Genomic DNA, 215,000 nt, shown 5'->3' on the forward strand with positions numbered 1-215,000 from the left:
AGAGACTCTTGTGAGGCTCATTCTCCTTTCTGATTGAATAATCGTCTTGAGAACCTAAACATCAAATTATAACAGAACGTAGCTATCACATATGTTTCTGGTAAGTATAAATCAGCATTATAATTGTTATCAGTAAAAACTATATCTTATATATCATGTTTATCTTGTTTTGATATTTGAAAACAAAAAAATGTCATATTCTTCCTTCAATCAAATAAATAAATCATATCTAAGTATGTTACATTCACAATGGTCTCAAATCACTATTACTATGTTACTAACCATTACTGAATCGAATGTCACTGCTAATATACAACACTATAAAATTCAAACCAAGACAACGTATAAGTTCTAGTGTTATTTTTATGTTATATTTATTGCATAGTGGAAAATAGTTTGGTTCAGCATTACAGGCAGGTAGTGAAATACTTTGACGTAATCTGCTTAGAGGTATACATGGGAGTCGTGAACTAAAGCGATAAGGCATTAAAGTGACGTGTGTCTATAGAAAAGAAGCTTGAGCATCAATACATTACACGGTCGTTAGATTGTGCTTTGAAAATAATTACAGCTAAATCAGAGATGAAAAAAGACATTCAGGAATAAAATATTTAAAATGCATTTGAGAGTTGATGGATTCAAAATATATATTCAAGTTATATTATGTTATCTCACTGTTCATTTTAAAGGTACTGTAATGTAATGTTCACTCTTTATTTAGTCATTACTATTAGTTATAGTCAGTTCACTACTTTATTTAGTCATTATATTCAATTATGTAAACTATGTAATCTGCACTAATGTTTGTTCTTGAGTCTTGCAGAAAATGTCTTTTGAAAGTGCAGGATCCCACGGGAAGAAGGTCACTGTGAAACCTAAACAGAAACATCATGGGAGGATGTTTTGTGACCTTCTGGAAATGCAAAACAGAATATATTTCTCTGTGAATTTCGTCATATGTTTTTACACTGCTTGCCCCCCCCCCCCTTTAGATGTGTATGTAACTAGGGTTTCCTAACTTTAATAAAAGAGGTGAAAGACGGTCTGGGCCCCAGAGAGGGTGGTGGTTTGTAACTGGGGTTTTTTGCCTCTCCGCTCTTTCTCCTCAATATTGAGACAAAATAATCTCTCTTGTCTTCTCTTCTCTTTTGAACTCTAATATAGGTTGTGAACCTATCAACTTGGTCCTTCGAGCCGGATCCCAATATACCGGAGGACTCCAGCGGATGTCGGAGACCCAGGAGAGACTGTGGCCACAGCATATGAGACCTTTTCCAGGACTGGTTTTCTTCGATATCTTTTGGAGTCTAAAGGTTGAAGGGATACCGAGGGAGAGAGACGAGACGAGTGAGTAAGTCTTGCTTTAAAAAAACGGTATGACTGGGGGTCATGCGCGTAGAAAAACCCTAATTATCCTAGGCTCCAATTAGGTACTAAAACCTACTAATACTAATAGTAGTAGTAGTACTAGGGACGGATGCGGAGTCCCGTTACCGGGTAAAATAGTGATATTTTACTGGCTGGTACAAAACCATGATAAGAGGGACGGATACGGAGTCCCGTTACCGGGTAAAATAGTGATATTTTACTGGCTGGTACAAAACCGTGGAATAAAAAGCAAGGGTGTGTGAGAGAGAGAGACGTGTGAGTGGAGATTCTGAACCACTAGGTGACGAATCTCATACCAAAAAGGTTGGGGAAATACGGTGTATTTCTGTGGATGCAGAGGCAAGATCTCTCCGCCTGCTGAGGCTAAAGTGAGAGATACCACACTAATCACTCGTACCAACCTGTTGTTGTTGTATTCCAGCGATAGAGACCTCCCTAGGAGTTAAAAGCTGGACTAAATTTGAGGAAATAAAAATGGGAAATAAAACTACAAAATTGACACCAAAAGTAAAAGACTAGAAAGCCGTGCACGCAAAATATCCTGAAAAATGTACACAGTTATATTTGTGGGTAACAAAATATAAATTTGAAGGCGAGTTAAAATCTTCTAAAATAATGGAGCTCCAAAATAAAATACAAAATAAAATACAAAATAAAATACAAAATAAAATACTAAATGAAATACAAAATAAAATACTAAATGAAATACAGGAAAAATGCAAAAATAAAGAATATGATATGTGTAAACTATCTATCATTACTATACTATACTATCTATACTATACTATACTATCATTTGGAAAGATGGTTGGAATTGGCACAAGCCAGAGGAAAAGGCCAACCAGAGGCAAAACGTAAGCAACAAATTATGCTTAATACAAAGGAGGAAGATGATTTCACCACTGTAATCTGTAATAGCGGCTCAGCCAGAAACACCAGTACAGCAGGCTCAAGCTGAGATAGAGGGAGCAGTAGCGGGAGAGGAGCAACAAGCGCCCCCGCCCCCATATCACCCGTATCAAGAGGCAACAGAGCTATTACACCAGATGAAAACTACACAAACTAGAAGTGAGGCAAAAGCTAAAGGTGAAAAAATTGAATTTAGTAAAACCATGGGAGCTAACCCTGTGGTCATTTACTTATGAACAACCTAATGAAGCATCCAAGCAGGAACAAACTTTCATTATTCCTACTGCCCCCATGATAAGTAGTACAGAGGTACAGATCAAGATAATTTGGAAATACTGTCCCATGATGACAAACAACTCCTAGTTAGGTTGACAGCATTAAAAACAAGGATCCAAAATAGATTCACTAGGAGAGCAAATTATATGAAAATAAACAGAACTAAACAAAAAGAAGATGAAGCTGGTAATGAAAATTGTGCATACAGACAGCAATTAAAGAATACTTTGCACGCTAATTGTACCACAAGAATTCGTAATTGGATTGACAAGCATTATATAAATTTTGCTACAGGGGCACTAGACCAATATGTAGACCATGCAATGCATGCAGATAAAGTGATAAAAAACCACAGGAAGGAAAAATACTAGTTGATTTACAAGCTGCATTAGGGTGCGGACGCACCTTACCAAAAGTTACTCTACTTTTTAGTTTAGTTTTACTTTAGTTTGTTTATTATTGTGTCTTGCATACAAAGAATGCCGAGCCCTTAAATTCCACAGCTTATAAGACACCATTAATAAAAATACAATAGTCCAGACGTGTGATACAACAAACAAAAACAAAAAGAAAACAAAACAAACAAAATCTACTAGTTAATAGGGTACAAATTTCTTTCTTGTGTGATACTGGTGTGTGCAAAACCACCATGAAAACTATGAAAACTAAAGTCCCACATATGATACACAGTGGGGAGAGCAGCAAATGGGGAAGTTACACATGTTTCACTGACAAAACCTGTCATGATACAAGATCCAAAGGGAAAGACAATAAAACTAGCTGTATTGTATTTGACTGCCCGTTAAATTTGTTGGGTCGTTATGCATTGGTAGCTTTAGGATTAGTCCTAATCCCAGATAACATACGTAACATACAAGTAAAAATAATGCAAGAAGTTCAAACCAACAACTTATATGTTATTCACCCAGATGATGAGGAAGAACTGTTTCCCTGAAATACATTAGAACTTACACAAGAGGAAGAGGCCATATTAAGTGACATACCACAGTGTTTGTGGTCAAAAGGGCCATCTGATGTAGGTCTGATTAAAGGGGTAATACCAGTAACAATTAGACCCAAATCCGAATAATACAGACCTTGTGTGAAACAGTATAAATTAAAACCTGATGCTATAGAAAATGGCCATAAAGTGAGTAAAAATAAGCTTCAAAAATACAGTGAAGTATTTAGGACATAGTTTAAGTACTGGAGGCCGTACAATAATAGCAGGACGTAAAGAGGCTATACTTAAAGCACCAAAACCTCAAACAAAGAGACAAATGATGTCATTTCTAGGAGTAACTAATTACTGTAGACAATGGATAGCTAATTATGCTGAAATCACCCATCCATTGAGTAAGATGATGTACTCCGGGTACCACATGCAGTACCCGGTCTAGATTACTAAAATTTGAGGACTTGGTGGAATACCAAACCTTATGTCCAAAGCAAGAAATTATCAATTGCCTCCAAACATTCAAAACTTATTTAGTGAGCGGGAAGGGAATTATAACCTTAGAGGAATGGCAAAATTTAGACACGCTAAAGTGCACACTACAAGGAAGAGCTTTTGTGTCTCAGTCTGTGGGGTCAGATTATGGAATGGGCTGAGTGAAGATTTAAGGCAATGTTCAAATATTAGGCAATTTAAAAAAAAAACTGTATAAATGTCATATTCTGTCCAGATATACCAAAAGAAAATGCTAATTAATGGTATACTTTTTTGTTGATAGAATGGTTCAGTGATGATGTACAGGAAAGATTATGGTGATTTTTGTGATAATAACATGAACAAGGAGAATAAGAATAACAAGAATAATGAATATATAATAATAATAATAATAATAATAATAATAATAATAATAATAAGAAGAAGAAGAATAAGAAGAAAAAGAAAAAGTAGTTAATACTAAGAAGTAAAGTAAAAGGAAGCTGGATGAAATTTTTGTTCAAAGTTTGAATCAGAAGAACGGGGTGGGATTAAATAAGTGTACACTTCTTCCCACATCCTTTTTGAGAATGTTCAAAGTTTTTTGTGGAAGATAATTTATTTTATGGACTGTAATGACATGTATTACATGATTTATGAACATACTCAAATAAAATTCAAATAAAATTCAAATTCAAATCACATAATTGTATTGAATTGGCAGAAGAGACTACTAAGTGTAGACCAAAAGACATTAAAAGGACAAAATCATACAGGTTATGCAGTAGTCACAGACACAGAAATATTACAAGCAAAAGCGTTGCCCCATACTTATTCTGCTCAGGCTGCAGAATTAGTTGCATTAACTGAGGCATGTAAACTTATGAAAGACAAAATATGTACAATATTTACAGACAGCACTTATGCTTACTCAACAGTGCACACATTTGCTAAATACTGGCAACACCGAGGAATGGTTACTTCTATAGGAAAACCTGTAGTACATGCTGAGTTATTAAAAGCTGAAAAAACTGCTAAAAAAGCAGCAGAAAATCTAGTGCATGTGGCTAGTCTAAAAATAGACCAGGAACTTGACATAGGACTGCTAAAAGACATCGGATGTGGTTAAAAAAGGGAGCTAAATTAAATGATGACCAGAAGGAAAACCTATTTTACCAAAAAATCTTTTTAAATATGCAGCAATTTTGACACATGGTGTCTCCCATGTATCAACAGTGGGGATGGTAAAGCATATAGGTCAAATATATACAACGTATGGATTTAATAATTATGCAAAAAAGTTTTGTAGAGCATGTCTCATATGTGCTAAACATAATCCACAAGGAAATTTAAGTTTAAATGAAGTAATCACAAACATAGGGCAATTATTCTGCATTAATTTAAAGAATCACTGCGCTTCTCACCCCCATTAGTAGGATTAGTAGAAAGAATGAATGGTACTATTAAAAACAGATTAAAAAAGTGTATGGAGGAAACTAAAAGACCATGGACACAGTGTTTAGATATGGTAAAATTATACATTAATGTAATATGACATCAAAAGGTTGTAAAAAGGTGATACGTGTAAAACAATAACTTATGTTATTTACATGTTTATGCTCACTATGGCTGCAATAATGCTCACACTGGCATTTTGGTATGGGTTAGTACCTTTAAGATCTGTAAGACTGCCTGCCCCTTCAGTGACACCAATGCAAGCTGTGCATTCCTACGTTTATGTGAAATATAAACGTAATATGTAATAAAATACGCTAATGACTATTGGTACCTTACTAATGATATTCAAAACCAAGGGTGGGATACATTAGTAGCTGACCAGGATAATACATGGACACCGACACAGGCAAAAACTGACTGGGCAGGTAGGCAGGCAGAGCTCCTAACCTTAGCCAAAACCAAATCCAATCTACTGGTAACAATAAATAACATAAAGAATAATTTGACTAATAATGGTCAAGAATGTTGGATGTTTTTGCTGAGAGCTCATGTATCAGGGATAGATCCTATTTACAAATTAATTATATGTGAAATGTTACAAACCTCTGAACCGGTTCTGAGTCTCAGGCTGCAAAGTAGCGGAATAAAAATTAAAGCAACAGTAACTTTTACTAAAGAACAAGTGTTCAATATGGCAACTGGTGTATCTGATTTTGGAAACAATTGGCTAACAATGATAGAACAGGCATCAAAGTACTTTAATAAAGACTGTGTTGCTTGTACGGGACCCAGACCGCTTTTGAGAATGGTACCAACACCTCCTGAGTTAACAGTGCAATGTGTGGAGGATATCTTTACTAAAACAGCACCAGAGGCACTAACTAAACCTGAAAAACAGAAACCAATATTTGAGGCCAAATTGCCAAAAGGAAATTACACCTGTATCCAACGCTCAAATTCGGTAACGAATGTTTTAGGTAATATTGATGGAAATCTATGTGAAAAAAAATCTGACTACAAATAAAGCACTACCCAGTGGGAAAATACTTAGAGCAAATATGCCAAATGAATTTTCTGGAGTATGCGCTCTAGTTAATCTGATAATACCTATAGAAGTAATGTCAATAGAACAAGAACAATTAACAGCATTGATTGAACAACAATCTACTGAAAACCATGCGATTGGAGTGCCCAGAGGGGTTCCTGATAAATATAAATTAGCTAATCAAATTGTCACAGGATTTGAAAATATTCCTTTAATAGCCGCTATAATTCCAATCACTCCCAATAAAAAACGTAGACAGAATCAACTACATCCACTACAAAAATTGGGAAACTACACACAGGAGGGGTTTGAAGCAGTGCACGAGCAATTAAGCGCCACCTCACTTATGCCGCATAGCTGTTGACACGCTCCTGGCAGAACGGGGTGGAGTTTGTTCTGTTATTGGGGCCAGCTGTTGCGTGGTCATCCCTAACAATACCGCTGCAGACGGAAGCCTGACTAGAGCTATAGGCAGCCTGCGTGCGATGAACAGACGCTTAAAGGAGCAGTCTGGGTTGAGTACCCCCTTCTGGGATGACGGGCTAAGGGGGTTTGGGCGCTGCAGAGCACTGGTCTCATCGGTTCTAGTATCAATTGCTGTGTTTGTAGCTATTTTAACCTTGTGTGGATGCTGTTGTATTCCTTGTCTTCGTTCCCTGATCAATAGGTTAATAACCGCTGCCATCTCACCCGCACCTGAGGACAAAGGGGTGCAGATGTACCTATTGGAGGGCAGTGATGACGAGAACCCTGAAGGAGCACTTCCAAATCACAGTTCGATAAACAGGAGGGAATGATGGATTCAAAATATATATTCAAGTTATATTATGTTATCTCACTGTTCATTTTAAAGGTACTGTAATGTAATGTTCACTCTTTATTTAGTCATTACTATTAGTTATAGTCAGTTCACTACTTTATTTAGTCATTATATTCAATTATGTAAACTATGTAATCTGCACTAATGTTTGTTCTTGAGTCTTGCAGAAAATGTCTTTTGAAAGTGCAGGATCCCACGGGAAGAAGGTCACTGTGAAACCGAAACATCATGGGAGGATGTTTTGTGACCTTCTGGAAATGCAAAACAGAATATATTTCTCTGTGAATTTCGTCATATGTTTTTACACTGCTTGCCCCCCCCCTTTAGATGTGTATGTAACTAGGGTTTCCTAACTTTAATAAAAGAGGTGAAAGACGGTCTGGGCCCCAGAGAGGGTGGTGGTTTGTAACTGGGGTTTTTTGCCTCTCCGCTCTTTCTCCTCAATATTGAGACAAAATAATCTCTCTTGTCTTCTCTTCTCTTTTGAACTCTAATATAGGTTGTGAACCTATCAAGAGTTTAAAATCTTTAGCACCATAGCAGCACAGAAGTCAAAGTCTGTCATACAAATGCATAAGGATAATAAAATAGCACTTTTGATTTAAGCTTCTTTATGTGTACATTCAGTCTAGGTTTATCAAGTTTTGTGGGTGGATTTTCGAGATGGTGAACTGAGGCGTTTCTTCAGGCCATTTTGTTCTTGATTGTGAACAGTTGAGACGCGCACTGCAGTACCCACAACAGCAGAGAGAGGGAGACAAAGGCCTGCCAAATGAAGACAAGATACAGTTACACAGGGCACAGCATTTACAGTTTAAAAAAGCAATAAAACAAAACTAAAAATTAATTGAAAACGTATCTAAATGTTTGATACAGTTCTGCTCGTCCCTAATTTGCAGATATAGGCAGAACTCATTTACATTGACTTGAGTAACCTTTTTGAGTCATATTTTTTATTGAAGTAACAGTACTCTTACTTGAGTAAAAGTGTTGGTTACTCTTCCCACTGTGAGTAAATCTACAAGTGACGAAAAGTTTATGTCGACAATATGTGTAGTATGTTAATGCTATTGGAAGTATAAATATTTCATTTTAACTATAGCAAAACATGAGCTCCCAACCAAACCAAGACAACTGTAAACTCCAATGTTGAAAACACACTTAACATTTTTATTATAAAGCTCTGACTTGTTTTATGAGTATAAGCCATTGTGTGAAGCTTTTGCTGTGCACTGAGTGAGATTGTCCTACTGTGTCTGAGCGACAGTCCGGTAACTCTTTTTCAGTATATGACACGATCATTTGATTTTTACAACTCATAAACTAGTGACAGTATCAATGACCAACACACACTGAGGGGAATCTGTATCTGCACAGCTGCTCTATTACTGTACATTTACATATCAAAACACAATATAAAATGTGTATTTGTATATTTGGATATAAAATATAGTCAAAACGAGTGGTATGGGTCAAAATAAATATATATTTACAAACCACACACTGCAAACAGTGAACAAACACACACACACTTCAAAATGTGTGCTAATGATTACGCGTGATATATTTGACCCACAATTAAGTCAATAGCAGAATAAACCACACTTACCGATCAGGAACAGCATCCAGTCCATCAGCACATAAGGTCCTCTGCTCCTGAGTCCACCATGAGATCTTCACTCGGTTCCACGAACAGCTCCAGGTCCGAGATGCCTCTAGTTTAACTTGAACAAACATCCACAGTGTCCTCGGTCGCGTACTTCTTTTGTTTTGTCCGTTTCGTCATATTTAAAACGCAAAACTGCTGCAAAACAGTGCGTAACAGTGCGCCCGAGGGCGGGCCGTCGGAACGTTAACCCTTGTGCTCCCCAAGGGGGGTCACCGGGACCCCCGAGCGGCGAGCGGCGGTGGGGGGTCCAGGAGACCCCCACCGAGAGGCAGTGCGGTGTGGGGGGGTCCAGGAGACCAGATCAGATCAGTTGCACATAAAGTGGGATATTGACAGTTTTGTTTTTTTTGGCAATTCGGTATTTGGGCCAGGTTAATTCTGATCTTTTGCTAAACCACTTTAATACCACTAGAGGGCGTGGATGCAAAACAAAACGAATAAGGGATGAATGATGAGAACCATAAACCTAAAAAAAAAATAATAATAATAATTGAATAAATAAATAATAATAATAATAATAATAATAAAACGTAAAAAGAAAGAAAAAAATCAAAAATAAAATAATAAAATAAAAAAAAAAAAAAAAAAAAAAAAATCAGACCGGGGCACAAGCGGGGCAAAAGGATAGAGCGCACTTTCCACACAGAAGACGACGCTGCGCGTCTCGCCTCTCTGGTCTCGCGATCGTCGAAGCGCAGGACGCTGGAGTAGGATCTGAAGGTCTTCAGAGGCATGGTGGCGCAGAATACACCGCGCCCGCTCTCCGGGTGCCAGAGACTTTCGCACGCCTCGCCCCTCGACCTGTAAACTCCGGCCAGGATCAGCAGCCCCACGTAGGCGCGTAACTCGGTGCGATCCACGGGCTTCCACGGGCTTCTATCCTCCTCCTCCTCCTCCTCCTCTCCGTCTTGCCGCCGCCTCCGCGTCGTCCTCCTGACCCCTTCCAGGTTGGTCATCTCGATCACTATGTCCTCTAGCTCGGGGGTGAAGTACGCCAGGAAAGTGGATAACACGTCCCTCGAAGCCTCGCGGGCTGCGGCGGTCGGTCCGCCTTGCGGGACTAGTTCCGAGGCCGCGATCGACTGAGGGCCCCTGAGCGACGTCCGCGGAGGAGGCTTCGAGTTCCACGCGATGTCCCCGTGTTTTGAGAACATTTGTACTACTTCTTCTTCTTCTTCTTCTTCTTCTTCTTCTTCTTCTTCTTCTTCTTCTTCTTCACCACCGTTATCTTCTTCTTCACCATTATCTTCTTCTTCTTCTTCTTCTTCTTCTTCTTCTTCTTCTTCTTCTTCTTCTTCTTCTTCTTCTTCTTCTTCTTCTTCTACTTGTACTTCATCTTCTTCACCATTATCTTCTTCTTCGTCATCTTCGTCACCCCCACCGTCGGCGTCGCCGCCGTCGTCATCAGAACAGTGCTTGTAATAATTGTGGTCTGAGCCGTGATGGGCAACTTCGGGAGAATGAGAATCTTCATCATCATCATCATCATCATCATCATCATAATAACGGTGCTTGCAGTAGTTGTGGTCTCCCCCTCGATCCGAGTCCGCGGTAACCGCAGCGAGACCCCGCCGCGGAGGCCGCGGGGGCCTCGGTTGCGGCGGGTCTGTATCGTGCCGAGGAGAATGAGGACGAAGACGACGACGACGAGGAGGAGGAGGAAATTCACGGGACCCGAGGCCCTCGATCCAGACCCGTGTCCCGCTGGCGTGTCCCGAAAGCCCGGGCTCCGAGGAGCCCGTCGCGTACCGAGGCGTGAATTCGAGCCCGCGTCTCGTGCGGGACATGACCGCTCTGAGTTGGAGGGATTTCTTTTGCTTTTATGTATTTGTTCTCGATGGTTTGGGGTTGTTGTTTAAAAAAAAAAATAAAAAAATTATTTCATCGTCAACCTAGCTGCTGCTGCCGCCGCCGCGCGGGATGCTTAGTAGTGAGACATTTTGTTTTTTTTGTTTGCATGCGTGCTTGCTTGCGTGCGTTAGATTTATTCCTTCGAGATGGATTTTTATACGAATTTGGCAAAAAAAATTAAATAAAATAAATAATAATAATAATAATAATATATTTTTTCTATATTTTACACTGCGCGTTCGTCATGTAGCGGCCCTGTATACGGTTTGACCGAAGCTCCGGAGGACCCAATTGTTGGACGATCCGTGGGGAGTAGGAAGTCTGTACGCCGCGTCTGTGTGTGTAGATGTGTGTGTGTGTGTGTGTGTGTGTGTGTGTGTGCGCGCGCGCGTGTGTTCTGTACGCGTCTGTATGTAGACGTGTATATATGTGTGTGTAGGGGTGTGTGTGTGTGTGTGTAGATGTGTGTAGATGTGTCCACCCCTCACCTCTCTCCTAACCATTGTGTGGGGGTGTGTGTGTGTGGGGGTGTGTGTGTGTGGGGGTGTGTGTGTGTGGGGGTGTGTGTGTGGGTGTCAATTTTAGAGCCTGGGGTCTTCCACCACCCCCCTTACCTCTCTCTCTTACCCATTGTGTGTGTGTGTGTGGGGGTGTGTGTGGGTGTGTGTGTGTGTGTGTGTGCGCGTGTGTTGTGTACGCGTGTGTGTCTGTACGCGTCTGTATGTAGATGTGTATATATGTGTGTGTATGCGTGTGTTGTGTATGTAGATGTGTGTACATGTGTGTGTATATGTGTCCACCCCACTACACCTCTCGCCACCCCCCACCCCTCACCTCTCTCTCTCTCTTACCCATTGTGTGTATGAGTGTGTGTGTGTCAATTTTAGAGGCTGGGGTCCCCCCCCCCCCCCCCCCCCCCCCCCCCCACACACACACACATCCTCGTCCCACCCCCCACCCACCTTCCGATAGAAGGGGGGGGTCTACATGACCCCCCTCTGGGGAGTCCCCTTGAGTTGCACAAGGGACGCACAAGGGTTTATGAATGAAATACTTAAAATCCCACGTGAAATGAATGGCAAAATTGCTTTCTGGCGGATTTGTAGTCAGTGCAATGCCTAAAATTGTACATGTAAATGTTATAAAAAACAATAACGTGCTTATAATAATCATAACTTGATGCATAGCAAATATTCAATAACAGCAGGTATACTATACTATGATTAGTATTGTTTCAGGGCAGTTTATAGGGGTTAAATATTGTGCAAGCACAAGTATGTAATACTACCAGTATTACTTAGTACTGTTCCTGGGCAGTGTACGGGGATAGTTTGGAGTGAGTAAATGTTGTGCTCACTTGCTAATGTATAAGGATTATTTTGACTATTACAAAGTTAGTTTCTAAATATAACTCAGTGTTTATGTGTGTTTCCTTTCAGAATATGTATGCATACCGTGATCAGGATTGGCCGCTGCGGTGCCTGTGACGGGCCGGAGCAAGAAGGAGATGTTGGCGGAGGATCCTGGTGACCTGTTCCTCGTGCTGGCTCGCGGCAAGCTTCAGATGGAGAAGTACCAGGGTCAAAGGTTCCGGTGGCTGCTGGAGCATTCCCCAGGGTATAGTGTGTATCTGACCCTCAGCTTTTCCGGAGAGGAGGAGAGGGACAACCCGCTCGTCGGCCGATAAGCATCTGTTCCTCAAGTCCATCTCCAAGAGATGACAAAAGAGGTGGAGATGTACAACAGGAAACAGACCGTGCGGCGGGAGGCAGAGCTGAAGAGGAAGCCGGCGGGGCCCACAAAAGGAAGCATGTCCATGGAGTGGCATTTAACACTTGCTCAAAATGTGGGTAGCCCAAAACCAAAGATTTTGGCCACAGTCGCTATGGCGGTGTCGCTTTTTGTCCTCAGGCTCGAGCAGTGGTTGGCCGAGCAGCGTCTCCTAAAGCAGCCACAAAACCCTCCCAAGTAACAGTATTTATTGTAAATATTGCGTATTAGATATGACAATTTATACATTGTCAGCTTGTAAATACACAACCCCCATGCTTCTAATGTGTTATATCTTAAATCGACCAATCTATGGAAATAATACACTCGGAAATACACCTTTATACCACTCTCAAATTATAACTGACCTATCTCTGTTAATAATAAACAGGTGCATCTATTGTAATTACTCCTCCTAATAATTATAATAATTGTTGTTGTTGTTGTTGTTATTATTATTATTATTTTATATTGTCAGTCATTGTAAATATTGTATATATAGCATTCTAACCTGGTTATTTCCATACTTGTTGATTGCAGTTGTTTTTGTGTGTGGTGTCTGTTTACTGTTGACTAATAAAACAATGTACTTTTGTCCAGAGTCGTGTCCTATTGTTGTGCTCTCAGTGTGCATTTGGACAGGTGCATCAGTGTTTAGTTGACTGAGGTCAAATCTATTGTAAATCACTTGTCTTTTTGTTGTGCTTTTATGACTTTTGTTTCTACTCATTACTGTCAGGTTCATCTCCTTGGATTTTATTTTGCAATAGCATACAGTAATCATGACAACAGGTAAACAAAAATAAATAATTATCAAAAGCAGATCAAAGTTTTTATGTAAACAGATCTAATTAATCTGCAGTACTTTTGCATTGGTCAGAGATTCAAGTACACGTTTAGTTTTAACAGCACAAATAAATCAAAAATTATGACAAATATAAATAACTGCAAATATTATATATATATATATATATATAGAGAGAGAGTATTACATGTTGATACATTTAGTTATTTTCAGCTCTTTGTTGACACTGTTGACGGATCAATAAAAGTGATTTATATGCAGTGTAATATGTATTTATTGACAAATGTAAAGACAATGATAGCACGTCTTGTTTGGCTGTTTGTCAATGAACTAAAGTATACAGAGCACTGCACTGTGGCGCACATCTCTTCCAGATCCGAGGCTTCCGACATTGCCACAGACATTAATAAACATCAGTTTACCAAAATACGCTAAATTACGCCACACCGTAGCCTGAACAGCGTGTCACCTATCACTTTCACGTGTGTTCAGGGGCGCAAACATTGAGCCCCATCCTTTGCCCAGAAGCTTGGCCAACGTGGGGGCAACGTGGCACGACACCACTGTATCCTTCACCAAGAGCAGCTGTGTGCCAAATCTATTGGCTTGGGAGACGTTGTGCGCCATGTCATTGCAAACATCAACTGCATGAGATCAAAGGCACTCTTACAGCGCCACTTCAGAGCTCTTTTGGAGGAAGTTCATGTGCAATATACTCATGTGTGGCTTTGCGCTGTCCGTGGGGCTTATTTTGTGCTTGGCATTGGGGCGTGGCGTCACATTCTTTGTTTACGTGCGCTTACCTGTCTGGCTCTTCATTTTATCAACTCAAATCTAATGCCATTGTAATGGCTATTGTGGCCAAAACCCTGGCTTTCTACTTCTTCCCAGGAAAAGAGGCTCACTTCCCCAGTCTGAGACAAGTGCACTTGGTAGAGGAGAGGCTGCCTGAATATGCACCACTTGTGAGCAACCTCAACAGGAAGCTTGACGTTTTGTGGACTTTAACAAAATTCATCTTCCCTCAACCCTTCAACATTAGACTCAGTGCCACACCACATTCAGAGGAAGCTCATTGACTTTCTCTGTGAATCTGACCTTAAAAACAAATTCATACCACTCAGTCTCAAAGAGGTGTAGCTTTGTTGTACAATTCAACTATTACTTTGAAGCATGTCATTTCCTTTGACTGAAAAACAACTATAGAAAAGGTAATACTCATTCAAATAATTCACTCAAACCAATTTACATTTTATTATGTGTGTAAAGGTCCTAATACACAAATATCAGGAAAATTTCACATTTCACATAACAGGACACAAACAGGAGATTGCTAACCATCAGACATCACATTCCCAAACTCAGGAAACAGTGGGCTACAGGTACCAATGATACAGTCTGTGATGCACAAATCTTATATAGACTGTACAATACTAAGTTGTATATCACCTTAAACTTAATACAAGCTCTACACAAAATACTGCTTTAATGTTACAGCATTCAATCAGGGGATGTCCTTGGACCACAGAGCACTGACCCTACAAAGTGTCCCTACTCCCCTTTTTTGACAGACGATGGAAGCTTAAAGATGACACCGCGTTGATGATCGTGTGGGACTGCTACTGTATCTGGGCACTGGTGTGTTTAGGCGTGAGCCATCACACAAACTGCGCTCTTACCTGTATGTACACTTTTTGGCGCTTGCGTCAACTTGCCAGGATCTCTAACTAGTGTAACCTCTATCTTTTATAGTGTACACCGACGGACGGCTTCTGACGGTATCTGTCGGTCCGTACCTCATCCAAACCAACACCGCTGGGACCCATGACAACAATCAAACATCTAGGAGACGTTTTCAAATACATATCATCACACATTGACAAAACCTTTGCCATGGGATTGGGAGACACTAGGGCAGGGGTCGGCAACTTCGCTTGGCTTCGGGCCAATTTTTTTCAGCGCCCACAGGTGCCAGATGGTAAAGGTATTGGCTTATATATATTTATAAATACATAAATACGAATTACCATCCATCCATCCATCCATTTTCTTCCACTTATCCGGGGCCGGGTCGCGGGGGCAGCAGTCTAAGCAGGGACTCCCAGACTTCCCTCACCCCGGACACGTCCTCCAGCTCCTCCGGTGGGACCCCAAGGCGTTCCCAGGCCAGCCGAGAGACATAGTCCCTCCAGCGTGTCCTGGGTCTTCCCCGGGGCCTCCTCCCGGTGGGACATGCCCAGAACACCTCCCTAGGGAGGCGTCCAGGAGGCATCCTGAGCAGATGCCCGAGCCACCTCAGCTGGTTCCTCTCAACGTGTAGGAGCAGCGGCTCTACTCCGAGCTCCTCCCGTGTGACCGAGCTCCTCACCCTATCCCTAAGGGTGCGCCCGGCCACTCTGCGGAGGAAGCCCATTTCAGCCGCTTGTATCCGCGATCTTGTCCTTTCGGTCATTACCCAAAGCTCATGACCATAGGTGAGGGTAGGAACGTAGATTGACCGGTAAATCGAGAGCTTCGCCTTCCGGCTCAGCTCCTTCTTTACCACAACGGACCGATACAGCGACCGCATCACTGCAGACGCTGCACCGATCCGCCTGTCAATCTCACGCTCCATCCTTCCCTCACTCGTGAACAAGACCCCGAGATACTTGAACTCCTCCACTTGGGGCAGAGACTCACCACCCACCCGGAGGGAGCAAACCACCTTTTTCCGGTCGAGAACCATGGCCTCGGATTTGGAGGAGCTGATTCTCATCCCAGCCGCTTCACACTCGGCTGCAAACCGCCCCAGTGCCTGCTGCAGGTCCTGGCTCGAAGAAGCCATCAGGACAACATCATCTGCAAACAGCAGAGATAAAATCCTGTGGTTCCCAAACCAGGCCCCCTCCGGCCCCTGACTGCGCCTAGAAATTCTGTCCATAAATATAATGAACAGAACCGGTGACAAAGGGCAGCCCTGGCGGAGTCCAACATGCACTGGGAACAGGTCTGACTTACTGCCGGCAATGCGAACACAGCTCCTGCTCCGGTCATACAGGGACCGGACAGCCCTTAGCAAAGAGCCCCAGACCCCATACTCCCAGAGCACCCCCCAAAGGACACCACGAGGGACACGGTCGAATGCCTTCTCCAGATCCACAAAACACATGTGGACTGGTTGGGCATACTCCCATGAGCCCTCGAGGACCCGATGGAGAGTATAGAGCTGGTCCAGTGTTCCACGACCAGGACGAAAACCACACTGCTCTTCCTGAATCCGAGGTTCGACTATCGGTCGGATTCTCCTCTCCAGCACCCTGGAATAGACCTTACCGGGAAGGCTGAGGAGTGTGATTCCCCTGTAATTGGAACACACCCTCCGGTCCCCCTTTTTATACAGAGGGACCACCACCCCGGTCTGCCATTCCACAGGTACTGTCCCCGACCGCCACGCGATGTTGCAGAGACGTGTCAGCCAAGACAGTCCCACAACATCCAGAGACTTGAGGTACTCAGGACGGATCTCATCCACCCCCGGAGCCTTGCCACCGAGGAGCTTGCCAACCACCTCAGTGACTTCAGCCAGGGTGATGGACGAGTCCGCCTCTGGGTCCCCAGTTTCTGCTTCCTCCTCGGAAGACGTGACAGTGGGATTGAGGAGATCCTCAAAGTATTCCTTCCACCGCCCGACAACATCCCCAGTCGAGGTCAGCAGCTCTCCACCCGCACTGTAAACAGTGTTGGTGAAGCACTGCTTTCCCCTCCTGAGGCGTCGGACGGTTTGCCAGAATCTCTTTGAGGCCGTCCGATAGTCCTCCTCCATGGCCTCCCCGAACTCCTCCCAACCCCGAGTTTTTGCCTCTGTGACTGCCCGAGCCGCGGCACGCTTGGCCTGCCGGTACTCATCAGCTGCCTCAGGAGTCCCACGAGCCAACAAGGCTCGATAGGACTCCTTCTTCAGCTTGACGGCATCCCTTACTTCCGGTGTCCACCACCGGGTTCGGGGATTGCCGCCGCGACAAGCACCACAGACCTTACGACCACAGCTACGAGCAGCCGCATCAACAATAGAGGTGGAGAACATGGCCCACTCGGAGTCCATGTCTCCAACCTCCCCCGGGATCAGGGAGAAGCTCTCCCGGACCCCCCTGACAGAGGGCTCCGCCAGACGTTCCCAGCAGACCCTCACAATACGCTTGGGTCTGCCAGGTCTGTCCGGCTTCCTCCTCCGCCAGCGGATCCAACTCACCACCAGGTGGTGATCAGTTGACAGCTCAGCCCCTCTCTTCACCCGAGTGTCCAAGACACGCGGTCGGAGGTCAGATGACACGACAACAAAGTCGATCATCGACCTCCGACCTAGAGTGTCCTGGTGCCATGTGCACCGATGGACACCCTTGTGCTCGAACATGGTGTTTGTTATGGACAAGCTGTGACTAGCACAGAAGTCCAATAACAAAACACCGCTCGGGTTCAGATCGGGGAGGCCGTTCCTCCCAATCACGCCCCTCCAAGTGTCACTGTCGTTACCCACATGGGCGTTGAAGTCCCCCAGGAGAACAACGGAGTCCCCGGTTGGTGCACTGTCTAGTACCCCTCCCAGGGACTCCAAGAAGGCCGGGTACTCTGCACTGCTGTTTGGCCCGTAGGCCGACACAACAGTGAGAGACCTGTCCCCGACCCGAAGGCGCAGGGACGCGACCCTCTCGTTCACCGGAGTGAACCCCAACACGCAGTGGCTGAGCTGTGGGGCAATGAGCAAGCCCACACCAGCTCGCCGCCGCTCCCCGCGGGCAACGCCAGAGAAATGGAGAGTCCAACCCCTCTCAAGAAGATGGGTTCCAGAGCCCAAGCTGTGCGTGGAGGTGAGGCCGACTATATCTAGCCGGTAACGCTCAACCTCCCGCACAAGCTCAGGCTCCTTCCCCCCCAGCGAGGTGACATTCCATGTCCCCAGAGCTAGTCTCCATGTCCGGAGATCCGGTCGTCGAGGTCCCCGCCTTCGACTGCTACCCGGATCTCTCCGCACCCGCCCCTCATGGCTCCTCCCGCAGGTGGTGGGTCCACGGGAGGACGGCCCCACGTCGTTTCTTCGGGCTGGGCCCGACCGGGCCCCGTGGGGAAAGGCCCGGCCACCAGGCGCTCGCTGCCGAGCACCCACCCCAGGCCTGGCTCCAGGGTGGGGTCCCGGTAACGCCAGTCCGGGCGACGTAAACTGCCTTGTTGTATTTTTCTTCATGAAGGGCTTCTGAACCGCTCTTAGTCAGACCCGTCTCCGAGGACCTGTTTGCCATGGGTGACCCTACCAGGGGCATGAAGCCCCCGACAACATAGCTCCCAGGATCATTCGGGTGCTCAAACCCCTCCACCACGTTAAGGTGGCGGTTCGGGGAGGGGAATACGAATTACATCCATTTTAACTCACCTAAAACAGCCAATTAAAAAATCCTTGGGCAAAAGCTTTTGCTCCTTTTACTATGGTTTTGGTAAGAATTATGCCTTTGTTGAACATGGTAATATGGATGCTAAAGGCGCACAGTATCAGGTAGAGCTATGAAAAACTTTTCACTTTAAGTTTTCACCTCATTTATTCAGGTCTTTGTCTCATGATATTAATTGAAACTAATACTTTTGTGGTTAAAATGTTAAACAAGGATAAAATCTTTCTAAGACGGTTACCTGAACCAGGAAGCTGCGTAATTATTGCTTATCATCAAATCTCTCCATCAAAATCCTTTTCTCACGCTGTCTTCTTGTGACCATCGCTGCGATTTAGCTCTGCCTCGATGGTTAAACTACGACAGGCTTTTAGTCGTGCGTAATACCGCACTAACGGCTTCCTTACTCCGCATTTGGTGCCGTAATGACCTGCACCTTTACGCACGACTGTGGGAGAGCTGTAGGACTTGGATGATGCCAAGTGCAGCAAGGATCGTGAAGTGGATTTATGTTGTGTCAAACATGAGCAAAGGTCGGGAACAATAAAACCTGACATGCGGACAAAAAGCAAGTCCCCACCCCGGTTAAAAGAAATCTTCAAACTGAGTATTTTGACAGTTTTGTGATTAAGTGATTTATTTTAATAAAATAGGGAATTTTGAATAACTAACCACATAAATGCAGGAAGGCTATAGTGTAACTGGTGCACATTCCTTGAGCTGCGCGCAGTCTGCACACTTGCCTCACCAGATGTCCAAAAACAGCCACGATTTTGACTGGTGAAGGTGTATGTACACACCAGTTCATTGTTTGCTTTTAATGTTGTGTTACATGCACATCATGGGCAGTGGAATGCCCGTAGCAGTGCCCACATAACTTGGTATTTGTCGTAACGGTGGGTGTAGCGGACCAAAGGATGCAGACTCGGGGAATATTTACAGTATTTATTAAAGAAATGACAAATGGTGCAGTTCGAGGGTTGATCCGGCGGTGAGCAGGAGGTGAGGCACGGGCCAGGATCCAGGAGCGGAACGTGGAGCGCAGCGGAGATGACGATGCAGGCAGCACCAGGGCAGGACGCAGAGTGCTAACCAGGGTCCGGGGTCGCGGAATGCAGAGATAAAACAGACAGTACCAGGGCTGGGAAGCAGGGTGGAAGCAGGGTCGGAGCTGAGCCGGGAGCGCTGGAGCTGAGACGTTCCAGCAAGCTGGGTGGAGACGCACATACGATCCGGCACCGAACGGGATGAGGATGAAACGAAGATGAACCGGCACTGAACAGGGTGTAGAAACGCAGATGATCTCGCCCTGAGTGTCTGGTCCTGCCTCCTCTTATACACAGCAGGTGGTGGTGATTGCGCTGATAAGCTGCAGGTGCGCGCAGGAGGAGCCAGGAGCTCAGCCCAGCTCGGCAGGTGAGGGAGGGAAGGAGCAGGACAGGAGGAAAAACGTGGAGCAGACGGAGCGGATCATGACAGTATTAAAGAATCAATGCCGGGAAAAAGTCCAAAATCCTCTGGCGGGCCAAAAAAAATTGGCAAAGGGCCAACATTTTCCCGCGGGCCGGACGTTGCCGACCACTGCACTAGGGTATTATTGCAAGCATATAACTATGTGTGTGTGTGAATAGATATATCTATATCTATCTGTCCCTCTCTCTGTCTCTCTATCTCTGTCTTTCTCCATATATATGTATCTATCTGTCTATCTATAAAGAGGGAGAGAGAGAAAATCAATCAAAAACAAGCGCAGCAAATTCACCTGCAACATACAGCACATTTGTTTGTTTCAAAAAACAATGTCTAGAAATTTAGTAAAGATAAGGATTCCCTTTTGTTCCTTTTTAAAAAAAAAAAAAAACCTTAAATCTTTTTAACCTCAAGAATGCACGTGCAGAGCTGACATAATAATTGAGTAAACAGTTAAAACCCAAAAGGCGTTGACCTTGGTGTGGCTTAGGGCAATTCAAGGTCACGCCCGCTGCAGGCTTGCCCGCAGCTCTATATACGTGTTGGTGCGGGGGGAGTGCTTGTGCGACCAGTGGGGAACGAGCCTGCTTATTGGCAATTTGCCTGCGGACTCGGGTGACACTGCGCTAAGCGCTACTGTGTCATCCGAATACTCCAATTACATTCAAATTTATATAAAGGGTCCGAACCGTCTCCTTCCTTCGGTCATGGTGCCACTATTTCTATTGACTTCAAAATTTAAAGGTCTATTCAAACCAGACTCTGTTGATTACAAGTGTGTGTGTGTTTGTGTTTGCAGGCTTGCACATTGCCCTTTAAATCAAAGCATTTTGGTTCTGAGGAAGTTGTTGCGCTGGGGAGGAAATTAACGTTGCACAAGTATTGGCTAAGGTGAGGCTATGCTAATGCAAGGATCTATTTCAAAAACTAAACTAAAGAAACCAATTTTCTTTCCCTTAAGTTAGCTTTTTGGAGATGCTTGGCGTTGGTTCCAAGGCACTTTATCCAGGAAAACAGCAGGTAATGATGTATTTTTAATTTAAAGGATGTTGTCCTATCAAGTGAGAAACTTTGAACTCTCTGTAGCCTACATGTGCACAAACCATGTTGTTCAGGCTAATATGGTTTAACACGACTTGATGATTTTTATTATTGTTATTATTATTTATTTATGTATATATGTACGTATTTATTCATTTATTTCTACATTAGGAGACGTCATGCGTGAGCCTCTGGCGGTCACGTGACGTTTACATTTGAATTGTCATAGTTAAATACAATATCGAACCGCCCTGACGTTCGGGGCACGGTGGCCGAGCGGTCTACGCACCTTCACCATGCGGATGCAATATGGATTTCTAGCCGTACCTCGCTATAGATGAGGACGGGCTCCGCATGAATGAAGCGTGTATGGAGAGACTGGTTTAGAGTACCGGTCTCCCACCAAACCCGCCTCCATTCACCTGACATGTAATGCCTCGGCATTCAGGGATGGTAGGTTTTTTGCTGTGAGCCACAAGGTTATGGGTTCCATTCCCGGATGGGTCCCACTCTTTGGGCACTGGATAGCAGGTGGTCAGGGTTCTTATTGCCCCAGTGGGATCTGGGTCAAAACACATGACCCAAAATCAATAAAACTCTTTTAAAGGTGTAATGTGCCTATGATTGTTAATTTTTGCTCAATACGTATTAAAAAAACAACAAAAAAACAGCATGCAATGTTAAAGTTAACAAAGTTTACCATACTAACCATGTTGATACTTTATTTGAAACTCCAAATGTATAAATCCCAAACTAGACACCGCAGACCTCATTTTTTTTTTTTTTTTTTTTTCGTTTCACAAAAATATGCTGGCTTTTGATAGGAGGCCTACAGTATTTCAAAATGCTGTCTGTACAACAATAGTTGGTTTTGTTGATAATTATTGGTAATTTCAAATGTAAATGAAAATTGAGTAGATGTTTTTACACCTAAAATTGTGAGATTGAGTAATAAGTATATCTTTTGTAGGTCCTGGTGCAGGTGAAAGGTCAACTCCATCTTGTCTGGCGTTGGTTCATGTATTGCAGCTCTAATCAAGGGACGGTGAATTTTCTGGAAGAAAATAATGAGCATTTCATAAAAGACATCTAAAAATGGCATTCAAAGTTAAAGAAGCACCTAGCATAGGCAAGACCTGTTATTTTATTTTTACTGCAGACGCTGACTGCTTGTTAGTCTCAGTTAGCATTTGAGAGTGACACTTATAATGTAAAAAGCTTTATAAAATCAAGTGTAACAAACAGGCCATTTGTTACAAAAGTAACAGCACTTTACACCCTTCACTATATGCACTTTAAATTGCACATACACTTTAATAGCACATAGCACTTTGAACATTATTTGCACTTTAACAAATAAGACAATTGCACGCAAAGGATTTTAAAATGCTTATTTAACTTGTCTGTCCTTTTACCCAATTTTAGATCTGGAGTCACAATGGCACTTTAATTGAAGCTGTGTGTCCTGGAGGGAAAAGAAGACACACTTAAAGTTAGAGATAATAATTGATTCAATTGGATATGTGCAATATTATAGTGCAATACTTGTTTAGGAATGTTTTTAAGTGTTTGTGTGTGTGGTGTAAGTTGCAATGTTTTAGTGAATAGTGTTTTAAGGATGTCTCCAGGTGACAAAGGGCAGCCCTGGCGGAGTCCAACATGCACTGGGAACAGGTCTGACTTACTGCCGGCAATGCGAACACAGCTCCTGCTCCGGTCATACAGGGACCGGACAGCCCTTAGCAAAGAGCCCCGGACCCCATACTCCCAGAGCACCCCCCAAAGGACACCACGAGGGACACGGTCGAATGCCTTCTCCAGATCCACAAAACACATGTGGACTGGTTGGGCATACTCCCATGAGCCCTCGAGGACCCGATGGAGAGTATAGAGCTGGTCCAGTGTTCCACGACCAGGACGAAAACCACACTGCTCCTCCTGAATCCGAGGTTCGACTATCGGTCGGATTCTCCTCTCCAGTACCCTGGAATAGACCTTACCGGGAAGGCTGAGGAGTGTGATTCCCCTGTAATTGGAACACACCCTCCGGTCCCCCTTTTTATACAGAGGGACCACCACCCCGGTCTGCCATTCCACAGGTACTGTCCCCGACCGCCACGCGATGTTGCAGAGACGTGTCAGCCAAGACAGTCCCACAACATCCAGAGACTTGAGGTACTCAGGACGGATCTCATCCACCCCCGGAGCCTTGCCACCGAGGAGCTTGCCAACCACCTCAGTGACTTCAACCAGGGTGATGGACGAGTCCGCCTCTGGGTCCCCAGTTTCTGCTTCCTCCTCGGAAGACGTGACAGTGGGATTGAGGAGATCCTCAAAGTATTCCTTCCACCGCCCGACAACATCCCCAGTCGAGGTCAGCAGCTCTCCACCCGCACTGTAAACAGTGTTGGTGAAGCACTGCTTTCCCCTCCTGAGGCGTCGGACGGTTTGCCAGAATCTCTTTGAGGCCGTCCGATAGTCCTCCTCCATGGCCTCCCCGAACTCCTCCCAACCCCGAGTTTTTGCCTCTGTGACCGCCCGAGCCGCGGCACGCTTGGCCTGCCGGTACTCATCAGCTGCCTCAGGAGTCCCACGAGCCAACAAGGCTCGATAGGACTCCTTCTTCAGCTTGACGGCATCCCTTACTTCCGGTGTCCACCACCGGGTTCGGGGATTGCCGCCGCGACAAGCACCACAGACCTTACGACCACAGCTACGAGCAGCCGCATCAACAATAGAGGTGGAGAACATGGCCCACTCGGAGTCCATGTCTCCAACCTCCCCCGGGATCAGGGAGAAGCTCTCCCGGAGGTGGGAGTTGAAGACCCCCCTGACGGAGGGCTCCGCCAGACGTTCCCAGCAGACCCTCACAATACGCTTGGGCCTGCCAGGTCTGTCCGACTTCCTCCTCCGCCAGCGGATCCAACTCACCACCAGGTGGTGATCAGTTGACAGCTCAGCCCCTCTCTTCACCCGAGTGTCCAAGACACGCGGTCGGAGGTCAGATGACACGACAACAAAGTCGATCATCGACCTCCGACCTAGAGTGTCCTGGTGCCACGTGCACCGATGGACACCCTTGTGCTCGAACATGGTGTTTGTTATGGACAAGCTGTGGCTAGCACAGAAGTCCAATAACAAAACACCGCTCGGGTTCAGATCGGGGAGGCCGTTCCTCCCAATCACGCCCCTCCAAGTGTCACTGTCGTTACCCACATGGGCGTTGAAGTCCCCCAGGAGAACAACGGAGTCCCCGGTTGGTGCACTGTCTAGTACCCCTCCCAGGGACTCCAAGAAGGCCGGGTACTCTGCACTGCTGTTTGGCCCGTAGGTCGACACAACAGTGAGAGACCTGTCCCCGACCCGAAGGCGCAGGGACGCGACCCTCTCGTTCACCGGAGTGAACCCCAACACGCAGCGGCTGAGCTGTGGGGCAATGAGGTTCTGTTCATTATATTTATGGACAGAATTTCTAGGCGCAGCCAGGGGCCGGAGGGGGCCTGGTTTGGGAACCACAGGATTTCATCTCTGCTGTTTGCAGATGATGTTGTCCTGATGGCTTCTTCAAGCCAGGACCTGCAGCAGGCACTGGGGCGGTTTGCAGCCGAGTGTGAAGCGGCTGGGATGAGAATCAGCTCCTCCAAATCCGAGGCCATGGTTCTCGACCGGAAAAAGGTGGTTTGCTCTCTCCGGGTGGGTGGTGAGTCTCTGCCCCAAGTGGAGGAGTTCAAGTATCTCGGGGTCTTGTTCACGAGTGAGGGAAGGATGGAGCGTGAGATTGACAGGCGGATCGGTGCAGCGTCTGCAGTGATGCGGTCGCTGTATCGGTCCGTTGTGGTAAAGAAGGAGCTGAGCCGGAAGGCGAAGCTCTCGATTTACCGGTCAATCTACGTTCCTACCCTCACCTATGGTCATGAGCTTTGGGTAATGACCGAAAGGACAAGATCGCGGATACAAGCGGCTGAAATGGGCTTCCTCCGCAGAGTGGCCGGGCGCACCCTTAGGGATAGGGTGAGGAGCTCGGTCACACGGGAGGAGCTCGGAGTAGAGCCGCTGCTCCTACACGTTGAGAGGAACCAGCTGAGGTGGCTCGAGCATCTGCTCAGGATGCCTCCTGGACGCCTCCCTAGGGAGGTGTTCTGGGCATGTCCCACCGGGAGGAGGCCCCGGGGAAGACCCAGGACACGCTGGAGGGACTATGTCTCTCGGCTGGCCTGGGAACGCCTTGGGGTCCCACCGGAGGAGCTGGAGGACGTGTCCGGGGTGAGGGAAGTCTGGGAGTCCCTGCTTAGACTGCTGCCCCCGCGACCCGGCCCCGGATAAGCGGAAGAAAATGGATGGATGGATGGATGTCTCCAGGTCTCAAAGGGGCCCCTGTTGTTGTGGTTATGGCAGACTGGGCTAGGTTAGTGCATTGCTGCCCTCCACTGGTCAGGAGATTCCATGTAGATTTATACTACGTGGCGAATGCTCGCCTAAAGGAAAAGGACGTTACAGCTGCTCTTCCCTAAATTCTGTAATAGACCCCAGTTTTTATTAGAAATCGAGTCACCAACCGAGCCCTCTCCTTGGGGTAAGCTCCATGTCCTAACATTGTCCTCAGAGAAAAGTTGACCCATGGTTCTGAAGTTGTTGCGCTGGGGAGGAAATGAACGTTGCACAAGTATTGGCTAAGGCGAGGCTATGCTAATGCAAGGATCTATTTTAAGGGGTTAAACACTTAGAATCATCAGCGAGTCTTCACTCCACATCGGCCACATCGGCTAAAACTCTGGTAGCGGCTCATGAGGACGCCTGTCAGTGATGTTGATAAGATGCACAAATTTGTATGTGAATCACGTAATTGGCTGGAGCAGCTAGCCACCGGTCACACTCATTGTCTCACTTTGAAAAATAGCGCAGAATGAATTGTTGTGTGTTTATTTTCAATTCCGGTTCGATTTTTCTGTGCGCAGCACAGATTTTCTGTGCGCAGAGACTGTGTCAGCAGTGCGCAATGGCGCACGCGCGCAGCTTAGAGGGAACAGTGCCCCCAAGTACTTATATCACACCCCCAAGTACTTAATATCACACCCACAAATACTTATATCACACCCCCAAGTACTGAATGTCACACCCTCAAGTACTACATGTGGAATAACAAGGATATATGTTTTAAGCAAAAACTCTTTTCTTCAAAAAGTGGATAGACTGTGGTATTATCTATGTTCAACAACTAGTTAACAAAAAAGGCATCACCTATTCCTACAGTCAATTCCTCAGTGTTTATATTTTTCCAGTAAAGACAAGAGATTATGCCATTGTTTTTGACGCTATTCCTTCTGGTGTGAAAACACTGATGTCCACTTATGTCCACACCTTTAATGATGATCCTCTGAAGGAGAAGCTGTTTATTGGGAACTCTGAGCCGTTTTTGAACTTTAAAACAATTAACAAATGTATAAGAGATGTTAAAAGTCCGCTGGACTGCATTGCAATATTGTAGTTCTAGAAAGGTCGTGGCCCGCGAATTCATTGTACCGCATTACAGTGTTAGGAGCGGAGCCTCATGTTCGCAGGTCATCCTACCCAGTCTTGTGTGTATGAGTCCTGTGTGCGTTCATGCGATGTAAGTATTGTTTGTAATTGGTTACGAATGCTGTATTTAGCCAGTTTATGTTACGAATGTGTATTCCTATCATGCGATGTGCTCCATGTGCAATTACTACATAACAACGCCTCAGTTGTCTCCATCCATGGGCCATCCCATTCCAGTAGCTCATATTCTTCCCTGCATCTGCCTGTAAATAGCGCATTTACTCATTTTGTACAGTTTTGTCCATTTGTTTATTATTACATTTATACGAACCCTTAAGGTTTACGTAGAAGTTATTTTATTGTGTTAGAGCGCCCCCCTGTGGTTCTTTGCGTTATAACATGCCATTTTTCCCCTGTTCATTCATTTTATGGCTTAGTGGTGTTTCTGGTTTTGCTAATATACATATATACTTTGTCTCTCTTTCAGATAACCACACACACACCCACATATACACACATCTACATGGGGATACACCACCGCAAACTCTGTGTAACAATCAACCCCTCGATGTCATTTGCTCCCTCCTCCTGAAATAAACATCCCTGAACTATACAAGTGAAGTCTGCCTGTTCCTTCTGACCGAGGACAACTCACCTTACAAAGTGGTCCTTCGAGCCGGATAGTCTTTGGCTGAGTTATCAAGATGGCAACTTCACCACACAAAGTTGAGGCTCCTCGGGATCAGAGTCCACAGCATGGTCCCCGTCCATGCAGGAGCAGGAGGCTTCCGGAATATCTAACAGACTATGAACACGGCCTACTGGATCCAGAGGTATCGCCCGACTACAGCCCGGATGAATCAGATACAGAGGAAAGGAATAAATGGGAGAAGATGGAGAGTGCTTGGGACAGAGTGCTGACAACGATGCAGGAGATGCAAGTCACCATGAGGGAAACCAGCAGTGCATTATCCAGGCGTGTGGAGAAACTGGAGCGAGATTGTAAGTCCTCCAGCCCTCTCGATCAACGCAGTGATACCCCTACACAATGTCGAGCCGCTTCCCTCCCTCTTGCTCTCAAACCAGTGCCACTGACTGTATCGGTACCAGGCCCCAGGCAAAATACCAGAACTCCCCTGAATCTGTTAAGACCAGTTGAACCCGCTGCTGTAGGTACGAGCCTTGCCCAGCCTGCATTCCAGTTGGCTCCTCCATTGAGTCCTATAGCACAGCCTACCGTAGCTCCTGGGCACCAGCCGGCCCCTATCCCTATAAGCCCCGTTATTCTACCAGCTGCACTGCCCTCAGGTCCTGCAGTCCAGCCGAGGGTTAATCCAGTGGTCCAGCCTGGGCCACAGCCTACATGTCAGCCCAGTGCTTTTCGCCCCTTGCCTTGACCCGCACTGCAGCCTGCTCCTCGGACTGCTCCTCAGCCCAGACCAACATCATTAATTCCGCCCGTGCTTCAGCCTACGCCACTGCCTGTGCCATTACCTGGGGTGAGTCATATTATCCATCCTGGGCATCAACCTGTCACCTAGGTGGACCCGTCTACATCCCAATATTATCCACAACCAGGGGCAGAGGCACAACAGCCTATTACTTATAACCAGCCATATGTAGCTCCTCCAACTGATGCAGCCAGTCATTACTATTCTACATACCCTTCAGCCTATGTTACCCCACCAGAGCCTGGGCCATATCATCCCTCTCCAGCTGCTGTAACACAGCCTAACTTGATGGAGATGATGGTAGCATCTTCATATGGCATTCCCAAACCTAAGTTGGTGACGTTCAGATCGGGCAGAAAGAGTGACTTTGCATTATTGAAGAAGGGGCTGGACAGTTTACTGGGGCCACATGCCCATCTCACAGAGGAGTATAAATATCACATCCTACTGGATCACTTGGAGCATCCGTGTGCGCTACAGGTGGCCCGTCGTTACATTCACGACCGTACTCCCTACAGCAACGCTATGAGAGCTTTAGAGCAGAGGTATGGACAGCCATGACAGTTAGTCCAGAGTGAGTTGAGTGCCATTCTTAACTGCTCTCCTATGAAGGCAGGTGACTCTCAGGCCTTTGAAGATTTCTCCCTCTCAGTATCTAGCCTGGTTGGCCCCCTCAGTTCCATGGATGATGTGGCAGCCACTGAGCTCCAGTGTGGTTCACATGTGGACAGACTACTCACCAAACTCCCTCCTAGCTACAGAGACAGTTTTATTGAGTACTGTATCACACGTGGAATCATCCGCAGTGGCAGCAGTCGCACATACAACATGTATGATCTCGCTGAATGGTTGGAGCGTAAATCCCAAGTATTGCAGCTCTCAAGACAAGCCACTCAGCCTCCACACGTAGACCGGCCACGCCAAGAGAGGAGCCATCCCAGATACATAGCAGGGCCCAAGACACAGAGTAAGTCAACGTCTATCTATTACAGCTCAGACCCTGTACAAGCTCAACCCAAGACAGAGGTGAAAGCACAAGCTCCTCCTTCTGCCCCCTCAAAGCAGAAGCAGAAGGTTAAGCCTTATTGCCCTTATTGTGAGGGGACAGAGCATTACCTCAGTGGCTGTGTAGACTTTAAGAAGCTGGACCTGAAAGCCATAGCCTCCTGGATAAAGGAGAAATCCAGATGCTGGCGCTGCGGCCGTAAACACACCCCTGAGCAGTGCACGCTGAAGAAACAGTGCAGCAATTGTGGAGACCAGCACTTATTAGTGTTACATGATCTGGCCGAGGCCAAGAAAAGGGACCCTAATATCCTGACAGTGAGCACCAGCAGAGTCTTCATGGGCCCCCTCAGTCACTCAGTCGGTGTTATGCTCAAGGTCGTACCCATTCAGCTGCACTACGAAAGGAAGTCCCTGGACACATTTGCTCTCCTAGATGATGGCTCAGAGAAAACTATCATCCTCCCAGCTGCAGTCGAATCACTGGGCCTCAAACAGGAGGAGGAGTCACTCTCACTGAGAACCATCTGCCATGATGTGATCCAGGTAAAGGGTGCCAGTGTCTCATTTCAGCTCTCTCCAAAGGCCGAGCCAAGAACGCGCTACAAGATTACACACGCCTTCACAGCCTCACAGCTCTGTTTATCTGAACAGTCATGCCCAGTAGAGCTCTTGAAGGGGAGGTACCACCACCTACAGCGTGTGCAGCTCGAAGGCTTCACGCAAATACAGCCTTTGGTGCTAATTGGTTCTGACCATGCTCACCTCATCACTCCGGTCCGCCCTGTCCTCCGTGGGCCAGCACATGGGCCCGTGGCCATCTAAACCAAACTCGGATGGGCCATCCAGGGTCCCAGTTGCAGCCTGCCTGTACAGTCAAGAGAGGTGCACTGCCTGAACCTGTCATGCCTTTCTCCTGTCTGTGGCAACTAGATCCCCCCCTCCACAGACCAGAGAAAGAGGTCACACGCTCTAAAGAAGACAAAGAAGCTATAGCCATGCTAGAGGCTAAAACCATGAGAGTCCCTATACACGGAGTAGAGAGATACGCCACCCCCCTGCTCCGAAGGAAAGACTTCCCACGGCTCCAGATCTCCTCCGAAGGGGTTAAAGGCCTCCTGAGATCCACAGAAAGGAAACTAGCTAGGAACCCAGATCTCGCTATCAAATACAGTCAGGAGATCAAGAGGTTAGTGGACTCGGGCTATGTGGTTAAGCTGACTCCAGAAGAGGCTCATCACTCTACTGAATCCTGGTACGTGCCACACCATATAGTACATCACAACAACAAAGCTAGAGTGGTCTTTAACTGCTCCTTTGAGTTCCAGGGCACTGTCCTCAACCATTACCTCCTGCCAGGGCCTACACTGGGGCCCACACTACTTGGTGTACTACTCCGCTTCCGGCAGCACCCTGTGGCTGTGAGTGGAGATATCAAAGCCATGTTTCACCAGGTCCGACTGCTCCCAGAGGACTGCCCTCTTTTGCGCTTCCTGTGGCGAGATGGTGAAACAGGGTGGCCCCCAGACGTGTATGAGTGGAGAGTTCTGCCATTCGGGACCACGTGTAGTCCCTGCTGTGCTATTTTTGCACTACAGAGCCATGTGAGAGAGCACAAAGACACTTACCAGGATGTTTATGACTCTGTGCACACAGTTTCTATGTGGACAACTGCCTGCAGTCCCTTTCTGACCCACAAGAGGCTAAGGCGCTCATCGACAGGATGAGAGAGCTTCTGCTCCATGGTGGATTTGAGATACGCCAATGGGCGAGCAACATCCCGGATGTGGTTGCTCATCTGCCCAGTACTGCCAGGTCAGAAAGCGCTGAACTGTGGCTGAACTTCAAGAGCCTTGATCCTCAAGAGTCAACATTGGGTCTCAGCTGGCACTGCCCAACTGACGTTCTGGGATACAAGCATCGCCCAGTGTCTTACACCACCGTTACACTGCGCAACGTGTACAAGGTACTGACCAGTCAATATGACCCACTGGGTTATATCTGCCCCTACACTACGAGAGCGAAACTGATTGTGCAGGCCCTGTCGAGTACAGAGAGAGGATGGGACGATCCCATACAAGGCACCTTGCTCCAGTCATGGCTTGAGTGGGAGACTGAGCTGTCACACCTCCAGCGCATCACCATGCCCCGCTGTTATGCTCATCCTCCCAACAGCAGCAGTGTGACATATGAGGCTCACATCTTCGGTGATGCCTCTGAGAGGGCTTATGGAGCTGTAGCCTACCTTAGGGTGAACAGCAAGTGCACATATCCACCTCCTTCATCATGGCGCGGTCTAGGGTAGCACCCCGCAAACAGGTGTCAGTGCCCAGACTGGAGCTGTGTGCTGCACTTACTGGAGCCCAACTGGCTAAGGTGCTCCAAACAGAACTCACTATCCCCCTGCAGTCTGTCTACCTGTGGACAGATTCCACTACAGTGCTGAAGTGGATCCAGTCCAACTCTTGTCACTACAAAGTATTTGTGGGAACCCGAATCTGTGAGATCCAGAAGCTGACATCCCCCGAGTAGTGGCATTATGTAAACTCTGACGATAACCCTGCTGATGACATCACTAGAGGCAAGTCTCTGGCAGAGTTAATTGTCCCGGGCCGCTGGTCACAAGGCCCAAGCTTCCTAACTCAGCCCAAGGACATGTGGCCAAAGGCCCCAACAGATCCTACAGACTGCAGCAGTGAGGAGCTCAGGAAGGCAACATTCATTCATACCTCCCAGATCCAGCACAATACACATCCCTGGACGACCTGATCCTGGCCACTCAGCAGTCCCTGCATGGGGCAGCCACTCCTCTCACTGCAGCGGAGCGTCTGGAGGCGGAGGTACAGCTCCTCTGTTCTGCGCAGACTGACAGTTTCCCAGAGGAGGTCCAAGCCCTCCGAGCGGGCCACCCTGTTCACTCAAACAGCCGTCTGAGTGCTCTTTCTCCTGAGTATGACAACATTAGTGGTCTGATTAGAGTCGGAGGCCGTCTGCGCCAGGTCACAGGGGTAAACCCAGACAGCATTCACCCTATTGTGCTGGCGACAGATCACCCTCTGTCTAAACTCATCATAAAGCATTATGATGCTCAGCTCCTTCACCCTGGCATAGAAAGACTGTATGCTGAGATACGCCGCACATATTGGATCATCAGAGGACATCAGGCCATCAAGAAACATCAGTACCAGTGTGTGCACTGCAGAAGATGGCGTGCTTCTCCTTCTACTCCCAAGATGGCCGACCTTCCCTCGTCTCAACTGCGACTTTACAAACCCCCATTCTGGTCTACAGCCGTAGACTGCTTTGGCCCATATCTAATTAAGATCGGCCGCAGGAGAGAGAAGCACTGGCGGATCATCTACAAGTGCCTCACGACACGATGTGTGCACTTGGATCTCCTGCCTAGCCTTGACACTGACTCTTTTCTTATGTCTTTACGCAGGTTCATTGCACGCCGGGGGAAGCCGTACGAGCTGTGGTCAGACCAGGGCACGAATTTCAGACGTGGTAACAAAGAGCTCCAGACCGCCTTTGAGAGCATGGCCCCAGAACTACAACAACAGTTAGCCAAACAAACCATTAACTTCCATTTCAACCCACCGCATGCTCCTCACTTTGGGGGAGCCTGGGAAAGGACATCAGGTCAGTCAAATCAGCTCTGCGGGTTGTCCTGAAGGATCAAGTTGTGGTAGAGGAAGTCCTGCTTACAACGCTAATAGAGGTTGAGGGCATCCTTAACTCCAAACCTCTTGGGTATGCCTCATCTGATGTGGCTGACGGTGACCCCATCACACCAAACCTCTTGTTAATGGGGCGGCATGATGCAGCGTTACCACAAGCAGTATATGGCCCTCATGATGCTCTGTCTAACAGGAGATGGAGACACAGTCAAGTAATCAGCGACCATTTCTGGAAGCGCTTTGTCCAGAGCTACCTCCCTGGGCTCCAGCTGAGACAAAAATGGAGGAAGTCTACTGATAATGTTGCTGTAGGACAAGTTGTTATGATTGTAGATGCAAATCTCCCCAGAGGACTGTGGCCTGTTGGCACAGTCATCAAGGTTTTCCCAGGATCAGACGGCATTGTTCGAGCTGCAGAGGTGAAAGTTAAAGACAGTATTTATGTTCGCCCCGTAACCAAACTAGTGGAGCTTCCGGAAATGCCTGAGGATACTGGCAGCACTTCTCCAAACTAGTGGACCTTTGCATGTGTGTATTTGCCCTGCAAATACAGGGGCGGCTGTTAAAAGTCCGCTGCACTGCATTACCCATGATGCACCTGTTAATATTGTAGTTCTAGAAAGGCCGTGGCCCGCGAATTCATTGTACCGCATTACAGTGTTAGGAGCGGAGCCTCATGTTCGCAGGTCATCCTACCCAGTCTTGTGTGTATGAGTCCTGTGTGCGTTCATGCGATGTAAGTATTGTTTGTAATTAGTTACGAATGCTGTATTTAGCCAGTTTATGTTACGAATGTGTATTCCTATCATGCGATGTGCTCCATGTGCAATTACTACATAACAACGCCTCAGTTGTCTCCATCCATGGGCCATCCCATTCCAGTAGCTCATATTCTTCACTGCATCTGCCTGTAAATAGCGCATTTACTCATTTTGTACAGTTTTGTCCATTTGTTTATTATTACATTTATACGAACCCTTAAGGTTTACGTAGAAGTTATTTTATTGTGTTAGAGCGCCCCCCTGTGGTTCTTTGCGTTATAACATGCCATTTTCCCCCTGTTCATTCATTTTATGGCTTAGTGGTGTTTCTGGTTTTGCTAATATACATATATACTTTGTCTCTCTTTCAGATAACCACACACACACACACACACATATACACACATCTACATGGGGATACACCACCGCAAACTCTGTGTAACAATCAACCCCTCGATGTCATTTGCTCCCTCCTCCTGAAATAAACATCCCTGAACCATACAAGTGAAGTCTGCCTGTTCCTTCTGACCGAGGACAACTCAGTTGAAGACGGATCCGTAATCAGTGCACACAGCACACAGTACCTTACAAGAGAACTTACTGTAAGGCAGGCATACCCAAAGTCCGGCCCGGGGGCCAATTGCGGCCCGTGTACAAATTTCCACTGGCCCTCAGCATCTGGAATAAAAATAATTATGTGTGGCCCGTCAGCACTGTTGACCAGTGTAAAATACACATGTTCAAGCTCACTGACTTTTATCGCCAACTGAATAGAGACAAGTTTAAAGAAATTCAAACCTTTGCTAAGAAAATGCTGAGTTTGTTTGGTTATATTTGTGTGAGAAGACATTCTTGGTTATGAACTTTAACAAGAACTTTGTGAGGACAAATCTAACTGACTCTCACCTGTGTGACACTTTGCGCATCAAAACCACTGTCTTTGAGCCAGACCTGGTTTATTTACTACAGTCCAGATCTCAGTTTCACCCTTCACATTAGTGCAAGTTATTTGTTCTCCTTCTGAGGTGAATAAATCCTAAAATCTCAGTGAATTTATTTTATTGTGATTATCAAAAACACAGTTTAAATGTTTACTTTTTACGTTAATTTTGTTTTTGAAAGGTGAAAGCCATTTGCAATAAAAAGAAAAAAAAAATTAAATAATTAATTTGCAGTTAATATTAATGGTTCAAAGAATGATCAGGCCGAATGGTCGGCCCCCAAACACTTTCACCTCACCAAATCCGGCCCTCTTTGTGAAAAGTTTGGACACCCCTGCTGTAAGGGAAGCCATCAGTAAACCAGCTTCTGTTTTTTTGGAACAATGCATTTACGGACATTAATTGGAAACATGTTTGGCTTTTACCAAGGAAATACCTTGTAACTAATAAGATTTGTGAGGTTTGAAAATCCTACATAGACGTTACCCTGTCAATGCTGTTATTTCAATATTTCTCTTAAATGTAGATTATCTTTGTTCATTCTGTCACAGCAGTGAAGTAACACCCATGTGTGTTTTTGGATTGGTCATACACTCAAATCTTTTGGAATGACATACTTCTGTTTGTGAAAAGAAAGCTTGATATAAACCTACAACTTAATGCAAAACATAATTTTTGGTGTTTTCGAAAAAAGATGTGGGGAAAAAAAATATCTACGTATTCAATCTAATACTAATCCTCTCAAATTATCAGATTCATTGTCGTTAATTTTCTAACCAGAAGCCCAAACTTGCTGTATTTACATCCCTTTTGTCCTCTTACATCATTTCTTTAAATGAATATTTAAACCCAAATGCCCTGAAAACATAAGTACTTTGTACAGAATTTAGAATTTAAAATGTATTACTGTATTTATTTTTTTCACATTTCTTTAATATTTTTGCACATGCCTTAAGCCTCTTGCCATTGTTCATTGTTTATATATTTGTAATAAATTAATAATAATAATAATAATAATAATAATAATAATAATAAAAACGCTTTATTTGAGGACTGAGTGGCCACGTGTGGACTGTGGATGTCTAAAATCACTACTTTACGTGTTGTTGTTTTTTGTATTTACCTTTCTTTCTTTTTTTTTTTTTTTAAATCAACCAGATCGACCCCACAATATAGTACAATAATGGATATTCTTTTGTCTATCTCAATTATGTCCAGTTGCAGAAGTGATCTAAACGTCCCTCTACTGCAGTACCACGGGCGACCAGTGTGGGGCAGCAACACGCCACGCGGTCACAGCGAGTAGCGCCGGAAGGAGCGAGTTTTTACCAAGACAACCAGCTAGGAGGGAAAAGAGAGAGAAAACAGAAGAAAGTGACCAAACCAAACGGTTTGTAAAATGTCCACAGGCCAAAATCTGAGAGCTTTGGTGGAGGAGCGTCTGACTGCGGCTGCTGAAGACATATATATGCTGTTTGAAAGAATCACAGCAGAATATGAGGAGGAACTGTGTCGCTGCAAACAGGAGAACGAGAGAAAGCAACGGCTCCTGGACTCGACTCTGAGCGCTCTGAGCCCGAGAGTCGTGCTGACCAGAGCCGGTAAGTTTATTGTGTCCAAGCCACGTGTTAAAGCGTCTCTGTGAAATGAGGAGAAAAGCAAAGTCCATATGAACAGAACTTGTAGAACTTTAGAGCTCGGGAAGTTAAAAACAACACAAATGTGCCGTACGTCCATAGACACGCATTAGCAACAACAATACAAGTATAAAAGAGCCGTGTAACAGCCCGATAAGCTGCTGCTAAACACACCCATCACATTATAGTATGTGAACACTTTTGAATGAACGCTAAGGTTTGTATTTAGCATCTTCAAATCTCCATTGGTTTAACATTAGGGGAACTGAATATTCTGTGTGACGACACAATCCTGATCTCAAAACGTTTGGATTTGGACTAAATGGACAACTTCACTGACAAACAATATGTATGTTTGTGTTTGTGTAACTGTCATCTTTGTTTGCCCATTGTCTCCTGCAGGTGTCCACATGTCCCCTCTGAGTCCTGGTCTCATTCTGAAAGAGGAAATCCCAGAGACTCCACAGATTAAAGAGGAACCAGAAGAAGAGCACATCAAACAGGAGGAAGAGGAGCTGCACATGTGAGTCCCATCACTTTCAACACGATTTATTATAAAATATGATCAGATTAAAAATGCATCTGAATTCAGGGACATTTAAGAATAGCCAGAAGTATAAAGTGCTGATTGAATCCCATGTACAGGGTTAGCAGGTTTTATACATAAGAATTTATTCTACTGGCTGCACGTGGAACTTCACCTCTACGGATGAAAAATTGGCTATGACCCCGCCCACATCCAAGATGGCAGCAGCATGTCCTTTGTCTGTTTGATGTCTGTCTGTTTTTACCAGTTTTAATGGATTTTAGAGCATTTTATTCCTGAAAATGTGGCAATTCTGTTTTATCACCTACTATACATGTGGACTGTGGACCTACACTACTACCCTGTTTTAGTTTTTTTTGTGAGCCTGTGCTAACTGGCTTGAGCCTGCTACATCTTCCTGGGGCCTGTGCTAACCAGCTTGAGCTTGTTGCATCATTCTGGGACCTGTGCTAACCGACTTGAGCTTGTTGCATCACCCCTGGAGCTAACTGGCTTATATCTAGCCCTGCGCCATCCTCCTGGAGCTAACTGGATTAAGTCTGGTCCCTGCACCATCCTCCTGGAGCTAAGTGGTTTGTTTCACCCAGAGGTCTGTACTGTTCACTTTTATTAAGTGCTAAAATTGTGGATGATGGCATTACTTACTATTCTTATATGCCTCTTAGCCCTTTCGGACCTTTGGATAAGCAATTGTTTATGGACACATAGGGGAACTTCTGAAAATAATCTTGATCTGCAAGGCATTTCTGGCAAAGGCACATGCTCTATAACATTGCAAAAATCAGAGCAGTTACCAATTCAGCTGGATCATGACATTAATTACATGCCTGTTTTGCCCAGAGACCTACCTAAACTTCAGTCTCTTCTGGCTTTGTATAATTATCTCACTTGTTTATACAATGGAGGTCTCAGTTTGGCTTCAACATGTCATAGTATTGAATCAAAATCAAATGTGAAACAGAGACTGTTGATTGTTTTGCTTCTACTTTTGTCAGGAAATGTGCAACCAAATCCTGGCCCTGAGCTGCAATATTCCCAGACTCCTTCTGATTTTAAAACATTGTCTGGTGTCAAATATATTCATCTTAATGTGCGCAGCTTACTACCGAAGATGGACATGGTCAGAATTTGGGTTAAATCTACAGATGCAGATGTTGTTATAATTTCTGAAACTTGGTTAACTAAATCTATTACTAATGAAGACATTAACATATCTGGTCACAATGTCTATCGCACTTACAGGCCGAAAAAAGGAGGCGGTGTAACTATTTATGTCAAATCAAGATTTAATGTCTCTATTGTTTTGTCCCAATCGATATGCAAACAAATGGAGTTTTTGGCCTTGAATGTAGAAATTGCTAATACTCTTCCTGTAACTATTGTTGGGTGTTACAGGCCCCCATCTGCGTCAAAAGAGGTATTATCTTCATTAAAGCACTTTTTGGCTAAATTAAATTACACTGAACTACTAATGGCTGGAGATTTGAACTGGGACTGGCTAAATGCATCTTCTGGTGAATTTAAAGTATTTTGTGATTCTATCAATCTTACCCAGTTAGTCAATCTTCCCACCAGGCCAAATCTTAAATGCCCTGAAAAGTCCACTTTAATTGATTTGGTTTTAACAAACGTGCCTCATAAATTCTCTTCGCTAGGCGTCTTTTGTAATGACCAAGTGATCACTGTGTTGTTGCTGCTTGTAGAAATGCTACAATTCCAAAATGTAAGCCACACATAGTTTGTAAGAGGAATCTTAAACAATTTAATGAGCAGGCTTTTCATCATGATTTGTCAATAGTTAAATGGGAAAAAATCTGACTATTACCAGATGTAGAGCTAGCTTGGACATATTTTAATGAAAGTTTTATGCAAATTGTTAATAAACATGCCCCTTTACGGAAATTCAGAATTAAGGGTCGAGAAAATCCCTGGTTTTCACAGACACTCGCAGATAGCATACACAAGCGTAACAGAGCATGGGACAAGGCGAGACAAACTGATACTTCCACTGATTGGTCTGTTTTTAAACATCTTAGAAATAAATGCACTTCTCTTATCAAAAAGGCAAAATCTGAATATTTTTTGTCTGTCACTACTGAGAACCTCAACGATCCACAGAAATTCTGGAAAGTAATCAAGTCTCTTTCTGCCAATAAAATAACTCAAGCTCTTCCTAAATTTGTTGTAAAAGATTCAGTCTCAATTTATGATAAAACTGAAATCTTGAATTGCTTTAATGAGCATTTTTTATCAGCAGGTTCCTTGTTTGACTCTGGGGGAACTTCTTTAACAAACTCTTGCCCAGAATTCCCTACGTTTTCTGGAAACTGTTTTAACTTTGTACCTTTTACTGTTCATGAAGTGCATAAAGCTCTAAAGGTCATATCTCATAGATCATAGAAAACCTCCTGGACCAGACTTGATGGAACCTTATTTTTTGAAGCTGGCAGCAGATTTTATTGCAGAACCACTCTCAATTCTTTTTAATCTTTCAGTCAAAACCAAAGAAATTCCATCAGTTTGGAAATCAGCTTTTGTTCTGCCTTTATTAAAAGGAGGTGATCCATCGGTGCTGACTAATTATAGGCCAATATCAAATCTGTGTGTTTTATCAAATTCTGGAATCTCTAGTTTGTGACCAGTTGAAAGAGTTTTTGTACTCTAATGATATAGTTTCCAAATTTCAGTCAGGCAAAACACAGTACTAACACTGCTACTATGAAAGTGATAAATGATATTATTGTGGCACTGGATAAGAAACAGTACTGTGCGTCACTCTTTATTGACCTCTCAAAAGCTTTTGACACTGTTGATCATGCTGTCTTAAAAACAGACTATTCAGCCTTGGATTGTCAGAGCATGCAGTAGCGTGGTTCTCAAATTACCTGAATGACAGAACCCAATGCATTAAACATGAAGGTGTTTGTTCTAAGTTTGTTACTGTCCACAAGGGGGTGCCACAGGGCTCAGTTTTGGGTCCCCTTCTGTTTATTTTGTACATCAATGATTTGGGTCAAAATGTCTCTGACACAAATTTGCATTTTTATGCTGATGACACAGTTATTTACTGTTATGGATCATCGCTTGCTCAGGCCATTGAATCCCTACAGAAAGCTTTTGTTGCTCTTCAACACTCACTTATTCAGCTAAAATTAGTTCTTAATGCTGACAAGACTAAGCTAATGTTGTTTTCAAACTCTAAGAAGGTCCCTGAGCCTATTCCAGTGGTGTCCACCCTTGAAGGAAATGTCATAGAGGTGGTTCATGAATACTGATGACTCCCTCACCTTTAAACCACACATAGAAAAACTTGTAAAGAAACTGAGACTTAAACTTGGTTTTTACTTCCGTAATAAACAGTGTTTTTCTTTTGCAGTAAAAAAGCGTCTCGTCACTGCAACCTTTTTATCTGTGCTGGATTATGGTGACATTCTGTATATGAATGCTTCTTCTTCATGTCTTCTAATGTTGGACACTATGTATCATGCTTCCCTGAGGTTTATTACCAACTGTAGATCTATGACCCATCACTGTGACTTGTACTTAAGAGTAGAATGGCCCTCTCTGACCACTAGAAGGCAGGGGCATTGGTACACTTTTATTTACAAAGCCATACTTGGATTGCTGCCTCCTTATATTTGTACTTCGATCACAAGGAAAAATAGAGGCTCTTACTCCTTGCGATCAAATGATCAGTTGTTGCTGTCTGTTCCTTTTGCCCGCACAGAGCTGGGGAAGAAAGCCTTTGTTCACTCTGCACCTTTTACTTGGAACTTGCTGCAGAAAGACTGAAAACTGACTGAACTGTCGTCCTTAAATGTTTTTAAAACTAAACTCAAAGCCTTACAGACTGCCTCGATTATGTGCAACTGTTTTTCATGACCTATGCAATTTTAACATTGTTTGTTTGTATGTACTTGTTTTTGTAATGTGCTGCCTCTTGGCCAGGACTCCCTTGAAAAAGAGGTTTTTAATCTCAATGGGACCTTCCTGGTTAAATAAAGGTTAAATAAAAAATAAAAAAGAATACTTTATGTAGACAAAGAGACTGACTTGTCCTCAGAGGACAATTGTTCCAAAGTTTTGGTTTTTGATTTATGTAGATTTTATTTTATTTTCTTCAGGTCTGTCCCTGAGTCCAATGATGGCAGTGTGAAGACAGAAGAGTCCTCACTGCCTCAACGAAAAGAAATTGATCACAGAGAGGACACACAGGGAGAAGACATCAGCTCACAGACACATGTCCACAGAGAGGACACACAGGTAGAGGACATCAGCACAGAGACACGTGTCCACAGAGAGGACACACAGGTAGAGGACATCAGCACAGAGACACGTGTCCACAGAGAGGACACACAGGTAGAGGACATCAGCACAGAGACACGTGTCCACAGAGAGAACACACAGGTAGAGGACATCAGCACAGAGACACGTGTCCACAGAGAGGACACACAGGTAGAGGACATCAGCACAGAGACACGTGTCCTACCCGAGACAGAGGGAGATACGGAGCACTTTTCTGACACCTATGAAGACTGGCGTGCTCCAATCGACTACAACCAAGTTCCAACCAAGTCCAAAAGCACCACTGCACCAAACTCAAGTCTGTCCCCCAAATACAAGTCTGCACCAGAGACCAGAGCCACTGTGGACAGTGGGGACGTGTCAGGAACAGCTGAAGGAGTTGCAGGGAAGAAACACCAGTGCTCTGTTTGTAAAAAGAGATTTGACTTAAAAACCAGTTTTAAAAGACACTTTAGAGTTCACAGAGGCGAGAGACCTTACAGCTGCTCTGTCTGTGAAAAAGCATTTACTCAAAAGAGTCACCTCACACGACACATGACAACACACACAGGAGACAAACCTTACATCTGTTCTGTCTGTGAGAAAGCATTTAGTCAAAAGAGTACTCTCACACTACACATGAGAACACACACAGGAGACAAACCTTACATCTGTTCTGTCTGTGAGAAAGCATTTAGTCAAAAGAGTACTCTCACGCTACACATGAGAACACACACAGGAGACAAACCTTACAGTTGTTCTGTCTGTGAGAAAGCATTTACTCAAAAGAGGAAACTCACACTACACATGAGAACACACACAGGAGACAAACCTTACAGCTGCTCTGTCTGTGAGAAAGCATTTTCTAAAAAGAGTACTCTCAAAGACCACATGAGAATACACACCGGAGACAAACCTCACAGCTGCTCTGTCTGTGAGAAAGCATATACTAAAAAGAGTCATCTCACCCGACACATGAGAACACACACCGGAGACAAACCTTACAGCTGCTCTGTCTGTAAGAAAGCATTTACTCAAAGGAGGAAACTCACACTACACATGAGAACACACACAGAAGACAAACCTTACGGGTGTTCTGTCTGTAATAAACGATTTACCCAGAGCAAAGTTCTGATAAAACATATGAGAAGTCACACAGGAGAGAAGTAACTTCAACAGAGCGTGACAGAAGGTTTTGGGCTATGTTTGTGTTACAACAAAAGCCTGTTTAAAATGAAGATGAGATTGTGTATTGTTATAGTTATAATGTTGTAATAAATAGATACATATTTTTGCTTAACATCTGTATAATTACTGAGCCTACCCATTTTACACTAAAACAACTAAGGTAATATTGTTATGTTTGTGGAGCCATGGTTGACCAACAACTACACTTCTTCTTAGAAATGTATACAGTTTATATCCATTATATTCTTTCTTTTTCTCTCCCTCTCTTTTTTTCACCTGACACACACTCAAAATGTGCATGAAACTTTCACCTCTCTTAAAGAGAGGATAATTCTATGGAGTATTAACTGCTAACATAACATATTTACATCACCATGTTACTTTTTATCCATCCATTTTCTCCCGCTGATCCGAGTCGCAGGGGCAGCAGTCTAAACAGGGACTTCCATACTTCCCTCACCCCAGACACTTTCTCCAGCTCTTCCGGTGGGACCCATAGGTGCTCCCAGGCCAATTGAGAGAGAGAGTTCCTCCAGAGCAGGGGTGTGCAAACTTTTTGACACATGGGCCACAATGGGTTCTAAAATTGTACAGAGGGGCAAGGATATATGTATGTATATATTACATTAGAGATGGGCCTGTAACATGTGGCAAAGCATGAATATGCAAGACTCATTGTACAAATTATTTTCCAAATGCATTCTTTGAAAAGTCGACTTCGCAGAAAGGCTTGCTAGCTTTTGCTAATTTGAATGCCAGCAAAAAAACAAAAAAAACTTGCCTTGGTACTTCACTCTTGAATCACTGTTTGCCAGTGAAAAAAATGTTTGAGTCTGTAAATTTTTGACTGCTTGCTAGTGTGGTTGGCGTGCTTCGTAGCAAAGTGACAGCTTTTTTTCTCTTTGAAAACTAAGTTTCTTAGCATATTAGGCATACAGCCTTTGATCGGACTTCAGTAAAAAAATATTTTGTTGTCCACTCCGTATTAAACACTCAGCACTCACTATCCACTATTCTTTTCTTTGATAAGCTAATTTTTGCTGAAGGGCTGATAAGAGAATAAAAGAGTAACACACGCAAACAAGGTTGATGTAGCTGAAGTGCGGCGTCTTTTTGGAAACGTTGGCATTACAGGGGAAAGGTAAACTGAACAAGGTTTACACTTACCTATTTTAATACAATTTGGTCATGTTCGGCCGGAGTAATAAGCCCAAAGGGCCGTGTGTGGCCCCCGGGCCGTAGTTTGCCCAGCCCTGCCCCAGAGTGTCCTGGGTCTTCCCCGATGGGACATGCTCAGAACACCTCTCCAAGGAGGCGTCCAGGAGGTATCCTGAACAGATGCCACCTCAGCTCCTCTCGATGTGGAAGATCTACTCTGAGCTCCTCCCGTGTGACCGAGTTCTTCAGCCCGTCTCTAAGGACAAATGACACGCTGGAAGTTTTCATCTAGTCACACGTGGACAGAGGTGTAGAGCATCCAGAACATGTAAGTAAAAGTAACATTACTGCAAAATAATATTACTCAAGTAGAAGTACAAAGTAATAGTAAGAGTAGATATAAAAGATATAAAATCAACAGAGAAGTTGTCTTGAATCAAAGAGTCTGGTTTATTGAATCGATTGTGCACAAGTGTCAAAGAGCTGTTGTCCCTAATAGTGTCGTCTCGCCCTCAGCTACAAATGAACATACAGTGAATTTATACCATCAGAACAAAAGTACCACTTTAGTCTAGTCCAAGTGACTCGAGGCCACTGGATGCAACAAACAACATAAACCCGTGCAAAACAAGAGATGGTGTTACAAAGGTTGGGTGAAAGAGATCCATAAGAATTGTAACAAACAGCCAAATTTGTTACCAAATTAACCAGCACCTTTCACTATCCATCCATCCATTTTCTTCCGCTTATCCGAGGCCGGGTCGCAGGGGCAGGAGTCTAAGCAGGGACTCCCAGACTTCCCTCACCGCAGACACGTCCTCCAGCTCCTCCGGTGGGACTCTAAGGCGTTCCCAGGCCAGCCAAGAGACATAGTCCCTCCAGCGTGTCCTGGGTCTTCCCCGGGGCCTCCTCCCGGTGGGACATGCCCAGAACACCTCCCTAGGGAGGCGTACATGAGGCTTCCAAAATAGATGCCCAAGCCACCTCTCGACGTGGAGGAGCAGCGGCTGCCAGTGAGCAGTGGCTGAGCTCCTCACCCTATCTCTAAGGGAGTGCCCAGCCACCCTGCAGAGGAAACCCATTTCGGCCGCTTGTATCCGCGATCTTGTCCTTTCGGTCATTACCCAGAGCTCATGACCACAGGTGAGGGTAGGAACGTAGATTGACCGGTAAATCGAGAGCTTTGCCTTCCAGCTCAGCTCCGTCTTTACCACAATGGACCGATACAGCGACCGCATCACTGCAGACGCTGCACTGTTCCAACTATCAATCTCACGCTCCATCCTCCCCTCACTCGTGAACAAGACCCTGAGATTCTGGAACTTGAGGCAGAGACTCACCACCCACCTGGAGAGGGCAAACCACCTTTTTCCGGTTGAGAACCACGGCCTCGGATTTGGAGGAGCTGATTCTCATCCCAGCCGCTTTACACTCAGCTGCAAACCGCCCCGCCTGTGGTTCCCGAACTGGACCCCCTCTGCCCCTGGCTGCGCCTAGAAATTCTGTCCATAAATATAATGAACAGAACCAGTGACAAAGGGCAGCCCTGGCAGAGTCAAACATGCACCGGGAACAGGTCTGACTTTAATTTAACCTTTATTTAACCAGGAAAAGACTCAATGAGATTCAAAATCTCTTTTCCAAGAGCGTCCTGGCCAAGAGCTCACAGTTTTAGGTACAAAAAAACATAAACATAAACATGCACACACAATTTAAAAACACAGATCAGTCAAAATGCTTCAACAGGTTCAATTAAAACAGTTACACACTAATGATTCTACATCCCTATTATTTAAGATATGTTTAAAAGAATCTAAGGAGACCAGCTCCTTTAATTTCACGTCATTTTGTAACAGGTTCCAGGCCCAAGGAGCAGAAAACTGAAAAGCCTTTTTCCCAAACTCAGACCTAACCCTGGGAACAGACGATAAAAACAGATCCTGTGAGCGAAGGCTGTAGGCACCAGCATCTCTCTGAACTATGTGCCTTTGCAAGTACGAAGGAAGCTGACCATGAATACATTTGCATATAAGTAGGTACAAGTGTTTGAGTCTCCATGTGACCAGAGACGTCCAGCCCACACGAGTGTATAGCACACAGTGGTGCGTGAGCACTTTGAGGCCAGTGATGAACCTCAGAGCTCCGTGGTCAGCTAAGTCCAGAGCTCGCAGGCTCTGAGCTGAAGCGTTCATGTATACCACATCACCATAGTCCAACACTGACATGAAAATGGCAGCCACAAGCCTTTTTCTGGCCTCAAAAGAAAGACAAGCCGGAATTCAAAAGAAAAATCCTAATTTCAGTCTCAGTTTCTTTGTTATTTGTTGTATGTGAAACGAGAATGAGAGTGAACTGTCGATCCATATACCTAGATACTTATATCTGTCTACCAACTCAATTGGAGTACTTTCAGACGTGCAAATTTGAGGGAGATTTGGAGTAAGTGTTTTACAAGTTGTGAAAAGCATAAACTTAGTTTTGTCTGAATTTAGGGTGAGTTTTAGACTTAGGAGAGTGTTTTGAACAGTGTTAAAAGTGATCTGAAGCTGTTGAAGAGCTTGTAGTGGAGTGGATGATGTGGTATACATTACTGTGTCGTCTGCATAGAAATGAAAATTTATGTTTCTAGTATTTTGACTTATATTGTTAATATATAGAATAAAGAGTAGTGGACCCAAGACAGATCCTTGTGGCACACCCCTGTGTGTACTGAGCTTCTTTGATGATGTTTGATCTACTTGTACAATTTGTGACCATCCGGAGAGATAGTTTCTGAACCAATTTACTGTATGATTAGATAATCTGCACTCTGAGTCTTTGTTCCAAAATAAAATGATCAACGGCATCAAAAGCTTTTGTGAGATAAAAAAAAAGGGCTGCACAGTGTTTTTTTATTATCTAATGTTGAGACTATGTCGTTGACCAGTTTTAGAGGTGCAGTGGTTGTACTGTGATGTCTCCTGAAACCAGATTGAAACTCTGAGAGGATTTCAAAGAGATAATCTTTGAGTTTACTGCCGGCAATGCGAACACAGCTCCTGCTCCGGTCATACAGGGACCGGACAGCCCTTAGCAAACGGCCCGGACCCCATACTCCCAGAGCTCCCCCCAAAGGACACCACGAGGGACACGGTCAAATGCCTTCTTCAGGTCCACAAAACACATGTGGACTGGTTGGGCATACTCCCATGAACCCTCAAGGACCCGATGGAAAGTATAAAGCTGGTCCAGTGTTCCACGACCAGGACGAAAACCACACTGCTCCTCCTGAATCCGAGGTTCGACTATTGGTCGGATTCTCCTCTACAGTACCCTGGAATAGACCTTACCTGGAGGAGGAGTGTGATTCCCCTGTAATTGGAACACACCCTCCGGTCCCCCTTCTTATACAGAGGGACCACCACCCCGGTCTGTCAGTCCAGTGGCACTGTCCCCGACCGCCACGTGATGTTGCAGAGACGTGTCAGCCAAGACAGCCCCACAACATCCAGAGACTTGAGGTACTCAGGACAGATCTCGTCCACCCCCGGAGCCTTGCCACCGAGGAGCTTGCCAACCATCTCAGTGACTTCAGCCAGAGTGATGGACAAGTCCGCCTCCGGGTCCCCAATCTCTGCTTCCTTCTCGTAAGATGTGACGGTGGGATTGAGGAGATCCTCAAAGTATTCCTTCCACTGCCCGACAACATCCCCAGTCGAGGTTAGCAGCTCTCCACCCGCACTGTAAACAGTGTTGGTGAAGCACTGCTTCCCTCTCCTGAGGCGTCAGATGATTTGCCAGAATTTCGGCTGTCCGATAGTCCTCCTCCATGGCCTCCCCGGACTCCTCCCAAACCCGAGTTTTTGCCTTTGTGACCGCCTGAGCCACGGCATGCTTGGCCCGCCTGTACTCATCAGCTGCCTCAGGATCCCCACGAGCCAACAAGGCTCGATAGGACTCCTTCTTCAGCTTGATGGCATCCCTTACTTCCGGTGTCCACCACCGGGTTCGGGGATTGCCGCCGTGACAAGCACCGCAGACCTTACGACCACAACTACGAGCAGCAACATCGACAATAGAGGTGGAGAACATGGCCCACTCGGAGTCCATATCCCCAGCCTCCCCCGGGATCAGGGAGAAGTTCTCCCGGAGGTGTGAGTTGAAGACCTCTCTGACAGAAGGCTCCACTAGACGTTCCCAGCAGACTCTTACAATGCGCTTGGGCCTGCCAGGTCTGTCTAACTTCCTCCTCCGCCAGCGGATACAACTCACCACCAGGTGGTGATCGGTTGACAGCTCAGCCCCTCTCTTCACCCGAGTGTCCAAGACACGTGGCCGGAGATCAGATGACACTCTGACCTAGGGTGTCCTGGTGCCACATGCACTGATGGACACCCTTGTGCTCGAACATGGTGTTTGTTATGGACAAACTGTGACTAGCACAGAAGTCCAATAACAAAACATCACTCGGGTTCAGATCGGGGAGGCCATTCCTCCCGATCACGCCCCTCCAAGTGTCACTGTCATTACCCACATGGGCATTGAAGTCCCCCAGGAGAACAATGGAGTCCCCGGTTGGTGCACTGTCTAGTACCCCTCTCAGGGACTCCAAGAAGGCCGGGTACTCCGCACTGCTGTTTGGCCCGTAGGCCGACACAACAGTGAGAGACCTGTCCCTGACCTGAAGGCGCAGGGACGCGACCCTCTCGTTCACCGGAGTGAACCCCAACACGCAGCGGCTTTCACTATATGCACTTTAAATTGCACATACAAAATGTGCATAAACATTGCACATACACTTTAATAGTACACAGCACTTTAAACATTATTTGTTATACTTTAAAAAAGAGAATTGCACAAAAGGATTTTAAAATGTTTATTTAACTTGTCTGCTTTTACCCAGTTTTAGATCTGGAGGCACAGTGGCACTTTAATTAAAGCTGCGTGTTCTGGAGGGTGTAAGAAATGTTCGTTTCTGATGCAAGCGTCAAAGAGGACTAAGAGACTGAAATATAAGTCAGAAGGGTTTAATGAGTTCATCACAGGTAAAGTTAACAATGGAGCACCGGACTCTCAGGAAAGGATAGGAGGAGAGTCCTGAGATGTTTGTGTTTCCAGCTTTTATAGGCCTCCCAGTGTGTGAGGCGGGTCTTCCTCTCGGCAACATGTGGTTACACATTAAAAACCTTTTTGGCAAAATCCCTGAATGTGCGTTTTAAGTCAATCAATCTCATTGTTTTATGACCCTCACAGGATGGGGGCACTCAGTCCTTGGTGAACAGGGCCACAGATAAGAAGTGGCCCTGGTCCTAGGTGTTATCTTCTTGGCCCCAGTGCTGTAGATTGCTTTACGACCCTCTCAGGGTGGGGGTCTTTGGTGAGTAGGGCTACAGGCATCTGGGGGTAGTATTACATTGTTAAAAAATACCTTACAAGGGGAAGACAAAATTAACAGCTAATTAATAAATTGGATATGTGCAATATTAGTGCAATGTTAGTTTGAGAATATTTTTAAGCGTTTGTGTGTGTCCTGTAATTTGTAGTGTTTTTAGTGAAAGTGCTTTCAAAATGTTTTAACTTACCACGTCCTTGTGTCCAGGTGTCAAAGAGGTCCCAGGGGAAACGAGCTCCCTTAAAAAGGTTCCGGGGCAGAGCCAAGGCAGGGAATGTGTAGGGGAGGCAGGTTGGGCATTTTTAAATGGTTTACGGGTTTTAAGTATTGAAGGGTATGACAAATAATAAAGCTTCTGAGTTGCATTACAAATACATATATCAAAATTATTGAATGCATATTGATTGAATAAAGCTTCTTAGGTGCATCACATCTACATATATACCTTTTGACACTGAAATCATAGTTTTGAATATTGTCATGTAACCACTATGTGTACACCGAATTCATGTATCCTTTGAATGTTGCACTCTTTTTAAGGTCATCTAACGGGCACCATGTTTATGCTAAAGTTTGAACAAGATGTACTAACACCGAAACTATTCACTCAGTATAATATTCCAATATTAAAGGAGGCATTGTAAGATGTGAGTTATGGGGGGCAGCCAGTTCTTTGTAGAAACTCCTTTCACAGAGATAAGGCAGCCGGACGAGACCCAAGGCCGAAAAACAAACCAGTGCTGCCCGGAGAAGTGAACGAGGCTGGAAGGAGGAACCAAGACGTCAACCTACTCATCGAAATATTTGCATATTCATGTTACATGTTACATTTTATCCTTTGGGGCCAGGGAAAAGCAGACAGACTGCCTGCTGCACAAACGAGGGATAGATCATTTTGACCCCGGGTACTGTATTAGATTGTAACTGTCAGGGGAATAAACTTTTGAGATTTGAACTGATCGAATCCAGTCGTCATTTTGATAGAACACGCCTAACAGTATATTTGGTGTTTGGTTTTAGGGTTTATGTGTTTTACTATGTATAAAGTTTGGTTTGGTTTATGGGTTTATTTGCTTTTATGGAGGTTTGAGTTTTAAATAGCTAAGGCTATTTTTTTAAACACCCCTAGTAATTAATGGTAGTTGAATCCAGTTAGTGGAACAGGATAAAAGGCACCTGCAACCATCAAACCATGTTCTGTTGCTAGAGGAGATGCTGCTCCTCTAACCTCCATTTGCACAATGCACATTGCACTTTGATAATTGATGGAAAAAAAGAAATAAAAATTGTGGACCACACCCATGCTGCTGTCTTCTGTCCCACATCCTACCGCTAACGGCCAACCTATGTTACAAGAATACAAGTAAAGATTTAGGGTAAACAAGGCCATAACATTTCCCCTCTTGATAATAATAAATCCCATTTTTAATCAATTCAAATCTTAAAAATGAACAATGAGAGGTCAATCAGTTTCGATTACCACTAGGCCTCTGCACCCGATCAGTGGGTGCGGGGCTGTGGGGTCGTGCACGAGGAGGTCTCCCTCGTGGCTTGTGTTCGCTGGAACCCACCAGTGTTGAGACCTGCCAAAGGGCCTGGCCCGTTATCAGTGTTGGGACAGTGTTAGAGCAGCGTGTCCCTTCACCGGCCGTAGTGGTGGGGGCAGTGTTAGAGCCCACCCCTTGTAGCTCGAGAACAGAGGAGGGAGCAGCGTCCAAGCGTACCCCTCGTGTAGAAGCACAGGTGGGGGTAGAGTTTAAGTGTACCCCTTGTTGCTCGAGAGCGGTGGTGCAGTTGGAGCGATTCATCCTCCCTTAACCAACGCTCACAAGCAGAAACGACTCTAGTGGGCCCAGAAATACATGAAGACACATTTTCAAACAGTCTTGTTCACTGATGAGTGCAGTGCCCTGGATGGTCCAGATGGATGGAGTGGTGGACGGCCACCATGTCCCAAGTAGGGATGGTATTAAAATTTAGACTCACGATTATTTTGACCAAAATAATCACAATTAATGATATTATCACAATAATTATTAAACAGAGGTTTACAGTTTTAAAAACAGTCACTAAAACATCGATTACTGTACAGTTTGCACGTGTCTGATCACCTTTGTTTTTTTGCTGCAAGTGAAATTAACAATAAATGAATAATAAATGTGTCAATTATATAACTCTTCACTATAAAAAAACATGAACCAACCCGAAAAAGCCTCTAGAAAAAGGATTTGATAAAGGATATGCTGCATCGCAGCCACCAGCTGTGCAAAATGCTGTTTAGCTAGAGTTAATCTAGCGATAGCAAAGTCGACACAAACACACATCATTATTCATACAAATCCAAACTAACACAAACTACATTCAGTAGTTTATTACACATGGTATGTTACTTGATGATGTTGTCCTGATGGCTTCATCGAGCCAGGACCTGCAGCAGGCACTGGGGCGGTTTGCAGCCGAGTGTGAAGTGGCTGGGATGAGAATCAGCTCCTCTAAATCCGAGGCCATGGTTCTCGACCGGAAAAAGGTGGCTTGCCCTCTCTGGGTGGGTGGTGAGTCTCTGCCCCAAGTGGAGGAGTTCAAGTATCTCGGGGTCTTGTTCACGAGTGAGGGAAGGATGGAGCGTGAGACTGACAGGCGGATCGGTGCAGCGTCTGCAGTGATGCGGTCGCTGTATTGTTCCGTTGTGGTGAAGAAGGAGCTGAGCCCAAAGGCGAAGCTCTCGATTTACCGGTCAATCTACGTTCCTACTCTCACCTATGGTCATGAGCTCTGGGTAATGACCGAAAGGACAAGATCGCGGATACAAGCAGACGAAATGGGTTTCCTCCGCAGAGTGGCTGGGCGCACCCTTAAGGATAGGGTGAGGAGCTCGGTCACACGGGAGGAGCTCTGAGTAGAACATCCACATGCACAGCTAAACAGAACTGTTCTGAGCCTGGATTTAAACATTGTCAAAGTCGAGGCCTGTCTCACATCTTCAGGAAGAATGTTCCAGGTTTTAGCTGCAGAAAACTGAACCACTGATTCTCCAGGTTTAGTCCTGGTTTAGTCCTGGTTTAGTCCTGGTTTAGTCCTGGTTTAGTCCTGGTTTAGTCCTGGTTTAGTCCTGGTTTAGTCCTCAGAGTGTGAGATGGTTCATATGGCTCTAGATGTTCTTTGGTGCTGGGCCATGGAGAGACTTGTTCACACAGAGCTGCTTTAAAGTCTATTCTCTGAGCCACAGGAGCCAGTGCAGAGACTTGAGCACAGGACTTATGTGCTCGTACTTCAAATGCATGGATAAGTCACTCTAAGTCTGGTTTTGACAATAAACCAGAAAATTAATAAACGGTGGGTAAACAACTTTTTCAAGCACTTTGCCTAAAAATGACAGATTTGAGATGGGTCGATAACTGTTCAGTACTGTGGCATATATATGGATAACTGCAGTTTTCAAATCTCTGGGGAATATTCTACGCAAGCGAGTTGTGATAGCAAAGTGTCGAGCACAGACTTCAGAAATGTTGTAATAAAACACATCGAGGCAGCGTGTAGATGAACTCAGACTGGTGACGATCTCTTGGACAGTTTTGTCAGTTTTCAGGTGCAAAGTGAGTGCAAAGTGAGACTCTAAGTGTTCAGGTGTCTGCAGGGGTGTTATTTGCATTGTGGAATTGATGGTATTTTTAATGCCCTGAACCTTGTTATTAAAGAATACTGGTTGCACTGGTAGATCTTCTCTCTGTAAATCTCATTCCACTTGGCCCTCCAGCACTCTCTTTTCTGTCCCCTGACCGAGTCATCATTCCTCTAAGGCACTTTCTGCTTATCTTTAACCATTTTAACCTTCACTGGAGCAGTGGTGTCCATTTCTCAGATTGGACAGTTTAACTGTCCTTCTGTTAACAAGTTGTAGTCTTGTGTAACTGCAGATACAGCTCCAGCACAGGGCCTCAGCCTGATATTATCTTTATCCTGACTGTACATCCTGGGACAGCAGAGCTATAAGATCGTAGCTAAACATAAGGTGTCATTGGCTTCATATACTATTTTAGTTGTGGGTTTCTAATGACTAGTTATAATTTAATAAAGTAAAACATGACAAGTCTGTATTCCATATTTTTATTCACAGTTCACATAGACTGAGTACAATCTATTGCTCATTCAATTATATTTTTCCACATCATTTACACGTGGCCAGTCCGTAGCCGAGGCAAGCCCACTCGTTTGTCATCTCCATAAAGTCTGGGTGTGCAGCAAGACCACTGGCTGCAACAGAAAATGCACCAAAAAATAAATGAATACATCATAATCAAAACATAATTATCAATATGAAACCATATTATGTAGAAGGTAAGATGTCTGACTTGAGAGCAGAGTGTACAGGTTGCAGTAGTTGAGACCGTTGTCCAGCAGACTGGTGAATCCATTGGACTGGGAGTTGGCCTGTCAAGTATAACAAACTCTAATAATTGAAATAAATATTAAATAACATATAAATACTGTGGGACATACTTACAGAGACCCTGCAACCTCCAGTTAAAACAGAGGGCACGAATTTGAAACTAAGAGATTCGGTTGTGAGTCTGTCTGCTGAGGTGTGGTTGGCCATGATCGCCAGAGGAGTCACTGATAACAGCTGAGGAGGAGGAGGGGGATGTGAATAGCTTCATCTACTTTGGGGTTTTAACATTCAAACCAATTCACTTCATAGAAACACTTAGCTGATGTTGTGTGCTATTTGGTTTGTAGGTGAATTGAAATATAAAAAGCAAATTTGATTATTTATAAAGATAATTTACAAAAAACTACATTCAAGCAACATCAAATCCTTTGGGAATCAAAGATTTAAAAACATGTTTTTATTTTATAAGTGAATCAATGTTTAAAGTAGATGGGCCCAGACAAAATAATAAGGTTTGATCCATGTTTGATCCAACACATATTTTAATCTGATGTATGTGGCCTTTTAAAAACAGCAGTGAAGGAGGCAGGAATTGAACCACCAACTATTTCAGTTGTGGATAACTATTTCTATTTCCCAAAAAAGATATAGAACTTATACAACTATAAACATTTTATCTTTCATTTTAATAATACTCACATTGTAAAGACAGTTTTGACATCCGACTGCAGGACTGAGGACCTCGATCTGCTGCTCCAGTGTGGTGCTGATCACTGCACATGGGGTCGCAAACAGCCTGGGTTTGAAAACAACAATTCAGACAATTTACAGAACCGGGTCAAAACCAAAACTAAACCAGGACTAAACCTAGGACCTAACCAGGTCTAAACCAAGACTTAACATAAACACAGACTGAACAAGGACTGAACCTGAACCAGATTTAAAGCTTTGCCAAAAGGTCAAAATTATAATGTGATTTTTATTTTATTTTTATTAATTTTTATGTTAAAAATGAACACTGCAAATTAACTTTGGCTATAAATGTTGTACTGCACTGGTTCTCATACCAGATCTAAACCAGGTCTAAAAACAGATCTATTTTAACTAAGGGTAAACCAGGTCTTAAATAGGACCAGGCCATTGCTACAGTATAGCTGTAACTATAAGAAATCACCCAAAAAAAGACCCAAACTGCAGATGAAATACACTTTAAATTAAGTTAACATCCAAACTAAAGAGGAGTTTAAAACAAAATAAAAATGAAAATAAACTCACCATATGGATCGGCAGAAGGCGTAGGGCACTGGTCTTGGGACGGGGACTGCCCTCACAGAGCAGAGCAGAGCAGCCACAAGAGCAGCAGGCAGCAGCACAGTCTTCATGTCTGTGGTTTGATGTGACTGAGTCCTGACTCCTGCACCTTTTATATGGAAACAGACACCTCACAATCTGACCTCAAATCAATTAGACGGCTCTGAGGGGCTGACGGTCTTATGCTCCTCTTTGCTGTCATTACTTAGCAGCCATGAGACAATCAGACTATTAATCATGTTTATAAATGTAGCATTTTGCTTTAGATACAATCTGAATCATACATCCATCCATCCATCTATTTTCTTCCACTTATCCAGGGTCAGGTTGCAGGGTCAAAAGTCTAAGCAGGGACTCCCAGACTTCCCTTACCCCAGACACGTCCTCCAGCTCGTCAGGTGAACCCAAGGTGTTCCCAGGCCAGCCGAGAAACATAGTCCCTCCAGCGTGTCCTGGGTGTTCCCCGGGGAGGCATCCAGGAGGCATCCTGAGTAGATGCTCGAGCCACCTCAGCTGGGTCCTCTTGACGTGGAGGAGCAGCGGCTGAGCTCCTCACCCAATCTCTAAGGGAGCGCCCAGCCACCCTGCAGAGGAAACCCATTTCGTCTGCTTGTATCCGCGATCTTGTCCTTTCGGTCATTACCCAGAGCTCATGACCATAGGTGAGGGTAGGAACGTAGATTGACCGGTAAATTGAGAGCTTTGCCTTCCGGCTCAGCTCCTTCTTCACCACAACGGACCAATACAGCGACCGCATCACTGCAGACGCTGCACCGATCCGCCTGTCAGTCTCACGCTCCATCCTTCCCTCACTCGTGAACAAGACCCCGAGATACTTGAACTCCTCCACTTGGGGCAGAGACTCACCACCCACCCAGAGAGGCAAGCCACCTTTTTCTGGTCGAGAACCATGGCCTCGGATAGGAGCTGATTCTCATCCCAGCCACTTCACCCTCGGCTGCAAACCACCCCCAGTCTGTAAAAACAATGAACAGAACCGGTGACAAAGGGCAGCCCTGGCGGAGTCCAACATGCACTGGGAACAGGTCTGACTTACTGCCGGCAATGCGAACACAGCTCCTGCTCCGGTCATACAGGGACCGGACAGCCCTTAGCAAAGAGATCCGAGTCGCGGACGATCGGTCGCGGTCGAATGCCTTCTCCAGATAGGGATTCATGGGAGTTTGCCTAGTCTGAATCAGATACTTAGAAACGGTAACTTCTGCTTATGTCTTATTATTTATTTAAACTCTTTTTGCACAAAATTCTGGTCATTAGTCCTTATAAACATGCCATATTGGATCTAGTAATTCAAACTAAAATTTTAAATCTCAATTTGTGTTTTTTAAAAAAATTTTTAATTGTTTTTTTTTTTATACTTTTCTACACTGGTAAATAAAAAATGAAAAATAAGTAAAAAGCAATATATATATTGCAATATATATATATGGGGTGTGTGTGTGTGTTGGTGGGGGGGGTGTGGGTGTGTGTGTGTGTGTGGGGGTGTGTGTGTGTGTGTGTGTGTGTGTGTGTGTGTATATAGTGAACCTATAATACCATTATTGGTATTATTGGTATATTATGGGGGGGGGGGGGGGTTCCTTCTAATCCGCACTGCCTCTTCATAAGGCCCACGCTGGTCTGCACAACATCTTCATGAGTTCCAGTGTATTCCACTGTTCTGCGCCCCCTGGTGGGCATGTGTTATTTACCTTAGTGTTAGTAAATCAAGATACCAGTTTGATGTAGTGCTGAAGTGCTAGAAAATACTTTACAACCTCATCATGTTTTGTCAAGGAATTTTAGTTTTCCTTTGAGGCAACAAACAGTTGACCTGATATCCACAAAAGAAGACAACACCATTCATAATTACTGCAGTGTTATCATCAAGAAGACTATCCCCATTGCCACAGTAGGGTAAGGCTAATAGACTGTAGTACGAGGATTCTTCTCAAGTTCAAATATTTGCTGAAGTTAGAGTCAATTTAATCCATCCATTTTATCCTCTTTTGAGTCAGTCCTTGTTTATAACTATCAGGCTATCAGCAGTAGCTCAGTAGAGTGATTGTCCAGTGATCTGAGGGTTGGTGGTTCAATTCCCGCTCATCGTTTGGTGAGCAGTCAGATCCGCGGACTCACAGGTTGGCGGTGCGATTCCAGCTCCCACAGATGAATGCTGTTGTTGTTGTGTCCTTGGGCAAGACACTTAACCCATGTGTCCCCGGTGTCTGCATACACTGCTGTATGAATGTGTGTGTTTGCTTGATGTAAGGTGCTTTGAGTACCATGAAGGTGGAGAAGTGTTATATAAACATTTACCAATTCTGTAAGCCCATTTTAGACCAGGTTCAGCCATATCTTACACCCATAACATTTCCCTTTTAGACTGGGTTTAGATCTGTTGGTCGGCTACTGATGGACAGTTTGATTTGTATTGGCTGGGAGCTCTTTGTTTTGATTCTCATTTGCCTGCCAAAAGTCTATGTCTCCATTGCTTGTTTTCAGAGGTGGATAAATGTGGCAAACCTACGGTAGGCCTATAATAATGTAGCCATTTTATATTGAAAGGAACAACCGGATGTGGAGAGGTTTGTTTTGTTTCACTAATTCCTGTAACTTGATAGCGCTTTGTAAAACACAAGGGAAAGGTGAGGCAGCAATGGCAAAGTGCAGTTAACTTTCACTTCACAAGTTTAGCTCATATGGGCATTTTAGTTTGACAATGTGGGCCAAAATGACGTCACAACTTAGATATTTAATCACTACGCCTCAGTGTAAGTTGTATGATCCAGTTTGTCGTCCACACAGAGTAGAGTTTGTGTCAAAGCTCTCGTCGCGCGCTCTCTCATCTTTGACACCATGTGATCCACACTTTGGACACGTTTTTAAAGCACTTTTTAACGTTTTGAAGACACAAACACGATCTGACGGAGCTGTGAGGCGTCTGTCTGGACTGACCCGGCGGAAGTCCACCAGAGGTAATGTCTGAAGTGTAAAAGTGTCAAATGGAGCATGTGATGACTGCATAAAGTCATGAGAGACATGACAGGCGGGACACAGCGGGACAGAGGTCATTTTGTCTCTAAATGTCACAGTAAATCTTCGTGCTGATGTAGACTGTTCAGATCGTAACATGTGGACCAAATGTATGTGACCAAGCATAAGTAGTAAAGTACTGTACTTAAGGAGCAGTATCTGTACTTTCTACTCCACTACATGTTTTAACTGGATTGAAAAGTAAAAGTATTTTTATAATTGAGACCTGCTGAAAAGGGTTTATTTTTAAAACATTTGTAGTTTGAGCAAACAAAAATATACAAAGAAAAACAGCTAGAAATTTTTTTTTCCATTGAACAAAATTCAGCACAAACATTTGAAGCTTTATTAGATCTGAAAAAACTGAGTACTTCTTCCACCACTGATGTTTTTCAATCATTAAAATAAAATAAAAAGTAATACAGTAATACGTTACAGTTCACTTATTTGACCACTAGATGGCGCTGTTGTGTTTGTAATACCTGTAAGAAAATTTACTTGACTCGTTTTCTTTTATAATGTTCATATTAAATTTCCCCTTATTTATTTCCCCTTCATTCATAAGACCATAAAGGTGATAATTTTTCATTTGGAACAAATGTAGATGTAAATGTTTAGTTTATCATAAGTTTAGTTGTCAGGTTCAGCCTTTTACATTAATGTGAAGTCTTATCTGACAGAGCACTATTTAAGAAACAATTGAAAAGTAAAAAACTCAAAGGCCAAAGTGGTGTGTATATTTTCCATGCATTCATTTACAGTTTTGTGTGAATATGTGAAATGAGCCAGAGCTTGCGTTATATTTGATGTGTTTGCTCGTTCTATGGTGTGAACTGTGATGAAGAAGTAAGACCACAGTAAACATCAGTGAAAACAACTCTCGTGTCTCTTGTGTTTGTGGACCAGCCACATTTTTTACGTTAGCGCAGCCTATCTGATTAACTGTTAACATCTCACATTAACAAACCAGACACGTATTCAGTTAGTTGTCTGTGTTAGGTTAGCGTGCTGTACTGATATTCAGCCAGTTGTTCTCTATTTTATTGTTATTATTATAACTTGCCTTTAAAGATAAAATGTCTGTTCTTGGTCTCGGATTTTGTAAAATAAATTCCCCCCAAAATGTGACTTATAGTCCAGTGCGACTTATATATGTTTTTTTCTTCATTATTATGCATTTTTTCACGGTGCGACTTATACTCCAGAGCGATAAATAGTCCGGAAAATACATTAGTCGTAATAAAGCATGATGACTTTATTCATAATGATCAAATGGAAAGAATAATTCAATGATTTATTAAGTGTAATATATCAATATTTATCATGGGGACTTGGTACTGTATGGGAGTCTTTTGTTATTTTTCTGTACTATGATAAGATTTGAGGTATAGAGAGCAGAATAATTACTGCCATTAGTCGTGGTGTCGATGCAAACTACCTACACAAGTGTTTGATTCTGATATTAGTTTATTGCAGGTAATGTTTATTAACAATGTTGCTCATTTAGAGTAGTTTTTTGGGGATAATCCTACTTTAGGGTTATTGTGTCAGTGTCATAAATTTGTTTCAATATTATCATTTATCGTCTACATTTTCATCATCAATATATCGCATTGTAATTACTAAGCCTGAGCCATTCTGAATAAAGTATGTATTCATTATGAATTAAGTCTGCTTTCATGCTTTATTTAGGCTGTAAATAGTGTAGTTTTATTTCTGCATGACAAAAAATAGTGCTTCTCCCACGTTGTTATTATCAATGATACTAATAATGTGAAGAGTCGCAACCTTACAGTCGGTTGTGCCTTGCTTTATTTTTGTTTAAAGAATATAAATGCTATTATGAGTCTCTGCACTGGTATCAGTTGATATCAGCAGATACTTAAGTCTATAGTATCGGAATCTGTATTGTAACTGAATACCTAGTCATAAGAACAAATTATTATTGTTACCTTAAACATCTACTGGACCTGTCTTCTATACAATCTTCCATTCCCTGTGACCATCATGTTTCTATGTAAATGCACTCCCTCAGGATCTGATAATGTTTACAAAATGCTCCACAGGGTGTCCCAGTTTTCCAGAGCTTTTGTGCTTTGTTTTGTCTTTAACATTTTGCCTTTAAGCTAAATGCAGTTTCAGAATACATGTGACCCTCATAGTGTTGTCACAATACTAATATTTCAAACTCCATTTTGATATTAAGGAATGGACTCAATACTGATTCTGATACCATGATAATAAAAACCCTCTTTCTTTAGACAATAGATTGTGATTTTCAACAATAAATAGTAACACTTTTTTTTTTTTTTATATTCCCATATGTCTTATATCTGTGTACTCCCTCAGTGTCCAGTAGGTTCATAGTGGTCCATGGTGTATACTAGTCTATGTGTCTGATACTTCTCATACGGCTCAAGATCATTCAAAAGATGATCAGGATTGGTTCATTTCTGTCCTGTAAATATGGATTTTTTAGTATCGATACCTGGTCAAATGAGTATCTAGTTTCAATAGTAATTTTAATATTGATTAGTATCAGATTTTCAATACTTTTGATCACCCTAGACTCTGGTTTGTTATGCTAATCTGATTACTAGCAGTTCTTGTCTTTCCAGAGTATTCTTCATCAACCACCCAAACAATACATTATAATTTAAGTCCAGATGTGCCCAAGAGGGAAGGAAGAAAGCTGTTTTTTGACACTCATGCAGTGGTTCGACTCCTGGAAAACAACGGTGCATTTCTATACTAATTCTCTTATTATAATTTCAGATTTTTTCCAATGGCCATTGTTGTTTTCTTCCTAAGGTTTCAGGATCGAGCAGGCTGAAGTCATAGTCAACGTATTGGTCCAAATGACAAGCTCCAATATGGATGTGATTTATTCAGACATGGTGACCAAAGTGCAACAGGTGAACACTGAATGCGTGTGTTTATTTAAATTTAAAATTTAAAAGTCATGATTTAAAAATCATTTACATATTTTATTTTGTTAAATGTTCTAATATTCCGGTCATTTTGGCAGGAGATCATGTTGCAGCGAGTCATGTCTCAAATTGCAGCTGTTAAGAAGGACATGATCATCCTGGAAAAGAGCGAGTTTTCAACATTATTGGCAGAAAATGAGGTAAAAAGTCAAAAATATATGCATATATATATATATATATATATATATATATATATAAAAATAATATAATATTGTATGTTCCCACAGAAATTGAAAATCCAGTTATTGCAGCTTAAAATCCAGTTGGCAGTAAGTCTTTTCTGTTCAAATCACATAACCCTGAGTACAAATGTGTGAATGCAATAGACTAAGCCTTATAAGAGATGTTTGTTTGGATTTGATATTGATTAAAATCCCAGTATATAACTATTTAGAAAACATGTGTCCATACTCTGAGTGGGTTTGCATCTCTACAAATGTCACTCTTATGTGGCCTGGATGAGGGCCATGAGCGACCTACTAGTTTACATGGGAATCTTTTTCTATGATTAAAATATTCCTCAGTTAGGGATGGGACAATAAACAATAATACGGTTTGTTGTGATGAAGTGTCGACAATAATCGTTTGTGGGACATTTTATATAATCGTGATAATCATCAACAAAGATAATTGTCATTATATCACCAGAAAAAAAACTACTTCTCACTGATGGTCTCTTCTAAATCATTGTTGCTGTCACTTAAGACTAAGTACACTACTATAACAGTTGTTTAAATATAGAATCTATTCATAATATTCAAATTATGATTCACATCAGCTACTTTAATCATTATCGTTATATAATCATTGATCACAATTATTTTGGCCATGATAATCGTGACACCAAGTTTCAATATCGTTCTATGCCTATGGCATAAAACTTACCTGTCTCCATGGAGAATGTTCTGAAGTATTGTTAGAAGTATGTGCTACCTATAGAAAGTTTCATACTGTTGCTTTAATATTTAAGATAATAATAAAATATACTTTAAAGACACATAAATAACAATAACTAGAGCATGCATGTTAAATGGTGAATTAAATACAGATAGATGTAGATCAGGACTGATCATATTGACAATAAAATATATTTGTGTGTTGCAGGATATTATGAACAAACTCCGCTCTGACAATCTTTTGGACATGAATTTGGAGAAAAGTAGAGTAAAGGAATTGGTGAGTGTTAACTAAAAAAGACAAAAAGAGTTCAGCCCTTTAAATATTATGCATGACTTTTTCTATTGATTTACAGAAAGCAGAACATGGGAAGAAGCTCTTGGAAACGCGAACAGAAATAATGGAAATGGTTGGTATTTCTCTCTGTTTTACATTGTTTAAAGAGGGGGTGTTGTGCAAATCAACATTTTGGAGTTTTCTACCATGTTATAACATTGTTCCGTCATCATGTTTTGATGCCAAACATGTGGGCTCAGTTGGTAAAGTGTTCATCCAGTGTCTGCGTGCACTGGTGTATGAATGTGTGTGAATGGGTGAGTGGTTCCTTGATGTAAAGTGCTTTGAGTGTCTTGAACATGGAAAGCGCTACATAAGCGCTTCATAAAAATGTTACCATTGCCCATGTCTGAAGAGGTTTTAGATGTCATCCGTGTATGTTTCAGTAATTTTGCGATCTCTGCTGGGCCCTGTTTGAACCTTTGTACGGTTACCAAGACAAGCTTGAAGGGGGCTCTGAAGAAGTGGCATTTTTAAAACAATAAAAGCTACATGATGATCTAAATGTGTTAACAGTGAAATACCCCCTCTGCAATTAAGTAACAATTTTAGATCAAATTCATTCATAATTTAAGTGTTTTTGCAGACGGCTGAACATGAGCGCCACCTCACTCAAACCAATATGAAGATTGACACTGAAGTTGCCGGGTTAAAAACAATGTTGGAGTCCCATAAATTAGACACTATCAAATACCTGGCAGGTTTGTCAATACAAAAATAATTCATTAAATTTTCCCCCCATATTCTAATAACTGAACTATAACTAATGCACTGTTTTGTCCCATCTAGGATCAATATTCACCTGTCTGACTGTGGTTCTGGGTTTCTATCGTATTTGGATGTAAAATGTGTATTACTTGAAGCACTGATCACTTAAAAATGCACTTCGGGCTATACAAATAATCCGACTATATCAATGCACAAGTTTTATTGTTTTGTTTTTTTTCATTGGGGCAGACAGAAGGTTACTTGAAGAGGCATTATATTTCTCTTCTGGTGGAAATGTAGATGTTATTGCTTTGCTTTGAATGTTCCACAGTATGGCATTTATTCAATGTTCTTACTGCTAAAAAATACCCTGGAAAAACAACATCATTACTGTGAACAGGGTTGTCTCTCTCTTCTTAGATCTGACCTGTAAGTTGCCCTGCTTGTCTCCATGGAGATAGATAAGGTTAATGCCATGCTGTGGATGTCCATGGCAAAAGCAGGTGCAGACCCTCACTCAAAGTTACATACTGCACCTTTACGCATTCTTGGTTTTGTAATTGTTTGTCTTGCTTCTTTTTCTGGTTTATAAACGTGTTATGCTTGGTTTGCCATACACGTTTTAAAAGTGGGCAACCTTTTCGGATAATGTATTTTTTCTTGTTTTGCTAAATAGCCAAGTGATAATTCCTAGTTTTCTTTTCATTTTCTCACAATTTTGCAACCTGCGTCTGAAAATGACTGACTTGAACTGACCCACTTTTGATCCCAATATTACACATTGTACCTGTAGCCTTGCATAACCTTACATTTGAAGACATGCACTCTTGAAGTTTAGGGAACTGTTTAAAGGACCAAACAGCTAAAATTCCCAACTTTTGAGCAAAGTTTAGTTGCTAAAAATGGAGGAACCACTAAAATTATTATTGTCCAGAAATAAATATAATATAGTTGACTAAAAGGTAAATATGTACAAAAGCCCATTTGGGATTGTACATAAATAATAGAATTTGGACTGCAAGTTCTTTATTACCTCGGCTTTATCGCACAATGATTGAAGTTTGAACAATGTATTTTTGTTTGTTTGTGTTTTGTTTTTTGTTTTTTTTTAATAATTGCTCACTAGTCAATGTTCTGGATAATTTCCTTAAATAAAAGCTCTTATAAAGAAAAAGAACATAATGTATCTGTTCTATAATCAACTATTTAATCCAGACATTGAAAGCTATTGCACTGTCATACCACGCGATGGCGATAGACTGCCAAGACAGGAAGTGGTTTATTTTGAAAGGACATGATGCATCTTAAACCGGAAGTCTTTCCATCAGCTTTTTCTGTAGTTCTATTTTGTCCACACGTGTGTTACTGTGTCGTGTAGTTTATCACATTTTAGCCATTACGAGCCATCTTAAACATTTTTCGAGCTTGAAATGTCAACATAAAAGAACATTTCACCTGTGAACCAAGGTAAATGATTGATCGAACGTTTATTTCTCATGTTATCAGCGAGCAATAGGCTATTAGACATCTATAGAATAATAAAGAAATCCCTTGTGTATATTTATTAATTCGCAAATAATTTAACTACACCACGGTCAAAATAATAAATGTCCCGTAATTTTGAGACATTAAGAAAAATCCTACTGCTAGCCCCTGTAAACGTCTGAATACTTTGATTGTGATTCCTCTTGCTCTCTGTAATGTATTGTTTCCACTGTGTAATCAATAAAGCAGTTTCTTATCTTATAACTGTTAGACCTTACATTACAAATGCAAAAAGATAGATGTTTTTTTACTATGACTAGTTAGTGGCCAATGAGTCTTTATCAAATGCTAGTCTTATGCACACGTTCACATTGTCTTTTCCTTTTCAGAGTGTCTTGGGGGACCATGGCTGACCCCTTCAGCACCAGCTCTGAGGACGTGATCCAGCGCCTTATAGACGTGCCTCTGAACATCGCCACTTCTCCGGACAAACTACGAGAGTTTTATCAAATCAGTGAGACGTGTGACTTCATTATCAAGCACAGCTATAAAAAGGTATGATACAGTTTACAACATGGGCCCACACTCAGTTGGCTGGTTATGGACAGGTGCCATGATGTAACCAACTGTGTAGACTGACTTTCAAATGTCTACTTCCTTGGTTGCCATTCTAGTCACACAATATTGTAATAATAATTATAAATGTGAAATTGTATAAAAAATGTTGCATATTGTTGGTGTGTGGATATAAGGTATATGCCCATATGTTTTATACTGATAAATAATAACTATAAACACAATTCTATTTATTTGACATAAAACATACCACTACCATGGTTTGATTTCCTTACGCCAGTCATATGAAAGTGTTCAGAATCAGCATCTGGCGTATTACTTCTGTCCATTTACATTACAAACTATTGCAAGCTCATGTACTGTTATGGTAGTGATGTTTTTTTTAAAGTACATATAGATGGATGATTGAATTCAATGTGTCTCTAGTCTAGACTAATCTATTATTTTCTTAATATTCACAGGTTGCCCTCCAGTTTCCTGATAATTTATTGGTGGATTCAGTTGCTGTTGCAGCTGATATTGAGAGAAACACCAAAGCCAAGGTCTACATTTTGGGAGACACATCCTATGGCAGGTAAGGTTGGCTTATGTAATATTAACTTACTGATAATGTATAGATAATATTTTATAAGGGGAGCATAACACACTGAGAATGCCCATTATGTCTGATCACTTATAGTTGTCACCTAATTTGGTGTCTTTTGCAAGACACCTTCTTGCATACGTATGAATGTGGTGAGGATGTGATTGTTGGTGGAGGTCGGAAGAACCAAAAGTGCAGATTATCAGCCTTGCTATCCCAGAGCAGCTCTGGCTACAGTAATGAATTCATAATGAGTTATTAATAATGTTTGAAGGTCTAAACCAAATGCATAATTGAATGAGCTCATTTATTTTTCTCATCCTGATCAGCTGCTGTGTGGATGAGGTTGCTGCAGAACACGTAGCTGCAGACTGCATAGTTCACTATGGCAGCTCGTGTCTCAGTCCATCCAAAAGGCTTCCACTGATGTATGTCTTTGAGAAACGACCCATCAACGTGGAAAAGTGTGTGACCGTGTTTAAAGAGCTCTACCCCGATTCACAAAGTCACATCATCCTCCTGTATGACGTCAACTATGTCCATGCCATTGGTAAGAAACAATACTATATATAAAATCATTATTAATGTCAGACTAAGGCAACATAACACTGTAAAAATTATGTTGTAGTAAGAATTAATCACATTTATTATTTTGCTTGACAATTTACATATTCAAGTTGTTTTTAAAGCAGTTAATATAAAATAAAGAGTTCAAGAGTCTTTCTATGATATTATAAAAAGAGCTCTGTTCGAACACAATACAATAGTAGATTTTATTTCAAGTTGCACATTTGGCAGTGAAATTAAAATAAATTGCTGCTTTAAGGCATGGAAAACATAGATAACATATTAACCTAACACACTTATGCGTTTACAGGTATTTACAGCCATGTTTACAGCCTGGTATCCGTACAGTAGAAAATGAATTCTTATAGTCTTGTAGATTGAAACTGTCTTATATTTAACATTAAGAGGAAATACAGCTAGTCTCTTTAATAGTCATTGGTTCTACAAAAAGGAATTATAAAAGAAGAATAAGGAAATACAATAGATGAACTTCCAATAAAGTTCTAATTTCAGTTATTTTGCAGACACAGTTTCTCTCATAGCAGATATAAATATTTGAGAAAGTAATGTAAATGTAGCTTTATTGTAATGTTATTATGACTTTTAACTAGGGCTGAACTATTTGGGCAAAAAAAAATCGAATTATGATTTTTCTGACAGACATTACGATTGAGATTTGATTCATTACAAGAATCACATTTCAGACTGTGTTTGTACAGATCTGAACTATAGGCTTAGCAGTTTTTTATGCAGAATAAAACAGGATATTTTATTGTTTATGGAGGAAATTATGTTACTTCAAAAATTGCAGCCTTTGCAATTTACTAATAGCGTCTATTCAAATTGTGACTTGTTTGCGATTAATGTTGCATCTGTACTTTTAACATTATTGTATTTACCTTAAACTTATTTTTTCAATTATTCCAGGTGATCTTCGGACAGCCCTAGAAACAGAATACCCAAACCTCATCATCTCTGAGCTGGTGTGTGAGGGGGAGACGTGCTACAGCCACACCCATGTTAAATGCAGAGAAAGTATTTCTTCTGACCAAGAAAACAACCAGTTTGTTTATAAGTTTGGAAGACTATTTTCCCTAAAAAGTGAACTAAGCGTCAAGGAGTACAGTATATTCTACATTGGCCAGGAGGGGGCAACACTGACAAACTTCATGATGACTTGGAATAGGTGCACATTTTGCTCCTTTGACCCCAGCACTGGCACAGGAAGGACAGAATCAGTCAAAATTAACCGCGCTTTGATGAAGAGATATTATGCTATAGAAAGAGCCAAAGATGCTGGAGTAGTTGGTATACTAGTTGGGACATTAGGAGTGGCGGACTACCTGTCTATAATACCCCAGCTAAAAGAAGCTATCCACAAAGCAGGGAAGAAATGCTATATGTTTGCAATGGGGAAGCTCAACGTTCCAAAACTAGCAAACTTTCTGGAAATAGACATTTTTGTGTTGATTGCATGTCCTGAAAACTCCTTGCTGGATTCGAGTGAGTTTTATAAACCCATAGTAACACCTTTTGAGATGGAGGTGGCCTGTAATCCAAAGAGGGAATGGTCTGAAGAGTATGTGACTGACTTCAGACATCTGCTGCCAGGTTTGTTTTGAATGTTTAATTATGTATTTTTATCGACTGGACAATCTGTGGTAAATTTGTCAGGACAGCGATGGCATGACTTACAATTTCAGGCTGCACAATATGAGAAAAACTGTTTTACATAACAATAATATTTGCCATAATAATAATATTTTAATATACTTTTTGATACATCAATTTTACTTAAAATCTAATACCTTAAAGGTGCACTCTGTAGCTTTTCTGTTGGACAATCAACGGCTAGTCTCAGAAGAGATGTTATTGGTTTGCTTGGAATATTCCACAGTATGGCATTAAACACACATCTTTTACTTAACAAATGATTGGTATTATTTCCTTAAAATACCTTGACATTGATAAATACCAAACACTGCTGTGAGTGGACTCGCCTCTCTACAGATCTGACCTGTAACTTGGCTTAGTGTTGTCACCTGCTGTCTCCATTGAGATAGATAACTTTAAGGCCATACTCTGGAATATTCCAGATAAAGCAATGACATCTCAAGCAGGTGGCTGACCCTGCACCAGAAAAGTTACTTATTGCTCTGCACAGTTTGTGTGAAATTGTAGTAGAATTGATTACAGAGGATGCAGAGTGTGTGAAAGTGTTAAAACCACTTTAGTGACACATTTTTTAAATAATATCTTGCTTTGCAATAAAGTTATTACTGTCACAATATGGTATGCAGTTATAGTCCATAATGTCGTGCAGTCTTATTCTACTCATCCTCTTGTGTGATCTAATCGTCTTTATTATTTAGGAGGACAAAGCCATGTTCCTTTGGCTGAGCTGCAGGATTTCTCTGAAGCAGATGTTTCCTTGATTTCTGGTGATTTGAGACAACAGTGTTTAGACCCTGAATCGGACCAGGCATCAGAAAGCTCCTCTTTGGTCCTCAGGAATCAGACCATGACAGTAGCCAACACAAACTCTGCAGGTAAGAGAGAAAAGAACATTTGACTGAAATTCGTTATTTCATTATTAAAGATAAGCAAACTTTTATTTCTCCATAATAGGGAAATTTTAGTTTTGCAACACAAAGTACAAGAACCACAAGAGAATCAAAGTACACAGTCAGTTTAACCACTCTTAACATGCACCACTCCCCATTTTTGCCCACAGAGGGGACTATGAATAGCTTTTAAGTTTTTTCATAGTTTTTATTTTATTCATCTAACTTTTCCATCTCCTTTTAGGACTATTATTGTCCAAGTCATTTTTCGTGTAGATTAAGTCCAACTCCGAATATTCTCAATAAGACTTAAGATTATAAAGTGTTTTGAAATTCTAACGCTCCAGTCAAAGTTCTAATAACATAAAATCTTTTGTTCTTTTTCTTTTATAGCATCCTTTTTGTCTGGGCGCAGCTGGCAGGGTTTGGAGAAGAAGTTAGGAGAGACACCAGTGGTAAAAGCAGTGGAAGGGAGGAGAGGGATTGCAATCGCCTATGAGGAAGAGGGGACATCTTAAGTCCTCTGTTCTGGTCCAACATCACTACTTTGCCTAAACAAATAATGCACATGCACTGTTTAGCACAGATATATAATTTATTGTCAATACAAATAGTCAAGTTTGAGTGTGTACATGTATTCACACAAGATTTTATTAAAGCATATTCACTAAATGTAAAAGATTTGTCTCATTATTTAATATATTTTATTAAACATTTTATTTATTTACTCACTCACTTTTTCATATAAATATAAACATTCAAATGAAACTTGGAAAGCTTGAAAAGCCTTCAGTCACTGCCCATTGACGGGTAGCTCCTCAACAAAAGAAGCTGGAAATATGCCTGTCTTTTCACCACACTGACCCTCGAGCCAATCCTGGTTAACTAAAAAGAGAAGGGAAAAAGCCTGTTAATTTTTATAATATTAATTATACAATACTGACTCTAAAGGTCAAGATGAATTTTCCTACTTCTAGAGAGTAAAAGGATCTTGTCTCCTTCTTGAAAACTAAGATCTTCTGGATTTGAGGACTCATAAGTGTGAAGAGCGATGAAGGAAATCTGTGGTTCTTGAGGCTAGAATGGCCAGTATAAAAACATTATTACAACAACCTGAATGTTTCCCATGTGTTTAACATATAAATGGATAGGGCATATAATTTGTTCACCTCATAGACTTTACACCACATAGTGAGGCGGCCATCTTTGGCTCTGTTCCACACACTTTTCATGTCTGTTTTTGCATTGATTACACTCTCTCCTGTCTCCTCTCGGGTTAAACTAAAAAAGAAACAAAAATATATTATTTATTAGTGAGACATTGTAAGATTATAAAACAGGACCAACACGTCACATTATGAGACTTGACTATTTCCAAATAATGGGTTGATTGATGCTGTTTATATGCAGGGAGCTGGTTTATTGTTGGTATAATGGGACCTGTATGAACCAGTATTTAATAATATATGTGTAATCAGAGCATACAGACAAAATGTAACTCTCCTCATGAATCATTCAATGCAGTTTCACCAACATACTCAAAATTATTACATTTTCCAATACACATTCTAGTCATAGGTTCATTTTTACCTCAAGATTAACGATGTTGCTTCAAGTTTCAGCTTCTTTCCTATTTTGTCGATGAGTACTTCATAAGAGGAGCCCAACGGTAGTGAGATCGCAAAGGTAAAAGTGAAGTGGATTTTGATAACACAGGTATTGTCTGTGTCCTGGGAATGAGCAGAAGTTAACGCCATTATTTTAGATGTAATATTTTTTACAGTTAGTCAGAATTTGAAGAATATTTGAATACCTTTTTGTTTTGATCAGCTCCACTTTCCACAACAGAAGTTTGATCGCCTAAATAGAAACCATAAGTGTGTGTATGTATATAAATATGCACCAAAATACAGCAATTACCAACCTTTTCTTTTAGGTCGCATTGGTGGTTCCCGTGTTGGAGGTGTATCTATTCCCTGTTATAGTGAAGTTGTCATTTTAGCTACTCAAATACAACAAAACATGCTATAGTTTTTAAAGGTCCCATATTACACAAAATTGACTCTTGTGAGCTTTAAGACATGTTTTAATGTTGCTTTATCCTCAAAAACAGACCTGGAGTTGTGTTTTGTTTCATTCACACTTTATTATTAGTCCTTCTACATCTCCAAAGCTTAAAATGCTCTGTTCCACCTTGTGATGTCATGAAGCGATAGTTTTCGAATGAACGGTTCCTTTTACCTTTTCTTCAATAGAGATTAGAAATTTCAGAGATGAAATAATCCAAATGATTCTAGTGAAGGTATCTCAAGTTTAAAAACACAGTGGAGCACTTCCTGTATTACCACATGACATCATAAGGTGTTTGAGGAAAGAACTCAGCCTAAATATACAGGGTGTGTTTGTGTGTTAAACATGTGTGAATGAAACAGAATACAACGCCAAGTCTGTTTGTGATGAGGAAACAACATTAGAACAGAGATCATAAAATAGTGTAATATGGGCCTTTTTAATGTGTTGGCAGAAAAATTTTACCTCAGGTCTTTTAGAAGTGGGTGAAAAATCCAGTGGCTGCAGATAATTGTAAGGAACAAGCCCCTTCTGCGATATACACAGTTTTTAATAGAATAGGAAGTCTAAATAATTCATATTTCATTTCAAGGTTAATTATATGATCTTACTCTCCCATTGAAAATAACAGTAGCCCAGTTGTCAGCTCCCTTCTGAAGTACGAACACAATATTTCCAGGCACTACTGCCAACTCGTCACTAGTCTCAGGAAATAACTCGAATAAAACTATGTGAGCTTTTCCTTCTAAAGCTCTAAAATGAACACATAAATAGACAGACAGACAGACAAATAGGTAGAGAGATAGATCAAATATATAAATTGATAAATAGATACATTGTTCACTTCATGTATTGTACAGAAATTACAGGAAGAAAAGAAAAAAGCATGAGCTGATTTACTTGAAGACTCCAGGCTCCTCTGGACTCGTAGGGCCGTCTTGCACCTGTCAGTTAAGTATGCAAAAAAAGGACGTGTAAGGAACTGTACACACCACTGTTACACCACAGGTTAAAGCAATCATTTCTCCATCGTGCTGTCACAATACATTTGAACATCAGTGTTATACCAAAGAAAAGGTTTCTTTAAAGGTCCTATATTACGTAAAATTGACTCTTGTGACCTTCAAGACATGTTCTAATGCTGTTACCTCCTCAAAAACATATCTCGAGTTGTATTTTGTTTCATTCACATGTTTAGTCTGTCTACATCTCCAAAGGTTAAAATGCTCTGTTCCACCTTGTGATGTCATGAAGTTGTAGTTTTCATGTTAACAGCTCCTTTTACCTTCAGTTCAATGTAGATTGATAATTCCAGGGTTGAAATTATCCAAATGATTCTAGTGAAGGTGTGTGGAGTTAAAAAACACAGTGAAGCACTTCCTGTATTACCACATGATGACATCACAAGGTGGAACAGAGTGTTTTCTGTTTGAGAGGAGAGAAGAACTCTAAATATGCAGAGTTTGTGTGTTAAACGTGTGAATGAAACAAAACACAACTCCAGGTCTGTTTGGGACGAGGTTTGTCCAGTGTGATTTTTTTCATTTATGATGCTAATTTTGATTTTAGTTTTATCAATGACATCCTATCCATAATATTGAAAACAAACGATAAAGCAGAATTATTCCCCAAAAAGTCAGAAACTATTCTAAACGTAAAAAAAACCCCCAAAAAAAACACCAAAACAACACAAACTGCAAAAAATGCATAACAAATACGCATAAATCTCATCATAGTACAGAAAAATAATCAAAATGTTCCTTCTAGTGCAAAGAAAAAGTCCCCATAATAAATATTGACCCCCAAAATCTATTGTTCAATCTGTCATATATTTGTCATATATTGAACGATAAGTTGATATATTCATTATTGTGACTGCTATGTGAAATGATTATTATAATTATTATTAAATCAACTTTCTATAGCAACTAAATAGTATTACTGGTAAATTAGAGAAAATGACCTGTGGTTGTAATGGTGCAAATCCTGAAAACTGGTCTTGTGGAACAACTGAGGCAACAACCTAAAACATAAAGAAATCATTCACTGTATATATATTTGAATCCCATTTTGGTCTGGATTTGAATTTTGAATGAAACTTGTCTATTAAGTGCATTACCTTTGCTTTTCCCAGGTAGTCCTTCTTCTCTAACTCTGCCACATAGTGCTTATTTGGCCTGAAAAGCTCACTGGATGGAAACTCCACAAGTTTGAACAGCTTTTGTTTCTGTAAGTTAAACAAAACTTTCATTATTAAACACATAAAGGGGAAATGTGAGTTGTCTGTCATGGTACATTGAATCCACAAAACTGAATTAGTTCTGAAATGTCCTGGGTAACTGTAGATAAAGGGGTGTGGACAGGGGGCACTGACCAGAATAGACCGAAATGCTTTGTCGATAAGGTTGAGTTTGCTTTCAGTCTTGCAGTCCAGTGCCTTCTGCAGGTTTTCTTGGGCATTTTTCCAATTTCCCAAATGAGCTTCAACTAGAGCCATGTTGTGAAGAACCTTGGTAACAGAAACACTCATAATATGACATTGGATTCACACACTGATTTACGATATATCCAAGGAACAGCTTCTTTATGGTTGTATATTTGAGCATTAGGGGCACTATGTAAGTGTTCGGCTGCGAGTGTCATCTGCTTGTCTGGATGGAGATAGCTTTGTCTGTAATTTTACACAGTATGGCATTAAACATATCTTTCATTTTTTTCAACCACAAGTGTTTTAATTGGTTTGAAAATGATATAATCTTATTGTGAGTGGGCTCGCCTCACTCTAATCCCCTAATCAGATCCACCAGAAATATGTACAGCCATAAAAATATGTAGCCTACCTCACATGCAAACAGCTTGTATCTGAGACCAAGAGCTTTGTAATCGATCAGCTGGTTTCCTCGAAGTGCTTTATAGGCATTTGTGAAGTCACCTAAACACTCCTCCAACCTTAAAAACATCATTAGACAGTTATTATGACCACATCTATTGCAGTAGTTGTTTTAATAGTTGTAGTAGCAGTAGTAGTAACAACACTGTAACTCCTAGTACATCGCCTCTCATCTTAGCAATATTACTCAGTAGTATCATTTTGAAGTAATTGTATGTAAGTACATTCTCCAAAGTGTTAAAGGTCCACCATGCAACTTTTCTGCTTGTCTACATGGAGATTTTTATTGCCTTGGCAAAGAGAGAAGGAGAAGATGTCACCAGACCAAGTTACAGATAAAATCTGTGGAGAGGTGAGGTGCTCACCTTAAAAATGTATGTATTTAAAGGTGTTTTTCAGCAATAAAAAAAACTGCAATTCATTATATGTTTGGTGAGTTTAATGGCATACTGTGGAACATGCCAGACAAAGCATTGTATCATGGTGATGGACCCAGGACCCCCACTTCAAAAAGTTACAGATTGCACCTTTAAAACATGCTTATTGTCATTCAAGTCAATTGTGAAACTGTTTATCTTGCCTCTCCTTTTTGTAAAAGGTAATTCCTCTTTGAAAGAAGGCCACAGCCAAGTGTTCATCTTTGCGTATGCTGCCATCAAAAGCCTAAGAGCAAAAAATATATATAAACATATATAACACGCACATGCGCACGCACACGCACACACACTTACACTTGTTTCAAAATATTAGTATTTCCACATGAGTAATAGAGAAATAGCAACTTCTTGTTTTTCAGTGACTTGCACTTTGAAAATACCCTTCCTCATCACCTGCAGTCAAAAGTGTATACAAACATTTACATACAACTATATTATAATTATGACTGTACATAATTAAATTCTGCATTTTTTAGGTTCACACTAAATTGGAACTTAACCAGGACTAAAGCTGGCCTAATACAGGACTAAACCAGGACTAAACCAGGTCTAAACCAGGACTAAACCAGGACTAAACCAGGACTAAACCAGGACTAAACCAGGACTAAACCAGGACTAAACCAGGACTAAACCAGGGCAAATATGAATGCAGACGCTTGGGTACCTTTTCAGCAGCATCAAAATCTTTATTGAGAAGATGAAGACAGCCGATGTTAAAATAAATTTTGGAGTTTGGTTCTTCTATGGCCAAGAAAATCCTGAGGGCTTCTGGGAGGTTCTTTTTATCCACACATGTCACAGCGTCGTCCCATTGTCGCAGAGTGTCCAGAAAAGTCATGGTGTCTGCAGCACTTCACCAAACTCAAATAACCAAATTAAGGAAACTCTTGTGATTTGTACCAGACAGAACAGGAAGGATGTGATTACATATGGTGTGGGGGAAACTTCAGCATTGGTGTCACTTCTGTTTTAATGACACCTTGAAAACATATTTCATTTGTAATCAGTAATCAGCACCAACTGTAGACTCACAGTATCAGATGCTACTGTCATCATTATAGAGTGAAGAGACATCACGATATGATAATTCACCTTCACTAATACACAATCATGTCTCTATAGAGAAATAACTGTATATTAGTAAATAAAAGGTAAATAAATATAGTACTGTGGAACATTCCAGGCAAAAATAACAACTTCTTAAAGAGAATCAGGTGGTGGATCCAACAGAAACTTATACAGTGTAGCTTTAAATCAAGACTTTACTATATATTGTGTAGGGATAAGTGTTGTGATCTCTTTACTTTGTTACCTGGTGAAATATTTAGCTCCTGATCTTATGTTAATGTGTAAAGTGTTGACCTGTTAGTGTGAGGATGATGAAGACAGCGAACATGTTGAGGTACTCAACAACAACGTCGAGAATGGAACATAGTCTTTCTATGCGCAACATCACAATTCTGCTCGGCAGGAAAGAAGCCCCTAGAGAAAAATGCGCAGGGATAAAGCTATTTCTCTATAGTTGAACACTGAAAAAAGGACTGCCCTGACGCCAACCTATGAAGCATTAACATCAACTACAAATTGCCTGGCAGGATCTGGTTGAATATGGATTGGAGCAGAAATAAATCTTTGCTTAAGGTCCTCAAAAGCTACAGCTGCCTCTGGGTTTCAGAAGTAAGTTTAGATAGTGGAGCTGCTACTTTGGTGTAGCCCCTGATGAAGCAGCAGTAGAAATTGGCAAAACCTAAAAAGCTCTGACCCTCACCTACCCATCTTCAATGACGTAACCCAAAAAAGCCAAGGATGTGACATGGTATTCACATTTCTCCACTTTAACGAACAACTTGTTTTCCAAGAGAAGAGACATTGTAAAACCTGGTGGACCTGGGACTTATGCTCCTCCAAACTTCAGGGAAAAATCAGAATGTCATTGAAGTACACAAATAGGAAATGGTTTAGAAAATCCTGTGTGACATCAATCACCAAGGCCTAGAAGACAGATGGCACATTAGTCCAAATGGCAAACAAAATATTCAACGTGACTTAGTGTTGAAAGCCGTCTTCCACTCATCACCTTTTTTATCTGATGCAGGTGATAAGCATTGTAGAGATCCAGTTTGGTAAAGATCTTTGCTCCCTGAAGAGGCTCAAAAGCAGAGGAGATTAAAGATAGTGCGTACTTGTTTTTAACAGTAATGTTGTTGATGCCACAAAAATCAATACAAGAACAAAGTGTTTTATCTTTATCAACAAAGAAGAATCCTGCACCAAGAGGGGAGGAGAAGAAGCTCGAATTACACCTGCCGCAAACAAATTTGTGATTTACACCTCCATAGCTTGTCTCTCAGGTCGTGTTAGATTCTACAGGCAACCAGCAGCACAGGAGACTCCAGGAAGAAGTTCAATGGTCATAGGGCCGATGTGGTGGAAGAGAAAGTGCCCTTTGCTAAAAACCTCCCAGGTCAGGATACTCAGCTGGAACCAAGGTCAGGTCTGGAGGCTTGAGAGTAGTCACCAAAACCCCTTCTGTAGGAGGGATGGCTGACTGGAGACAAGATGAGTGACAGAAAGAACTCCAGCTTATGATTTTCACAGCTGACCAATCAATTATAGGAATTCTGAGGCAGGAGAAACCCAAGACCAGGCGACACTCAGGAGAGTCAGAAACATAAAACAAACAAACAAACAAAACCATCTGTTTCATTGTGATTTCCTGAAAGAACAAGGTGAACAGGGAGCAGTTTGAGGTGTAACATGAGCCAGGAGTTTGCCATTAAGAGCACTGATATGTTCATTTAGAGGCTCCAAAGAGATGCCAGCTTGCTTTACAAGATTAGTGTCCACAAAACCATTGCCCTGCTGCAGAGTCTATTCATGCAAGTAGGGGTATAGTTTGGTTATAGAAGAGTGAGCCTTGTATTTCAAATTGTGGGAGGATGTCATAATCCTGTGTCTTGCTCACCAGTACACCCAACCTTGATTTTGTGTTACACTTCAACATGTAGAAGTGTAACAAACAAAATAGAGGTGTGATTCTCACCTGGGCTTGCTGTAATTCTTTGAGTAATTTTAAAATGTTGCCAAAACTTAAAAAAAAAAAAAAACAAGTTACAGTACAATAATTGTGAATTTTGGACCCATAACAAACCAATAGAGACACATTTTTACAACTGAAAATGTCATCAGCTCCAGGAACAGCAGAAAGAAACACCAGACTGCATTAACATCTTCTGCAGGCCTAAGCTTCACTGCAGCCTCAACTTTAATTGGGACTACCTAATTCCATCCACAAACACAGTCCAAACATGAGGAGTGAAGGAAAGGAGGAGGTCTGGACCAACAAGAAACAGTTTACTCACACTTGATCTCCAACCCTGCAGGTGCACGTCTGATTTTTGCACATATTTAGATCAAATCGGCTTATCACTAAGCAAACAAAATGTATTTACAGAAAGCTGCAGATGTGCACAAATATGTAATGTAGAATCATATTTTTACAAGTCTAAAAACATAACATTTCACCTGCATTTACATGAATGATGGATTACTCTGTTTATTCTACAATGTCATAAGTGTTTCCACTATTGTTTTAGTCTGATAAGAAAATTCATTGAATTATACATTGGCAAAGCTAGTTTGATGGCATGCATAATAAGAGAAACATATCAACAAACAAAACATTATACAGCGTACTGTATCATATATACACAGAGATATTCTCATTCTGCTTCAGACACTTTAATAAAGGTTTTCAGTAGAATAGCAGCTCATTTTATTTGGTTCAAAATGTTTCAACAACAGAAAATCTGCATGGAAGACCAAGTGATGCATCAGTGTATCAGCTCCTGTGTTCTGTGTTAGACCTTTTTCAGAAAAGTGGAGCTCAACAGTGAATGTTCAATCTCCACATGATATGGTCACATTACATCCAGAATACAAGTACATGTCTAGTACTAGTACTGTACATTTTTAGTTCCAGTTTGTCAGCATTAGTTCATGACATATAATAGTTTTAATGTTTTCTAAAATATCTTAGTTAATATCAAAGAAGACAAGCTGCCATTTTGTTTGTTAACGGTGACCTGATGTTTGGGAAGTTAAAATAGTGTGAGGTATCGACACATCAGTAATCTCAAATGTATGCTACCTGAAGTAAACAGACTGCAGAACGAATTTACACTCTCCCATGAAAATTATCATAAAAATACTCTTGGATACAGAAAAAAGGTTTTGTCACGTGCACAATACTGACCTTTGAACTGAGAAGGTCAGAGTTTACCTTAACTTACCTAAACTTAAGATAGTCATTTTTCAAGCTATATAAATGCAAGGGTGATTAAAAAAAATAACAGAATAAAATGAATATCTTCCAGATACATCACCTGAGTAATGCTCTGGATCAAGAACATGAACTTCTCTGCATTGCTGGGTTGGAGGCAGGTTAGCTGAGTCCAGGGTAGGAGGCAGATTTGTGGAAAGTGTTGCAGTGAGATTCTGGAGGATGGTGTTGAGCTGGGCAATCTGATTGGCAGAAATTTGTGGCTCTCAATAAGACCTCAAAGTTGGTCATGCTGTTCAATTACAGACCCTTGGTTGGTTCACCGTCTGCTGGGTCCATAGTGGTCAGTTTGTTCTGTCAGTGTATAATCTGGACCCAGAAGCAGATAACGCAAAGATTGCAAAATATGTTATATTGAAGATGGGCTGAGATGGGGGGCTGAAGAGCAGAAGACCGATTGATGACAACTAGAGGAGAGTGGAGTTGATAGTGTATCTGTTGTTGTCATACACGAGCTGATTCTCCTCTGGTGCTCAGCAGGAGTTAGGCGGGTCCAACCCACTTTCCTGGGTTTTTCAGTAGGTAGAAGAGACTGCAAAGGTTGAGGCTGGGAGGAGCTTTGGGGAAGCATAACTGCAACTGCACAGGGTAAAGCTGGATGAGCAGGAGGAGAACCAAGGGCCCCTGTGTTTTTCTTACGTTTACTCATGTAGCTGGCTGTCTAAACAAACCAACAAAGATTAGAGCATCCAAGGAACTTGATCCATCATGTAACTCAATTTCATTTTTCATGGTCTCACTGAAGACATACAAATAAGCTCCAAAGTGCCTGATCATTCCAATCAGACTCAGTAACCAAAATTCTAGTCTACTGAATATTCTGCCACACTGTTGACCTTGAAGAAAATTGAACAGCGTTTTGCAGCATCAACAGCAATATCAGTATATTTTTTTACTCTGACAGGAACATTGCAAAAGTACTATCCAACACAGTATGTGCCCATACATACGTAAAATATGCTACCTTGGCTTTGTCTGAAGCAGATTGTACAGCAGGGATATGATTTGGATTTTTAGATGTTGGATTAGCAGAAGTCATAAGAATAGTGAGTTTATTAGCCAAATCTTCAACCAATTTTCCAATAGAAGTTAAAAAGCTCCAATAGCACAATATCCCCTCTGTAACCAGGAGCACATGTTGTCCATATGTATTTTATTTTTTATGTATTTTTTTTTATTTTAATAGACAGTTTTTCCAGACCAAGGTATAGTTTGTTTTCAAACCTGAGGGGTATAACACAATATAAACACATTAGTAAAAAAAGGACAGAAAACCCAGAAAAGTACTCGTCCACCAAAAACATAAATAGAACAGGAGCACAAATGTAACGTCATATATGAAATACCCTGCAGGTCTTGCAATAAAACGTACACTGGGGAACAGGGAGGGCTATCAGTACACGAAAAAGGGGACATGGAACAGAATGTAAGAAGGAAGGCATGCACACAAACCATTCCTAACCACTGAAAAAGATAAGCACATCATGGACTTGGACGGAGCAAAGATCATTGGGTCAACAAACTTCGGCAATCGAAAAAAGAAAACATGCCCACAGGACCGGAGCCTTTTTAACTCACACACCTGGGAAACTGTCCTGAAGAAGTCGGACTGCAGGTGGCGCTGTTGTCCTGCCTCCACTGTTGGGAAGCCAGCGCCAAAACCTGTTTAAAGCAGCTGACTGGACACGTCAGGGCAACATCATGTGACCACTTTAAGGAACAGTCCAAACTGTTAGGCATGAAAACAAACTAAACCTTGGTTTAGAAAAAGAATCTATTAAAATAAATTAATGCTAAACCAGAAGAACCTCATTGGACAGTTGTACGTATATGCATGTAACTCTGTGTCAAGAAGTAAGAGACAGTGGAGCCCAACATATGTGCTCTGGGACAATACATTTTACATTACATCACATTTCATGACCTCACCTTTATCAGAGATGCGTCAAATCAAATGCCTTTATTATGCTACTGTTCATATACACACATATACAGCCAATCACATACCCAAAATTCAACACATGGGAAGTGATGTCACAGCCAGGGGCTTCAAAGTAAAAGTCAGAAAATAAAAACAGTTAAAAAAAGAAAAAACTATGCTCTGCTTGTAGTCACCGAGATCACCCAGTCTTTTACCTCAGGACCGACCCAGGACTGACCTAGGACCAAACAGTGTCCTTCCTCCACTCAAGTCTCTTCACTAAAATACATTCAAACACAGTTAAGTTTAACGGGGCACTTGGTCAGAGGTGCTGCCAGTCGATGGTGGCCAGCGTCTGATTGGCTTCTTGGGCGTGAGCGATGACCTCTGCCAAGGCGTGCTGTCTCCACAGACGCTGGATCTTCTGGTATCGCTCCATACACAGTTTCAGAGGGTTACCACGCCTAACACAAAAACACACATCTTCAGTTTAAAGGTCCTCTATTATGCTAAATTGACTCTTGTGAGGATTAAGACATGTTATAATGTTACCTTATTAAAACATTACCTTGTGTTTTGTTTCATGTATACAAGATTGAGAAATCCTTTATTATTAGTCTGTCTACATCTCTAAAGCTCAAAATGCTCTGTTCCACCTTGTGATGGTATGCATTGGTGGTGTTCAAGTTAGCAGCTTTTTTTAAGGTCTTGTCATTTACTATTATTAGTCTAATCATAACTTTTGTGTAATTTAGTCAGATTCTGGTCATTGTTTACATTATGGCTGCAAGGTAACCTTTATGGAATTACTCTGTTACTGTGCACAAGCTCAAGCAACTAGCTCACACAAAAGTAATCTGCTATATGCTTGCCCAAAGTATTGAAAATCACATACTAATCAAGACTAAAACTACTTGCTCAAATGAGCAGCTAGTTACTATCGATACTAAAAATCTCCCATTCACAGGACAGAAATGAACCTTTCCTGAATAGCTTTAGAATGATCTTGAGCTGTATCGGACAAGTACAAGACACACAGAGTTGTTTACGGTCATGGACCACTATGAACCTACTGGACACTGAGGAATTACACAGATATAAGGACACATGGTAATATAAAAGAATGTACTATTATGTAATGTTGAAAATTACATTTTATTGTCTAAAGAAAGAGGTTTTTATCATTAAGTTTATTCCTTAGTATTGAAATATAGTTTGAAATTTTAGTATCATGACAACACTAATCTGCAGATAAAATCAGGTAGTCTTTACTTTAGATTTTAATTGGCTCGTTTTATATTTTACATTTTAGAGCTATTGTGCTTGTGTGTCCTCTGTAGTTATAATTTATGACAACTGTTGATCATTATGTTATAATTTGCACATTTTAAATCTCCATGTTGATCTAAAACAAATTAATAAAAGGAACAAGTCAGCGGACTTTCACATTACAAAACTGTGGTGCCCAATGGGAGCTGACGTTGCCGTAAACATCATCACAACAAAGCCCTGCAGGCTATTTGCCCCTCCTGCACATCACACTAGCGAGCAGTGGATTTTTCCCCCCATTTATAGTAAAATGACTACACAGCACTAACGAATCCTACCTGTATCAGTAACTATGAAAATAAAGTTGGAGCGAAGTGCGTACAAAGCAGGGGATCTGCACAGGTGGAGGTGAAAACAAGGGTTGATCGATAATTTGACATCTTCAAAATAAGTGATTAAAGATTGCTCAAATATGCATGAAACACACTAAAAAGAACGTCACAGGGCAAACAACTATAACATGGTTAAAAGCTGACAAGAGGTCTGATTTCATAAAAGTGAAACGTGGTGTAAGCCCTGTGCTGATACAGAGCAAAAAAGTGCATCTGGTCTAATTGTGATATGCGGTGTAGACGTGGTGCAGATATGGCATTATGTGGTGTAGCTGTGTTGTAGACGCGGTGTAGACTCGGTGTACACATAGTGTACACGTGGTGTAGACACGGTGTAGACATGCAGATCTGGTGTAGATGTGGTGATGTGTTGTAGATATGGTGTAGACGTGTTGTAGACGTGTTGTAGATGTGTTGTAGATGTGTTGTAGATGTGATATTATGTGATGTAGATTAGACTCACTTGAGGCCCTGGTCGGTCTCTCCATAGTCATCCAAATAAGGAGGAGGGTAAAAACAGCCTTTGGTTTTACCTGCCACAAACAACACCTGGCACTCACGCACCCTGCAAAGAGAGACATGGGGAAAGGGGGAGAGGGGGATGAAAGAGAGAGAGGGATGAAAAGGGAGAAAGTTGGGTGAAGAGGAGAGGGAGCTGTTAATGTCGTTGACATGACATTAGGCCTGTCACGACAAGTTCTATATTGACTTTTCAATATACACTGCCTGGCCAAAAAAAAAGTCGCCACCAACAAAAAAAAATAAAAAAATCACATACTCCAATATTTCATTGGACCACCTTTAACTTTCATTACAGCACACATTCGCAGTGGCATTGTTTCGATTTCACTTCTGCAATGTCACAAGATTTATTTCTATCCAGTGTTGCATTAATTTTTCACCAAGATGTTGCATTGATGCTGGTCGAGTCTGACGCTGCACAAAGCTTCTCCAGCACATCCCAAAGATTCTCAGTGGGGTTAAGGTCTGGACTCTGTGGTAGACAATCCATGTGTGAAAATGATGTCTCCCTGAACCACTCTGTCACAATTTGAGCCTGATGAATCCTGGCATTGCCATCTTGGAATATGCCCGTGCCATCAGGGAAGAAAAAATCCATTGATGGAATAACCTGGTCATTCAGTATATTCAGGTGTCAGCTGACCTCATTCTTTGAGCACAGACTGTTGCTGAACCTAGACCTGAACAGCTGGAGGAGGCTCGGACATATTTGCTTAGTTAAATCCAGGTGGCAACTTTTTTTTTTTTGGGCCAAGCAGTGTATAATGGCTGGAATTTGGAATATTTATCGTTAGTACTTTTTCTTTGCAGGAAGTTTTGGTCATTTTTATTGTACAATGATACAATTTCAGCAGTAGAGGGCTGAATAAGTAACTTCTGTGGGAAACTATTTTTTCATTCTGTTGTTCATTTGTTGCAGCTGATGCCTTTTAATGATACTGTATATTTTTTGATGATTTACTAGAATTAACCTGGTTTATCATTGTGTTAGTGGCATAAAGTACTTTCAATATTATCGTTCATCGTTATATTACTCTGTAGCAATATATCTTGTGGCAAAATTCCTTATTGTGACAGGCCTATATGAGGTAACTAAGGATCAAAATTATTTCAAGCTGCCCTGCCTCCTGGAGTTACCTGAAGAACAGCCCTGCCCCTGCACCGCATGTGAGGGCATGGAAGGTGCAAGCACCAAGGTCATCTCCGTCGAGCTCCGTCTGACAGCAATAACTCTGAGAGCACAGCAGGGTCCCACACACCAGGCAGAGGGTGGGAGCACGTGCCTGGTCCCCAGAAGAACGAGGGCACCTGAATGCAACACAACACAACTTCACTAATAAACACAGAGACACCTGAACGCAACACGACACCATTACACAGGTCCTATGTTATGCAAAATGTATTCTTGTTACACATTCTGGCATGGCTTGAGGCTCACCTCATCAAAAACATACCTAGAGTTGTGTTTTGTTTCATTCACACATATTTGAGTAACCCTTTATTATTAGTCTATTTGTATCTCCAAAGCTCAAAATGCTCTGTTCCACCTTGTGATGTCATGAAACAGCTACCTTTTACCATTTGTTTAGTAGAAATTCAACACCAGAGCTGAAATTATCCAAATTATTCTCATGAAGGTATATAAAGTTTAAAAACACAGTGGAGCTGTATTACCACATGACATCACAAGGTGGAATAGAGGATTTTATGTTTGAGAGAAGAACTCAGCCTAAATATGCAGGGTTTGTGTGTTAAACATATGTGAATGAACCAAAACACAACTCCAGGTCTGTTTGTGATGAGGAAACAACATTAGAACATAGATCAGAAAATACCATAATATGGGACCTTTAAATGGAGACAACTGACGACACTTGAACATAACATGGACAACAATAAACATCTCACTGATTAAACTACTCCAAATCGCATCAGGTTTGTGAAGTTGTAGTGTAATGTTTTGTATCAAGTTTTTGTATATTTATAGAGCAGTGTAATGCGGGAGCACGGGTGATATAGGCTTGTGGGTGGAGCCTTGTACAGTATTGTACTACTAACCGTTAAGGATGGTTCGAATAGGGCCCGGGAGAGATGGCTAGACTCAAACATGCCTGGATAATACCTAAAACCTCTTCAGGCATGTTATAACATGTTAGAAAGCTACAAAAACCAAGTTTTGCATAACACCCCCTTTTTAAACACAGAGGGTCCTGAATGCAGCACATTCCCATGTCTCACTCTGATTAAACTAATCACATGTGTATCAAAGTGTGTTCCCATGTATTTAGGGGTGTTTCATGTGTACTTGATACTTTGATACAGTTGATGTCAACAACGTTCCCTGGGGGTGTGCTAACTGTACGTGCTGCTCTGTCTGAAGCTGTCAGACTTTAACATGAGCTTTATTTCAACACAATCTGGCCATAAAGAAGGTGGAACTACAACAGGTGAGCTGATTTGTGCTGTTAAACTAGTATTAGGCAACAGTTTTTCAGTTAGTCACTCTCACCTTTTTGTTGAAAATTAAACTCCTAAACAGGTCCATGAAAGCACATATTGGTCGCAGGCTCCTGAAAATGTGCTGTTTAAATCCATTCTGTAATTTGTGAGTTTTTAGACTATGGTAGCTGCTGAATATTCCACCACAGTCATATATATAGAACACCCCCAGCATGATGTCACTGCAAAGTATCAATTTAAGCATGTTTCATGTGTGTAAGCATGTTTCCTCACGTGAAAGACGAGGCCTGGTTGATCAGGACGCTGTAGTCCTGAGGCAGATCCACCAAATGGTTGGATTCTCGTGGGAACCGAACCAGACCTGACCCAGAATCTGACCTGGACCCGGACTCATTGAGACGATGTCGGACTCTAGGGTCTGAGCACCATCTGTAAATCAACCAATCAGAGCTCAGAACACAGACAACCAATCAGAGCGCAAAGTAGGGACAGGAAGCCAATCACAGCACAGAACAAAGACACACAAGCAATGACATCACAGCACAGAGACAAACAGACAATCAGAGCAAACAACAGAGAAAGAGCCAATCAGAGCTCAGGAGACAGAGAGCCAATCAGTAGGCAGAACATAGACAGAGAGCCAATCAGAGCACAGAACAGTAACAGACAGCCAGTCAGAGCTCAGGAGAGAGACAGAGAGCCAATCATAGCTAAGTACAGAGACAGACATCCAATCAGAGCTGTACCTGTGTATGAGGGGGTCCAAGAGGGAACGCTGTTGGCTGTACAGCAGTAGCAGGTTTGAGGGAAGACTCAGGTAACTGCAGAGAGCCTCCCACTGGTCTCTGTCTGACACTACACCAAACAAAGTCAAAGACAGAGATTTTAAGTCAGATGCCCCACTACTTGTGGAGCCAATCCCAAACAAATTATGCGAATGTTCAGCATTTGAGGATTACAAATTTGGAGATTTTTTTTTTTAAAACAGAGGAACTCCCAAAGAGTTATGTTGATACTTTGATACTATGTCATCAACATTCCCTGGGGGGGTGGTGTTAACTGTAAGCACTGCTCTGTCTGAAGCTTTGTTAGACTTTAATCTGAGCTTTATTTTAACACAGTCTGACAATAACAAACTGATTTAGGTGTAACTACAACAGGTGAGGTGGTTTGTGCTCATAAACAAGTCCCTCTCAAATAACGTTACAATCACAAGCTACCTAGCATTAGCCAACAGTTTATCACACTCACTTTTTTGTTGAAAATCAAACACTTAAACAGGACCATGAACACTCATTGTTGGCTCCTGAAAATGTGTTGTTTAAATCCATTTTCTATTTTATCTTGCGCTTTCAGACTATTATTTTTGAGAGCATTTGGTAATGTGTGCATTGTGTCACCATGGTAGCTACTGAACATTCCATCATAGACATTCATGTAGAACCCTCACTCCGTCCCTTTGTTCAATAATAGGCCCACTTTCTGAAGCTATTGATACTTTGCAATGACAAAGAAAGAGGTTAAAGGCGTGGCGTGACTCACAGAGCAGGTCAGCGGGGGGCACTGTCGAGTGCAGGTAGTGGAAGAACATGGCGGCGCAACGAAGGAAGGGAAGAAGAGCGTCTTTCACAGAGTGCCACAGCTGCCACCCGGAAGCCGCCGGAGGAAGTGCACTGGAACACACCCATTCTGTTAAAGGTCCTGTCCCTGATTTGTTCCCATGTATTTGAGCAAAATGTGACTTGTCCCATTACAGATATATTGTATAAGCAGCTCTTGAAGTCAAAATAAGGCAATTGTGTGCTGTCTGCATCTAATTAAAAAGCCATCAAGACATGCACTGTTAGCATGATAGTTGGCTTCTCACCTTATGCTCTGAATTCATAAGGTGAGGAAGTGAAGAATAACTATGGACCACTACAAACCATTTAGAATGAACTAGTTCTGTTTTCACCTTTGTAAGAAAGTAAAAATCAGGTACAGGTATGTCTAAGTTTAGAAACAAGACAAACTCTTAACAGGCTGCAGCGTGATTCCCTCTCTCTGATTGGCCTGTTCAATGTTTCCTTCTCTCTGATTGGCCTGTTTAATGTCGCCTTCTGTGTAATTGGCCTGTTTAATGTGTCATCCTCTCTGATTGGCCTGTTTGGCCCGTCTCTGAATGGCCTGGTTAATGTGTCCTTCTCTCTGACTGACCAGCACCTGTCCAGGTGAGTATGCAGGAGGGTGTACAGCTGCAGTGTCAGGTGCTCCTCAGGTCCTCCGCCGTCCTGCTCCATAGCGCTCTCTGCTGCAACAGAGAAATGTTAAAGAAGGGGTATTTTACTTCTATGGGGCATATAACATATTTACCGGGACATCACCATATTCCTTTTTTTTAATGCTATATTTGCATTAAAGAAGAACGTAATAACAAGTTTTATAAGTGTAACTTTTCATTCTTGATGCTCTAAGTCAAAAGTCACTCCCCCTTCAGAGTGGCATCACAACATAATGCCGTGCGTTCCGCTACTGAAACTACTGCACAGTGCATCAAGTTTGTAAAGCTGTACTGAATCGTTTTACATCATGCTTTTTGTATATTTATGGATAATTGTGGTTTGGGAGCATGGGAGATGTAGGCTTGTGGGCAGAGAATTGGACAATTCTTACAGCTAACCGCAAGGATTAAGGAACATTCGACTAGAACCTGAGAGAGAAAGCGGTTTCGGGTTGGACCTGAAGTGACATCATTTAACAACTCTATAAAGCTTGGGATTGTGGCGTCTCACCTCACAGAATGCTCAGTCTAATGTTGAATAAATGGAGATTTTAAGATGCTAAATACTAAACTTAGTGTTCATTCACACGTTTCCCGACACTAGAGTAACAGATGTATTCACCAATAATGACACAGCAGTTTATCAGGTTGTTCCATCACTTTTAAAAAGTTGTTTTGCCCAATTTATCTCTTTGAGAGTCTACAGTATAAATCAGGCTGGTGCTAATATCTCTTTGACCTTGTACATGTTTATAATATAAAATGGATGAGGTAAATCACGTGAACTGTGTGTATGTTCCAATTGTGTCTATAATTGCTATAATGGAAGAGATATGGCAGGAAGATAAACAAGTCAGCAACTTTGCCTACTTATGGCTTTTGACCATGTTTTTAATAACAATGAAAGAAGATAGACATTCAAATAAGAACATAAGAGCGCTGTAAATTACTGTCACAGAGTCAGTTAAAGAGATTGCTTCTGTGGCAATGGTGTGGTTGGCTGCACTTCTGTCTACTTGGCTCACGTGAGCAGTTTTTGGGCTCAGTTTTTAGCATCATATGATTTTAACCTATTAAGGAGTGCAGCATGTGCAGTTCAAAGGACACAAGTAAGGGACTGTTGGACCATGTAAGAGGCTAGGTAAGAAGCTAGCTATGGACCTTCGCGATGCTACAGGGTTTTTACACCAAATGTGGCAGCAAATATGGCTTAAGGGAAGGGCCCATTTACTTCATCACCACTCATCACCAACAGAGAGGAGCCTTTCCTGCTGTGTTCACCTGTTTTTTTTAAAAATTATTATAAAAAACAGGTGAACATATACACACACATACATATATATATATATATATATATATATATATATATATATATATATACATATATATATATATATATATATATACATACATATATATATATATATACATATATATATATATATATATATATATATACACATATATATACATATATGCTATATATATGTATATATATATACATATATATACATATATGCTTGTCTTTCTCACTGACACTTTCTGATAACTAAACTTTTTCTGTTTTAGGTCAATAGGGATTACCAAAATTATTTATATTTGCTAAATGCTAGAACAATGAGAGAAGGATTTTTTTTTTGACAATTTTCATTTCTTCCTTCAAAGTCATAAGTTCACATACATTTCATTAGTATTTGATACCATTGCCTGGTACCAAATACTGTATGACTTGGGTCAAATGTTTTGGATATCCTTCCACACGCTTCTTACAATAGTTAGCAGGAATTTTGGCTCATTCCTCCTGACAGAACTGGTGTAACTTAGTTTGTAGGCTGCATTGCTCGCACATCCCTTTTCAGGTCTGCCCATACATTTTCAATAAAAACATTGACTTTGTTATCCTTAAGCCACTTTGTAACCAGTTTGGCCATTTGCTTCAGGTCTTTGTCCACCTGGAAGACCCATTTACACCAAAGCTTTAACTTCCTGGCTGATGTTTTGTTGCTTCAGTATTTCCATGTAATGTTCTTTCCTCATGATGCCATCTATTTTGTGAAGTGCACCAGTTCCTCCTGCAGCAAAACAACCCCACGACATGATGCTGCCACCCCTGTATTTCACAGTTGGGATGGTGTTCTCAAACTCGCAAGTTTCCTCTTTTTTCCTCCAAACGTATCGATGCTCATTATGGCCAAACAGTTCAATTTTAGTTTTATCAGAACACAGGACATGTCTCCAAAAATTAAGGTCTCTGTCCCTGTGTGCATTTGCAAACTGTAATCTGGCTTTTTAAAGTTTCTTTTGGAGTAATGGCTTCTTCCTGCAGAGTGTCCTTTCAGCCCATGTCAGTACAGTAATTTTCAGTTTCACTGTAAATAACAACACACATCCATCAGCTCCAGCAGCATGTTCACAAGGTCTTTTGCTTTAGTTCTTAGGTTGATCTGCACATTTCAGACTAAAGCATGTTAAACTCTGGGACACAGGACCCGTCTCCTTCCTGAGCGGTGTGATGGCTGGACATTCCTATTGGGTTTATATTTGTGTACAATTGTTTGAACAGATGGCACCTTCGGCCATCTGGAAATTGCACCAAGGATGAACCAGACTCGAGCAAGTCCACAGTTCTCTTCCTGATATCTTGGCTGATTTCTTTTGACTTTCCCATGATGCTACACAAAGAAGCAGTGTGTTTGAGGTCTGCCTTCAGATACATCTACAGGTGTGTCTCAAATATTGTCAATAACACTATCAGAAGCTTTCAAAGACATGACATCAACATCTCGGTTTATTTAAAATCATAGTAATCTTACTGTATGTAAACTTATGACCTTGAAGAAACTCATGAAATATAGTTTTTTTAAAAACCCTCTCATTATTCTGGCATTTAGCAAATAGAAATAATTTGGGTCCTAATTTTTTGGTCTTAAGTTGACTTAAAACAGGAAAAGTTTAGCCTGATTTCATGTCAGACAGTGAGAAGAAAAAGCATGCATGTCTTTTTATATAGTGTATGTAAACTTCTGGTTTCAACTGTAGACAGATATAGAAATCTTAAGGTCAGTCATTTTAAGGAAAGTGCTTTCTCTCTCTGGGGGCCCTTCTTTACCTGTGCGAGGGTCTGTGGAGCTGCAGCTCAGCAGCACCTGCACCAGATGAGCCAACGTCACCAGGTGCAACAGGTGCAGGTGGGCGGAGTCCGTGGAGCTCTGTCCTGATTGGTCCAGAGCCTGAACAGCACTGTATGACAAGACACTGTAGACCTGCAAAACAAAACAAGCTTACCCAGAGCAGAAACCCAAATATAAATTACTTTAGCAGGATCAGGGCCAGGAATTATTGCAGTCCAACAGTTTGACCACTATCTAGTTGCCATTTGCACATTTTAAAAGACGAGACTGGATGTCCTATGGAAAAGGGGCAAATATGAGTAAAATTTTACTTTTTTGCGATACCATTTTCTGTTGTTTTATTTTTGCATGGGGTTTAAAAATTTTTAACTTTTGTCAACACAGAGGCCATATCTCCCTCAGACTTCATATTTACTACTGTTAAGGCTGTCCCAAACTCACCAGCAAGTGAAACATGTCGATGTCCAGGAGACAAGGTACATCCTGCAAGTCTAAGTCCAAGAACAGCGCTGAAACACATGAGAACATGGAGGATTCACCTCAAATGGAGGTGAGCTGGAAGACAATCCTGTGTATCCCTGTGTGTCAGATGCCCTCCTGTCCTCCCCGTGTGTCAGATGCCCTCCCTGTTTGTCAGACCCCCCCCGTGTGTACCTGAGTAGAGGCGGGTGAAGTGCTGCTGAACAGTCGAGGGCGGAGCCACAGTCCAACAGTGAGAACTGAACCTACAGAGGGCGCTCAAACACTCCTCCTGAAACAGAGACAAGAGGTTAAAGCCCCACTGCGGAACATTTTCTCGAATTAGAACAGGGTTAACACCCCACTACAAAATATTTCACAACATTAGAACAGGGTTAAAGCCCCACTGCAGAACTTTTCAACAAAGAACAGTAGGGGTCTGTAGGAGGCTATAGGGGGCTGTAGAGCCAAAGAGAGCCAAAGAGAGCCAAAGAGAGCCAAAGGGAGCCAGAGGGAGCCATTAGAGTGCAACAGAGGGCAGTAAGTGGTACTCACCTGTCGACAGGGCAGACTTCCAAACAGAGGCTTGTCGTCATCGAACAGCAGTCGCTCTAAACACACATAGAGACAAGTGTAAATGACAGAGGCAGGTGCAGATTTAGACAGACATATTCTGCAAACTGGACTTTTCAGAGCTTTTAACCATGTTATAGTCATTTCCTTCTCACTGAGTGATTTGTGCATGTTTGAGTAATCTTTATTCTCCTGTATTCAAGATGTCATTGTTCCGATCTACCCATTTTCACCGCCACCGGTATACGCACACTGTAATGCACACACTTCCTTCTATAATTTTATTTTCTTAATAGGCGATATTTGTAGGACACGGCAGTATTGCATAGCCATTTTGAAAAAAAATGGCTATAAATCTGCTGCTTGTGATGTGCAGCTATCCATAGGAGGGGCTGACAGCATACAGTGCTTTATTGTGGCGAGTGCTGCGTTACTCACCTGTAGCTTGTATAGTGAAGGCACAGGTAGACCAGCTCAGAGGGGGCAGTCTGGGGTCAGTTTCGTTCGGGTTTGTTTTTAAAGCAACTTTGTAAACGGCCAAACTGAAAGTGCTCATCATTTCAGACAGACACGAGCACAATGCACTCCTGAGAGAGAGAAAGAGAGGAGGGGAGAGAGAGGAAAGAAAGAGGAGATAGAGAAGAGAGGGGGGGGGCGATAGATGGGCAAGAGGAGAGAGAAGAGAGAGGAAAACAAGACAGAGAGGGCAAAGAGGAGGAGGAAGAAAAGAGAGAAGGGAAACAGAAAAACACACTTTAGAATTTTAGGTTTTGAGCAGATTCACTACAGTTTATGAACTAGATTCAAATATGTTATAAGTCCTGAAACAGTTCGGTAGTTTATCCATAAATGTACCCATGTTTAAGTTTTACACATGTGTTTTCTTTTTAAATCCGTTTAAAGTCACTGTGTCCATCACACTCATGTTTGTGTCTTTCTTTCACTATCACATTATCACAGTAGAGACTCACTCAGGGACAAAATCCAGGTCAAATCCTTCAGGTGCAAGAGGCACCGCCGCCTGCTTCTCTCCAGGCCTTGCGCCCTGCGTCTCTCCAGGCCTCGGCCCCTCCTCACCTGTTGGGTTAAAATAGCTTACATAAACCTCTTATACCGATGTTAAACAGACAGTCCAATGCGTCTGTCACCTGCGCTCTGTCTGTGCCGCAGTACCACCAGCTGCAGGTTGGTGGTGTTCATCCAGGTCTCCAGGCTCTGCCCCGTGCTGCTCAGGACGGAGGAACACAACACAGTAAGGGTTAAACTTATGATGATTTAATCTACAGAAAAATCAACTGTAGAGCTACGGTAGAGCTTAAGTCTGAACTAGACTCATGAGCAAAGTCTAAGGGAGTGCTCAAACTTGCCTGATCAAGCCCAGGTATTAAACCCCCTAAAACTATGGTACGTGTCCAGTGCGAGTGCAGAAACTACCCATGAACAGCATACTTCAGACTGTGGCCCAGAGGAGAAGAGGCCAAAGCACAGAGCTCATCATGTGTCATGTTCCCTGTGCCCCGAGTCATGAGCCCTGAGCCGTGTGCCCGGTGCCGTGTGCCATGTGCCCCATGCCGATATCACTCATACAGGAACACAGACAATAAAGACTGATCCAAACACACAGTGGATCCATGCTCAGCTTCAATAGTACTGTGAATAAGAACTGTGGACAGAGACAAACCGGAGGCCGTGAAATTTCTAACCCACACAGCTCCATGTTGATGTTTAATCCATAAACTCAGAGTAGCCTCTCACAGAAGAACTTGTCTGTGTTTCACTGTTTAAGAGATATTTCATGCCTTTGGTCTTTCTTTTTCCGCTAAATCAATAGCACTGCTGTGCAACTTGTAAACAAACAGTGCTGTGTGATGATATCACCGTCTGTGCAAGTATGAGTGACTGGTTGGCAGGGGTATACTGTTGGATACTGTACCTGGGTGGCGGGCTTAACAGTGTGCTATGCCTGGTTGCTGGGGGAAAGCGTGGGTTCTATACCTGGTTGCCGGGGAGGTTGCCGGAGGCAACAGTGGGATGACTGTGTTGCTGAGGCATTCACACAGAGGACACAGAAACTCTCCATTTTCGACATCAAAACTAGTGTGACCTCGTAGACGCTGCTGCCGCCGCTGCTCTTTCTGCTGCACCGCCTCAAAGTATCTGAGAGGAACATTCTAATTAATATTAATATAACTACAATCTAAATATACTATCTGCTGCACGGCCTCAAAATATCTCATCAAAATACATTACAATATTGATTTGTTAATAATTATTTATTTATATTTATATATATTTGTAATGAATTATAAATATATTTTTATATTATAAACTCCACCGCCTCAAAGTATAAACCTGACTGTTTAAAGTGGACTGAGTGTAACATAGCATTCGCCTCCAAATGAAGCTCATTGAGGCTAGCAATTATAGCAGGTGATCTTGAACCCAGTGTCATATTTGGAATTCCAACCGCAAGTACTATAGCAACCAAAGAGTTGATGGTAATGCCCCTTTCGGCCCTAGCGTGCCAGGGAGCAGGCGCATAGCAACACTGTCAGTCAAAGCTGTTGATAATGTTAGCAAAGAAGGTGCCAGATTTGTCTGTTATTGATGTTCATGCCTTGAATTAGGGACAAAATAGTGAAATAAAAACCCCACGATCACATAGAGTGAGTTAAACCAACATTTGAAGGTCAGAATGAAAATGAATAGAAAATTAACTGGAGCCAGAGTCGATGGAGTTCAATCTCGCCCATGCTCATTTCCTGTTTGGAACATAATAACAACAATAATAGTTATAATAATAATAACAGTGTAACAAAGTGCAATACAAACCTCTGCCAGCAGGTGGCGTGCATGACATGTCCACAGCTGGCCGTGTGGATTCCAAGCGCAATCTCCGGGTTCATGAACAGGACCTCTGACAGAACCCAAAAGAACCAAGTATTACACCAGAACGTTATACCCAGGTAAAAGTACTGATGTCTTGGAACAATTCAATTCATTTTATTTTTGTAACGCCCAAAATCACAACAACAGTTGTCTCGAAGGGCGTTCATGTTTTGGTTGATGGGGAAACCCGGATTACCCGGAGGAAACCCATCCAGACACGGGGAGAAACATGCAAAACTCCACACAGAAAGGCCTGGGCGACCCGGGGATCGAACCAAACCTTCTTGCTGTGAGGCATGAGTGTTACCACTCAGCCACCGTGCTGCCTACACACTAAAACAGAATCAAACAGCACCAAACAAAACCAGCTCCTTTAGAACAGGACTAGGACTACAAGATAAATTGAAGTCAAATAAAATTTTATTGATTTAGTGTAGTGGCCCAAAGCTATTCCTGACCTACCTTATGCATTCAGAGCATCCTAAATATTCACAACAAATAGCATGAAAATCGTGTACTTCCTTGTCTGCTGTTTCTCACCTTTGCTGTGTGTGTGCTGCTCTGTGATTAGATGCTGGTATGTGTGTGCTGATCTGCGATTGGCTGCTGTGTCTCACCTCTGCTCTGTGACTGGCTGCTGGATGATTGGCGGTTTTGGGAGAGGACGGTGGATCTTTGGACGAAGGCAGAGAGGACCATGGCTCTGCCCTGAGCGTGAACCTAAAACATACAAGTTTTTAAGGACTTTAAATGGACCATTGTTTTAACTATACTTAAAGACGAGATATTGTGCTTGTGTCTGCTTTATAGTTATGATCTATGATACCCGTTGAACATTAAGTTAGAATTTGGACATTTGAAATCACAATATTGATCAAATCACAGTAAACTTTATGAAATAAACCGCAACATGCTGCCAGCAACTCCTATAGATAGCTGCAGACCAGATTTGTGCCAAAACTGAAGAAGGAAGTGCACAGTGGGTGTATACCAGTGGCATTGAAAATGGGGGAAGATCGGAGCAATGATGTCTTGAACACAGGAAAATAAAATTACACAAACATGTTAAAAGTTCTGAAAAGTCCAGTTCGCCAAATAGATCTCATTTAAAATAGTCTCTTAAGGCTCTTAAAATACTCAAGTTGATAAGTATCAGTATAAAAAAAGAATCAGTCCAGACTCACCTCCTGCTCCTCCTGACACAGGATACAGGTCACATGACTAACAGAAGCCACACCCACTCTGCATGGGCCCACACACACCTGAGCTCCAGGTGAATCTGGACACCTAATAGAGACAAAAGTGACAAAAGGCAAAAGTTTACTCTAAAAACATTCTTTAAAGGTCCCATATTATGCCATTTTCTGATCTATATTATAATGTTGTGTCCTTATCACAAACATAGCTGGAGTTCCTCTCTCAAAACAGAAAACACTCTGTTCCACCTTGTGATGTCATGTGGTATTACAGGAAGTGCTTCACTGTGTTTTTAAACTCCATATACCTTCACTAGAATCACTGGGGTGATTTCAACCCTGGAAGTGTTAATCTCTACTCAACAAAAAGTAAAATGATCTGTTAACATGAAAACTACCGCTTCATGACCCTATAAACTGGAACAGAGCATTTTAATCTTTGTAGATGTAGACAGACTAATAATAAAGGGTTCAAACATGTGTTAATGAAACCACACACAACTCCAGGTTTGTTTATGATGAGGTAACAACCAGTCAATTTTGCGTACAATTTAAAGAGCACTATAATAACCATAACCCTGCAGTTTAAATGAGCCTTTAATCTGAGCTCAGAGAGTCTGACTCAGGTACATAACACATTTTAATCACCATGTTACCTTTTATTGTAACACAATCAACATGCATCCCGCTAATGAAACTACTCCACACAAACATATCAGGTTTGTCAAGTTGCTGTGTACAGTTCTTTATCATGTTTTTATATATTTCTGGAGAACTGTCATGCAGAACCATGGGTGACATAGGCTTGCAGGCAGAGACCTGTACAGGTCCGTACTGCTATCCGTAAGGAGAGTTTGAATAGGGCCCGGGAGATCGCTAGAATACACAAACATGGATGCATGACATCTAAAACCTCTACAGGTACCTTATTTTTCGGACTATAAATAGCACCTTTTTTTTAATAGTTTGGCCAGGGGTGCGACTTATACTCAGATGTGACTTATATGTGAAAATATTAAAATATATAATTTCACATCTTCGTTATTGTCACACTGACAACTGCACGAGGCCACAGGGAAGCGGCGCTTCATCTAGTTCCGGAGTTGGCGGAGTTGTTCAGAAGTGACACTGAGGATGAAGAATTCAATGGATTTAGTGATTTAGACTGAGATTCAGAGTAAACATTTTAGCTTATTTTTATGCTTTAATCATCTGATTAACTGTTAATACCTTACGTTAACATACCATGACACGTATTCAGTTCGTTCTCTATGCTTCATGCACGTTTACGTATGAGTTAAGTTGATCGTTACAGTTCGGCTTCAAACCCTGGTTCGAAAAGCTGTGCCCTGCAAAACGTGCTCATTGCAGCCATTAATCCTGACTTCTTCATTTTGATAAAGAAAAAAAAACAACAAAAAACTGGACAAATTGTTTTATTTATTTTTGTCTTGTTAATGTTGCTGATCAATTAAATTATTATTATTTATTGATTTTATTTAATTTTAATATTTTAATGTGATATTTAATTTTAATGTATTATTTTGATATTTATTTAATTTTTATTTATTCATTTTATCTTTATTTAATTATATATATTTTATTTGATGTTTAATTAAATTTCATTTTATTTTTTCAGTATCAAATGGTTCAATCAGTTGTTCAAAAATGTGTATAGTTCAAATAAGGATATAATATATATATATATATATATATATATATATATATATATATGAATTTCAAGGAAATTTATACATTTTACAAATTTAAAAAAGCAATGTTATTAAAGTATTTTTTTTATTGTAAGTTGATCTATATTATGTTCTTGTTTTTTTCTTCTTCATAGGGGGGGCATGATAGAAAATAATTGAGAAGCACTGGCGTAGCCTATCTGACTAACTGTTAATATCTTACGTTAACAAACCAGACACGTGTTCATTTCTGTCTAGGCTTCAAGTAGCTGAATAGACATAAATGTGTTATGTTCTGTACTGATATTCAGCCTGTTGTTCTCTATTTTATTGTTATTATTATCATCACTTGCCTTTAAAGATAAAATGTCTGTTCTTGGTCTGGAATTTTGTAAAATAAATTTCCTGAAAAAATGCGACTTATAGTCCAGTGCAGCTTATATATGTTTTTTCTTCATTATTACACATTCATTCTCTGGTGCGACTTTTACTCCGGTCCAGTGGCTGCAAGCATTCCTAATAGTAAAAAATACAAGAGGAGCCGGCACTACCAGGTGGCAGAGGTGCCCCGGAGCTCCAGATTAATTCTGTTCAATTCTGCTTTTGCAGAGATCAGAGCTGACTGCAAGCCTTTTCCCTTAATGAGTAAACAGTTATTGCGTAAACACGTGGTCCCGCATGTTCAGCTTCAAAGACGGTGACCACAACCGCACAGCAGAGCCTCCGCTTCTCATGTGAGTGTCACACCACAACTAAAACGATCCAACACAAGAGCTGCAGCTGGACCGGGTGCAGTTTGAATGAGGCGTAAGCCAGACTCAGGCCTCTCTGACCTGTGTAGTTCCCCTGTGCTGCTGCTGGGAGCGCTGTCGGGCTCTAGGCTCTGGTGGAACAGCTCTTTGTTTTCACTGATGAAGTGTTTCTGGGCAGCGCTCATTTGGGCCATGACCTTTTCCCGCCTCAGGCGTGCCATCTCTGCCTTCCTCTTCCTCTCCGCTTTGTCACGTTCACGTACCCTCTGAACACACAGCAGCAAAAGAGTCAATACAAAACATCAAATAAAATAATGGTTCCGCTTCCTCCCTCCTATGCTTACCCTCTGAAACATAGATATACAAATAGATAAATATGTTAGCCTTTATGAAAGCAGGAATTCAGTGGTAAAAAGTTCAGACAATTAACAATATATTGTTGGAACTGGTCTGAAACTAGAGACTGTATAAAGAAATGGACTAGGAGTGTGACGTGAACCACATCACACGGCTCCAAATGAAACTCGACAAGGCTTGTAGTTATCGCGGCTAATATGAAGCCCAGTTCCGTATTTGGAATTCAGACCATGAGTATCATAGTAACCAAAGAGCCAATCAGGACAGACAATGCTGAAGGTAAGGCCCCTTACCGTCTGCACCGCTGGTTTGGCAGGGGCAGGAGCTTAGCAATGTTATTACATGAAAATGGCAAAAAAGTCCCGACTGTTGCAAAGACATTATACAGACGATAAATATTAATCTCTAAAATACATCGTTCTAGCTTTCATATATTGAACAATAAGTCGATATAATATATATATTATCATGACAGGCCTAGTCGTAATAACAGGATAGCGGAAACAACAGGAGCAATAAGATGAGTAATAAGAGTGTCTCACATCCTCAGGGTCTGGCGCTGAGCTCAGAGACACAGACGACCCAGAAACAGAGCGCTGCCTCCATGTTTTAATGTTTGACACCATCTGAAAAAACACAACATAGATTCATATAAAATATAGTGGCAGCAGTAACAATAGTACTCAAAGTAGTATGTGTATATGTGTATCGTAGTAGTAGTACTTGTAGTAGTACTTGTAGTAGTATTAGTAGCAGTATCTATATATTCACAGTACCTTAAGTATCCATCCTATCATGTCTTTGTGTAGTTCTAAATGAGGAGCGTTATGAAGAGTCTCTAACAGAGCGAGAAGAGAGCCACACGAGCCCGGTCCTGAAACAACACACAGAATATAAACAGAAGAGAGCTGAAACAACACAAAACAACACAAATGATATAAACAGAAGGGATGGACCAGTATGTTTTGTTTTTGAGCCAATACCAATATTGGGCCTACTGCTGTGGCTGATAACCGATATTTACTGATACAGATATTTTGTGTTTAAAAATCCATATCAAGACACACAAATGTATCTTAACTTTTGAAAAAATAATAAAATTCATTTTACATGTGAAAATCACACAGGATAGATTATATCAAATAACAAATAAACTAAACACAAACAATAAGTAAACAGTACTAAATAAACAAGGTACAGAGGTCAGAGGTCATCTGAACACTGTTTAAAATAAGACGCCATGATTGCTTTCCAGAAGACATTATCCATCTGATGTTACTCGTCCTGTCATTGCCCAATTTGGCACCTTTTAAATGTAACGCGTTTAACTCTTTTAAACGTGTTTATCCTGTGTTCTGTGGCTGCAGTCATACGTGTGTCTCAGCTTAAATATATCCATATCAAAGTTTGATTCTTTCTTCATAGGAACAAACAAAAAAATGGCATTTGAGCAGAATCCTTAAAGCTACTTTACTGAAGTCAGACTACTCAATATGTGATATGGAAAACTCGTGGCAGTACTAGGGATGGGACGATATTAAAAATGTCAGAGGCCCCCCCTCGTGGGCAAACACCAGAACTAACATCTAAACGTTGTGTTGACACTGCAAACATGAGGCAGTCTGGTGCCATAAAGGCGATTATAATCGTGCGCGATTATCATGATTATTAAAAAATGCCACGAACGATTAATTGCGAACCTTTTTTATCGCGATTAGCGATATTATTGTACATCGTCCTATCCCTAGCCAGAACTAGTACCAGTAGGAGTAACAGTACTCACCGTTTATCTTGTTGCAGTAGTAGTAGTAGTAATAGCAGTGGTAGCAGCAACATTTGCAGTAGTAGTATACTTGTACTCACTCTGTATCTTGATGCTGTAGTTAAAGGTGACCTCGTCTTCACTGTTGGACTCGAGCTGCTGCTGCTCCTCGATCAGAGCCATCGCCATGAGATGCAGCACCTGAAAACACCACCAGAGGGAGTTTAACATTAGCCCATAGACTATATAACACATGTGGACTAAGTGAGTGTGGCATCACTCACAGCGGTTGGCAAATGAAGCTCATTGTGGCTAGCACTTATAGTGGCTAATCTGTTGCCCAGTTTCATTCAATCCAAGCACGTGTACCAAAGAGCCAGTAGTAGTAGTAGTAGTGGTGGTGGTAGAAGTAGTAGTGTAGTAGTAGTATTTGCAGTAGTATTCATAGTATTTTACCCTCTGAAGCATGCTCTCGGTCCAGCCCGTAGACCCAGGCTCAGAGGCCCACTGTAGGACAGTGGACTCAAGGCTCAGCAGGACATCGCATTGGAGCAGATTCACCAAACTTGCAAATAGAGGACAGAAAGGAGGAGGCACTGGGGGGACCAGGGCTAGAACCGGACGACAGCTAGAACTAGAACCAGGACCAGAACTAGGACCAGAACCAGGACTAGACCCAGGACTAGGCCCCGAACCAGGACCAGAACCAGAACTAGACCCAGAGCTGAACTGAGAGCGGGCCTTCCTCTGCGCCTCCTCTGCCTGAAACAACAGACTCAGGTCAAAACCAGGACCAGCGCTAAACCAGTGCTAAACCAGTGCTAAACCAGTGTTAAACCAGTGCTAAACCAGTGCTAAACCAGTGGTGGACCAGGCCTGAACCAGTGGTGAACCAGGACTGAACCAGGCCTGAACTTACTGGTCTTTCCTAAAAATGTCATGTCTTTGTGAAGTGACTGCTGTTGTGATATTGAACCATAAAAAATGTATTTAAACCATCGTCTGATTGGTGGTCTGTGATGACACTCACCTTTGATTGGTTGGTTGTGACAGTACTCACCTTTGATTGGTCAGCACGGCTGTAATGGTGGAAGTACAGGTTAAAGTGTTTGTTCCATTCAGGCTTCAGCTCGTACATGCCCCGCCCTGTCACACCAGGCTTCCTATAAAAGATGAGAACCAGCCCCGAACCAAGTCAAGAACAGAATGCCTGAACCAGGTTAGGAACAAAATGTCTGAACCAGGTTTGATTCTTAGACCAGCAGGTGTCCAAGAAAGTGCAGGAGTGTGATCTGACCTGAAGAAGGCAACACTGTCGATGACCCGTTCCAAACCCGTCTCCTTGTTTCCCTGAAAAACAAACCACAAACCATCAGATCCATCCACTCAAAATGTTAGTATTACCCCGCTCTACTATTTTGTCCCTAAATCAAGATATGAAGGTTAATAATAGACCAATCAGGTGCCTTCTTTTCCCAAGGTCGTTTCCATTAACATATGCAACAGATTTGATTGACAGCGTTGCTAAGTGCCCGCCCCCTCCGCCAAAACAACAGAGTGTGCAAGAAGGGGCGTTACCTTCAACAGCTTCTTTAGCTCTTTGGTTGCTTTGATATTTCCAAATATGATCCCTGGTTGCAGATTAGCAACTGCTAGGCTCGATGGAGCCGAACGCTGTGAGTAACATCCCACTCACTTAGTCCACTTCTGTATACAGGCTATGGCTGCTACAAAACAATGAATTTAAGGGAAGAGACTTGTAATTCGATATATTGTGATGGCCCATGATATTATTGAGAGGCTTTTCACAATATGATATAACCATACTTCGGTTATTGTTACATCCCTAGGAGTCAGGCTTAGCGGTTACAGGTCAGAGGTCAGAGGTCAGGGGTCAGACTCACATTCTCGGGTAGTGCTTTGACAAGCTCGCTGTGAGCCATGGGTCGGATGCACAGCTGATGAATGATCTCCCTCCTCACCTCCTCCAATGGCTCCACCTGCCCCACACCCGGCACGAAGCGCTCTCCTGGAACACACATAGTCAGATGCCCTCCCAGTGTGTCAGAGGCCCTCCCAGTGTATCAGATGTCCTCCCAGTGTATCAGATGCCCTCCCAGTGTATCAGATGCCCTCCCAGTGTATCAGATGCCCTCCTCCCCACCTGTAAATGCTCAGATGCCCCCCCCTCCTGCTGTAAATGCTCAGATGCCCTCCTGCTGTAAATGCTCAGATGCCCTCCTCTCCTCCTGTAAATGCTCAGATGCCCTCCCCTCCTCCTGTAAATGCTCAGATGCCCTCCCCTCCTGCTGTAAATGATCAGATGCCCTCCCCTCCTGTTGTAAATGCTCAGATGCCCTCCCCTCCTGTTGTAAATGCTCAGATGCCCTCCCCTCCTGTTGTAAATGCTCAGATGCCCTCCCCTCCTGTTGTAAATGCTCAGATGTCCTCCTCCCTTCCTGTTCTATATTCTCAGATGCCCTCCACTCCTCCCCCTTCAGATGTGTGTATTATATCTGATTTTCACCGATAACCATGATGATGAGGTGCAGCATCTCCTCAATCAGAGTGTTGTTCTGTTGAAGCACGTCCTGAAAAACACATTTTAAACAAACCAGTTTAAGTCTCCAGTTTAAGTCTCCAGTTTAAGTCTCCAGTTTAAGTCTCCAGTTTAAGTCTCCAGTTTAAGTCTCCAGTTTAAGTCAGATACGTCTCTATTTTCTGCATGATTACAAAGACTGTAGGTACTACCAACATTGTCTCTTACTTGACTCCATGTCTTTCATTTCTGAGCAGAATGTACATGCTCAAAGTGTAATCCAAGTTTAAGGGTTAGGCAAATTAGGCTTAGTTGAGTTAGAGTTAGAAGGAGTTGGGTTAGTATTAGTACCTTATTGCTCTCTCTGGATAAGGTTAGTGTAGATTAGTGTTACCTGGTTTAGGTTTTAGTTTAAGTTAGTTCAGTAGTTGGTGCTTGTTGTTGTTGCTGGGGTTATGGTTAGTTGGGTTAGTACAAGTTGTGTTAGCTGGATAGCCTTCCTGCTCTCTCAGAGCCTCTTGGTTACGGTTAGGGTAGGTAGGTTAGGTGGTTTAGTTTAGGTTAGTTCAGTACCTTATTGCTCTCTCTGAGCCTCTTGCGTGAATCGGTAGAGCTGAAAATATGGAACAGTTCAAATCGACTCAGAACGATCATCAGGAAGTGGTTTGGATCCATCATCGATGCTCCCACCTGAAACGAAGATGACATGTCTAAACCCCGGTCTAAACCCCGGTCTAAACCCCGGTCTAAACCCCGGTCTAAACCCCGGTCTAAACCCCGGTCTAAACCCCGGTCTAAACCCCGGTCTAAACCCCGGTCTAAACCCCGGTCTAAACCCCGGTCTAAACCCCGGTCTAAACCCAGACCTACCTGGAGCATGATGAGGTCTTTATCGAACATCTCCACTCGACACTTGACATTATGATAGTAATAAATCTGTAACAGACATATTGTCATATAGAAGCGAACACAGAAAGAAACCGTCAACTCAAAACACACCGAAGTAAAGATATTCACACAAGAAAACTGCTTATTGCTCAAGAGCCTAGTCCTGGTCTAGTCCAGCTATAGTACCTGGTTGATGAGGGAGAATCCATTGCGTCTCCACATTCCAGCATGCACTTGTGCACAGAGCACCAGACAGCGCAGTGGCAGCTCGATCAACAGAGGAGGACTCAGTTCACCCTGAAACACATCACAGCAAGACGTGGGTTTAGACGTGGGTTTAGACGTGGGTTTAGACGTGGGTTTAGACGTGGGTTTAGACGTGGGTTTAGACGTGGGTTTAGACCTGGGTTTAGACCTGGGTTTAGACCTGGGTTTAGACCTGGGTTTAGACCTGGGTTTAGACCTGGGTTTAGACCACTTTCTGATGCTGTTGTGAAAAAATAATTTGTCAGTGTAAATTAACAAAAGTCAGAGGAGTCGTTGAACTTTGTAATTACTGGGCCTATCCACATGAAACAAAAACTACCACAGAGATATTAACCATAAACCAGGGCAACAAATCTGCAATCTGACAATTACACAGCAAACTCCACCTGAGAATTCTGACCCGTCTCCATAGAAATGATCAGGGTCAACACATGTAGATCTGACTTTTGGAGATTTCTAATGAAAATACCAGAATGAGACTGACTCAGATGTGTGGTAAACATCACTCTCTGCTAGTGACATAGTGGACTCTTATTTATAATTCAATTAAAAAGTGATAATTGATACTTGTAGGCGTGATGCTGCTGTAACTCAAGTTAGACTTGAATCTGAGTTGTGTTTTAACATAATCTGACTATAAAAATCAGACATAGCTAAACTACAATAGGTGAGCTGATTTGAACAGTTAAACAAGTCTCTCTCAAATAACATTACAGTCACAAGCTAGCTAGCATTAGCCAACAGCTTTTCAGTTAGTCACTCTCACCTTTTTGTTGAAAATTAAACACCTAAACAGGACCATGAACCATCGTATTGATCACAGGCTCCTGAAAATGTATTTTTCAGACTATATTACAACGCTTTTGTTTGTTAATGCTAATGTGGGCCACTACAAAGCATCAATAAAAATAGATTTTTTATTTATTTATTTAAATTTTTTTTTTACCAAAGGCAGCTGCTCTGGGAACCGTGAGGCGACTTCAGTGCGACTCAGGAGGACGTGAAGCCCTGAGGAACAAACAGGGAGTACAAACATTATGACCTCTGACCTCTGTATGAGTAAAACTTTCTTAAGTTTTTAAGTAATGGCATCACTTACGAGTCGAAATGGCTACTCTATCACAGTGTTTTTCAACCACTGTGCCGCGGCACACTAGTGTGCCGTGAGATATTGTCTGGTGTGCCGTAGGAAATTATCCAATTACACCTAACTGGTCTAAAAAAATATCAGGTTTCACACTGAGTGAGTAGCTTTTTTTGTGTTTATTTGATTCCTGTTCAAAATAATCTGATGAGAATTACTTTATATTGTAAATATAGGATGCAGAGTTTCATTTTTTAACATTTTCTGCTTATGGTGTGCCTCGTGATTTTTTCAATGAAAAAAATGTGCCGTGGCTCAAAAAAGGTTGAAATACACTGCTCTATCAAACATATAAATAATGCAGTAATACTCTAACATAGTGAGATATACACACTGGTAGTCTTAACTGCTGGTCACCGCTAACGCTAGCTTAGCCTAGTTTCTTATCTCAGCCTCATACAATTTGTCACACTTGTAACTTTGTTAACTTTAAACGCCTGCTACTGTTTTTAACATGAAATGTGCTGATTCTAAAAAAGAGGAGTTTGGAAACCTGTCCATTATTTTCAATGTGACATCACTTATAGGTCACTGCCTTGGACCTGGAAGTGACGTCACACTTAACAATCCTTAGCAAACAATGAAGTTAAATCTGTCAACTGGACAAATCTTGTAGGAGTGAAGACTTTTCGCTGCTCATCCAAGCCGCTTCTTCAGTTCTGGTCAGAATGCTGGTGGCCACTGCCTTTAAATCTATCTGAGGGGAGGGGCTAACCACACTGAAACTGTAAACAGCCACTGTCTCCAGTTTAGACTAACCTATTCAGCGGGAGAGCTCCTCTGGACCCCAGTCCACAGTGCATCTCCATCTCAAAGCCACTAAACCACTCCTTTGAAGATAGTGAAGTTCAGATCTTAGCCAGAGAAAAGAAATGGTTTGAGAGAGGAGTTAAAGAAGTTATTTTTGTTAGGAAAGAGAATCCTTCCTTAAATAGAAATGGGGGCCTGAGACATAATCTCTCCCCCATCGACAAATCCATCCTCAGACCCAGAACATTGAGAACAATAGCAGGGTCGTTAAGGGCTCAGCTGAAACTGGAGAAAATAGCTGTTTACAGTTTCAGTGTGGTTAGCCCCTCCCCTCAGATAGATTTAAAGGCAGTGGCCACCAGCATTCTGACCAGAACTGAAGAAGCGGCTTGGATGAGCAGCGAAACGTCTTCACTCCTACAAGATTTGTCCAGTTGACAGATTTAACTTTGTTGTTTGCTATGGTTCAGACCTGGACGACTGAGGGTCTACACAGACAACTTAACAATCCTATTACTATGAAAAGAGTGTCATGTGTGTGTGTTTTTTGTTTTTTTTTCACTGTAATGAGGCAGAAATGATAAACCTTTCCTGGATAGCTTCAGAATGATCTTGTATAAGACTACATAAACTAGTATACCCCCATGGACCACTTTGGAATCTATCTGGGACAACTGAGGGATTACACAAACATATAAGGACATATAAAATATAAAAGAAAGTACTATAATTTAATGATGAAAACCACATTTCTAAAGAAAGCATTTTTTTTAGTATCATGGTGGTATCAGATTTGATACTGAGTATTCAGTCTATTCCTTAGTAATCTTATTCATCAGGTTGATTGTTTACTCTTGTTTACTGTTGTTTACCTGCAAGCATGCGACACAGAGGCAAGTGAATCGACACTTTGTCCTGGGACACCTGGTACCTGAAGGTCTCAACCATGTGACCCGCCAGGTTTAAGTTGATTGGCTGTTCCCCATCGGCTAATCCACTGAGACACTGACTGAGCGCGCTCAGACAGCGGCGGTACGCCTCCATGAGGACGTGCTCCTGAAACAGGTTACAAAGCCTAGATTTGAAAAAGAAATGTGCAAATCATATTTAGTCCTGTTCTAGGCCTTGTTTATTCCTGTTCTAGACCTGCTTTAGTCCTATTCTAGTCTGGGTTTAGTCTGGGTTTAGTCCGGGTTTAGTCCGGGTTTAGTCCGGGTTTAGTCCGGGTTTAGTCCGGGTTTAGTCCGGGTTTAGTCCGGGTTTAGCCCTGTTCTAGTCCTGTTCTAGTCCTGTTCTAGTCCTGTTCTAGTCCTGTTCTAGTCCTGTTCTAGTCCTGTTCTAGTCCTGTTCTAGTCCTGTTCTAGTCCTGTTCTAGTCCTGTTCTAGTCTTGCTTTAGTCCCGCTTTAGTCCCGCTTTAGTCCCGCTTTAGTCCCGCTTTAGTCCCGGTGTAGTCCTATGAGAGTCCTTACATCGGTCCTGGTCCAGTCCTGGATCATGGTGGTGATGGGGGTGAGTTTCATCTGTAGAGTGAAGGCCGCCTCCCACTCAGGCTCCATCTCAATGTGCTGCCCCACCTGCCGCACCACTGCATCCATGCCCTAGGGTGCAACACACTGTTATGACCGCTCTAATAGTAATCCTCATTTCCACTGGGGCAGTATGGGGCAGTATGGCGGTTACGGGGCGGTTACGGGGCACAGTTAGGATAGATCCCAGGGGATGGGAAAGGTCACGCCTCTGCACAGTCACTGAGAACGCCTCGACAACGCCTCTTGTGTGCTGCTGGTCCTCCAGATAAATGATCATTAAGATGGCAAAATGCAGATAATAGTTTCTCACCAAACACTGACTTGGTCTTGTGATACACTGCCGTTTTGCAGTGATGTGACTTATATGTGCAGCTGATATGCTACACAAAACAAAGCTATCCAGCTGTTTCGTGTATATCGATGCGCACTACTTATTTCCAGATCAAAAATCTGGTATTTCTAGAGCACAATACATCTAACATGCGGCAACTTCAACACTGGGGGTGGGATTATTACAGAGGGGGCGGGGTTACCTGCATACATCGCAGAAGCTCCAGAAAAGCCTCAAATCCATCCAGAAACTTGACACGCAGCTCATCGCTCCAGTCGGCAGTGCGACTAATCAGAACATACCTGAGAGAAAGAGGATCAAACGAAGACCAGCATTAAAACCTTGTTTAAGACCAGAACCAGACTAAAATCAGACACTAAAACTAGACACTAAAACCAGACTAAAATGAAACTAAGAACAGAATAGACCAAGAACAGACTTGTCCTGGGACAAGTCTGTTCTTACAGACTACAGACTAAGAACAGACTAAGAACAGACTCAGTCCTGTTATAGCCCGGTTATAGCCCGGTTATAGCCCGGTTATAGCCCGGTTATAGCCCCAGTCATAGCCCCAGTCATAGCCCCAGTCATAGCCCCAGTCATAGCCCCAGTCTTACTTGAGGTCTCCGATAAGACTCTGGACTCGTCCAAACTTGAAGGCCTGCTGGGCGGTGTATCGGTCGAACTGGAAACGTCCCTGAAGGTCTCTGTGTCGGAGGTGATCCAGGAACGTCCGGATTATCACTGACATCAGGTTCTGCTCCAGCATCAGCATCCGGGCCTGGAACAAAGACAGATACCCGGGGTTAGACCGAGACCATGACTAAGGTTAGTCCATAGACTGTACACTTCTTGGGACATATCTATACCGCTAGCCGCTTGTTCCAAACAGGAAGTTAGTGTGGGCACACTTCTAGCTCCATCAGCCAGAAGCATGGTGCCAATTTAGTTTCTATTGAAAAACCTCTCTGTAACTGCTGCTGTCAGGCTCATCATTTTGGTCTTAAAATGTTCATATAAAACCGATCTACATGATCCTGGGGTTTTATTTCACTATTTTGTCCTTAAATTAAGATATGAACATTAATAACTGATAAATCACGTTCCCACTAGCAATAGCAACAGATTTGAATGATAAATTAAGGGAAGGAGCTAGCCTCGATGAGCTTCATTTGGCTGTAGTCAAACGCTTTGGGCGACATCACACTCTCATAGTCAACAAAAAATATACAGGCTGTGAATTAGATCATCTAGTCTGGGGAGGGGGAGACTTGGGAGGAAGTGTCTGGGGGGAGGAGAACAGGTGAAGCATCTGAGGAGCAGGAAGACAGGGGAAGAGTCTGAGGAGAGGGAGGACAGGGGGGGATCTGTGGAGAGGGAGACTCACCAGCGAGGGCAAAGTGAAGATTTGCACTGACAGGTCTGTGACGTGAGAGGAAGAGGAGCGGGAGGACAGTGGAAGCGTCTGGGGAGTGGGAAGGACAGGGGAGAGGGAAGACTGGGAAAGCGGGAGGACAAGGGACGTGTCTAGAGAGAGGGAGACTCACCAGTGAGGGCACAGTGAAGATCTGCACTGACAGGTCTGTGATTGAAAACTCTCTGTCGTGGTCGTCTTTAACGTAATCACTCTGAAGACGCTCATAATTCTGAAAAGTACACAATACCAGTACAGTCATTGTAATGTTTCTACAAGTAATATTAGTAGTAATTAATACTTTGCAGCTGATGTCAGCAACATTTCCTGGGGGTCTGATGCCAACTGGAGGCTCTGCTCTGCCTGAAGCTCAGTTACTCAAATTAGGCTTTAATCTGATCTTTGTTTTAACACAATCTGACCAGAAAGAGCTGACTCACCTTTTTAGGTTGTAAAACAGTGACAAGACAGTGTTTTGCTAATATGTGCATTGTGTCACCATGGTAACTGCTGAACATTCTATCAGAAACATACAGGCCGAACCCCCCCATCATGATGTCACTGCAAAGAATCAATAGTAGTAGTATTTGTAACAGTAGTATTTGTATAGTTGAAGTACCTGAGCAAAGTGAAGAGCAAAGATCTTCTTGTACTGAGGGTCCATCAGGAGACTGTTCATTAGCAGCTGGTGGTACACACTGCGTGCTCCTAAAGTACACAAAATACACAAAGTACTATAGTACAAGTATTCCTAAGTCCATTGTGTACTGTCTGCATCCAAAATAAAATGTTTTACTGTCTGGGAATCAGGAAGTGCATCTTAGTTTGCTAGTTGTTGTTAGCTTTACTATGAAGGTAAAACCCCACTCTGGTCTGAGAGTCGTGGAAAGTGCTTATAAAGGCATCGCTGTGAATAATTAGGATGCCCTGAACGCATAAGGTAAGTGAAGAAATTAGTTTGGACCTCTGCAAACTGTTCAAAACAAACCAGTTCTGTTTTTCACCTTTTTAAGAAAGTCAGGCACATTAATCTTCTTAGGCCTCTCATGTGTTTGTCGGATTACGACCTCATGTTTATTTTACTCTGGTATTTCATATCTGTGTGTGTGTGTTTCATAGACTGAATATATAAATAGACATAGGTAAGGTGCTAGTCGCTGTGTACCAAACAGGAAGTGAACATGGGCATGAGTCCGGCTCTACTTGCTCTAAATCACTTTCTATTGAAATAAAAATGACACCCTGTAACTGCTGCAGTCGGGCTCATCATTCTGACCTTAAAATGTTAGTTTTAATCCACTGTACATGATCCTGGGTTTTTTATTTCACTATTTTGTCCGTAATCGAGATATGAACATTGACAATAGCCTTCTTTCTACAAGGCTGCTCCTGCAAGCGTTAGCATCACTGTGACAGATGTTTTTATACCTTTCCACATCTTTGAGTCACTGAGCATCAGTCGATCCACCAGAGTCCCACCAGAACCAGACTCAAGGGCCACGGAGCACAGGACTCTCCTCAGCCCATCTGTGAGAGACAAACACAACCACATCAGAACCACATCAGAATCAAACAGAGCCAATACAGAGCACAGAATCCTCCTGAGCCTTTCTGTGACAGACATACAGAACCACATCAGAACCTAAAAAAAAACAAAGAGACCCAGTAGAAACAAGGGTCGCCTGGTTTAGAGCAGGCAGAGCTAAGGAAAGTAAGTAGGCTTAATCCTATTATGCAAATATACTATTGACCACCTTGTGAATATTATCATTCTCTGCATTTGATCCATCCTCCAGTGCCTCTGGGTTAAGCCTGCATTTAGCCCATCCAGGAGATGACCTGACTGACCAGAGGTGGGGGAGTAGTGGGTTCAGCAGTTTGGGTTAAAAGTCATAGTGGGTCTAGTTGTTTGAGGTTAAGGGTCACTGGGGGACTGACCTCAGCAGGAGTGGGTCTAGTTGTTTGAGGTTAAAGGTCACTGGGGGACTGACCTCAGCAGGAGTGGGTCTACTTGTTTGAGGTTAAAGGTCACTGGGGGACTGACCTGAGCAGGAGATGACCTGGGAAAGCCAGCCCAGAGTTTTGAGGGCAAAGACCTGATGAGCCACGACAGATGAGTGCATCACCTGCACCTTCAGCGGCTTCGACTGACGGCCAGTGTTTCTCTGAAACAAAGAGCGAGCGTGAAAGAATTTAAACTAAGCTATAGGAGAGAGGAGAGAGAGAGGAGAGGAGAAAGAGAGAGAGGCTTTGACTGATGACCCATGTTCCTTTGAAAGAAATAGAGAGTGAGAGAATGTAAACTAACCTACAAGAAAGAAGAGAAAGAGAGAGGAGAAAGGACAGAAGAGGCTTCCACTAACAACCTATGTTTCTCTGAGAATAACAGAAAATGAGTGAAAGAGAGGAGAGGAGAGAGAGATAGGGGACTAAGAGAAACATAAAAAATAGCAGATGGAGCAGAGGTACTCACCACGATGACAGACTTGGCCTGTTCACAGAACTGAAAGTCCCCAAAGCGCACAGACGTACGACCCTGAAACACAAGTCAGAACTCACCAGAGGTCACAGGTCACCAGGGGTCAGGGGTAAGGAGAGGGATGTAAGTTCTGCGTGTGTCTCGACCTGCAGTGATATTGGCTTTAGTTCTTTATATTTCTGTGGCTTTGGCTCTATCAGAAGTAGATTTAGGTTCATTGACTGCGCGGACATGCTCTGACATGTTCTGACTTTCACCTCTCTGTCCACGGTTAGGGGTTAGGGACCAGAGGTCAGGGTTCAAGAGGTATGTGGCATGTTCCTCACCTCTCAGTTGGTTTAGAGACCAGAGGACAGGTGGTATTTCTTATTTGTTTCTCACCTCTCGGTCCACAGTAGTAGCAAAGCTCACGGCCTCCTTCTGGTTACAGTTGACAGCCTTCTGTAGCGTGTAGATCACTTGTTCATACGTGTGCACCTCATCATTGAACAGCATGCAGTAAAACGTGTCGCCTTTCTCCCTGTGAGGCAGGGGAGAGGAGAGCAAGAGGTTAAGGTCAATTACACACAGAGTGCATCTGGCGCACAGAGAGGGAGGGCATCTGATTCTTACTTGGGCTCCAGTCCGGGGGGGAGGCTGTTCTCTTGGTCCCAGGTCAGCATGTCCACAGCGTATCTCAGCACTGTCCGGAAGACCTGAAAAGCCCGATAGACCAAGTCTGGATCCAAGGACTGAACTGGGTCCTGAAAGAGAACAGAGTTTAACAGGGCCTGGTCACCTGGTCTCCTGGTCTCCTGGTCTCCTGGTCCTTACCTGGTCTTGGTCCTGGTCCTGGTCTTTGGGCAGGTGGGAGCTACAGTAGGGTCCTTGTTTCCAGGCCTCAGAGTCTCCACAGTCACAGAAACCGCCTCCTCCAGAAGTCGTCATCTGAAACAAAGAGGAGAGGTTAGAGAGGAGATAGGAGACAAGGAGATGAGGAGATGAGGAGACAGCAGAACGAGGAGAGGAGAAGGAAGGATAGAAAAACTAGGGGAAAGGAGGTAGGAGAAGAGAGGAGACGAGGAGAGAGGAGATGAGGAGAGAGGAGACCAAGAGACCAGGAGAGAGGAGACCAGGAGAGAGGAGAAAGGAAACATCAAAACCTATCATAAGCACGTTAAGGAGGGGGTATTCTGCAAACTGGACTTTTTGAGCTGGTTACCATGTTATAACTTTGTTCCCTAATTAAAAACATGCCATAAGAAATTTTAGATGTCATCTATGCATGTTTGAGTAATTTAGCAATCTCTCTTAGACACATTTAAAACTGTCCTTACGTTTAACTGTACAAGACTCTGCCCCATAGACTGTATATATAAATGGACATAGCTAACCAACTAACCCCTGCATTCCAAACAGGAAGAAATCACTTCTGCACTTCTGGTTCCATTGACCCTGGCTCCAATTCACTTTACAGTGAAAATTTGTCACCTCTCCCTTTGCAATTGCTCCAGTCAGCCTCGTCATTTTAGTCTTAAAATGTTTGTATTAACCTGTTCTACATGATGCTGGTATTCTTATTTCACTATTGTGTCTGTGATTCAAGATCTGAACATTAATAACAGAAAAATCAGACACCTTTGCTCCCGAGGTATGACTGACGGAGTTGCTCGGTGCCTCCTCAGTGCTAAACCAGCAGTGCGGATGGGAAGGCATTACCTTCAACAGCTTCACTCCAGATTGGCTCTTTGGGTGTTATAATACTTGCAGTTGGAATTCCAAATGTGGAACTCTGCTCCAAATTTGTCCCTATAACTGCTAGCCTCCATGAGCCTCATTTGACTACACAGTAATTTAGTCCACTTTTTTATACAGTTTATGCTCTGTCCATAAACCTATATCACCCATGTTCCCACACGCTCATTTTGCAGAAATATACAAAAACAGGATACAAAACAATTCTCCAACTTGACACATAATGCAATGTGCAGTAGTTTCATTAGCGGGATGCAAACTGATTGTAACGTCAGAACGCTTTGAAGGGAGAGTGCCTCAAAGCAACTATACCATTTTCAAAACAATAAATGGTAAAATGGTGATCTACATGTTATGTGTTAGCTGTTAATACCCTATAGATAATGTGCACAATGTAGCTGTTAGGACAGTGGTGGGCAAACGTTTTGACATGTGGGCCACAATGGGTTCAAAAATTTGACAAAGTGGCTGGGCCAGGATATATATGTATATGTATATATTACATTAGAGATGTGGCCTGTAACATGCAGCAAAGCATGAATATGCAAGGCTCATTGTACAAATTGTTTTCCAAATGCATTAATTCAATTAATAATGAATTTATCAAATTTCAGTGAAATAAACTCAGCCAAAAAACTTTGAACAACGTTTACCCTAACCTATTTTAATATAATTTGTTCATGTTTGGCAGGCCGGATTAATATGCTCAAGGAGCCTCGTGGGGCCCCCGGGCCATAGTTTGCCCATGTCTGGGTTAGGAGTTATGATATAGGATGTACAGTTGTCCCTTTTTTAGAGCAATTTTGCAGGTTTTTTTTTAAAGTGTATGAATACGCATTGTGTTCTGCGTCCTCATTGGCTAACGGACTGTAGACCATTGTTAATCAATCTCCTCTGTGCTGTGTCTCCTGTACAGTACAGAATGAGTTTAGCTTGCCAAATTGACATAAAATGTTCGATCGACACTACAGCAGAGCGGCACCAGGATGAAGAGACATGGTCAGAGGAACTGGGGAATATGCATGGGTCACTACTAATTAATTAAGGGGGATAAGGGTTATGAGGTAGGAGATGGGCACTAGCACTCACTCTGTAGCGATGGTCTTTGTGCACACTTTTGAGAAAGCAGTTCATACAGAGGACACAGGTCGGATCTGCAGCACACTCCCTGAAACAGAAGCAGAAAGAGACTGTGTCAGGACCAGGACTAGACCGGGACTAGACCAGGTGTAGGGGTGAGGGGCTTGACCTGCTGCAGTAGGTGCACTCTCTCAGTTTAAATGTGTAATTATGTGTACTGGTTTATATGTAGACTGTGTTCCTGTAGTGCAGGTTTAGTAATGTATGTCAGGGGTCATACGGACCTCTATATATAGGGGTCTAAGGGTTAGGTGAGGTGCCTATCCGTGGGAGATCTGGCATCTCCACTCTGTACTAAAGCATGTAAATAGCAATACATGTGTTCAGGGGGGATACAATGGGGGGTACAGGTGTAGTACAGTTGAGGGGAGGGACAGGAGGGGATTACCTGCAGGAGTAGGTGGGCTCTCCCACCCTGAACACGTGTCCGCACAGTGCTGATCCGCGGTTAGCTTCCTTCAGAGCAACTAAAGCTGCACTAGGCTCCTCCCTCAGCAGCAGCCACTCCAAAGGAGCCAATAGGAGGAGCTGAACACCAAGCTCCTCCCTCTGCTCCTCCCTCAGCCCAGCCCCCTGACCCTCCCTCAGTAGGTGAGGTACCAGTCGTGCCAGGTGAGCATAAAGGGGCGCGGTCAAGTCCGGGGCCGCCAGCCATGCCTGAAATAGGACATCACATGTGTCTGAGGTAGAACATTTACATACACACATATATAGCCAGGTGTGAGAAGATAGGTGTTAAAATATTACACTCTTTACAGTGTAAAATAGTATAAAACAGAGAAGACAAAGCCCTGAACACAGAGATGATGAGTATATGAATCCTCTATAACACTAAATAACTATAGTCTTATAATGCAAACACACAGACACAGCAGAGGGAGGACAGCATCTTTATCAATGCTACATGCTAAAGTTTAAGTATTAGTTTTTTGTTTTTTTTTTTTATACACATACGATATTTAAAGTTACACTACAGGTTATTCCACTCCAAAAGTAGTGTAAATCCTGAACACAGCAGGGCACAGATCTGGGTCACCCACTTTCACCGTTTACATAAACTCACACTCTGCTTTTAGCAGCTCAGCCCACAACCAGTAAAGAACCAGCAAAGAACCGGGACTGAACCGGGACTTTAGGGACCGAACCAGGTCTGAACCCGGGACTAAACCTGGTCTACAACCCGGATTCTCGACACGTCAGTGACACCTGCGATTTCACAAACATCTGACGCACAGCGCTTTTAAGCAGGACGTGTTAATTACAGTCACTAACATGGTGTTGTTTTTATTATTATTAATTCCGTAGACCCAGCGCAGAGCCCGGAGCTTGGAGCCCGGTGTAACGCCCGCTCCGCCGTGACAACAGCTGTTACGCTACTTTTGCACAAACTCGGAGCTGACCTAAACCCCTTAAACACTTTAATCCTGTTTTACAGATATTAAAGTGTGGTTTAAACTGGTGCCCCGGTCACAGCCTCAGGTTCGCAGCTCATTACTGTTGTGGCAGAATGTCCCTGTTGTTTTGCTCTTTACATAGAGCAAACAGCTGACTGTGACAGCGCTAGCTCCTCTCCCACAAACCCGCACCAAACTCGGACTAAACCTCTCCGACCCTCGGCCCTGAGCCCCGGACACAGCTCCGAGGACCAGCCCCAGGCTGCGGCCGCTTACCGACGCCGTGTCGCGTGCGGAGAAGCTCAGAAACTCCGCGCATAACGCGGAGGCTGGATCTCGGTCCGAAGCGTCCGCCATCTTTCTTCTACCTCTAAGGAGGAAGAAGCAGCAACAAATAAACAGGATGTTGCCACAATAAAGGTCACTTTAGCTCATCAAAATAAGAGCTATGGATCTGAGCCAGAGACCTGCAGGATTTAGTCCTGTCTTATAGTTGTGGTTTATTCCTGGTTTAGTCCTAGTTTATAGTTCTGGTTTAGGTCTGGTCTAGTCTATGTTTAGTCCAGGTTTAGTCCTGGTTAAATTTATGTATTTTTTGTTTGTTTTATTATTAGGAAGAACATTAGCTGTAGCACATTGCCACTATTTATCCTGGGAACGATTCACAAAGCTCCAAGCATATTTGTGTATTTATTACATTTTCAATGAGCATTCACCTCTGACCAAACTGTGAAACAGTATAATATAATATAAATACAATAATAACAGGTGTGCTGGAAGTTCAGTTTTAGTGCACATGGACTTAAAGAGGTGCACATTTTAATGGGAGCCACACATGTCACCTTGGTCAGCAGCTTTATTGATACTTTGTAGTTACATCACACTGGAGGGGTTCTAGTGTATGCCTATGTCAGAATGTTCATCTGAGCCACAATGCAAACACAGCCAAAAAAGTTTTAAAATAGTCTGAAAACTAAATAAAATATACAATATGGACTTTTTTCCCACCGGAGGAGCTGGAGGACGTGTCTGGGGTGAGGGAAGTTTGGGAGTCCCTGCTTAGACTGCTGCCCCCACGACCCGGCCCCGGATAAGCGGAAGAAAATGGATGGATGGACTTTTGAGTAGGCTGTGTTCATTGTCCTGTTTAGGTGTTTGATTTACAATAAAGGTGAGACTGACTAGCTGAAAAACTGGCTAGCTAGCATGTGATGTTATTTTAGAGGAACTTGTTTAACAGCACAAATCGGCTCACCTGTTGTAGTTTCAGATAAGTATTTAAGTGTTGAAGTAGTGTTAAAACTAAAATCAGATTAAAGTTTAACTTGTGTAACAGAGTTCAGACAGAGCAGAGCCTTCAGTTAGCTTCACACCCCCAGGGAATGTTGATGACATCTGCTGCAAAGTACCAATACGTTCATCACTGAGTGCCTGAACGATTACTCTGAGTCTGAGTTAATCTTGATTGTGTTGTACAGTTGTAGCCCAGATTGGCTCGGCACAGTATGCCTCCTCAGCTCCGAGCAGACACACACTAGCTATGACTGTCTCAAAGCCACGGCTCTGGCTTCAAACTGCTGCACAACACAAATATACAGCTCTATATGTGAACTACACCTCAGCTTGCACACCCCAACTCAGCACGAGTATAAAAGTCCCAATTTGAAGACTGCTTTAGATCTGGTTTAATCCTGGTTCAGTCCTGGTTCAGTCCTGGTTCAGACCTGGTTCAGACCTGGTTAAATCCTGGGTCAGTCCTGGTTTAGTCCTATTTTAGTCCTGGTTCAGCCCTGGTTTAGTTCTGGTTTAGTCCTGGTTCTTGGTGGATTATGTGTGACCTAAAAACAACTGGATTTAGCCCCGCCCTTACTCTGTTTGATTGACAGATGTAATCTGGGGGGCGGGTCTTAATCCTGTGTTTAATCCCACTGTCCCTGTCCCATCAAAGACCAGAGACCAGAACAGAAACCGGGCCAAGACCAGAGACTTGACCAGAGACCAGACTAAACCAAGACCAGATTCCAGGCCAAAACTGCAGACCAGACCACAGATCGGACCAAAACCAGAGACCAGACCACAGACCAGACCAGGACCAGAGACTGGACTAAACCTGAACTAAACCTGGACAATTTGTGAGTCCAATTCCATTCCTGATGTAAGTCCCATTTGATCTCATGTCTGTGCGAAGCTGTTATTGATTTGATTTAACCTAGTTTAGTACTGGTTCAGACCTGGTTTGCTGCTGGTTTAGTCCTGGTTTAGTCATGGTTTAGTCTTGGTTTAGTGATGGTGTAGTCTGGTTTAATTCTGATGTAGTTCTGGTTTAGTCCTAGTTTAATTCTATAGTACTGGTTTAGTTCTGGTTTAGTTGTGGTTTAATTTTTCCTGATTCTGGTGTTTCTCTTGTTTTACATCTTGATCCAACCTGGACCTGGATTTGACATTGGTGAGTACTTGGTTCTGGTCTAGCACCAGGTTTAACTCTGGTTTAGCTCTGTTTTAGTCCTCCTTTAGCTGTAGTTTGGTCCTGCTTTAGTCATGGTTTAGTCCTGTTGCAATCCAGGTTTAGTCCAGGTATAGTCCAGGTATAGTCCAGGTGTAGTCCAGGTGTAGTCCAGATTTAGTCCTGCTGTAGTCCAGGTTTAGTCCAGGTTTTGGGGTTATATGAGTTGAATCGCTGATGGGACAGAACCTCTGCGTGGCACCTGCGCAGTGATGTCACTGCAGGGGCGCGGTGACGTCACGGCCGCTGCAGCAGTAGAGGAGCGCGAGGACGGAGCAGGCTGCACGCGCGCTGCAGGTATGGCAGGGGACAGTGCACGCTACTCGGGGTGTATGTAGGGCACCTGGGTTAGAGGTGAAACTGCGCGCTTATAACTGAGGACTTTGCATTGTTTCGGGTGTTTCCGCTGTCGGCGCCGCGCGGTACTGAAGCGGGGCAGGGAGGGTCCGGGGGCGCGCACACCGGCAGTCACAAGCACAAGCACGCAAACACCGTTGTCCCAGTGCAGTGTGACGTCAGTGCGCACCGAGGCGTCGGAGTTTCAGAAGAGGTTTGGGACTCTCGTCTTGGTCCGGTCCTGGTCTGGTCCTGGTTTCGTCCTGGTCTGGTCCTGGTCTCTGGGCAGGACTCTGATGGGCGCGTGCGCAGATGCATATGCAGAGCGCGTGTCCTCACAAGGATGTGCGCGCGTGGGGACAGATTTACGACACGAGCCAAAGAGCACAGTCAGCGATTTTAGAGGAGAGACACGAGCCAGGAGTAAAGGAGCAGAGGAGAGACTCAGTGGACCAGAGAAGAGGAACAGAGGAGAGGAGCAGAGGATGCAATGGAGAGGGGCACAGGAGAAGAACAGAGGAAAGGAGGAAAGGGTCAGAGGGGAGGAGCAGAGGAGAGAAGAGGGTCAGAGGAACAGAGAAGACGATCGGGAGAGCTGATGGATCATATTAATTCTTGGTCTGTTTTTCTCTCCACAGCCTCGTCACCATGGCAACAGAGTCAGAGGAGGCAGAGTCTTTGGTTGAAGCCACTGCCCACTCCACACCTTTAAAGGTAACCCCCGCCCCCTGCTCTTCAGGTCATGCCCAGGTCCTGTTTATGTTATAGTCCTGTATCACACTCACACTAGGCTTTTTGATCCATGCCATGCTCAAGTACAATTGCGTAGGGTTCTATGGCCCACTCTCACTAAACAACTCTGAGCCACAACCTGGTGATATTGTCACATGGCGCTTCTTGTTTACATGTCATGCAGCAGTGCCATCACTTTAAATATGTCCAATGACATGAAATATTTCTAAATTAGTGGTGTGCTTTGGCCCACCTCCTCCAACCGGGCCAAAGTCCCAACAGTCCTGTGCCTGGGCACGGTACGTTTGCACATACACTTGGGCAAATGTATTGTTCTTTATGTTTTATCCATGCTTGGGCACGGTTCAATTGGTTAGTATGAGTGCACCCTTTATTTCTCTTAACTTTACTGTTACAGTGGCACTGGCTCCTAACTGACCCCAGCTAATACATCTGGGACAGTGAAGTAGTGTCCTGAACTAAAGGATTATTCTTTTATCTTTGTCTTTAAATGAAAATATTGGGACGACAGGCCGCTGTTGCTCTGGTCACCACCAGCAACATTTACATGGCTTCAAATATTTGCGTCTTTCCCATACACTGTATAAACAGACATATCTATCTATCACCCTAGCCGTCCAGGTTCCAAACAAGATTTGGCTCCACCGACTCTGTTTCCAGTTCACTTTTATTGAAAAAAAATGTCACCCCTCTCTGTGTAACTTCTGCTGTCAGGTTCGTCATTCTGACCTTAAAATGTGGCAATTAACCCTCTCCGATTAACATGATCCTGGGGTCCCTAAATCAAGATATGAACAGTAAAGCACAACTAAGTAACTTTAGCGGTAGCCCTTCCCCTACAGGTCACTTGTGAGTATGCACTCGTAAACACTCGCCATTATTTTACTTTATTTTACACATAAGCTATCTTGTAAATATAGTGTGTACATGTTCTGTGAGGCTTGACAGTGGTAATGATGGTGGTGTAGATGTGGATGAAGTTGTTGAAAGTAAATAGAGCCACGGGCTGACTTTACATCAGGGGTAAAATTGCTCGTTGCTACGTTTAGACTGACTGACAATGCTGATTGCCAACAAATAACACATCTAGCTGCTAAAGAAGAAACATCAGTCTGTCAGTAACCCTGATGTGATAAGCGGTTTGATCACACACAAATGTGTTAACCCGGTTTGATGCTAAATGCAGAAGTTAGCCATAGTCAAATAGCACACCAGGGGTAAAAGTGCACATTGTTCTTGTATACACACAACTAACACTAGCTGCACATATCCTGCATGCAGATATAACTGCGTACTAAAGAAAACAATTATTCTAATTCCATAACTAGAACATTAATACCTTAAGTAATGCATATAAATCTTATGTGATCAATATCAATACAGATTTCCTCAAACGCCTTCTCCAGATTGACTCATGTGTGAGCTCTGGCCCTGTCTGATTCATGTTTTCTTTTCCTTGCATCCTTGGACAAAGGCTTTCTCCGTCTTTTAGCTGTTTGTGCCATGGCTGGCACCTCACAAATGAACACTGGACATTTATTCTTTAAGTGAACTGTGGACAGCGGGGGTAAGGTAGCTCCGTTACCTTTGTGTATCATGGATCTACTGTGTGTATATTGAAGTACCGTAAAACAATTTGTCTGTTGCTAGAACAGACTGAGAGTTGATCGCGAGTCGATGACGACTAAGTTGCATATCTGGTTTCTCCACTCAGAGACAGCTGGGGGAGCCAGCGGACACTTCAAACACCCCATCACCTTTGTAATCAGAGGAGGGATTTTGAAAGACATTAAATAAGTTAAAAATATTCTGCTTTAATAACTGACCAATCAGGTTCCTTCTTTCTCTGAGGTCACTGCCACTGGTGTTAGCAACGCCCCCTGCTAAACCAGCGGTGTGGGCAGGAAGAAGCGTTTACCTTCAACAGCCTCGCTCCTGATTGGTGCTTTGGTTGATGATACTCACATTTGAATTTTCCAAATATCGAACTCGGCTCCGGATTAGCTGCTATAACTGGCTTGATGAGCTTCATTTGGAGCCAAATACTGTGGTCTTTACTACTCAGATTTGACCAATGGATACTTTGCAGCTGAAAGAGGGGTTACGCTAACTGTAGGCACTGCTCTGTCTGAAGCTCAGTTGCTCAAGTTAGACAAGCTGACTTATTTTGAACTATAACTGTCACTCTCACCTTTTTGTTGAAACTCAACTCTTAAACAAGACCATAAATGCTTGTATTGATCACAGGCTCCTGAAAATGTGCTTTTTAAGTCCACTTTGTAATTGTGTATTTGTGTGTTTGAAAATGTGGCAAATGTGTGTCACCATGGAAACTGCTGAACATTGCTCCATAGACGTACATGCAGTCTGTATCTCATTTCTGATTGGTCACTGTTGCAGGGAGAGGTGTGTATTGGCAGCTCATTGGCCGATGACTCGTCCAGTCAGCAGTCCTCTGTGAGTCACCTGACCCGCTCTCCTCCAGTCAGAGCGCTCAGCTTCAGGACCATGCAGTGTCGAGTCACGCTATTAGACGGATCCATCTTCACCTGCGTCCTGGAGGTGACTGCTCCTCCTCTACACAGTCTGCCCTTCCTCTACACCATCTGCCCCTCCTCTGCACCATATGCCCCTTCTCTGCACCATCTCCTCCTCTTCTGCACCATCTCCTTCTCTTCTGCAACATCTCCTCTGCATCCTCTGCGCCATGTTGCCCTCTCTTCCCCTGCTCTTTTCCTCTGGCTCTCTCCTCTGCTTCTCTCCCCCTGCTTCCTCCTCTGTTTTCTCCTCCTCCTCTGCTCCTCTGACCCTCTCCTTCTCTGTCCTCCTCTCTGCTCCTCTGACCTCATCTCCTCTACCTCTCCTTCCCTCCTCGTCTCCTTTGACCTTCTCCTTTGTACCATTTGACCTCCTCCTCCCCTCCTTTGCTCTACCTCTGCTCCTCTGACCCCCTCCTTTGCTCTTTTGACCTCTCCTCTGCTCCTTCTTTCCTCCTTCTGACCTCCTCTTCTGTGTCTCTCACAGAAGCGTTCTCGGGGGTTGCTGTTGTTTGAGAAAGTTTGTGAACACATGAACCTTTTGGAGCGGGACTATTTTGGACTTCACTTCAGAGACCAGGAGAACAACAAGGTATGGTACCTGTCTGCACCTGTCTGCACCTGTTTGACCCTTCACCTGACAGTTAAGTGGCAGATTGTAGGAAAGACAGTTGAGAAGAAAAGTACCAAAATACAGGAAGTAGCGGTGAGTTGTAAAGCAGAATCCCTCTGAATACATGGAAAACTCCATCCAAATGCAGGGATAATGTGCACACAACTTTTTTCTGACAGTTTAAACTTTCATTTAACTAAATAAAGGTGTTGTCATTTATTTTTATTAGTCCCCCATGACTATTGTATAATTTAGACTTGAATTTAGATTTTGGCCTTTTTGAAGTTTGAACTCTCACTGTGTCTAAACAGAACTGGCTCGATCCGGTCAAAGAGATGAAGAAACAAGTGCGAGGTAAGTCCTGGTTTAGTTCTGCTGTAGTCTTGCGGGTAGTCCTGCCGTAGTCCTGCTGTAGTCCTGGTTTAGTCCTGCTTTAGTCCTGCTGTAAATCCTGGTTTAGTCCTAGTTTAATCCTCATTTAGTCCTGGTTTAGTCCTGGTTTAGTTCTGCTGTAGTCCTGCTGGTAGTCCTGCTTAGTCCTGCTTAGTCCTGCTTAGTCCTGCTTAGTCCTGCTTAGTCCTGGTTTAGTACTTGTTCAGTCCTGGTTCAGTCATGCTTTAGTCCTTGTTTAGTAATGGTTCAGTCCTGCCTTAGTCTGCCTTAGTCCTGCTTTTAGTCTTGGTCCTGACCTGGTCTTGGTCTGGTTCAGTCGTGGTTTAGTCCTGGTCCTGATCTGGCCTTGGTCTGGTGTAGTCCAGGTTTAGTCTTAGTTTAGTGCAGGTTCAGTCCTCCTTTAGTTCAGGTTTGGTCCTGGTTTAATTCTGCCTTAATCCTGCTTTAGTCCTGGTTCAGTCCTTGTTTAGTCTTGGTCCTGGCCTCCTCTTGGTCTGGTTCAGTCCTGCTTTCGTCATGGTTTAGAGCATCTTTTGTCCTGGTTTAGTCCTGACCTGGTCTTGGTCTTGTCTAGTCCTGGTCTAGTCCTGGTCTAGTCCTGGTCTAGTCCTGGTTTAGTCCTGGTTTAGTCCTGGTTCAGTCCTTGTTCAGTCCTGGTTTAGTCCTAGTTTAGACCTAGTTTTGTCCTGGTTTACTCCTGGTTCATTCCTGCTGTAGTCTTGATTTAGTCCTGGTTTAGTCCGGGTCCTGACCTTGTCTTGGTCTGGTTTCAGGAGTCCCGTGGAGCTTCTGGTTCAGTGTAAAGTTCTACCCTCCTGAGCCAGCGCAGCTGTCAGAGGATCTGACCAGGTACAACCTGACCTTTGACCTCTAACCTCTGAACCCTAAACCCATCTAACCTTAAACCTAACCTACCTGACCTCTGACTGCTAAACTCTAATCCTAATCTGACCAGGTAAAAATCTGTATAGTCACCCCGAAGCCTTTGCCTGTTAAATCCAGCCTGTTTGTTTTTTTTCACTACTAAATCAAGCAACGAACATTAATAACAGACCAACCAGGCCCTTTGTTCCCTGAGCTCGCTCTTGCTAGCCTCAGCTACAGGTTTGATTGAAAGTGTTGCTAAGCATCCAACCCAAGCCAAACCAGCAGAGTGCGGGAAGAGGCGTGTACCTTCAACTACCTTGCTCCTGATTGGTTCTTTGGTTTCACGCTCAGATTTTTATATGCTATAATTGATAGTCTTTTTGAGCATCAGTTTGAGCCAAACGCTGTGGATGACGTCATACTCCCATAGTCCACTTCTTTAAACAGTTTATGACCAGAACCAAACACATTCGTCCAATAAGATTTGTTTTTAGATGCATGTGAGGCAAAGGAGCTCATTGGTTCTCTCCATTCTGATTAACAGAGTTTAGAGCTTTGCTCAGAAATCCGCCATGTCTGTCATGCCCATCTCTACTGACCCCTCTGACCATATTTCAGATAACACACGATGAAAAGTAGTCGGCATCAGTGGTCACTACTTTTAGAAAAACAATGTGCGGAGGCTGGTCTTTAACTGGACACAACACAACTGAATGAAATCATAGAAGCGCTGGTTTATCGCACTATTGATCACTGATTATGAATAAAACACTAAATAAACCATTGCTGTATAAAGTTGCTTGTGTTAGCCGCTTAAACTAGCTTGAGTTAGTAGTGAACAAGGGCTTACAGGCTTTGGGGGACATTTGGAGACAGCCAGTGTTATACCCACAACAATATAATTAGTAGTCGCAGGTTCTGTACATATCTCCTCAAACAGGTGAGAATGGGTGAACTTTGGCTCCATTGACTCTCGCTCCATTTCACTTTCTACTGAAAAAACATTGCCCCTCTCTCTGCAACTGCTGCTGTCAGACTTGTCATTTTGGTCTTTAAAATGTTTCTATTAACTCGCTCTACATGAGTTTGGAGTTTTTATTTTTGTTCATAAATCAAGAATCAAGACTTTTTTGTCCCTAAATCAAGATATGAACATTCCTAACAGACCAATCAGGTCCCTGCTAGGGATGGGACAATGTACGATAATATAATATATAAAAAAAAGGTCCGCAGTTAATCGTTCGTGGCATTTTTTAATAATCGTGATAACCGTTATATTATTATATATTATTATTATTATATATTATTATTATTATAATCGCCTTTAGGGCACCAGACTGCCTCATGTTTGCAGTCTCAACACAATGTTTAGATGTTAGTTCTGGTGTTTGCCCACGAGGGGGGGCCTCTGTCATAGCAATGACACTTGTAGCTTCTGTGCTTATCGCTGTCTGAACTATATTCTGCCAGATATCAACAATAAACAAAGTCTGATCCATAACTCTCCACAGGAACATGCCAGAGCGCGCCTCACCCATGCACACAGATGAGACCCTAATGTGTATACATCTTATATTTTTACCTACAATAATGCAAACTGCAGAACAAAACAACACCTTTCAAACGATAGACAAATGAAGTCTAATTCATACAGCTGAACACAAATGTGCCAGAGCGCATAGTCCGAATGCACACTATGTGCACAGAAGCAACATGAACGATTACACATGATATATTTTACCTACAATTAAGTCAATAGCAGAATAAACTACACTTACCGATCGAGAACAGCATCCAATCCATCAAAAAATAAGGTCCTCTACTCCTGAGTCCACTGTGGGATCTTTACTCTTTGCCATGAACCGCTCCAGGTCAGAGATGCCTCTAGTTTAACTTGTACAAACATCCACAGTGTCCTCGATCACGTACTCCCTTTGTTTTGTCCGTTTCATCATGTTTGAAAGGCAAAACAACAGTGCGTAAAATGCGCCATTATGCACAGATTTCTGCATCCACTTGGCTTCGGCTGTGTCCCAATTTCGCCAAAGTGCCTTAAATGCATCGTTCTAAGTGTTTGTTGACAGACACTTGTGTTACTTCCGGCGTGACAAGAGCTGTCCCATTTCGACAAAATGGCAGCTACACTGACGAATACACATTTTCTTCCGGGCACGTCTATTTACGGAAAACCATGGCATGTGATACGTCGTCGTGTTCCGATGCTCATTGGCTGTAAGGAGAAAACGTCACTAAATGTGTGTAATGTAATTGATTGATTGTACAAGGGAGAGAGAGTGGGGCGTAAACTTTCAGTCATCTGTAGCACTGATTCGCTGTCTGGGGCTCCAGTAACCCACAACCCCCACCTTATTGGCCAACATTGGTGTCAATCAGAAGCTAACGTGTGTGTTTAGCACTGAGGAGCAACGTTGGTGCTGTCAGAAGTTTATTATGCCTGAAATCGACAAAAGAAATGCAAAGAAGTGATGGAGCAGATTTCATATTTGGAGTACTTTCCTGCAGCAGATTGGACATGGAGGATCTTATTTTGTGGACATAATTTTTTGCCTGGATTATATTCTCTGGACCTGTACCGAACGAATGAGACCAACTTTGTGGGAATATGTTGATGTTTGACAGAATCAGAGCCGTCAAAGCTAAGTGAAGTCCAAATCCATATTTGTGACTTTTCTGTAAAAACATCTTTCCTGTCAACACTGTGGTGATTGCAGGTGAGGATGGTTTATATAATATTCAGAAAGACGAGCGCCGTAGCTTTCATTTGATGTGTAGATTGTTTGTGTGGGTGACGCAGAAGTGTATGTACATTGCTGTAAATTTGTAAAGTAGGCCCGGGCCGTCGGAATGTTAACAGGTTAATAATTATCGTGATAATATCGTTAATCGCGATTATTTTGGCCACAATAATCTTGAGTCTAAATTTGAATATCGTCCCATCCCTTGTCCCTGCTTTTCCCAAGGTTGCTCTTGCTAGGGTTATCAACAGATTTGATTGACAGCATTGCTAAAAGAAATGGTGCACCTTTAACACCTTCGGTCCTGATTGGCTATTTCCAAATAGAGCAGTGGGCTCCAGACTAGACGCTATAACTGCTAGGCTTGATGTTTATCCAATTTATGATGAGGTGTGGTTATACCTCTCTTTCTGTTTTTGCCCCCCAGGTACCACTTGTGTCTGCAGCTTCGTGATGACATCGTCTCTGGGCGTCTCCCCTGTTCTTTTAACACGGCTACAGTCTTAGGAGCCTACACCGTCCAATCAGAGCTGGGCGACTTCAGCCAGTCAGAGCATGGTAACACAGATGGCCTTCCACACTCCTATATCCCAGTGTGTCAGATGCCCTCCCTGTGTGTTGCCCTCTCTGTGTGCCAGATTGCCTCACATGCCCTCCCTCTCGGTCTTTTCAGATGAGGGGTGGAACTATGTGGCTGACCTCAGTTTTGCTCCGAATCAAACTAAAGAAATGGAGGAAAAGATCATGGAACTGCACAAAAAACTCAGGTCTGAACTATGATTAAACCAGGACTGAACCAGAATTTTACTAGGACTAAACCAGGACTAAAACAGGACTTAATCTGATTGCCTGAGCGTCTGTCGATCCTGTTCTCTGATTGGCTGACAGTCTTTCTCCTGCTCTCTGATTGGCTGCTTTCTCTCTGCTGCTCTCTCATTCACGTTTTCAGGGGCATGTCTCCATCTGAGGCTGAGAGTCATTTTCTGGAAAATGTGAAGAAGCTGTCGATGTATGGAGTCGACCTGCACCACGCTACTGTATGTACTACACCTGACGCACATATCTCACCTGTCACACCCTCCGCTGTCACAGTCACCTGTCACACTCAGACGTGCTATCTGATCTGCACCACGCCACTGTATGTAATACACCTAACGCACATGTCTTACCTGGTGCACCTGTCACATTTGTTTCACCTGTCACTCACAATTACTATATGTGAACTACACAACCCTACAGTCAAATGTGACCTGCACCATTCCACTGTATGCCCTCTTTCCCCGCGATCACTTCTGGTAGCAACAGATTTGATTGACACCGTTGCTAAGGGCCTGCCCCCTGCCAAACCATTGAGGGCGAGAATGGGTGTTACCTTCAACACACTTGGTCTTGATAGGCTCATTGGTTGCTATGATACTCGCCGTCGGCTTTCCAAATCTGGAACTATGCTCCAGATTAACCAGTATGAATGCTGGCCTTGATGAGCTTCATATAGATCGAATGCTGCAAGTGACGTCACATGCATTTAGTCCACTTCTTTATTCACCTTATTCTGGAAGTTGCCATGGGTGCAACCACTATCATTTGTCTTGTATTGTTTGGGGCTGTTGATCTTTACAGCAAAGAAGTTCTATAGCAGGGGTGTCAAACTCAATTACACCGAGGGCCACATCAGCGAAATGGTTCGTGTCAAATTTGCAAGGACATAAAAAAATATGTCTGTGTAATTGTGTAACTTCTGCTAAACTGACATTTTAACATGACATACATTTAAATTTACCTTGTTGTGGGCCACATAAATTGACATGGCGGGCCGCATTTGGCACTGGGGCCTTGAGTTTGACACATGTGTTCTATAGGGACTACAGAGCTGTTTTAAAGCCTCCAGAGAGTCGGTGCAGTGTTGACTTGTTGGTCATATGAACATTTAGCATTTTACACAAATCAACCTACTTTATATCATATTTTAGCTGCAAAACTTTTCCCAAATTGAAATGAATGAGATTCCCACTTAACCAGAAGTGCCACCACAATGAAAGCACAGTTTAGCCGCATTTAGTGGGCGGGGCGGAATGAGGTCAATACAGTCTATGAAGAATTATCCAGGTCTCACTGCTGATCCATGGACAGAGTCAGGATCATCCGTGTTTGCACTCACAATGTCTTTGTGTTTCTGCCGCCCCCACCCACCCCCTCTTTGATCCCTGTCTCACCCCACTCCCTGTTCTTTGCCCCCCCCCCCCCTCCCCCAACCCCAACCCCCCACTCTCTGCTCACTGTCTCATTCCCCCACTCTCTGCTCCTTTTATCTCTCACCTGTCTCACCTGTGTACTCTACTCCCTTCCTATGGACTCCAATATGCTCCTCCCCCTCCTCTGGCACACAGATGGTTGGAAGCAGAGTCGAATGTTTATCGACCAAAACTGAGGTAAGTTTAAACTGGGGGTATTAAGCAAAATCCATTTTTGGAGCTATCTGCCATGTTAAAGTTGTTCCCTCATCAAAAACATGCCTGAAGAAATTTTAGATTCAGTATTTGTCAGTATTTGTCAGTATTTTAGTGATCTCTCTTGGGCCCTAATCAAAACCCTCCATACATTTAACTCTAAGATTCTGCAGTTCTCTGCCCACAAGCCTATGTCATCCATTCTCCCACATGACAATTATCCATAAATATACAAAATCATGACAGAAATTTGTACACTACAATTTGACAAGCGTAATGCGATGTGCCGTAGTTTCATTAGCGAGATACACCGTGATTGTATTGTGATAGCCCTGTGAAGGGGGAGTGACTTAGCACAGGGATCAAAGGGAGGCGGAAGTGAAACTTATAAAAAATGTTAATATGTTGTTTTCTGCGAACATAGCGTTTTCAAAACAATAAAGATAACATGGTGATCTAAATATGCTATGTCTTAGAAGCTATACCCTAAAGAAGTAATTTGCTCTTTAATAGTCCTGTACCTGATTTTTTCCTTGTATTCTTTCAAGTATCTTGGAGTCTTGTTCATGAGTGGGGGAAGGATGGAGCGTGAGTTTGACAGGCAATCGGTGCAACGTCTGTAGTGATGCGGTTGCTGTATCGGACTGTTGTGGTGAAGAAGGAGCTCCAAAGGCAAAGCTCTCGATTTACCTGTCAAATGACATTTGTGCGTTAGCATTCTAGTTGTTGTTAGTTTTACCACTCTGGTCTCTGACAGTTGTGAAACACGCTTGTAAACACATCGTAGTGAATAACTAGGATACTCAGAATGCATAAGGTTAGTGAGGAATAACTTTGGACCACTGAAAAGGGTTTAAAATGAAATATCAATCAATCATTGATTGATTGATTGATAAAATGAAATAGTTCTATTTTTCACCTTTTTAGTTTGAACAGTTCCCCTCAAACCACAGAGTTGGCGGATCTATTCCTGATACTGCCTGCTGTTGTGTCCTTGAGCACGACACTCCCCCTGCTGCATGTGTGTTTGTAATTGGCCCTCTCTCCACAAGGGGGTGGAACTTCTCACCATTCTACTGTGATTGGCCCTCTTTCCACATGGGGACAAGCTTTTTCACCCTGCTGCTCTGTGATTGGGCAGGACTCAGGAGGTGGGCCTTCTACCCCTTGTGCTCTGTGATTGGTCAGGACTTCTCATCCTTCTGCTCTGTGATTGGTCAGGACTCGGGGGGCGTGGCTATCATGCTGGGTGTGTGCAGTAGCGGTCTCCTCGTTTACAGAGACCGGCTTCGGATTAACCGCTTCTCCTGGCCCAAAGTCCTCAAGATTTCCTACAAGAGGAACAACTTCTACATCAAGGTCCGGCCTGGAGAGGTGAGACCAGGACTATAACCAGACTGGACCAGGACTGGACCAGGACTACAGAGAGTTCTGCAGGATCTGAGCAGGTCTAGAAGAGGATCTAAACCTGTTGTCATTGCAGATGGAGCAATTCGAGTCGATTATCGGGTTCAAACTCCTGAATCACAGAGCGGCCAAACGCCTCTGGAAAGTCTGTGTGGAACACCACTCATTCTTCAGGTACCAGACCAGGACTAAACCAGGAATAAACCGGGACTGAAACAGGACTAAACTAGGACTAAGCCAGGAATGAACCAGGACTGAACAAGGACTAAACTGGGAATAAACCGGGACTGAAACAGGACAAAACTAGGACTAAGCCAGGACTGAATCAGGTCTAAACCGGGCTTAAACCAGGACTGAACCAGGACTAAACCAGAATTGAACCAAGACTAAACCTGGTCTCTGCCTCAGGTGTGTGTCTCCTGAAGACCCTCCAAAGAAGTTCAGTCTAGGGTCTAAGTTCCGGTACCAGGGCCGGACTCAGGTCCAGAGCCGCAGAGCCAGCGCCCAGATCCACCGGCCCGCACCACATTTCCCACGAAGCATCAGCAAACGGAGTATGCTCAGTCGCAGCCTGGATGGAGGTATGTAGTTATGTAACAGTTAAAAATTTTGATTATTATAGAAACAAATCTTGTATCTCATTGAATCACAGAAAAGAAATTCTTCCAGCACTTTTGTTTGTGTACTGGAGTATGGAGATATAATGCACATGCAGACTTCAGCCTCTACATTAAGCCTTTAGACTCACTCTTTCACTCAGCCCTTCGTTTCATAACAGGTGATGTATTTAAAACCCATCATCATTCACTCCATGAAAAAGTAGGTTGGCCATCGCTGTGTCAGAAGAGAACAACACTGTATAAAATCACTGCATAACATGTATTTATAAGGGACTACGACGATAAACTGAATTTGTTTGTTGAACTTTGATACGGGAACTTTTAATACAAAATACATGATTGTCTAGGTGTAAAAGCTCGCCGCACTAGAACTGGAATAAGCAAAAAGGCTTTTGGTCATTTTGCTTCCAAAAAATGGAACACATTTCAAGAACATGCAAAACTGGTGCCACAAATACATTTTAATAATCTGGTGATAAACATTTATACTCACACTTGCTCCTGTTTTTAATGTTTTAGATGGACCTATGCAGTTATTTGTTTTGTTTGTTTTGTCAGGGTGCTCAGGAAAAAAAGTCTGAGTACTCTCACACATTCCTGTTTTCCAGATTAATTAAATGAAATAACCAGAAACATTTGATCAAACAGCCTGGTCAGGATCTGAGCCAGGATCCTGGTCAACACTTAGTTGGATCCTTCTCCGGATTAAGTTTGTCAAACATTTTGAAAATGAGATACTAATTGATACTAAAACTATTACCGGTACTGAAACTTTCCTGAACAGTTTCATCTTGGTTTTATCAGAACTAGTGTAAGACCACATTGTGTAATAAACTAATACTATTATTTAGTATTAAAATGGCAGTATTGTCTAAAAGAGGGCTTTTATAATTTGGGCATCAAAACAAGTGTTGGGTTTGTTCTTAAGAATGGAAATTGAGTTTGAAATTTTAGTATTATGAGAACACTAGTCCAGACTGGTATGACTCCAGTTTTTTGAATGTACAGTTGAATGTTTTGGCTCTAACATCTTAAAGTAGTAGTAGTAGTAGATTCAATGTAGAGAAGGTTTCAGTGGTTTCTTCTGGACACTGTTTTTGCGATCGAGATGTTTCAGCTACAGAAACCATTTTATATTTGGTAGTCAGGTACCAGTACTTAACGATGTGACAGGTGAGACAGCCAACACACAATAGAGGCATAACGACTTTAGACTGTATATATAAATGGACATAGAATTAGCATTGACATTTTGTCAGACACCTGCTTTACATGTTTTGGTTCCTTCCTGTAGCCTGTTTTGGCTCCTTCATGTGATGGTGTAGTGATGTGTCTTGTAGGCTACTTTACTTGTTTTTTTCAGACAGTATGGGAAACTTACATTCCCTTAGTCCACTTCTTTATACAGTCTATGATAATGACCCATAATGACGTTAGCTGTAAACTAGGGCACTGTAGTTTTGGGGCTGGACTTAAACTCAGAGGAGGTTAAAGCACAATCCAGCTCCATCAAATGTAAAATTCTCATAATGTTGCCTATAAGTAAACTGACAACCAGTTATATAGAGTTAATACAGTTTAGTTTTTACACTAAACAAACATTATGTCACACTTCTGCTCAAACTCTAACCTCATGTGCAGACTCTGAGCTCTGATTGGCTGGTGGAAGTTAACCTTGCCTCTGATTGACTGGTGGAGGGTAACTTTGCCTTTGATTGGTTGCAGCCTCCAGACCCAGCTCGTCTGTGATTGGTTCTCCAATCAGTACTCTGTCTCTCAGAGCCAATGATGTATCTCGCCCAGGTAGCCCCGCCCCTGCAGTTGCTGTGCTCTGATTGGCCGATGGGCTGTTTTTATTTTTCATCATTTTATATTTTTATTTTTGCAGTGACCTCTGACCTCTGACCTCTGACCTCAGAGCAGTGTTTGACTCAAACACTGCACATGCTTCATTTGATTTCCCTTCACCTGATTGGCTGTTTCCTGTAGTTGCCTTCTGATTGGCTCAGAGCCTGGCTGCTGTCAGCTGATTGGCTGCTCATGTTTTTACTTTTTTTTTTTTTGTTCGTTATATTTGTGTTTAGGATAAAAAATTGATGGGACCTTTGAGTGAGTCAAGAGCTTGGTGCTGCACTCTGATTGGCTCGGTGCCTTGGTGCTGTGCTCTGATTGGCTCAGATGCTCAGTGCTGCTCTCTAATTGGCCCAGTATCTTGGTGCTGTGGTCTCATTGGCTGCTGGCTGCCTTTACACCTGTTTATTGTTTGTGTGTTTTTGTTTATTTTAAAGACATGGGGCGGGACCTTTATGCTGCGTCCAGAGCCATCGCCGGCAGTGACCTCATTGCCGCGGTAACCACAGATGAGTCTGTCATCATAGTAACCACCGAGGAGAGGGTGGAGCCAGGTGGGGACTGGATCACAGAGCAGATATACAACATCTGAGCCTAGCTCACCTCAAGACTGTTTTTCAGAAACACAGAAGGAGGCAGAGTCTGTGCAGAAAGAGGAGCCTCCACAGGAAGAGGAGGAGCCTGAGAGCATAGGGGTGGAACCTGAAGAGGTGTGGCAGAGCCCACCCACTCAAAGGCAGGACACAAAGGTGAGCCCAGCTGGACTGGAGGTTAATATTTGCATCTAAATTCTTCAGTACACACCACATCTAAACATGAATGTACTGTTTATGCGTGTGTGAGAGATCAGGATATATATAAATATATAAGGACATGTATACAGTGGTCCCTCGTTTATTGCGGGGGTTATGTTCTAAAAATAACCAACATTAGGCGAAATCCACGAAGTAGTCAGCTTTATTTTTTACAATTATTATATATATTTTAAGGCTGTAAAATCCCTCACCACACACTTTATACACTTTTCTCAGACAGGCATTAACATTTTTTCACATTTTTCTATTGTTTAAACACTTCTCACTTAAACTGGATAAAACTGCATTTCAGACGGAGCTTAGTGACACTGTGGACCAAGAACTCTCCAACACTGAGGTACGTGGTTTAGTCCTGGTTTAGACCTCGTTTGGTCTTGGTTTAGACCTGGTTTAGTCCTGCTTTAGACCTGGTTTAGACTTAGTTTAGTCCTGGTTTAGACCTGGTTTAGACCTGGTTTAGACCTGGTTTAGACCTGGTTTAGTCCTGGTTTAGTCCTGGTTTAGAGCTGGTTTAGACTTAGTTTAGTCCTGGTTTAGACCTGGTTTAGACCTGGTTTAGACCTGGTTTAGACCTGGTTTAGACCTGGTTTAGACCTGGTTTAGTCCTGGTTTAGACCTGGTTTAGACTTAGTTTAGTCCTGGTTTAGACCTGGTTTAGACCTGGTTTAGTCCTGGGTTAGTCCTGGTTTAGTCATGGTTTAAACCTGGTTTAATCCTGGTTTAGTCCTGGTGTAGTCCTGGTTTAGAATAATTTCCTGTTGTTGTGTTTCAGTCGGACGAGGACCTGAAGACCCAGGTGAGTCCAGACCTGGTCTTTACACAGGTTTTGTACATTTAATTTGCTTCATGCCACTATTCCACTACTCCTCACAGGACACCCTGGGCAGCCCATACGAGGCCCAAAACCAGACCCAAAACCAGACCCAAAACCAGACCCAAAACCAGACGCAAAACCAGACCCAAAACCAGACCCAGGTCCAGATGCGGTCTCAGGTCCGGTCTGAGGCCCGGTCTGTGTCGGCTCTGAGAAGGTCCTTCCTGGAGGAGGGATCCCCCAGCAGAGGGCTCTCGGAGTGGGACAGACGCCTGGCCTCCTCCCCTGTCCGGCTCCGGGATGACTCCCCCATGATTGCCCCCTTGGACCCAGAGGAGAACCAGGACCAGAGATTAGAACAGGGACCAGACCAGGGACCAGACCACAGACCAGACCACAGACCAGACCATGGATCAGACCAGAGCCAGGAGGAAACCCAGGGTGGACCAAAGGACACTCACCTGGAGGTCAGTGGCTTTATATCCCCTCTGACTGTGCCCATGGGCAACATACTTGTGTGAGGGTTAGACGCTGTAGCAGCCTCTGTCTCTCTGCCCCAGGGCGGCTGTGGAGAAACACATTTAACTCTGTGTGATTTCAGAATGGAACCGAGAGGAACCACTCCCCCATGATAGAACCTCTAGAGCCAGAGCAGGTGAGCATCCTCTGCTCCTCTGACCCTCTCCTCTGCACTTCTGGCCCTCTCCTCTGCTCCTCTGACCCTCTCCTCTGCACTTCTGGCCCTCTCCTCTGCTCCTCTGACCCTCTCCTCTGCTCCTCTGGCCCTCTCCTCTGCTCCTCTGCCCCTCTCCTCTGCTCCTCTGCCCCTCTCTTCTGCTCCTCTGCCCCCCTCCTCTGCTCCTCTGGCCCTCTCCTCTGCACTTCTGGCCCTCTCCTCTGCTCCTCTGACCCTCTCCTCTGCACTTCTGGCCCTCTCCTCTGCTCCTCTGACCCTCTCCTCTGCTCCTCTGGCCCTCTCCTCTGCTCCTCTGCCCCTCTCCTCTGCTCCTCTGCCCCTCTCTTCTGCTCCTCTGCCCCCCTCCTCTGCACATCTGGCCCTCTCCTCTGCACTTCTGGCCCTCTCCTCTGCTCCTCTGCCCCTCTCCTCTGCTCCTCTTGCCCTCTCCTCTGCTCCTCTGACCCTCTCCTCTGCACATCTGGCCCTCTTCTCTGCTCCTCTGTCCCTCTCCTCTAACCCTCTCCTCTGACACCCTTATTGTTTTGTTTTTAGGTGGATTTTGAGATGTCTCCTGAACTCAGCGCTCTGCTTCGATCTGACCGAGACCAGAATGTGATGAGAGAACTCAACCTCCTCAAGGTAGACCCCTCAAAAACTGGTTTAGATCTTTACACTGGTTCAGATCCTCTTTAAACCAGTTCAGATCCTTATCTAACTAAGGTCAGATCTGGTTTGGATCCTTACAGTCTGGTTCTAATCCTGGTCTGGTCCTGTTTTCAGACCTCGGAGAAGGTAGAGCGAATCTTCTTGGCGCCGGAGTCATGTGACACTCAGGTACAGACCCCGCCCCCTGTGCTGCATGCTAATGCACTAACGCTAACACAGGAATTAAGCGATGAGGAGCTGAGCGACAGTGATGACTTCAGCGATGATGTCAGCGATGATGTCATAAGCGTCCTGGCACAGGTCGCCGTCGATGATGCCCTGGACGCCGCCGTGACCGAAGCCAACGAGGCTAATGTGCCTAACGAAGCTAATGTGGCTAATGAGAGGCCGGCGCTGCAGCGTTCTGAGTGTTTCTATGACGACGAGCAAGAAACAGTCAATCAAGACACAGACAGTGAGGATCAGGACCAGGAGGTAAAACCAGGTCCAAAACCTGATCCCAGACATGGACCTGCTCTAGCCCTCTTTCAGTCCTGCACCTCCTCCTAGAACATTTCAGACCCATCCAGACCGGTTCTGATCCTCCTCTAGAGCAGTTCAGATCCTTAAACCTGGTTGAGATTCTCCTGAGTCCTGTTGTTCCCCACAGAGCAACCTCCTCCGCCTCTCCTCCTCTTCCTCAGCCTCTCTTCCCTCTCCTCCTCAGCTTCTCATCCTCCTTAGTCTCTCCTCCTCAGCCACCTCCTCCTCTTCAGCCGCTCCTCCTGAGTCTCTCCTCCTCCTCCTCTTCCTCCTCTTCAGCCTCACCTCTTTCTTGTCCTCATTCTCCTCTTCAGCGTCTCATTGTCCTCCTCTTCCTCTTTCTCCTCTTCAGCCTCACCTCCTCCTCAGCCTCTCCTCTTCATCTTCAGCCTCTCCTCCTAAGCCTCTCCTGCTCTACCTCCTCCTCTTTTGCCTCTCCTCCTTGTCGTCCCTCCTTTTCCTCTTCTCCTCACCATCTCCCCCTCCTTGTCCTCCTCCTCTTCAGCCTCTCCTCCTCTCTACCCCTACACATCGGTTAATCTTCTTTGATTTAAATCCTTTCTTTTTGCAGTGTCACCTTTTACAGACAGCAGACTACTCATTTTTACATTTCTGTGATTCTTCCAGGTTCCAGTAGTGAGACAGACCCTGACCTATGAACCTTTGGAGGTAAGACCTTGTTTAGTTCCTGGTTTGGTTCTGGTTTAGTCCTGGTTTAGTCCTGGTTTAGTCCTGGTTTAGTCCTGGTTTAGTCCTGGTTGAGTCCTGGTTGAGTCCTGGTGTAGTCCTGGTGTAATCCTGGTCCTAGTGTAGTTGTGGTTAGTCCTGGTTTGGTCCTGGTTCAGTCCTGGTTCAGACATGGTGTGGTTCTGCTGTAGTTCTGGTCCTGGTGTAGTTCTGGTTCAGTCCTGCTTTAGTCCTGATACAGTTCTGTTTTTTTTTTTGTTCCAGAGGAAACCGGACTCTGGACTTGGATCTGGTCTGGTCTTGAGTTCTCAGACCTTCACGTCAGAAACCGCAGTCTCCACGGCAACGACACACATCACCAAGGTGCACAGGGAGGGCATTTGTCACACAGGAGGGTGGGAGGGCATCTGACACAAGGGGAGGGCATCTGACACACAGGGAGGGCATCTGACTCTTTTCTTTTCTCAGATGGTGAAAGGGGGCGTGTCTCAGACCAGGATTGAGAAGAGGATCGTGATTTCAGGAGCGTCTGAGATCGACCAAGACCAGGTAAAGTCTTAACCCTAACCCTGAGCTCAGACCAGAACTATAACCTTACTAACATTTTGTCAGGTATTTACTTGTTACATTCCCCACAAATCTCATAGTTTAAAGTCATAGTTTAGTCCTAGTTCTGTCCCGGTTTAGTCCCAGTTTAGTCCTGGTTCAGTCCTCTTTCAGTCTCGGTTCAGTCCTGGTTAAGTCCTGATTCAGTTCCAGTTCAGTTCTGGTTTAGTCCTGGCTTTGTCCTGGGTCTGTCCTGATTTAGCACTCGTTTAGACCTGGTTTAGTTCTGGTTTAGTCCTTGTTCAGCCCTGTTCAGTTCTGGTTTAGTCTTGGTTCAGGTCTGGTTTAAAACTGGTTTAGTCCTGGTCTAGTCCTGGTTCAGTCCTGGTTTATTCCTGTAGGCTGTAGCAGAGGTTCTGTCTGAGACCCGGCGCCTGCACCCAGATCTGGACTTGACCCGGGTCGTGGTCCACAAAGAGACTGGGTTCGGTCCTGATCATTTGACCGAGCCCTGATGATGTCACAGGTAATGCAGGCTGCTGATTGGCTGACAGGACTGCACGGCTTCTACCTGAGATCACCTCTGCCTGCACATGCTCAGTTTGGTCCTGGTTTAGTCCAGACATGGTTTAGACATGCTTTAGACCGGGTTTACTCCTTGTTTTCACCTGCTTTAGACCTACTTTAGTCCTGATTCGGTCATGCCTTACTTGTGGTTTAGTCCTAATTTAGTCCTGCTTTAGACTTGCTTTAGACCTGCTTTGTTCTTGGTTTAGTACATGTTTAGATGAGGTTTAAGCCTAGTTTAGACCTGCTTTAGTGCTGGTTTAGTCCTGGTTCAGTCCTGCTTTAGACCTGGTTCAGACCTAGTTTAGTCCTGCTTTAACCCTTCTTTAGACCTGGTTTGGTCCCAGTTTAGTCCTTGTTTTAGATTCAGTTTTTTTCCTGGTTTAGTCCTGGTTTAATGCTGCTTTAGACCTGGGTTAGTCCTAGTTTAGTCCTGCTTCAGCCCTGCTTTAGACAAGCTTTAGTCCTGTTTTTGTCCTGGTTTAGACCTGGTTTACATCTGCTTTAGCCCTGCTTTAGTTCAGTACTGAGCATGTGCTTTCAGGTGAGCCAAATACGACTGCCCACTCAGATTTGTTTATTTCAGTGATGCATGTGAAATGAAGGACCTCAGTGGTCATCATCATTTACAAACAAAATGACATTTCTCTCCCCTCAGATAGAACCTCACTCATTGTTCTGCAGAAAACAACAAAGTTTTGCAGTCCCATTATATTTTTGTCCTTCCTCTTTTCCTCATAAGCCAGGGGTGCCCAAACTCTTTTCACCAACGGCCATATCTTGAAAAATGTTTGACACAGAGGACCACAGACCAGTGGTCAATACACTGGATAATTCAAATGGGTGGATTTAACATTCTTTAAATAGGGCTTGAAATATTATTATTAGGTCTGTATGGTAATGCAATGTGATGTTATTTAGGTTATATTGGTACAATTACCATAAAAAGTACTGATTATGATCAATTGGGCCAGTTCAACTGAAGACCAATAAAAATTGGTCTGAGGGCCGCATTTTGCCCCCGGGCATTGTTTGGACACCCCTGCCGTAAGCAGTCGTATTTGTTTTGATACGAATGGACCATGCTTGTCCCTGATTGGTTATCCACGCACATCTGAACTCGGGGAGATTCATCAGTGACCAGACAAACATCTTCAGAAAGTATTGGACAAATGTGGCTCATAGACTGTATATGTAAATGGACATAGCTAACCTGCTAGCCGCCGCATTCCAAACAGGAAGTGAGCATGGGCCCGCTTTGTCTATCTCTGCTGCTGTTTTTATTTCACTGTTTTGTCCCTTAGTCAAGATATGAACATTAATATCAGACCAACCAGCCTTCTTTCCCGTGGTTGCTCCCACTGGTGTTAGCAACAGGTTTGATTGACAGCGTTGCTAATCACCTGCTCCCTGCAAAAAGCAGTGCATGTGGGAAGAGGTGTTACTTTCAGCACACTTGCTCCTGATTGGCTCTTTAGTTGCTATGATACTCGCGGTCAGAATTCCAAACATGAAACTGGGCTCCTTTAGTCCACTTCTTTACACAGTCTATGGACTGGATTCTGGAGCTTCAGAGAACCAGGGACATTTGACCTTTTCCATTCTCTATTTTGTGACACCGGTGAAGCTCCAACTGTCTCCTTTTTGTCCAAAGATTTGAGTCTGATCTTTGTCACATCTGGCCCTCTGGGGATCACGAGGTTGCTGATTTGAATCCTGCTTGTTCACAGGGTTGTTGTGTCATTGGGCAGTACACCTCCTTTTGCTCTGCCCCGAGGCAGCAGTGGGTCTGCACTCATCTTCACTTCTCTGTTTCAGGACTGAGGCCATGGTGCATCATGGGAGTTGCAATTTAAGCAATCTACAGAAGGACTTCAAAACCACCAAAAAACTACAAATACACTAATCCACCACTTTCATCAGAAGAGACTCGAGCCAAGAAAAACACGACTGGATCCTCTCAGAAACCTAGTCTAAAACCAAGTCTAAACCAGATTGTAACCCAGTCTAAACCAGGTCTGAACCTGGTCTAAACCCGGTCTAAACCCAATCTAGACCAGGTCTGACACAGATCTAAACTGGGTCTAAACCAGGTCTAAACCATATCTAAAACCGGTTTAAACCAGGAATTGCTGCTGTCTGTTTAACCCTATAATCTTTCGCATGTGTTGCTTCTGTAGTCGCAGCTTTAAGCACAAAGTAAAGGACCCACAGCCTCTCACCTGTTTATTATTATTATTATTTATTATTTATTATTATACTTATTTATGCATTTATTTGTTTATTTACTGTTCATGTCGACACCTGTCTGACCCAGAGCCCTGTGCCATTGGTCATAATAAAGTTATTGATAAAACCTTGTGTTGTTGTTGTTATGGAATTAATATGATTGACATTCAGGAGGAGCACCATGCCTCAGCATCCTTTTCTCCTCTCTGTTTGTATCGACCTATCCCATAAACACAGTTTATCTCTGCTATCTCGACGCCATCCTCCCGCCCCATCTCATGTTTGTCTTTCAGCCTCAAGACATCTAGAGATGTGTATATCTCTGGACATAGCTATCCCAGTAGCTGCCATGTTCCAAACAGGAAGTGAGCATCAGCTCCATGGATTCTGGTTCCAATTCACTTTTTACTAAAAAAATCATCGCCCCTCTCTCTATAACCACTGCTGTCAGACTCATCATTTTGGTCCTAAAATGTGCCTCCTTTCCCCAAAGTTCTTGCGAGTGAATATTATGACTGCACACAGATATTTGCAGATTACGCTCAGATGCCAGATGACACACAAATTGTTCTAAAATAAAGCAAGGTTAATAATGAAGCTTTGACCTCATATTAATGTGGGTCTTGACTTTCTTCTAACTGGAACTATCCACGATTCACTGCTCTCAGATCGACTTTGGTCTCATTATGAGTGACTTACTGAGAATGTGCAATATTAAAGCTCCTATATTACGCAAAATTTACTCTTGTGAAGTCATGTTATGAGGTTGTTATAACATGACATACCTGGAGGTAGTATGTTTTGTTTCATTCACACAAGTATGAGTAACATTTGCAATAACTACATTAAAGCCCTATTGCAGAACATTTCATCCCATCAGGACAGGGTTAAAGCACAACTATGGGACATTTCAGCACATTTGAACAGGCGTAGTCCAATGAGGTTAATTTGGTCTTCCAATAATTAATTTTAATAGATTCTTTTTTCACCCCAAGGTTTAGTTTGTTTTCATATCTGACAGTTTGGACTGCTCACTAGCTCTTTCTCAGAGTGACTACATGTTGTTGTGATGTGTCTGCTCAGCTGATTTAAACCCAATGGAGGAAAAGATGCTCAAAACGCTCCTAAAGCCCCTGTTAGATGAAGCTAAAATAGACAAGGAAACCTACAATCATCTAATACCTACTACAAATATTACACCAAGAATATATGGCACTCCCAAAATACACAAAACGGCTTTGTCATGGGGGACCCCATATCAGCCATCATAAGTGGGTTCTTCATGGAGGATTTGGAGGAGAAGACCATAAGCCCAGGACCAACAAAATGCATAGAAAATTAACCCTACTGACCAATACTTCTTATAGACATCACAACATCCCAGAGCCCACAAACTCTCCATTGTAAGAACATTATTTGACATATCATTGGGACATAGGACAACAAACATCATCGCTGGGTTAAGGAGGCCATCAAAATACAGAAGCGTGCCCGTGGGACTTTAAAAGGGGACAACGGGGCCTTTTTGTTCTCACACACCTGGGATAATGTTCTGAAGAAGTCCAATTTCAGATTGGCGCTGTCTTACTGCTGGTGGAGACAGGAAGATAGCAGTCCAAAGTGTCAGGTATGAAAACAAACTAAACCTTTGAAAAAGGATAATGGACGACACTTACGATGTAAAAGAGGGTTAAAGCCCCACTGCGGAACATTTCATCACATTAGAACAGGGTTAAAGCCCCACTGCGGAACATTTCCTCATAGTAGAACAGGGTTAAAGCCCCACTGCAGGATATTTGCAACAGGGTTATAGAGTGAAAAGCCTCTATGAGACTGTAATGCCCCCACATGGACACTGAGGACACTACAGTAGAACAGGTAAAAAAGCAGCTCAAAATCTCATACTTTTTATTCAGAGTTTTATTTTGAAAGAGTGCAGGATCAGGGCTTTATCAGCCAATCACAGCCTGGGTTCAGTCTGTACACGTCCAATAGAAAACAGTCAGGATGCAGACGGCGCTCTCCTGGAATCAGAACAAAAGTTAGAGGGAATCAACAAGTAAGAGTACTGTTACACTGCACAATATATTATTCATAGACTGTATAAACTGTCCACTTAAAGTGGACTAAGTGAGAGTGACACATATCGTTCAGTTCCAGTCAAATGAAGCTCATCCAGGTTAGCAGTTTTGGGGTGAATTTGGAGCCGAGTTCCACATTTGGAATTCTGGCCACAACCAAATCATTGCAACCAAAGAGCCACTCCAGAGCAAGGCTGTTGAAGGTAATGCCCCTTCGCATGCACTGCTGGTTTAGCAGGGTGCAGGTGCTTTGCAATGCTGTCAATCAATCCTGTTGCTAATGCTTGCGGGAGCGACCTCGGGGAAAGAAAGCACCTGATTTGTCTTATTAATATTCCTATTTTGATTTACAGACAGAATAGCGAAATATCAATACCAGGATCATGTAGAGTGGGTTAATATAAAAAATGGCAAAAATGGTGAGTCTAACAGCAGCAGTTACAGAGAGAGGGGAAACGGTTTTTCAATAAAAAGTGCATTGGTGCCATAGTCAGTGGAGCCAGAAGCGCGCACATGATCACTTTTTGGAATGCGATGGCTAGAGTGTTATCTATGCCCATTTATATATACAGTCTGTGATAATACTTCAGTAAGAGTACTACTGCAATGTACAATGTATTGCTCAAGTAAGAGTGGGGTCTCAAAACTACTAGAAACTGTTGGCATCAGTCTAATTCTTCTTGTCTAGTCCTAGTTTAGTCCTGGTTTAGTCCTGGTTTAGTCCTGGTTTAGTCCTGGTTTAGTCCTGGTTTAGTCCTGGTTTAGTCCTGGTTTAATCCTGGTCCTGGTTTAGTCTTGGTCTAATCCTGGTTTAGGCCTGGTCTAGTCCTGGTCCTGGTTTAATCCTTTTCCTCATCTAGTTCTGATTTAGTCCTGCTCTAATCTTGGTCTAGTCCTGGTCTAGTCCTGATTTAGTCCTGGTCATTCTCACCAATGTTTCCTCCGACCTCGTACAGCCTCAGAGACGCTCCACTGAAACACACAGAGACATGTCACAGCGCCCCCTTGAATCACACTCTGCTGGTTACACACATGTGCTGCCTTTTGGTTATATAAACACATAATAATACTATGTAGTGACATGACGATGGGAGTGTAATACATGTACCTCTATGGTGGAATGCTCAGCAGTTATGGTCACACAATAACTTTAAAGGTAGTCTGAAATTCAAGGAAAAAATGCAAAACGGCTCTATACCACATGTTTCAAGACACTGTGATCAATAGGAGAATTCATGGTCCTGTTCAGGTGTTTGATTTTCAACAAAAAGGTGAGAGTGACTAACTGAAAAACTGCTGGCTAATGCTAGCTAACTTGTGACTGTAATATTATTTGAGAGGGACTTGTTTAACAGCACAAATCAGCTCACCTGTTGCAGTTGAGCTAAGTCAGTTCTTTATAGTCAGATTGTGTTAAAACAAACCTCAGATTAAAGTCTAATTTATAAAACAGAGCTTCAGACAGAGGAGTGCCTACAGTTAGCATCACCCAAGGGAATGCTGTTATATTAACTGCAAAGCATCAATACATAGCCTAAATGTACATGGGTCCATGAGCCCCCTGTTGGCACCTGTGGGCATCGTGGGGGAAGCGCTCAGTTACATCACGCGCCGTTGTTGTGGTGTCAAGCTTCATCGCCGTGGAGACCTTGAGCTGCAGTGGGGCTCGCACTCTGATGACATCATCACAAAGGGAGGGCACGGCGTGCTCCTGGGGCGCGTGTCTGCGCAGCCGCCTCCGGCTCCTCTGATTGGATGCCTGGTTCATCTGTCGCACCTGAGTCAATAGGAAGCAGGGCACCTGTGACATCACACAGAGGGCGGGGTTTGTGAGGGACACGCCCCTTTTACAGTCTGCAAAATAAAAACAAAATAAAATAAACAAACAAATAAATAAATAGATAAATAAAAACCCAAAGCCTCAAACACACTCTCTTGTTTGAATCTATGAAAGTGCATTTAAACCTAAATCAGTGAATCTCAGGGGTCCAGACCGGAGGCAATAGGTGTTTCCCATTTGCTAGAAACCACTTCAGAGAAAGCCCTCACATGCTGTGCCCTCCACTCCTGTGTTTGGCTCATTTTTAGGCTGTGCATTTATTGGGGCGACAATGGCTCAGTGGTTAGAGTGTTGGTCCCCCAAACCGAAGGTTGGAGGATGAAAGAGTAATGACTATAGTGTAGAGCTTTGAAAAGCGCATTACAAGCGTAAGCCATTATAATTATTTATTTCATTTAGCCTAAATCACAGATTATTCAAATAGCCTTTAATATTCGTATATTTTAATGACTGCTGACATATAGACACACTTCTGAATGCTGTTCATTTGTAGAAGCATAGATTTTCATTCAAACTTTGAGTTCTATCAGATTTGATCTGGACACGTGACACAGTGCAGTCCTCATTCTGGGGCCTGTTCCACAGGTTCTCCAGGCTCTGTGAGTGTTAACTTAGTGTGAGCAGGATACTTGGCTCTGCTTCAGGGGAGCCAGCTCCAGAGGAGTGCCACAGAATAGTCTATGAAAGAAGGATCCTGGGAATTGAGAAACACTCAATATCAAACCTGAGTTTAACCTGTCCACAGTCACCTGACTTCCTGTCCCTTCAAGATGCCTCCTCTGGTTTACGTTGCCATTGTGAATCCTCTTTTCTTTGATCCATAGATCATGGCTTCTCTCCTCAGCTAAATTCAATAAAAGTGCACAGACTCTGAGTTTCTAACTCTATTCCAAACCTGCTTTATGAAACAGGAAACTTAACCCTGTCTGAGTAGGATAACTCTGATGGAGGGTCCATAGCCTATTTGTTCAAAATGTTACACAGTATGGTCTGCAGTGTAGTTCTCTCACTGTCCACATGAGGGAGCGGTGTCGAATGAGCAGGCAGACAAGCTTAGCCCCGCCCACCGCTTCCTCCATTTCCTGTGCCGCTGCTCGTGTCACTTCTTGTCTGCGGTTGTCGGGGAGCAGGTTTGGCGCCATCACCATGGAAACATTCCACAAAGACATCCGATTCTGCTCCTGATTGGCCGCCACGCGAGCAAGGAACACCAGAAGTGCCTGAACAGCCAATCCGAGATGAGGAAACAAATGGACAGCCAATCAGACGAGTAGAGAGAGGACCGGAGCCAGTCAGAGGAGAGAAGAACATAGGACAACCAATCAGAGAAAGAGGACAAAGGAAAACAGCCAATCAAAGGAGAAGAGACACAGTAGTACCAGTAGTAATACTTGTAGTATTCGTAATAATTTTAGTATTCATAGTATTTGTAGTATTTGTAGTAGTAGTAGTAGTAGAAGTAGTAGCAGTAGTAGCAGAAGTAGTAGTAACAGTATTTAGTATTTAGTACCTGCAGTGTGTTACGATGGGACTCTGGCAGACTCAGACTCAGCAGCTGCAGAGACTGAACTTGATGGAGCTCAGACTCAAGACCTGCAAAAGAGACCAGGACTAAACCAAGACTAAACCAGGCTTAAACCAGGGATAAACCAGGACTAAACCATGTCTAACCCTAGTCTAACCCCAGCCTGGTTTAAAGCCAGTCTAAACCTGGTCTAAACCCAGTCTAAACCTGGTCTAAACCCAATCTAAACCTGGTCTTATTCTGATCTAAAAAAATCTAAACCTGGTCTAGCCCTGGTCTAAACCTGGCCTAATACCGGTTTAAATTTGGTCTAACTCCAGGTTAAACTCGGTCTACCCCCAGTCTAAACCCAGTCTAACCCCAGTCTAAATCTGGTCTAAACCCAGACTAAACCTAGTCTAAACCCAATCCATTCCCCATCTAAACCTGGTCTAAACCAGGTCTAATCCCATGGTCTAAACCCAGTCTTACCCATGATGGCCCTGAGTGTGTGGGGGTGCGTGAGGAGAAGGGGGGAGGGCAATTCTCTGATGAAGAGTTTCAGGAGTCCAGCCGCATCCACGGGTCTGAGACCAGACCACTCAAAGTCCGAGCTGCACCGGTCCAAGTCCCTGCGCAAAGACTGGACAAGAACCGAGTCAGGACTGAGTTTGGACCAGCTCTGTTCCTGGTCTGGTTCTGGTCTCTGGCTTGGTCTCTGCTCTGATCGCTGGTCTGGTCTCTTGTCTTTGGTCTTTGTCTCTGGTCTAGTCTCTGGTCTGGTCTCTGGCCTGGTCTCTGGTCTCTGGTCTCTGGTCTCTGGTCTCTGGTCTGGTCTCTGGCCTCTGGCCTCTGGTCTCTGGTCTCTGGTCTCTGATCTCTGGACTCTGGTCTCTGGTCTCTGGTCTCTGGTCTCTGGTCTCTGGTCTCTGATCTCTGGTCTCTGGCTTCTGGTCTCTGGTCTCTGGTCTCTGATCTCTGGTCTCTGGCTTCTGGTCTCTGGTGTCTGGTCTCTGGTCTCTGGTCTCTGGTTTCTGGTCTCTGGTCTCTGGTCTCTGGTCTCTGGTCTCTAATCTCTAGTCTCTGGTCTTTGGTCTGGTCTCTGGTCTGGTCTCTGGTCTGGTCTCTGGTCTGGTCTCTGGTCTGGTCTCTGGTTTCTGGTCTCTGGTCTCTAATCTCTAGTCTTTGGTCTTTGATCTAGTCTTTGGTCTGGTCTCTGGTCTCTGATCTCTGGTCTCTGGTCTCTGGCTTCTGGTCTCTGGCTTCTGGTCTCTGGTCTCTGGCTTCTGGTCTCTGGTCTCTGGTCCCTGGTCTCTGGTCTCTGACTTCTGGTCTCTGGCCTCTGGTCTCTGGTCTCTGGTCTGGTCTCTGGTCTCTGGTCTCTGGTCTCTGGTCTCTGGTCTGGTCTCTGGTCTCTGATCTCTGGTCTCTGGTCTCTGGTCTGGTCTCTGGTCTCTGGTCTGGTCTCTGGTCTCTGGTCTCTGGTCTCTGGTCTCTGGTCTCTAATCTCTAGTCTCTGGTCTTTGGTCTAGTCTTTGGTCTGGTCTCTGGTCTCTTGTTTCTGGCATCTGGCCTCTGGTCTTTGGTCTTTGGCCCTGGTCTGGTCCTGATCTGGTCCTGGTCTGGATCTTTTTGGGTCAGACCTTGAGTCTGGAGGCGGAGCCTGAGATTCTGAGTATTCCTTCGGTCTGAAGTCCGGTCAGCTCCAGGACGCTCAGCAGCTGAGGCACAAACACAATAAACACGCAGTAAGTGTGTGTAGTGCCTGTGTGGTCCAGGAGGGTCCGTGGTACAAAGGTCAAAAGCATAGCCTGTATAATTGAAGTGAACTAAGTGTCTGTTATTAATAATGTTCATATCTTGATTTACCATACTCTCTACAAAGGAAAAACGCAGTATCTGTGCTGACAGTTAAACTGAGAAAAAAGGCTTTAAAGTGTTCATTTTGTCAATCTGTGTATGTCAGAAGTACACTACTGACAGGATGTTTACCAGATGATGAGTTCATATTTATCAATCACAACCATCACCACTGATTTTACCTTTGACCTCTGAACGTGGAGTTTAAGTACAGGAAAATGTAGGTGAAATTGTGAAAGGTTCAAGTCTGTATTTTGTTCTATTTCAGAATTAGAATTACAAACTATTGCAGTATTTTGCGTGAAACAACAGAAAAGTACAATATTTGCATTTGAATTTGTCAGAACAGTTGCAGCTGCAGTTACTGCACTTTTTCTTTGTATAACTGAATTGCAAATTTAACATGAACATTTCAAAAAAGAGATGGAGTTGAGCCAAAAAACTTTGTTAACAAATAAAACAGTTAATATGTAGGTACTACCTACATATTAACTAACTGATTTCCCACTACCAAAACTTACACACACCCTGACAGACACTAAAGGTAATATGTACTATAGTAGAAGTATTTGTACTATAGTGTAAGTATCAGCTGCACCTTGTTGAAGACCAAAGGAGTCCTGGTCCCAGGACACTTTCTGCGGTCGCTCTCCAGAAGAGTCTTCAGAGAAACACCAAACACACCACTGTCTGAGAGACAAGAGTTCTGAGTTAGAGAAAGCCCTCACACGCTGTGCCCTCCACTCCTGTGTTTGGCTCATTTTTAGACTGTGCATTTATTGGGGCGACAGTGGCTCAGTGGTTAGAGTGTTGGTCCCCCAACCCGAAGGTTGGAGGATGAAAGAATAATGACTCTAGTGTAGAGCTTGAGTTAGTTAAATCCTGGTTTAATCCTGCTTTAAACATGGTTTAGTCCTGGTTTAGTTGTGGTTTAGTTCTGATTCAGTCACGGTTCAGTCCTGGTTTTGTCCTGGTTCAGTCCTGGTTCAGTCCTGGTTCAGTCATGGTTCAGTCCTGGTTTAGTCCTGGTTTAGTCCTGGTTTAGACATGGTTCAGATCCGGTCCTGGTCTCACCTTTGGTCCTCCTCTGGACTCCGATCTTGGGCGTGTTCTGGCCCCGGGTCTTGGTTGGGTTCTGGCCCAGACTCTGCAGAAATGTGTGCAGCTCGATGTGAGAGATAAACCCAATGTTCCTCAGGTCCGGTTCAGAAAAGTCCTCCACCGTAGAAAGACCAGAGTCCAGACTGAACCAGATCTAGACCAGGACCGAGAGAGACAGTCAGGATGAAACCAGGTCTAGACCAGGACTAAAACAGGACTGAACCAGAACTAAACCAGGACTAAACAAGAACTAAACCAAGACAAAACCAGGACTTAACTAGAACAGAATCAGGACTGAACCAGGACTGAAACAGGACCAAACCAGGACTGAACCAGGACTGAACCAGGATTGAACCAGGAATAAACCTGGACTTGCTGTGAGGCTCTGACCTCACACTCACCTCAGGCTCCTTCTCCTCGCTGGCTTTGTTAGCGTCGTCATGGAAACACACGCAATCTGGACAGGCCCCGTTCCTTCTGTGCTCAGCCACGCCCTCTGAGTAAGGAGTGTTCTTGAACAGCCAATCAGGAGCTCTGCTGGGCTCAGGGGGCGGTGTCTGAGCCAGAGTGGGTGGATCTTCAACGATAAACACGGAAAGAGACGGGCGCACCTGAGAGCGAACTGGAGAGGGAGAGAGAGACAGACAGAGAGAGGGGGGGTGAGGGAGTTGAAAGCAAGGAGAGGAGGGAGAAGAAACAGAAGGAGAGAGAGGTTGGAGAGGAGAAAGGAAGAGGGGGGAGAGGACAGTGTGTCAAATCAAACAGCCCATCCCCGCTGCTCCTATTTCAGGTCCTGTCCCTATTTTTCTGTTCTCCTACTTACTCCTAGTCTACTCAGTGAGTTGCAGCTCAACATAGGTTAAGCAGGTATCATGCACTCTGGTACACAGGGACACAGGTGCACAGCTGTGCAAGTACACACATGCACATCTACACAGCTACACAGGTGTGTAGGTATACAGGTACACAGGTATACAGGTACACAGGTGCACAGGTACACAGATGCACAGATGCGCAGGTACACAGGTGTACAGGTATACAGGTACACAGGTATACAGGTACACAGATGCACAGGTACACAGGTGTACAGGTATACAGGTGCACAGATACACAGGTATACAGATACACAGGTATACAGGTACACAGGTATACAGGTACACAGGTGCACAGGTACACAGATGCACAGATGCGCAGGTACACAGGTGTACAGGTATACAGGTACACAGGTATGCAGGTACACAGATGCACAGGTACACAGGTGTACAGGTATACAGGTGCACAGATACACAGGTATACAGATACACAGGTATACAGGTACACAGGTATACAGGTACACAGGTGCACAGGTACACAGATGCACAGGTACACAGGTGTACAGGTATACAGGTACACAGGTATACAGGTACACAGATGCACAGGTACACAGGTGTACAGGTATACAGGTACACAGGTATACAGGTACACAGGTGCACAGGTACACAGGTGCACAGATACACAGATGCACAGGTACACAGATGCACAGGTACACAGGTACACAGGTGCACAGATACACATGTACACAAGTACACAGGTGCCCAGGTACACAGGTGCTTAGGTGTGCAAACCCAATCCCTGAATACAGGAACAACACAGTGAGGAGTAAAGTTAGTTTTCCAGTAAAAACCTACTAAACATCCCTTTAAGTACTACAATAGTAATGCTATTAGTAGTACTTTCATACTGCAGTAGTAGCAGTAGTAGTAGTTGTAGCAGTAAGGTATAGTAGTAAGGTATGGTGTAAGTACCTTGTGTGTTTTGGAAGTACTATAGTACTCTAGTAAGTACCTCGTGCATTGTGGCGGCGGATAGTCCGGGTTGTTGTGTGGAATCGTTTTGGAGACTCGCATGGAAGCGGAGACGAATCAGAGTCTGAGTCAGTCTGAAACACACAGAAACTAAGCAGGACTGAACTAAGACTGAGCAGAACTAAACCAGGACTAAACCAGGACTAAAACAGAACTGAACTAAACCAGGACTAAACCAGGTATAAACCAAGACTAAAACAGGACTAAACTAGGACTGAACAAGAACTTAACTAGGACTAAACCAAGACTAAAACAGGACTAAACCAGGACTAAACCAAGACTAAAACAGGACTAAACCAGGACTAAAGCAGGACTAAAGCAGGACTGAACTAGGACTAAACCAGGACTGAACCAGGACTAAACCAGGACTAAAACAGGACTAAACCAGGACTGAGCCCAGACTGAACCAGGACTAAACCAGGACCATTATGTATTTGTTTATTTAAATGGGATAGTACATATAAATGAATATAATCTCAAGTAAATGTGCCAGATTTAGCCACTACAACTCATTTCCGTGTGTAGTGCCAGGGCAGGTGGATATGACCACAGCCACATAGACAGAAGCAAGTTAGAAAGTATTAGTAAAAGCAGTATAAGCATAAAAAGGCACATACACATAGACCAGTGATATCCAGATTCAAAAACAGACACACATTGCAGATCATTGATACATTAAGTGAATAAAAGGGGCCAGGGTTAATCCTTATGGCACTATATATGCATTCACTGTACAAGTGGAGTTACTGATGCATATACACGGTTTCTGTCTTCCAGATATGATTTCATCACTTAAGATTGTGAGGTTTAATTACGAGAAGAGATTAGCAGATTTTTGAAAGTATCTTTTCCTGAATGTTGCGCTTGTCTCTGATTGGCTGTTACATGAGTTAAGATGTGTCTCGTTTCTGATTGGCTGTCACTTGTATGTCTTGTCTCTGATTGGCTGTTACCTGTGTGAAAATGTGTCGCACATCTCTGATTGCTCGGTTGCGTTGCCGTAGTGTTTGGGTGTAGTTGTCTAGTCGGCGCCGCACGGTGTCAGTTTGCCGTCGCGTTAAAGTGGACAACAGCGCCTCCACAGGCCCCGAGCAACCTGCGTCCTTGAGGTCTTCAGAATGCTGGTCTAGATCTTGGTCCAGATCCTGGTCCAAATCCTGATCTCGGTCCTGAGTCAGAACTGACAAACCGGACTGGACCAGCCACGCCTCCTCCAGCTCCAGCTCTGAACAAAACCAGATCACAGGGTTTACACAGACCTGATGTTCACAGGTACACAGATGGTCCTGAGGTTCTGCTTTAGACCTGGTTTACTCCTGGTTTAGTCCTGGTTTAGTCCTATTTTAGTCCTGCAGGCTTAGTCCTGATTTAGTCCTGGTTTAATCCTGGTCCAGATGAGGTCCTTAGACCTCAGATTTCTTTAAATCAGCAGCCAAACTTTTTCACTCTAAAACTTTTTTCCCGTTGATAGAATTACATTTTTCATTTGCTATGGATCATACCTGCAACTGAAGGATGATTACACAGATGTTTGTGATTTATTTATTTATTTTTAATAATAGGATTCTGTTCACATTTTAAACACGTTCAGAAAAATTGACTGAAATCTGAACTGCCAAACTAATACAAGAATCATATTTCAGTTTGCACAGATCTAAACTACAGCGTGAGCAGCTTTTTTGCAGAATAACACAGGAGATTTAGTTGTTTGTGGAAGCAATTATGATACTTCAAAAATTTAAATTTAGCTAAACACATCCATTCAGATTTTTTCTTGATTAGATTCAGGTTAACTTCACAGCTCTAGAGCAGAGGATGTCAGACCTTAGCCACTGCAATGAGGGAACCACCCACAACCAGACCCAAAAGAGGCTGGACAAACCCAGGACTAAACCAGGAGTAAACCAGAACTAAACCAGGACTAAACCAGGACTAAACCAGGACTAAACTACAACTAAACCAGGACTAAACTACAACTAAACTGGGACTAAACCAGAACTAAACCAGGACTAAACCAGGACTAAACTAGAACTAAACCAGTACTAAACCAGGACTAAACTACAACTAAACCAGGACTAAACCAGAACTAAACCAGAACTAAACTGGGACTAAACCAGAACTAAACCAGGACTAAACCAGAACTAAACCAGAACTAAACTGGGACTAAACCAGGATTAAACTACAACTAAACCAGGACTAAACCAGGACTAAACCAGAACTAAACCAGGACTAAACCAGGACTAAACCAGAACTAAACCGGGACTAAACCGGGACTAAACCAGAACTAAACTGGGACTAAACTGGGACTAAACCAGAACTAAACCAGGACTAAACCAGAACTAAACTGGGACTAAACCAGGACTAAACCAGGACTAAACTAGAACTAAACCAGGACTAAACCAGGACTAAACCAGAACAAAACCAGGACTAAACCAGGACTAAACTAGAACTAAACCAGGACTAAACTACAACTAAACCAGGACTAAACCAGGACTAAACCAGAACTAAACTGGGCCTAAACCAGAACTAAACCAGGACTAAACTAGAACTAAACCAGGACTAAACCAGGACTAAACTACAACTAAACCAGGACTAAACCAGAACAAAACCAGAACTAAACTGGGACTAAACCAGAAGTAAACCAGGACTAAACCAGAACTAAACCAGAACTAAACCGGGACTAAACCAGGACTAAACTACAACTAAACCAGGACTAAACCAGGACTAAACCAGGACTAAACCAGAACTAAACCGGGACTAAACCAGAACTAATCTGGGACTAAACCAGAACTAAACTGGGACTAAACCAGAACTAAACCAGGACTAAACCAGAACTAAACTGGGACTAAACCAGAACTAAACCAGGACTAAACCAGGACTAAATCAGGATTAAATCAGAACTAAACCAGGACTAAACCAGGACTAAACCAGAGCTAAAACAGAACTAAACCAGAACTAAACCAGAACTAAACCAGGACTAAACCAGAACAAAACCAGAACTAAACTAGGACTAAACCAGAACTAAACCAGGACTAAACCAGAACTAAACGGGGACTACACCAGGACTAAACCAGGACTAAACCAGAACTAAACCAGGACTAAACCAGGATTAAACCAGGACTAAACCAGAACTAAACCAGAACTAAACCAGGACTAAACCTGGACTAAACCAGAACTAAACCTGGACTAAACCAGAACTAAACCAGGACTAAACCAGGACTAAAGCAGGACTAAACCAGGACTAAAGCAGGACTAAATCAGGGCTAAATCAGGACCAAACCCGGTGGTTTGGGGCAGATCTTACCATCCAGACTTTTCCTCTCTTCTTCCTCCTCTTCCTCTTCCTCGATGCTCTGCACCTCCCTCCAGTACGTCTCCATGGCAATATGCCTGGGGTCAGAGATCACTGAGGGAGGGGCGGAGTCTGCAGACAGCATCCTGTGACAGCAGCATAATCGTTAGCCACTCACCAAAACATCAACAACAATCCTCCAGCGAGGTACTCCTGACCAGGATCCTGGCAGGTTTAACCCCAGAAATTACACATATATACTGTAGTACAGTGGTACTGTGTGCTTTGATACTGCAACACAGACACAGTGTGAAGTACAAATTCTGTGCTGCTTCACTTTTCCATCAGTAGAGGTAGAGGTGGGATTGTCTTGCTCAAGGACACAGCTGCAGCGTGCAGCTCTGAGTCAAAGACCAAAGCTCTGTGGGTTTAGTCCTGGTTTAGTTCTGGTTTAGTCCTGGTTTAGTCCTGGTTCACACTTGGTTTAGTCTTGGTTTAGTCCTGGTTTGTTGTTGTGAACAGGATAGTGCTGAGTTCTGATTGTTTGAAAGCTCCATTTCCTCTTAATGGACTCAAGTGTCCCCAGAGAACTACTGCACTGGACTAGGACTCAACCAGGTCTAAACCAGGTCTAAACCAGGTCTAAACCAGGTCTAAACCAGGACCAAACCAGATCTAAACCAGATCTAAACCAAGACTAAACCAGGACTAAATCAGGACTAAACCAGGACTAAACCAGGTCTAAACCAGATCTAAACCAAGACTAAACCAGGACTAAATCAGGACTAAACCAGGTCTAAACCAGGTCTAAACCAGAACTAAACCAAGACTAAATCAGGACTAAATCAGGACTAAACCAGGACTAAACCAGGACTAAACCAGGTCTAAACTAGGACTAAACCAGGACTGAACAAGAACTAAACAGAACAGACAGGCTGTCTAGGACTGACCCACATTTATTTGGACCATTAGGATTCAGTCTAAACCAGACCTAAACCAGGACCAGATCAGGACTAAACCTGGACCAAACCATAACTAAACCAGGTGTAAACCAGGACTAAACCAAACCAGGACTGAGCTAAGCACCAAGATCGGGGTCAGACTTCTGACCCATTAAAAGTTTAACCATACAACTCCTGGTGCTTTGCTCAAGGATTGGGGCTCAGAACATTGCACAGTAGGACATTTTAAGTGAAAATCCCAGAACAAAACTTTAACAAATGCATTGCCTCTGTCCACACGCTGAAACAGTACCAAGTCCAGACAAGATTATCCTGATCATCACAGAGACAGAATTATTAGACTTACCCTGAACAACTGCCCTGGACCAAGATCCAAACTCCAAGAAGAACTAGGACGAAAACCAGGACTGAACCAGGTCTGAACCACTGAGATCAGAGACCAGAGCGGGACTGATGAGGGAAGCTGACAAGAAAAGAGACAACACTGAGAGGAGACGAGGAGGTAGACGCACAGGGAGGAGACAGGAAGCTTTCAGATGGATGCTCTTAAACAGCATCAGCATTTATCCTGACACAGGATCAGGACTAAACCAGGACTGAGCCAGGACTGAACCAGGACTGAGCCAGGTCTGAACCAGGTCTGAACCAGGACTCAACAAGGATTAAACCAGGTTTAAACCAGGACTGGACCAGGACTAAATCAGAACTGGACCAAGACTGAATCAGGACTAAACCAGGACTAAGCCAGGACTAAACAAGGACTAAACTAGGATTGAAAGAGGACCAAACCAGGTCTTTCTGTCCAAATTGTGCACAGCCTAAATCTGCTCTTGTCAAGTGAGCTTGACATTTACAACAGATTAATACATTATTAAAGACATAAAAAAAAAAAACTTAAACCGCAGAGAGAAGACGGGAGAAGAGGAGAGGGTCATATGGTCAGAAGAGGAGAGGAATAGCAGGGAGGTGTCTGTGTAGACCCTCAGTCGTCCAGGTCTGATCCATAGCAAACAACGAAGTTGAATCTGTCTGGGTCTGAGGATGGAGTTGTAGATGGAGGAGAGGTTATGTCTCAGGCCCCCATTTCTGTTTAAGGAAGGATTCTCTTTCCTAACAAACAAAAATAGCTTCCTTAACTCCTCTCTCAAACCATTTCTTTTCTCTGGCTAAGATCTGAACCTCACTATCTTCAAAGGAGTGGTTAGTGGCTTTAAGATGGAGTCCAGAGGAACTCTCCTGCCGGTGTTGGTACATCCTCTTATGGAGCAGCTGTTTATGAAACGTCTTCAGTCCTACAAGATTTGTCCAGTTGACAGATTCAACTTCGTTGTTTGCAATAGCAGGGAGGGACAGGGGAGGAGGGGTGTCAGAGGAACAGAGGAGGAGGTCAGAGGAGCAGAGGGGAGGAGGAGGTCAAGTGGTACAGAGGGGGAGGTTAGGTGGTACAGAGAAGGTCAGGTGGTACAGAGGTCAGGTGGTACAGAGGAGGTCAGGTGGTACAGAGAAGGTCAGGTGGTACAGAGGAGGTCAGGTGGTACAGAGAAGGTCAGGTGGTACAGAGGAGGTCAGGTGGTACAGAGGAGGTCAGGTGGTGCGGAGGAGGTCAGGTGGTACACAGGTCAGGTGGTGTGGAGGAGGTAGAATGGTACAGAGGAGGTCAGGTGGTACAGAGGATGTTGTGGTTGACTGTGGGCGGCTACTCGGATGATTGACAGCTGCAAAGCCCCGCCCCTCTCAGTGACAGACGCATGCGCACAGGGGCCGGTGCGCTTCCTTGACCCTCGCGCGGTGGAGGCGGCTCTGGCGGGAGTATTTCGTGGGTAAGTTTGTGTTTGTGGAGCTCCGGGGCCACAGCGGGGCGGGGGGCGAGCTGTGGGCGGCGGATACGCTCCGCAAGCCGTGCTCGAGGCTGCGGGGGCTCAGTGTGTGGCGCTCCGGAGCTTTATCCGCGCACTAAACCTTAGCTTCCGCTTGACTACCGCGACAGTTTCACAATAAAAGAGCTCAGACTCGGGCTGTTCTGTCAGAAATGTGTTTTATTTCAGTGTAAGGGTCTGACCAGGTCCCACCGTCCCAAAATGGAAACAACTACGAACTGACATAGTTTTAAGACCGACTTTGGACACCTTTTAAACTCGGCTGGCACATCCTGAACATCACGCACTTTCTCCCTTCAGCGGCGTCATGTCCATTTGTTCGAGTTTGCCGAATAATCAACCAGAACATCCAGAAATGTTCTCTCTTGGGGGGCCCGGGTCTCTCTGAGCGGCCCGGGTCTCTCTGCGGGGGGCATGGGGGCTCCATGTCTCGGGTGCATCCGTCATTACGTCCGTAGTCTGTTTAGGTCCTGGTTCATTTTAATGAGGCTAACTCAGGTTTAGTCTCAGTTTTGGAAAGTTCTTAAAAATCCCTCTGTATAAAACAGATACATTTATTTACGATTTGGTTAAATTATAGTCTAGTCGTGGTGTAGTCCTGTTATAGTCCTGGTATTATCCCGGTTATTCCTGGTTTAGTCATGGTTTGGTCAAATAGGCTTATCTATTATGGTCAGATTTATTTAAAAAGTGAGATTCTGTTCATAGTGCTGATTTCAAATACTTCCAGGAAATAAATCGAGAGAAGACAGAAATAACTCTGACCTTTAAACTTAACAGGGTAATATGTTTTTTTTTTATACAATTACCAAAGGCTACTATTATTCAAGTATTAAAATGTTAATACCTGGATAATAGTAGCCTTTGGTAATTTGTCCTTGCTTAGTCCTGGTTTAGTCCTAGTTTAGTCTTAGTTCAGTCCTTGTCTAGACCTGTTTTAGACCCTATTTAGTGCTGCTTTATTCATGGTTTAGTCCTAGTGCAGTCCTGGTCTAGTCATGGCTTAATCCTGGTTCAGTCCTGGTTCAGTCCTGGTTCAGTCCTGGTTTTGACCTTTTTTAGGCCTGGCATAGGCCTGGTTTGGATCTGGTTTAGACCCTATTTAGTGCTGGTTTATTCACGGTTTAGTTCTACTGCACTCCTGACCTAGTCCTGGTTTAGACTTGATTCATTCCTTGTTCAGTTCTGGTCTAGTCCTAGTTTAGTCTTGGTTTAGGCCTGGTCTAGGCCTGGTCTAGGCCTCATCTAGTTTTGGTTCTGTCCTGGTTTCGTCCTGGTTTCGTCCTGGTCTAGTCCCGGTTTAGTCCTGGTTTAGTCCCGGTTTAGTCCCAATTTAGTCCTTTTGTAATCCTGGTTCAGTCCTGGTTCAATCCTGGTCTAAACCCAGTCCTTCTTTCCCTTCATATCTAAAGTCATGCTCTTATTGTGAAGTTTGTTTCTGAAACCAAAGTACCTCAGCCCTTTATTGTGACAGCGACAGAGTGTTTCCTGTTTACCTGAGCTCACAGGATGTGCCTGTGTTTACTGCTCACCATAGGATTATTTTAGGCTATGTAATATAGTAGTATTTACAGATATAATTATTTCTATAAACACTTTTAAAATATGAAATCATTTCTTAATTTTAGCCACCAAAAATAATGTGACATTTTTGTTTCTGTTTTTAGAAAATTATTTATACCAAAGAAAATGAAGAACAAAGTGACCGGCAGTGCCCCAGGTACAGGAATACTATTTCTTCTACTACTTCTACTAAAACTACTACTACGTCTATTGCTACTACTACTGCTGCTACTACTTCTATTGCTACTACTACTGCTGCTACTACTGCTGCTACTACTGCTGCTACTACTGCTGCTACTGCTACTACTACTACTACTACTACTACTACTACTACTACTACTACTACTACTACTACTACTACTGCTACTACTACTGTAATAATCTTTCTCATTGTTGTTATTTTTCAGTGGGACTCAGAAACAAGTCCTGGTCTTGGCAGCCTTATCTGGACCAACAAAATGCAACTGCTGCTCCTCCAGAAGTTTTCAACCAGGTCTGAGCAAGGACTAGACAAGGACTAGATCAGCACTAAGCCAGGACTGAACCAAGAGTAAACTAGGACTACACTAGGACTACACTAGGACTAAACCAGGACTAAACCATGCCTAAATCAGGTTTAAAGCAGGTCAAACCAGGCCTAAATCAGGTTTAAAGCAGGTCAAACCAGGCATAAATCAGGTTTAAAGCAGGTCTAAACCAGGACTGAACCAGGCCAAAACCAGGACTGAGCCAGAACTAAATCAGGACTAAGCCAGGACTAAACCAGGCCTAAATCAGGTTTAAAGCAGGTCAAACCAGGCCTAAATCAGGTTTAAAGCAGGACTAAACCAGGACTGAACCAGGACAAAACCAGAAGTAAGCCAGGACTGAACAAGGACTAGACAAGGCTAGACCAGGACTAAACCAAGACTGAATCAAGACTAAACAGGTCTAACCTATGTATGTATGTATGCGCTACAGTACCAGTCGTGTCCTAGCAGGAGGAGCTGTGGGTTCAGAGTGGGGATGAAGTTGGAGGGAGTGGACCCTCTGCACACATCACTGTTCTGCGTTCTGACCGTGGCTGAGGTCTGTCACCACAGCAACACATCACACTTGTCACCAGGCAACACTAGCTACAGCTAATACTGATACTTTGCAGTAACATCACGCTGGGAGGATTCTGCATTTATCTGTATGGTGAAATGATCGACCGTTACCATGGTGACACAATGCACACATTAGCACCTAAAAAGTTTTAAAGCAGACCTATTCTGCAAAATCGACTTTTTAGAGTTTTTAACCATGTTATAATTGTTTCCCCTAAACAATTAGCCTACTCACCCGAAGTTGTATTTGGCGTGATTCATGCATGACTCAGGTGTCTTTATTTATTACTTTCAAGACGCCGTGTTGCCGATCAGTGCCTGTTTTCACCGCCTCCGATATACGGCCGCTGCTCTGTACTTACTTAGTTCTCCAAACTTAATTTTCTTAATCAGTGATGTGTGCAAGATTCGGCAGTGCTGTGTAGTTATTTTGGTACAAATGAAAAACAAATGTGCTGCTTGCTAGTGTGATCTGCAGCTATTGGAAGTCAGCTCACATTGGACACAGCAGATTTCTAACGCAGAAGTCAGTGTTATTGTTTCTTCTTATTATGTCTTATGTAGTTTTTTTAGATGAATATTGCAATTGAAAGTATTCAAATTATAACATAATGATCCACGGGTGTCATAGATTACAGCTATATAGCAGACACAAGCTCAATAGGTTTACTTTAAGATAGTAGAAAATACAAAATGGATTTCAACAGCACAATTTCAGGACCCTTTGATTAATACGAGCGTTGCATAATCCGGTTTAGGTGTTTGATTTTCTAACTGAAAAACTGTTGGCTAATGCTAGCTAACCCACCGACCAGCGCATGGTTGAGCGAGTGTGTGCAAGGTCTCCCGAACGTGACCAATCAGAGCAAGAGTAAGTAGAGCAGGACTAGAGTGGAGCAGAGCAAGCCAAAGCTAACAATTAAAAAGCAGTTTTTAAGAGGTGAGACAAAGTTTATGATCTGAAAATAGGTAAAATAATATATAACAATACATAACACATATTGACATAAAATTGAACTCTGTGAAAGCTGTAGGTCCTTGTTACCCCCTGTCAGTCCCTGTTAGCCCCTGTCAGTCCTTGTGACCCTCTGTCAACCCTTGTCAGCCCCTGTCAGCTTAACACAAGCAGTTTATGATTATATTGTGCTCTAAGAAAAATATTTTTGAGCAAGAGGGATTTTTTTGCTGCTGTACCAATGAGTGGCCAACACGAGACAGCTCTAAGCTAGCAATACCCTCCAGTTATTTTAATGCATCTATGTTTGTTCCCTCATCAAAAACCTGCCTGAAGAGGTTTTAAATCTCATCCATGCATGTTTGAGTATTTTAGTGATCACTCCTGGGCCCTATTTGAACCCTTTCTAGCAGTACAATCCTGTACAAGACTTCATCACCCAGGCTCCCAAATAACAATATACAAAAACATGATACAATACTGTACACAGCAACTTGACAAACCAGATGTGATGTGCAGTAGTTTTATTAGCGGGATACTGGTGGCAGGGACCAGATTTTACACATCTGCATTTAAAAATAAACCATATCAAACTTTGTACAAACTCTATGTTCCCTCTCCTCTCTCTGATTGGCAGGTATACCTCTCTCTCTCACTTGTCTGATTGGCTGGTCTAACCTCTCTCTTCTTTCTGATTGGCTGGTCTAACCTCTCTTTCAGGTGATCGGCTGTCGGCTGCGGCTCCACATTGATGGCTTCTCTGAGACCTATGACTTCTGGGTAAATTCAGACTCACCTGAAATCAGACCGGTCGGATTCTGCCAGGAGACCGGACGAAGACTGCACCCCCCAAAAGGTACTAAACCAGGACTAGACCGGGACTAAACCGGGACTAAACTGGGACTGAACCATGACTGAATCAAGACTGTAGAAGAACTAGTGCAGGACTAAACTGGGATTGCACCCTATAAGAGGTACTAGACCGGAACTAGACCAGGATTAGACCAGGACTAGATCAGGACTAGATCAGGATTAGACCAGGACTAGACCAGAACTAGACCAGGACTGCAACCTCTCAGAGGTACTAGACCAGGACTAAACCTGAAAAAAAACAGGACTGCATCAGGACTAAACTGGGACTGGACCTCAGGCTGTTCCACCAGAATTTCTCCATCCTTCCTCAATCTTCTGTGGTTTAGTCCCAGTTTAGTCCCTGTTTAGTGTCAGTTTAGCACCAGTTTAGTCCCGGTTTAATCCTCACTCTCTCCTTGCTCCTGTCTGATTGGTCTCTCTTTTCTCTGATTACTCATGTGTCTCAGAAGTCCCAGAGGAGCAGTTTGATTGGTCCTCTCTCTCTTTCTCTCCGCTCTGATTGCTCCTCTCTGTTTGCATGTACCTGATTGGAAGTCTGTCTGATTGGTCCTTTTGCTCTGTTTGCTCCTCTCTAATTGGTCGTCTGTCTCAGGTGTGCTGGAGGAGCAGTTTGATTGGTCAGACTACCTAGAGACTACCGGATCAGAGGCAGCTCCTGCATCTCTGTTCAGAACCAGCACTGTAAGTACAGCGCCACCTACAGTTGGCCTAGTGATGCTCAGACCCACTAGATAGATATGTGTAAAGTAAACTATAGACCTGTGAAGAGTGTAATGGAGCTCAACGGTGACTGATTTTGGAAGTAAATTTTTCATTAATTTTTCCCATAGACATTTGGAAAAACTTAAATATTAAGCGTTTAAAGGCATTGCAGAGGCTAAGCAGCTATGTGCTAACTAATATGCATAACATAGTTCAAAATGCAAATTGTGTGTGGATCAGTCATGTGTCTCATGAGCTCTGCAGAGAATGACACGTCCAGAAAACTAAAACTGGTAACCAATACTACTATTGATACTATGAATAACACAGCTGCTACTGCTGCTATGGCTACTGGTAATGGATACAACGTATAATACTACGAATACTGTGTAACTTTTACAACTGTCCTCTTAAAAGGGCAAGTGCAGCAGAGAGGCTTAAATAGGAGTTGTTCCAGAGACAAACCAAAGGGAAATCTGCTCTAGAACAGGCCTCTCTAATCTAGAACAGACCTCTCTCCTCTAGAACAAACTTTTAGAACAGGCCCCTCTCCTCTGTAACTGTCCTCTAGACCAGACCTCTCTCCCCTCGAACAGACCTCTCTCCCCTCGAACAGACCTCTCTCCCCTCGAACAGACCTCTCTCTAGAACAGACCTCTTGAACAGGCCCCTCTCCTCTATATCTGTCCTCTAGACCACACCTCTCCTCTAGAACGGACCTCTCTTTAGAACAGGCCCCTCTCCTCTAGAGCACACCTCTAGAACAGATCCTGCTCCTCTCGAACAGACCTCTCTAGTCAAGAACAGACTTCTCTTCTCTAGAACTGGTCTCTACAAACCTCTAGAACAGACCTCAGGCCTCTGTCACACTGCTCGGAATAGCTGCTGTTGGAGGTTTTGTTGCAGTCTGAGTCCGGGGTCATGTGAAATACATCCAGATTTCTATATGTCCTTGTGTTCACACACCGCCCCCTGTAGGCTGAGGCAGTGTTCTATATATTCTCTTGTTCACAGAGCTCCCTCAGTAGGCTGAGGCGGGGCATGAAGCTGGAGGCGGTGGACAGGAAGAACCCGGGGCTGATCTGCGTGGCCACTGTGGCTGACGCCCATCAAGACCGCATCAGAGTGCACTTCGATGACTGGGACCACTCCTATGACTACTGGTAATACTACTAATACTACAAATAATACTGTTAGTATAACTCCTACGGCTATGGGTAACCAATACTACTGCTAATTCTACTAATGCTACTAATTACTAATGCTACACCAGACCGGTCTTGTCACGGACTCGAGGTCTGACACTTTGACCAGTGATATCAAATTTCATTATGGTTGCTGCTGTCAGCAATAAACTTGCAGCGGGACCATGAGGGCATCTCCCTGTGGAGCCCCACAGTGCGGCACATCACTCCACATGGCCCTGTGCACAGCTTGTCCACGGGTGTCCCCTCACATTCTCGTCACAGGTCAAAAACAAAACACAAACCAAAATTTAATCTAAACTTACAGTCATTATTAGGAACACCTGTTCAATTTCTCCTTAATGCAATTATCTAATCAAACAATCACATGGCAGTTGCTTCAGTGCATTTAGGGGTGTGGTCCTGGTCAAGACAATCTCCTCAACTCCAAACTGAATGTCAGAATGGGAAAGAAAGGTGATTTAAGCAATTCTGAGTGTGGCATGGTTGTTGGTGCCAGACGGGCCGGTCTGAGTATTTCACAATCTGCTCAGTTACTGGGATTTTCACGCACAACCATTTTAGGGTTTACAAAGAATGGTGTGAAAAGGGAAAAACATCCAGTATGCGGCAGTCCTGTGGGCGAAAATGGCTTGTTGATGCTAGAGGTCAGAGGAGAATGGGCCAAGTGATTCGAGGTGATAGAAGAGCAACGTTGACTAAAATAACCACTCGTTACAACCGAGGAATGCAGCAAAGCATTTGTGAAGCCACAACACGCACAACCTTGAGGCGGATGGGCTACAACAGCAGAAGACCCCACCGGGTACCACTCATCTCCTCTACAAATAGGAAAAAGAGGCTACAATTTGCACGAGCTCACCAAAATTGGACAGTTGAAGACTGGAAAAATGGCGTAAAATTTGGCGTAAACAGAATGAGAAGATGGATCCATCATGCCTTGTTACCACTGTGCAGGCTGGTGGTGGTGGTGTAATGGTGTGGGGGATGTTTTCTTGGCACACTTTATGTCCCTTAGTGCCAATTGGGCATCGTTTAAATGCCACGGGCTACCTGAACATTGTTTCTGACCATGTCCATTGTTTCTGACCATGTCCATCCCTTCATGACCACCATGTACCCATCCTCTGATGGCTACTTCCAGCAGGATAATGCACCATGTCATAAAGCTCCAATCATTTCAAATTGGTTTCTTGAACATGACAATGAGTTCACTGTACTACAATGGCCCCCACAGTCACCAGATCTCAACCCGATAGAGCATCTTTGGGATGTGGTAGAACGGGAGCTTCGTGCCCTGGATGTGCATCCCACAAATCTCCATCAACTGCAAGATGCTCCTATCAATATGGGACAACATTTCTAAAGAATGAATCGGCACCTTGTTGAATCAATGCCACGTAGAATTAAGGCAGTTCTGAAGGCGAAAGGGGGTCAAACACTGTATTAGTATGGTGTTCCTAATAATCCTTCAGGTGAGTGTATGTTGCAGTGTTTGCAAAGATGACTGCCACATGTGGGCTGAAGTTCGCCTAGTAAAAGCTCACATCCATTCTACTCCGTTTATGAATGTGAGAAAGTGTTGTGGCACGTTTTTTACTTACTTAGACTTGAACTTGAACTTTAACAGCCACATCAAATCAATAATATCTGCAGCTTTTTACCATCTAAAAACATTGCAAAAATTAAAGGTTTACTGTCTAAACCAGACTTAGAGAGACTTATCCATGCATTTGTCTCCAGTAGGTTAGACGACTGTAACGTCCTGCTCACTGGCCTCTCCAAATGAGCGTTAAGACAGAACAGTACATCCAGAACACTGCTGCTCAGGTCCTGACTAGAACCAGGAAGTACGAGCACATAAGGCCTTACCTTGCCTTTAAAATCCTATTCATTTGAAGAAGTTTTTCTGTAACGTGGACGTTGGCTTGAAACAGGTGGGTACTTGTAGGTTAGGGTCAAAAAAGGGCTGCAGAGGCCTTCAGTACAGTGCTAAATCAGCCTGATGTATACATGTCACGATGCCTGTAAAATACAAAATTACAAAGATGGATTTGGTCTCAATGGGCCGTGGTCTTGTCTCGACCCTCAGAGGTCTGGTCTTAGCACTCTGTCAGGTCTGGACAGGTCTTGGCCTTGATAACTGCAGTCTTGACTACTACTAATACTATGAATACTACTGCTACTTCTACGACTCCTACAACTACTTGTGAGAGTGCTACTAATACTCCCAAGAAAGCGAAATTGAATAGATGCAATGAGCAAATTACAAAGGCTATAGTTTTTGAAGTATCATAATTTCCTCCACAAATAACAAAATATCCTGTCTTACTCTGCATAGAAACTGCTCACCTTGTAGTTTAGATCTGTACAAAAATGATCTGAAATATGATTCTTGTAGTAGTTTGTCCGTTCAGATTTCAGTCTTTTGTCAATTCTTCTTCTTTGAACAAAATCTTATTATTGAAACATAAGTCACAAATCTAAATTCAATCTCAATGTTTGTCAGAAATCCTTAATTGTCCCTGTCCCTGTGCCTTCTTCAGGTGTGACAGCAGCAGCCCATTTGTACGTCCCATTGGCTGGTGTCAGGAGCAAGCCCGCCCCCTTACCTGCCCCAAAGGTGAGTGAGACACGTGACTGACAGCTGGGTTTAACCAATCATAGTCAAGTGTCTCTCAGAAGTAATGGATAACTGTAGTTAACTCTTAACAGATTTTTCCCATGTGTTTGAGCAAAATGTATCTTGCCCCTGTACAGATATATAGTATAAGCAGCGCTTGAGGTCAAAATAAGTCCTCTGTGTACTGTCTGCATCTAATTATAAAGCGTTTTATTGTCTGATAATCACGAAGTGTGTGTTAGCAGGATAATTGTTTGCTCTGGTCTCTGAAAGTTGTGAAAAATCATCATGGTGAATTATTATGGTGTTCTGAATGCATAATGTAATGGCCGCCACCCACTATAGGATCATTTGTCTGATTTAGGACCTGATTTGCTTCTCACCAACCAGGAAGGTGTGACCTGACTTTGGGTCTTCTCATGCGATTTTTAAGCCACAGTACTCCTCATGTGTGGTTTCTGTGCGACTCTGAGCTGCTCTGCCATATCATAACCATGTAACATCACCATGCTGACAGCCAATAATCCAGAGCGTCAGGGGCAGACAGAGTGATGGACGCAGAGGCACATGTGTCTGTTGGACAGATCCACACAGTGAGGCTCAAGCAGCTGCAGATTAGCGACAGTCACTTTACTTCTGTGTAATTTATTGCCTTCTGTGCCATTTCACAAATGATAATAACATTTTTCATTAAGGTAGATGCAATACTCTGATTGTTTGACACTTTAGAGTCTCAAAGAGGCATTTTCATGTAGACAGGAAATAGCTGATGCGAGGTGCACTCACTTTTAGCTTGTAATACGTGGTGTGTGGCGGGCTTAAGTGAGGAATAACTTGGGACCACTGAAAATGAACTAGTTCTGTTTTTTACCTTTTTAAAACAGTAAAAATCAGGGACAGCGCCTTTAAAGAGAATATGAAGAATATGTGTACAGGAATCACACTCTGACCCCTCTGATCCTGTGCTACCCCCTCTCTGACCTCTCTCCGACTCCTCTCAGGTCACCCCGACCCCGAGCACTTTGTGTGGGAACAGTATCTGAAGGAGACAGGCTCTGAGGCTGCACCCAGGGACGCCTTCACTCAGGTAACTGCCAATCACAGAACAGCATACGCCCAAGTGCAGCCAATCAGAGAGCAGCATACGCCCAAGTGCAGCCAATCAGAGAGCAGCATACGCCCAAGTGCAGCCAATCAGAGAGCAGCATACGCCCAAGTGCAGCCAATCAGAGAGCAGCATACGCCCAAGTGCAGTCAATCAGAGAGCAGCATATCAGAGAGTAGTGTTTAATCAGGGAACAGCCAATCACAGAGCGGCGGTTAACCAGGGAACAGCCAATCAGAGACATGGACTCCCCTGTCTGTCAGAGAGCAGCCATTTAGATGACTTGATTAATTTTTCTGAGTAACTTCCTGGTTTGTGTCCAATCAGGGCAGGCCTCATGGTTTCCAGGTGAACCACAGACTGGAGGCGGTCGACCGACGGAATCCAGTTCTGATCCGAGTTGCCACCGTGGTCCAAACTGAGGAGGTCCGAATCAAAGTGAGTCCAGATATGTGTCTGTGTCTGAATCTGAGCCCGGATCTGAGCCCGGATCTGAGCCCGGATCTGAGCTCAGATCTGAGTCCAGATCTGAGTCCAGTAATTCACAGATCCTGAGGGACTCTGGGGTCTGGGGATTTGAGTTAATGTTCTACTCTAACCATGGCAACTCACTACAGTGCTAAAAAATACATAAATAAATTTAGAATCAACTTACATGCCGCTTTTGTTGGACTTCCTGTGGGGCTGTCGGGTCAGTCTGAAACTCATCTTTATGAAACTTACTGAGTTTTATTTAGAGTGTAAAAAAGTGAGTGAAACAGGACTTTTGGTGGACCTGAAAATGCATTGATTCTAATGAGACACTCCATAGTGATATGTGTAATATCTGTGCTGTTATTATCTGGTTAGGTGTGTGAATAAAAATAAAATCCAACAGAAAACGCACACCAATGTCTTCATGCACACTATGGTGTATAAATATACCTTTACTGTCAGGTCCATTATGGTAACTTATGCTGTGATCATACCCCGGCTTCAGACGTGCAGGGTTTACATGCAAAGTCTATGGGAGACACGTATCTAGGTTGTACAAGTGCCAGAGCACCAGAATTAAAACAAAATTCAAACTCTCTGTGAGGTTCGCCACACTTTAATGAGTTTCAAGCATCTGCCTCAAATGCAAAAATTCCAACTAGAGGCGTTTGGTGCGGTCGAGACATTGCAAGGTGAACATTCATGTTATAGTTAGGATTAATGTGTTATTCTATATTTAATTGTAGATCCATTACGATGGCTGGCCGGCTCACATGGACTCGTGGTTTGACTGTGATGACACCGACCTTCACCCTGTCACCTTTTGTCACCGCACTGGACACCCGCTGGAGCCCCCCAGAGGTCACACACAGAACTGCACTGAGTCACACACACATAACACAACCCTATTGATGCTTTGCAGCTGATGTCATCAACATCCCTGGGGGTGTGATGCTAACTGTAAGCACTGCTCTGTCTGAAGCTCTGTTAGGCTTTAATCTGAATTTTGTTTTAACACAATCTGACCGTGTCTGTGTAATCCCTCAGTCGTCCAATGATTTGTCCAGCTGACAGATTTAAACTTCATCTTTTGCTACAATCTGACCATAACAAACTGATTTAGCTGGAACTGTGAGCTGACTTGTGCTGTCACAAGCTAGATAGCATTAGCCAAATGTTTTTCAGTGAGTCACTCACATTTTTGTTGTTAATCAAACAAACAGGACTATGAACACTCATATTGATGACAGGCTTCTGAAAATGTGATGTTTAAATCTATTTTGTATTTTTTCTTGAGTTTTCAGAGTATCTTAGAACTTTTTGGCTGTGTTTGCTAATCTGTGCATTGTGTGACCATGGTAACCTCTGAGCATTCCACCATAGAGATACATACAGAACACCCCCAACGGGATGTCACTACAAAATATCAGTAACTCATTTGACTTTAGTCGTGTGACTGGTTTTTCAGTTCAAATTAAACCAGGATGCACTCCCTGTGTTTCAGAGTCCTCCAGAGCATCGTCTCCAGCTCACGGCTCCTGCCCCACTGTTGGCTGCAGAGGAGTGGGTCACATCAGGGGCCCCAAGTATAGCAACCACCACAGGTACTGCAGATGCCCTCCCATATACCACAGGTAGTACAGATGTCCTCCCTTACACCACAGGTACTCCAGATGCCCTCCCATGTCCTCCCTGTGTGTCAGGTGTGTCAAATGGGTGGCACAGTGGCGCAGCAGTTAGTGCTCTTTCCTCACAGCAGGAAAGTCCTGGGTTTGATTCTGCATAAGTGCATATTTTCCCCTGCCACTGTAAACATGTACAATAGGCTCCTCCCCTCTGTGGTCAAGACTCCCCTGAACAAATCTTAATCTCAGTGGGACTTTCTTGGTTAAAAAAAGTAATGTCCTCCCATTCCTCTCTCTCTCCTCAGTCTCTTCGGGTGTCCATACTCAGAGACAAACCTCAGGAGGGACCTGGTTCTACCGGACCGACTTGGATCAGAGACCGGACTTTCTCTGTTGCCACACAGGTACTGAACCCGGACTAAACCCAGACTAAAACAAGACTGAACCAGGAGAGAACCAGGACTGAAACATGACTCAATCAGGACTCAAGCAGGACTGAAGCAGGACTGAACCAGGTCTAACTTCTGTGTGTTTCAGGTCTGTGGAGGAGGTTCCTCTGAAGAGGCGTAAACTCTCTGATAGGTGAGAATTACCCATGATGCACTGTGAAATATATATATATATATATATATATATATACATACACATATACCTAAGCCTGATGTATTGTATATCTGATAACATAAAGTATATTTCACATGTGTATTTCAGAGTGTGTGCAGTCAGTCCTGCTGTGGTGAAACAGGAGGAGAGCACAGGTAACTCTCACTGTAAAATATCTGGGTGAATACTGTTGAGACTGAGAGACCAATAAATGAATAAAGATGAACAAGAGGCAGCAATCAATTCAGTGATTTATTGTGCAAAGCATGGAGGGATCAATGCATGGTTTTAGCTCTGTAACAAAAGAGATGTGTATAAAAATATAGCAGATAAACCTAAATATATTCAAACAGATAAATTTGGCATGAACATTAAGCAGCAAAGAAACTTACAGGATGCATGCTTGATCTGGATTGTGAGGAGAACCACAGTGGGAAACTTAAAGGCTGGCTGATTGTCCAAGCAGGTGAGACTGGGTGAAGCCTAAGAAATGGGAGAGCTCCATTTCGTCACCAGAGCAGCTGCTTTCAGGTGCTGAGAGATTTGTAACAGTCCCTGTGTTTTACTATGACTAGCTCAAGATCACAGAAATGGGTCCCACTGCTCCTGGCAGGTTTAACCCAGAGACACTGAAGGATGCAGAGGACACATTTCTCTTAACCATAACCTCTCGCCGGTCTGGTCTCTGGTCTTAAACCCTATATCTTTCTGTTCTCTCTCTGGTCTCTGGTCTTAACTCTTCTGTAGTACACAGTTATCACATTATTTGCCTGTCTTGTTTACACCAAAGCTGCCAAGTGCACCTTTAAGTGCAACCAATGCACAATTAGCTTGTCAATCTCAGACATTCGCTGATGCATTCATTTCTTTTGGCACCACTTTGGAGTGGTCTAAGTGTTGATGTATTGCTATGTCTGTTTAATTCTACCTGCACTACCGTTCTTGACTCTGTTGCTCCATTTAAAACCTGGAGCCAAAAGACCATGTCTCAGCCATGGTTAAATGAACACTTAGGCAAGATTGCAGCCATGCTGAGAGGAGGTGGAAAAAGGACAGGCTGTATGTTTCTTTGGGTATTTTAAGACTGAGTAATTATCAGAGGGCTGTAAAGTTTGCCAAAGCTGATTACATGACAAATTTGATCCCTAAAGGTGATGATCTCTGATCAGGTGATCTGATCTCTCTTGCCTGCCCCGCAACACATAAAAACATTGAAAACCTCTATAAAAGAGGCGTAAAAATACTTGATAAAAAACTAATTTCCCACCACCACCACTGTCACATTCTGAAAAAAATATAGACTATTGTACTTTAACAGCACGGTCAATCTTAAAAGAGCATGCCTAATTTATAAGGTCCAACACTCCCTCGCACCACCACCATTAAAGGAGTATAATCAATATAATGGCAATTTAGCAAAGACGATGATCCCCCACAGACAGACCATCTGTATTGCATTTGTTTTATTCTGTTGTATTTTTTCCATGTTTTGTCTTATAATATTGCACTTTATATTGCCTTTGTACAGCACTTTTGGCAGTGGTGGCTGTCGTTAAATGTGCCTTATAAATAAATGTATCTTGACTTGACTTATCCCTGGTCTCTGGTCTTGAACCTGGTTTCTCTCTGGTCCTTAGACTCAGTGGTTGTCCAGTCCCGGTTCCTGTCGGCTCTGAGTCCTCAGCCTAGCCGAGACCTGAGTCTGTGTTGGGAACAACACCGAAAACTACTGCCCCGAGTCCAGAGCTCCCAGGCTCCCGCAGTACACCGCTGGAGTGTACAACAGGTATTATGCATACTACTAATACTACAGCTATTACTACTTTGAGAGCAGATGCTGAAACACATTGATATATTTCGCCAAAGTTTCAGCCGTGGGTTGTGCAAGTGTTCAGATGCCACAGGAGCAACAAGGCTTATCTACAGACTTTACATGTAAAACAGATGCATTCCATTTAATCCAGTATGAACACAGAGTTAGGTCAGACCATATACTGTATGTATCTCTAAACACAGCTAACCTGCTAGCCTCCACGTTCCAAATAGGAAGTGAGCATGGCCATGCTTCGTCTCCATTGACTGGCTCCAATGCACTTTCTATTGCAAAAAACGTTCTTTCTCTGTAACTACTGCTGTCAGGCTCGTCATTTTGGTCAATTTACATGATTCTGCGGTTTTATTTCCCTATTTTTTCCATAAATCGAAATATGAACATTAGTAACAGACCGATCGGGAGCCATTTTTTGCAGAGGTCACTTCCACTAGCATTAGCAACAGGTTTGATTGACAGCGTTGCTTAGCAAGGGAAGGGGCGTTTTACAATCTGTAGGTCAGAGGTCAGACTGGTGTAACTGTTTCTCTTGTTGCAGGTCTCAGAGTTCATTCAGTCTCTCCCTGGATGTGAGGATCAGGGCCAGCACTTCAGAGACCAGGTCAGAACCAGGACTGGACCAGAACTGAACCAGGACTGGACCAGGACTAAACCAGGACAGGTTCTGGACCATGGGGATCACAATTAATCCTCCTTCTCCTTGTCTCATTCAGAACCAAATCTTCACTTCGTAAACCTCTGATTAGGGCTGCACCGATACTGGGGAATTAGCTGGATCAGGTATCAAGCACATGGTATCGGTTGAGCCGATATTCCGGTTGGGCCTTTAACTGGATGTAATTAGACAGATTTTGACCTTGAACGTTTCATAATGTTTTAATTTTTATTTATACAAAGCTGTTCAGTGGTGATTTGAAGGATAAATAACAGTTACATAACATAAGTGGATACAGTTTGCATAAGTTAACTGTGTTTTGAGAGAAAAAATGGCATTTTCTGTCTATACGCTGGTGTCAGATAATATCGGATATCGGCAGATGCTTAAAGCAATAGTATCAATATTGGTATCGGAAAATGAAAAAGCTGGATCGGTGCATCCCTATCTCCAGATTTACAGGAGTTTAGAACTTCTGTTGACTCCTCTATTTTTGACTTTTTCCTGACTCTCCTCTATTTTGGACTTTTTCCATGTCAAGTGCCATGTTGGTTTGACACAAATGAACCATGTGTTTTCTGCTGACAGGAAATCGATGGGCGGGCCTTCCTGCTCCTGACACAGCGTGACATCGTTCGGCTCTTGTCAATCAAACTGGGCCCAGCACTAAAGATCTATCACAGCATCCTGATGTTCAAGCATGAACGCAGCCAATCAGAGTGCGGAGAGGGGGAGAGGGGCCAATCAGACAGAGGGGAGGGAGCCAGCATCCAGTCAGAGCGAGGGGAGGGGGAGAGGAGCCAGTCAGAGCGAGGGGAGGGAGACAGCATCCTATCAGAGCATGAGGACACAGGGAGGAGCCAATCAGAGCACGAAGACACAGGGAGGAGCCAATCAGAGCACGAAGACACAGGGAGGAGCCAATCAGAGCACGAAGACACAGGGAGGAGCCAATCCGAGAGCACTGTCCCCTGACCTCACTGTGATCCCACCCCCCTCCTCTTAAAGGGGAGGAGACTCAGGAGAATCTACCAATCACACTGTCCCTGGTCATGTGACTTCAGAGCAGTGCCTCCCTCAGGGCCACGGTGGCCACCGCTCCAACCGCTCCTCCTGTTTATCAGACCAAAAAGGCGTGCTGTAGACCAAGATCAGTCCTAGTCCAGTCCTGGTTTAGTCCTGGTTTACTTCAGACCCTGTTTCAGTCCTGGTCCAGTCCTGATTCAGACTGGTTCAGTCTTGGATCAGTCCTGGTTCTGATGCTGCATTCATGTGATCTTAGAAACCCGGAAACTATGTGCCACTGATCTTGAGCCTTCATGTTGGAAGTAACAGAGGAAAAAAGTAGTGATTTAGTTTTATCTCACAGTGATTCACAAAAGTCACTTCATATCGATACTTTGCAACATTCCCTGAGGGTGTGATGCTAATGTAGGCTGAGTAACGGAGAGGTCACACAGGGGTCACACAGGGGTCAGAGTGAGTGTAATTCCTCTACATTTGTATCTTTATATTGATACTTTGGAGCTGATGTTATCATCATTTTATGGTGGGATGTGATGCTAACTGGGGGCATTGCTCTGTCTGAATCTGTTACTCAAGACTTAGACTTTAATCTGAGCTTTATTTAAACACAGTCTGACCATAAAGAACTGACTTGGCTAAAACTACAATAAGCAATATTTTTTTTTTTTCAGTTTCAGTCACTCACCTTTGTGTGGACACCTAAGCAGAGCATGAACGCTCGTATTCACAGGCTGAAAATGTGTTGTTTAAATCCATTTTGTATTTTTCTTCAGTTTTCATTTTAAAACATATTTGACTGTGTTTGCTGATGTGTGCATAGTGTCACCATGGTAGCTGCTGAACATTGTGCCATAGAAATACAGTACAACACCCCCAGTGTGATGTCACTGCAAAGTCTATGACTATATGACTCCATATGGTTCATGAAGTTAGGAGCATTAAAACTTTGTGAAAATAGTGTATTATTTAACAGCAGTACAGGTCTGGACAGGTGTTTACAGTGAAGCATGTGTGTTACCGTGTCCGTTTCATGTGTCTCATGTTTTAAATGTTTACAAAGTTATCTCAGAGTTTCCGAGATCACATTAATGCAGCAAAGGTCCTGGTTTAATCCTGGTTTAGTCCTGGTTTAGTCCTGGTTTAGTCCTGGTTTAGTCCTGGTTTAGTCCTGGTTTAGTCCTGGTCCAGCCCCTCTTTCTGCTCTGATTGGTCACTCAGATGTTATTTTTGGTAGATTATATTTTTGACAGAGTTTATATTTGTATGAGACTCTCAGGGCTGCAGTATTTATTCCTCTACTTCAGATCAATAAGACACACAATAATACATCTTAATATCACAGGTTCTATTGAAATAAATGTGATTTAATCTGATTATGTGTCTGAGTCCATGTGCCCCCAGGTGCCTGTCACTGGTACACACAGGTTGAAGTGGAACAAAAGGAAACCATATGAAAAGAAAATTCCAGTCAAAACTATTGGAGGAAATATGAAAACAATAAATAAGTCTGGACGAGACAGACATCAAGAGCTTTTACAGATGTAGATGAGAACAGTGATGGGAAAGAACTTTGGAGATGTATTTAGTTATAGAACACTGAAAACCAAAATTGAAATGTCTCATACTCAGTTACATGGTCTGTACTGTATTCTGGAAACATGTAATACTTCTGCTCCCAGTTTGCTAATAATTAGAAACAGCACTGTTTGTTATGCATTTATTTATATCTAATTAGACATAAATGCACACGCACTGAAAGAGCTGGGTTTTCATGTTTCTCACTGATATTGTCCAGTCCAAAGCCATAATGTCTTGATCAAGTACCGCCATGTATTCATTTGGTTTTAGAAAAGTAGCCTAACAGTATTCTGAATACTACCAAGTGCACCGGAGTACAGTTACTGAGTATTAGGATTTTCGGTGCATGTGTTCAGTTACTTCCCAACATTGGTTATTAGGTTATTAATAATAATTTATTAATTAAATATAAAAACTGAAGCAGACAATTCCCCACAATGTCAAATGCACTAATAAAAATAAAGCAGCGGCCCGCACTTTGAGAACCACGCTGACGAGTCACGTGACCTCACAGTCCTGCATCACGTGACTTCGCGCAAGCTCATGTCACGTGACCGTACAGACCTGTGGCTCGTGTCGCTGATGGACGTGTCCCGGTTCTGATCCTCCGGTACCGGCCTGCACCGACCACCGCCGTGAGTACCCCGGACCCTTGCCCTGGAACGCTGCCCTTCCTCTACCCGCTGTCCCCTCTCCAGACCCGCTGTCCCCTCTCCAGACCCGCTGTCCCCTTTCCAGACTCGCTGTCCTCTTTCCAGACTCGCTGTCCTCTTTCCAGACCCGCTGTCCCCTCTACCCCGCTGTCCCCTCTCCTCGGGCAGAGCTGTCCTTTCCCCCGATGTCCCTCTCCTGTCCCCGGGCAGAGCTGTCGTCTGCTCCGCAGCTCTCTCTCTCTCTTTTGTTTATCTCTGTGTTTATAAAGGGTTTCGTTCAGACTGATTCAAACAGGACCAGGACAGTGCGCGCTCCCGGATCCTCGTTCACAAATCCTCTGATTGTGAACAGACCGCGGCGTGACAGAGGTGCGCGTGTGTTTACAATGATCCTTTGTAATAATTATTGTTCCCTTTCGTCCAGAGATTAGTTCGGCTCAAGTGTCATCCATAAAAACACAACGGAAACATCAGTTTTAGTAAATGTGTTCAGTTTGGAGCAAACGGACTTGCTTCATAACAGAAGGAATGTTAACTAAAGCCAGATGCCCTGCAGCTGTAATCTGTTTAAAGGAGTTAAACAACAAAACAAAATCTGTGGTTTTAATCACACAATTTTCATGTCATCTGCGCCTAAAATATTCTTTCAAAATCCGACGTTTGTTGAAACTTCCACATGTACAGCACATTAGTCCACGTGATTGTACTTTATATAGTTTCTGTGTGTCAAATAAGCAGATTATGAATGTGTAATACTTTAATGCTTAATGCTTTAATGCTTTAAATGATTTTATTCCAACCCTAAAATGATCAAATTCAGCAAGTATTCCGCTCCTGGTTTATGTTCATTTTAAGCATGATCCGTCTGTGCGTCTCTTTAATGTGAGATCATTTATGACGTTTACACGCGGTACTTTGATATGTTTAGTTCGGGTTAGTTTAAGTATAAAAGTCACATGTTTGTGGTGAGTTAAGTCCCGTTATGAGGCTAAACCTGGACCTACAGTGTAAACATTAACAGATCAGAGCTAGTGAGAGCCGAGTCAGAGCTGAGTCAGACCATAACCCAAACCCAGAGACCCCATCCCCCAGACTCCCTCTGACCCTATCTCCAGACCCAGCTCATTTCAAATGATTGTATGTTTAAGTATATTTTTAAACATGTACTTGTACTGTAGTATAATTCTAACATGTAAATACTTTCTACATTTAAAATCTCAACACTTTCTGAGTGAGTTGTGAAAACAAACTGGCTCAGTGTAACTTTAGTGGAGGAGGTTCAAGCAGGTGGCAGAACCTCCTCCACTAAAGTTACACAGTGGAGCTTTAGTAGACATCTCTGGCAGCAGTAGGCCTACTTCAGTTCAGTGGCTCTGGGTGGAGTTTAACATTAACCCCACACTCTAGAACCAGCTGCTTTTCATATGAACTGTTAAAGTTTAATTCAGGTGCAAAGGACACATGTCACCTGAGCAGCACCTGTCACCTGACCTCTCACCTGTCATGGTTTAGGCGTGCATCATGCATATATTTATTGGGATATTGTGTCCCCTGTATGAATTATGATAAATAAATAAATACATTTGTTTTTATGCAACCAAAATAAACATTAATTTCAAAGGTGAAAGTCATTTGAGCTCTTCACCCGTCACATGAGCTCTTCACCTGCCACATGAGCTCTTCACCTGCCACATGAGCTCTTCACCTGCCACATGAGCTCTTCACCTGTCACATGAGCTCTTCACCCGTCAGCTCTTCACCCGTCAGCTCTTCACCCGTCACATGACCTCTTCACCCGTCACATGAGCTCTTCACCTGTCAGCTCTTCACCCGTCACATGGCCTCTTCGCCCGTCACATGAGCTCTTCACCTGTCACATGAGCTCTTCACCTGTCACATGAGCTCTTCACCCGTCACATGAGCTCTTCACCTGTCACATGAGCTCTTCACCTGTCACATGAGCTCTTCACCCGTCACATGAGCTCTTCACCCGTCACATGAGCTCTTCACCCGTCACATGAGCTCTTCACCCGTCAGCTCTTCACCCGTCACATGAGCTCTTCACCTGTCAGCTCTTCATCCGTCACATGACCTCTTCACCCGTCACATGAGCTCTTCACCTGTCAGCTCTTCACCCGTCACATGAGCTCTTCACCCGTCACATGAGCTCTTCATCCATCACATGAGCTCTTCACCCGTCACATGAGCTCTTCACCTGTCAGCTCTTCACCCGTCACATGAGCTCTTCACCCGTCACATGAGCTCTTCACCTGTCAGCTCTTCACCTGTCACATGAGCTCTTCACCCGTCACATGAGCTCTTCACCCGTCACATGAGCTCTTCACCCGTCACATGAGCTCTTCACCCGTCACATGAGCTCTTCACCCGTCACATGAGCTCTTCACCCGTCACATGAGCTCTTCACCTGTCACATGAGCTCTTCACCCGTCACATGAGCTCTTCACCTGTCACATGAGCTCTTCACCTGTCAGCTCTTCACCCGTCACATGAGCTCTTCACCCGTCAGCTCTTCACCCGTCACATGAGCTCTTCACCTGTCAGCTCTTCATCCGTCACATGACCTCTTCACCCGTCACATGAGCTCTTCACCTGTCAGCTCTTCACCCGTCACATGAGCTCTTCACCTGTCACATGAGCTCTTCACCTGTCACATGAGCTCTTCACCTGTCACATGAGCTCTTCACCCGTCACATGAGCTCTTCACCCGTCAGCTCTTCACCTGTCACATGAGCTCTTCACCCGTCAGCTCTTCACCCGTCACATGAGCTCTTCACCTGTCAGCTCTTCACCCGTCACATGAGCTCTTCACCCGTCACATGAGCTCTTCATCCGTCACATGAGCTCTTCACCCGTCACATGAGCTCTTCACCTGTCAGCTCTTCACCCGTCACATGAGCTCTTCACCTGTCAGCTCTTCACCTGTCACATGAGCTCTTCACCCGTCACATGAGCTCTTCACCCGTCACATGAGCTCTTCACCCGTCACATGAGCTCTTCACCCGTCACATGAGCTCTTCACCTGTCACATGAGCTCTTCACCCGTCACATGAGCTCTTCACCTGTCAGCTCTTCACCTGTCAGCTCTTCACCCGTCACATGAGCTCTTCACCCGTCACATGAGCTCTTCACCTGTCACATGAGCTCTTCACCTGTCAGCTCTTCACCCGTCACATGAGCTCTTCACCCGTCACATGAGCTCTTCACCCGTCACATGAGCTCTTCACCTGTCACATGAGCTCTTCACCCGTCAGCTCTTCACCTGTCACATGAGCTCTTCACCCGTCAGCTCTTCACCCGTCACATGAGCTCTTCACCCGTCAGCTCTTCACCCGTCACATGACCTCTTCACCCGTCAGCTCTTCATCCGTCACATGACCTCTTCACCCGTCACATGAGCTCTTCACCTGTCAGCTCTTCACCTGTCAGCTCTTCACCCGTCACATGAGCTCTTCACCCGTCACATGAGCTCTTCACCCGTCACATGAGCTCTTCACCTGTCACATGAGCTCTTCACCCGTCACATGAGCTCTTCACCCGTCACATGAGCTCTTCACCCGTCACATGAGCTCTTCACCCGTCAGCTCTTCACCCGTCAGCTCTTCACCCGTCAGCTCTTCATCCGTCACATGACCTCTTCACCCGTCACATGAGCTCTTCACCTGTCAGCTCTTCACCCGTCACATGAGCTCTTCACCTGTCTGCTGTGGAAGATATGAAACAGCCCTTCTCATACCTGTGCTGTTTGGGATTATATTTTTTTAAGATAAAACAAATGTAGGTTATAACAGTAAAGTGAACAGTTTAGGCCTATTCCCTCAAAAGTGCTCCAGTTACTCCTGATGCCCTGGACCCTTGACTTCTCTCCTCTTCTTCCTCTCTTCCTCTTTCCTGTCCTCTGCTTCTCTCTCCTTTCTCTCCTTCTCCTCCTCTACGAGTCTTTCTCCCGTCCTTCTGTTTCTCTTCTCTCCTCTCTGTTCTCTCCCTCTTTCAATTTCAGTATGCACGCAGGTGTCTGGTCAGTTAACGCTCTCCTCCTCTCCCCATCTCCTCTTCCCCCCTCATCATCTCTTCCTCCTCCTCACCTTTCTCTCCCCTTCTCAGGTTCAGTATGCAGGCTGGTATCATGTTAACGCTCTTCTATCTCTCTCCCTCTTTCTTTCCTCCTCTCTCTTCACTCTCCTCTCTCATCTCTTCTCTTCGACACCTGTGGATCATTATGTTATAATTTGCACATTTTAAATTGCAGTATTCATCAGAAATGACTTAAAAGAATCAAGTCCACTGACTTCTGTGTTAGGAAACTGTGGTGGACAGTGGGAGCTGACGTAAACTTCATCACAACAAAGCACCACATGCTGTTGGTGCCTCCGATGGATAGCTGCACATCACACTCGCAAGCAGTGGATTTTTTTTTTTCATTTGAACCAAAATGACTCTGTGATGCTATTGAATCCTACGTGTATCAGTGATTAAGCAAATAAAATTGGACCATTAAGTCAGTACATCACAGTGGGCATGTGGCGGTGGAAGTGAAAACAGATTTATCGGCAAAATGGCGTCTTGAAAATGAACCATTATAGATTACTCAAACATGCACAAATCACTCTGAAAGCAACTTGAGAGGGTCACTGAGAAGGAAACTACTCTAAGTCTGAAAAGTCAATTTTGCATAATAGGTCTGCTTTAACTCTCTCCCCCTCTCCTCCTCTGTCCTCCCCTGTCCTCCCCCTCTCTTCCCCCTCTCTTCCTCTCTCAGGTTCAGTATACAGGCTGGTGTCTGGTCATGTTAACAGTCTCATCTCTCTCCCTTTCCTCCTCTCCTCCCCTCTCCTCTCTCCTTGCTCTCTCCTCCTCTCCTCCTCCTCTCCATATCCTGTCTCTCTCTCTCAGGATCAGTATGCAGGCTGGTGTCCGGTCGGTATCATGTCGGTGACTCTCAGATACTTCTGTTATGGCTGCATCCTCTCCTCCATCACCTGGTCCCTCCTTCTGATCCTCTACTTCCACCTGGGCTCCTCCCACAGCCGTGCCTCTCAGCCAATCAGTGGCATCCTGGACCGAAGGGGGGCGGGCCGACGGGCTGCACCGGCCAATCAGGACACAGAGCTGTCTCCAGAGATGGGTCAGTATAGTGACTTAAAAAGCATATGACAGGTTTCCATATGTTTCTAGCTTGGTTTGGTGGAGTAGTTCTTGTGCTGAATCTTTATCATAGTTTTACATCAGTGGCAGTTTGTGGAAAAAGTTGAGAAGAAAAGTACAAAAATACAGAAAGTTGCACTGCGTTGCAAAGCAGAATCCCTCTAAATATGTCATCAACACAGAACACTCCATCCAAAATGCAGAGACAATTTATGCTCTAGGAAGACATTTTTCAGACAGTTTACACCTTCATTTAACTAAATAAAGGTGTTGTCATTTTTTTGTATTTGTCTAATCATAACTAAAGTTTTAGCCCTTATTTAATGATTAAATAATAATAATAATAATAATAATAATAATAATAATAATAATAATAATGGTAATAATGATGATGATGATAATAATGCATCAGATTTATATAGTGCTTTTTTGGTCACTCAAAGACGCTTTACAGTGCACACACCACATTCATACCACACATTGTAGGTGAAGTGCCTTGCCTAAGGACACAACGACAGACAGACAGCACATTATGGTTGCTAGCTAACAGTTATGGAATTTCCTGTACCTGTGTCACATCTGCTGCCCATGTCCAACCAGGAAGTTAAATTAATAAAATAAAACGTGAACTCTTTAGTGTTAATGCTGTAGTTGGGCTCACACTCACTTTTGTCTGTTTCAGGGATGATCTTTAATGAGCGTGACCAGGAGGTGAGGGACAACGGATATCATCGCCACGCCTTTAACGTCCTCATCTCCAACAGACTGGGCTCACACCGACACATCCCCGACACCAGGGGGCCACAGTGAGTACAGCACAGGGGGTTGTCACATATTACCTGACCTATATTAACTCTAGCTAATTATAAGGCAGAACTCGGTGATTCACTAAAGACCTTTAGTAATTCAGGAAATGCTGTGAGATGAAACTTTTAACCTCTCTATGTAATGCACTGGCTTCACCTCATGTTAGATGCATTTTGCACAGAAAATATTATATTATAGATCTTTATGCCAGTGTTGGGCATCTATAAACAGGAAACAGCTGTTGATTATGAATAAAAGACTCAACGTTATGTTGTAAAGGTATTAGCCGCTTAGTTGTAAAGGTATTAGCCGCTTAGTTTAGCTTGAGCTGTTAAAAGATCAATAAAAATCAACAAATAATGACAAAAATCAAATAATCCAGTCTGTTTATATGAGATCCAGAGTTTGACAAAAACTTGTATGGTTATTATTAGTTCATAAAGACTTGTGCCAGTGCAATCTAATTATTATTTATGACAGAAATCAAGTTTTATTGTTTTTTTACCCAGACACCAGAGTCACATGACCCGAACCTAGTGATCTGAAGAGTGCAGTATAGAGTCCAGTAAAGAATGCAGGCTGTGTAGTGAATGAGGGGTTAGGGGCTAGGGGGGACATTTGGACACAGCCCATGTCTATTAACTCACCCCACCCCCTTCCTCTCTCTCTCTCTCTCTCTCTTTCTCCCCCTCTCTCAGGTGCGCTCTTCAGTCCTTCCCTCCCTCTTTACCTGTGGCCTCTGTGGTCATCTGTTTCTTTAACGAGGCGCTGTCGGCTCTTCTCCGAACAGTCCACAGTGTCCTGGACCGTACCCCCCCCCTCCTCCTGCACGAGGTCATCCTGGTGGACGATCACAGCGAGCTAGGTCAGATGCCCTCCCACATTCCCCTGTTTGTCAGATGCCCACCTGTTTTCCCATGTTCTCATGTGTGTCAGACACCCTCCCATTCTCCTATGTCCCTGTGTGTCAGATGCCCTCCTGTCCTCCTGTATCCTTGTAGTGTCAGATGCCCTCCCATTCTCCTGTATCCTTGTAGTGTCAGATGCCCTCCCATTCTCCTGTATTTCTGCTTTCTCACTGTGTTATTGTTGTAGAGGACTTAAAGGGCCCCCTGGAGCAACACATCTCCTCTGAGCTTAGAGACAAAGTGAAGCTGGTGAGAAACGAGAAGCGAGAGGGACTGATCCGAGGACGCATGATCGGAGCTCGCCACGCCACAGGTGAGACGCTCAGCTCTAACTGGCTCACAGCTCACAGGTATAGCTCTATTGATACTTTGCAGTGACATCACTCTGGGTGTGCCACATGTATCTCTATTGGCGGAATGTTCAGCAGTTACCATGGAGACACAATGCACATATTACCAAACACTGTCAAAACGTTTTAAAAGTTCTGAACTGAAGAAAAAAAAAATAATAATAATTTAAGCAGCACATTTTCTGTGTGAGTTGCCTGTGATCAATAGGAGAATTCATGGTCCTGTTCAGGTGTTTGATTTTACACAAAAAGGTGAGAATGAGCTGTTGCATTAGCAGCTGTTGCTGCTAGCTTGCTTGTGACTGTAATGTTATGTGAGAGGAACTTATTTAACAGCTAAAACTACAACAGCAGGTGAGCTGATTTGTGCTAAGTCAGTCCTTTATGGTCAGATTGAGTTAAAACAAAACTCAGATTAAAATCTAACTTGAGGAACAAGCTGCAAAGTATCAATACTCAGTGTATTGATTCTAATAGATTCATGGTCAAGTCTAGTATTAAATGTCAGGGAGAAGAGGTGGGTTTTCAGTCTAGTCTTAAACTGCATAAAAAACTGACAGGATCTGACAGACAGAGGGCGCTGTTCCACAGTCTGTGTGCTACCACAGAAAAGGCTCTATCACCTCTGATCTTGAGCCTGACCTCTGATCTCAGGGCTGTGGGCACAGCAGCAGGAGCTGGTCAACTGACCTCTGACCTCAGAGCTCTGGGTGGGGTATAGAGCTGCAGTAACTCTCTCAGGTAAGATGAATCCATAGAGTGCAGCATCGATATACAATCCATAACATTTTGAATTGCACCTGATATAAAATAGGGAGCCAGAGCAGGTTGCATAGCACAGGCTTGCTCTCATCTCAGACCTGGTTCTGACCTGTCTCCTCTGGCTCTCCTCTGGCTCTCCTCTGGCTCTCCTCTGGCTCTCCTCTGCCTCTCCTCTGGCTCTCCTCTGGCTCTCCTCTGGCTCTCCTCCGGTTCTCCTCTGCCTCTCCTCTGCCTCTCCTCTGCCTCTCCTCTGGCTCTCCTCTGCCTCTCCTCTGCCTCTCCTCTGGCTCTCCTCTGGCTCTCTTCTGGCTCTCCTCTGGCTCTCCTCTGGCTCTCCTCTGGCTCTCCTCTGCCTCTCCTCTGGCTCTCCTCTGGCTCTCCTCTGGATCTCCTCTGGCTCTCCTCTGGCTCTCCTCTGGCTCTCCTCTGGCTCTCCTCTGGCTCTACTCTGGCTCTCCTCTGGCTCTCCTCTGGCTCTCCTCTGCCTCTCCTCTGGCTCTCCTCTGGCTCTCCTCTGGATCTCCTCTGGCTCTCCTCTGGCTCTCCTCTGGCTCTCCTCTGGCTCTCCTCTGGCTCTCCTCTGCCTCTCCTCTGCCTCTCCTCTGGCTCTCCTCTGCCTCTCCTCTGGCTCTACTCTGGCTCTCCTCTGCCTCTCCTCTGGCTCTACTCTGGCTCTCCTCCGGTTCTCCTCCGGCTCTCCTCTGGCTCTCCTCTGGCTCTCCTTTGGCTCTCCTTTGGCTCTCCTCTGGCTCTCCTTTGGCTCTCCTCTGGTTGTCTGCTCAGGTGAGGTTCTGGTGTTCCTGGACTCTCATTGTGAGGTGAATGTCTTCTGGCTGGAACCGCTCTTGTCTCTGGTGGCTTCGGACCGCCGGACCGTGGTGTGTCCGGTCATCGACATCATCTCTGCGGATACACTGACCTACAGCCCCTCTCCCATCGTGAGGGGGGGCTTCAACTGGGGCCTTCACTTCAGATGGGACCCAGTACCTCCGAGCGAGCTGGGGGGGGTGCAGGGGGGCACAAAACCCATCAGGTATCTATACTAGTACTAATACTAATATTACTCCTACTACTACTATTGCTACGACTACTGATACAGCTACTAATACTATTATTACTTACTGTCATTACTACTACAAATACTGCTATTGTCAGCGTTTCTGAGACTTGCGCACACTGTAGAATCCCTGTAGTTTAACCTGTTAGTGTAAATAAACAAAAGTCAAATGATTTTTTCACAACAGCTTCAGAAAGTGGTGCCATTAGATGTGATTGTTGTGAGTTGAAAGTACTTTAAGCCATAAGATTAGTATGACAAGTTTGTGGAGCCAATCCCAAACAAATAATGAGAAGGTTCAACAATTGTGGATCTGAAGTTTGGAGATTTCTTTAAAAACAGTGAAGCTTCCATAGATTTATATAGGCTCCGCCCTCAATCTGAGAGTATGACATCATCAAATTCTAAAATGTGAATGAAAGCTTCTATTACTACTACTACTACTACTACTGTTACTACTCTGTCTCCTCAAGTCTTTTTGTAATACTTTTTACAGCACTTTGTCTCTGTCTCTGTCTCAGGTCTCCAACAATGGCTGGCGGTCTGTTTGCGATGGACCGCAGTTACTTTAATGAGCTTGGACAGTATGATCCAGGGATGGATATCTGGGGAGGAGAGAACCTAGAGCTGTCCTTCAGGGTAAGACCAGGACTAAACCAGGACTAAACCAGGACTAAACCAGGACTAAACCAGGACTAAACCAGGACTAAACCAGGACTAAACCAGGACTAAACCAGGACTAGAACACATGTCTATTGTTTCATTATTTTCAAGTTTGTTCAGATCTGGATGTGCGAAGGTCTTTCTCTGTCCTGTGTGTTTGGGTGTTGGCACGTGTGTGTTTGGGTGTTGGCACATGTGTGTTTGGGTGTTGGCACATGTGCGTTTGGGCTGTTAGCACATGTGTGTTTGGGCTGTTGGCACATGTGTGTTTGGGCTGTTGGCACATGTGTGTTTGGGCTGTTGGCACATGTGTGTTTGGGTGTTGGCACATGTGTGTTTGGGCTGTTAGCTCATGTGTGTTTGGGCTGTTAGCTCATGTGTGTTTGGGCTGTTAGCTCATGTGTGTTCGGGTGTTGGCACATGTGTGTTTGGGCTGTTAGCTCATGTGTGTTCGGGTGTTGGCACATGTGTGTTTGGGCTGTTAGCTCATGTGTGTTTGGGCTGTTAGCTCATGTGTGTTTGGGCTGTTAGCTCATGTGTGTTCGGGTGTTGGTACATGTGTGATTGGGCTGTTAGCACATATGTGTTTGGGTGTTGGCACATGTGTGATTGGGCTGTTAGCTCATGTGTGTCGTAGGGCTGACCTAAATTGGATTGTTTATCGATATATCAATGTGATAGTGTTAGAATATATGAATTTCTCACTTCTGTGGTAATTTGCATGCACACTGTTGCACACTGGTGCAAAGGAGATAACGCCTAAAGCAGTGTAGTGGCAGTTTGTCTTGAGGACAAAAAGACCAGCTGAGGCATTGTCCAGGGTAAGGATTTACCCAGCAAAATAATCAAATGTCCAAACAAAAATGCATTTAAGGTGGTTTAATTCCATTGCAGCAACAGCAAACATAAAAGATTAAACCGACTGACCAAAGAAAGAGTAAACTAAACCATTCATCAATTAAATTAGCAGAAATGACATAAACAATGACATAATTAATCCATGCATTATAAAGAAGTACATTTTACTTAGTAAAAACTTAATTGGCAAATATATATTTTAAATAAACAGACAAATGGCTCCAACAGGCAAATTAAACACAGACTCTGGAGGCTTTAAAAAACACTCTGCTGTAGTCTGCCTGGCTGATGAAGCTCTCTTAAAGCTAACTTTGCTTTCTATGCAAAGTAGCCATGTGCTTTGCTCCTAGCATCTTTTTACCAGCCTCAAAATCACATTTCAGTTGAGCAAATGAATGCAACCATATGCCATCACATCCTAATCTGCTTAAAACCCACTCAGTCTGCTTTTAAATATATGGGTTTCAGTTATTTTTACAAGCCTTAAAGAGGGGGTATTATGCAAAATTGAGATTTTGTTTCTACCATAATGTTCCCTCATCAGAAACCTGCCTGAAAGCGTCTTTAGATGTCATCCATATGCATGTTTGAGTATTTTAGTGATCTATCCCGGGCCATAGTCAAACTCTCCTTATGGTTAGCTGTAAGATTGTGTGAAATGCTCTCACCCATGCTCCCACACATGCCATTTTCCATAATTACCGGTATACAAAAACATGATACAAAACTGTACACAAAAACTTGACAAATGTGATGTACAGTAGTTTCATTAGTGGGATGCACACTGATTGTGTTGTGATAGTGCTCTGAAAGGAGAATGACTTAGTACAGAGAGCAAAGGGAGGGAGAGTCAGAGCATCAAAAACTAAAGTGAAACTTGTAAAACATGTTAACACTTCGACAATATATCATTTTCAAAACAATAAAAGGTAACATGTTGATATAAATATGTTGTGTTTTAGCAGTTAATACCCCATAGAAGTAAAATACATTTTCTTTTAGATCGCATGTGTAAAATATTAAGTTTAATGTTGTTCATATCATTTATCATAAATGTTCTCTTTTATAATTCAAGGCTGCCACAGTGTCCTGCCTTAGTATACTGGATGTTTTCCTCTCCCTGTGCCGTGTTTTGGTGTGTTAGCACATGTATGTAGTATGTTCTCATGTTTATTCTATATATTTTATTTATATATATAAATGTACATATTTATCTCGCTAGCCACTTTTTTCTCCCTAAATCAAGATACAGATGAAACCTAATGAAGTTTACATACACAATATAAAAAAGACACATACGCTTTTTTTTCTCACTGATTAGATTAGAAGCTATAACTGCTATCGCCTCAATGAGCTTCATTTGGAGTTGAATGCTGTGGGTGACGTCACACTCACTTAGTCCATTTATCCTTTATCCGGTCTATGGTTTGTTCTCATGTTTCTTCTGTTTGTTCAGATCTGGATGTGTGGAGGGCAGCTGCTAATCGCTCCCTGCTCCAGAGTTGGACACATCTTCAGGAAGAGACGTCCGTATGGATCACCAGGAGGAACAGACACTATGGCCCACAACTCACTGAGGCTAGCACATGTGTGGATGGACGAGTACAAGGTACGGACCAGAGGCTGGACCAGAGGCTGGACCAGAGGCTGGACCAGAGGCTGGACCAGAGGCTGGACCAGAGGCTGGACCAGAGGCTGGACTGTGTTTAATCCATGTCTCTCTGGTAGGATCAGTACCTGTCGCTGCGCCCAGACCTGATTGGCCGTTCCTTTGGCGACGTGAGTGAGCGTGTGGCCCTCAGACGCAGACTCCAGTGTCACTCGTTTAAGTGGTACCTCCAAAACGTTTACCCTGAAATGAGCTCCTCAGGCCAGAAGAATCCCCCAGGCCTGCTCCAACGGGCCCTCAAGAGACCCACTGTGCTGCAGAGAGGACGGGTAAGAGGAGAAGTGGAGAAGTTGAGAGGAGAAAAAAGCACAGAGTCAGATTAGAGGAGGTCAGAGGAGAGGCTCAGAGGAGCAGAGGAGGTCTAATCTTGTTCTTCTCTTGTAGTTGAGGAACCTTGGTTCTGGTCGGTGTCTTGTGGCTCAGGGTCGACCCACTCAGAAAGGAGGAGCTGTGGTCCTCAGGCCATGTGACCCCCAGGACCCAGAGCAGGTACTGGACCAGGACTGAACCAGGACTGAACCAGGACTGAACCAGGACTAAACCAGGACAAAACCAGGACTAAACCAGAACTAAACCAGAACTAAACTCTGTTTGTGCAGGAGTGGGCTCTGGATGAGGAGGGGCAGCTGGTTCTGGCCGGTCTGCTCTGTCTGGATGTGTCTGAAGTCCGGACTTCGGACCCACCCAGACTCATGAAGTGCCACGGCTCAGGAGGATCCCAACAGTGGACCATCGGGGTCAGTCTGACACACAGGGAGGGCATCTGACACACAGGGAGGGCATCTGACACACAGGGAGGGCATCTGACAAACAGGGAGGGCATCTGACAAACAGGGAGGGCATCTGACACACAGGGAGGGCATCTGACAAACAGGGAGGGCATCTGACACACAGGGAGGGCATCTGACACATGATATTATAACTGTCAGAGCAGGGCATGTTACCATAGTGGTCTAAACCCGGTCTAAACCCGGTCTAAACCCAGTGTTGTTTTGCAGAAGTCCAGCCGTCTGTACCAGGTCTCAGTGGGGCAGTGTCTCTCGGTGTCGGCACCACTCGGACCCAAAGGATATGTTTCCATGGCGATCTGTGACCAATCAGAGGCTCAGCAATGGCGTCTGGAAGCGTGATCACAAACTGACTACAAACATGGACTACAAACAAACTCTCCTGTCCATCAAACCTGGAATGTCCCCTGAGAATACAACCATCAACCAAAACGCGTCCCAGCACCAGCAGATCTATAAGGACTACAAATATGAAACCTCTGGCAGACATATTTGAAGTCCTGTGGTCCTGACATTTCACTGATATCATACACTGTAGACTACAAACATGGAGCCTGATTTCTTTTAAATACATTTGCACCAATCTTGAATCTATGAAATCAGTGCAGAAGAATCTTATTTTTTACATTATTTTAACAGTGGCAAGTATTTAAATGTATTTTAGCTGCAAACCTGAACCAGAAAACTTCCTCTGGACTACAAACCTGGCCATCCTTTTTGTTGTGACTGAAGCTTTTGTCTCATACCCTGTGTTTTATTCTATAGTTTTATGGTAAATAAACAGATGAAACATGTGGTGTAAATGAGTTTATTTTGGACTTATCTCACAGCACAGCACTCGGTCAGATGAAGATTCACGACAGGACCAAGAACACGAGAAAACTTCAGAGGACTTGAACTGGGTCTTTGTGGGTTTAGAGCATAGACTGTGTAAAGAAGTGGGCTAAGTGTCACCTGCAGACTTTGGCTCCAGATGAAGCTCATGGAGGTTAGCAGTTATAGTGGTCAATTTGGAGCCGAGTTCCAGTAGCATGCGGTGACTTTTGTGAGCAGGTAAGCAGACATGGAGTGGATATCAATATTTAGTCAATGACAATTTAATAGTGCCACCTTTCACAGAAACTAAACTGCAAAGTAGTATATTTATTTTTACTGACATTAAATGCATATATACTGAGTCATTTTGAGTCACCGCACTCCACTGCTGAGCTCCATATTTGAAATTCTGACCGTGAGTATCATAGCAGCATAGAGCCAATCAGGAGTGAGGTTATTGAAGGCACGCCCTTTCTCGCCCGTAACGCTAGTTTAGCAGCGCTTAGCAACACTGTCAATAAAATCTGTTGCTAAGGCTAGCGGGAGCGACCTCGGTATTGTCTGACGTTAATGTTCATATCTACAGACAAAATAGTTAAATAAAAACCCCAGGATCATGTAAAGCAGGTGAACGTGAATATTTTTGTACCAAAATGATGAGTGTGACAGCAGCAGTTACAGAGAGAGGGGACACGGTTTTTCAGAGCCAAAGGAACTGGAAGTGTGACCATGCTCACTTCCTGTTTGGAAAACGGCAGCTAGTGGGACAGATATGTCCATTTAAATACACAGTCTATGGTTTGGACAAGTTTAACACAGATGTGAACCAGGTCTACACACAGGATTGAACCAAGTCTGAACTAGTTTATGATTTAAGTTATTTCAGAGGATTTCACTGAGAGTGAAATAGAATATATACAGTTTTATAATCAGGACTGGACTAGTGGTGAACCAGGTCTGAACCAGGTCTACACTGATCTGAACCAGTTTTAGAGAAAGTTCTTTGTATTGACAGGTGTAATAGATTGTAGCTTTAGCATCAGGTCTGTGCAGCCGAAGGAGATAGGAGCTAGGAGGTAGGAGCTAGGAGGTAGGCCATAGGAGGTAGGAGGCTCAGACGTGCGCTTTAGGAGACGAGGAGATCCACAGGTTTGATTGGTCGGCCGGAGTTTTGGAGCGAGATTTACTGTGGATAGACACAAAGTATAAGAACACATGCAGTTTATGTATTTATGTATCAGTTTATGACGTTTTTGTGCATATTTTAATTAAATTTTCAGTAGATATATAGTACATTTTGCAGTACTTGAGTATATTTAAAGTACTGACGTGTGGTGCAGTCTCTGACAACAGCAGCTTCCTGAGGCCACGAGAATCAGCAGCAGAAGAGGAATCGTAGGAATCACTATGTACAACAGCAGAGTACCTGAGGAGTATGCAAGTACTATTACTGCAAATGCTATTACTTCTAAATCACTTTGTACAACAGCAGAGTACCTATGTAGTGTACAAGTACTATTACTGCAAATACTACTACTAATACTACTGCTAATACTGGTACTTCGTATTTGTATTTGTCATACAGAACTTGTACTGCTCCTCCGTTTCGTGCTGTGGTTGTACTTTGGTAGTACATTGTACTGTATTTTTACTGTAGCTGTACTTTGTACAGTTGTTGTACTTTATAAGTACTTTGTACTGTGTTAGTACTTGGTGAGTACTTTGTACAGTGTTAGTATTTTGTGAGTACTTAGTGCTGTGTTAGTACTTTGTCAGTACTTAGTGTTAGTACTTTGTTAGTACTTTGTCAGTACTTGGTGCTGTGTTTCAGACCTGAGTCTGTGTCCTGGGTTTGAGGTGGAGCCTCTTTTTCTTTCTCTGGAGTCGACTCTGAAACAGAGAGATTTTATATATATATATATATATATATATATATATATATATATATATATATATATATATATATATATATATATATATATATATATATATATATATATATATATATATATATATATATATAAAGAAAAAAGATTTTTATAGCACGTCTCACTATATTAAATAAAAACATCAGCTGTAGTGCGCACTCAAGTGGCCGCTGACGTGAACTACACACAATTTAACATTAATGATGAGAACTGAAATCAGCGGTGTAGTTTTTAAATACTTTAATACCAATGTAAACGTTTATCTTAACTGCATTTAACGGTTACATTTTTTAATTCTTTTTTTTTTTTTTTTTTTTTTTTACATATTCGCGCATGCTCAGTAGACATTTTCCACAACGGTTGGGTTGTAGGGGTGGGGTCAGATTAGGGTTGTAGGGGTGGGGTCAGAGGTCATGTTACCTGTGGTCACTGTGAGATGTGGAGAGTCACTGTGAGTCCTGAGCTCTGAGTCTGAAACAACAATAACACATTACACTCTGAGACACAAGTACTGCAGTGCAACTATTATGAATACTACTCCTACTACTACTGTAGTACAAGTACTATGAATTCTACTACTACTGCAGTACAAGTACTATGAATACTAGTGCTACTACTGCCTGGAGTGCAGTTTAAACAGGAGGGTACAGCAACCCAGACCTCAGTATTAAAAGCACAACAGTATTTAGTAGCAGCAGAGAAAATACTTCCAATGTACTTGCAGTAGTAGCAGTAGTATTTGTAGTAGTAGTACCTGGGTGGTACTTGCAGATGAAGTTGTGCTTCATGTTGCAGCGGTCATCATTCCATTGGTGCAGATAAGCCCCGCCCACTCCAGGAAGTGCAGTGGGTTGATGGTACATGACCACACAGGCCTCGCCACCACACGACGGCTCATCCTCGTACCAGTGTCTAAAGTACACACACACACACACACACACACACACACATATATACATATATATACACACACATCAGAGTGCTGTCAAAGTACTGTGTAACAGGCTGTCGCACTACAACTTGTACTTGTAGCAGTGTCTAAAGTACATTTGTAAGTACTATCAAAGTACCAGTGTTTGAGTACACATGAGATAAACATTGTTAAGTACTGTCTCAAAGTACTGTCCAAGTACAGGCTGCCGCAGGGGGGCTCAATCTCGGACCAGTGTCTAAAATACACACATCAAAATACATCTGAAAAATATTCTCAGAGTGCTCTGTCAGAGTACTGTGTCAGAGTACTGTGTCAGAGTGCTCTGTCAGAGTACTGTGTATCTTTGTATTATATGTACCTGTATGTGGCGCTGCTGCCGTCGGTCCACTGGTACAGCCCGGGGCAGGACTGAGTCTGGTTCTGGTCCCAGGTCTCAGTCCGGGTCAGTCCGATCCAAAAGTCTCCGTCTGTGATCCCCGAGTCCGAGCCAGCACCAGAACGGAGCTCCTGAGCACACACCAGTTACATCAGATGCCCTCCCCATGTGTCAGATGTCCCCCCCTCTGTGTGTCTTATAGCGATGGGATTCTTGGCTTAGTTTAAAGTTCTTTCTCTCTTCTGTCTCTGTCATCTCTCCACTCTCTCTCACTCTCTCCCCCTTCTCTCACCCATATCCCCCCTCTCTCCCCCTCTTCTCTCTCTCTCTCTCTCTCTCCTCATCCCAACCCCCTCTCTCCTCTCTCTTTGCTCTCTCTCTCTCCTCTCTCTCACCTTTAGCAGTCTCTCGATTGTCCTCTGCTCCTCCTCAGACTCAATGCTCAGTAGCGCCCCCTTGTCTGTGTCACAGGCCTGCACCGCCTCAGAGAAGGACACCCTGCTGGTCACCGAGCGGAAGTACGCCATCTTATAACAGGGCTCGCCAGGAACCGGGCACACCGTCTGACCTAAGGAACTCAACACAACAATCAGAACCAGACAGAACCATCAGAACCAGAACCAAGAGGATTTTACCGAGCACACCATCTGACCCATAGACAGATTTGGAATACTAACCGATAGTATCATAGCAACCAAAGAGCCAATCAGGAGCAAGGGTGTTGAAGGTAACGCCCCTTCCCTTAGCAACGCTGTCAATTAAAGAAGGTGTCTGATTGGTCTGTTATTAATGTTCATATCTTGATTTAGAGACAAAATAGCAAAATAAAAATACCAGAATCTTGTAGAGTAAGTTAAAACAACATTTTAAGGTCAGAATGATGAGAAAGAGGCCACGGTTCACGGAAAATGAATTGGATCCATAGTCGATGGAGCCGAATCACACCCATGCTCTCTTCCTATTTGGAACACAGTGGCTAATGGATTAGTTATGTCCAGAGATATATAGGAGAATATGGTCAGACCCGAAGAACCAGAACAGGTCCAAAACTATTAGAACCACAGAACCAGGAAGACCCCATGGGACCCCTGATCCTATGGAACATCTGGGAGAACCAGGACCAAAGGAAACAGGGGTGGAAATAACCTGCCCTTTGCAGTGACATCATGCCAAGGGTATCATGTATCTATGGTGGAATGTTCAGCAGTTACCATGGTGACACAATGGAAAGTCTCACACACACTGCCAAAAATGTTTTGAAATAGTCTGAAACCCAAGAAAAAAAAAAAAAATGTAAACAGTACATTTTCAGGAGCCTGTGATCAATCCGAGCGTCCATGGTCCTGTTCAGGTGTTTGATTTTTAACAAAAAGGTGAGAGTGACTAACTGAAAAACTGTTGGCTAATGCTAGCTAGCTCGTGACAGTAATGTTATTTAAGAGTGACTTCAGCTGCAAAGTATCAATTATTAGGTGCATATTATGATCAGGTTTTCCTGATTTCAGTATCCAGGTTAAGCCAAGGGATGAGCTAACTACACTGAAACTAACACACCTACTGTTTACAGTTTCTGTTTGTTGACAAGGTCTATTGAACTACACTAAGTGTGCACTATGCCTGAGACATACTTCACATAATCATCCAGACCCCTAATGGGTGCTCTCACACCTGTTGGCTCACTGGCTAGCACTATTGATTTCCTTGTTTTGCTTTGGGCCAGAGGATGGAGTATAGGAGATGGATGATGTCTAAGCCCCCCATTCCTGTGCAAAAATATATTTCTTTCCCGACAAAAATGGCCTCTTTAACTCCTCTCTTAAACCATTTCTTTTTCTTTTCTGTCTTCAAAGGAGTGGTTAGTGTCTTTGAGATGGAGATGCACAGAAGACTGGTGTCCTGTGTTGCTCTTGTGTTGGTGTTGGTTCATTCTCTTATGAAGTGGCTGTTTAATTTCTCCAGTGTAATGCTCACTGTACTCTACACTACACTGAATGGAGTAGACTACATTACTTTGTTTATGGCTCTGGGTTTTGTCGTTTAGATAAACCAGTTTCTGTGTATTAAAAAGATCAGAATTTAATATTGTCTGAAAATTCTCTGAAGTTTTTCAGACACACCCGCTGTGTAAGGAATAGTTACACCTTTCCTTGAAGGTTCAGATCCCCTGTTGTTCTGTTTTTTAGCTTTCTGAGATCTACTGAAGGGCAACTTTGGATATCCACAAGCCGAGAGGGATTTCTCCACATGTTGTTCTTCTTCCACTTTTCCTTCAGTGTTGTAATGTTTGAATAATTCTGAGTTTGTGCTGCAGTGGATGGTGTGAATCAAAAGGTATTGGTCAGTATGTGGGCTTTCTGAAGACTTCTACTTGGAGTCGCTGGTCCTCTCCTGTAGTTACTACTGCAGCACACATTTGAGCCTGAACGATTATGCAAAATATGACTCAGGCGTACTTCAATAGACCTAGCCAACAAACAGAAACTGTAAACAAACAGGTGTGTTAGTTTCACTGTAGTGAGCTCCTCTCTTCAGACAGATATAAGGCAGTGTCCACCAGTGATCTGACCAGAACTGAAGAAGCGGCTTGGATGAGCACCGAAACAGACAGATTTTACTTTTGGCTAGTACTAGGGGTCAGACAAGGGATTACACAGACATCTTTACTCCTATAACTTTTGTCCAGTTGAAGAATACATTTTTTCTTTTGCTATGGGTCACACCTGGACGACTGAGGGATTATGGATTATCATCTTTATTTTAACACAATCTGACCAAATCTGACTTAGTAGGAAATGCAACAGGTGAGCTGATTTGTGCTGTTAAACAAGTCACTCTCAAATAACACTACAGTCACAAGCTAGATGGCATTAGCCAACAGGTTTTTTTTTTCATTTGGTCACTTTAATCCACATATGTCAAACTCAAGGCCCGTGGGCCAAATGCGGCCCGCCATGTAATTTTATGTGGCCCGCGACAAAGTAAATTAAAAGGTATGATTGTTTTAATATGTCAGTTTATCATTAGATACACAGTTAAACAGCCATTTTTTCTTATCTATGCAAATCCATCTGCAGTATTTGTAACTTGAATAAGTAATAAATATAGAAATGGTTAATCAACAAGATTCAAAAGTAGCTGCATTTATTTGACATTAAATTTGATTGCATTTAGTGACATTTATCTTACAGTGAGTTATATCTGGCCCTTTGAGAGCGGCCATTTTGTTGATGTGGCCCTTTGTGAAAATGAGTTTGACACCCCTGCTTTAATCTTTTTGTTGAAAAAGGACCATAAATGCTCATATTGATCACAGGCTCTAGAAATTGTGCTTCTTAAATTCATTTGGGTTTTTTTCTTGAGTTTTCAGACTAGCCTTACTAAAAACTTATCAGGCTGTGTTTGCTAATGTGTGCATTGTGTCACCATGGTAACTACTCAACGTTCCGCCATGCACATACATTCAGAACACCCCGGGTGGTATGTCACTACAAAGTATCAATAAACAGATACAGCACATGACAGTAGAATAAAACCCAGCAGTGGGCTCAATTCTGTGTAATATCTGTATGTCTGTGTCTGATCTGGAGCTGTGAGGGTGCTGTATTTGGCTGGGCTCTGAGCAGGGTTGCCAGGTTTTCAGAGAGCAACAAGCAAGTAAGCCTTTGAAGAAAACCCAAAACAAGCCCCCTGAGCCCCACAAAAAAGCCCCAAAAAGCATTTAAATCAGACCCATTCTGTAAACTGGACTTTTCAGAGCTTGTAACCATGTTATAGTCATTTCCTTCTCATTGACCCTCTGAAGTTGCTTTTGGAGTGATTCATTCATATTTGAGTAATCTCTAATCTCTTCTTCTAATCTTATTTTCAAGAGGCAAAATCTTATTTACAAAACGCCCGTTTTCACCTCCACCGGTACACGGCCACTGTGACATTCTTACTTATTTCTCTAATTGTCTTTTCTTAATCGGTGACACATGTAGGATTCAACAGCATTGAGTAGTAATTTTGGTACAAATGAAAAAAATGCACTGCTCGCTAGTGTGATGTGCAGCTATTAAAATGTGCAAATTATAACACAATGATCCACACGTGTCATAGATTATAACTATAGAGCAGACAAGCACAGTATGTCTGATTTAAATGTTGTGTCAGCTGAATCAGTGCTAATGAGATGTGCATATTTATTAGCATATTTAACATCAATAACAACTTGTGAAGCAGAATTGATAAATGACAACTTTTATCACTTTTATGTGAAAGTGCCTCTCGGGAACAAGCCCAAAAACACAACCCGCGGCTCTCAGCATTTACAAGAGACTTTCCAAAAAAAAAAAAAAGATGCCCAAGTCGTTACAAAGAAGTAGACTTGGCAACTGTAGTAGTTTTATGGATACTAGTGGCTAGTGGGTGCAGTGTGTGTGTGGGGGGAATTAGGGTGAGGGTAGGGGATAGATACTCAGGGGGTGGGTGCAGTGTGTGTGTGGGTGTGTGTGAGTGTGTGTGTGGGGGTGTATGTGCGTGGGTGGGGGTGTGTGTGTGTGTGTGTGTGTGTGTGGAGGTTATGGGTGCTGTGTGTGTGTATTAGTTTGAGGGTGGAGAATAAGATTCTCAGGGGTGGGTGCAGTGTGTGTGTGTGTGTGGGGGGGGGGGGGGGGTATGGGTGCTCGGTGGTGTGTGTGTGAGCATTAGGGTGAGGATGGGGGTTGTATTCCCGGGGGGGCTGTAAGCGCTGATTAATCGTGTTAAAGACAGACTGAGCTACTTTAAGTGATTAGCTGCATTCTCTTCTGCAGCATCATCACTTTACCCCCCTCCACCCCCAACCCCCCAACGCCCACCCACACGCACACACACACACACACCCCCACACACTCATGCACACACCCTCCTCTCTGTATATACTGTATATATTACACTGAGTCTCCCACACACAGAGCTGATCATCACTCTAGCGCTCTCCTCTGTCTGCTCAGACTGTGGCTGTGTTTCAGGTGACGTCACAATATTGTATAGACCAATCATATTTAATACAAAGGAGGGCAGCTAAAATGAATATTGTTCAAATGCAGATTTGTGTTGTAATACAGTGAGTTCTTGGGTCTAGGCACTAATAGAAACGATCAGATTCATTTGTGAATTTACCTCTTGGATATTTCATGACAATGTACAATGTGATCAATAGTAACTGTCTCTGTCCCATCTGTGAGTATGAAATCACATATTTAACCTGAGCTGGAGATGGATCAGAACTCTCAGGTGGAGTTTGCTGGGTAAGTGTCAGATTGTAGACGTGTTGACCTGGTTTATGGTTAATATCTCTGTACTGAGCCTATCTACATGAGATACAAACTGGCACAGAGTTCAGTGTCTTCTCTGCAGGTATAAATGAACAAAAGTCAAATGATTTTCTCACAACAGCTTCAAAAAGTGGAGCCATTATTCAACCTTAAAGACGTGATGAACAGATGAGAAGGACTAAACCAGAACTAAACCAGGATTAAACCAGGACTAAACCAGGACTAAACCATGACTGAACCAGTACTAAACCAGGTCTAAACTAGGTCCTTTTCTGAGGCTCAGAGAGATTCTTGTTTTAGAGCTGAAGTCTGGATCATATTTCTTTAGATTCCCTGATTCAATTTAAACTCTTCTCCCTCTACGACCCAGAAACCGGTCTGAGACCAGATCTGAACCAGGACTAAACCAGGGCTAAACCAGGATTGAACCAGGTCTAAACCAGTACCGAATCAGAACTAGACCAGGTCTAAACCGGATTTAAAGTTGGACTAAACCAGGACTGAATCAGGACCTAGCCAGGACTGTACCAGGTCTAAACCAGGTCTGAGACTGGGTCTAAACCAGGACTACACCAGGTCTACACCAGGACTAAACTCGCATTCTAAACAGGATTAAACCAGGTCTAAACCTGGTCCAAACAGGTCTCTGATTCATGAGGAGTGACTCATATCACCAGTAAATGGACGCGATCCTCTTACACAGATGTTCCTCAGAGACTCAGGTCTGACTCAAAACAACTCTTTCTTTTTTCTTTAAACAATAAACATTTGAAACATGATTTTAAACATTTATGAAACCGAACTAACTCTGGACTCACATGTTTGAGTTGGTTCTACACAGTTCTTTCTCCTCTGTGTAAACAGACACATTAAACCAGAGTTTGGGTTCAGTTAATCCCGACTCACCGCTGACGACTCTGGCTCCATCTCCCGCGGTGACCACCATCAGTGTCACCATGACAACGGCCAGATCGCACCGGACCAGCATCGCCAGGTCTTCACAAAATCTTCACCAAATTTAGAGACCAGGTTCAGACCAGGTCTAGACCAGGTCCAAGAACGGGTCCAAGAACGGGTCCGAGAACGGGTCCGAGAACGGGTCCGAGAACGGGTCCGGACCAGGTCCACAGAGCGGTATCAGCTTCAAAAAAAGTCCATTGACTTGTGAATGCTCAGGGCTGCAACTCCATCCTCCTCATATGTCTCCTAACTCCTCTCCTCTGAAAGCTCCTCTGAAGTTTCCTTCCCCCTCGTGTCCGCCAATGCCTCCTTGTTTGTCTCCTTAGATACTTTCCTAAAGTCCCCCCCAGTTTCCTTATCTCCTCAGATGCTTCCTCTCTTGCCTCCCTGTCTCCTTAGATATGCCTTATGTCCTCAGATGCCTCCTTTTTTGTTTCCTTAGATGCTTCCTTGTTTCCGTGTCTCCTCAGATGCCTCCTCTCTTGCCTCCTTGTCTCTTCTTCTCTCGTGTCTGCTCTGAGGAGCTTGTTCTCCTGTTCTGGGATGCTCTGTGAGGCCCCTCCCACTTTTAAATGCATCAGTGTGTGTGTCTGTGTGTGTGTGTGGTTTGTGTTAGTGTGTTTGGGTTTGTGTGTGTTTCTCAGTGTGGGGACTTAACTTTGCACACACTCACATCACAAGGACCAGACTCCCTTTATTATCAGAGCTACGGTTGCTTTAAAAACACATTCAAATTTGGGTTCAAATAGGTTACGGTTAGGGTTTAAAGAGGAGGTATTGTGCAAAATCTACTTTTTGGAGCTTTTCTACCATGTTATAATGTTGTTACCAAATCAAAAACATGTACAAGGCTCTGTTGTGATAGTGTTCTGAAGGGGGTTTGAGGGGAGCGAAGGGAGGTCAGACAGAGAATGTCAAGAACAAAAGTGAAACTTACAAAACAGAATAATAGATAGTTTTAGGCAAATTTAGCATTATCAGATTTAGGTTAAGGTTAGACAAGTAAAGACAAGCAGGAATGGGCAGCTGGAGGGCATCTGACACAGTGGTGCAGGTGTCTTTCAGTTGGAGGGTTAGGGTGAGGAGCAGTTGGAGAAAATCTGATTAAAATTCTCACATTTCAGAAATAATCAAATCAGCTCAAGCTTCCATCTCCTCAGACGCCTCCACGGCCATCAGCAAGAGTCCAGGTTTAGACAGGGTTTAGACCGGGTTTAGACAGGTTTAGACCGGGTTTAGATGGGTTTAGACCGGGTTTAGACAGGTTTAGACCGGGTTTAGATGGGTTTAGACTGTGTTTAGACAGGTTTAGACCGGGTTTAGATGGGTTTAGACCGGGTTTAGACAGGTTTAGACCGGGTTTAGATGGGTTTAGACTGTGTTTAGACAGGTTTAGACCGGGTTTAGATGGGTTTAGACCGGGTTTAGATGGGTTTAGACCGGGTTTAGATGGGTTTAGACCGGGTTCAGATGGGTTTAGACCGAGTTTAAACCAGGTTTAGACAGGGTTTAGACCAGGTTTAGACCGTATTTAGACCAGGTTTAGACCGTGTTTAGACCGAGTTTAGACTGGGTTTATACCGGATTTAGACCAGATGTAGACTGGGTTTGTAGTAGACGAGGTTCAGACTGGAGAGTCGTCACTTATATCCGGTTTAGTCCTCAAACACCTCCACAGGCCCTCAGCAAGACCTAGACCGAGAGAGTCCTGCTTTAGACCTGAAATAGTTCTCAGACGCCTCCACAGCGCACTCAGAGACCGACAAAGTCCTGGTTTTGTCTTGGTTAAATCCTGGTTTAGGGTGGATGATCGCTCGTTTAGTGTGGGGGAGGCAGGCAGCAGTTATGGTGTGTGTGTAGTAGTGTGTGTGTGTGCATTTAAGAGCAGGGTGGGAGGGGGGGCATGTTTTGTCTTGATCACTTTTATTGATCTGTGTTAGATTCTAATGAGTCCATTTTCCATCACAGACCCACAACCTCCCAGCCCCAGCTGAGACCTCTCCAGACCTGCTATAGCCCTGGTTTAGTTCTGGTTTAGTCCATGTCTGGTCCTGATTTGGTCCTGATCTGGACCTGACCTAGACCTGGTCCTGCTCTGGTCCTGGTCTGGTTCTAGTCTGGTCCTGGTCTGGTCCTGGCCCAGACCTGGTCCTCTGCTCTAGTCCTGGTTTGGTTTTAATCTGATTCTTGTCTGGTCCTGGTATAGACCTGGTCCTTGTCCTGGTCTAGACCTGGTCCTGGTCTGGTCCTGCTCCTGGTCTGGTCCTGCTCCTGGTCTAGACCTGGTCCTGTTCTGGTCCTGTTCCTGGTCTAGACCTGGTCCTGGGTCGATGTCTGAATCAGAGCCTGTGAGGATCTGACACGTCTCTGACCAAACGTCAATAAAACGCATTATTATTATAATCAGATATAACACAGGATATACAGAGACCAGAACTGAACCAGGACTGGACCAGGTCTGGACTTGGTCTGGACTTGGTTTAAACTAAGACTAAACCAGGTCTGAACCATTTCTGAAACTGCTATAAATCAGGTCTAAACCAGGTCTAAACCAGGTCTAAACCATGTCTAAACCAGGTCTAAACCAGGTCTAAACCAGGTCTAAAACAAGGTCTAAACTAGGTCCAAACCAGGAATAAACTAGGACTTAACCATGTCTAAATCAGGACTAAGTACTCTGTAGTTGTAGTGATGTAATGCAGATCTCAGATCGATACATAGTTGGAAGCCTCTCCCTTGTGCACGCTCCTGGCACGTGCACGCTCCTGGCTCGTGCACGCTCCTGGCACGTGCACGCTCCTGACTCGTGCACATATTAGTGCATGTTGGCAGAAACAGTGGATAAATGAAGCAGAATTCTTTCTCCTCATCTCCTCATCTCCTAGCTCCTTGTCTCCTCTCTCCTACTTCCTTATTTCCTTTTCTAAGGAGGGTTCATGGAAAAGTCATGCTTCGATTAAAGCCAGTTTAACATAAACGACATCGACCCACAAGAAACAGAACCACGAGTCCTGCTTTAGACCTGGTTTAGTTTTGGTTTAGTCCTGCTTTAGACCTGGTTTAGTTTTGGTTTAGTCCTGGTTTAGACCTGGTTTAGTCCTGGTTTAGTCTTGGTTTAGACATGGTGTAGTTCGGAGTTAGTCCTCATTTAGTCCTGGTTCAGTCCTGGTTCAATTCTGGTTTAGACCTGGCGTAGTCCTAGTTTAGTCTTGGTTTAGACCTGGTTTAGTCCTGGTTTAGACCTGGTTTAGTCAGTCTTGGGTTAAAACAGTATTTATTTATTTCAAAATATTCATTATACACTTTTGAATACAAAAACAGTCAGTGTATTACTGTTAAAAATGTTAACTTAAAGTGTGACAACTGTGACAATTTACACATTTTTCTGATACTTACTGTTTTCTTATACTTAAAAAAAAAAAGTCAGTTTTGAGTCAGGAAGTAAAATTTTAACCCTAAAAAAGTACATTGTTAGTAAAACATAATTGTCTTAAGTGTGTTTTGATAAATAGTGTGTGACCTGTTATAGGCATGTTACACTAAACACTGACGGTTAAAGTTAAAAATCTACTTTTTGAGCTTTCTACCATGTTAAAATGTTTTTCCCTCATCAAAAGTGTGGCCTGAAGCGTTTATAGACGCGTCAGCTGTATGATCCTCTACAAGGCTCCGCCCACAAGCCTACGTCACCCATGCTCCCATACTCCTCCATAAATATACCAAAAGCAGGATAAAAATCTGTACACAACAACTGGACACACCTGTGCAGTAGTTTCATTAGTGGCATGTACAGTGATTGTAATGCGACATCACTCTGCAGGGGGAGTGACTTAGCAAAGGGAGGGAAGACAATGGAGTGTCAAAAACAAAAGTAAAAGCAAAATACCCCAGAAGTTAAATACCCCCTTTTTAATGACGGCTGAGTAACACACAACTCTGATATTAAGTAAATGTGATGTAAATAGTTCCATCTGATGTGAGTAATCTGACTTCTCTCTGACTCTTCACACCTGAGCAGGTTTAAACAAAGAGAGTTACATTCAGATGGGGCCCACATCCATCCAACATCTCACTGGACTTAGGGGAGGGTCTGGACTCAGTCTGGTCTCTGGTCCTGGTCTGGTGCTGATCTGGTCCTGGTCTGGTCTATGCGGGGGTCCTGAGGTAGCTGTACAGCGCATTCAGCCCTCCCTCCAGCACCTCCTTAGTGGGCTTCATCAGAGGGTTGTGGAGAATGTGCAGACCTGAGTCCAGAGGGTGACAGGCCAGTCTGCGGAGCCCCGTCAGCTGATGGAACTCCTGCAGAGAAGAACCAGAGGAGAACCAGAGGAGAGCCAGAAGAGAGCAAGAGGAGAACCAAAGAGGAACCAGAGGAGAACCAGAGGAGAACCAGAGGAGAACCAGAGGAGAACCAGAGGAGAACCAGAGGAGAGCCAGAGAGGAACCAGGGGAGAACCAGGGGAGAGTCAGAGGAGAACCAGTAGAGAACCAGAGAGGAACAAGAAGAGAGCCAGAAGAGAACCAGAGGAGAGCCAGAGGACAGTCAGAGGAGAGCAGGTCAGAACCAGAGGAGAACCAGACTGGGTTCAGTTAAAATGATAAATGTGTTTTTACCTGAGGAACATCTTTGATGTCATTGAAGTCAACATTCAACAGCTCCAGGCTGAAATACAGATCATGTTCAGTCATGGTTTAGTCCTGGTTAAGACCTGTTTTAGTCCTGATTTAGTCCTGGTTTATACCTGGTTTAGATCTGGTGTAGTACGTGGTTTAGTCCTGATTTAGTCCTGATGTAGTTCTGATGTAGTCCTGGTTTAGTCCTGGTTTAGTCTTGGTCTACTACCTGCTCAGTTTAAGCAGGACCTTGGGCAGACTGGTCCTAGATTAATCCAGGTTTATTCCTGGTTTAGACCCATTTTAGTCCTGGTTTACTCCTGGTTCAGTCCTGGTTTAGTCCAAGCGCCTGCTCAAGTTGCACAGAGCTTTGGGCAGGCTGCTCCTGGTTTAATCCTGCCTTAGTCCTGGTTTAGTCCTGATCTAGTTCCTGGTTCAGTCCCGGTCTACTCCTGGTCTAGTCCCTCTTTAGTCCTGGTTTAGTCCTGGTTTAGTCCTGGTTTAGTCCTGGTTCAGTCCCGGTCTACTCCTGGTCTAGTCCCTCTTTAGTCCTGGTTTAGTCCTGGTTTAGTCCTGATTTAGTCCTGGTTTAGTCCTGGTTCAGTACTGGTACCTGCTCAGGTTGCACAAGGCTTTGGGCAGGCTGTTCAGGTGATTTCCCTCCAGGATTAAGATCCTGAGCTCTGTCAGGTTCTGGATGTTCTCTGCCAGGTTCTCCAGGAGGTTCCAACCCAGGTCAAGAAACACCTGAGAGAAATGGGTCAGAGTTGCATTATGGCTATTGTAGTCACAGACTCCTCCTGAGACTGTCCCATAGATGGTGGCCTATAAAGAAGTGGACATAAGCCTCATTTCCACTGGTTTGCTTTAGAAAGGATCGGAACCATACCTCCCTGTTTCAAGGGTCCGAGGCAGACCCTGGAGGGTACTAGCTCCTAGAGAGGTCTGACCCCTGGAGGGTACAACAAAACTAAGCTAGCACGAATGAATGAAATAAAACCAAAGTGACAAGTCTGACAGCAGCAGTTACAGAGAGAGGGGCAAAGGAGTTTGATAGAAAGTGAATTGGAGCCAGAGTCAATGGAGCTCTGCAGTAGTGATGTAGTAGTGGTGCATTATGGGAGCTGTAGTACCAGACTCCTGAGGCTGTACACACAGGTGGGCAGTTGGCTAAACTGGTTGTTGCTCAGGTTGAGTTTCCTCAGGTTGAGGAGGTTTGACAGAGTCCAGGGCAAAGATCGCAGCTGGTTCTGAGACACACTGAGGACCTGAAACAAAGACCATGAAACACCAGGGTTAGGCCTGGTTTAGTCCTGGTTTAGACCTGGTTTAGAATGGGGTTAGACCTGGGTTAGGTCTGGGTTAATCCTAGGCTACGTTTTTTTAAATAGAAAGTGAATTAGAATGTGGCCGCTAGCAGGTGAGAGATGTCCATTTATATATAAGGTCTATGGAGCAAACCAGTGCAGGAAATGGACCAAATTCATTTAACATAGTAGAGTTAGATAAAAGTTGTAGTAGCAGTGGTAGTAGTAATACTTGTAGTATTATTTAATATTTGTAGTACTGTACTTCAGTAGTAGCACTAGTAGCAGTAGTGCTTCAGTAGTATGTAGCAGTACTTCGGTAGTATTTGTAGTAGTAGTTCAGTAGTATGTAGCAGTACTTCAGTAGTATTTGTAGTAGTACTTCAGTAGTACTTGTACCAATACCTCAAGTTGTGTACACTGTCCCAGCTCCTCTGGGATTTCTGTGAGTTTGTTTCTGGATAAAAACAGAACTCTGAGCCTCTGCAGTGCCCCCACTTCTGAAGGAAGAGAACACACCTACGGAACATCAGAGACATCAGAGCTAAACCAGGTCTAAACCAGGTCTAAAGCAGGTCCAAACCAGGATTAAACCAGGACTAAACTAGGACTAAACAAGAATTAAGTTCTGGTTCAGTCCTGTTTTAGTCCTGGTACAATCCTAATTTAGACCTGGCTTAGATCTGGTCTAGTGCGTGTTTAGTCTTTGTTAAGTCCTGGTTTAGTCCTGGTTTAGACCTGGCTTAGTCCTGGCTTGGTCCTGGTTTAGTTCTGACCTGGTTGCCCCACAGGTTGAGGACTTGCAGGTTTTTGAGGACACAGATTTGAGGAGACACAGAGCGCAGACAGTTGAGGGACAAGTTCAGCTTCTGCAGATCAGACTGAGACCAGGCCTCTGCCGGGACATCCTACAAAGTAGAGAGAGTACCTCAGAGAGTACCTCAGAACCCCACCCACACATACAGAGATAGAGGAGAAAGAACTTCAGAGACTACCTCAAAGAGTACCTCAGAACCCCCAAAACCCCCCACAGACATACTGAGAGAGAGGAGAGGGTACCTCATAGAGTATCTCAGAGAGTACCTCGGAACCCCGAGGACCCACACACAGATAATACACCCCATACACACATACAGAGAGAGCGACTGAGACCATGCCTCAGAGGGGACCTTCTGAAAGAAATGTCTCAGAGAGTATCCCAACAAGACTACCCCAAACCCCCAACATCCCAACATACGGAGTCGGGATCTTAGTTCAGATCTCCTGAAAGGAGAGAGAGTACCTCAGAGAGTACCAAACAAGTGCCTCAGACGCGACCTAAAGAGAAGAGAGAGTACCCCTCAACATCCCACACAAATAAACAGAGAGGAGAGAGTACCCCAACACCTCACACACACATTGCGACCACGAATATCATGGTAACCAAAGACTCAATGGGGAGAGAGGGTGGTGAAAGTCTCTTCCTGCCAACATCACTGGTTTAGCAGGGAGCTGGAGCTTAGCAACACTGTCAATCAAACCTGTTGCTAACGACAGCACGAGCAATCTTGGGAAAAGAAGGTACTTGAGTTACGGACAAAATAGTCAAATAAAAACCCAGAATCATGTGGGTTTTTATTTTGACATTTTGGTTTTAAACAAACTGTTTAAAACCAAAATGTCGACAGAGCCAAATCGTGCCCATGCTAACCTGCAGCTGGCAGGTTAGCTCAAGCCTCTGGGGTCTAAACATGGCCACACATTGAAGTGAATGGGCTGTTCTCAATAGCGCATGTCGTGAGTTTAGCCTTTAGTGGCTAGCTACATCAGGTTCTGCTCTGCCCATTGACCATGTGCAGTTGAGCTACCCCCCATGTGGGAGGAAAGGGAATAATAAATATAAAAAATATATATTTATAAATTCTGAATGATAATGTTTTTGCACTTCTGAGCCATGTTCTAAACCTGTGGCTTGTTCATGACAGTTGGGCTCGTTCACATCGCTCACGTGCTCATTCATGTCCATGTGAACACTCTAACCAATCAGAGCTTGAGCTTAGCTATAGCGGACAGAGAGTGTAGCCAAAACTAACGATTAAAAAACATTTTTTTAAAGACAACAGACGGATTTAGAGCTGAGAAAAAGTTTATGATCTGAAAATAGGTCAAAATCACCACAAAATTCGACCTGTGTGAAAGCTGTAGGTGGCCTGCCTGTCCCTGTCTGTCCCTGTCGGTCCCTGTCTGTCCCTGTCTGTCTCTGTCTGTCCCTGTCTGTCCCTGTCTGTCTCTGTCTGTCCCTGTCTGTCCCTGTCTGTCTCTATCAGCTGAACACGAGCTGTTTGTGATTACTCTACGAGAAAAATCCTTTCTGTGCAGGAGGGATTTTTTGTTGTAGTACCAATGAGTGGTCACTAATCTGACTCGAGACAGCTCTAAGCAGCAATACCCTGTCCAGTTATTTTAATAAATCCATGGGATAGCTCTGTCCAGAGTTGTATACAGTCTGTGATACGGGGCGTTATCTTTAACAGCCTTGCTTCTCATTGGCTCTTTGGTTGCTATGGTACTCTTGTTTCCAAATATGGAACTTGGCTTCAGATTAGCCGCTATTACTGCTAGCCTTGATGAACTTTAATTTGGAGCTGAACACTGTGGTTGACGTCACTCCCGTCACTTTATACAGTCTATGGTCCAGGACCTAGACCCAGGACCAGACCGGGTCTTACCTTGAGTCCTCTTCGGGTTAGGTTCAAGACCAGACTGTGCTTTGGGGCTGGGTCCTCCTTTGGTTCTGGGGGTGGTTTCTTCTTACACAGACCAGAGCCCATCCTGGACCTGGTTCAGTTCTGGTTTAGTCCTGGTTTAGTCCATGTTTCCTGTAAAGAGTAACTTGTAGTGACATTACACTGGGGGTGTTCTACATATGTCTCTAAGGTGGAATGTTCAGAAGGCAAGAGAGACTAACTGAAAAACACTTGGCTAATGTTTGTGACTGTAATGTTATTTGAGAGGGACTTGTTTAACAGCACAAATCAGCTCAACTGTGTAGTTCCAGCTAAGTCAGTTCTTTATGGTCAGATTTAGTTAAAATATATTAAATACATATATTAAAATATAGCTCAGAGTCTAACTTGAGTAACAGAGCTTCAGACAGAGTAGTGTTTCTAGTTAGCATCACATTCCCAGGGAATGTTGATGACATCAGCTGCAAAGTATCACTATAAGTATGTAAATATTTATTGATAAATTCAGTTTTACCTGTGAAAATGGGCGGGGCTTCACTCCAGAGTCATGTGACCTGTCAGCACTTCTGTGATTGGCTCATTTAAAGTGGTTTTGGATCTGAGTCCTGGTCTAGTTCTGGTCTAGTCCTGGTGTAGTCCTGGTCTAGTCCTGTTTTAGTCCGGTCCTGGTCCAGCTGCTCTGGTCCATTACTCTGAACTGAAGATACTGTGTCAGAACTGACCAGTCACAGGGCAGCAGGATTAACCAATCAGGGGGTGGGATTACAGTGGTGACCCTTGACCTTCTTAGTGTTTACTTTCATTAATAGAATCATGCCCCCCCCTTCTGAAAATATTTGAGGAGGAACGAGAAATGGTGTGATAGGTCATTACACTGCTGTCATCTGAGGTGTCTGTTGAAAGGTCCTATATTACACAACATGACGCTTGAGAAATTAAGTCATGTTATAATGTCCTCTTCAAAAACACACCTGGAGTTGTGTTTTAATTCATTCATACATGTTTGAGTAACACTTTGTTATTAGTCTGTCTACATTTTCAAAGCTCAAAATGCTCTGTTCCACCTTGTGACATCATGTAGTGGTAGTTTTCAAGTTCACAGCTCCTTTTGCCTTTAGTTCAGAGATTGGCAGTTCCAGGGCTGAAATTATCCAAATGATTCTAGTGAAGGTGTGTGAAGTTTAAAAACACATTGGAGCACTTCCTGTAATACCACTCAACATCACAAGAGAGAAGAACTCAGCCTAAATCTGCAGGTTTGTGTGTTAAACATGTGTGAATGAAACAAAGGTGAGGGTGGTCAGTGCAATAAACATAACCAGAATGGAGAAAAGCTCAGATTTTAGTCTGTTTCTTGGTTAAAAGCTTAGTGTAGTTTTATTTATTTTCACTTGGTAAAAAAATATAAAATAAGATGCTTTATACAATAGAATGAGAAGGACGATTGCCAAAAACCCCCAGGAGGATTAAAATGTGGTAACCTCCAAATAAAATGAACAAGGCTCTACTAAAACTGTGCAAAACAGTGAAAAATGGTGCAAAATGTTTATGCTTATGAGAGATAAAATACATCAATACTGAAGAAAAACAGAGTTTAAAAAGTTACATACTGTGGCTTTAAAACTTCCATCAGAAGTTAGAGCTTCTAAAAATATATTGAACCAAAATCTGGTACAGCTGATGGATTTGAAATGATGAACTGTTCACTTGTGCTGCTCAGCCCTGTGTGTTTGACATGTCCTTTTATTTCGAGGTCCTATATTAAACAAAATTGACTCTTGTGAGATTCCTCCTCAGAAACACATGTGCAGTTGTGTTTTGTTTCTTTCACACATGTTTGAGCGACCCTTCATCATTAGTCTGTCTACATCTCCAAAGATTAAAATGCTCTGTTCCACCTTGTGATGTCATTCAGTGGTAACTTTCAAGTGAACATTGGAGCACTTCCTATATTACCACATCACAAGGTGGAACAGAGTGTTTTCTGTTTGAGAGCAACTCAATATGTAGGGTTCATGTGTTAAACATGTGTGAATGAAACAAAACACAACTACAGGTCTGTTTGTGATGAGGAAACATAACACAGATCAGAAAAATGTGAAATATGGGCCTTTAAATATTAATGTAAGAAAACATCTGGTTCTGAAACTGAATTAAACAGATGGACTGTGCTGAATACTTAAAGTCTCTGTACCTGATTTTTACTTCTTAAAAAGGTTACAAACAGAACTAGTTTGTTTTAAACTGTTTGTGGTGGTCCAAAGTTATTCCTCACTCACCTTATACATTCAGAACATCCTAATTATTCACTGCGATGATTTTATAGGCCCTTTCCACAACTCTCAGAGACCAGAGCAGAGTTTTGCCATCATAGTAAAGCTAACAACAACTACACAGTACACAGAGGACTTATTTAGACCTCAAGAGCTGCTTATACAACATATCTGTACTGGGACAGGACACTTTTCTGCTCAAACAGGCCTAAAGAGGAAAAATCAGGTACAGTGTCTTTAATGTTTTAACTGTATATTTTTTATCAACTGAATGGATGTATAGTTTTCGTGTGTTGATGCATTTCCTGGTCAGATTTTAGTTTTATTGTGAACAGAAAACCTCTGTTGCTTTATCTTAAAGTTTCCACTAGATGTAGCCAATCGACCACAAGCTGCTCCTTTGTTTGAGCGTGAATCACAGCCTTCATTGATTTGCTTTTATTTGGACAGAGACAATGCACGATTTTACATTGACCTTAAAAAAACAGGAAAGATGTACAACGCCAAGTTATAGCAAAAACGCTAATTTCCACCTGTCGTGCCTGGACAGGCTGATGTTAAGAGTAACACTTTGGTGTAAGTGGATCAAAGACTTGTAAACATATGGTACATACATCTAATACAACACATCTCACCCTCAAATACAATATTTCTTTCATACTCATTCACTGATGGGTGCATTCTCATTTGACTTTAACTATTCCACTGACTCATAGCAACAATATAGAAAGTTGATTTAGTGAAAGATTTGGAATGCTACACTCTCCTCTAGAGGGCGCCTTAGTCACTCGAGTTGTTTTTTCTGAGCTCAGTGAGACAAAACTTCTTAGGGGAGGACTAGCAATACCATAAATAATTTTAATAATTGTAGACAGATGTTCACATAAATTAGCAGATTATTGAAAATTTAGAAAACCATATTTGCATATTTGGAGATGATATGACAGTGGTGATACTGGAGTTTCTTTAGTGCGCATTATATATATATATATATATATATATATATATATATATATATATATATATATATATATATATATATATATATATATATATATATATATATATATATATATATATATATATATATATATATATATATATATATATATATATATATATATATATATATATATATATATATATATATATATATATATATATATATATATATATATATATATATATATATATATATACACACACACACACACGTATATATACATACATACATATATGAGATAAAGGCCAAAATTGAGGATGTTTTTTTTCACTCAGGTCATCAGGCAGGCTCCATGAGAAATGATTGTGTTGTCGTTTTGAAAATAAAGTGATGCAACATAAAACAATGAGTAATAACTGTTAAAAAAAATCTTACATAATCTAAAGTATGAGAAATAAAATACACTTTGAATAAATGCATAAATCCATAAATACAGTATGGACAGAATGACAGCAAAGAGACAGAGTATGTGTGACGGGAGGTACAGCGTCAAGTGTCATGACATCCTCTACATTTCAAAACAAACTGTTCTGTTCATGATTGCTTTGTATGTTTTTATATGTTTGTGATCCGTTAAATTCACTTAATACAAATCTTTATCATTTTCTTTGGTCTAAATCATCACTGCTCAGTTTTGCCAAACCTCAGTCAGCAGATCTGTCCCAAAACCATAAACTTACCTGGTCCTAAACCCAACCCTGATCCTAATCCTGACCTTAACCTCATGTGAAAAAATATATTGTCAAAAATCTAAATTTGGAAGAATAACAACTAACACTGTGTCTGTGTTTGTCAGGACTGTGTTTGGGGAAAATGGAGCCTCTGATGTAAAAACAGAAAGTAAAAGTAAAACTGGATGTGTTTTTGTTCTAATTTGAGGTCTGTTTTTTACACCCGGCAGCTCAGGTGAATAGAAAACACTGTTTAAATGTGGGTTACCATGGCTACAAAAGAACACTAAGTCAAGCAACGAAATGCCGAGCTTTTAGAAAGTCCTGTTTATAATGTTACTTCCTGGTTGGACATAAATGCATAAGTGTTACTTATCCACCATAATGTAAATAGGGACAAACTTGTCTAAATTGCACAATAGTCCCAAAAAGATGATATTGAGGAACTACCTGGCAACCTCAGTATCTCCTGCACTAGTGGTTCACAGTCCATAATGTGACCTTTGACCTGGAGTTATAAAATACACAGAGCCTCCTCTCTCTTCCTCCTTTTCTCTTCTCTCCTCGCCTCCTCTTTGTCTCGTCTCTCCTTGTCTCGTCTCTCTTCGTCTCCTCTCTCCTCACCTCCTATCTCCTCGCCTCCTCTCACCTCGTCTCCTCTCTCTTTGTCTCCTCTCTCCTCGTCTCCTTTTTCTTCGTCTCCTCTCTCTTCATCTCTCCTCCCCTCACCTCCTCTCTCCTCGTCTCCTCTCTCTTCATCTCCTCTCCGATCATCTCCGATCGTCTCCTCTCTCTTCGTCTCCTCTCTCTTCGTCGTCTCTCTTTGTCTCCTCTCTCCTCGTCTCCTTTCTCTTCATCTCCTCTCTCTTCATCTCTTCTCCCCTCGCCTCCTCTCTCCTCGTCTCCTCTCTCTTCATCTCCTCTCCCCTCGCCTCCTCTCTCCTCGTCTCCTCTCCCCTCGCCTCCTCTCTCCCCATCTCCTCTCTCTTCATCTCCTCTGTCTTCATCTCCTCTCCCCTCGCCTCCTCTCTCTTTGTCTCCTCGCCTCCTCTCTCCTCATCTCTTCTCTCCTCGTCTCCTCGTCTCCTCTCTCCTCGTCTCCTCTCTTTTTGACCCTCCTGTCTGAAAGCCTCTGACTTCAGTTTCCTTTTATTCTGTTGGATTTAGATATTTTTATGTTTTTATGTTTCTGATGAAAGCGTATACGAAGGGCTCAGCTGTGCTCGCACTAAAAGCTTCTCCTCATCATCATCACAACAAGGATGAAGAGGAGCAGAGGAGCAGAGGAGAAGGTCAGAGGAGAGGGTCAGAGGAGCAGAGGAGAGGAGCAGAGGAGAGGGGCAGAGGAGAGGAGCAGAGGAGCAGAGGGTCAGAGGAGCAGAGGGTCAGAGGGGCAGAGGAGAGGGTCAGAGGAGCAGAGAAGTGGGTCAGAGGAGCAGAGGAGAGGGGCAGAGGAGCAGAGGAGTGGGGCAGAGGAGCAGAATAGAGGGTCAGAGGAGCAGAGAAGTGGGTCAGAGGAGCAGAGGAGAGGGTTAGAGGAGCAGAGGGTTAGAGGAGCACAGGGTTAGAGGAGCAGAAGATTAGAGGAGCAGAAGGTTAGAGGAGCAGAGGGTTAGAGGAGCAGAGGGTTAGAGGAGCAGAAGGTTAGAGGAGCAGAGGGTTAGAGGAGCAGGTGTGGGTTGCAGATGATCAAAGGTGATGTTGGTCCATTAAAACTCTTGACTTTCTGTTTCGTTCTTCTCAGACACTTGATCCAGCTGAGACTCTTCTCAAATGAAAGACAGAGTCAAAACCAGGACAAAACCAAGTCTAAAGCAAAACTGAACCAGGACTAATTTTCAGTCTGTGACGTTATTAAAATATTTATTAACTAGCATTAGCATTAGCATGACATACAAAGACGAAGACACAGTGTGATGTTGCTGGAGTTAATGATCCAATGAGAACGCACACAGACACCTGATCCTCACCTGTGTCACCTGTACACACCTGACAAACACCCATCAATCAGAGAGCTCCTGTCAAATAATGGCCAATCAGAGAGCACTTGTCAAACACCGGCCAATCAGAGAGCTCCAGTCAAATAATGGCCAATCAGAGAGCACCTGTCAAATAATGGCCAATCAGAGAGCTCCTGTCAAATAATGGCCAATCAGAGCGCACCTGTCAAATAATGGCCAATCAGAGAGCTCCTGTCAAATAATGGCCAATCAGAGAGCTCCTGTCAAACACTGGCCAATCAGAGCGCTCCTAATAAGACCGCCTCTACATCATCGTATAACCTGGTTTGACCCCTGACATGTACTAACACCTGGTACTGGTCTAGTCCTGGTCTTGTCCTGGTCTAGTCCTGGTCTAGTCCCAGTCTCTGCATGGTCCTGGTCTAGTCCTGGTCTAGTCCTGGTCTAGTCCCAGTCTATGGTCCAGGCCTAGTCCTGGTTTAGTCATGATCTGGCCTCTGCTCCAGGTCCTGGTCTCTGGTTTGTTTGTTTAGCTAAAGTTCTTAATCCCTAAAAGGATTAAAACTGCAACAGTCTCAGATTCAACTGATAAAAAGTTAATCTACACAAAACAGGACTACTGGGTGTAAACCAGGACTACACCAGGACTAATCCGGGACTAAACCAGGACTAAACCAGGACTAAACCAGGTCTACACCCTGTAGGGGCTCATTTATAAAGGTAAAAGTGTCATTTTTACCTCAGTGTATACAGACAAAACACGTTTTATAAATAAAGCCCAGTCTAAACCAGAACTAAACCAGGACTCAGTCAGGACTGAAGCAGACCTAAACCAGGACTGAACCAAGACTCAGCCAGGGCTAAACCAGGACCAAACTGGGACTAAACCAGGACTAAACCAGGACTCAACCAGGGCTAAACCAGCAATCAATAAGGACTGAACCAGAACTAAACCAGGAATGAACAAGGATTCAACCAGGGCTAAAACTGGATTAAACCAGGACTCAACCAGGTCTAAACTAGAGCTAAACCGGGACTGAACCAGGACTAAATCAGGACTAAACCAGGTCTTCTCATCAGAGCTGCTGTATTTAGACCTGTGTTTGATAGACTCTTTGAAGTCCTGTATTTGGTGATGAGACCCTCATGTTTAAGTTCAGCCCTGATCCTGGTCCTGGTCCTGAACCAGATCTGAACCAGATCTGGACCAGATACAGACCTGATAAACCCGTCACATCCAGGACTGTGTTTTGACAGACAGTTCTTCTCAGAGGAAAGTCTAGCAGATGTTTTGGAGGGAGAGGGAGAGTGAGAGAGAGAGTGAGAGAGATAAAGAGAAGGAGAGAGAGAGAGAAAGGGAGAGAGACAGATGGAGATAAACAGAAGGAGAGAGAGAAAGGGAGAGAGACAGAGGGAGATAAAGAGAAGGAGAGAGAGAAAGGGAGAGAGACAGAGGGAGATAAAGAGAAGGAGAGAGAGAGGGAGAGATAAGGGGAGGGAGAGAGAGAAAGAGAGAGAGAGACGGAGAGGGAGAGAGAGAAAAAGAGGGAGAGAGAGAGGAAGAGAGGGAGAGAGAAAGGGAGGGAGAGAGAGAAGGGGAGAGAGACAGGAAGGGAGAATGAGAGAAGGATAGGGAGAGAGAGAGGGAGATAAAGAGAAGGAGATGGAGAGAGAATGGGAGAGAGAGGGAGGGAGAGAGAAGGGGAGAAAGAGAGAAAGAAAGAGTGGGAGAGAGAAGGGGAGGGAGAGAGAAAGAGAGGGAGAGAAAGAGATGGGGAGAGAAAGAGAAAGAGGTAGAGAGAGAAGAGGAGAGAGGGAGAGAGGAAGGAGAGAGAGGTAGAAAGGGAGAGAAGGATACACGGATATGAACACTCTGGCTTTGAGGCAGCAGAGCTAACCACTGTGCCACTGAGACATCCCTCAAACAGATATGGATTTCTTTTTAAAAAGAGTCCAATGTCCCATGAGACTGGGATGGAGGAGGGGAGAGAAAGACAGCAATAGAGGGAGGATAGGGGGGTCAGAAGGAGGAAAATGGTGGAGAGAGAAGAGAGAGAGGGAAGGATGAAAGGGAGGATGGGGGTTAGAGGCAGAATGGGGTAGACAGAGAGCTCATGTTTCAGTGTTTTTCATTTCTCAAACAGTGTAAAGTTTTCAAAATAAAAAGCATGGCTCTGATGTTCACGTGTGCGTAGTGTGTGTGTGTACGTGCACGTACAGGTGAGTGCATGTACACAGGTGAGGAGGAGGGGGGGAGGAGGGATGCGTG

General features: G+C 43.4%; 11 protein-coding genes across 13 annotated transcripts; 6 read left to right on the forward strand and 5 right to left on the reverse strand.

Moving 5' to 3' along the window:
* The first annotated feature begins 35,962 nt into the window (after positions 1 to 35,962).
* LOC117388028 (zinc finger protein 391-like) lies at positions 35,963 to 42,471 on the forward strand. Its single transcript, XM_033985475.2, has 3 exons — positions 35,963 to 36,305; positions 36,744 to 36,864; positions 41,013 to 42,471. Exons 1-3 carry the CDS (start codon positions 36,104 to 36,106, stop codon positions 42,340 to 42,342), a joined length of 1,653 nt encoding a protein of 550 aa, XP_033841366.2. The 5' UTR covers positions 35,963 to 36,103; the 3' UTR covers positions 42,343 to 42,471.
* A 14,741-nt stretch (positions 42,472 to 57,212) lies between these two features.
* Positions 57,213 to 63,905, forward strand: mcur1 (mitochondrial calcium uniporter regulator 1). Its single transcript, XM_033985473.2, has 9 exons — positions 57,213 to 57,565; positions 60,242 to 60,361; positions 60,435 to 60,538; positions 60,652 to 60,753; positions 60,841 to 60,882; positions 61,718 to 61,789; positions 61,866 to 61,919; positions 62,433 to 62,547; positions 62,636 to 63,905. The coding sequence occupies exons 1-9, from the start codon at positions 57,310 to 57,312 to the stop codon at positions 62,689 to 62,691; spliced, it is 921 nt and encodes a 306-aa protein (XP_033841364.1). The 5' UTR covers positions 57,213 to 57,309; the 3' UTR covers positions 62,692 to 63,905.
* Positions 63,876 to 69,005, forward strand: dph2 (diphthamide biosynthesis 2). Its single transcript, XM_033985478.2, has 7 exons — positions 63,876 to 64,021; positions 64,429 to 64,594; positions 65,077 to 65,189; positions 65,528 to 65,748; positions 66,693 to 67,376; positions 68,138 to 68,314; positions 68,723 to 69,005. The coding sequence occupies exons 2-7, from the start codon at positions 64,445 to 64,447 to the stop codon at positions 68,845 to 68,847; spliced, it is 1,470 nt and encodes a 489-aa protein (XP_033841369.1). The 5' UTR covers positions 63,876 to 64,021; positions 64,429 to 64,444; the 3' UTR covers positions 68,848 to 69,005.
* Positions 69,006 to 69,063: 58 nt separating this feature from the next.
* Positions 69,064 to 74,640, reverse strand: ncf2 (neutrophil cytosolic factor 2). The gene is made up of 15 exons (XM_033985479.2): positions 74,391 to 74,640; positions 73,870 to 73,952; positions 73,240 to 73,348; positions 72,774 to 72,908; positions 72,519 to 72,626; positions 72,363 to 72,422; positions 71,300 to 71,343; positions 71,011 to 71,152; positions 70,865 to 70,930; positions 70,254 to 70,305; positions 70,143 to 70,189; positions 69,920 to 70,059; positions 69,499 to 69,610; positions 69,301 to 69,406; positions 69,064 to 69,214 (listed from the first exon to the last, which is right to left on the reverse strand). Exons 1-15 carry the CDS (start codon positions 74,562 to 74,564, stop codon positions 69,123 to 69,125), a joined length of 1,470 nt encoding a protein of 489 aa, XP_033841370.1. The 5' UTR covers positions 74,565 to 74,640; the 3' UTR covers positions 69,064 to 69,122.
* A 5,375-nt stretch (positions 74,641 to 80,015) lies between these two features.
* Positions 80,016 to 115,682, reverse strand: ubr2 (ubiquitin protein ligase E3 component n-recognin 2). 2 transcript variants are annotated; one of them, XM_033985468.2, is made up of 46 exons: positions 115,589 to 115,682; positions 114,307 to 114,575; positions 113,868 to 113,946; positions 111,858 to 111,971; positions 111,657 to 111,787; positions 111,426 to 111,564; positions 111,039 to 111,101; positions 110,610 to 110,730; positions 109,994 to 110,092; positions 109,185 to 109,273; positions 108,699 to 108,797; positions 107,769 to 107,932; positions 107,354 to 107,453; positions 106,761 to 106,889; positions 106,163 to 106,346; positions 104,343 to 104,404; positions 103,316 to 103,426; positions 103,112 to 103,177; positions 102,815 to 102,931; positions 102,230 to 102,293; positions 101,607 to 101,731; positions 101,000 to 101,052; positions 100,763 to 100,865; positions 100,159 to 100,464; positions 99,804 to 99,903; positions 98,717 to 98,814; positions 98,483 to 98,566; positions 97,665 to 97,849; positions 95,129 to 95,231; positions 94,562 to 94,664; positions 93,888 to 93,972; positions 93,051 to 93,212; positions 92,204 to 92,280; positions 92,027 to 92,132; positions 91,494 to 91,642; positions 91,038 to 91,093; positions 90,678 to 90,774; positions 90,465 to 90,532; positions 90,002 to 90,155; positions 86,835 to 86,919; positions 86,175 to 86,305; positions 85,379 to 85,487; positions 84,906 to 85,061; positions 83,310 to 83,480; positions 82,114 to 82,215; positions 80,016 to 80,453 (listed from the first exon to the last, which is right to left on the reverse strand). In XM_033985468.2, exons 1-46 carry the CDS (start codon positions 115,667 to 115,669, stop codon positions 80,312 to 80,314), a joined length of 5,391 nt encoding a protein of 1,796 aa, XP_033841359.1. In that variant the 5' UTR covers positions 115,670 to 115,682; the 3' UTR covers positions 80,016 to 80,311. The 2 variants fall into 2 exon arrangements, with proteins under 2 accessions (XP_033841359.1, XP_033841358.1); XM_033985467.2 differs by having other exon boundaries at positions 86,835 to 86,922.
* Positions 115,683 to 118,056: 2,374 nt separating this feature from the next.
* LOC117388139 (protein 4.1-like) lies at positions 118,057 to 137,644 on the forward strand. The gene is made up of 26 exons (XM_055230309.1): positions 118,057 to 118,112; positions 118,790 to 118,865; positions 121,305 to 121,466; positions 121,929 to 122,033; positions 122,366 to 122,408; positions 123,221 to 123,296; positions 126,498 to 126,628; positions 126,744 to 126,837; positions 127,020 to 127,107; positions 128,458 to 128,499; positions 129,739 to 129,891; positions 130,001 to 130,098; positions 130,333 to 130,505; positions 132,270 to 132,347; positions 132,833 to 132,949; positions 133,017 to 133,144; positions 133,503 to 133,547; positions 133,983 to 134,006; positions 134,084 to 134,491; positions 134,626 to 134,679; positions 135,256 to 135,342; positions 135,484 to 135,537; positions 136,519 to 136,560; positions 136,843 to 136,941; positions 137,047 to 137,127; positions 137,526 to 137,644. The coding sequence occupies exons 2-26, from the start codon at positions 118,800 to 118,802 to the stop codon at positions 137,637 to 137,639; spliced, it is 2,562 nt and encodes an 853-aa protein (XP_055086284.1). The 5' UTR covers positions 118,057 to 118,112; positions 118,790 to 118,799; the 3' UTR covers positions 137,640 to 137,644.
* Positions 137,645 to 141,861: 4,217 nt separating this feature from the next.
* Positions 141,862 to 154,835, reverse strand: LOC117388140 (rho GTPase-activating protein 18-like). Its single transcript, XM_055230310.1, has 14 exons — positions 154,751 to 154,835; positions 153,455 to 153,588; positions 151,104 to 151,375; positions 150,131 to 150,224; positions 148,708 to 148,883; positions 148,280 to 148,460; positions 147,804 to 147,895; positions 146,989 to 147,066; positions 145,838 to 145,988; positions 145,352 to 145,434; positions 144,852 to 145,061; positions 143,573 to 143,802; positions 142,933 to 142,973; positions 141,862 to 141,944 (listed from the first exon to the last, which is right to left on the reverse strand). The coding sequence occupies exons 2-14, from the start codon at positions 153,585 to 153,587 to the stop codon at positions 141,862 to 141,864; spliced, it is 1,824 nt and encodes a 607-aa protein (XP_055086285.1). The 5' UTR covers position 153,588; positions 154,751 to 154,835.
* Positions 154,836 to 156,108: 1,273 nt separating this feature from the next.
* LOC117388033 (lethal(3)malignant brain tumor-like protein 4) lies at positions 156,109 to 173,981 on the forward strand. The gene is made up of 18 exons (XM_055230311.1): positions 156,109 to 156,224; positions 157,949 to 158,001; positions 158,252 to 158,337; positions 158,805 to 158,912; positions 160,608 to 160,743; positions 161,353 to 161,441; positions 162,477 to 162,625; positions 165,214 to 165,290; positions 166,292 to 166,377; positions 166,723 to 166,833; positions 167,616 to 167,730; positions 168,374 to 168,473; positions 168,800 to 168,898; positions 169,032 to 169,076; positions 169,206 to 169,252; positions 170,735 to 170,883; positions 171,467 to 171,529; positions 172,172 to 173,981. Exons 1-18 carry the CDS (start codon positions 156,109 to 156,111, stop codon positions 172,556 to 172,558), a joined length of 2,016 nt encoding a protein of 671 aa, XP_055086286.1. The 3' UTR covers positions 172,559 to 173,981.
* Positions 173,982 to 174,691: 710 nt separating this feature from the next.
* galnt11 (UDP-N-acetyl-alpha-D-galactosamine:polypeptide N-acetylgalactosaminyltransferase 11 (GalNAc-T11)) lies at positions 174,692 to 188,214 on the forward strand. Its single transcript, XM_055230176.1, has 12 exons — positions 174,692 to 174,822; positions 179,752 to 179,983; positions 180,686 to 180,809; positions 181,509 to 181,675; positions 181,906 to 182,031; positions 183,614 to 183,863; positions 184,409 to 184,526; positions 186,865 to 187,017; positions 187,137 to 187,346; positions 187,462 to 187,566; positions 187,677 to 187,814; positions 188,076 to 188,214. Exons 2-12 carry the CDS (start codon positions 179,785 to 179,787, stop codon positions 188,205 to 188,207), a joined length of 1,722 nt encoding a protein of 573 aa, XP_055086151.1. The 5' UTR covers positions 174,692 to 174,822; positions 179,752 to 179,784; the 3' UTR covers positions 188,208 to 188,214.
* A 415-nt stretch (positions 188,215 to 188,629) lies between these two features.
* chodl (chondrolectin) lies at positions 188,630 to 200,653 on the reverse strand. Its single transcript, XM_055230186.1, has 8 exons — positions 198,123 to 200,653; positions 192,315 to 192,487; positions 191,902 to 192,050; positions 191,364 to 191,521; positions 191,030 to 191,080; positions 190,515 to 190,571; positions 190,011 to 190,107; positions 188,630 to 189,867 (listed from the first exon to the last, which is right to left on the reverse strand). Exons 1-8 carry the CDS (start codon positions 198,202 to 198,204, stop codon positions 189,795 to 189,797), a joined length of 840 nt encoding a protein of 279 aa, XP_055086161.1. The 5' UTR covers positions 198,205 to 200,653; the 3' UTR covers positions 188,630 to 189,794.
* A 1,021-nt stretch (positions 200,654 to 201,674) lies between these two features.
* LOC117388036 (leucine-rich repeat-containing protein 30-like) lies at positions 201,675 to 207,533 on the reverse strand. 2 transcript variants are annotated; one of them, XM_033985483.2, is made up of 8 exons: positions 207,338 to 207,533; positions 206,806 to 206,955; positions 204,874 to 205,005; positions 204,503 to 204,616; positions 203,924 to 204,058; positions 203,404 to 203,537; positions 202,791 to 202,839; positions 201,675 to 202,475 (listed from the first exon to the last, which is right to left on the reverse strand). In XM_033985483.2, the coding sequence occupies exons 2-8, from the start codon at positions 206,905 to 206,907 to the stop codon at positions 202,323 to 202,325; spliced, it is 819 nt and encodes a 272-aa protein (XP_033841374.1). In that variant the 5' UTR covers positions 206,908 to 206,955; positions 207,338 to 207,533; the 3' UTR covers positions 201,675 to 202,322. The 2 variants fall into 2 exon arrangements, with proteins under 2 accessions (XP_033841374.1, XP_055086163.1); XM_055230188.1 differs by lacking the exon at positions 204,503 to 204,616 and having other exon boundaries at positions 201,762 to 202,475; positions 207,338 to 207,520.
* Between the last annotated feature and the right edge of the window lie 7,467 nt (positions 207,534 to 215,000).

Source organism: Periophthalmus magnuspinnatus, chromosome 20 (genome assembly GCF_009829125.3).
Source record: "Periophthalmus magnuspinnatus isolate fPerMag1 chromosome 20, fPerMag1.2.pri, whole genome shotgun sequence".
Taxonomy (NCBI): Eukaryota; Metazoa; Chordata; class Actinopteri; order Gobiiformes; family Gobiidae; genus Periophthalmus; species Periophthalmus magnuspinnatus.

Excerpts from the sequence above, each read along its gene's own strand:
- ncf2 (XM_033985479.2), bottom strand. The coding sequence starts at position 74,564 with ATGACTTTTCTGGACACTCTGCGACAATGGGACGACGCTGTGACATGT. Across the intron at positions 73,349-73,869 it reads ACCTTTTACAAAAAGGAGAG|GTTGGAGGAGTGTTTAGGTG; the intron begins GCAAGATAAACA and ends GATGTTTTTAAG. Across the intron at positions 72,909-73,239 it reads ACAAGCTGTTTGCATGTGAG|GTTCTTCACAACATGGCTCT; the intron begins GTAGGCTACATA and ends TCTGTTACCAAG.
- LOC117388140 (XM_055230310.1), bottom strand. The coding sequence starts at position 153,587 with ATGCTGTCTGCAGACTCCGCCCCTCCCTCAGTGATCTCTGACCCCAGG. Across the intron at positions 148,461-148,707 it reads GCGAGGAGAAGGAGCCTGAG|ATCTGGTTCAGTCTGGACTC; the intron begins GTGAGTGTGAGG and ends GTCCTGGTCTAG. Across the intron at positions 147,067-147,803 it reads CTCCTTTGGTCTTCAACAAG|CTGCTGAGCGTCCTGGAGCT; the intron begins GTGCAGCTGATA and ends TTTGTGCCTCAG.
- LOC117388033 (XM_055230311.1), top strand. The coding sequence starts at position 156,109 with ATGATTGACAGCTGCAAAGCCCCGCCCCTCTCAGTGACAGACGCATGC. Across the intron at positions 158,002-158,251 it reads AGTGACCGGCAGTGCCCCAG|TGGGACTCAGAAACAAGTCC; the intron begins GTACAGGAATAC and ends GTTATTTTTCAG. Across the intron at positions 166,378-166,722 it reads CCAGGGACGCCTTCACTCAG|GGCAGGCCTCATGGTTTCCA; the intron begins GTAACTGCCAAT and ends GTGTCCAATCAG.
- mcur1 (XM_033985473.2), top strand. The coding sequence starts at position 57,310 with ATGTGGGCCAAAATGACGTCACAACTTAGATATTTAATCACTACGCCT. Across the intron at positions 57,566-60,241 it reads CCGGCGGAAGTCCACCAGAG|AGTATTCTTCATCAACCACC; the intron begins GTAATGTCTGAA and ends TTGTCTTTCCAG. Across the intron at positions 61,920-62,432 it reads GAACAGAAATAATGGAAATG|ACGGCTGAACATGAGCGCCA; the intron begins GTTGGTATTTCT and ends GTGTTTTTGCAG.
- ubr2 (XM_033985467.2), bottom strand. The coding sequence starts at position 115,669 with ATGGCGGACGCTTCGGACCGAGATCCAGCCTCCGCGTTATGCGCGGAG. Across the intron at positions 91,643-92,026 it reads GACCTGGATTTTGTCCCTGA|GAGTGCATTGTGCTCGTGTC; the intron begins GTGAGTCTCTAC and ends TCTCTCTCTCAG. Across the intron at positions 85,488-86,174 it reads GCCCCCCGCTGACCTGCTCT|TGTCAGACAGAGACCAGTGG; the intron begins GTGAGTCACGCC and ends TGTTTGGTGTAG.
- LOC117388036 (XM_033985483.2), bottom strand. The coding sequence starts at position 206,907 with ATGGGCTCTGGTCTGTGTAAGAAGAAACCACCCCCAGAACCAAAGGAG. Across the intron at positions 205,006-206,805 it reads TAACCCGAAGAGGACTCAAG|GATGTCCCGGCAGAGGCCTG; the intron begins GTAAGACCCGGT and ends TCTACTTTGTAG. Across the intron at positions 204,059-204,502 it reads GACAGTGTACACAACTTGAG|GTCCTCAGTGTGTCTCAGAA; the intron begins GTATTGGTACAA and ends TCTTTGTTTCAG.
- dph2 (XM_033985478.2), top strand. The coding sequence starts at position 64,445 with ATGGCTGACCCCTTCAGCACCAGCTCTGAGGACGTGATCCAGCGCCTT. Across the intron at positions 65,749-66,692 it reads CAACTATGTCCATGCCATTG|GTGATCTTCGGACAGCCCTA; the intron begins GTAAGAAACAAT and ends CAATTATTCCAG. Across the intron at positions 68,315-68,722 it reads AGCCAACACAAACTCTGCAG|CATCCTTTTTGTCTGGGCGC; the intron begins GTAAGAGAGAAA and ends TTTCTTTTATAG.
- chodl (XM_055230186.1), bottom strand. The coding sequence starts at position 198,204 with ATGCTGGTCCGGTGCGATCTGGCCGTTGTCATGGTGACACTGATGGTG. Across the intron at positions 190,572-191,029 it reads ACATCTCACAGTGACCACAG|AGTCGACTCCAGAGAAAGAA; the intron begins GTAACATGACCT and ends TCTCTGTTTCAG. Across the intron at positions 190,108-190,514 it reads AACCCAGGACACAGACTCAG|GTACTCTGCTGTTGTACATA; the intron begins GTCTGAAACACA and ends CATACTCCTCAG.
- LOC117388139 (XM_055230309.1), top strand. The coding sequence starts at position 118,800 with ATGGCAACAGAGTCAGAGGAGGCAGAGTCTTTGGTTGAAGCCACTGCC. Across the intron at positions 132,348-132,832 it reads CAATGATGTATCTCGCCCAG|ACATGGGGCGGGACCTTTAT; the intron begins GTAGCCCCGCCC and ends TTTATTTTAAAG. Across the intron at positions 137,128-137,525 it reads CTGAGATCGACCAAGACCAG|GCTGTAGCAGAGGTTCTGTC; the intron begins GTAAAGTCTTAA and ends TTATTCCTGTAG.
- galnt11 (XM_055230176.1), top strand. The coding sequence starts at position 179,785 with ATGTCGGTGACTCTCAGATACTTCTGTTATGGCTGCATCCTCTCCTCC. Across the intron at positions 183,864-184,408 it reads GGGGGCACAAAACCCATCAG|GTCTCCAACAATGGCTGGCG; the intron begins GTATCTATACTA and ends TCTCTGTCTCAG. Across the intron at positions 184,527-186,864 it reads ACCTAGAGCTGTCCTTCAGG|ATCTGGATGTGTGGAGGGCA; the intron begins GTAAGACCAGGA and ends CTGTTTGTTCAG.
- LOC117388028 (XM_033985475.2), top strand. The coding sequence starts at position 36,104 with ATGTCCACAGGCCAAAATCTGAGAGCTTTGGTGGAGGAGCGTCTGACT. Across the intron at positions 36,306-36,743 it reads AGTCGTGCTGACCAGAGCCG|GTGTCCACATGTCCCCTCTG; the intron begins GTAAGTTTATTG and ends TGTCTCCTGCAG. Across the intron at positions 36,865-41,012 it reads GAGGAAGAGGAGCTGCACAT|GTCTGTCCCTGAGTCCAATG; the intron begins GTGAGTCCCATC and ends TATTTTCTTCAG.